General features: G+C 41.9%; 3 protein-coding genes and 3 long non-coding RNA genes across 9 annotated transcripts; 5 read left to right on the top strand and 1 right to left on the bottom strand.

Annotated features, from left to right (window-relative positions):
• The first annotated feature begins 42,516 nt into the window (after positions 1-42,516).
• On the top strand, positions 42,517-52,963 carry Ankrd34c (ankyrin repeat domain 34C). The gene is given in 2 exon segments (NM_001106845.1): positions 42,517-42,918; positions 50,886-52,963. A coding segment is annotated over 1 exon segment (1,605 nt). The 5' UTR covers positions 42,517-42,918; positions 50,886-50,927; the 3' UTR covers positions 52,533-52,963.
• Positions 52,964-74,766: 21,803 nt separating this feature from the next.
• Tmed3 (transmembrane p24 trafficking protein 3) lies at positions 74,767-82,643 on the top strand. Its single transcript, NM_001004249.1, has 3 exons — positions 74,767-75,050; positions 76,524-76,772; positions 81,870-82,643. The coding sequence occupies exons 1-3, from the start codon at positions 74,871-74,873 to the stop codon at positions 82,104-82,106; spliced, it is 666 nt and encodes a 221-aa protein (NP_001004249.1). The 5' UTR covers positions 74,767-74,870; the 3' UTR covers positions 82,107-82,643.
• A 35,469-nt stretch (positions 82,644-118,112) lies between these two features.
• Positions 118,113-188,715, top strand: Minar1 (membrane integral NOTCH2 associated receptor 1). Of its 3 annotated transcripts, XM_087563386.1 has the most exons (5): positions 118,113-118,247; positions 125,200-125,353; positions 171,989-174,341; positions 179,425-179,679; positions 184,420-188,715. In XM_087563386.1, the coding sequence occupies exons 3-5, from the start codon at positions 172,041-172,043 to the stop codon at positions 184,615-184,617; spliced, it is 2,754 nt and encodes a 917-aa protein (XP_087419512.1). In that variant the 5' UTR covers positions 118,113-118,247; positions 125,200-125,353; positions 171,989-172,040; the 3' UTR covers positions 184,618-188,715.
• A 13,770-nt stretch (positions 188,716-202,485) lies between these two features.
• On the bottom strand, positions 202,486-285,027 carry LOC148004294 (uncharacterized). Of its 2 annotated transcripts, XR_015627936.1 has the most exons (3): positions 284,726-285,027; positions 257,357-257,561; positions 202,486-202,815 (listed from the first exon to the last, which is right to left on the bottom strand). It is a non-coding gene; the product is annotated as an uncharacterized LOC148004294 (long non-coding RNA). The 2 variants fall into 2 exon arrangements; XR_015627935.1 differs by lacking the exon at positions 257,357-257,561 and having other exon boundaries at positions 284,726-285,019.
• LOC148004295 (uncharacterized) lies at positions 209,362-210,227 on the top strand. Its single transcript, XR_015628226.1, has 2 exons — positions 209,362-209,477; positions 209,823-210,227. It is a non-coding gene; the product is annotated as an uncharacterized LOC148004295 (long non-coding RNA).
• A 67-nt stretch (positions 285,028-285,094) lies between the features above and the next one.
• Positions 285,095-286,203, top strand: LOC108351761 (uncharacterized). Its single transcript, XR_015627937.1, has 3 exons — positions 285,095-285,174; positions 285,576-285,781; positions 285,898-286,203. It is a non-coding gene; the product is annotated as an uncharacterized LOC108351761 (long non-coding RNA).
• Positions 286,204-288,358: the final 2,155 nt, after the last annotated feature.

Raw genomic sequence — 288,358 nt, 5'->3', positions numbered from 1 at the left:
AATGTAATTTATAACAGCCCCATTCATCATCCTTCTGTAGGGGAGGGAGCCCCTCAGAGTTGGCACAGCAAGACATCAAATTCTCAGCACAAAGGAGATTAATTACCCTGGAGGGCAAGTGGGGAACATGGAAGGCTGTAGGGAGGACTTTGTCGCTTGATCCCACAAAGGCAGATAGCAGGCAGCAGGTGTTTTTTTTTTTTTTTCACAGAAGTGGGTTTTTAAACCAGGAAAGAGGAAGTCTGTGTTAGGGTGAATCGGTAAGTCCTAATTAGACAGGTTAGCCAGTGTAGCTAGATAATGAATTTTGGTTGCCGGACCTTGGTGATCAGTCTCAGGAATAAATTAATGGCCAAATAAGGGAATGGACCTTGAGAGTTTTAGGAATGTATTCTAACAGTTTAGCAAGGGAGAGGGAAGGGTAAAGGGAAAAACCTGTCTGCAATGTTTGGGCATGCTAGACAGACCTTCAGCCTCCTTTACTAACTGCTAAGAACACGGTTATGGGCAATATGAGGGGTTCTCTCTTGGGTCATGAGGATGGGATCACATTGTATAAATCTATTAAAAGCTAACAGGACAATCTGAATTTCAGATGCTTCAGATAGTTTTGAGCCTTTCATATCAGCCATAGGTGTGTTATATATGAGCTTCTGTTCTTTAAAAGTTTTTGCTGTTTTAGATCTTCGTCACATTAATTGGGCAATTCAGATACAGATATCAAAGTAGATGTGGAGCGTGTGGATTGAACGAATGTACAAATGAATACATAGACTTGTGAAATAGACGTGTGAAGCAAACAGATGGCATTGGAAACCCTGGGAAGGAATAGAGAGAAGGAAGAGGAAGAGGTTAACCACTGAACCTGGGTATAATATTCAGAAAGAAATGAATGATCAAGATATAGACGCTGAGTCAGGAACAACCATGGAGGATGACCAGGACAGTGTTGCCACTTTTGGAAGCCACATGGAAAAGAAAAGAAAAAAGATGCTGCAAACAAGGTTTAGCCAGTGGGTTCTGATCCCTAATATGATGAAATACCAAGATTTGACAAAGCGCAACAGTGGTCCTTCCTGATCTGTCGTAGACTTGATCCTTTAATAATAAGCCACTGTGTATTCATCACCAGGGCACCCATCAAGCTGTTGCAAGCATCATCCCCTTTTCTCACGTGGACTCATTTCCCCTTTCCCCTTTCCCCTTTCCCCAGGCTAGCTTCCACTCATCCACTTTGACTTGGCTCACCCCCAGTTCTTCCAAGAAGCCTTCTTTGACTTCTTCAACTTTAACAACTTCTTCTTCTTCTTCTTCTTCTTCTTCTTCTTCTTCTTCTTCTTCTTCTTCTTCTTCTTCTTCTTCTTCTTCTTCTTCTTCTTCTTCTTCCTCCTCCTCCTCCTCCTCCTCCTCCTCCTCCTCCTCCTCCTCCTCCTCCTCTTCTTCTTCTTCTTCTTCTTCTTCTTCTTCTTCTTCTTCTTCTTCTTCTTCTTCTTCTTCTTCTTCTTCTCTTCCTCCTCCTCCTCCTCCTCCTCCTCTTCTTCTTCTTCCTCCTCCTCCTCCTCCTCTTCTTCTTCTTCTTCTTCTTCTTCTTCTTCTTCTTCTTCTTCTTCTTCTTCTTCTCCTCCTCCTCCTCCTCCTCCTCCTCCTCCTCCTCCTCCTCCTCCTCCTCCTCCTCCTCCTCCTCCTTCTCTGCTTCATTACCTCCCAGGCCTAGCTATCTGCCTTGGGACAGCAATCTGTTTTCTATCATGGCTCTTTTGCTTTGCCACTGTGGCTGACACTAACTTTTCATGGTCTGCAGTGGTTTGTCACCCTCTATGACACAGTGTGGGACATCTTTTTATATCATAGGCTATATTTGAAAGCCAACAGGCATTCTACAGCTATCTGTGGAGTGAAATAAGACTCCACTGCAAGTTATTCAGTTTGTTGAAATCCTCCATCCACATAGGAATCCCATCACAATTTTTAAAATTCAGATCATATCCACATTTTGCGTGAAGTGTTAACTTTGTGAAACCCATGTGCTAGCTGTTGGCTATCAGACACATTGAAGGGATGCTCACAAGGTCACAAGATGAGGGCTCAGAACCATACACTGCTGGTTCACCTTCTATTTGAACTCATGCCTTGGTCATCAGGGTACCTGCTCACTCTCCCACAATTCCCGTTACAAGAACATTTAGGTTGAGCATTATGGTTCTTCCCAGCTACCTTTAAACCCTCTTCTGTGAGCAAGAGACATTACCTCCCACTCTTGAGAGGTTTCTGTGCTAATCCTAATTTGGAAATAATCACTACAAATTGGATTTCTATTCAACACCTCCCACACCTCCCTATGAACTCTAGCACATTAACAAATACCAAAATATTCATGCAAAAATATTTCTCTCTTTAGAGAACACTGTTCTCTGTCTCGGGTACCTCTGTTTAATGTCATCTGATCAGAGTTGACTCTGCATTTAATTATAATCTTACTGTAGCCTGACATCATTGTGTCAGACATGCAGGGAAGAGAACTGGGTCTGAGGGAGCAGACAATATGGAAAGATGATGGTCCCTAAGGTAGAGAAAACCCCTCTCCCAGAATGTGAAAGAAATTGAAGCAGAAGACATAGCAAGTAATAAATTGGTAGTATTCAAATAAACGAAGTGCTACAACCTCCCACACCAAATTTGAAAAGTGTCATGGGAAGATATTAGTTTCTAGAAGAAGCAGATTTCTTTACTGCTTCGAGGCAGCCCATCTGCTACACATCTCACTCTGAAACCTTTATTTGGCAGGAACCAATGGGAATGGGTGTGTGGGGAGCTCAGGAAGAAGGCATAGAATCCCAAGTCTAGAACAGTGTTCTCAATGGAAGAGATTTTATCACCCAGGCAATGTTTGACACTGTCACAAACAAAGGTCTGGGTAAGGGTTTCTCTGGCTTCTGGGTGATCAGTAATGCTAAGATTGTGTCCTTGCAGATACATTGTATCTACAGAGAGGAATAACCTTCGCTTTTCTAAGATCATAACTTTCATGTTTAATTGGTCATTTAAACAGTGTTTGTCTAAATATATATGTATATGTATATATATATATTTCCACCACAAATTGGAGTTGATGGGTTATTAAAAAATGAGGACAAGAAGTTGGGAGTGGGTAGGAAGTGAGCCTGCATCTAGGAGGAGTCTGTCAGAAGTAGTGGGTGTGGATATGATCCAAATAGATGTATGAAAATTTCAGAGGATTAATAAAAATATGTTTAAAAGCCTCTGCATTCATATCAAAAAACTAAACAAAATCAGAAAATATGATTCGAATACAAATACGAATAATACAATACTACAAAAGCTTAATTCAGGGTTCCTTAACAAGGAAGATAAAAGCAGAACTTTGTGGAAAGTGTACAGTGGCCAAGTACATAGTTCTAACCTGTCATTAAAATATCAGCACAAAGAAGAGCTGTAAAATCCACCAATGAGCTAAAAAGGGAAGGAATGGAGACAACCCAGCAAGAGAACACGCTAGCTTAGCTTTCCTACCGTGTATCAGAAACCCTCCTTTCCCAAATGACACAAACAAATGGATGAGAATGTGAACACTGTACCTAAAAGCCAGAAAATCCCACCCTTTTCAGGAACCTCTAAAACTTTCACTAAAAACCATAAAGCTGACTGTCAAGAGAAATATTAAGCGATCAAAGATCAAAATCCAAAGAGAAGTTGTTCAAGTGATAATAGAGCAGCCGGGCACTGGTATCATGTTTGTGATAGAGATTGGAGGCTCACCTGCTTAAGACTTGGTCCATATAAGCAAATCCTGAATTCTAGGCTGGTCAGGGCTACCAAGTAAGGCACCGAATCTGCCCACCACTACCCTGCTAAACAATATAGTGTTGTGTAAGCTTTACAGACGCTTAACTATGCTGTAATTTTAGGGCAGTATGAAATGAAGAGATCAATGTGAGAGACTAGAGAATCTAAAACTGAGTTTAAGGGCGTTTGGGAGTTAAATATTTAATTAAGATGGCGTGATAAAGCTTTCCCAGCAAGAATAGGTTCTTCAAACTGTGGTGCTCGGAAAATGGCTAGTTATTTAAAGAGACCGCATTCACACAGGCAGACAAAAGGCCTTCTGTTAGGTGGACACGGAAAGCTGAGTACAGGTCAGGCAGGTGGTCAGATGGCAGACTATTCCGGAAAAATCCTGCTCCCTAAAATGTCCTTTATTCTACCAGGCTTTGTCAAAGGTCATATTTCAAGTTATTTTCTGAAGCAGAAATAAGTGCACATAATGAATGTGAGGCTAGAAAGTCAGCAGCACTTAGAGTACACCTTTAAGAAGGTACAAATAATCTACAAAGACAGGAAATCAGGTGGCTAGAAAAGTGACTGCTCTGGGTGCTTGATGACTGCCAGGCAGAACTAATCGAGACACTACCATGGTGAAGACCCCATTCACTATGGCAAGAAAGGAATAGCTACTTCAGAATGACTCCAAGCCAGGATGTTTGAGAATCAATCTCAGAAAGGCATAGTATGTTTTTTCTTTAATTATGTGCATGTATGCATACAAGTGTGCGTGCATGCATGCTCTTCTGTTTCAGCATGAATGAAGTCAGAAGCTAAGTCAAGATGTCTTTTCATCATTGCCTCTCCATCTTCCTTTATGAGTCAGGGTCTCTCATCGAACCTGAAACTTACCATTTTGGCTCTACTGCATGGCCAGCCAGCTCCAAGGGTCCATCAGCTTTTGTTCCTCAATGCTACTACCCCTGGCTTTCCCGCAAGTTCTGGGTATCTGAATGCTGGTCCTCACACTTGTAGATGGACCCATCCCCCAAACCCATCCTGCCTTTGATTCTTTGAAGAGATCAAAGTAAATGGAGATTGAAATGTGTCTGGCACATGGGAACAGAAGAATAGAGAAAGCCTGGTTTCGCCTATTACTTTATAAGGTTTGAGTGGTACAGGGACAGTGCCCTTGACTTTGTGGTTACTGCATATTTGTTGTGCCCTTTGACTTGATGCTTGGGTTGACTAGGTGGTCAGCAAACCTGAAAGAACAAAAAGAGGTAGACTTGGAGTAAATCTATGCTCATTTGGTGGCAAATCTAAAGCTTGTTAAAACATAGGTCAGCATGCCCCAGGCCCTGGGTTTCTGATTCAGTCAGCTGGAAAGGGGTCTAAGAATATTGTCAGTGAGATCCCAGGACAGCTGGTACTCTTGGCCAGGGATTTCACTTTGACAGTTGCTAGATTATCCAAGTGACTCAGAGGTCAGCGGAATGGAAGACTGGAGACTCTGTGTGGGTTGCAAGGTTCTTGGGCTTCTCCTTGAATTTGTCAACCACTGACACAAGTTTTAATACCAGTGTAGGTGAGCTTGATGGGGACATCAGTCAGTTTTTATTGTCTTCCTCTGCTTTATTGGTGAGGGAGTATTAAAGGATAGGTGACAATAATCTCATTTCTCTTTCCTCCCCTCCTCCTTCTCTCAATCCTGTCCCTCCTTTCCTCCTCCTGGTACTTACACACAAGTACCACAAAAGTGCCAGATTTTCCTCTTCTGTTCACCCAGCCATTCCTAAGCTAAAGTGTTCAAACTTATCATAAAACTTCATGAACGGTATAGCAGCTGGAAGATTAATGGCCAAGGATAAGAACCAATTTTGGTGGGGTATACAGAAGGCAGAGAAAGGAGGATTTGAGGATTTACCTGTTTGTTATAAAAGTGAATAAAAATCAGCTGGAGAGCAGATGTAAGAAGAGTAGGCCAAGAATTAGATCAAAATGCATGGAAGACTTGGATGTGTATATCACTAAACAACATGGAAGGGAAGTTTAATAAATCATATTAGAGTACTGAGGGTTGAATTTGAAAGAGAAATCATGTCTTATAAATCTCAACAAATTTGAAGCTAAATATTTCAAGATATCGGAGACTAGAGAGATGGCTCAATGGGTATGAATGCTTGCTACGTTAGCATGAGGGCCTGAGTTTGGATTTCAGCACCCATGCACAAATACGGGCACAGTCATTCATACCTGTGCCATGATCAGAAGACACGGAAGACTCTGGGGCTTCCCAGCCTCCAACCAGCTCCAGGCTTAGTGAGAGACCCTGTCTAAAGGAATAAGGCAGAGAGTAATAGAGCAGGAAGCTGATGCTTTCCTCTGGACACCCCATACACATTTTCATATACATGCGCATACACAAACACACATATACACACAATTTAAATACAGCACTTGGAAAAGCCAATGCACTTCAACTGTTACCATTTGCTATATTTCTGTGGAGATGTGTGTTAGATAAAGGAAATTGCATTGTGGAATGATTACCATGTGCTGTGCATTTTATCGCATTCAGTTCTTAAAGCAACCCCACAAGACAGTTACTGATCTTAAACTTTCAGATAGAAAAACTGGGGAGGGGGAGGGAACCCAGTTACTTTCTAAATACTTGCCAGATTCCATGTTTCATGTTCCCCACCACTCCAGGTGCAACAGAGACTGCTCAGTTGAGAAAATGGAGCTGGTTATGCTGGTCCTTGACTGTAATCCAAGCATGTGAGAGGTTGCAGGAGGATCAAGAATGTTTGGGAAGGGTTGGGGATTTAGCTCAGTGGTAGAGCGCTTGCCTAGCAAGCGCAAGGCCCTGGGTTCAGTCCTCAGCTCCGGGGGTTGGGGGGAGAATGTTTGGGAAGCTGTGGCAGGAGGTTCATGAGTTTCCAGTCAGTCTGGGATATGTGGCAAGACCATATATCAATAATAAAGATAAAAGAGATGGAAACCAGTTCTCTACAGGCTTGGGATGGGATAGCAGGAAAGGAGTAATTGAGAAGAGGCTAGGAATGAGGCAACATTCCAGAACTACAGAATGAATTGGTTTGCCCATGAAGATCAGGGCAAGAAATGCATCCCAGAGTCCTAATTGGAGGAGAAGCGTGAGTCACTTGGTCCCTGGGAAGGCTGGGTCAAGTGGTACAGAGACTGAAAACCTAAGAGTTACCCTTTGTCATTTATCCTTAGGAATCATATCCTGTCTACTCATAAATAGCCCTGTCCCTCTACCCTTATGAAGGACCTAGAGAAGGAAAGTGGTATCCCCCAAAAGCATATATATTGAAGAAAGGAACTCATTTTTGAGGGTTATGACTAGGTTGATGACTTAATACCTAACCTAGCCCCTCAGAGCCTTAGTTTTCTTATTTGAACATCAAATAACCATGTTTGCTCATTAGAATTCATGTAGTACTCAGTGAGAAAAGTCATGTAAAACATTAAACATCGTAAAAGGAATTGAGCGTGATTTAATCAACATGTGCAACATAATAAGTATTTATACTTACATATACATATATATGTATATACAGACACCACATATATTTGCTTACGACATGTATTTACTCATTATCTCTGAAGAAGTCTTGAAGTCCAGGAAAAGGAGGCCTGTTAACTACCTCTGCTGGAAGATGAGAGTTACACATTTTTCGTCAGTTGTAGTTGAAACATTCCAATTTGGGAATCTGGGTCAAGCCATATCAACTGTGCATTAATTAATTAATTTTAAGTTGTGATTCCAGAAACCTGTGAGAAGATGAGAAAATAATCCAGAGGCTGCAGCTTCCCTCAGCAACAAACGTGCCTCTGATGATTTCCAAATGCACGGATCTTCACAGATCACACAGAGGAGACGTGTAACCTACCTTCAAGTCGGCCATTATGATGGTTTTCTTATTGGTGGACTCGATGGGATCCAGAGTCATATGGGTGTTGTGCCTCTGGGTGTACCTGTTGGGGATTATCTGTATTAGGTTAAGTGAGATAGAAAGATCTGTACACTGTGGGTAGCACCATTCCTAGGCCTAGGATCCTGTATTATATTGAAAAGGGGAGCGTGAGCTAAGAAGAAGCATTTGTTCATTTGTTGCTCTCACATTTTTGAGTGTGCAATGTGACCGATGCTTCAAGCTACTGCTGCTGTGACTTACTTACCAATACTGTAACCTCTACTGTTAGCCAAAATAAACTTTCTTCCTTCCCTCAGCCATGTCAGAGTGTTTTATCAGAGTAACAGGAAAAAAAAACCTGAAATTGTGGCTATGTTCTACCTATCTTTCTACTCTCCATGCCTTGCTGGAGAAGGTACCAAGGAAATGTACTCAATGATCTCAATCCAGCATCTGATTCATATACTAACAGCTTTAATAGAAATGAAGGCTGGGATGTGGAAATGGCTGTCCTCATTCATGACCCACTGGCTATCTATCTCTTGGTCAGTTTGAAATTCAAGGCACTCGGCACTGAAAAGAATGAACTTACTTGCCCTGCTAGAGAGGAAGGGAATGCAGAATAGAAGGGAGTTGCCAATCACACTGTTGGGAGAATGATACATGTATAGTCCAGGCCAAGCAGAGTTCGAGGTTACTAAACTATTCCCTATGTTTACCTGCTTTATTGCATTTTTGAAACTGTATTTTTTTTATTTGAACTGTATTGAATCTCCATTAAGGATCATATGCAGATGGAAATATGGAAAATGCAAAGCTGAGAGGAAGCATGGTGTACTTGAGGCTGCAAAGAAAGAATTTTTAGGGCCCACAAGCCAAGGATTGCGGACCAAGGATTCTATCTCATGGGAGGACAATTTTGGTTACTGCTGTGAGTGTGCAGGTAAAGTTCCTCCTGCATAGATGTGGAGAAGGCACTCATTTAGTAGGAGAAATAGACAGGACTCTATGATTGGCTGATGAGGGTAGAGGTGACTCTCTTGGGCTGTGGTTATGTAGTTGCATCAATCATCAAGCCAGGGTTCAAGGAGGAAAGCAGTTTTGTGTGGAATCTGCACTTAGTTTTGGATGTGCTGTTTGTGTCTTGGGACCGCTAAGTGGAGGCATTCTCTCACAGAAGGAAAAAAAAATGTCTGAAACTTAAGAAAGAAATATGGATAGTGTCATTCCCCTTCCAAGTCCAAGGCCAGGGACTGAGACAATGTAGTTAATAACAGCAGATGTGAGTGTCAGAGTTGGAGGCTGCGGTCCAGGGGTAACAAGAGGGCTGCTTCTGATGGTTGAACCTTCTGGACTGGTTCAGCTGGCTGCCAGTATGCGCACACAGAGTCTGCCCCTTGGGGATCATCTGGAAAGTCTATCTTTTGTTTCATGACCCAGTTCTAGACAAATGACAGTAATAGTATCCATTTACTTCTCAGGAGTGTAAAGTCAGGAACTAATGTATGCACTGGGCTCATTATGCAAATATCCTCTGGCACATGCATGGCAGGGTCCCTCAAGTTAATTCCTTTCCTTTCCCTTCCCTTTCCAGGATTCTGAAGTTGTCAGTAGCAAGGCATAGCTCCTGTATTCTGCAGTTACCCCAAAGCTTGCACGTAATACCTCTTTAAAGCAGTCATCTTAGTGGTTAGACATATCTTTAAACTATTCAGGGTATAAGGACACCCAGCTTAGGCAATTTTCTATATTAAGATAAGAAAAGGAAACACTAAATGCACACAGCACTGGGGCTTGGGCGACAGACACCATGTGACTTAGGGTGAGTGTCTGTGTCTGACTTTCTGTCCAATGTGGATATGAACTTACCCAAGCCAGCAAGACCTGGCAGGGAAGACTGAATCTATGAGTCTAATCAGCAAAGACATCATAGCATGCTAGGCATGAATCAGCAGTACTCAAATATATTTGGAAGCAAGGAGTTAAATTCCTAATTTTTACCATCTTGTTTATTCAGTCAGTGAACAAATACAGAATAGCCACTAAAGGCTAGACTCTGTGGTAGCAGTGAGTGGAGCTGTGGTATGGAAACACACACTGGCAGGCCTCCTTCAGGGTTCAGTGGGAGGTGTTGTATTTAGACCCTCGCTCCAAATGTAAGAGGTTCATGGAGGGAAAGAGAGGCTGGTCCTCCTATGCCACACACTTGCCTATGCCTGTCTACCTTTGTTTTATAGAAAACCCTGCTGCTAGGCCCTGAGCATATGAAATACTTCACACAGAGCGGCCTCTGTGTGAAATAGGCCCTGCCCCTCAGCTCTTCAGAGCTTTCCCAGTGTCACTGTGCACTGACTCCTCAACTTGTGACTAAACTATTTTTAACTGACTGTCACCATGGCAGCGTAAGAACCAGGGGGAAAGATGTGGCCTTTCTGGCAGGATTTGGGATGCTGGCTGCCCTCTCTTCCCTTAATCCCCTACGCACTGGGGCTAAAACAACCCACCTTCTACTAACAGAGATACAGAGAAGACTTCTCAGTGTGCATCCTTGTCTGCAAAGTATGGATTTTAATTAAAAAGAAAAACCTCCCTTTAGAAGTCTGTCGTGGGGTCCAATTAGATTACTTAAAGAAAGGAATATGTCTCTCAATAGTAATTTCTGTTACAGCCTTAAATGAAACCAGACCTCCCCACAACTACCCTTCCCCTTTCTTGTTTGTAGGCCTCCCATGAGTGTTTTACAGGTGCTTGTAAATTCTAGAAACATAGACAATATCATTTACTTTCCTACACATTTCTGGTGCCTGTTTTGACACTACTCATACCTTCCCACGTCTCCAGACGATGTCGATCAGTTCTTTGAGAATTCTGTGTTTTTATTCATCATATTAAATCCCCCTCAACCTTTCAGATCCCTTCCCCATCCTATGCCCCTCCATCTTGATGTCCACTTTTTCTTTTTAGCCATCAAATTGTGCTGCCTGTATATTCTTGGATGTGTGCTCAGCCACTGGACTTGTATGGTTAACTAGCCAGAAGCCACATGCTTAAAGAAAACCGATTCTCTCTACCCCAGTGGCTCTCTCACACCTTCTCATATAAAAGGTGCTGTGTATGCAGGAACACGAGCTCTCTAACTTCTTCAGTTCCACCAGTACACCCTTGCCTTGACATCCTGTGGAGCAGGGAATGTGTGGTTCCTCATGTTCATACCCTGGGACTCAGCCTACAGCTAAAGACAGATAGACATTTTGTTGATGGTTTATTTTATTTTATTATTTGTTTTAGAAATGACTGCAAGGCCAGTGTAGAGTGAACAGTATCTGGGTTATTGCTAATGGTGGGAACAAATGAGGCTCCATCCAGGACTTGGGACAGGGCATGGAGGATGTACATAGAAAGGTAGAAAGAGGCGATGTTTCTGAATCAATTACCTCACAACACCCTGGTTTACTACAGGGAAGAGGATCCTTGGGCTCAAGGGATGAGTGAGGGGTCCAGGCCACATGATCAGAAAATGACTGAGATGTGCACTCAGGCTTGGCTCTCTTTCCTCCCTGGAAACAGGAAAAGATTCAGAGGTCAGGGTAGAAGACATTTCTAGGGGTCACAGCCTTCATGTCAGGAACACTTTCCGCCTAGGTTCTCCCACGCCTAGGAAGTGACAGCGCTATTCTGAGGATGTAGATATATGAGGAAAGGCATGAATCAGGATGTGAGAGATGAGCTTTAGGAAGTACCTCTTCTGGACCACAGAAGCCACCCAGCCCTCAGATTGTAGTGAAGGGTGGGAGGGAGGGAATGTCCTAGCTCTCTGCCTCTCATGCATATCACCACAGCTCATCCTGTGACAAGAATTTTCCTGGGATGACCAGTGTTTGTTTCTCTTTCCTCCTCCCCTCCACAGTGAACTCTATTTCTCTTAGGTCAGGCTGCACAGCTGTGTATGTGTCACTGGTTCTACTCTCAGGACATGACCAGGCATTTTGTGTTTTCAGATTTGTTTTTAGTTTTGCCAAAGAAATTATATGATGTGTTAATTAAAATAAACCTGAAGAACATTAACATCTTATAGAGTTTGGTAGCTACAAGCAGCTCATCGGGAACTCTTTAGCTAAACAAATACCATGGCCACTGAGACTATAGGTGGTTGTGGCAAACAGCTGAACGTGGCCTCTTCTTGAGGACAGCGGGCTGTCAGCTGCCAGGGTGACGGCATACCTACCTTCATAAACATGATGTCTTCTCAAGGAGGACATGTCAAGATGGAGAGGGAATGATTCCAAGAAGCAGGGACTAGGGATGCACAATGGAGAGCCACCTTAGGATGTTATGGAAAATTGATGCCCAGAGGACATGTCCCAGCAGGGCTTGAGACCTCTGATTTAGTCTGAGCTCCATAGAGAGCAGGAAACCCACACCTCTAAGTCCAATCTACACGTCTCCAGGGTACGCAGCTTCATGATTTCTCCTCAGGAAGATGATCGGAAACAATAAGGTAGCCTTCTAATCTGAGAGGCTAAGGTCATTGGCATCACAGCTTTGATAAAACTTAAAAGACATCACTCGCTAGGGAAAACGTGGGTGATAAGCTGTAAGTCCAATCTTCAAGAGAGTCAAGAGGACTCGCTGTGGGTTGTGTCTGAGTGGGATAAAGGGGGAGCACTGTGGGTTCTGAGTGGGAAGACGTTGAAGCATCCATTCCTGCCTTTCCCCTTCCCCCTCCCCTCTCAAGCTTCCGCGGGCAGCAAAACTTGAGTGATGAGGCTTTGCTCTACAACCCTATCCTAGTCTCCTCCCAGGCTTGTTTTGGAAAATACTGTTTTCTCTCTTTATAACACAGTAATTTACCCTTCCTAGGGAGTCTAGAAACACGAAAAAGCAGCGAGAATATACAAAGCCAGCTGTGAGCCAGCTGTAGCCCAATTAACCAGAGGTGATTTCTCCTCTAGCATTTTCTTTGTGAATATGTGCTACATGTGTACATATGTGCCTACACATACAGAAATGTATATTTACTCAATGAGCATACGGTTTTAGAAAACAAAGCGTTACACTGTGCCTGAGAACTCAGACTGTGTAAACCCCAGTCTTGGTGCTATTTGTGGCTTTCCCATCGATGTCTGTGCCTCGGTTTCAGGATCTTTAGAAAGCAGACTGGGCTTGTGAACATGGTATCTCCCTGTTCCCAAAACTCTCTCTGCGTGGTTTTGTTTCTTGCAGTCTGCGTTTACATTTTCCCCTCCTATTATTCTCTGTTACTGATGTCTCTTTAACATCCATCTTGATTTCTTTCCATCAGCCCCGCCCCCGAAATGAATTAAAATGTTCACTAATGCTGACAAGTTGTTTAGAGAACAGCAGAGCAGCAGACCTCCACCAGTTTACCTCGAGACATCACCGCCGTGTACTCTCACTGTGGCAATGGTTTACTTGTGTTGCCCTCAGGAATTTGAACATGTCCTTGGCTGGCTCAATAACTAGCTCTTGGGTCTTATAAGCCACCTCTGCACATCAGAGGGACCCCAGGCACACCCACCATGCCAACACATCATGCAGCCTTCTGAACCTGCAGCCCGTGAGGAATAATCGAGTCCGGTTACGAATGTGCAGACCATCAATCATTTCGCTTTCCCGCACACCTCGAACTACTCTGTTTCTTTATCCCATAAAGATTCCTAAGTGGCCTCTTGGGGAGACAGATTTGAGGCTCTGGATTTCTGTCTCCTTACAAGTAAATAAGCTTTCTATCTGCCAAGTTTAAGTTTTATGAGTGGCATACAGTGTTTAAAACAAACGAAGAAACAAACAAACCCAAATGAAACAAAAGACTGTTGGGGTAACACTGTCACTGTATGACTTAAATACTACTGATGTATTTTATATACTCTTTATATTAAAATCCTTTGTCCTGTATGTACTATGAGCATATCTCCACCCACATGTGCTTTTTGATTTCATTTATCACTTGCCTTTTGGACAGCTCTGGATGACTAAGTTGTATCTTAAAAGTACTTATGCCTTTTCTGATACAGGATTCAGACACACATCTGTTCACATAAACCTCATTAGAACATCTCTACATTCTGGCAAGCTGGGAATACACATTTCCGTAAATTCGAATTTTTTTTGAAAGATTTTTACCACTGGCTTACTTAAAGTGACACTTGACTTTGCGGATTTATTTATTTATTTATTTATTTATTTATTTATTTATTTATTTATTTATTTATTTATTTTTCCACTCCAGATTTTATTCCCCTCTTAGTCCAACTTCCAACTGTTCCACATTCCATACCTTCTCCCCACAACCAACCTCCCTCCCCCCACAGGAATGTCCCCACCCCACCCACCCCACTAGACCTCTGAACACCTGGGGCCTCCAGTCTCTGAGGGTTAGGTGCATCTTCTCTGAACACAGACCCGGGAGACCTCTGCTGTATATGTGCCGGGGTCCTCATCTCAGCTGGTGTATGCTGCCTGGTTGGTGGTCCAGTGTCAGAAAGATCTCGGGGATCCAGGTTAATTGAGACTGCTGGTCCTCTTACAGGGTTGCCCTCCTACTCAGCTTCCTCCAGCTTTTCCCTAATTCAACCACAGGGGTCAGTAGCTTCTGTTCATTGGTTGGTATAAATATCTGCATCTGACTCAGATGCTTATTGCATCTTTTGGAGGGCAGTCATGATAGGTCCCTTTTTATGAGTACTCCATAGCCTTAGTGATGGTGTCAGGCCTTGGGGCCTCCCCTTGAGCTGGATCTCACTTTCCCTTCTTTTCCTCAGGCTCTTCTCCATTTTCATCCCTGAAATTCCTTCAGACAGGAACAATATGGGTCAGAGTTTTGACTGTGGGATAGCAACCCCATCCCTCACTTGATGCCCTGTCTTTCTGCTGGAAGTGGGCTCTACAAGTTCCCTCTCCCTACTATAGGGCATTTCATCTAGGGTCCCTTTGAGTTCTGAGAGTCTCTCACCTCTCTGGTCTCTGGTACATTCTGGAGGGTCCTTCCAACCTCCTACCGTATCCTGAGGTCACCTGTTTCCATTCTTTCTGCCGGCCCTCAGAATTTCAGTCCTTTTCCTGATCCAATACCAGATCATCACACACAACCCCCTACCGCCCCGTCCCCTTTCCCTTCTAGGTCCCTCCCTCCCTCCTTGTTGCTTTCTTCTCCCTCCCAAGTAGGACTGAGGTGTCTTCACTTGGGTCCTTCAGTTTGTTGACTTTTTTGAGTTTTGTGGACTGTATCATGGGTATTCTGTACTTTTTAAAATTTTTTGACTAATATCTACTTATTAGTGAGTACATACTGTGTCTGACTTGACAATCATTTATCTGCCAATTTTTTCAAGTACACAATTGTGTTGTGTGGAGGAAGTGCCCTGCTCAACTTGAAACTGAAAGAATGCCACGAGTTCTCTTCTAGGAGACAGTGAGCATTCCTTGGCATGCGATGTGATTGCTTCCTGTTCCCCGCATGAAATATTGAGAGGATATATTGCAAAAAGGTCAAGTTTGCATGGAATTTAAGATCTTTATTGCTTTGTGGAGTACATTAAAATTGGCCATTTGTCTTACTCTGAGCAGGTGGCTCTGAAGAACCCATGGCAACCAGATTATCTGCATCACATCCCTTCATTGCTTTTGGGTCGTCAGCACAAATGCTAAAGCAGTCCCAAAGGTAAAGAATACCTGAGTTGTTATAAAAATAGTTTTAACTCTGAAAACCACTGGGAAAAAATTTCAAAGATCTCCCAGGGTCTATGAAATGTGCTTTGAAAATTCACTTTTTTAAAGCAAAAACCAACTAATGAACATCTCCAATGAAAGCTTGAAATACCCTAGACATTACCAATCACATCTGACACAACTTAAAAACATGCTTTTAATGTCATTATGAGTTAGATTTTTAAATGCTTTTTTTGAATCAGGGTCCAAACAGCCACACATGACATTCACTTTGTGTGTGTGTGTGTGTGTGTGTGTGTGTGTGTGTGTCTCTTCATTTTCATCCTATTTGTTGAAGGAAATGAACCATTTGTGCTATAAAATTTCCAGTGTTCTGAATTTGGCTGATAGCATACTCTTGGTGTCATTGAACATGTTGCTCCTGTCTCCTTGTGAGCAGTCAGTTGGATCTAAAGCAGGGTTTCTCAGCTGTATACCATTAAGATCTTGGGCAAGGCAACTCTTTGTTGGTGGGGAACTATACTGTGTACTGTGTTTCCCTGCCCTTTTTATACTGAATGTCAGCATTACATCTTCTCTATTGTGACAGTCAAAACTGACTTTAGACATTGCTAAGTATTCCCTGCTTGCCAAAGACTTTACTGTTACTGGATTCTAGAAACTTGGATAGACTCAAGATTAGCTTTTTGCTTTTGGCAAGAGTAGGTCATTGGACTGGAGGTGTGGCTCACGGGTAGAGTGCTTGCCTAGTGTGCACAAAGCCCTGTGTTCTGTCTCAAGCACTGTGCAAAACAAACACAAACAAACAATACTAGTTATGGGTAAGGTAGAATATTTTTCAATGTGTCTTTGTGATGTCTTATTGCCATGTTTACAATAATGCTGAGATTGATCTCTGAGTTCCAGTGTTGTCAAACAGCTCTATCAACTTTAGAGGCACTGAATAAACATAAATATACTAACACACATTGTATTAGTCAGGCTTCTCTATAAGAACAGAATGTGTAGATTGAATATGTATTTATCATCTATCTGTCTATCTATCTATCTATCTATCTATCTATCTATCTATCTATCTATCTATCTACCTACCTACCTACCTACCTATCTACCATTTATCATCATCTTCTATCTATATGGAAGACTGTGGTCCAGCTAATCCAAAAATGGCTGGCTGTCAGTGGAAGGTCAGCTGTTCAATCGATGAGGCTGAATGTCTCAGCTAGTCTTCAGTATATTCTAGAATCTCAAAGAACTAGACTCAAATACTTGTAAAGAAATGGACTTACAAGTGAGAGTGAGAACAACCAAGCGAAGAGAGCAAGCTCCCTTTTCCATGCCCTTCATACAGGAAGGTGTGGCCAGATTAAAGGTGGCGCTTTCCATCTTAAAAGAACCAGATTAAAGGTTGGCCTTCCCACTTAAAATGATGTTAATAAGAAAACAGTCCATCATAGATGTACTGAGCACTTAGGTTTTAGTTAATTCCCAATGTGGTCAGGTTACAACCAAGAATAGCCATCACGTACACTGATGAACGTGGTCTAGATTTACTATCTCATTGAGGACTGAAGGGAGGGGGGTTACATTCTTCAATGATAGCCACCAAAATCCAAGCAAAACAAAACCCCAAAATGTTCCCTGACCACTTATTTTGTTATTCTGAAATCAGGACCATTAGGTTTTCATCTCTATGACAGTCTTTATGATTCATTAAGAAGAAAAGTTTAATGAAATAAGAATGAAGGACCCTGAGGGCTTTAGCCAGCCTGACACCTACCGCTTCAGGTCAAGATTAGGCCAAGTACCAGCTTCCCACCTCGGGTCAAGGCTAGGCCAAGCTCTATCCACAGTTCTTGGTAGGAGTAGGGACATTCTAAATAAAAACCACAGAATGTACTGACTGATAGTCACCTGACCCAGAGAGAGTTTGTATGCATGTCATATGCTTGCTAGCCAATAGGTTCAAAGTCAATATGCTTAGCCAATAAGTTTAAACTGTAACCTTGCTGATGAAACCTGTATCCCTAAAAAGTATTAAAACTGCTTGTTATAGCCATTTGGGGCTGCCATGAGGGGCTGATTGAGGGGTCAGAAAAATAAACTTGCATTTGCATCAAAAAAAAAAGAAGAAAAGTTTATTTCAGGTTATAGTTTTATACCTTTCAGACCATGATCAGTGGCCTCATTGCTTTGGACCTGTGCAAGGCATCATAGCAGGAACATGTGAAAGATCAAAACCGTTCACTTTCTGATGGGAAGCAAAAAATGAGAATGAAAAAGAGGCTAGGGACTTACTAGCCCATTTGATGGAATGACATAAGCAACCCAAGGACCCCATACAAACTTCCTTCCATCACCTTCCAGTAGCATATCCTGGAGACCAAGACTGACCCACACAGCAGCCTCTAGGGGACATTCAAGATTCAAACTACAGCAAGCTCTGAGTAGGACGGGTATCCTCTTTTCCCCTTCATTTACTAATTTGCAGCAAGATAAGTCAATACCCTTCTTGTGTTTTTTTTTTGTTGTTGTTGTTGTTGTTGTCTTTTCTTTCTACTTCATTTGAAGTGCTTTAAAACTTATAGAAAAAGCTACAAGAGTCTTTCAAAGGGCCTTTTTTCTTTTCCTGAACCATTTGACAATGACTTGCTGACACGAGGTCCCTTGATTTCTACAGCACACAAGAACCACGTAGTGCAGCCATTGACTGAAAGTCTGTGCATGACAGCCACCATTATTACCTTCCTGTGCCAACCCCAGAATACAAATGTCCTCCTCTTCCCATTTCACACCAGGCTTCACTGACTGCTGAATGTGGGCTCTTTCCGCATCTCTGTGTTAAAATATGCAAAGAGATGCTCAGCGCAAGCAATGTGTTGAAAGTCATAGCTGTGTAACAGACCTGTTAAGTAGTTTGTTTCAGGTTGTTTTCAGTCGGGGAAAGTGGAAATTTTATTTACTTTATATTTTCAGTTATAAGAGACCATGTTAGGGTTTCAGACTCAAAACTGAAGTACAAGATAAATACAGCTTCTAGGATTCAGAGGAGATTCACTTCCTCCCAAGTGTCCCCTCTTTTGGCAGTTTCCTCTCTTAAGAGCTTTATGCTGTGTTAATTTTTGCTTTTAAAGACCATGGCTTCCATTGTATATATATGCTCCTTTTCAAATAAAAAAAAATAAACCTTCCTGAAAATATTCTACTCTGTTTTTAACTTGGTGTTATAGCCTAGAGATGGCATGTGGTAAGTTACAAAGAAAAGAAAATTATTTCGGCTCATCGTTCCAGAGATTTGAAGTTGAGGGACCATATATAGTGATGAACATCTTGTCAGAACCCCAAGACAGTGCAGAACAGCAGGTAGTAAGAAGAAGATTGTGTGTGTGTGTGTGTGTGTGTGTGTGTGTGTGTGTGCATGCATGTATGTCTTCAGGTTTCCTTCCCTCTGGTAAAACCTCCAGTGGTTAAACCATAAAGTAGTATCCTAATGGCCTGTGTATTACTATCTCATTTATTTGAGATAGGCTGGCCTTGAACACATGATCCTCTTGTTTTAGCTTCCTGAGTGCTAGGATTTCAAGCCTATACCATTATACCAGCAGGCTCCACTCATAAATACCATATTTGTTTCCTCCTTCTTAATAACTCACAGCGATGATTAAACCTCATCAAACGATGCCTTAGGGAACCACTCAAGCCATAGCATTACCATAGTGTCACTCTGGGTAGAATTCTGGAGATGTCCTTAGTAATTTTTTCTTTATAGTTTTATTGAAGAATACTTTATATACTATAAAACTCAATTGTAAATGTATAATTTAGTGATTCAATATATTTCAATCATTGTTCAAACATCAACTTGATTTCAGAACATTTTCATCTTTCAAAAACCTCTGCTTATCTGTTAATGCTAGCCACATTTTTAAAACCTATTTTTTATTTGGGCATTTATTTGGGGAATTTCTTACATGAATCCTGTATTTATCAGTTCTACCCCACATTCTCCCTCAAAATACTCATGTCAATCCTATTTCCCTGTTATCCTCATTACTACTTCTTATACTATTATCGTTACACACATACATATGCCTACATGAATAAACGGACCCTACTGAGTTCTTTTGTGTTTGTCTATGTGTTGAGGGCTAACTACATGGTGTTGGATAGCCTATAAGGGCTCTCATTCCTGGAGGAGATCAGTCCTTCCTCTTTCAGCAGCCATCAGTTCTTATAGCTCTTCTTCTAATCTCAGGCAGCCACTGGACTACGTTCGCACTGCGACTTTGTTTTCTTTGAGTGTTTCATGTTGTCACATGGTATTTTGTACTTTGCTTTTTTTCACTTCCCATGATGTTCTGTAATATTCACATGTGCGGCATGAATCAGTACTTTCTGAATTTTAAACTTTCTGAGTTTATTCTACTGTATGTGACATCTATTGATTGATGGGCATTTTAGTTACTCCCAGGCAACTGTGTGTGTGTGTATGTATATGTAAATACACGCATATACACACATATATGCATATTGTGTATACATATATAAACACACATGCATACACATACATATATATATGTGTGTGTATAAATATATATACATGCATATAAATTTATACATGTGTATCCACATACATGCATATATATACACACACACATACATGTATATGTATATGTATATATGTGTGTCTGTGTGTGTGTGTGTGTGTGTGTGTGTGTGTGTGTGTGGTTTTAGGGGTTGATTTTGCTAGTTGGCCTCACTTGTTTTTACAGGAATGTGGACTGTCACATTATATATATTAAATATATAATAGGTCATTAGCATTTTATCATTACCCTCTGTTGAGAGTTGGTTCTAATGCTTTGTCTTAATTCAGTTCCCAAAGCTGCCAGACGCTGAGGGTTCCCTGCTTCCAGCTGGCTTTGATTGGTAATGAAGAGGATATAAGGTTATTTTCTTCTAGTTTCAACTGTCACAATTTTTTTAATTTTCTATGATGGACTAAAGAAATGAAAATGTAAATGTTACCAACAGTGTAAAATCGTAAGAATCACTGATTTAGAATGGCTTTTCTAGCTGGCGAGGGGGAGGTCACGGAAATGTTTAGAGCATGGGACTAGGTAAGTGTGGGTTTTTTGTTTATTTATTTGTTTTGTTTTGTTTTCAGTAGCACTTTAATGGAGTAATATTTTTGTTTTTGTTTTTGTAGCATTTTTTAAAAAGACTGGATTTTATTTTTATTTGTGGGTGGAGGGCAAGGGAAGGTAGAGAATACATGTATGTGCTTGGGAGGCCAGTAGAGGGGATGTCAAATGCTCTGGAACCAGAGTTAGAGGGCTGTAACATATTGGACTTGGTATGAGGAACCATACCCACTTCCTCTACAGAACTCATTTATTTCTTGGTAGCAAGTGTGTGAGATGTGTGTGAGATGTGTGTGAGATGTGTGTGAGATATGTGTGTGTGTGTGTGTGTGTGTGTGTGTGTGTGTGTACATGCAAGCATCTGCAGAAGTCAGAGGACATGTGGAGTTGGTTATCCCCTGCCCTCCTGCCTTTACTTGGGACTCAGGGAGCAAACTTACATAATCAGGTTTGTCAGCAAGTCTTTTTACTTGTGGAACCATTTCCTTACTCGTGAAATGGAGTTTTTATTTATTTTTATTCGTTATTTTATTTATTTGCATTTCAAATGTTACCCCCCCATCCCAGTTTCCCCTCCATAAGCCTCCTATCCCCCATCCCTCCTGCCTCTATGAAGGTGCTCCCCTACCTACCCACCTACTCCTGCCTCAGTGGATAGTGTTTCCCTATCGTGGGTGACCAAGCCTCCACAGGACCAAGAGGCTCCCCTCCCGGCAATGTCAGATAAGGCAATCCTCTGCTACATATCCAGCTGGAGTCATGAGTACTCCCTGTGTACTCTTTGGTTGATGGTTTAGTGCCTGGAAACTTTGTGAGGTCTGGTTGGTTGATATTGTCGTTTTTCCTCAGCTCCTACAGTCCTTGCCCTGACTTCCCCATTGGGGTTCCCACACTCAGTCCAATGTTTGGCCTGTACATCCACATCTGTATTGGTCTGGCTCTGGCAGAGCCTCTCAGGGGACAGCTAAACCAGGCTCCTGTCAGTAAGCACTTCTTGGCATCAGCAATAGTGTCTGGGTTTGTTGTCTGCAGATGGGATGGATCCCTAGGTGGGGCAGTTTCTGGATGGTCTTTCCTTCAGTCTCTGCTCTACTCTTTGTCCCTGAATTTCCTTTTGACAGGAGGAATTCTGGATTAATATTTTTGAGGTGGGTAAATGGTCCCATCCCTCAACTGGGGGCTGTGCCTATCCACTGGTTATGGTCTCTGCATGTTCTGTCTCTCCTTTGTTGGGTCTTTTGGCTAAAGTCCTCCCGGTTTAGTCCTGGGAACCTCTTGGGTCCCTGGCATCTAGTAAAAGATGTCATTTACTGTAGTGTGAGTGGAAAAATAAGTTGCCACTTCTCCCTTTCTGGTTACAGTGTTGTTGCTGTCCCAATAGTCTTATAATTCTTTGAAGAAATAATTTATATGATATATACTATATACATATATGATATCATATAATTTGTAAGATAAATAATATAAAATATATATGACATAGGATATGTGAAATAATAATGTATATTATAGCCTGTCATCAACAGACAATTTTAAATGAAATTGTCTTGGTTCATGATCATTTTGTAAAGAAAAATGTTAACAACATCCAAAAATATTTCCAGGAGTGGTTCATTAATTATGTTGGAACAATAGAATCAAGGAAGTAAACTGAGGGAGCCTTGGGGAGTGAATAGGTAAGCATATTCCTTTGTGGTATCTGCTTTAGTTCCTGTTTTAAATCTCTGCCCTGACTTTTCATACAATTGTAAGCTGTAAGATGAAAGAAATCCTTCCTTCCCTAAGTTGCTTTTGCTCATAGTGTTTATCACAACAATAGGAAACAAACTAGGATAGAAAGGTATTTCAGAATGACAGTCTTATCTGAGTGGACGTGCCCTTAAAAGCTACAAAAGCACAGACCTCCTCTTCCTACTGCCTTGATCCGTCACTTCGACTGCCCCATACTATTTATTCAAAAGAACATCAGTAGTGCTTTTTCAACCAATAAAGATCTGTTTCACAGTTAAGTGGAGACCTGGTCTTTGAGACTCATCTCTCTACAATGTTCTCTTTGGTCCCACAGATCTTCTGTCCACCTTGTATGGCCTTGCTTACATGGCCGCATCCAACTTCTTTACAGTGGCAAATACACTCTCTGGAGCTGCTGGTGTTTGGATCTTTCTTTATTGTATGGTTGGTGTGTGTTCCCCCTGCTCATAATGACTCCTCAGACTCACCAGGGTTGTTGCAGTTGCTGTCCATTGAAGAGCTTCCAAAGTTGTCCTGGCTCCTTAGGAGATTGACTTAGACAGTTAGACTGAGATCAGTCAGACAGAGGACTTCGACGATGCCGTCCAACAGAAGAGAGACTTCAAGGATGCTGTGGTAGTTTAATTGAGTCCTCATATTCTTAGGCATTTGAATGCTTGGTTCCCTGTTGGTGGCCCTGTTTGGGTAGGTTTAGGAAGTATGGCCTTGCTGGAGGAAGAATGCCACTGCAGGTGGTTTCATAGCCATGTGCTATTCCGATTTTCTTTCTCTGCTTCCTGTGTGTGGTTTAAGTGAGACCCTCAGCTCTCAGCTTCCAGCTACATCCTCCAAGAATGCCTGTTGCATACTTTCCTAACATGATGGCAATAGAACTCTCACCCTCTGGAATTGTGAGCTCCCAAACAATCCTTCTATAAGTTGCCTTGGTCATGGTGTTTTATCGTAGCAATAGAAAACAGCTAAGACAGATGCTTCCTTGGCTGTGTCCACGGGCATAAAGGTTGTTTATTTGTTTGAAATACAGGGTCTCATGGTGGAAGACCAGGCTAGTTTTGAACTCATGACAATCCTCCTGCCTCAGCTTTCTGAGTACTGGAATTGCAGACATGTGCCATCGTGCCTGAATGCCTTACTTCTTTAGTCACTGTGTAGAAATCAGTACTACTTGACTCATCCACACATAACAAGCTGGGCCAGGATAAGCCTGCCTTGCTGCGAGCACCATCAGTTCATGAATATGGCACAGGCTAAGTCAGAAATTGAATCAAAATGCAAGATCTACCCTTTATGCCTGTGCAAAAAAGAAAAAAGGAGTGGTTAAAATGTAAGGGCCACGATAAGGGGTCTCTGGAGAACCTTGATATGACAGGCTCTATCTTGCTAATATTACTTGCAAGGGCATGGTGCTTGAAGGAATTAACTTAGAGGGGCTCTCAGGTCGGGATCTTCTGGGTAGCTCTATCACTGGTCCCCATTCACAGTGTTCTTGGGGACTGCAAGCTAGGGCTGCATCTTGTACAGCTCAGTGCTTGGCTCCCAGTTCCTGGAAATTTGCATATGCTAAACCTCCTTTGGGGAAATCAAGGTTTTAAACAAGATTATTTTTAAAAGAAACACAAGGCTTTTACAGGACCCAAAAGCACAAGCTCACAGCTTCTAACTAGGCTAGCTAAACAAGGATGCTCCTTGAAGGGAGCTGCGAGTGTGGACTCTATTTTAGGCTTTTGAGAAGAACACGGGTGATCATGATTTCTACTGTGTAGAGCAGCTATTTAGGGACATTTATTTTTTGCTGAAATATTTGCTGAGTATTTTTATAAAGTACTTTCAATCTGAAAAGACTAAATTGCTTCTGTAGGAGCTTTGAGAATGGGGTGGGAAGGAAGAGGGCAGCCATAATATTGTTGCTTTTACGTGGTGGTGACACCTTGGATTCAGTCTCTCTAGTACAAAGGGAGAACGGGATGAAGCAGAGGCGGCGGCATAAATATCACAGAAGACAGCTCTCTGCCTCTGCAGGCTTTCCCAGAGCTGTCATGTCTTGATGGACAGGATAATAGAGAAGTTTCCAGTGGCTATGTATCTGAGAACTGTGGCTTCATTCAGATCTCGGGCTTCTGTTTTTTAGGGAGTCTCTGGGCCACCACCTGGTATGGTCCCTTACATTCTACTTCTGGGAAAGTTGACCTCAGCATTTCAGGCATCAAGGAAGGCATGTGGCACAGCTAAGATCTAGTCTGTAGGGAAACCATATTTGCTTCTTTGAAAAGGACACCCATGGTTGGCTCTAGCCCATTCAGTTATGCAATTTTTGAGGATGGGACATAGATATGGGGACTTAAATACTCCACTTAGTCAAATGGACAGTTTTCATTAGAACTACTGCTTTGCAAGTCAAGCTTTGATATGAGGAAGGTTGACTTGAAGCGTTTGCTATCTGGACCCAACACAGGATTGGTGCAAGGACTGAGAATCTACATTGTTCTCTAACTTCTATGTGTTAGCAGGAGCAGTAGCAGAAGGAGGAGGAGGAGGAGCAGCAGCAAGAGCAGGAGCAGCAGGAGCAGGTCATGCCATTGCTAAGAGTCTATCAACCTCAGCTTTTCTATGATTTGGGGAATGCTGGTCAGGAGTGTATTAGACCTTGCTTATTATAGCTCATGAGAACAGGATGTAAAATTTCTTGGAATTTTGCCAGCCTGATGTCAAAACATAGCCACGACTAAAACCTTTATAGCAACGTAACAGTTGTGTCAACCAAAAAGGGAGATGAGTCCTCAAAATGCGGCTCTTACCAATCGTTCAGTAATTTTACCATTGTATATACTTCTGGGGCTATAGGCTTGTTGTGGCTGTATGGTGACAACACATATGTCGGAATCTCCACAGTTGTCCTGGAATACAGTGAGCCAAAACTATCCATGACAGAAGAACATACAACATGGGATCAGCAGGCACACGGAGACTGGACTTACTGGCCTACCAATTTGTCTGTATTTTAGTAACTAAGCAATGAAGGAAATACTAATAATGTAGATGAAACTTAAAATAAAGACTGGAGTGGAAGCAAGTCTTACTGTAATCTCTCTCTCTCTCTCATACACACACACACACACACACACATTTCTCACAACAGTGAGAAATAGTCTCACACTAGATCACAAATCAGATATAATGACAACAAACTTGTTAGGAAATGAGTTAGTGATTGGATTGCTTCATAGATTGATGAAGAAATAAAATTGATAGTCAAAATTAATAAAAACCATTCAGTGAGAATTAATTAATTGGATGAGGTTATCAAAAAGGATTTGCCCTTGACTTTAGGAAAGTCTGAGCTGGGGGTTGGAGATTTAGCTCAGAGGTAGAGCACTTGCCTAGCAAGCGCAAGGCCCTGGGTTCGGTCCCCAGCTCTGAAAAAAAAAAAAGAAAAAAAAAGGAAAGACTGAGCTGTTATATATGTAGACATACGCATATATACAGATGCACATACATATAACAAATACATTCATTTTTGCCAACCAGAGAGCTCGTGCCATACACCATCATACCACCAGATGCAAAGATCATTGCAGTGCTTGTAGATTAATCCACTCTAATCTCCCTGCCAGTGTTTTCCCCACTGCCTGCCCAAATGCTCTGAATTCTTAAATGAAAGATACACACAAAAGATACACACATGTAGCCTTATATTTAATATGCCAAAATCAGCTCAGTGGCTGGGTGAGTCCCAAACTTCCACATTGCTAACACCCTCCGATACCCCTGAATGATCACTTACTCAGTTCTGTGTTCCATCTCTGCTACCCCAGACACAACTGGGGGAGGACTGGGGCCACTCTTCCCCTGCTCTCACATGGCTGGTACTTTGTCTTCCATAGTTCTCAAGTCTCAAGTCTACATCTCATTCCTTCCTGTCATGGCAATGACAGTGGTCTCCTTGCGCACGAACCTAAAGTCCGGCCTCTGCCTCCCTGTCCAGCCATTGTCAACCGGCAACTTCATTTATCAGACAAAGCCAACTGGGGGCAGGAACCCACAGCATCTCACACATAGACGTGTGGGTTCCTGTGTGATTTTTGGGAGCTGAGTTAACACAAGTGGCTTGGAACCAATCTGCATCAGCTCATAATTTTACAAAAGGTGTTCTCAACTTGCTTCCCTGGTAAATATGTGTTTGGAATAGGGAGCAGAAATCTGAATGTATGCAGGGTTTTCCAAATCTACATTGTGATGTCTAAAGTTGATGTTATGTTTGTAATGAGCAGGGCCATAGAGAGTGAGAGTGACCGACTCTGAGGACTTAGAGCCCTAAGTCTGGAAAGCCAAAGATCTTTCTAGAGAGAACCACTGGGGAGTTTGGGCATGCGTCACACTTGTCCCAAAGGCAAGATGACTGGGGTTTGTATTAAATTATTTTTCCCACTGAGAAGAAATTTAAGACAGCTCCCTTCCCAGTGTTATTGATCATTGGTTGCATAGTGGGCTTCAAGGTTTCTGATGCTACATTTTCCGTTTCTCTCCCTGGTGGCATCTGCGCATCCATACGTCATTCGACACACACTTTTGGTGTAGCAACTCCTAGTGCTAAGCCTTTAGGGGAGTTGTAGTCATAATGAGTGATGGCTTGCTTCCAAGAATCTCGGTAGAGAGGACTACAAACACAAAGGTATTTCAGGTTCCATCCACTCGATTCTGGTCTGTCAAAACCATGATTAAATTGGTTTCTTGTTGGCAAAATCATACTCTCAATATTTGTGGATATTCAGAATAAACATTTATAAGCCCTCTCTGGGCATCATCTTACAGAGCGTTATTTACTTAGGGTAGTGCCAAAGATTCTGAATGGTTCAAGAAACCCATGCTTTACGATGGTAATCATGTTACCACTTTCAAAATATTATGTCTCTGGTGGTTCATTTTAATTCCTGGCTGATTGAGCAGGAAAAGGTATTCCAGGAAGTCTTTGCAAATATTTCCATTCTTTTAGCACAGATATGAAGAGCTAAAAGGAATGTAGGAATAGTTGTCAGGGAACACTGCTTGTTCTCGTAGGATTCTCAATCAAATAAACAAAGAGCAACCTTGTACAAAACCGAATTCAAAATGGATCAGAGATCTTAATTCGAATCCCAACGCACTGAAAATTCCAGAAGACATAGGAAATGCACTTCAACATATTAGGGTAGGCAAGGACTTTTTAAAAAGAATATCAACCAATAGCAAAAGAGTACGAACAGATATCAAGCATCAACAGTATCAACAGATGGGGCTATATGAAAATAAAATACTTTGATGCAGAAAAGGAAACAATCAGCAGAGTTAACAGACAGTCCACAAAATGGGAGAAAACCATTGCAAGCTATATTTCATACAAGGGGCTAATCTTAAGAATTCACAAAGAATTACAAAAATTAAATAACAAAGAAATGAAACTTTGAATTAACAACTGGGGGAATGAACTGAATAAATAGGAAAAAGAAAGAAAGAAAGAAAAAAGAAAAAGAAAGGAAGGAAGGAAGAAAACAAAGAAAGAAGAAAGACAGACAGACAGACAGACAGACAAATGATCAAGAACTACTTTAAAAGTATTTAGTATCCTTAGACACCAGGGAAATGTAAGTTAAAACTTTGAGATATGATCTCACCACAGTTATCGTCAAGTAATTTGACAACTAATGTTGGAGATGATGGAGAGGGAGGGAGAGAGAGAGAGAGAGAGAGAGAGAGAGAGAGAGAGAGAGAGAGAGAGAGAGAGAGAATGTCTATGGGATGGGGATACAAATTAATATAGCCAGGAGGAATCAGTTTAGTTTCTCGAAAATTAAAAGTAGAACTATTGGTCCTGGAGAGGTGGCTCAGAGGTCAAGAGCACTGGCTGCTGGGGTTGGGGATTTAGCTCAGTGGTAGAGCGCTTGCCTAGCAAGCGCAAGGCCCTGGGTTTGGTCCCCAGCTCCAAAAAAAAGAAAAAAAAAAAAGAAAAGAAACGCACCAAGAGCACTGGCTGCTCTTCTAGAGGTCCTGAGTTCAATTCCCAGCAACCACATGGTGACTCACAACCATCTGTAATGAGATCTGATGTCTTCTTCTAGAGTATCTGAGGACAGCAACAATGTACTCACATACATTAAATAAATAAATAAATAAATCTTAAAAAATAGAACTATCATATGACTGTGATATTTACATCTTATCATAAAGATAGTTGTACCCCATGTTATTGCTGTTTTATTAACTATAGAAAGCAATAGGAATCAACCTAGTTGTCTGTCAACAGATAAATGAATAATTAAAATCATACACACATGCACATGCACATGCACGCACACACACACGCATATGCACATTCACAAATATTACTCAGTTCTAAACGTAAATGAAGTTAAAATTTTACAGAAAAATAGGGGAACTCAGATATATATTAAGGGAAGTCACACCATCTCAGAGAAAACAAGATGCATGTTTTTGCTCATATGTGAAATATAGCTAGATTATATGTATATGTAATTTAGTGTATATCTATCTATCTATCTATCTATCTATCTATCTATCTATCTATCTATCTATCTATCTATCTTTTGTGAGTACAGTATAAAGTGAGCAAAAGGGAGCAAGGAAAGCTAAATATGAGGCACTAAGGGAGAACTGAATGCACGGATATATTTTTCTAGTCCTAATTCTGTCATAGATTTTTTTGTTTTGCTTTGGTGTGGACAAATACATAAGTATAACGTAAGCTTCACAGATTCCATTATGAATGCCAATTGTAATTGTTTGTAAGTTCATTATACTGCACAGTCTTTGGGGCTGGTCAATTTTTGTGCATGATGTGTTTTATTTATTTACAAGCTTTTAAAATAACAAAGTAAAAAAAAGAACAATCCAATTAAAATTATGATAGAACTAAATGAAGTGTTCTCAAAGGATGAAATACAAATGATTGAGAAATATGTTTACCATGTCCAATACCACTAGCCATCAGAGAAATGATAATTAAAACAACTTTAAGATTTCATCTTATCCCATCCAGAATGACCAAGGTTATTAACACAAATGGTTACTAATGCTGGAATGGCTGTGGGGAAAAGCAACTTACTCTCTGTTGGTGGGAGTGCAAAGTGATGCAGCCACTAGGGAAGTCAATGTGGAGGTTCATCAAAAAATCTAAAAGTCGATCTAGCACATGATCCAGCCATAGCATTCTTGTGAAGATACTCAAAGGACTCTGCCTGCTCATCCATGTTCTTTGCTATCATATACACTGATTAATGGATAATGAAAATGTGGTATATTACCACAATGGAAAATAACTCAGATATTAAGAAAAATGAAATTATGAAATGCATAGGTAAAGGATAGAGCTAGAAATAATCATCCTGAGTGAGGTAACCCAGACTCAGATGAAGTCGTTTGTTTTCTCTTATTTGTAGATGTTAGCTTTGAATACATATTCATATATAGTCAAATATGCATTAATATATATATATATATCGTTTGAAATACACATGGAGCTCAGAAAATTAGTAAGAGTCATAGCAGGTATTCATGAGAAGGGAGATAGAATGTAGTGGTATACAATAGTAAAGAGGAATAATGGAACAGGAAGGGTTAAAAGGGATGTGTGTGGAATGGCTAGATGAAGAAGGGACTAAGAAGAGGATGAACTAACATTAAAGACCTTTTGAAAAAGTTATATGAAAACCATATGACATGTAGTTATATGTAGTAACCATAGACATATCATATATATATATATTCCTATATCCATACATGTGTGTGTGTGCGTGTGTGTGTTACACACATATTTCAAAGTAGTTAAAATGGTGTTAATGGTAACAGCAGCCGTACTGGACCCAGCCCAGTGCCTGGAATGGGATACTTCTTTTGGAGCTGTTTCTTAGTTAAGCCACAAAAACTTCCAAATATTACAGGCTTTTTAATGTTAATGCTCTTGGTTACTCTCTAGAACTCGACTCTAAGACACAACTGTAAAGGCATCATATACTTGAGTTATAGGACACGGAGAAATTACACTGATACTAATTGCAAAGTTTCATCCATACTGGAGAACTTTCATGGTACCGAGAGGTGCTGTGTGGGTTACCAGAGGAGGAAGTAAACATTAGCATCCCCGTTTTCTACTTTATAACTTATTCCAACTTTCTTCAACAATAACAATCTTCTTATGATCCTATAGAGTAGTCTCCCGATGGTTACAAAAATCCTAGCTGACTAAAATAGTTATCTTGGGAGAGGGAGTGGAGGGTTGGTCATTGGTTAAGAACATTTCTTTCTCCTCCAGAGGACCTGAGTTCAGCCTCCAGCACCCACATCAGTTAGTTCCTGAGCACCTGCAACTCCAGCTCCAGGTGGTCTAGCATCTTTTTTCTGGCCTTTGTGAATAAACCACAGAAATGGTACACACTCACACATACATGTTAGTGAAAACATAATCTTAAGGTTGTATTATGGGTCTGGAGAGATGACTTAGAAGTTAAGTCAGGCGCTGCTCTTTCAACAGTCCCAGGCTCTATACCTAGCACCCACATGATGTCCCACAACTGCTGTAACTGCTGTTCTCAGTTCCAGGGTATCCAATGTCCTCTTCTGGCCTCCAAAGGCATCAGCCACACATGTGATGCACAGACATAACATGTAGTCCATACACATAAAATAAAAATTTAAAAATCATGAAATTTTATTAGTGTTTTTGAGAAATTTATACAGTGTGCTTTGATCATGTTTATACCCCTTTCTGTTCCTCCCAGAGCCACACTTTCTCCCTTTCTACCCAACTTTGTGTCCTTTCTCTCCCATCAAGTTTAATTTGTGTTCTTCTCTGTTGGCCATCTTTTACTTTGGTATTCTTTCCATTGCTGTGTAAGAGCTTTCTGATTTCATGCAACCTTATTTCTCAGTTCTTGTCATCATTTCCTTAAGTGGAAATTTATGGTTTCTTTGGAGGCTTAGTTGTGTCATGTGATTTTTTTTTCTGGAAACTGTCTTATGAGAGGATGTTTTTGCTGAAGTAGACATGTGGGAGGATGTCTTGCTAAGAATAGACATGTGGTGGTTTTCTGGAGGCAGACTGGAAAAGGAGCATGTGGTGTTTCGCTAGAGCAGATTCTTGAAAGAATATATGATGTTTGGAAAGGGTATAAATATAGTCCACAGTCAGTGGATGATGATGGGTGGTATTAGTACACCTTGCCATTCTTTGCTGGTCATCTGTGGGCTTGGCTGGTGCTGGTCTTTGTTGATGATGCTGGGCGGTACTGGTATGTCTTACCATCTTACCATTCTTTGTTGTTTATCATTTGTTGTGACTTCATAAAGAGAAATTCACCAAAAACTTTCTGGTGGTGTTCCAGCAGCTTCTTGCCACTGCCTTGGGCTCTGGCCGATTGGCAGAGCCTTGCTGTTTCTTCTGGATTGACCCGCTGTTGCTGATTCATGAATGATGCTTGCGAGTCCTGCTGTTACTGATTTGTGAATGGTGTTTGCGAGTGGGTCCAGCTGCTGGTGCTTCACGTGAACTGAACTGCTGTTATCCTGGCAACGCAGATTGGATTTGCTCCAAAGAAATTTCTAAACAGGTCCACATCCTCCTTTAACCTTTCCTTTCCACTACCTCTGGCGGGAGGTGGGCTAGAAGGGAGGTTAAAACATTTAAGAACCCTTATTAAAAGTAGATTTTGAAAAATCTAAGCTCATAATTTCCTGAGGGATTAGGGTCTTCCTCAGAAAATTCTTGAGTACACCTGTACCTTGAAGTGTTTTACTTGTTTTCCTTTAGGGTTTCAGATTTTATATTAAAGTCTTCAATTGTTCTTCATAGAGTAAGAAATAGGAGCTAGATCACTTATCTACACGAGAACATCTTTCTTCCCTAGTATGGTCTATCGAAGAAGCCATTTTTTTTCCTCAAATATATATTATTGACATAGTTTTCAAAAAATCAGGTGGGTATGATTGTGGAGTTTGTTTCTGAGTTCTCTATACCATTCTATTGATCTACATGTCTATTTTTCTGTCAATTCCATGATGTTTTCGTTACTAATATTCTATGGTATGACTTGAAGTCAGGTATGGTGACCTCTCTAGCATTGTTCTCTTTGTTTTGGATTGCTTTCATTATATGTCTTTTGTGCTTTTACATGAGCTTGAGGGATTTTATAGTTCTGTGAAGAATACCATTGGAATTTTGATAGGAGTTACAATGAATCTGCAGGTGACTTTGGCAATATACCATTTTTATGATATTAATTCTGTCAGTTGGGCTGGAGAGATGGTTCAACAGTTAAAAGCACTGACTGCTCTTCCAGAGGTCCTAAGTTCAAATCCCAGCAGCCACCTGGTGGCTCACAACCATCTGTAATGAGATCTAATGCCTTCTTCTGGTGTGTCTGAAGACAGCTACAGTGTACTTATATATAATAAATTAATAAATCTTTAAAAAATAAAAATAAAATAAATAAACAAATCTTTTTTTCGCTTTTCCCCTATTTTTTTTTTTATTAACTTGAGTATTTCTTATATACATTTCGAGTGTTATTCCCTTTCCCGGTTTCCGGGCAAACATCCCCCTCCCCCCTCCCCTTCCTTATGGGTGTTCCCCTCCCAACCCTCCCCCCATTGCCGCCCTCCCCCCATAGACTAGTTCACTGGGGGTTCAGTCTTAGCAGGACCCAGGGCTTCCCCTTCCACTGGTGCTCTTACTAGGATATTCATTGCTACCTATGGGGTCAGAGTCCAGGGTCAGTCCATGTATAGTCTTTAGGTAGTGGCTTAGTCCCTGGAAGCTCTGGTTGCTTGGCATTGTTGTACTTTTGGGGTCTCGAGCCCCTTCAAGCTCTTCCAGTTCTTTCTCTGATTCCTTCAACGGGGGTCCTATTCTCAGTTCAGTGGTTTCCTGCTGGCATTCGCCTCTGTATTTGCTGTATTCTGGCTGTGTCTCTCAGGAGCGATCTACATCCGGCTCCTGTCAGCCTGCACTTCTTTGGTTCATCCATCTTGTCTAATTGGGTGGCTGTATATGTATGGGCCACATGTGGGGCAGGCTCTGAAGGTGTTCCTTCAGTCGATTTGGAGCTTCTCTTAATAATCATATTCTCTCTTTGTTTTGTATGTGTAACGATTCAACTGTGATATGATGTGACAGAGAAATTCCTTTCTGGTCTTGTCTGTTTAGTGCTCTAAATATCTTCTATATCTGGATGATCATCGCTTTCCTTAGATTTTGGAAAATGTCTGCCATAATTTTGTGGTGTATGTTGCCACAGTTTTGTTGAATATGTTTCTTATGGTTTTTATCTTGAAATTCTTCTTCTTATATGTGTAGGGTTCATACTTTTAAACTTTTTATGATGCCTCATAGATCTCTTAGGTTTCTTTTGTGCTTTCTTATTATTTTATCTTTGTTATAGAATGCTTTACTTAACATCTTAAATTAAGCATCTATGTTATGCTAAGAATGTTTTAATTTATCTTGTCTTCAAGTCCTACTATTTTACCTTCCATTTGATTAATTGTACTGACGAGGATTTCCATTTTATTTTATTTTATTTTTGAGATAATTTCTGATATTTTAGTTTGGCTCCTTTTATTATCTCTGTCTCTTGAAGTTTACTTTCATATCTTATTTTGGCATTCTTAGTCAGGTCCGCTGTTTGTATTCTCTTTGCATTCATTGAGAACTTCATTTGTGCTTTCTTATTCCCTTGAACATTCCCATTGTCATTCATTTCAGTTGTTTAGGATTTCACCTAATTCAATTCAGCCATTTTCAGTGCAGTCACGTCGCTTTGGGCTTTCATGTTTCTCGTGTTTGAGATTTATGTATCTGGGATCAGATTCTCAGTTGAGTATTTTTTTTTAATAACCCATGTTCTTTTGGTGAACATAACCACAAAGCTCAACTCGAACTAGGCTTTGGGAGGGTTGAAGTGTTAGTGTCTCCCCATGTAAAGATGTAACTCAGAAGGTAGATTCCCATACTGGTCCAGGGCACCAGGCTCAATCTCCAATAATACACTGAGAGTAAAATACTATCTGAAGAAAAGACACAGCAGTAGTCAACTACACACAAGTGCCATTTCAGCTCCAATACTCGTTTTGATAGTAAAGAAAAAAAAACTCAGATATACTGTATATGTTACAATATGAGTTACTGGACTTACATAAACCAATGCCTATGTTTGGGAGGGTGAGGGAAGAAAACCTTTAACTTTAGGCCAGTCTGAGTTCATTGTAAAAGCCTACGTAGAAAAATACAAAGGAAAATAATGGTCTAAGAGACAAAGCTGTTCCAGTAAATTGGCACTGGGCCTTATATATTGGAAGCATAAAAGAAAAGGAAAGAGTTGGATGGAGGTGCTGAGTCTGCATATAGTTTCTGGGGTGGTTTTGTGGATAATGATTTCCAACCACCTCTCTGGTTTGTGGATGCTTATCAATCATCTGGGCGGTCCTTTGTAGGGTCAGCACATGTGTGTCATGACCTGTGTATCACATGTGTATCAGCCTGTGTTTATGACTCATCTCATTGAATACTGTGTGGTTGCAACTTAGCATTACCATACCCCACCCTGTCTAGAGGGGTCTGCAGGCAGGTTTTACAAGAATTGTTGCATGACACTCCTTCTTGGTTCCCAGAGTATGCTGTTCAGTACGAGGCCTTTGTGTCTGCAGTCACCAAGCTACCAATTCAGCATGAGTTTTAAAAATGACTTCTTGTGCTGAGAAGAGAGTGAATAGTTTTTCTTGCTGTATTATTTAAAATGGAAACCCTGTGAAACCTTAACATTAAACAGAGAGTTGGTTAAAGGAAGTCTGGTTTGTGCATACATTAAAATATAGTGTAGCCTTTAACAATGACAGAGAAGATAGCATGTAATGATATAGAACTACTATATAAAGGGATATAAAATTAATTTAAATTAATAGCTTTGCAGCTAATGTTTTAAGGAAGATAAGAGGATGGGGTAAGATGAATATTCTGTGTCCCGTGGCTTAATTTCTTTTGAGTAAATTGTATTGTGCCATTTATATAAATGCACAATTTTTCTCTCTTGAAACATTTTCATAACAAACATGATAATCACACTATCCATTTTTATTTTTGATAAGGACATGCTGAAATCAGCAGCAAATCAGACCAAGGAGCCAAATCATTTCTTGGTCTCAGCCAATCACAGCTTTCCTGCTTTCCATATTACCAATATCACTTCTATATGACCTATTTGAAGCAGAATGTAATTAAAAGTGAAGATGGGAGATGTGATGTTGGGGAAGTTCTGGCAATAGAAGTGGCCACGCCCCTTGAATTCTTTCTGGAAAGCCAGAAAGCACTGCTGCCAGCCCTGCAAGTTGCAAGCCCCCCAAACCACCGACCCAGGGCCATGCTCAGACCTGTCGCTTGGTAAGAAAACAAACCCTTCTCTGGTGTTGTATTGAACAGCACTATGCGTATTAGCAATGCTATGTTGTACACTTAATATATTTTTGGTGAAGCAACCCTACCAGAACTTGAAATTAGAAATGAAAACAATCTTTATGGTGTTTAAACTGGGGGTTTCTGCTAATTGTGGTAACGGTGGGCATATTTAATAGAAACATTTGAAAGTCAACAATCATCTTTTAAAGGGAAAGCTGGACTAGAAGGAATAGAAGCATTCCAGGTAAGATAGTGGATCAGATGCTGATGCTTTGGAACCTGGTGAGAAAGAATGAGAATAAGAAAGAATGGTCATTTCAAGGTGAAAGAGAGAAAGAAATTCCCAAAAGACAACTAAAAGGGCTGGAGAAAAGGATGAGTGAAGCCCAGAAAGTTGTTAACTAAGTAACCAGACTTCTAGTTGCATGGATCCCCAGAGGCAGTGAGGGGAGGCAGCAGCCTCATCCAAAGGAAAGCCAGGCAGCCTGAGTACAAAGAGACTGGCATCCCTGCTCTCTAGGTAAGCCCATGCTTAAACCATAAACCATAAATCCACTTGCAAGTTTTGATGAGAAAGTGATTCCTCTGCTGGACAAGTCACCAAGAGTGGAAAGTGATCCCATTTGTCACTCTATCCAATTTAGAGTGGGGTTGCTGGGTGCCACCTTGAAAGAAAAATCTGTTGCTTAAAACTGCCACTCTGGAGGCCAGAGAACATAGAACAACCGTAAGTCAGTAAGCCTAAATTTAACCTGCCACAAACTGAAGGTGAGAGACAGTCCTGGGATGTAGGTACAAAGAGTGAGGGGCCCTGGTGTTGGCAAGCCATTAAATGCAAACAGCAGGCTTGGTGTAGACAGTGGCATGTATGGGGAAGGTGGCTTGATCCTCAGTCACCAGATGTTTCCTACCAAACAAATCTCATCAACTGGAGCTATCCTGGGGTTTAACAGGTTGAGCCTAATATCAGGGGTGGACACTGTTCTGTATATGCCCATTTTTATTATGCAGTTTTTATACTGTGGAAATTGTATGGCATTGAGAGCTTACCTTAAAAATTCAGTGACTGCAGGGATGTATAACTCAGCTGCTATGAGCAAAAGTGCTTGCTGCATAAACCTGATAACCTGAGTTTGAACCTTGAATCCTATGGTGGAAGGAGAATACTTGATCTAAAAAGTTGTCTTCTGACATCCACAATGCATGTGGCATGCTTACACACACATACACACACACACACACACACACACACAGAGTGAGAAAGAGATGCATGTGCATCTCTAAAGTATGTAAGTATGTAAGTAAATACATAAATAATTTATTTAATTTATATATATATTTATATATATATATCTCAAATAGCTTAATGATGTATCTAAATGTCTTAGAAGAATAAGACCAGTCCAAAGCCATGGAAAACAATAAATGATAAATAGTAAATAATACATATTTATACTTTATATTCATACTATATATGATAAGATAAGTTAATGAAATGGAGACACAAACAACAATATCTATTGTCAATCAAACAAAGAGTTGATTCTTTGAAGAAAAAGAAAAAAACACCTAGCCAAAGTAGTGAAAAGGAAGGATGACAAGACTCAAATTAATAAAATTAGAGATGAGAAAAGGGAGGTTAAGTACAGTGCATTGGGATCCAGATGATCATTGAGCAATGTTTTAGGAATTTGTATTCCCCTAAACTAGAAAATCTAGCATGCATGGATTCCTAGATGCATATGATCTATCAAAACTAAACAAACACAATCTAAACAACCTAAATAGATTCATGACAGGCAATTTTGTTGATAGCAACAAAAAGTCTCCCAACAAATAAAAACCTAGGACCAGCTAGATTCACTGAAAAATTCTACCAACCCTCTAAAGAAGAGCCAATGCCAACATTCCCCCAACTGTTTCATGGTCTACAAGAGAAGAGACTTTCCAAGACTCACTGTATCACACTTCAATACGGTGATGCTCAAACTGACTAAGAACATGACAAAAACTACAATTACAAATTAAAATTACAATTCAACTTCCCAGTAAACAAAATTACAAACATTTGAAACAAAACTCTTGGAAACACTAAATATAATATAAATATAAATAAGAGGATCATGTACCAAAACAAAATTTCTTCCTTCTGAGGATGGAAGAATACAGAATATATACAAATCAATATATACATATCAATCAATATAATATAACACATAAACAGAATCAAAGACAGAAATCACATGACAGCCTCAAAATACAGAAAAGGTTTCTGGCAAAGTTCTCTATTCTTTCACATTGAAAGTCCAGAGGAAACAAAGACTAAAAGAAACATAGTTTGACATAATAAAATTTTATAATAAATATAATAATAAAAATTAGGCACAAGAAACTTATAGGCAAGATTGTGGTAGCTGGGAGAAAAACTGAAATCGTTTTCTCTAAAATCTGGACAAGGCAAGGCTGGCTCTCTCCACTCTTGCTTAGTTTGCTCAACATCTTAGTAGAACAAGAAGAGAAATAATCAGGGAGGATACAAATAGGAAATGACGAAGTAAAATCACCTCTGTAGATGACGTTATTCTACATTTAAACTATTCTAACAATTCCACCAGAAAACCTATAGGTTTAATAAACAATTTGAGCAAAATATCAGGATTCGAAATCAACATACTAAAAGCATACTGGAGAGATGGCTCAGTGCTTGAAAGCACTGAATTCCCAGCAGCCTCATGGGTGCTCATAACCCTTTGTGAACTCCAGTCCCCAAATGGCCCTCAAAGGCACTTCACATGCAAAACATTAAAATCCAGAAGAAGGGGAGGGGAAGGAGAAGGGGAAGAAGGGGAAAAGGAAGGGAAAAATAGAAAGGGAAGGGGAGGAAGGGGAGAGGGAAGGGGAAGAAAGGGAAAAAGGAAGGGGAGGAAAGAGAAAGGGAAAGGGAGGAAACGGAGAGGAAAGGAGAAGAAAAGGAAGGGGAGGAGAAATAAGGGGAAGGAGAAGGAAGGGGAAGGGGAAGGGGAAGAAAGGGGAAGGGGATGGAAAGAGAAGCAGCAGCAGCAGCTAAGTCATCAGCGTTTCTGAATTCCAGTAATGAACATACTAAGAAAGACATCAAGAAAATGATACCATCCATAGCACCCTTAAATTTTTCTAGGAATTGGGCCAGTGAGATAGCTCAGGGAGTAGGACACTTACAAAGTCTGACAACCTGAGTTCATCACCGGATCCTCATGGTAGAATGAGAGAACACATTTCTCTGACACCTACACATGCTGTACAAACATACATGCAGAATAAATAAATGTTTAAAACGTTATGTAAGAATGATATCTATAATAAAAACTTTAAGACACTGAAGAAATTGAAGAAGACCTTAGAAGACAGAAAGACCTTCCTTGCTCTTGGGTTGGCAGAATTCATATCGTGAAATGGCTGTATCACTTAAAGAAGTCTGTAGATTCACTGAAACTCTAACAGCATCTGAAACAGCAGTCTGAAAGTTTATAGTGAAACACCTCAAATAGTCAAAACAATCCTGAGCAGAAAGAGTAGTGGTAGCTGCATCACAAGACATACTCATTAGTTATATTACAGAGCCACAGTAAGCATCGTGGCACAAAACTAGACGCATATAACAGTGGAATAGAATGGATGACCAGAAATCAACTTAGACAGCCACGGGCACCAAATCCTTGAGAAAGGAGTTGAAACAGCATAGGAAAAAAAAAGATGCAACAAATTGTGCTGGAGAAAGATGAACATCGTGTAGAAAAGAGTGAGATGCGATCTAGATCATTCATCCTGTAGAAAAGTCAATTCAAAGTGTCTTCTAAAACCTAAAATTATAAAACTTCTAGAGGAGAGCAGGCATGACATGTCAAGAGATAGGCACAGTCCATAGGGCTCAAATAGCACATGGGAAAAAAATAAAAATTGACAGACCTGGTGGTCTAATGCTTTTGGTTGGATGAGACCAGCAATATAGATTATTGGAATTTTATTGCTTTTATTAGTAATTAATTTTGAGGCATTGTTATTGTTGTTGTAATTAATCAAGAGGGTCCGGTACGAAGGGTTCTTGTGTAAGGAAGTGGCTGCCTTATTTTCTGACAAGCAGACTTAGAGTCATTTGCAAAGAGCCTTTGCTTCATACTGACACATATGACATTGACAGCATAGAATAGAACACACATATATACACATGGGAGGGAGGGAGGGAAGGAGAGGGAGAGGGAGAGGGAGGGAGAGGGAGAGGGAGAGGGAGAGGGAGAGAGAGAGAGAGAGAGAGAGAGAGAGAGAGAGAGAGAGAGAGAGAGACTCTTAGCAAAGTGGGAAATGTAGGAGTGACTACACAAACTTTTATGGGGGGTGAGGGGATTCCATAAACAGAACTCAAATATTTTCAGCAGGTCCCATCTGTAAAAGCAGACACTATGTTTGTCTTGTTCATAGCTGAATCTGGGCATGCCAAAGAGGGCAAATGAGGTTATTACATCCCAGATTCAATGATTTTTTTGCAAGAAAAATCTTTCAAATATCCTTGGGTACTATTTTTAAAAAAATTGTTGAAAAATATTAATAGATTAAATACTAACAGAAATACTGTCACGTACATAGACACAGTAATTTACCCTATTTTGCACAACAGGAAACTGGGGCATGAAAAAATTCAGTGTTTTTTTTTTTCACCAGAGATCTCATTGTTAGTAAGAATAGGACTGGGATTCAGATACAGGCAGTTTGTCTCCACGATATTTGTTCTTATCAATACGCTACTGACTTATGGTGCTTAACAAAAAAATAAAGGATACATTTATATACATAACATAAAGTGCCACTTTTTCATCGAAACTTAGGGAAAATACTTATTGAATATTTTTGAAATGGTCATGTAAGTAGACTGTAAAATAGAAACTATGTAAACCATACAATTCAATGACAGCAAAATAACATTAGTTACAAGTAGCAAAGACAATGTGTGAGTACATGACATTAGTGACAATGAAAGGGGACAAAAATCCAGTTCAAAGATGAGTAATTATGAAAGAACAATTTGTAACTAAAACTACAATTTGAAAACATGAAGGACATGGTCTATTTTTCCTAAGCAAATACACACTACTCAAAATTGACTCAACCAAGGTAAAAATAAGGATCATCTGTCCTTTTAAAATCCATGAAGCACAGATGGTTTTTGAGGGTCACCTAAGGAGCTCTCAATGAATAGATAACCATGTTAATAATCGAAATATCCCTGAGGGGAAAACTGGAATGTTGACAAAATCATCTTTTTAGGTTGGTATCACTCAATGAACTATCAACTATCTCTAACCAACACAATTTTATTAATAGGAGTGGAATAAACCACCCTTACATAAAGAAATAGTCTGAATGCAGCAGTGTGCTTGCACAAAAAGAACAGACTACACAAGGAGAGTCTGCAGACCCCCGTGTAACCTCTAACCCTACAGCAGCCCTGTCAGGGGCAGGATATTAAATCAGGGGAGAGAGGAATGGGTTTTTCAGAAGTGGTGTGGCACAGTTGGCTCCTAACCTCTGGCAGATCCTCCTTGCCTTACTCCTTTGCACAAATAGCCACAAACCATGGAAACACTTAGGGAAAGAAACATTGTTGAAACTCTGGGGTAGAAAGCAAGATGGGACATGTAGGGGTGACTATACAAACCTTTGCTGTGCGGAAGGGACTCCATAAACAGAACCCAAGTCATTAAAAATCATGGGGACTGGATGGAAACTTCCATGTGTAGTACTGTGGGACCGCCGACTAATAAAGGCACAGTAGGAAAAATATTGACACATTTAAAAGATCAGTAAAACTGATATCCATCTAGCAAGTTTGGTTTTAAAATAAGTTGCCAACAGAAAGTAGTAGGAAAGCAAAGAGGATTTTCTTGGAACAGTGTCAGAGACATACATACATACATACATACATACATACATACATACATACATACATACATACTAAAATGGCAAGGCAACACTTTGAAACTTTGTGCTGGAACACTGACCATATAAATGGGATAATTTTCAAGGAATATAGAAATTGCTAAAAATTGACTCAAGAAGTAGGACATTTTGGGGTAGGATAAATAAATGCTATGTGTGCGTGTATATTTAGAACAAATTTTAACTTACCTCTGGGAAGCTGACTAGTGGGAAAAGGATGCTACAGGGCTCAGAGGAAGGAGGCAACCACTTCCTGAAACGGCATTCTGCTTTGAATGATATGCAGTAGCCATGAATTAATTTAGTTAAAAGATAACACAAATCGTTAGTGATGACTCCATGGGAAGTCATAGGAGTGGGAGGTGGATTAAAGGTTGGAGTTGATGCAATCCAGAAGTAGCCAGGTGGGAGCCATCATAAAAAAATCAGATTCTCACATTGTGGACTGTCATCCTGAGATCTCGAGGAGTTAATCAAGGAAATCTGAAATAGGCAGAGCCAAAGGAAGAGCAAAGCAGACGGGAGTTTGTATTCCTAGCGGTGGCACTTTGGAAAGGTCCGTTCAAATCCCCAAGGTCTACACTCTCCACTTGCGCAAGTACACCAGGGGCTCTAAGGCTCCTGCCAAGTTGTTGAGCAAGTCTGATTCCAACTAGAACGGGGAACAAGGGGGCGAGGCAGCGGCTCCTTTCCGCACAGGGGCAGGTAGGCACCTCCCCCACCCCCACTGCCCCCCTCCTCCCAGCTTCCTCACTCACACCCACCCACACAGCCCTCTCTGTTCCCGGCTGGAGAGACTTTCTCGGGCGCCAGCGGGCAGCAGCGGAGCCAGCCAGCAGAAGCCAAGCTGCAGGACTGGGCTGCGCAGAACCTCTGCAGCTAGAAGCTGCAAGCCTGGGGATCATCTCTCGTTTCTTTAATACTTCTTTCTCTTATTAAACATTTCTCTCTCCTTGGCCGCCGCAAGTTGGAAGAGCAGGGTGATTCGAATAATTGGCACAGAGGTTTCATTTGTGGCCCTTGGAGAAATTCTGAGCAAGACATTCAACGGCATCCACGGCATCCACGAGGACAGGGTTAGTTCAGCTTCTGGCTCCGCTTGAGACAGGCAGAGCCCTCTTGGAGCCAACCTGAAGCCGCAGGAGGAGGTGCTGTGGAAGTGATGGCAGCATCCAAGTTCTGGACCAAGCCTCTGGATAAGCAGGTAAGCCTCCCCAATGGGTAAGTGCACCTCAAGGACTTTCTGCTGATCACCTAGATGAGACTAGAGTCTCTCCAGAAGTAAGTCTGCGTTTTTTTAGCCAGGGAAGGAGGCGGGGTTGGTAAGAGAGAGCCTGCTTTTATCACAGGAAATTGTGGGAGACTGGAATGGAAGGATTTAATGTAAAAATATATGTATTTGCATTAACGCGTGGGGATGACATGCGTAGGAGCCAGGGACTTTAGTAGGAAATGGTTGCGATTGGGGCTGGCTGTTAGGCGTCTGGATTTTTACAGGAACTAAAACCAGAGCAAAACCTTACGTTTTTGCATAAGCCTGTGAGGAGTGGGCAATGGCAAAGTGTGATTCTGAAAATGCGCACAAAATCGTAAAGTCTATGTGTCTGAGAATTTCTGAGAAGTGATGGGAGGAGCATTTATAGCTCTGACTTCAATTGACTCCCCCACCCCCACCCATATTCAGTCCTCAGAAAGGTGTCCAAAGACACTGATAGCAATGGACGCCCATACCTCAGGCACAGCCGCACCCCGGATTTCAGCACTTCGGACAGAGCCCTCTCCTCCCTCCCGTCCTGCAGCTTTGAGCCAGAGGCTCGGTTCAGCCCCTCCTCAGCTACCTCTCCGTGGTGGGCGGTGCCTCCGTGGGTTTGGCGAGACAGGACTCTTGAACCGCAAAGACAAATATTTGTGAAGTTCAGCTTTTTTTTTTTTTTTAAATCGGCTTCTAACTGCTTCCTGTGACTACAGAAGGAAGGGGCGGAGTGCAAAGGTATCCTTCTAAGGTTCTGCAAACGCTGCTGCAGCTAAACGAAGTGGCTTCCTCACTTTGGGAGGGTGTATCCAAACTTTCCCAAGTACTTATCTTTCTTAAGTCGCTTGCCATGTGCCAACACCCGGTGCCATACGCTCTATATAGATTGCATAATTTTATATACCACAGTAGTTCTATTTGTATGCTATTTTTATTCCCATTTTTTTCAGACAAGAAAAAACTGAAGCAAGAGTGACTAAGAGGCTTGTCCAAGTTTATACAAAAGGGACTGTTACACCAGACTGAATCTTAAACTCCACCCCAGCCTGCACACGTGGGACCATGAACCTGAGCCTAATTCTCTTTGTGAAACGGCTCTGAACTGGGGGATTCGAGGGGACAGAGCCAGATCAGAGTTAAAGTACTGTCTATGCCTTTGGACAAAGTTACTGTGTGTGTTTGAATTAAGGATCAGTGTTTGGGGCTGCAGCTTAGTTGGTAGGATGTTTGCCCAGCATGCTGAAAGCCCTGGGTAAGACCCTCAGAATCTGTAAAACCAGGCATGGAGGCTGCATTACTGCAATCTAATATTCTGGAGGGGAAGGTGGAGGACCAGAAGTTCAAGGCCATCCTCCTTTACATGTGATGTTTGAGGACACATTGAGATATATAAGATCCTGTTTCAAAAATATGTAAATAATGAACTTAAAATGTTAACATTAGGATAGTGGTTCCCTGGCAGAAACTCTCTCCCTCTCCCTCCCCCTCCCTCCCTCCCTCTCCCTCTCCCTCTCCCTCTCCCTCCCCCTCCATCCCTCCCCCTCTCCCTCTCCCTCTCTCACTCTCCCTCTCACTCTCACTCTCCCTCTCCCTCCCTCCCCCTCTCCCTCTCCCTCCCCCTCTCACTCTACCTCTCCCCTCTCACTCTACCTCTCCCCTCTCCCCTCTCCCCTCTCCCCTCTCCCCTTTCCCCTCTCCCCTCTCCCCTCTCCCCTCTCTGCCCCTCTCAACACGTTCATTGAACTTTAATTGTGGTTGGTGGAATTATCGAGAAAGGATCCGGTAGGCGTAAAAGCTACAAGGCAGTAACGCACAGTACTATTATACTTGGGTTCAGAGCAGGGCAGGGTCCCATGGAAGGGACGCTAGACAAGAGTAATTCAGTGTAACAACCATTTAGGATTTTTAAAGCAGAACTTCTTGCAGGACATTCACATATTACCTATCATTTGATCCTTAAAACAACACTGTGAAGTAGGCAGGGCTTGGGGTTGCTCTACTCATTTGGCAGAAGGACACTTGGTCTGAATTCCAATTCATTATGTCCCTACCTAGCAACAGAGCTGACATTTTAAACAGCTCTTTGCCATCTTTGTTTTGCAGCCCTCCTGTCTTGGAGTTTGGCAATTTCAGCACTGAACATATTTAGACAGATAGTGTTAACATGTGACTTCTAAAGTACCTTTGAATCAACTTAATAAATGCATATTAATTATATTCCCCTTTGGTTCAAATGATCTCAAAACAATCTTTAAAAAGTCACCAGATGCCAGGCTTATTATATTCAGTAGTAGTTGAAAAAGTAGAGGGGAAACAAAATGGAACTATCACCAGAAACAAATGACTATAAAATGTTTATTAGAAAGTCCTGGAAGCATGCTTTGGGTCAGTAAGAGCAAAATCTACTTAAGCCTTTTCAGTAAGGCATTCATAATTGTGAAGATATTCACAAATAGTCTATAGACCTTTCTCTTTTGCATGATGATGTCTCTCAGATTATTGAAGTCTCTGCTTATGTGACAAATGGGGGACGATAACTGAAAATGTGTTGAACCTGAGACTGAAGAGAGTAGCCACGAAGTGAATGATACTATAACATTAAATCTTTACCAAAGTAATTGCTAGTTACATAATTTATGATAGCTCATGTGACTATAGGCATGTTAAACTTTCTGGGGGGAGAAGCCTCTGCATTTATTGTTTTATTTGAGACTTCTAGCAACTTTGTAGAGGTCAGTGGTAGGAAGAGAAATGGCAAAGCAACAGCATGAAGGCCTTTTGCTTTTGTGCAGACCTCTGACCCTATATGACCCAGATAAGTAAAACAATGTATGAATGATAAGAGTTGTAAGAATATAGAGAACTATAGGGTTTTCTTATGCTGAGCAACAAGTAGTCCTCCTTAACATATTCAAATACAATAATTAAAATATACTGAAGAGATGGCTCAGCAGCTTAGAACACATGTTCTTGCAGAGGACCCAGGTTCTAATCTCAGACCCTACATGCCTCACATCCATTCCAGACCCTCTTCTGACCTTCTTAGGTACCTGGCATATGCATGGTATACAGACCCACATTCAAGCAAAACTTAAAAGGTCCTGCCAGTCAAACAGGGCATGGCTGTGGGCCACACCACTCTCAGGCCTTTAATTTGTGGACATGGTCTGAAATACTCAAACCAAAGACTTAGAAAGATGTGGTAATAAACGATTCTAGTTCAAAGAGAAAATGCCTCAAAACCTGTCATTTTTAGTTCCTACTTTTAAATCATGAAGATTGAACAAGATGATGCTTCTAAGCTTACAAGGGACATAAGACTTCTATAGTTTTAAGGACAACAAAATAGCAAAGAGACTTCAAGACAAAGATGGTGCACACTTTTCCGTTGTCATGCCAACCAAACAGTCCATGAGTTAACTTTTGGATGATGTGATATTTAGTTTTCAGCATTTCCTTTGCTGCCCCTGATGCCTTGAAAATCATGTTAGCCATCATAGTTACATTAAATAAGTTAAAGTCTAAAGGATCTTTGAGAGGTGTGTGTAGTGGGCAGGTCAGGAGACAAAATCTTTCTTTGGCCTGGGACTGCTAAAATGGTCTAGTCTGGATGTTCTGGGAACACCAGAGATCTTTCTGTCTCTGCCTGTCCAGCACTGGGTTGCTAAGTGAGTTCTACCACACCCTTCTTTTTCACAGGAGTTCTGGGTCTCAAATCCAGGTCCTCATGTTTGCAAGGCAAGTGCTCTACTGACCCAGCAAGGGGTGTTGTGTTAAAGATAAAATAACGGCTCATGGGGCAGCCAAGGCGATAGGATTTCACAATTCAAAGGATGTATCAGCTGTTTACAGTGAGACATGAAAGTTTAAAGACCACGGTAAGGTGTCCCATCTTCCCACCATTAGGTCTATGTGAGGCACAATAGAAGACAAATTTCAAATTAAAAAAAAATCCTAGGTTTTGGTTGGGTCTCCCATCAAATGCATCACTGGCCAGTTCTGCTTTCCTGGCTTATCCCCAGTTTCACTCAGCCTCAGCCTCTGTAACATGGTAACCCTGATTCTCTTTGCTCCACAGGCTCTTACAGGGCCTCCCAGGCTTCCAATCCATCCCTACCCTCTCACCAGTGATTATGACACCTTTCCCTTTCTCCACTCTGACACTTCCCCAAAACCAGCATTTACTTGGAGGACAACAGTCTAAAGGGTGTTGCTGGTCCCAGTAGTTAGCTCACCACCAATGCCTGTGCCCCTTTACTCCTGACCACTACCACAAGGCTCTCTAAGTTCCTGCTACCCTAGGTGTAATGTCTTCCACATTTTGTTTCAAGAAACTTCCATCCCCCCTTTCAAGGGCTGTCCCAATGGTGTATTCAATAACAGTCCTTTCCTAATGTCTGCCTTTATCTCCTCATGGTATTCTTCTCCCCTGCTGCAATTGGTCCTCTATTCTTGGAATCACTATTCCAAACTGCAATTATTTTACCTAGAGGCCAAGGACATGGACTTTGAGGTGAGACTGCTGGATTCGAATTCTAACGCTGCAACCTGCTACTTAAGTGATTTTAGATAAGTGGCTTTATCTCCGTGATGATGGCCAGTTTAAAATTCAACTTAAGAGAGGGATAATATTACTGTCCACCTCGTGTTTTTGCTGATTAAGTGGCGATGCCCAAAAATATTGTCACTATTCAGAACATTTCTTGGTATATGTCAAGCAGAGCATTAAAATTATTATTATCTTTCTTCTAAATTGTAAGTTCCTGTATCCCATGATCTCTTTATCTTCGTGTCTGATGTGAGTATACAGACTACGTTTGATGATGAGTAAAGGCACAAATAAGCAGATATCACTGGTACTTTAGTCAAGACTTAATTATAAATATCAGAAATTTTAACTACATAGTCAGAGACAAAAATCATACCAACTGAAAGTCTTCTACAGTGCCTTTTCTTGTACTCTAAAGGCAAAAATGAAACAAAACAAAACAAAACCCCAAAACAAAAAAAAAAAAACAACCAAACAACCGAACAAAAAACCTCAGAAGAGAGAATTCTCTCTTTACAAGAGAATTTTGTAGCCATGGATTATTGTTTACCACAAGTATCACCCTAGGCATGGGATGACTGAGTCAGACTGGAGGTTTTAATTTAGTATAGTGGTAGCTATTTATAACCCAGCAGGTTCATGATGGGCTCTGACTTCCTGAGTCCTTTCGGTTACTATCCTGTGCAACATTGAGTGGTACCTTGTGATTTGATTTGATTTTCTTTGAGTAGTAAATGAGGTTGAGTACCTTTGGTGATCATGTAAAGCTCATGGGTCATTTGTGTATCCTCTTTCGGAGGAAGTGATTTGGAGGAGTTCTTTATATAGTCTAGATATGAGTCATTGTAATTTTACTCAACTTTCCCTCTTGAATCTTGATTGATTTTTCTCTTGATTACAAAGGAAGTAGCATTCAGGCTGATGTTTGGAGGATGATGAGCAATTAAAGAAGAGCAGGGAGTCCTTATAGTTAGAGACAAGAGCAGTGCCAGGAGGGGGGAAAGTGGGCATATTTAAGAAACAGTGACATTTTAAGAGAGGCAGAAAGCAAGAAGAGCAGGCATTGCGGGGGATGATTCTGGAAGGTGAGCTGGGGTCAGAGGATGAAGGGCTTCTGTGATGAAATGAGATGTGTTTTCATTAGTTAATGCTTGGAAATTATGCTTTTGGTCTCCAGAGCATGGAGTCTAAGAAGTTTATTGAATGTTGAATAATTCAAGGCTTTAACATAGCCATCATAGGTTATCACCACTAAGGAGATCTTTATAATAGCAGGAGAGTGAGAGAGAAACACACACACACACACACACACACACACACACACACACACACACAGTGGGGGGGCTGAGGAAGGAGATAAAGATCAATAGGGTCTTAAAGGGAAGGGAGATGAGATTAGGAAGGAGATGAAGATATAGCCATGTTGATATATCAGTCTTTCATAGAAACATATAAGCACAATGGCAGGAGGTTAGACTGGCGTCTTCTGGATGATGCATCTGAAGCAGTGGGAATGCACTGGCACAGGGAGATACAGACACAGCTGTTGCTGCTGTTACTTTTAAAGGTGAGAGCTTTCAGGAGTTAGGATAGATGAATGAAATCTCTTCCTTTGAATGTAGTACCGTATGGTGGTGAGGGTGATGGTGTGTGTCCACATTGTGTGCATGACTGCAGAGAGGACATAGGTCAATCTCGGGTGTTATTCCTAAGGAGACATCCACTTTTCTTTGAGACAAGCTGTCTCACTAGGGCCTGAGGCTCACCAATTAGGCTGGGATGGCCGGCCACCAAGCCTTGGAGATCCTTCTGTTGTTAGCTCCCCATTTCTAGGATTACAAGTGTGCTTTACCATGTCCATCTTTTTAAATGGGTTATGGTGATTGAATTCAGGGCATCCTGCTTGTATGATTGACACTTATATGACTGATGAACTAAAGCTTTTTTTTTAAATGTGCATCTATATTTCAACTTCAGCCTAGAAAGTTCTACTTTCTAATTCCATAAACAAATGAACAAACAAACCAGAAGCTGAGAAGCCATTGCTTTGAGTGGTACCAGAAGAGAAAGAATGCTGTGGGTCAAAAAGGAGGAAACCACAGATCACCAGTTCAGTAGGAGCTGGATACCCAGAATGTCCATGTGGAGAGGCCATTCTCGCAGACATTAGTTAATGTAATTGGTACTCGTAGGCTGGCTAGGGCATAGATGCTGGCATGCCCATCCCTCCCTAGCTGTAAAATGCATCTCAAGCACCCAGTGTGGAAGTCCTGAGTCCATGGACTAGTTAATTCATGTGAAGGGAAAAGGACAGAAAACTTGGTTGTGACAAACTTTAGTGGAGGAAGCCTTTTCTGTGTGAACAAAATTCAGCACTGGTATCCATTCTCTGCCTATAGCATTTCAACAAGAAGGATGGCATGGTGGGAGCCACTGTAAATTAGGCAAATGAGAATTCTGATGTCTGCTGGGAAAGTGACAGTTATAGAGACTTTATATATTTGTTGCAGCTTCCTTTCGATGATCATATTCGTTTTAGGAACACAACAAAAAGAAAGAGAATGAATCCCTTCCTAGGCTTATTATTACCTAAAACAATGATCAACATGTTGGTGTATTTTCTGTGAACTTTCCCGATGCACATCAGTAACAATGCCTTTAATAATTATTTGTGAAGCAGACTACTCATTATATGTGAATCACTGCTAAATGCCAAGGATCCAACAGTGAAAAATAAAACAGATATGAATGTTTATTTCCTAAGGGAACTTAGATTTTTAGATTTGTGTTAACAGAGAGCGTAGTCAACACAACCATCTCTTGCATTTTAAAAATAGTACTGTGTGCTCGACACTTTGCTAATTGATTTCCATATGGCCAGGTGGTTGTGTGTTTGTGTGTGTTTTACTAATACGTTTTAGACTTATTCATTTTATTTTATGTGTGTGAGTGTTTTGCCTTCGTGTGTGTATCTGTATCAGGCATGTGCCTGGTTCCCATGGAAGCCAGAGGGTATCAGGCTCCCTGGAACTGGATTTATGGATTACTATGAGCCACCAAATAGGTTCTGGGATTCAAACCAGGGTCCTCTAAAAGGTAACACATGCTCTTAACCACCGAGCCAATGCTCCAGCCCCTGGCTGGGTGTTTTGTATACACTATCTGAAGAACTCTTCAGAATAGGACGTAAGTCACTCTATCTACCACCCCCATTATTGATGAGGAAACTCACTCATAGGCATTAGATAACCTAGTTCAGACAACACAGGTAGGCATAGGGCTGGGACATGATGGTACCTAGACTTTGAAATAATCATGCTGCATAGAAATAGCAGTACATTAATGCTTTCCCTTCTTCTTCTCTTGCTAGGTCTGACTACCCCTGTGGCTCAGAGATCCTGTGATAGCCACCATGATGGATGATGACACTGAGTTGAGGACTGATGGAAACTCTCTCTTAAAAGCTGTGTGGCTAGGGAGGCTTCGGTTGACCAGACTCCTCTTAGAAGGAGGAGCTTACATCAATGAAAGCAATGACAAAGGAGAAACAGCTCTTATGGTGGCATGCATTACCAAACACGTGGACCAGCAAAGCATTAGCAAGTCTAAGATGGTGAAATATCTGTTGGACAACAGGGCAGACCCCAATATCCAGGATAAGTCTGGTAAGACTGCGCTCATCCATGCTTGCATCAGAAGGGCTGGGGGAGAAGTGGTGTCCTTACTGCTGGAGAATGGAGCAGACCCCAGTCTTGAGGATCGAACTGGGGCCTCAGCTCTGGTTTATGCAATAAACGCAGATGACAAGGATGCACTGAAGCATCTTCTTGATGCCTGCAAAGCCAAAGGTAAGGAAGTAATTATTATAACAACAGACAAATCATCTTCAGGTACCAAAACCACCAAGCAGTATCTCAATGTCCCTCCATCACCAAAAGTGGAAGATAGACAGTCGCCACCACTGTGTGCAACTCCTTCTGACGTTGAACTAAAGGCTTCTGGCCTGAGTTCTCCACCCAGTGAGAAGGATGATGACTTCTTCATCCTACAAACAGGACACCAAAGTTGCTGTAGTACTTCTAAGGTCCTTAATGAGCCTGGATCACCCACCAGGAAAGTGTCTAGCCTCAAAAGGGCCCGTTTGCCTCAACTGAAGCGACTCCAGTCTGAACCCTGGGGCTTGATTGCTCCCTCTGTGCTGGCTGCCGCTGCACGCCAGGATGAAACCCATGGCACAAGCACAGACAATGAGGTCATCAGGAGTATCAATGACCTGTCCTTCCCCAAAAGGGGACCCCTCTCCAGAGCCAACAGCATTGACAGTAAAGACCCTACTATGTTCCCCACAGTCCAGGAACAAGTTCTGAAGGTTTCATCTTCAACACCAGCTTCCTGGAAAGCAGCTTATGAGAAAGGTCAGGCTCCCCACCCACGCCTGGCCAGGAGAGGAACGCTTCCTGTTGACCAAGAGAAGTGTGGGATGTGTCCACCAGGACCCTCAACTCTGAAAGATACAGCATCTCTCAAGATGTTGGAAAATGACCTCTATGACTTAGACATACAGCCAGGGGGTGACCCACCCAACTCTATGTCCCTTGAGTCAGGCAAAGGACCTTTAGATAGAAAGAAGCTCAACAGCTCTCACTTGTCCCTTTTCCATGGCTCCCGAGAGTCCCTGGATGCTGTACCAAGCACATCTCCCAGTTCAGTTCGACGCAGGCCACCTCATCTTCTAGAAAGAAGAGGTTCTGGAACTCTCTTACTAGACCGCATTGCTCACACGAGGCCTGGCTTTCTGCCCCCTTTAAATGTGAATTTGAACCCACCTATCCCAGATATTAGAGCCAGCAACAAACCAGCTTCCCCACTTGCTAGTGGCTTAAAATCTATGGTTCCTGTTGCTCCAAATTCACCAAAGAGAGTTGACTTGAGAAGTAAAAAGAAACTCCTTCGAAGGCATTCTATGCAGATTGAGCAGATGAAGCAGCTGTCTGACTTTGAAGAAATCATGGCCTAGAACCCTTTAAAAACAGCTCCCTGGAGCTTAATGTATAGAATAAGGAAGAAACCTAATCTAGAGCAACACATTCCCATACTCCCCCTTCACCCCAATCATGATGTGTGGCAACATCAGAAAACATGGTGACCGGGTGTAAGCTCACTTCTGAGTCAAACCCAACGGTCATTTCAGAGTGTCATTTCTGAGATGACCCCTGGGTGTTGCTGCTGTTGCTCTTGTTGTGCATATTAAAAAGAGCTCAGGTTAACTGGATTTTGGAGATGAAGTTACAGGAACAAAATATATTCCCCAAAGGAAATACACCTGTGTAGTTGGAAAGTAACCATGCAATTTTAATGGTTAGTATTTTCTGTCAGAAAAGCAGAGAGCATAGATTTAAAACATGAGGTTGTACTTGGAATATTCCATTTGTAGTCTATAAAGTGCCTAAAAAGAAAAGGAAGTTTTTATATTTTCTGGAATGTGGAAAAATTCAAAACACCCCAAACTACTATATCTAAACACCTGGGTTCTTTATGATGAAGGAGAAACAAAATGTTCCCTTGTAGAAGAGGTTTTAGCATGCAAGTCCCACCTCTTTCTGCATTGTGAGCATTGCCAAGAAATAGGGACCATTCAGATTCCTTACTAATGTGTTTTATTCATATACTAATCTGGATGTGCCATATCCAGATACCCCAAATACCACATTTATGGTATTATGGCTTTCCTCTGATGTGCCACAGCAGTTGGTAACTCAGAGATGAGCCTTCTTTGAGAAATAAAGCCAGAGACATCACAAAGACTCCATGATAAAACTGTGTAGAGCACGCCCTTAGGAAAAACCACCTATAATTAAGTTGAACTCAGACATGATATAATTGACCCAACCAACCTTTACAAATGTCTCCTGATTATATGGAAAACAGTTTGGGGAGATTTATGGAAAGCATAATGATAAACGACCATGAAATGTGTGCAGATTAAGCACTGCAGGGCGTGGTTCTCCAGCTGGATGCAGCACGAACCAGTTCTATTTTTTAAGCCTAAACATTTAGCAGAGGGGGTGCAAACCATCATTCGTCTTCAATGATCTGAGTCATTTTAGAGCAAGCTGGTTTCTTTACCTGCATCGTCTAGGTGACGGAGGACTTATATAAAGAAAGGACCTCTATAGTTCTTTCAAGGCATGAGCAAAACCCACAGAAGGGGAGGTCTTAGCACATTTGGCGCAATGTAGACATACTCTTAAGTGAGAAGATTCCTGGCCTTCCCCCATTTATTTTTCCTCTCATGCTGTGACGGTGCATTTTTTTCGGTGGTTGAGAAGCTGAGGTGTCTCCACAGATAGCATCATGCAGAGAAAGAATCAGGCTTCGGGTATCATGTTCTAGTATTTGATTGTAGGGAAGTAGCAATACTACCTCAAGTTTCCATTTCATCAGCTGTGGAAGGAGATTCACAACGTCCATGAAGTTGTGCTTAGGATTAAATAATGAAGCATGCAGAAGTGACAGATTATGTGTCTGGCATGGGTACAAATCATTAGATAATAAGTAGCTACTCTTTAAGGTATTTCTTGAGATCCTGGTAATATCAAAAATCTGAAGCAGTAACTGACACCCAATACAAAACACTCAAGCTTAGATAAAAGATTCCAGTGTCTCCATGAGACTTTCAGTGATTCTGTAAATATCAATTCCTAAAAACCCATTTATTACATAAAACAATTGCCACAAAAGCTCTGGTTTTATCTCTTGCATATCTCTATAAGATAATATGATGGAAATTTATCTACACATTTCAAAATATTGTTAGTAATGTTTATAAACAAAATGAAATGCTTATTTTTTAAAATGGATTTCTTTAAAATGACTGCCTACTGGATATTAGAACTTTTGGCTCACTGGGCTGGTAACTGTTTGGGGTGTATGCGCTAGGCATTGTGGAGTGAATAACAGTATCCTGACACTACTCAATGCATGACAGTCTGACACACACACACCCAATGATGACAACCAGAAAAACTCTAGATGTGTCCAGATGTCTTCTGGTTGATGCCCACCAATGTTCTTAATAAATATAGTATATAATATAAATATGCCATGCCATTTGAGAATAACAAAGCAAATTGGTTCAGAATTCTTAGCAATGCACACCAACAGGAGTATTAGAGGTTTTGTACTTTGCAGGAAAGGAATCGTATTAGAAGCAAGGTATACTAAGTGGAGAAGGTCAGGGGCTGCATGAACTTGGTTTAGTGTGAAAACCCTTTAAGTTTTCCAGAACCGTATAGTAGTTCTCACCAAGTAGACATGATAACAGGCAAATAACAGCTCTGAATTCATTAAAGAGAAAAATCCTAGAAATAACCACTGATTTCATCAGTAACACACACACACACACACACACACACACACACACACACACACAGCACACCACAGCACATTTCAAGTACACTTTAAGCTATTATTCATGCTAATTGGAATTAACCTCTGCTGGTTTTATCTAGCTTGGAGAATATGAAGACACTACATGAGAAATTTTCCGTAGTTTTAGCTAAGATTGGGAAGCCTCATTTGTCCTAAGTAGTAACTATGCTACATTCGTGTTAGTTAGCGTAGGTGAAATGCCAAATGAGAAATCGCTCATTCAGAGTAGTCAGCCCATTGCACAAAGACATAAGGTCAGATATGTTCATGCTGGTGTCGGCCAGCTGTGACCTTTCCATCAGCCTTTCTCTAGATAGTCACCAGGACAGCAGCTTATCTCATCACTTCCTGGCGATGTGTGAGTCAAGCGAGACTATCCTAAGCTAGCATGATATCCAAGTTACTGCATCACTGGTCACGCCTGAATAAGTAATCTTGTTCATGTCAATGAACTTCACACAAACGCTTTCAAAAAAATGTTTCAAATCCATACATGCTTTCTAGTCAGGTTAGCATTTCCCTTTGGAATCTAGTCACTCTAGACATCAGCTTCAAACTTTGGTTTTGACAATCTATCCACTTAAGTGTCTGGATTGTTCCTAAATATAACTTAGAAAGTGAGCCTGAAGTTTAAAGTCTAGAACTTTGGTTTAATTTCTAGACATTCCAAAGCCTTGGTTTCTGTTCTGCTTTGTTTTGTTTTTAAGACAAATTACTATCGATTCTATTAGAACTTTGTCAGTAGATGGTACCTTGCCTTTGCAGGTCGTGTGTGACCTTCGTGTTTTGTGTATGTTGGTGCTTCTGAGGTAGCCTACACTGCCTGACTAGTTCTCTGCAGTGCTATGTCCTAGTCTCAAGCAGATGATTGTGCAAACATATATCCAAGTCCGTGCCATGAAACCATTTAGATGTTTCTAAGATGTCAATAAAAGATATATTACCATCCTTCAATGCAATGACTTTTCACTTTCTTTTTCCTCAGAGACATTTCAAGAGTAAGTATTATCTCTGTACATTTTATTTCTTATCTTTTAAAGACAGAATCTCATTATGCTTTGACTGGTACATGGTCTTGAAGATGATATTGCCAGGATCTTCCAGCAATGTTAACTTCAGCAGATCCTCAATATTTTACAATCTCACAATCTGAAAAACAAACTTTAAGTTTTGTGAACATTATGGCTGGTTTCTCTCCTGTGAGAGAAGAATTCAATTGATGAGAATGTGCGTTGCTACTTTCGAAGATAAAGACTTGTCCTTGTTGCTTAGGACTCTCAGGATTGCTTGCATCCCCGCAGGGATGGTAGCACAGACTTATAGTCACTGTATACTCCTCCCTGGGTTCTGTAAGCCTTTTTTTCTGTTAGCATTCAAGATTAGGCAGAAGTATAAAATGAACTACTTGTGATATTTCCCTTGTCCTGTAAATATTAATGTTCGGCAACTCTCTAGACATTGCCAGACTTTGCCACGATTACCATCCATGACACAAAAATAAAGTTAGTCAACAAATGGAGGGTGGGAAGAGGAAGCTCTGTATGTTACACCATTTCTATATGACATATGGTGGGAATTTATCTAAATCCTTAAAAGGGTTGTTAGTAATACTTATAAAGAAAACAAAATGCTTACTAAAATTTTATTCCTTTAAGGCAAGCAAATACTGGATCTCAGACTAGTTTTAACCTGTCTTTTCTCCAGTTCTGCACTGGGTAAAGGGAACCAGAAAGAGAAATTATGGGTGACAGGCCCGGAGGAGGAGAAAATCCTGGGGGATGTAGAAGCAGCACTGAGGATCAAGGCTACACTTGCTCACCATGGAGGCAGGGTGCGTTCCTGAGACTGATTAAAAGCTTGGGACCCAGATAGAAGCTTGGGTCCAATGAATGCAAATTGTTTCTTTCCAGAGTGAAACTGTAGAGAGAAATGGCTACATGGTTCAGCTTGATGGGAAGACATCTCTGATGGGTAATCTTGACTGTCAATTTGATGAGAATATGAAGAGATTAGTAAGGCTCATCTTTAGGTATGTCTGTGAGGACTTTTCCAGGAAGGGTCAAACAGAGACAAGCTGCCCTGAATGTGGGTGGTACCATTCCCATAGGCTTTGGCCAAGGAGACAAGATGAGGTAAAAGGCAATGCCCTGATGTGACTGCTGGGCTCCACCCTGCCCTGCCCAGTGATGGAGTGCAATCTCAAAAACTATGGGTCAAAACAATTTCTTCTTCCCTTAACTGGTTTTCTCAGATATTTGGTCATCGTGACCTAGGAAATCCCTCCAAAGAGACCTTCATCTCAGATGACTCTAAGCTGGGTCAAGTTGACAATTAAAGCTGATTAGGAGAGCATAGAAATATGGGATCTTTATTTATTGCTTAAATTGCCAGATAAAGATGTTTGCACAGTAAAGAATGGACCTGGGGAAATAAAAGTAAGTAAATGCTGCCGCAGAGTCCGTCTGAGAGCTTTCATGGAGCTTCTTAGCAGGATGTGAGAATGTGACAATGTCAGCGTGTGTGTGTGTGTGTGTGTGTGTGTGTGTGTGTGTGTGTGTGTGTGTGTGTTAGGGGCATGGCATGAGAAATATCTGAGAGAAGCGATTTAGAGGGGGGAAAATTAATTTCGGCTAGTGTTTTCACTGTATGGCTGGCTGGCTCCATTATTTTGAATGTGATGGGACACCGCAGCATGGTGGGGAGCAAGTGGTGGAGCACAGCTGCCTACTTTGTGGCAGCCAGGACACAGAGAGGAACGGGAGTGGACTATGCATAACATATTCCCTTCAAAGGCATGTCACCTAACAACCGACTTCCTCTAGATAGTCCTCACCCCCTAAACTTTCCACCACCTCTAAATAGCTTCAGCAGCTGAGGATCAAGCTTCCAACACATGAAGCTTCTCAGGGGAGCACTTTACATCCAATCTATGACAAGAATCCTATGGACCAAACCCAGAAGATTGGCTGTGGAAGCCATTTGTAAATCATAGAGATACATTTTAGTGGCAGCTACTTGGGAAAAAAAAGGGTAGTAAGTCTGGGTGAGGCTTGAAGGAAAGTGGGAAGAAAGAGAAAGGTGTGGGAATGTCAGAGAGCCAGGTAATGTCCAGATATACCAATTCCTAATGAAAGAAGCCCTGACATCCTCTCAGAGTCCTCTGACTTCTCTTGACTGAAGTGCTTGGAATCAGAGACACTTCTAGGGAAGAGGGTAATGCTCTCCTCATGTGGATAGAAGGACCTAAATTAACTCTTTAAAGTATTCCATTTCAACTGCACAGTCTCTAACCCTGTCTCACCGCATTGCCAGCTAGTTAGCTGCCCACTGAATTTGATTCCTCCTTTCTCCTCCTTCCTGTAAGATCCTAGTAAGTTTGTTCATGCAGCCAGCCTATTTCCTAAGAGCTACTTTGACTGAGAGAAGCTGAACCCATCTCCTAAGAGGAAAGTTCTGGTTGGGATGAATTCCTCGTGGTTGCTACAGGATCCAGCATAAACCACAGGTCACGTGACTTTCCCTTTGTCAGTGCTTTGGATCAGAGATGACGAGTCCATAGCTTAAGCCAGACAGACCAGCTTCCCTGAAGAAGAGGACTTTTGTTCTGTGCATGAGGGATTGGTCTTTTAAATTCCTTTTAGCAGTCATAATTAATAAATTATATTGTCTTACACAGATTTTTTGGTTGGTTTGATAAATTTCATTTGACAATACATGAACAGAGTCCAAGGGTAAATCCAACAATACAGAGGAGGGTAATGCTAAGAGAAAAGGAAGGGAGAAGAGAGGAGCAGAAAGAGGAGGTGAGAGGAGAGAAAGGAGGAGGGTTGATAGGAGAGAAAAGAAATGGGTCCAAAGCCCAGATAATTCTATGCCTGGAGTCCATATCATTTCCAAGATTTATGCTATGTGAGAGAATGTATTCTTGAATTATATAATATAGAGTCACTATTCATGAAATATACAGTTCAAATATAGATGAGTTCATACATAGTCTCTTTTATTCAATTACATTTCATGGGTGTATTTATCTCCCAACACCTGTATCACAGCATACTATTCTAGAGTTTTGATTCACTTTTAAAAATCATGGGAAAAAGGGTTGGGGATTTAGCTCAGTGGTAGAGCGCTTGCCTAGCAACCACAAGGCCCTGGGTTCGGTCCCCAGCTCCGAAAAAAAAAAAAAAAAAGAAAAAAAAATAAAGACCTTCTTCCCTCTGTTTAAAAAAAAATCATGGGAAAAGTCCACTCTTCCTGTTGGACAAATTGTTCCTTACACAGTTCATTCAAAGCTAAAGTTGTAACTGAGATTATGAATAAGAGTCTATTAGTTATGCTTTTTCTAATTAACATCTTTAAAGATTAAGTTTTGCAATCCAGAGACATGAATTGCTACTCTAAAACTTCAAACTTTCGCTGTCTTTATCCTATAGTGAAATATTTGACTTTCTTCATAGAGATCTTAACACATCTCTTTTTATCCCATTACTAGTTATTTAATACTTCTTTTGTGACTATGATCATGATACTGTTTCTTATACCAGCAGATATTATAAGCCTGTAGAAAAGTCTAGACTTCCCTTTTTAAAAAAAATTTAGGACATTAAAAAATGTGGGTTTTGTGAGTGGGTGTATGTGAGTGTGTATGTATGTGTGTGTATACATATGTGTGCATATGTGTATGTGCATATGTGTGTGATATACATGTGTGTGCATGTATGTATACATGTTGAGGACAGAGCTTAACTTTGCAGGAATTGGTTCTCTTTCTCTCACCATATGCATCCAAAGGGTAGAACTCAGGTCATCTGGCTGAACAGCAGATACTTTTTGCCACTAAGCCACTTCACCAGATCTTGGTTTTCTTCATTTACTGTGAGAAGGACAGCAGGATTTTTTTCTCCTTAAAAATAACAAACGATCCCAGAATTCATATGGAGTAGCAATGAGCTAGAAATAGCTAAACTGGATCTGAAGATCAATAATAAGGAAGCCCATGGTACCAGATGAGGAGATTTAAAAAGCAGCAGTCATTAAAGCAGTGTAACAGGATTCAGTAATACATAAGTGACCCAGGAAACCAGAAACTTTGTAGGTTAAAAAAAAATCAGGTATGATAGAGACAACTTTTCTGGCCAATAAATAAAGCTGGAATAATTTGTTTTCCATGTAAAATAAAATATAAAGATGAAATTGGATCTTTATTTAACAGTATAGCATTAAAATGAGAATAAAAATAGACAATTTTTCATTTTTGTATTTACAAATGAAATTGACGCATACTTTTCCTTTTTAACACTCTTTATCCGTGGATTTGAAGTCTCACAGAAGTTATATGCTGAAAACATGGTCCCTAGTCTGTGGTACTACTGGGGGGTGGGGCTTAGTAGAAGTTAGCTATCCACAGTATAAGGAATCAAGGAGTCTCTCTCTGTCTCCATGTCTCTGTCTCTTCCTTTCTGCTACCACAAGGTAAGCAGCTTAGCTTTAATGAGAGTGTGACAAAGAGTTTGCTCTTTCCTCGGTGTTTTGTCACAGCAGAAGCACTAGCACAGTTGGATTCTGATAATGGGAATAGTCTCTCACTTTTATATTCTCTGGGCAGGTTTATCTAACAGGACTGAAGTGATTCTTGATCATGTGCTCACTCAAAAGACCTTTAGGATGTGGACCTTGCTGGTAACTGCCTCAGCCAGGGGAGACAGCCTGTGCAAGCGTGGATGCACACGGGTGCAGAGAGATCCTACTCCTATTTTATAAAGAGAAAGAACCAAGGTATAGTAAGGTCAGGTGACTTCCCCAAGGCCTCCCCACTGGGAAAAGATAACCTAGGATTAGAACTCAGGCACTTCGGGCCTAAATCCTTCCTTCCTTCCTTCCTTCCTCCCTTCCTTCCTTCCTTCCTTCCCCCCTTCCTTCCTTCCTTCCTTCCTTCCTTCCTTCCTTCCTTCCATCCATCCTTCCTTCCTTTCTTCATTTATCAGGTAATTGGATACTAAACTTTTAAGTACCAGCCGTTTTACTTTTAATGATATGACATAAGAAAACACTGAGTCCAAACGATTTATAACAAAGTGAGACTGATTTGGACTACATTTCTGGGGCTGGGATAGTTTTACAGCATGGTGATGGGAAGAGCCCCGTGCTGCTTTACCTCACTGCAGAAATCAGGGGATAAAAAGGCACCTGTCAAAGGGACAAATGCACACAAGGGACCGGATGCCTTCTAGCAGCCAATCTCCTGGGCATGCACAAATCTTTTCAAGAGGGCAGAACCCTGCTATCCAAAGATCTTAAAGGTCCCATACCCTCTCTGTGAGTTACATTGACAGCTAGATTTTTACATGAGTTTACAAGGACAACACACTTCAAAACTGTAGCATACTTAGTGGACATAGGGTTTCTTAGATTGGGCTCAAGAAATTCAGGGCAGCGATTTGGGCTATTCTGATTTACCAAGGAATGCCCTAAAGAAGATGGGGAAACAGGAATGAGAAAGGGAAAGGTCCCAGGAATTAAAGGTACCCTGCGTACTCAAGGATGCTTCCCTCTGGACCCCAGATTAGGCATAGGTCACTCCAATTTCCTAATACAAACCAAATACAAAGATCCTTTATTAAGCAAGGTGGCTGAATATGAATTGGACAGAAACAATAGCAAACAGTTTTGCAAGTTTTAATTTTAAGAGGTGCGGGGAGGAGGTTTGTGTCAGAATGAGCTAAGATGAGTTGGTGATGGGTTGGTTGGGTATTTTCATTAGGGTAGCAAATGGGAATTTTGATTGCTGAACTTTGATTTTTTGATAGCTGGACCTTGGTGACCAGCCTCAGGAATGAGTCATGTATAATACAGTGGCCAAATAAAGGAATAGGCTTTGATGACTAGCTTTAAGAATGTAATCTAATGGTTTAGCATGAGAAAGGGAAGGGGGAAGGGAGAAGGGAGAAGGGAGAAGGGGAAAAGGGAAAAGGGGGAAGGGGAAAAAAGGAGAAGGGGGAAGGAGGAAAAGGGAAAGGGAGAAAAGGGAGAAGGGGGAAGGGAGAAAAGGGAAGGGGGAAGGACAAAACCTGCCAATTCCATGGTTGGCATGCTTGACTCTCTTAGAGCCCTTTAGATATGACCTCACGGGAAATGTTGCTTGGCCAGGTCGTCAGAGAGAGGCTGTAGAAATAATAAAACTCACAATGATATTATTTCTCCGCAATGCAAGGGGCTCAGAGCTGTCATTCTAGCTTCTGACAATGATAGATGTAGACAAAGAGAACAGGCAATTTTTCTCCTATTAATCTGGGAGTAATTCTAGGACAAAATATAGACATGCACAAGCTGAGTGGTGAACGCAGCTGGATTAGACCTTAAAGAGCATCAGGTGCTCAGGGCTAATCTCCTCAGCCTCTTCCCAAGTCAGGGCTTAAAAGTTACATCCGTCTAAGAAATTACTCATTTCCCTTCTAAATTTATCATTTTGGGGCATATAATTATTCATAATCATGTTTTGAATAAGATTTCCAAAGCCAGTGTTTGGTTTTAGACTTTCTTTAATTCTCTTGAAAGAGTCTTGTTGTAGCATGAACAATTTCAGTCTGGTAAAGTCCAGTTCACTGATTTGATCTCTTGTTACAAGTTGTGATTTGGGTCTTCTAAGAATTCTCTAACAACTCCAAGTCATAAAAAAAATTGTCTTATGTTTTCTCCTGGAAACTTTGTGGTTTTGAACTTTACATTTAGAAGTGCAACCATCTTGAGTTGTCATGCATATGATATAAGATATGGATTTATGGTCATGGTTTTGGCATGTGGATATCCAGTTTTTCTGGCCTTGCTTGCTAAATAAATACTCATTTTGTATGTTGTCAAAACGCAGTTGTCCATATACTTGATCAAGTTCAGTTATACATACATTTTTCTAGAAATTAATCAGATAATTTAAAATTTTTTTGGGAATGACACAAATGGCCTTCAAAAGCCAATGTTGAAAAAGAAGAACAGAGTTGAAAGGCTAACGTTATGGGCTTTCATATCTTACTAAAATTCTCTAGTAATCGTGAAAATGCAGGGTTGGCGAAGAGATAGACTAGGGGAGGATGAATGCATACACAAGACATGGAAATGGCAATGAATTATTTGCATATACTAGAACGTGGATTATTTGCATATACTAGAACATGGATGAATTTTAAAATAATCATGTTGTTTAAGAGGGCATGCTAACAGTGTGTTATTACATGATTCCATTTGTTCAGTATTCTAGAAAATTCTCACACATTGGGTAGTGAAAAATCCGTTATTCTGAGAGTGACGTGGAGGTGGAGAGGGCTTATGAAGCATGAGGTGGCTTTAGAGTTGAGGTACATGCTTATTTTATGATTGTGACAGTAGCCTTGCAGGTGCACATATCTGAAAGCTAACTTAACTAAACATTCTAAGCATATTTATGTTGCACATAGATTACGTATATGCATTATATGCATATGAATTTTTACCAAAGTCTCTTAATAAGTCGCCCTTTGTGGATGGTCCATTAAGGTTGATTTTCAACTTGACAGGATCTAGAATCACTCAAGAGGCAAACCTTCAGACACACCTTTTGGGATTATTTAGATTAGATTAGCCTCTGGAGATTATCTTGATTAGGTGTAACGAGGTTGGAAGACACACCATCAACAAGGGCGGCACCATTCCCTAGGCTTGAGTCCTGGACTGCAGATAAAGGAAGAAGTTAGCTCTGAAGAGTGCTTCATTGCGGTTTCTCCTGGCTGTGGATGTGATGTGGCCAGCTACTTTGACGTTCCTGCTGTCTTGACTTTACTACAATGTGTGTGTCAACAAACAGGAAGTCAAAAATAAATCTTTCTCAAGTTGCTGTTTCAGTGTGCTTTGTAACCATAAGTAGAAAATTAACCAAGACACTCTAGACACAGAAGGAAGAATCCAATAATGATTATATAAAAGGAATGATGAAGTTCATGTCAAGTGTAGATGAGAGGGGAGGAGTTAAGAGAGGCTGTGTGTAATGATGGGTCTCAAAATTGAGTTGACAGACCCTCTGGGCAAAGAAGCAACAGCCTCAGACAGAGTCATAGAGTTTGACAAAAACCAAGACAACACAAAGCAAACAAACAAAACAAAACCCCCTAAACCGAAACCCAAAACCAAACAAAATTAAACTAAAAGAGGAGGACACCTTGACTGCTCCTAGGTGTGCAGAGGAGAAGTTTACTGTAGGTAAAAGGGAGATGTTAGCTAAAGGCAGACATCTGGGAGAGGCAGAATGACTATGACCCTGCACAGGACTATGTGAGGAGATGGGGAGGGGAGAGGGGAGAGGGGAGAAGCAGGAGATCAGGAAATCAAGAGGCCAGGGAGGTAAAGGGTGAAAAAGAACCAGTGTAAGCAAAATGCCTGGATTATATAGGAAAGAACCATTGGAGAAAGAACAATTCAGTCCCTGGGTTGGAAAGTTAAGGGTGGGGGTGGGGGTGTGGGGTGGAATATGCCAGCCATACCCTGTAACAAGTAGGGACTGAGGGATGCTGAGAGAACCTGGCAACCAGTGTCTGGTTTAATATGTTAATAAGCATCTTAGTTTTCCTTTTGTCTCCAGGGGTTGAGACCTAACAGTCACTCTCACAGCCTGTGAAGCCCAAAGGAGCCTTGTTAGGACAGAGGTGGTGGCAGGAGTGGGTTGGGACCAGGAGGAAGGTGATGTTCACTGGAGTTAGGAGTTGATGACCACGATGCAGGTCTGTCATCACGAAGCAGGAGAGTGGCATGCTGAAGCTCTTCACTGTTTCTCCAACCCTGATTCCTGTTCATTGTCCCTGTGAAGCTGTCAGAGTAAATATCCCAGAATATCTGGGATTGGTAAACAGACTGATGGGGAAAGTTACCTCAGGGCAGCTCCATTTCTGGAACGTCATTGTCCATTCAGTTTTGTCTTCATGACTCTTTGCTGCTTGCTAGGCTAGGTGATGATCCAGAAAGTAGCTTTAAAATAGTGTTTTTACTTCTTTTCAGGGAGAATTTAAGCTTAAATAATCTAACCTGCCTTTCCTTGAAAATTCTAGCATCTGTTCTGTATATCAGCAACAACATTCTTATTATGCCTAATTTTACCGAAACCGGCTAGAGATGGATCACGTGCTGGTTAGTTTTGTGTCAACTTGACACAAACTAGAGTCATTTTCAAAGACGGACACCAGTTGAGAAAACTGCCACACTAGACTGGCCTCTGGGAGAGCCTGTGGCACATTTTCTTGATTGAATATTGATGTGGGAGGTTCCAGTTCATATGGTTGGTGTCACAGCTGGTCTGATGGTCCTGGGTAGTATAGGAAAGCAAGGCGAGCAAGCCAGTAGGCAGCATCACTCCCTGGCTTCTGCTCCAGTTCCTGCTTCTAGTTCCTGCCTCTAGGTTCCTTTCCTGGCTTCCTCCAGTGATTACTTATAAACTATAAATGAGATAAACCCTTTCCTTTCCAAGTTGCTTTTGGTCATTTTATTTTATCACAGCAATAGAAACCCTAATCCATTTGGACTTAACTAAATAACTTGGGATTTCTGTCAGCCTGGGTATCTGAATGATGATATGGGGAAGTCTTTGCTCCCCAACCTGTGAGAAGTATATATAGCAACTGAAGATAAACCTTATTTTGCTGAGTCATAAGATTTTGGGGGTCAAATTTTATGGCCTTTCCTATACTGACCAATATGCAAAATGGAGGCTCCCCCCTTATTTACATCCTAAATGTTGCCTCCTTCTGCTCCCTCCTTCCAGAGTCTTCACCCTATCCTCCCTCCCCTTAACCTCTGAGAGGGTGTTCCCTCCCCCGTGCATCCCTCTTCTCTTGGTCATCAAGTCTACAAGATTAGGTGTATCCTCTCTCAGTGAGGGCAGACACTGCAGTACTCTGCTACATACATGCCAGGGGGGCCTTGGACCAGCCCCTGTATGCTTTTTGGTTAGTGGCTTAATCTCTGGGGGCTCTGAGAGGTCCAGGGGTCCCTGACCTCAGTCCAATGGTTGGCTGTAAGTATCTGCATCTGTCTCGGTCAGATTCTGGTAGAGCCTCTCAGAGGACAGTTATGCCAGGCTGCTGTCTGTAAGCACAACATGGCATCAGTAATAGTGACAGGGATTGGTACTTGCCCATGCGATAGATCCCAAGTTTGTCTGGTCACTGGATGGCCTTTCCTTCCACCTGCTCCATTTTTGTTCCTGCATTTCTATTAGACAGGAACAATTCTGGATCAAAAATTTTGAAGGTAGGTTGGTGACCCCCATCCCTCTACTGGGAGACCTGTCTATCTATTGGAGGTAGTTTCTTTAGGTTCCCCACTGTTGGGCATTTCAGCTAAGGTCACTTGAAGTGGAAACTTCTGGTTTCTTTGCAAAGTCAGTTATGTCAAAGGATGTTTTCCTGAAGGAGACACAGGTGAAAGGATGTTTTGCTAAAGCAAGCATGTGAAGGACTGTTTTGCTGAAAGAGCACATGATGAAAAACTTTTGGCTAACAGCATACATGTATTGGTTTGCCTTACATTACAGTGTTGAGCTCCACTTGTTTTAAGTTCACAGAAGGAAAGGCACCAAAAAAACCTTCTCGCCGTGTTCTGGTGGTGGTTTCTTGCTACTTCTGTGGACTAGAACTGATTGGCAGAGTGATGTCAGCTGATACAGACTCACTTGGAATTTTGATAAGATAGACTCACACAGTGAGGTAAGACCCATGCTAGAACATGTGATGTTTGGAGGGAGTATAAAAGGACGCAACAGACAGTGACGGCACACTTGTGTAGCTTGTTTTGCAACACTTTGTTCATCTCAAGGCTTAATCTAAACTTTGTTGAGAAAAGCACATCAAAGAATGTCTCCTGGCATCCTTACTGGTCCTGGTCATTCCTACTGACTCAATTTACTCAGTGGAAGCCTGGTTGTTTCTGCTAGGTCATGCCACTGCTGCTATCCTGATGCTACTGACCTGGACTGCTGGTATATTTGTGAAGTATTTGTGAGTGGATCGAGCTGCTGCTGATTTCTGTGAACTGAACTGCCGATTTCTTGACAACACAGTTTGGATTTGCTCCAAAGAACAATTTCTAAACAGGTCAGTTTCCCCTGTATCCTAATAACCTTTCTTTTCTACTACCTCTGGTGGGTAGTGGGCTAGAAGGAAGGTTAAAACATTAAGAACTCATTTAAAAGTAGCATTTGAAAAATCTAAGCCTAAAGTCACCTTCATTGAGTTCTGGGAGCCTCTCACACCAGAGGTCTCTGAGACTTCCTAGAGGATCCCCTCACCCGACCTGCTACTGCAGCATATTTCCATTAATTCTCCTGACCCTCTGGGGTTCTCTCCTGTCTCTCCTTCTCATACCTGATCCTGCCCCCTTTCTCCCCACCTCCTTTCATCTCCCATCTAGGTCCCTCCCTCCCTCTGCCTCCTATGATTACTTTGTTTCCCCTTCTAAGTGGGATTGAAGCAACCGCTCTTGGTCCTACCTTCTTGTTAAACTTCTGAGGGTCTATGGGGCATATCATGGGTATTCTGCACTTTTTGGTTAATACCAACTTATTAGTGAGAACATACCATGTATGTCCTTTTGAGTCTGGGTTACCTCTCTCAGGATGATATTTTCTAGTTCCATTCATTTGCCTGCAAAATTCATGATGTCCTCATTTTTAATAGCGGAATAGTATTTTATTGTGTAAACGAACCACATTTTCTTTATCCGTTCCTCAGTTGAGGGACATCTAGGTTGCTTCCAGTTTCTGGCTATTACGAATAAGGCTGCTATGAACATAGTGGAGCATGAAGACACATATGTTTAAGATAGAATCTCTCAGCTAGATATTGAGCTGTACTGGGTGTTCATGTTGTAACAATAAACCAATGCCAAAGGTCCACTGTGTGTTTCCTAGAACCTGTAAGAATGTCAAGAAGTGAGCAAAGATTCACTGGGAGCATGGCCGCTACAGGGCAGAGGTGACCCTACTGTAAGGGTCCGTGGAGATTTTAGAATGCAATGTAATAGACTAGTTGAACTATTGGTGACTTTTTTGATGTTGATTAATCTTTTAGGTCCTTATGTATGTTACTGATAAAGTTTTGTATTCAAATATGTGTTATCAACACAAAATGTTTGAGGAAAGCCATGCAATGCAGCCTCTTGCTTGTATTCTTCGAGAAACAGTTGGATTTGGTCAAAGGCTTTTTCAACATCTAGTGAGATGTTCATGTGATTTTTTTACAGTTTGTCTATATAGTAGACTAAATTGATGGATTTTTGGATTTTGAACCATCCCTGCATCCCTGAGATGAAGACTACTTGATCTTGGTGAATGATATTTTTGGATTTGGTTTGTTGGAATTTTATTGAATATTTTTGTGTTAATGTTCATAAGCAAAATTGGTCTGAAATTCTCTTTGTTGATTCTTTGTGTGATTTAGGTTACTATGGCCTCATAGAATGAACTAGGTAGTTTTCCTTCTGTGTCTATTTTGTGGAATACTTTGAGGACTTTTGGTATTAGTTCTCCTTTGAAAGTCTGGTAGCATTCTACACTGAAACCATCTGAGCCTAGGCTTGTTTTGGTAGACCCCAGTGGAGGGATAAGGACACCAACCCACCCACAAAACTTTTGACCCAAAATTTGTCCTGTCTAAAAGCAATTCAGAGAAGGAATGGCCAACCAATATCTGGCCCAACTTGAGACCCATTCCATGGGAAAGCACCAATCCCTGAGACTATTAATGCTACTCTGTTGTGCTTAGAGACAGGAGCCTAGCATAACTGTCCTCTGAAGGTGCCACCCAGCAACTGACTGAAACAGATGCAGATATGCACAGCCAAACATTAGACGAAGGTTGGGTACTCTTATGGAAGAGTTGGGGTAAGTATTGAAGGGCCTGAAGGGGATAGAAACTTCACAGGAAGACCAACAATCAATTAAGCTGGACCCCTGGGAGCTCTCCACCAACCAAAGACTGAGCCACCAACCAAAGAGCATACATGGGGGAGGGGGGTTGCACCTACCACCCCCCCCAGCACATATGTGCAGCTTGGTCTTCGTATGGGTTGAGAACAACTACAGTGGGGGTTGGGGGGCTATCCCAAAAGTTGTAGCCTGACTGTGAAATCCGTTCTTCAATGGGGCTGCCTTGTCTGGCCTCAGTGGGAAAGGATGCAGAGACTTAATAAGATGAGAGGCGAGGATATCCAGAGAGCCCACTCTCTCAGAAGAAAAGGGGAGAGGGGATGAGGGAAGAACTCTGTGAAGGGAGGACTGGGAGGGGGCAATGTTTGGGATGTAAATAAACAAACAGACACACACATAAGAGAAAACCTTTATTGACTAGTCTATATAATGTGAGGTAGAACCATAAAAGAACCCACTTTGCTGTGAGGATCACCTTCGTAAGTGCTTTGTAGAATCTCTCTGCCCCATCTCTTCCTGATATTTTGAGCAAATTCACAGCTTTTGGATGATGAAAAAAAAGTACAGCTAAACTCCATTTCAAATGGATGTTTTGCTCTCAGTGTTAGGGATTAAACCAAAAGCCTTGCACATGCTAGGCGACCACTTAGTGCAGCGATGAGTTCCCAAGGCTTCAAGCTGCATTTCAGTGAACAAGGTAAAATTCCATTGAACAAATGGGAAAAAAACAGAAATGGTCTCGTAGGGATTAAGAATGGTAAGTAACAAAGTTCATTGCTAAAATCATGCCATAGTGGTCACCTCCCCAGGAAGCACTGCTGACACTGGTTCTCATAACCTCAGGACTCTCAATGCCATCAGTCATCTCTGTCATGCTCAAGAGTCTGAACTCCTTTATGAATCATAGGCAAAAGCAACCATTTGGCAGAGCCTTTGACACACAAGCATATATATGTGTTGGGTCCAGGGACCAGGGTTAGGGAATATTCCCCTTCCTTGGTTCAGCAGGAAAAGGCAGGATAGTTTTTTCTAGGCGGTAAGTGGGGTGGATGGGGAAGGGGTGAACACCCGTATGGGTGAGTGGGAGGGGATGGGGGGGTTATGGACAGGAAACTGGGAATGGGAATAGCATTTGAAATGTAAATAAAGAAATGTATCTAATAAAAAATAAAATTTTTTAAAAAAGGATGTTTAAGGTGCTAGAGTGGTGGCTCAGAAGTTAAGGACACTTGTTGCTCTTACAGAGGACCCAGGTTCTGTTCATGTCATGGCTACTGGGAAGTAGCCATGTGGTGGCTAATAAGTATCTGTACCACCAATTCTAGGGAATATGAAGGCCTCTTCTGATTCTGTAGTCACTAGGCGCACATGTGGTGCACATACATGCAGGCAAAACATTCATACACATAAAATACAAAAAGCATTTGAGAGGACATTTAAAAATGCTTTGCAACTCCCAAAAGACTTGTTCTGTAGAAGCTGATAAGTCCTAGGAGAACAGCATTGGCGTCGACATACCAAACACTTTGTTCAGTTTGCAAACACGTTCTACTTTCTCTATTTAGTCTGTATGGTATTACTTATAATTTCCCTGCTAACACTAAGTCATTGGTGAATTTTCTATTTGCTTTAGTCAGTCTCCATGTAGTGACTGCATGGATTTATTTCTTTTTGTTGCTTTACCAGTTGACATTTAAAGAAAATGAATGCACAATGGGTCAGGTGTTCTTGCTATATTTTCATAATATTTAATCTTGGTTGATGCTTCCTCCCCAGGCTTTCTTTTCTCTCTTCTTCTACCTGCCCACTATTCGTGCTTAAACCCTTCCACCTCCAGGACTCCTCTTTCCACTTTTGAATCACATAAGTTTTATTACAGAATGCAGATCCACACTCACCTTCAAAACCTTTCCCCTCTATTTCATGGTCCCCTTTCTAGTTTTGTGGTGGGGGATTTTGAATAGGTATGGCCCCCATACCTATTGTGTGTGAATAGACTCGTGTGTGAATGCTTGACCCATGGGGAGTGGCACTATTAGGAGGTGTGGTCTTCTTGGAGTAGGTGTGGTCTTGTTAAGGAAGTGTGTCACTGTGGGGGTGGGCCTTGAGGTTTCTTACATGCTCAGGCTACTCCCAATGCAGCACACAGTCTCCTAATACCTTTGGATCAAGATGTTGAACTTTCAGCTCTTTCTCCAGCACCACATCTGCCTGCACACCACCATGTCTCAACTATGACAATAATGGACTTAACCTCTGAAACTGTAAGCCAGTCCAATTAAATGTTTTCTTTCATAAGTTTTGGCATAGTCATGTTGTCTTATCACAGCAATAAAACCTTAACTAAGACACATGGCCTCTACCTATACTCAATTCCACACAAATTCACTTATGTAAAAATTAGAAGCTAGGATCTGCCTTTGAAGGCTAACATACAGTGCTTACTTTCTGAGCATGGTTCTCTTCACTTAATATGATCTTCAGATCCACTCATATTTCTTTCTCATCAGTTGCATGTATGGATACATACTGATTTCATTTCAGAATCCTAGCAGCATGCTGGAGAGTGATCCTGCTATGTGGGGTAAGGACAAAATGTTGCACACAGGCCATCTTGTACTGCCTGTTTCACACTAGCACATTTACTCACTCTTGGTTGAAATTGAATGAAAATCTCAATTGCAATAGTAGAGTCTTATGTTGTAACCCCAACTTCAAAGGAAAGATTTTGTGAGTGTGCATGTGTGTGTGTGTGTGTGTATGTGTGTGTGTGTTGTACAAATGTATGTGGTCTATGCTCACATCATGTGCATGTGTGTGAGTTTCTCTGTATGGGTGAATGCCAGAAGAGAGCGTTGGTGTCCAGATCTGTCACTGTCTATTTTATTCCTTTGAGAAGGAGTCTTTCAGTGACCCTGAAATCCTCCTGTTTCTGTCCCTGACAGTGATGGTGTTACAGGCATGTACATAACCATCCTCAACTATCTTTCTGTGGCTGCTGGGATCTGAAATCAGAACCGCATGCTTGCAAACAAGCATTCATACCGGCTGAGCCATTTCTCAAGCTCCAAAAAGGAATATTTAAGTGTTTATCATGAACTTTGGTCCAGTTTTAATGGACCAAGTCAATAGGAAATAATCTATTATTCCTGGGCCACTAAGAGTCTGTATCATGAACAGCTATTGAATTTTCTCATATGCCTTTTCTGCATCTATTAAGATACTAACTTTTAAGAAGGGTTTCACGAGTCACCTCAGGAATAGGACAGACAGATGTTGTTTTAGTTTTCTTTCAGATTTTTCTTAATTTCTGAACTTTTCACATATGATGAAACATAAAAATTCAAAGGTACTTTAGAGGTTTCCTAACATTACAGAATGTGCTCTTAGAGAACATTGCTATCTGTACCTGGGTCTTTTGGGATGCTTCTTTGAGTATGTCCCACAAGAAAAATAGCCTAGCCTGTACTGATTTGGCTGGTAGGAGGTCCAGCAGTCCTCTGAGGGGGACGTGAGGATTATAGGAAAGACAGAAAAGAAGACTCAGAGAAAAAGGTTAGAAATTGGGAGGGCTGTCCAGTCAACACTGCAGCAGCCTTGAGTTTAATTCTCTTAGGCTTCATATACTTCACAGTATCATGGGAAATAAAGCCACAAACCAGCAGAGACAATGGTTGGTGTACATTCAATATCTGTACCCATCTGGAGGCCTCCCTATTCCTGCTTGCTCCTTCCTCCAAGATTAACAGAACATTCAGCCTCTTGCCGTGAGCTTCAAGTATATCCCCTCTTATTGTAGACCCTGGCCTGACTTGCCTCTGCCTGATAGGCAGGCTTTCACAGAAGCAGCAAAAATGGCTCCAAACACTAGCCTACTAGTGTGAGAGAATGCTTGGAAGAGAAAAAGGCAATAGAGCCAATAATCTGTATCTGTCTCAGACATGCCAGTGCGGTTATCATGCACAGCCCAGCCCAGATGCAGTCAAGATGAGCGTAGCACGGGCGAATCCAGGGAAGACTGCCTGAAGCTCAACTGCCCAGCTGACCCATAAAATCATGGGGACTACAAATCGTCACTGGAGCAAGCTGCTGACACACAGAAAAAGTGAACAAAGACAAGCGGTACTGAGTTGACATCCTGGGCTCCTCATCACATAGGAACAAACTCATTTGTTAAAAGACATGGCTGCTAGGGAGGATGGGTAAATATAAACTATGTCGAGCTGGGTAGCTGGGGGACACTGTGTCAGGTACACTGTTAGTGCCAAGTGAGTTGTTGCTGTTGTGTACACTAAAGCTAGCATTCCCTATTGGTTTTTAGTTTCCATGCTGAGTCCTACTAGTACTTTTTCCCTTGGGCATTCCCTGTTTGAGCCAGCTTCCTGGCAGTGTCTATGCTGGCTTCCACCTAATCACATTACCTTGACTAGTGCCCCCTAGTGGTAACACCTCTCCTAAAATAGTACAGTAGGCACTGCCTGATCACTGTCTGCTAAGGCAACAACTTACTTTTTAAAAACAGGCACTTTCTCTTGCCGTATGTGTAGTTTGCTGCTTCTGTCTGCTTCAGTTTAAAGAGCTGTGAAATCAGGCCACCCCCTTTGAACTTACAGAGGTTCTTCCTCTGACCCTCCCCACCCCCTGTCCCCATCCAGAACTTAAATGTAACAGACACTTCATATGTAACCTGCTGTTTTTTGTTTTTGCTTATTTTTCTTCACTTGATTCTTCCAGTTAGATGATTATAACTTTCACATCTTCAAATATTCTTCATTAAAAATGTTAAGAGCCCGAGGGGAGATGGCTCACTGGTTGAGAACACTTCTAGAGGATCCTAGTTTGGGTCCCAGAAGCCTCATCAGATGAATGACAACTGCCAGCAATTTTAGCTCCAGAGGATCCACCCTGCACTCATATATACATACTCATATTCATATATGTGTATACACAAAATCGAAAATAAGAAATGTTAAATAATGTTAAATAGAACAGGCAGGGAAGGGGCCTCAAGGCACACCGCTCAACACCTCTTTCACATCTAGCACAGAGGCAGTACATGTTATTAATAATTATAGGTGCTATTTCACAACTTAGAGTGTTTTCACACACATTAGCCCCTTGATACAGGATCCAATATGGCCGGTGGCAGTGTATGCCAATCTTATCTTTGTGGTAGTACATATGAGTAGTGAAATTCTTTGCTAAAATCAAGATTCACTATATCTAATAATGTTCTACTGAAATAAAATATTTATTTAGTAGCAAATATCATAACACATATTTTCTTTGTTTATGGGACTATGGTGGATATATATGTATGTATGTATGTATGTATATATATTATATATATATATATATATATATATATATATCTTAGGGCAGTAGTCATGAATAAGACAGTAAATCAGCTTGTCTTTCAATACTTTTGAGAAGTTAAAGGGGATGACAGATTCTCCCTGAAAGAATTTTCAATGGGACCCGAATGCGAAAACATAACTGAAATCCTTTAGATGCTTTTATTTTCACAAGGGAGGCTGTGTGAACACTTCTTCACCTTAGGTAGGAGAGGGGAATGAAGAGACCATCACCTTCCTTCCCTGCGTTTCCTTTTTAGTTCATCTATCTGGCCCTTCTGACTACCAGGTGTGTTCTCTCCGTCCCGGATTTCTCGGGAGCCGTGGCGGACACACTAAGTGACAGCAAGTCAGAAACAGACTTAGAAGCCCAAAGGTTTCTGACTACAAGAGCTGGAAGAACACACCGCGTCCAACCTGGCAGCGGGCACACATACGTCTTAAGCTCAGTGATGCGCAGGCGCAGCAGGAGGAAAGGATGCCGCCCACCACTCCGGTGTGCGGCTGCGCACAGAATCGCTGCCACCCGGAACCGCTGTGCTGAGCTCGCGCCACGTCTCTTCGGAGGGGCCCCTCCCCTCTGCCTGCTATCGCTCCACCGGAGCCTAGAGAAGACAAGGCCCAGAGCATCATGGGCAACGAGGTTCCGCGCGCTTCATCCTTCCAGATGCTGATGCTGCTGCTGCTCTTGCTCCTGCTCCGGGCCGAGCGACTGCGGGGCGCTGAGCTCACCTTCGAGCTGCCGGACAACGCCAAGCAGTGCTTCCACGAAGAGGTGGAGCAGGGCGTGAAGTTCTCTCTGGATTACCAGGTGCGGCCCTAGCCGCGTCTTACCGGGCTACTGGTGCGCCGCCAACCGGAGAGGCCAAGATTAGCCACCAAAGGCTGAGGGGGTCGGGGATAACCCTAGACCGGTTGACTTCTCCGTGAAAAGAAACGTTTGTATCTGTCAGAGCCTCCGTAAGTGAGCCAGGAGGTTTGGGGAGTTAGGCAGGCTACAGGTGAGCGCCCAGGATGGGGAAGCTTGTTGCCGCCCCCTGTCGCCCCCTGCAGAATTGACCAGAATGACCTTCCCAGGTCCCTTCGACTCTGTGAACACCTGTATTAATTAGCTGGACACAGGCTGATAGTCTTTCTCAACTGTTTCTTGGGCTGCATGACTTTCAGTGCTGAAGTTAGCTATATCATTTACAGTTGGAGTTGGGGTGAGATAGTTGGAATGATTAAGGGGTTTTTGGAAAGGAGGGTTCAACACAGACTTCGAACCCTGGCAGTGTATACATGAGGAGAGTCACACACACACACACACACACACACACACACCCTCCCCAGTGGTGTGGCTTGCCTCTTTGCTTCCCATATGGCTCTGCAAAGTCAGGTCCTGCACTTTTGTCTCCGTAGACAGATCTCATAGCTAACAGTTGCTTTGGTAAAGGCTCTATCCCCTAGGGTTAATGAGCCGGTCTAGGGTCGGAGGAATGAGTGAGCACGGTAAAGCAAGACTTCTAGAAATGAGGTGACACAGGCAGCCCAATTGTGTGCAGTGAACAGCCTTTCTATGGCAGAAGCTCTGGAGGTTGCTTCTGCTCGAAGACAATTCCATGTATGATGGAGTCATGAGACCCCTCTCATATTGTATCTGTGGACACCATGCAAAGTGTGCGTTTGTTCCTGCCTCAGCCCGGGCTGCCCAAGAGCAACAACAGCGTTCTGGATGTGCCCAGTGAGGCTCCAGAAGCCGTTGAGCATTCCCCATCAGTGGGGGAAGTCTATAATCACCAAGGAGATACGCCCCTGGGCATGTCTGTGGAGGGGTTTCTAGATTAGATTGAAGTGGGAAGGGCCACACCCTACTTCGGAGTAAAATTGTTCTTTGGGCTGGGGTCCCAGGCTGAATAAAAAGGAGGAAACCAGTTGAATACTAGCGTTCATCTCTCTCTGCTTCCTGACTCCGGATGCCGTATGATCAGTCCCTCGTAGCCTTCATGCTCTAGACACCATGCCATCTCCATGATGAACTATGCCCTCAAATTTATTTGTGAGCCAAAATAAACTCTTCTTTCCTTGAATGGCTTTTGTCAAATGTTTTTGTCCCAGTATCTAGAAAAACACTGAGTACAGTGGTCACTGCCCCTAATTTAACTGTTCAAACTCACAGTGCCGTGGCATCTGTGTTGGGAAATGGTGAGGGTTAAATTATAGGAGGCTTAGTGTGGTCCCTGTTACGGTCAGCATTCAAAGTAATGGTTGCCTCCCTTAATTGCACACTTCTTGTGGTTGTCAGGTTATCACCGGAGGCCACTACGATGTGGACTGCTATGTGGAAGACCCCATGGGCAATATCATCTACAGGGAGACAAAGAAGCAGTATGACAGCTTCACATACAAGACGGAGGTCAAGGGCGTTTACCGGTTCTGCTTCAGTAACGAGTTCTCCACTTTCTCTCACAAGACTGTCTACTTTGACTTCCAAGTGGGTGACGAGCCCCCCATTCTCCCAGACATGGGGAATAGGGTCACAGCTCTCACTCAGGTGAGTGGACATGACAGGAATAGGAGAGCCCTGCTCTCAGCATGTTCCTGCTTTTTTGTTCTTGTCCTAGCGGGTGAACCAGATCACCATCTAGCTGTAAAAGATATTTCTGGTCTCCTGTTTCTAGTCAGAGCCCTCTTGTATCTGCCCTCTCCACCCTTCCAACTGTCTTTTTCTGGCACAGCACCTCTTTCAAACTTCTGTCATGTACCTGTCTGTTGTGTGATATGCTCAGGTCATGAAGACCAAAATCCTGCCTCAGGAGTGTGTCGGTGAGGCTAAGACAAGTTGCTATAACAAACCCATATGTCAGTGCCTAGCACACTGGGAGTTTCTTCCCGGGATAGTTTGGAAAATGTTGGATAATTACTTGGGAATCCAGGCTCTGTTTGTTTGTTTTGTTTCTTAAATTCTCACTTCCTCTTCATATTTTCTTTTTCTCCCTTTCCCCTTTCATGTTATCTCTCTATCTCTTCTTTCCTTTCCCTTCTTTTCTTTTCTGAACTTAGGGCCTTGTGCTTGCTAAGCACATGCTCTACCACAGAACTATGTTCTAAGCCTCAAGGCTCTTTCTCACCATCCTTCTCCCTTCTCTTAGGCTTCAAACTTCTCTGTCTCTGGATACCAATAAGAGGCAGAAATGAGAAAGGCCCAGCTGTCCCCCTCAAAGCCTTGGCGGTAGTAACACACACAGTACTTCCACTCATGTTCCTTTGGTGACCACTTGTGTATTAAGTCAGGAGAGGGCAGCTATGAAGTACAGTTTCTGAACAACAAATCCGCATTGTGGAAGAGAAGTCCAGGCAGCTTTGGAGGATGGGTAGTTCCCAGTGACCCCCATGACTCTCAAGATTATTGACTAATCCCAGCCTCCAACTGCAGTCTCCCTCTTTCCTCTCACACCTCGGCTGGGCTTCCCAAGAGCCAGGACTCTGATACCTCTCTACCTGCATGTGCTTAATACCTCAGTGTAGGAGGCACTCCTTCCACCCAAAGGAGTCCACCAAACACTCATCTGATGACTGATCACCATGGCCTGGGGAACCTGTAAGACGGGAATAACCATCTTATTTCACTACCAAAGCCAGGATGTCTCAAGTCTCTAAGAAGGCCAGTCTTCCCTACTGTGTGCTCTCTGTTCTGTATCTCTGTGGCGCATGCCCAGTCTTTTACCGTCTCGGGACAGTTAGAGAATAGAGATGTGTTGCCCAGTACAATACCCACTATGCACCTCTGGCTATTTAAATAGAAGATCCAGCTGAAGGGATAGGTTGTTCTGTTGGTCACTGATGAAACCATGGAAGTTTAAGGAATCCCGTTTGTACCAGTGAGAGAGAAAAGGTTAAGTTAGAGCAACAGCCTTTCTCAGAGCTTCAGTTTCAGTGTGATTCTGTTGCAGTGAGGAGGGCAGGTGGAGTTTTTAAAGTTCCTCTTTCACCAGCCCATTTTTACTTAGTATCATATGGTTCCCCTTTTAGCCAATGCCTGCTTTCCCACATCCCCCGAAACAACTAACTGAAATGTTGTGGTCACAAGCCTTGTGGTAGACTAGCGTCAGTAGAGACCCCAATGGATGGGAGGTAGCATGCATTTAAGGTGGGGGGGTACTCTCGAGTGTGTGTCACTGTTGGTGACGTACTGCTTTGGGGACGGCGTAGGCCATGTGTCCTAATCATGTGCTATGGTTGATATATGTCCCCCCACTCCAAGGGTCCATGTGCTGGAGGCTTGTCTCCAGTTAGCAGTATCAAGAGGTGGTGGACCCATGCTGAAAGTGTCAGGCTAGGGCCAAGGTCAGAGGAGTTCCCACTCAGTGGATCTGGTGACCACCAGGTTTCCGAGTTGCTGTGACAGAACTGAGCTTAGAGAGTGGATTTCTAACTCTGAGAACCAAAGGAGCCATACCCTGGCTCTTCAAAACAGAGTACCTGTGGATTTATACAAATGAAAGCATGTGTGTGTTTGCACCTACTTATATGTATACACACATATATGCGCATACACAGCCTATGGCTGAAGAAAACACACCACCCATGTATGTGTCTATCCACTTTTCCTTCTCATGCTCTTCTTTTTCCCTAAGTTCTCTGACTTTAGACTCCCCCCAAGCCCCTCCCAGCCAGCGTAGGGGCCTTAATGAAGATCATCTTCTTCTGACAGTGCTGTGTCAACTGTAGGGCTGTCTGGAAGTAGAGAGTGAGGAGCAGCAAGTCCCTGAATACTGCTTTGGTCTCTGGGGAGGAAGAGGCCTCTTCTGCTAGACATTGGAGGTGTCTTTTGTAACCACTTTCTTTTTTGGCTGTGTTTACTTTGTTATTGATGTATACTTTTTCTGTAAGGACATTTTTTGAGTTTATTCTTCTATACTTCTTTTGCTTGCTTAAATTAGCATTCTATACTACTTTTCAATCTCTTTATTATTTTGATTTTTATAACCGTCATAGAAATACTCTTCAACTCTTGCTACTGAACTTCTGAGACTACATCATAGTTTATCCTATTATACTGCATGCAGCAGAGCTCCAGGCACTTGGACCCGACTGGGATGGCGAGGGATTGAAGAAAAGACAAACACATTAGATACACAGGAAGAAAAGCTGGATCGGGTGGTCTGGGCTCACTCACTGATGGAGAAGTTCCAGCTCCCTGGAAGGTCAGGGTGTTCTGTACAGTTGAACAGGGAGGTGCATATAGCTGTACAAGGAGGCTCAGTTATTAATCAGATAAACAAGGAGCAGAGTTGTCATACAACGATCAGTTACACAGCCGAACAAGGAGGCAGACTTAGTCAATCTTGACAGACGCAGCCTCTGTAAGGCACAAACTCTAGGCTGTAAAGATCTGAGGGGGAAACCTGCAATGGAAATTTTCTGCACAGACTATCAACATTTTCTCCACATTTGCACCAGGACCATGAAGGAAGGCTTTGCCATTTCTCTGAGCTTAGCCTGTTTTCTTATGGGTCTAAGGCAGTAGTTTTCAACCTTCCTACTTCTTTAATGTAGTTCTCATGATGTGATAACCCCAACCATAAATTTTTTTCATTGCTACTTTATAACTGTAATTTTGTTACAGTTACGAATCATAATGTAAATATCTGAAATTTCTGATGGTTTTAGGCAACCCCTGTGCAAAAGTCCTTTGACCACCAAAGGGGTTGAGACCCACAGGTTGAGAACCACTGGCCTAAGGCATTGGCATCCTTGATGGCCATGAGCATGCCAGGAGAGCACACTCACGTAGGACTTCCTTCCTTTCCTCAGGGCTTCCTCCACTACACCATTAACATTAATCAATCCCAGTTTGCATCTCTGTTTTAACAGATTTATTATTTTACGTGTATGATTACTTGCCTATGTGTATAGCTGTACACCAAAGAGCAGCCAGTGCCTTAGGTTCTCCATGAGCCATTTGTCGAGGCCCATTATTATTGTATTTTGTGAGCCAATGGGTTTAGTTAGTTAAGATTACTCCTAGCCATTGTTAGGAGCATGGGTAAAGGTTATTTATTGGAGCATGAATAACTTACCATTTGCTGTGCCTCTCGCAGCAACAATTAACTGCTGTAGATCCTCAGTAAGAGGCTGGGTCCTATCACTGCTGAGCTGAGATGCTGAGGGATTTCAGCTCTGTCCCATCTGCCCCCTTGTTCTCTAATTTTTTTTTCTACAAGACTTCAAAAACTCAGTCTCCCAAAATGGAATTTATTACCCTCACAAACTTCCTCTTGTTCTCTTTGTTCAACGAACAAAGTAGAAACTTTACTGCTAACACATATCTAATATGTGGGCCTCCCAGTCATATCAGGAGCCCTAAGTCCTTTTCAGCTCCACAATCCTAAATCCTAGTGCAGGACCTAGTAAAGAAGTGTTCACTGTTTCTTCAATAAATAATGAGTAGAACAATTAAAAAAAAAAAGAGGCTGGGTCCTGTGACTCTTTCCTCCATGACAAGGTTGACAAGCCCAGTCTTGTGCAGGTAATCACAGTGCTAGAGTAAGGACTCATGCTGTTTAGCAGGCCTGATGTATTAGCTGTCTGTTACCACAGACGCGGTGGCTGAATGCCACACCCATCTCTCACCTCACAACTCTGGGAGCTGAGAGTCTGAGCAGGCTCACTGGTCCTCTCATAGTCTTAGAGAGCTAAGATTCGATTGTTGTTGACCAGCTTGTATGAGAAGAGGAATTGTCTGCGTTCTTATTAGTGGTGATTGGCCAGATTCCCTTAGCCATATGGCCAAGGACCCTGTTTCATTGACAACCATTATGCTGTCTGCCCCATGAGACATTTTACGATTTTTGTAGGGTTTTCTTCTTTGTTCCAGCTAGAGAGAGAATCTCTACTGTAAGGGGTCGTGTGAGTAGATCCAGCTGCAGTATCACCCCCCTCTCTGTCTTAAGGTCAGCTGTTCCAGGTAACATTGTAACCACAAGAATGGCGGCTCCCCATGTCTTAAATTCCTGGGTAGCAAGCAAGGACCAGTGGCGGCAGTGGTGTTGCAGATGTTTACAGAGATCTGCCTACAACATAGACTGTTTTAGCAGGCATAAGAAACTGTGAAGTTAGGTGTGAGCGTGTGTGTGTATGTGCATGGTCTTGTGTTCACACATGTTTGTGTTTAGACATGAAACTGTAGGCATCCAGTATGCGGTAGAATAAGCAGTGGATTCAAAGTTCAGCATAAAGGAGTCTAGTTCCCCCGACTTGTTAGTCGTGTGCCTCAAGCAGTTTGTCTAGCCTCTTTGAGCTTGGTTTCTTTATTAGTGAGGATAAGTAAGCCATGATCTGGTTGTCCTTGACCAAGGTGGTGATTGTGTCTGCCAGGGCATTGTGAGGATGAAATGAAGAGACACAGGATAGGGCTTACACTGATAGACTGATTCTGTCACTTACTAAACTTGAGTGTTGAATAAGTTTCTTTCTTTGAGCTCCCCCTAGGTTTTCTGTAGGATTGTAAAACCACATAAAGTGCTTAACATAGACTCTCAGAGGCACCAGTGGTTGATACCTAGGATTTTGCAGTAAGCACTGGCTGCTGGATTCTACTCTGCCTGACTTATGGTTAGCAACTGACTACGTTTTTCTTCCTGCCTAGATGGAGTCTGCCTGCGTAACGATTCACGAGGCTCTGAAGACTGTGATCGACTCCCAGACACATTATCGACTGCGGGAGGCTCAGGACCGAGCCCGAGCTGAAGACCTTAATAGTCGAGTGTCTTACTGGTCTGTAGGAGAGACTATTGCCCTGTTTGTGGTCAGCTTCAGCCAGGTGCTACTGCTGAAAAGCTTCTTTACAGAAAAACGACCCATTAACAGAGCTGTCCACTCCTAACCCTGCAGTTCCTCCCCACAGCCCCTCACACCTCTAGGGTCTCAGGCTCCTGCAGGGATGGCAGTGTGACACAGGGTGAAGGGAGAGCTACAAGGAGACCAAAGGCCACACTTTGTTGTTTGTGCACATATCTGATCCTTGTACTCCAGCAGCTGAAGCTCAGAGCCCAGTAATCTGATTGTATTGTGTGTGTAACATTGGCCAAAAATGTTTACGGGTCAAACTAGGGATTGGCCACTATGGGAGGGCAGTGATCCAGTCTGAGGGAGAACGCCAAATACCCGGGCCTCCAGGGCAGCTTAGGGTCCTGCCACTACTCCATGATACATCAGTCATTAGATTCTTGTATCTTCTTCCACCTCGAGGAGAAAGGAACCCTGAGTTCATGCCTTCCCTTCACGGGCCTCTCTATACCTGAGGAAAGCAGGTCTAACCTGGAAGCAGATATACAACCAGGACCCAAATAGTGAGTGGGTGCCCTTGGTTATCTGTGTCTCCTGGAGGCAGAACTGTGCTAATAAAAGCCAAGTTTGAGCACTCTGGAGTGGTGTGCCTCTATTTCTTTTTCTTAAAGGAACTTCTAGCTTGATATGGAGCACGGGTGTGCATGTAAACAGTGTGGTGGAGAAAGTGGATGGGCTGGAGCTGTTTATAGTATGGATAAAGATGTTGAGAGGACCCAGTGAACCATGCCCCTCCCAAGGGAATGGCAACAGGAAGACCCCCTTCCCATTCCTGTCACTCAGCAGGCTGCACATAACATGGTTTCCTCTGTGGCAACAACCAAGCCCTATGTGCATCATCTGCTGCCTCATTTCTTGTTAATCAGATGTCATCTTTCAATTTAGGGCAGCACCGTCATATTTGCTGCAATGTCCTTCCATTAGGAAGGAATTAATGTACACTTATGGAGTACGGTGGGTCTGGGAGGAAGATAGGACGTCCATCTGAAGGAAAGCTAGCTAGGAAGTGGCAATCCAAGCTGACCGTACTCTTATTTTGAATTTAAATACTCTATATCTAAAAGATTATTTATTAGACTATGGGGCAGAGTGGGAAACACTAAACTTTCACGTTTCTGCTACTTAGATCGACAGTACACGTGAGCTCCTCTGCCCAGACTGACAGAGCATACTCGAGCTGCTGCTTCTTGGTTCTGTTTTGGAGCCATTCTTGCTACGTAGCTCAGGTTAGCCCCCAACTCTCAGTGCCCCTGAGATCTGTTTTAACTGATATACACCACCACATCTGGCTTTAATGTGTACTTCTACAATCCCTAGCTGCATGCCCCTTGCCGGCCTCAGCTTCTGTGGGAACCACCAGCTTGAACATAGAGTCCTTCAGTCACTGAGGAGTCTAGGGAGTCAAGGCCATTACTGTAATACAGCTTTTCATATCTCATTGAGAAAGAGAATGTTCTCTAACTTTTAGAAATAACAAACAAGAGGATTGCTAGCTTTCCCTGCTTTATTAATATAACTAATTATCAAGAACACAGACTAAGGGAGACATTGTCCCATTCATTCAGTTTTGGATAATGTTTGCCATGAAATGTACAGGGTTTTTTTTATTGTTTGCCAAATACTTTTGAGCACTTATATACTAATAAATTTAATAATTACCTAGTCCCAAAGACATACTTTTTAACCCGCTGAGTTACACATTGTTGATGAAGCAACATTTAAAATGAAAGACCTTTAAATAGAGAAATCTGATAGGAGGCTGCAAATAAGAATTTCAAACACAGAGGCGGTGTGGTGTGTAGGAGAGATGAACGGGAAAGCGAGTTTAGGGAGGAAAAGGGAAGATGGGAAATCTGAGCACACACTGGGTAATGGATCGTCTTTTGGGTAATTTGATGCCTTTTGGGTTATTTGATGCCTTTTGATGTATCCAGTAGTCAGAACCACTAATGTATTAGTGCTTAAACAGTGTCTCTCAGAGCCCTGTATTCCTTACAAAAGGTTTTAGATTCAAATTTTAAAATATGAGAGCCCTTATAGTTTCTCCAGCCTTCTTTGGGTATTCACAAAAAAAGACTGGAAGGTCCTCCCTCACTTCAAGCCCCTGGGGAAGACTCCTATTTCACATGCAGAAGGAGATGCTCAATGTTGCATTTTGAGTAGGAAATACTCAGTTGGTTTGGTCCTTTGGGGTTTGAAGCCAGGTCTGACGTGCATCATTGTGTCAGCAAGGACAAGATGATGACAATCTGCTTATTGAACTGTCCTTGTTGGTGATGTGGACATGAGAGAGTGTTCTGTTGGGACAAGGACTTCAGCCATATGCATCATTATCAAGCAGAGTTCACTCTCTTCCAGCAAAATCTATTTAAGTTTAAGCTTGGATGCTGCTGGCAGGTGGATCTTAAAGGCACAGCTGTTATCAGCTTACCCAGGAGACTGAGAATCCCTATGGGAAGAGAAAGATTTCTGACTTCCTTTGAGGGTTAGTATTCCCAAGGGGAGAAGAGGCTTTTCAGAACTGAGGGCTGGGTACACAGAAGGAATAAGGTTGGCACTTTCAGGAACTTGTGTCAAAGTCCTGAGGGACACAGAGGAGGGAGAAGAAGTGGGAGTGAGGGAAACAGGTGAGACATCCAGTGCAATATGATGTGCTTCATACCATAGATTTCAGAAACAAGTGGAGCTTCTGCAGGGTCATCTTTAAGAGTCCTTATGAATTTGGACAATTTGGGACTGCCCTCTGTGGTGCTCATTCTGGCTGCCTTGGGACATAGCCCTGTGCCAGCCAGACTACTGCAGCGTGCTTTGAAAGAGCTGTAACATTTGGGGCTCAAGTATCATTGCTGTCAGACCCTCCACAGGGCCACCCCGAGTAGACATTTGTTAAAATAAATTTTTTCTTTCTAAACAGGGTCAAATCATAAGCCTTCTGCCAGTTATCAAATTAGTATATATGTCTTAGAGTTTCCATTGCTGTGAAGAGACACCATGACCAAGGCAACTCTTACAACGGAAAACATTTAATTGGGACTGGTTTACAGTGTCAGAGGTTCAGTCTATTATCATCATGGTGAGAAGCATAGCAGAGTACAGGCAAACATGGTGCTGGAGGAGCTGAGAGTTTTACATCTCGATTTGAAGGCAACCAGAAGAAAACTATCTTCTGTAGGCAGCCGGGAAGAGTGTGGAGCTTAGACATAGGAACCCTCCAAGGCCCACCTACACAATGACACACTTCCTCCAACAAGGCCATACTTCCTAATCATGCCACTTCCCATGGGTCAAGAATATTCAAACCACCACAATATGTTAAAGGTTTTATTGTATTCCCGAATCAGTAGGGAGTCTAGTTTCATAATGGTTCAAAAGAGATCTCGAAGAACAGACATTGATTCAGAGCTGTGAGCTAGCACTAAGACATTGAGACAAACTAGTCTGTAACCCAGGAGGATGTGCTGGATAGAGAAGACAGCAGTTGCAAAAATAGCTCAAGGTTAGAAGGTCAAAGCTTGAATCAGATGATCCGAAGGAGTATACAGAAATCTAGAGGTTTTATTTTTGTTGTTCGTTTGCTTTAAACATATTCTTCCCATCTCAAAATCTAAAGGGGCCACTGAATTATCACCACCCATTCTCCAACCAACTGATAGCCTTTTTTCCCCTAATATCTCATGTGTTTGAAGGTTAAGTAAGACTTCAAAGCTGTAGAAATATAGGAATGAAGTTGTAAATGGTTTACAGAATTGTTGGCTACTTTTCTGACATTCAAAGGCAGGGAAGCAGCTCCTGTCAACTGTCTCTAGTGTATGCTGCTTCCTTTGGAATTTGCTTCAATAGCAGCTTTTAAAAGTCATGTTTTTTCGATTGTCAAGATGGTTCACTAGGTAAAAATGCTTGCTTTTTGAAACTGAGTTCAATCCTGGGACCCACAGGGTAGAGAGAGAAAACAGAGGACTTTAGGGGTGTTCTCTGAACTCCACATGTGTGTCATAACATGTTTATGACCCCACTGTGGGTTCTTTCTCTCTCCCTCCCTCTCACTCCCCCTCTTCCTCTACCTTTCCCCCCTCTCCTTCTTATCTCATCATGTACATGTGTACAGTCACTCTTAAAAAACAAACTGAATATGTAAATGATTTAAAAGTCATCTTGGCAATTGTTACTATAGCAATGCAGAATAGGTTGAAGTGGGGTGGGTGTTTTGTGTCATAAAAGAGGAAGAAAAAGTCACGACCCTCTCTAAGATCATTATGCAACTTTCTGAATATAACCTGACTTATTATACAGTGTGCCTTCAAGAAGAGAACTAACTGCATTTCTGTTTTTGAAAAAAAAAAGTCACCTCAGTGTATGAAGTTATGTTTCTGATAATTAAGATACTGGCTTAAAATGAATCCCTTGTCCCGACTCCAGACAAGATCTTCCCCTCCGTGGTCTTGTGACTTACTGAAATCCCAAAGTAGGGGAACTAAATGACAGGGATTGACATCCTGAACTCTATTTCCTCTTGTAGATTGGTTCTCTAAGACTTTTGTGAGTGATGAAAAATCACCTAACAAAGATGCACCCCTAGTAATGAGGATACAGAACTTGAGCCGACCATCTTCTGTAACCAGGCAACTACAGTAGAGGGATGACAGCATCACAGCCACAAGACCTTGGACCAATAATTTGTCCTGCCTACAAGATATGCTGGGGTAACAGTGGCTCAGAACTTGTGTGAATGGCCAGCCAATGAATGGCCCAACTTGAGACCCAGCCAGGAGAGGGAGCTCATGCCTGATACTACCATTAGGGCCTGGAACCAGAGGCTTGATAGCCCAGAGACCTAGGATAGAACCAAACACGACTGGCAAAAACACGAAGCAAACAAATACTTCTAGACCAAAGCCTAGCATAACTGTCTTCAAGAGGTTTCATCCAGCAATTGGTAGGAACAGATATAGAGACCCGCAGTCAACATTAGGTGAAGCTCAATGAACTCTGAGGAAGATGGGGATGAAGGGTTGTAGGAGCAAGAGGGGTCAAGGACACTAGAAGAGCGTGTCTCACAGAATCAACTAAGCAGGGCTCATAAGGGCTCATAGAGACTGAAGTAACAGTCAGGGAGCCTGCGTGGGTCTTATCTAAGTGCTCTGCATATACGTTATGATTGGGTAACTTGGTGTTTTTGTGGGACTCCTAACAGGGAATGGGTCTGTCTCACTCTTTTGCCGGCTTTTGTGTCCCTCCTACTGGATTGCCTTGTCCAGCCTTGACATAAGGATATGTGCCCAGTCTTGTTGCGATTTGTTATGCCATGATTGGCTGATACGCTAGGGAAGACTGCTTTTTACCGAAGAGAAATAGAGGAGGAATAGATCAGGGGAAGAAGGAGGTAGGCCAGGGGAGGGACTGGAAGAGAGGAGGGACAGGAAACTGCAGTCAGGATATGAGAGAAGAATAAATAAATATACAAAAGCCCCACAGGAATGCTGAAAATAAGATGAAAAGACTTCAGGAAGTATCAACTAAACGAAAAGAGAAAAAAATGATTGTGATATCTGGTGAGCAGAACTCAAAGCAAATTATCAGTATTAGGCTGTAACATTACACATTTGCATCACGGGAGCTTATGAAAGACATGATAGGTCAATAGATGTAACTGAGAAACAGTACAATGTATGAAGAGCCACAGAAGGAGGGGGCTGCAGTGACTCATGCCTATTTCCTGCCAGAGCCTCAAACATTCAGGGGCATCATGCCAGGGGCCCAAGTAGCAGCTTCTCTCTCAGTTCAAATGATGCAGATAAGTTGGAAATGGGATGGAGGGACACAGGCACATTTGGGGTTTAGACCAGCAAGATGGCTCAGTAGGCAAAGGGCTTGGTGCCACGGGGTTTTATGGATCTGAGTTTGGTCCATAACACACACACACACACACACACACACACACACACACACACACACACACACACATTAAATGAATAAATAAGCGAATGTTTAAAAATTAAAAAACTGTGTTTTAAACAACAACCCTAAATTACTCTTCGCAGCAATAGTCAAATAGTTTATTGGAATCAACAGCTCTAAACAATGTGGTGAGTGTTGGGGATGAGTTGGGTAATGTCTGAAAAGTCAAACTAGCAGCCCCATTCTTACCACACTTTCCACTCACTGTGGAAAGATTACCTGCTCTAGTGCAGAGAGCTGTTGCCATTTTCCACAGACTATGGTCTCTCTCCTAGAACACAGCTGGGTAAGCCTCTTAAAGGCAGTCTGATCTCTGTTCCATTGATGTATTGGAGTCTCTACGGCTGTATGACTTGTAGTTTGTAGTCTAGTAATTTATTTCTCTAATTAAGAGCACTTGTTGCTCTTGAAGAGACCCAGGTTCAATTCCCAGCATCCACATGGTGGCTCATGACCAGCCATAGCTCCAGTTCCTAGGAGATCCAATGCCCTCTTCCGACCTCTGTGGACACAAACTATGTACCTGGTACACAGACATCATGCAGTCAAAGCACTCGTTTTGTTGTTGTTGTTGTTGTTGTTGTTGTTGTTTTGTTTTTTAAGGAGTCTTTGAATCCTAGGAGTGGTGTGAATGAGGTGTACTTCTTCGCAGAAATGACAGTCAATTTGAAGACACCAAAGGAGAAGCAGAGCCATTGGTCACAGGAGGGACACCAAGAAAGCCCAAGGAGCCTGCCTAGAAGAGACCAAGAGAGGAGCAGAAAGATTTGCACATTAAGACCATCTACCTATTATACAAATAACTTGTGTTTCTAAAGTAAACAGCACAAGTTTTAATAAAACCAGAGATGTCAATCCTTGGTTTCAAGGATTGCACTTTTGCACTTCAGGAAACAGTGACTGGGACAGAGTAAAGCTACTGGTTTTTAGGGAATGACAAAGAAATGATCATCATCATAATAACAACACCAAGAAAAGAATTGTGTCCTCTACTGAGGAAAAATTGTGGAAACTCAATGCTCTCTTGGACATTTATTGGGAGAAAACAAGAAAACCTTAGAGTACTAAGAGCCTATTAACAGACCTATTTTTTTTCCTTTGTTGTTATTAGACAGTATCACTCTGTTCCTTGTTGTCCAGGAACTCACTAGTTAGATCAGACTGACTTTGAACTTGCCATGATCCTCCTGCCTCTTCCTCCCAAGTACTGGGATTACAGGCATGCACTACCAGGCCATCCCATAGACAAAATATCATGTAGTTTAAGTGCCAAATCTATGGACAGTCAGCCTAAATTTTGAAGAAATGTGTGCATAGAATACACAAAATACATTCTTGAATGAACTTCCCCATAAAAACTCTATTGAGTTAGAGTAAGTCATTACATAAAAGGTGGTGTGTTGTTGTAAAATAGAAAAAATAAAAAAAGTAATGGTGTCTTTTATCCCGCTAGGTCCTGCACTGCAGTGCCCCAAGATATCTGCTAGATATCTTGGCGGTAACATCCCACCTCCTCAGTGGCTCAGTGTCTCCTGCTGCTGCACGCTTTGCTACACTCAAACCGTCACATAAAAGAACACACGACAAAATAATCTTTCACCCAATTGGTAAGATATAATTGCGTACCTAATCATACAAAGCCCAGTACCATCCATCCCGTAGGAACATTAATAACAACCTGTAAATACACAGAGCGAGATCTTTACGTCAGCCTCCATAGTCCTGCCACGGCTTCTCCCTCTCCCTCTCTCCTGTCTCTACCTTTCTGTCCTAGTCTCCTCCTCTTCCCTCAAACTTCTCTCCTGCCCATCTTTCCTTCTCATCCAATGACAGGCCTCCTTCTATCCTGTACCTGCCTCACCTGTGAAATCATCCTACAGTGGTGGATAGATCCTGAGTATGTATGTATGTATGTATGTATGTATGTATGTATGTATGTATGCATGCATCTACTTGGTGTGCATATATATAATATATATGTATGTGACTATATATAGTCTATAGACTATATATAGTATATTCAGCTATGTATTATGACATGATAAGTGATACCATCTGGGAAAAACAGGAGTTATGCATGGCAGGGGAGAATGGATAGAGATGAATATGATCTAAGTATATGACATAATTAAATGAAAATGTCTGTATGAAGTCAATCACCTGTCAATGACTGTCAGCCAATAAGAAAAGGGCAGTTGGTGAGCAAGCGTTTCACCTACTGATTTCCATAGACAATGATGGAAGAATCCACTAAGAAGGAGGGAGAAAGTATAAATGATAGTCCTATTTTTACTAAGAATTTGGGGGGCAATGCTAACTTTAATAACTAGGGAAAATCAGAATCAGTTCCTGCTCTACACCAGCTCTAGTTCTACAGCTTCATGTGTAGCATCTAGCTCAGAACAGCTCTCTGATGCAGAATCTAAACATTCCCTTCTTATGGAAGAGGAACTCCAGAGACCAGAGAACAGAGCACAGAGAACTTCATCAACTTTTTCCAGAGCCATCTGGCTAGTAAACATAAGCTTAGGAAAACTATTTACTTATCTTTCTAGTAGGTCAGTAAGATTAGCTGCAGCCACTTCCGATGTCACCTAATGAAGGAAGTGTTGGTTAAGGACAAGGGTGGACACTGGAACTGGGGATGCCTGCTTTGTCCCTTCTAAGTCTTGTGTCACTGCAATGGCCACTTTTAAGCCTTGGATAGAAAAGTCCTGTCTTTTATGACCAGATCGGGCAGATGTTTAAACACTTACAAGAGAGATCTGGGACTGGGGTGATAGTTCAGTTGGTAAAGTGCTTACGAACACATCACACACGAGTGCATCAAGACACAAGTTTGGAACCTTAGAACCACCATAAATCCCAGGTGTTGTAGTGCACGCTTCCATGACCAGAGCTGGGCAGCTAGCCTAGTTGATTTGCGTGCTTCAGGCCAATGAGAATCATTGTCTCAAAAAGTAGGTGGATGGTGACTGAGGAATGATAGCCAAGGTGGTCCTCTGGCTTCCACATATACACATGTGTACATACACAAGCACACACAACAGAACATCACTAACCCACTTTCTCACAGTTCTAGAGACAGGGAGCCTGAGGTCTCTGTCTATGGGTTGCAAGATGACTCTCTTCTGTGTCCCTACATGGTCTCTTGAAATATATGCATAGCTTTGACACAAACACAGCTCAGCTCATGGCCAGTGGTTCTGAGTAGATACCATCCAATTCTCAGTCTATATTGGTTTAAAAATTAATTATATTCTACTCAGGATCACCATTTTATCAAGTCTGGGTATTTCACAGCTTGGGTTAGTTATTATTGTTCCCTCTTGTATCCTTTATGAAATATTGGCCTGTACAAATATGCCTAGAGGATATTATAGTTTGATAATAATGCAGTTTTGACTGTCATTTGAGAGCTGTGTAAAGATGGGAAAATCATATAGTCCCTCCTTTCTTAGCCTCAGTTTCCTCCTTTGCAATTAAATATGATATTAATAGACATATATAATGATGTTTATTGCAGCACAGTGTATGGAATGAAACATTGGGCACAATCCAATTGCCTATGAGGAAGGGACTGGATAAACAAACTGTGGATGACTTACATGTGGGGATACTTTATTATGGTTGGAAATGAATGGAATGCTCCCAACACAGCTATATGAAATGATATTGAAAGCATATTGAAGAGTGAAAAAACATTGCAAAGTGTTCCAGTGTGATACCCTACATTTCTCACTAAAAGCACACAGAACACTGCATTCTTAGGAGAAAAATATGTTTGTGTGTATACATAAAATACACTATAAATACATATTAAAAAGATAAAAACACAGATTGTACCTAATTGTACCAAATGGAAAGTTATCACTGGGATGGAGGATGAGAAACAGTGGCAGGGAGAGGTACAAAGGACATGTCCACTCAAAGTGACATGTTACTCTCTTCTTCTAAAGAACTGAGATCTGTATGACAAAATATCATTACTTATCAGTTCTTGGTGGCAGGTATGTGGGTGTTTGTTATGTTCCATTTTGGAACAAAGCAAACCCAAAGGTGGAACTATTCCTTTGTCTCATCTCTTAGGGTTATTGTGGGGCTTTGATAATAACAAGGTATTTGTTGATTTTCTTAGCAAAGAAAAAATATCCTGTATAATCGTTATTCTGTAGCTACTCTGTTCTGTTTGCTGATGATCCTGTAACTTCTATTCCTAAAGTCCCCATTGTCTGGTAGCTCCAAATTTGGGGTGGTGTTTGCAGTGATCATGAGAGTAGTGACGAAGGTGGAGTTGGTGGTGATAATGGGGATGGAAGTATTCACAATAAACTGGGCAGTGGTGGTACACACCTTTAATCCTGGCATGTGAAGGTAGAGGCAGGTGGGTCTCTGTGGGTTCAAGGTCAGCCTGGACTACAGAGAGAGTTTCAGGACAGCCAGGGCTGTCCCTGGAGATTACATCTCAAAGGTCAATCAATCAATAAATCAACCAATCAATCAAAAGTGGAAATAGTGGTGACGGTGGTGGTAGTGATGATGGTGTCTTGTGTGATGGCCGTGGTGATGATGGTAGTCATGGTGATCATACTGATAGTGGTTATAGTGTTCCTGGAGAGATGGTGGCAATAATGCTGCTGGTGGTGGTATGGATAAACGAGGGTGGTGATGGTGTGATGGAGCACTGATGATGTCTGTGGTCATGGAGGAAGAGATGGTGGTGATGATGATTGGAGGAGGTGGTGATGGTGAAGGAGGTGGTGGTGGTGGTGAAGGTGATTTATGTAGTGAGTAGAGGTAGATTTCTGATCTACCACTGTGCCATATTATGCACCATAGAATTTAATAGTTTGGGGGAGGGCTACGTGGTTTACTCTAGTAAAACCTAACTTTTAAAAGCCTGAATGACTGTGTGTCTACTACAGCTCCTAGTAAATACCCTTCAAAGCTCTGCCTTTAGGGCCATAGTTAGATTTTTCTGTAAATACTTGTTGAATTTTATCATTTTCTTAGAACTGCAACAATATGAGAGATGACCACAAGAGGACAGTAGAGAAACACTAATAAAGCACATCTGTGCTGAGACTGATGGGTGCACAGCGTTTTCTGCACTCTGGCAGCTGCACAGAGAGCATGTCCCTCCAGGGACTCATAATGCAGCAATCTCAGGACCATTTGAGGTGTCACAGAGTGTCATAGAATTTAAGAGCTGTTTAGAGCCATCTGTTCACTGTCCTCAGCCTTAGCCAGTAGCACCTTGTCTGACTTAATGGTAAACCTTGAGTCAGAACCCTCCAGATGGGTCCCTTATGGATTTCCAAGCCAAAAACAAATCATAAGAAATGTTTTTTTTTAAATTATGTGCTGCTGACCTTAGGGGAAAATGTTGCAGCAAAAATAACCATCACCTCTGGCATACAACAGTCATTGTGTGTTAACTTTATTCTGATGACTGTTAATTACAAAGTCTCCCACCATCCCAGTTTTCTCTCGTTAAATGCAATCATTTGTTCTCATTCATCTTAATTATAATGTGATTTGCAAGTGATAACATTCATTCATTTATTTTCAATATGCTAAAATGCTGCATAGAATGACACCAGCAAGAGAAAACAAGCCATCCATTTATAGACTCACTGAATACTTCATGTAGACATCTATTCATTATGTATGTAGGATGTTAAAGGTCCAGGTTCAAGGCAGAGCATAGTCAGAAAAGGTTTCTTAGAAGAGGTAGCTTCCAAGATGAGACTTGAAGTAGGGAGTCATGTGATGAAAATCAGTGGGAACAAGGCAGTGTTCCAGAGGTGTTTGGGGCTGGAAAAGGGACGTGCATGGGCTGGACCAGCAGAGGAGTACAGTGGGAACAGTTATATGATGGGCAGTAAAAATATAGAAGAGGCAAGACAAGTGGGAGAGTTTGGGCACAATGCTAACAGGAAGCTGGGCTCCATCCCTTGGAAGGTTTTCAGTAGGCGGGCATGGCCAGAGATAGGTTTCAGAGTACTGATGCTACCCATAGGAAGGCAGAAGGAGGGGAGAGAATTATGGGAAAATTTCATGATCTGCCAAGCTGAGGAAGCTGAGAGCAATAAAAGATACTAGAGTTCATTTCTTCCTTGTGCTGTCTCCTTAGGAGCATGGGTTCATCCCTCAACTAAAGTTAATCTTCTCTCACTGAGATGAGTAACCAAAAGAAACAGGGTGGCTCTCATCCAGGAATGGTGTTGCCTTTCAGGGGACATCCAGCAATGCCTGGAGATATTTTGGGCTGTCACAACTGGGGAGGAGGAAGAGGCATTAGTGAGTAGAGTCAGGGGTGGAGGGTGGCAGTGTTGAACATCCCATAATAGGCAGAACAGCCAACAGCAAAGGTGCTTATGATCAAAATATCTTCAGTACCGAACTGAGAATAGGACCCCCGTTGAAGGAATCAGAGAAAGAACTGGAAGAGCTTGAAGGGGCTCGAGACCCCATATGTACAACAATGCCAAGCAACCAGAGCTTCCAGGGACTAAGCCACTACCTAAAGACTATACATGGACTGACCCTGGACTCTGACCTCATAGGTAGCAATGAATATCCTAGTAAGAGCACCAGTGGAAGGAGAAGCCCTGGGTCCTGCTAAGACTGAACCCCCAGTGAACTAGACTGTTGGGGGGAGGGCGGCAATGGGGGGAGGGTTGGGAGGGGAACACCCATAAGGAAGGGGAGGGGGAGGGGGATGTTTGCCCGGAAACCGGGAAAGGGAATAACACTCGAAATGTATATAAGAAATACTCAAGTTAATAAAAAAAAAAAAAAGGAAAAAAATATCTTCAGTACCTAGCTCAAAAAGTGTGTAGAAAAATAAAACAAAATACAAAGGAAAGAAGACCAGGAAGAAAACACTTAACACATATGGAGACTGTAAGAATCACAACCAAACACTACTTTAAAGAAGTGTGTGTGTGTGTATAGGTGTGTAGGTATTCATATGAAAGTATAGGTAAATATATATTCTATTTAACAATGGTTACAAATTTGAAGCACTAATACACTGTTTAAAAGTAATGCCAAGCAAGTCTGACAGTAGACGGTGGGAAGTGAGCTATTAGAAGATAACTAAATCACAAACCATTGAGTCTCAAAGCAAAATCTAGTTTTATGTTGTATGCAAGAGATGTATACAGGGAGTCAGAGATAGGAGTAGCCAAGGGGCCATAAAAACAAAAAGGAGGATACCTTGGGAAGTGTTTGCTTTGCAAACACAGGGCCTGATTTTGATTCCTGGCTTGGTTGAAAAAAAGAAAGAGAGAGAGAGAGAGAGAGAGAGAGAGAGAGAGAGAGAGAGAGAGAGAGAAACAAAAAAAACCAACCTGTGTGTGGAGGGAAGTGCTTGCACACGATTCCAGTGGTGAAGAACTGGAGATGGACAGATCCCTGGAGCTCACTGGCCAGCCAGTTCTAGCCTACTTAGTGAGCTCCAGGTTCCATGGAGAGATCCTGTCTCAGAAAACAAGGTCTTCAACTTCATCTCTAATGAACAATACCTTAAGTTGCCTCTGGCTTCTGGCTTCCATACCTACCCTACACACACTCTTTACAGTTACATGAGATGAACATGAACAAATACCTGAACATACACGGAGACACATTAAAAAGAGAAAAGGGAAATAATGTCTAATCAATTTGCTAGTGCCTGACTGAAGCATTCTGGCTTTTGCTGCTGGTGGGGTTATACTGGCAGACACATTATGGATGGGCAATAGGCCAGGTGCTGGCCAGTTTACCTTCTAAAAATGGCCACAGAGTCTTAAAAGATGAACAGAGAGGCCTGAATTTTTACCAGGTCTCAGCATCATTAAAACACTGGCCTGTAGGTGTTGTCGTATAATTATAAAAATAAAATTCTGTCTTATCTGCTCTAGGTCCGGCACTGCAGTGCCCCAAGATATCTGGTCTGAATCAGTAAAGCGTCTCACCCGCTCTGCTCCATCCCATATCACACTGCTGAAGGCCTCTCTCTGAGCCTAGCAGCAATCTCTCTACCTATCTAATTCCCAAGGCAGGTTTCCATGCCAGGAACACACATCCCAACTCCATGGTGGTCCAGACCAGCTGCCTCACACTCTCTTGAATCTGCACATGAAAGAACACACAACACAATAACCTTTGACCCAATTGATAAGATATAATTGCCCACCTAGACATACAAAGCCCAGTACACATCCATCCCTTAAGAACATTCATAACAACCTGTAAGGGTACAGCGTGGAATCATAATGTCAGCTTCCATTTTGTCCCGTGGCTGGCTACTCTGTCTCCCTCCTGTCTCTTCTGTTCCCGCCTCCTCCTCTTCCTAACTTTTCCCCACCATCCTTGCTTCTCGTCCAGTCACAGGCCTCCTTCTATCCTGTACTTGACCTTACCTGTATTTTACAAGTTAAATGGGGAGAAGGTTCTGGTGAAGTCACCTGAGTCCTGAGTATGTGACTAGACAGCCAGACTAGGCAGCCGCCCTTGGGGCAGTATAATTAGCATCAAAATACAGATAACTCCAGGGCAAACTATAACAGTAGGTGTGCTTTTCTGAGAGCTCAGAAAAGCGGGTGAGAGGTCAAGGGAGATTCAGAGCCAATGACCTGTGTCACGGAAGTGTGTCACGGGGAACTTGCTTCTCAAGCAGAAAAGATGTGGATGCTTAAGACATTTACTGGTGCACCAAAGCCCTAACATACTGGTTTTTGTTTGTTTTTTTGTTTGACATGGCCCCAAAGGAAAAAAAAAGTTATAATTGTAAACACAGAAAATTATCTTTATTTCTAGCTAAGGTGATGCTTCGTCAAGAGTATCAAGAGTAGTTAATTAAAACCCTATCAGAACTAACAAAATACAGTAAAGCAGCTTGTACACACACACACACACACACACACACACACACACACACACAAACAAACACACACACACACAGAGAAAGAGAGAGAGAGAGAGAGAGAGAGAGAGAGAGAGAGAGAGAGAGAGAGGGAGAATTTGTACTAAAATTTAACCACCAAACTATCATTATGGTTTTTTTATTCTAGATGACATATCAGGTATGACTTACTTTTCTCTGTGAAACAAATACATATTATTGCCCAATAAAACAAAATCTAAGAGAAAAATTAACATGCACACTATTTAATATACTCATTAATGAACTCTCTTCACTTTTTGTCTGCCCCTAAATTCACTTCCCCTGGAACTATCGACAGGGAAATAATGAGCTATACTGGTAAGCTTGAGTCCGGGGCGACAAAGCCAGAACACTTATGAATCTTATTAATCTACCACATTGATTATACATTAGCTTGTGGGTGGACTCTATTGATTTCTTCTATACAGACTGAAAAATAAAATAGTATCATCATAGGAGGAGGATTTATCATGAGTAACTGGGTTATGTTCTCAGGAATTTCGAGATGGATAATTATTACTGGACTTTTTGCTACTTTGTGGGTTCCTCTTTCTTTCACCCTTCTTCTTCCACCCCCTCAACCCCATAACACTAGGTAGGGGAGAGAGGAGGGGCAGTAGTATGATTAGACTACTTCCTGCTGATTGAGTTCCTTGACAAGTTTGATCATCAATGTCAGGATAACTAATTTATTCTTCCTGTCTCCTTGTACATGGCTACTTGACAAACCATGTCAAACTGCAACAAACCACAACCAGCAGCACCCAACCAACTGGCCAAACAGCCCCTTCTGTGGAGCTGCAGCATTTGTATACTCTCTGAAGAGTCCCCAGAATTCCAAATGTACACAACTGCGATGACTGCAGCTGTCAAAACCACACCTCTGCTAGAGCATGAGGCAAATCACTGTCAGCTGCTATGGACAATCAGAAGCAGCCCTGTATCCCACACCTGGAATCAAAATGAAAACATTCTTAGATATCTGTGTTTTTAGAGACCAATATTCCCACTAAAGAGACTCATGGCTTTGAAGATGATTGTACAACAGAAATGTGTAAAACTCTTCATTTGCCTGAGGCAAAGCTCTTGGTCTTAGTGCCACAAATTTCTAGAAACTGAAAGTTATGTTGGTTAGTCTCTGAAGTCAGCAGGGACAAGTGGTCAGGCAGGACCTTGGATGCTTCATTCCTTTTCTGACAGCGACTCTGGCTTGGGGGATGTTTTGGTAAAAAGGACAAAAGTCTCATTTTCTTACCTTGTAGGCTTTTCTCTAAGCCCTGAGCAGGCTCCCTAGGCATGGAGTTTATAAGGAGCAGAAGTGTGAAGGGCAAGCTTTTGTACCCTTCATCTCTTACATCTGGGTTTAGACTCCCTACAAGAGCACTTAGAGGGGAGAAAAAAAAACCAACAGTAAGAAAAGTTCAAAGAAAGGTGTTTGAGGGAAAAGGACTTTCTGTAGGAAGCTTCAAGGACACTTGCTTTTTCCATCCTGTGCAAAATGGAACCACAGTAAAGATGTCAAAAGTCTTAGCTCAAAATAAAAAGGGCTATTCCCTGCAAAAGGCTGAGTTACACATTGAATCTATTTTCTGTTTCCACACTACCTCCATTTTGGCTTCACTCTAATTTATTTGGGAGGGAATAGTGATGCAGGAGAGAGGCAACATCATATTATCCTTGGAGGTCCATAACTGCCTTTGATGAGTTATTTCTCTTTATTGTGGTGAGTTGGGAGGGGATCTGTGGGCTACCAGGTACCTTGTTTACCTCTACCGATCCATATTTTGGCATTTACATACTCACGTGGTACCAGGAACACAGGAAGCTAATCCTTTGAGGTTTTGCAGATGTCCCATTATTGAGGACCTCAGAGAATGAGCTAAGAAACCAGATCATTTAGGTGGCACTCACCTCATGAGCTCTTGGACACCATTAGACTTGATGTCTAAGATGCTGTCTTCGTTAGTGTTCAGCAGTTACTTTTTAACAACACACATCACTAAACTGATGGAGAGCTCCTATAGAACCACTTCAGAACCTGGAGGTGTAGGAGTGGCAGGCAAAGGCTGTCCAATCAGAGGGTTACTTGTAGTGGAAGAACTCTGTGACTGGTTAGGGAGTTAGCCTGATTGAGGAGACAGGGTTCTGTGAAAAACAAAAATGCTATGCAACTTACCTAAGTGAGTGACAGAGCCAAGAAGATGCTCAGAATCCAGAAAAGCAGTGATGCACCAAAAGCAGAGATTTAGTTCCAAGAGGGCTGGGGTTTTAAACCAGATAACTGCCACAACCAGCTATCTAATGTCAGTTGGCCACATTAAGTATCTTCTCTTGGCTTGACAAACGTGCTATGACGCCAGCCTTCCAGGTAGGAGAAGGAAGGTCTTGGGTTTTCATTCCTTTCTTTGTGCAGGACTCAGGGCTTGGGGTGGGAATGTGAGCAGGTGTGAGGCATTGACAAACCCTGCTCACCAGAGTTAGCCTCAACCCTTCCCTATGTGGCAGGCCCTCCCTCTCTCAGCCCTTTCTAAACCTTTCCCGTCTGTGGCTTCCTGAGTAGCATATGTTGCCCACAGTGCAGCTAGTTTTAAACTGGATTAAGTGACAACGTTAAAAAAACTTTTAAATGAGAGGTTTAAATTTAGACATCTGGGGCTCAGTAAACATCATTATTACAAGTTAAAGGTCAGAGATGTCAGGGAAATAACAGTTGTCTCATTCAGCTCCTTGTCATTAGCAGGAGGAAGTGGCCTTCGAGCAATGTTCTGATGAGCTGTATTCTTGTTCCCTGCATGGCTTGGGCAGTCATGTATACAAGAATAGACTGCCTTTCCACCCAGGATCGATCCAGAAACGTGATGTTTTTCTGCAGTGATGAAACAATTGACCAAGATGTTGTTAGATGTAAGAGCAAATGGAGTAGGCTTTGAAGTGACAAAACCACAAGAATACCCCATCCCGGTTAGTAATCGGAATTCTATAAAGAAATGGGAAGAACGAAACTGGTAACACAGGGTGTTATTAGACCTACTCCCAGGGTTAGTGCAGGTAATCCAGCAATGGCTAACAACAGAAAGGACAAGAATCCAGTCTCCAGGGCTGGATGTCTCAGAACTTATAATCTAGTGCTGGAATCCAGGAGGATTCCTAGAGAGCTGCTGGTCTTCAGTCTATGCTGGGATACCAGCTGCAAAAACAGGGTACACATTTGCCAGCGAGATTAGAGCAAGCCGGTTTAACAAAAAGCAAAGCTTCCTTCTTCCATGTTCTTTTATGTGGGCTGTCACTAGAAGGCGTGGCCCAGACTTAGGCTGCATCTTCCCACCTCAAATAATCTGATTATTAAAACTCCTACCAGCTCGAGTTTTAGTTGATTCCAGATGTAGCTAAGTTGACAAGCAGGACTAGCTGTCACACCACTGAGAAAAAATTCCTTTTATTTATTTACAACAAGGTTTTGTCTGGTATTTTTTAGTACTGCTTCCCCAGAATTTAGATCTGTTGGCCTGAAATAGGTGCTCAGTGTACACTTCATAAATAGGTGAAGGAACAAGTAAGTAACAAATGTTTACTTAGTAAACAGACACAAGTTGTGGTGCAGCAAAATGGTTTAGCGGTAATGGGGCTTGCTGCCAAGCCTAAGAACTTGAGTTCTATGCCTGAGATCCACATGGCAGAGGAGAGAACTGACACCACAAACTGTCCTCTGACTACCACACACCATACCATATGTGCACATACATGAACACACACACACACACACACACACACACACACACACACACACACGCAATTGCACTCGCTATACAAATGGAACCACTGATAAACAGGCTGTGACTGTGAACTATCAAAGTTACCGTGTTCATGGAGAAATAAACAATTATCAAATAAAGATCTGTTCTCCCTGATGGTGCAGATCATTCCAAGAATAAAGACCTATGAAAGGGCCGGAGAATGGAGGGGTGCAAAGACCTTAAATGAGGAGAGGAGCCGCCATTCTAAAAATGAGTTTAATGTGCTCATTGGTTTTCATTTGTTCCTTTGGTAATTCATTTTTCTATTAATCCACTGGGAGTTTTTTTTTACAATATATTCTGATGATATTCTCTCCCATTTCTCCTGCTAACTCCTCTCAGACCCATGTTCACCTCCTTACCCTCCTCATTTGTGAATTTAGCCTACTAGAGCTCAGCGATGCATGACGACCTGTCTGGAGATGTTTACGGCAGCATTATTGTGAGTTTCCAAACTGAGAACGACTTATCACCCAAAAGCAAGTTCAACGTCACATCAACTGAGAAATTCTAGACAAGCATTAAAGAGGAAGAACATTTATGTGTATCTGTAGAAGTACAGGTGTGTATTTATTCACATAAATACAAATTCATATGAATCAGACCAACGTGATCAACCTGGCTCATGAACAAAGAAAACAAAATTGCAGAGTAGAATATGTAGTGAGGTCCATGTGTGCCTTTGTGTGTGTGTGTGTGTGTGTGTGTGTGTGTGTGTGATGTGCACATGTGGGTAGGTATTCCTACCTGTGCATGTGCATGTGCATGTGCATGTGCATGTGCATGTAGAGGCTGGAGGTTGACTTTGGGTATCTTCCTCCTGGGCCCTGAATGTAATTTTTAGAGACAGAGTCTATTGTTGAGCCTGGAGCTCACCCATTAGCTTCACTGGGTGGCCAGCAAGCTCTAGAGACCAGTTGTCTTCGCCTCGATAGTACTGGGATCACAAGTGCACATCACCAGTCTGGCTTTTTACGTAGGTGTAGGGGGTCTGAACTCGGGTCCTCATCCTTATACAGCAGGAACTTCCAGCCATCTCCTCAGCCCGTGAGCTGATTTTGAATGAGAAGATGTGTATATAATATGTACAAGAATGAGCCTTGTGTGCAGTGGTGTGACACATCTTCAGAGATGTGTGCTCCATTTTTAATGCAGGTCAGTAATTTAGTAGTTGGGGGAAGGTACCTTCAAGGGAGAGGAGATAAAAAGAAAAAACAGCTGAGTGAATAGTTATCAGCTAGGACTAATGGAACAGCAAGTTTTAAACTAGGGTGGAGGACAAAAGACTAGGGTAGAGGAGTTCTCTGGATAAATGGCAGCGAGTGACCAGTAGGTGGCTCCAGAATCCAATCTACTGACTAGTCTCTGACTTAGAGCTGTCAAATTCCAGGGTTATTCTCAGTTGGTGAGATCTGGTCAGCTGCTGGGGGGGCCTACCTCTCCTGCCCTTCCTGACTTGAGTCCACCCTCCTCTGTCTGCAGCGTATCAGTGATGAGCTCTATCTTCCTCTAACTCTCTGGGCCTTCCCTCACCTTGGGGTTGTGGCTAAACTATCTGAGGCTTCTCAACCTGTGGATCTTCTCTGCAACCCAGGCCTCTGATGTAACTAAGCTTTAATTTTTTTTAAAAACACAATAGTATGCTTCAGATAGCATAAGCTGACTCATAGAACACGACAAAAACAAATAAATATATAAAAATTTAGAAAAAAGAGTATTCTCTCTACTATTAGCTTGTCTGCTAGAAGATCTTTAATCCACTAAAACCTACATCTAGCTTTTAGGACTGCAATTCTAAAAGCTTATCCTGAAAGCAGGACTGTCTGGCCTATACTCTGGACATGGCTTCTGTTTCCTTTACCCTCCACTAGAGAACAGCCTTGATGGCTGGGTTGGTTGGTAGATTTCTCTGGTAGCCACCTTTCCCTCTGTGTGTTTCCAGGACCCTTTTCCTTTCTTTCTGGGCTTCTGAAGCTCTTTCTCATCTCTCTCCCTCCCTCTCCCTGGCCCTCTCCCTCCCCTCTCCCTACCCCTCCTCTCTCTTGCAATGCAGTCTATATATCTATCTCTAAATATCTGTATCTACATCATCTATATCTATAGCATCTTATATCTATATCATCTATCCCTATCTATAAACTTTTTAATTGAAAAATATTTTCAGACGATATATTCTGATCGCAGGTTCCTACCCCCAAACTCCTCTCGGATCCTCCCCACATCCCTACCCACCCAACCCATTCCCTTTCTTTCTTCCCTTCTCTTCTGGAAACAAACAAGCAAGCAAAAGTTCAGACCCTTCACTGGCTCATTCAGAGCTTGGCCTCTCGTATGCCATCTCACACAGAAACCTGTATTAGTTCTGCAGTGCTGTGACTGAATACTTGACAGAAGCAATCTCAAGTAGGGGATATGGTCTCAGGAGGCCTCAGTTGGACCGGGTGGAGTGGATCTGACCATGGAATCTAGAGTGTGAGTCTAGAGAGTAGAGAAGCTCTTTCATGGATGTGGGTTAAGAAACACAGTTTCAATTGGGGGCCAGACTACAGCCTCTAAAAGCCCATCCCAAGTGGCCCACTTCTACCTGCCAAGCCCCCCTTGTTGAAGTTGCACAGGATCTCTGAACTCACTATCACTGGGGGAAGAGGAGCTCAAAACATGAGCCTGTGGGGAAACATCTTAAATCCAAGCCATAACATTGTTCAATTGCTTAGGTCAGACAAGATGCATATTTTTACGGTCACTTCTTTACAATGATGAACAGTAGATTGGAAGTTGAATGTGTAATATTTGTGGCCAAAGACCACCAGTAACACCTGAGGCTGAAAATCTGGGGTTTAGTAGCTGCCTGGAGGAAGTTTGGACATGCTTGGGGTGGGGGTGTCCCTCAGTAGAGAAATGTTATGTTAGAAAGAGCCTGCTACAGGGTCTAGGGCAGTTGTGTTAGGTGATTTGGGGAATACTCTTTGGAAGAGCTGTTAGATGCTGCTAATAGGAGGTAATGCTACAGTTGAGTATATCAAAACATTTAATGCAGAAGGAGGGGAGGAATGTATGAGCCCCTTGCTCCACTGTAACTAGTAAAAAGCAACAGCTAGCTACAGGAATCAGTCTGATGGGTTTTTTGTTTGTTTGTTTTGTTGTTGTTGTTGTTGTTGTTGTTGTTGTTGGTGGTGGTGGTGGTGGTGGTGGTGTGTGTGTGTGTGTGTGTGTGTGTGTGTGTGTGTGTGTGTGTGTGATGCCAGCACTCACATGTTGTATTCTTACACTTGACTGCAGAAGCATCTTCTATCTTGCTTCATCACTGGTTCTGGGAAACCTTATCAGATGTTGATCTTCAGGAACTATGAAGACCCACCTGGGCCATGTCCTGGCCAAAAAAGGCAGCCTTGCTTTTTCTCAAAAAGAAGAAAAACAGCTTTCATACCTTACCTGAAGTCATTTTCAGCAAATGGCAGTTGTAGCTGTGGCTATGTTGTGCAGGCTCCAGGGATCCGATGAAGCAGTTGGAATAACGGATGAATTTAGTCCCAGTAGGAATAAAACCTGGTGGCCTCAGGCACAGAGACTCTGTAGTCTCTGAAGATATAAGAGTCTTGGCATTCTGGGAATAAACAGAAACAGGGCCTCACTCATCTAGGTGGCCAAGTCTCTGAACACCACCTCTTTCCCTTTGCTTTGCCAATCACATGGGGTAGCTTTAGTCTTTCTTTTGGCTCTACATCCCTTTTGATATTTTGAAAGCATCCAGTATTCCTTCAGTTTCCTTAACTGGAAACTGATTGATAATTTCCTTTGTTACTATTCTAGTCCTATCATTTAGTGTTAAGTTCTAATGTTGGATTTTATGACCCCTAAGTGACAGAACTGAATTGTCACTGTGGTATTGTTTCAAAGTGATACCACATATCCCCAGGATCTCAGGAATCTCTGAGTTAATAAAAGCAGATGATGTGGTGCTCAGCCTTTTTGGCTTCTGGTACTTCTGTGAGTGACAGTCATATTTAAAATATCTGTGCGTGGCATATACAAAGCTCATATTTCTCTTTTATGGTTGTCCTATTTTCTGAACACCCAAGCAGTTCTTCCATAGAGCAGAGTTCAGTCCCAGGTCCTATGAAAGACATCTGCAAAGTTTTCCCAGGTAGCTTCTCCAGGGAAGCATGTGAGCTGGCAATGTTTTGAGAGTAATGAACTGAAAGTATACAAATCTATATCTTTTGAAATTGTATTAAATATTACACTGTAGAAATGTCAAATTGTTCATTTACCCAAGTAGGACCTATTTCAAGAACACCACATACGTGTAACATGTGTGTCCTTAAAAGACTGTGTATTTGAAAACATCCCTAAGGGGTTTTAGAGGATGATATATAAATACAAATAAATTTAATGTCTAATTTTTTAGAGACATGTTGATGTTAAGAGACCCCATATAAAGCACTCTCAGTAGATGGGAGTTTGGGGCTCATGCTCTTTTGGGTGACAATGAGAAGTAGATCCAAAATGGGTGGGAAGTCATGATGTAAGTGGGAAGCTTAGAGGAAAGTGTAGAGGTGAGGTACTGGGTAAAGTTGGTCAAAATAGAAAATCCACGATTTTAGGGATCCAAGGGAGGGAAGGAAGGAGGGAGGGAAGGAAGAAAAGAGGGAGGAAAGGAGGGAGGGAAGGAAGAAAAGAGGGAGGGAAGGAGGGAGGGAAGGAAGAAAAGAGGGAGGGAAGGAGAAAGAGAGAGAGAGAGAGAGAGAGAGAGAGAGAGAGAGAGAGAGAGAGAGAGAGATTGATTGATTAAGCAAAATAAAGTCTTATTGGTCTCCAGGCTTTCCCTTCTCCACAGACCTTTCCTCCACACCCATGGATTACCTGGGTAGCCTCAGTTAAACCTTGTAGAGCATTCCCAGTGCCCCTGTACTTCTGGAGACTGAATCTAGGGACCTGGACATGGTAGATGAGTGCTCTACCACTGGGATACATGCTATTCACTAGAATTCTCCTTTCTTGACCATTGCTTTAATTTGCCCGCATTATACCCATAATGCATTCCAGTTTCTTTTTCCTCTTGTCAAATTCCAGGCTATGGATTCTCTTCTCATTTGTCCCATCATGGTTAAAGAATTTCCCAACATTTTTTGATTTACTTCTATAGGATTCTTGAGGGCCCAGACACCTTGCTATCTTCAAGGGAGACCAAGAGTGGAGTTAGATGCATTGCATTTGGACTTATGTCGTGCCTTTGATCCATTTGGAGGTTTTTGTGCATATTGATAAATATGGATCTATTTGGGGTCATCTACATGCAGCAGTCCACTTGGATCAGCACAATTTGTTAAAGATGCTGCCTTTTCCCCAATGTTTCCAGGTCCTTTATTTAAAACAAACCACACTGATGGAGGTGTGTGGACTTACGTCTAAGGCTTCAATTTGACTAAATTTATCCACGTGTCTGTTTGTATGCCAATACCATTCTGTTGTTTATTTCTATAGCTGTCTTAGTTAGGTTTTACCACTGTGAACAGACACCATGACCAAGGCAACTCTTTTAAAGACAACATTTTATAGGGGCTAGGTTACAGATTCAGAGGTTCAGTCCATTATCATCAAGGCAGGAACATGGCAGCACTCAGGCAGGAATGGTGCAGGAGGAGCTGAGTTCTACATCTTCATCTGAAGGCATACTACTGGCTTCCAAGAAGCAAAGATGAGGGTCTTAATACTACACCCACAGTGACACACCTACTCCAGCAAGGCCACACCTTCTAATAGTGCCACTCCCTAGGCTGAGCATATACAAACCAGCATAATAGCTCTGTAGCATAATTTGAGATTGGGATGGTGATACCTTCAGTAGTTCTTTTATTATCCAGAATTATTTTATCCATCCTTTTTGGTGTTGTTTTGTTCATTTGTTTTCCCTTTGGGGTGTGTGTGTGTGTGTGTGTGTGTGTGTGTGTGTGTGTGTGTTCATGTTTCCACATTAAAACTGACCTTCAAAGCTTTGTGAAGCATTGTGTTGGAATTTTAGGTTCCAGGATGGATCTAGGTTGCTTTTGGCAGGATAGCCATTTTTAGTATATTAATCCTACAAATTCATGGGCATGGAAAAATCTATCTTCTGATATCTTCAATTTCCTTCTCCAATGCCTTTTTATTTTTTATTATAAGTTATTACTTTATATGTCTTTCATTTGCTTGGTTAGAATTACCCCAAGATACACTCCCCCCCAACCAAAGAGGCTATAGTGCATGATATTGTTTCTCTGATTGCTTCTTCAGACCATTCATTATTTGTCATTTGAGGGCTACTGATTTTTGTGAGTCACTTTGTACTCAGCTACTTTGTGGAAAGTGTTTATCAGCTGTGGGAGTTCCCTGGTGGAATTTTTAGGGCCACTTATGTATGCTATCATATCACCTGCCAAGAAAGATTCTTTTACTACAGGCCTTGTTCCAATAGGTCTGCCTTTACATGCTACTCCATCTTTTTTCCTTGCAGCTTTTTATACTCTTCCTTTGTTCTGTCTGTTTAGTGTTTTGATTACTATGTATTGTGGGGAGTTTCGTTTTTGGTCCATTCTATTTGGTGTTCTGTATGACTCTTTTACCTTCTTCTTTAGGCTAGGGAAATTATCTTCTATAATTTTGTTTTAAAAACATTTTCTGTGTCTTTAGCCTGGGTCTCTTCTTCTTCCTCTGTTCCTATTATTTGTAGATTTTTGTCTTTTCATAGTGACCCAGATTTCTTGGCTGTTTTATACGTGGATTTTTAAAGATTTAATATTTTCTTTTACTGAGGTACCCATTTCTTTTATTTTGACTTCAATGCCTGAGATTTGCTCTTTCATTTCTTGTACTCCCTTGATGAGGCTTACCTCTGAATTTCTTGAGTTCCTGAGTTTTTCATCTACAGTTTTCCTTCAGTTTGGGTTTTATATTTCTACTTTCTTGGTTTAAATATAACTTTTTCATTCTGTTCTACTGTTTGTTTCTGTTTTTATAGATTTTTCTTAATGAATTTGTTCATTTCCTCTTCAAAGTCCTCCAACATATTCATAACTATTTTGAAGTCCTTGTCTTGTGTTTCAGCCACATCGCATTTCTTAGAGCCTACTCCAGTAGGGTTGTTGAGTTTTAGTGATGGGTGTATGGTCTTGGTTGGTTATTGTGCTTTTGTGATGATGTGTGGGAATTTGGTGTTGTAATGGTAGTGATTGTAAGTGTTGGTATATGCTCTTGTGTTTGCTGGGTGGGTGTTTCTTTTTTTCTTGATGTCTGTGGTCCTTTCCGGACATTAGGAAAGTATAGTGGCTGTAGGTTTGCTAGTAGGGAGTGCTTCTGAGTACCTACCAGGTGTGGTCACTGTTGGTCTCAGGTACAACACATTTCTAGGTACTGGAGACTGACACAAATGAATGGTCATAACAAAGGAGGAGCTAAAAGGGAGTCTGGGAAGGAGGAAAGCTGGGTCTGCCATGAGGTTTGGCAGTCTTCATGGAGTGGAGTCAGAGAGGAAGGATGGGACCTTGAAAGTGGTCTGCTACAGAGGTGGGGGTGAAACTGGGGAATTGGAACTGGAGGATAGGAAGGAGAGTGAATATTGCTTACCTGTTCCCAGACCAGAGGAAGGGAGGCTAGTCCAACAAGAATCAGGCTATTTTGATAAGCTTTTAGGCTTTTGGATAACTCAAACTGCAAAGAGAGAAGAGGTTATTTGGAGATAGGCATTATTCACTACTCTGCACATCCTATTATTGGTTATCCTGAACATTGGCTGCACAATTTTGTCAATTTGACAATTAGAATCAGAGCCCTTCCCACTACAGTACAATTCTGTAGCTACCTATGCCTTCATGCTGAAATGGTGCTGGGCAATGGCGTAGGGTTCAGGAAGCATCAGTTTATTAGAGCTGTTCACACAGTGTAGCAAGCAGGACAGAACACACTGCCAAAGTCACTATCTGACCAGTTCAGAGATTAAAACCCTTCACAGGAGCCTGGAGAGATGGCCCAGAGGTTAAGAGCACTGACTGCTCTTCCTGCGGTCCTGAGTTCAATTCCTAGCAACCACATGGTGGCTCACAACCATCTGTAATGATGTGATGTCCTCTTCTGGTGTTTCTGAAGACAGCTACAGTGTACTCATATAAATTAAATAAACAAATCTTTAAAAGTTCTTCACAGTTTTGTCCTAGTGCTTAATGCTTTCACTGACATGTCAAGATATGCTCACTGCTGATGGGTTCTCTGACCTGCTGACACACCAAGTTAACTTCAATCATAACTCACAAGTATCCTTTTGGTTAGCACTTTTTATTATTGTTTCATTGGTTTTCATTCAGCGAGCCATTTTATAGTTCTCATAGAGAACTCCAAGATCCAAATGGCTTCTGGCTCCTTGGTCCGTCTGGGTATATGCTGTGCTCAGTGACTCTAGACAGTATGAGTAGGCTCTTTTAAGGCTGAGGATATCTGGGATTTTCTATGGGCACGCCCATGTTGGAAAGAACTGGAAAATTTCTGTGAGAATAGATTAGAGTTATCTTACAGAATGTTGAAATAACTAGTTATCTTTTTTCTTCAATATCTAAGTTGAACATTTTCTTTCTTACATAGATCCGATTTTTTTCTTAGTGGGATAAGTGTTTTAGTCTAGGTTTACAAAATAGCAAGTGTGTGTGTGTGTGTGTGTGTGTGTGTGTGTGTGTGTGTGTGTGTGGAGAGAGAGAGAGAGAGAGCGAGAGAGAGACAGAGACAGAGACAGAGACAGAGACAGAGACAGAGACAGAGACAGAACAAAGGAGATGTAATCATTCAATATGACCACATTGGGAAGAGAAACAAAGAAATCATGATAAGCTCATCCCAAGTCTAGCTTCATGAGATTTATGTTTAAATAGATATCAAGTGGTACTCATAGCCAAATAGTCCTGGTCAAGATGTGGTACTGCCCACCAAAATCACATCATCTAGACTCTAGTCGCTCTACAAGGTACTTTAACAAGTTGTCAGAAGGTGTGAAATCTCTGAGAATCAAGGCAGTTCTCTGACTGACTGGCACTAGGTTTTAGCCTTTTCCTTCTCCTAGTAGGGGGCTCTTGGAGGAAAATTAGCTTGTTTTCATAGCTCCATAGTCAAGGGTCAAAGGGCACAGGTGTCTCTCCATAGCTTGCCTTCCTCTACATGTTACTGGAATGCCAGAGTTCATGCCAGTGAACAGAGATAGTAATCAAGTTTTTCAGCTTTATTCAGTCTGAGAAAACAAAAACACAGCACCCCAAATGATCTGTCTCTCCCAGAACCATTGCCACTTAGCATATTTATAGGGGATTAAAAGAAAGGCAAGTCAATCATTCTAAAGTTGAGTCTTGTTGCCCTAGTCTGGCAGTCAACATTCCCCCAGAGTCATTTCATGTCCTTGCTTCTTTCCTTCCCCCTACACTCCTTCTTCATTAATACCCCCAATAGGGATTCCCAATTGCCAAGGTGACTGAGTCTCACATTCCCCACAAGGAACCATACAATAAAGTCAAAGGTTGTCTCAGAACAAGCAAACTTTTAGAACCATGTACATGCAAAGCTATGTGCAATGTTTATATCTAGATTTGTTTAGCAATATGAAGCATAAATGTGTCCTTATGATATAAAAATAAGTACCTATATTTGTCTCTCTGTCCCTTGCCATTCCCTACTCTCAGTAGCAGCTTTTATATCTGTAAAACCTGTATCATTTGGAAGATGGCAACCTGTCACCATGGGCGCCATCCAGTCAGGTGTTAGCATGGCTTCTCACCAGTAGTGGAACTTAGCATAAGGCTGTGCACATCAGAGCACACCATATGCAGCAGCAAACAGCTATGCTGATGATAAATAATAAAATTGAGGAGAATGTTTTCTTCTTACCAGAAGGTAAGAAAAGACGTATCAAAACTAAAAAAAATTCCTCTCCCTGAGATAATTTTGTGAATGGTCTTAACAGTTCGTTAAACGGAAACAAATTTTAGTACATTCTGTGGAAGTAATACACTTTTTGGCAGATGAGAAATTTGTCACATCTCTTTCCCTGTCACAGTGTTTGCAAGTAATCAAAACATTATAACACAGGCAGGCCAACACAGGTAGACTTCAGCATCATGGAAATTCCTCTGATACTTGAAGAAAAAGCAGAGCCTTAGAGGAACCTATCTGATGCCTTTATTAAGGAACTTATTTTTTATGATGTTATTTCAAAATATTCTTTTGTTCGGCGCCTTGGGTGGGGTTGGACGCTGAATGCTCAGCGAAGTGCACGTTCAGGTTTTTGTGTGTATCAATAAAGTGAGGGTTTTTTGTTTTTGTTTGTTTGTTTTTTTTTAAAGACACTGAAGGAGATCCATATAATCATTTTTAGCAGTTGTCAGGCAGAATGGAAGGCGGCAGGTGAGACCTTTCCTTAGCTTTGCAGTTCTAATTCCTGTGAAAGGAAATTCCCAACACCAGGTGGCAGCAGATCTAAAACTCTGGCTAGTCGGTGTGACCAGTCTCGCCTCGCTACCCGAGCAAAAGCAACCGTTCACGCAGACCAGGAGTAGACAATCCCACGACGGACAGAATGAGACTGTGTCAGCCTTCTTTTCCGCTAACCTCAGCATGGACAGTCTGGGACATGCACGCGCACACTCAGCAGAACAATAATCAAGAGGTAGCAGGTGATCCTTTCGAACAGTCCTAATGCCCCACCCCTCGCGCCCCCTCTTGTGAGGACCGGTTTGTACAGGTAGCACTAGAGCATCCCCTAGGGTGTCTTAGGGCTAGAGCAAGTGCTGGATGTCATGGAGGTCATTCCCTGGCCCCAAGGTGTCCAGGCTGAGAGGCCAGGCTTCATCAGGATGCCTCCTGGAGGACAAGAGTTTCTGCAGCTGCTCTGATCTGGCCCTGGTATTTTGTAGGGATGGTCCTATCACTTGCCTGATTCATTTGCAGTGCTTCAGAAGGGCCTGGCATGATGTGTGATTGTACAGCAGTTCAGCACACACTCACAGGCTCAGATTTACCGCTGGGCAACTCTCTGACTTGCTCTTGCTGTTTCCAAAATACCACTCTCCTTCCTCAGAGAGCTGACCAAAATCTTGATGCTATCAGAGGCCGCATCCTTAGGGACACCACACTGTTCACCTGCTGTTAAAGTTCATGCCTCTAGTCCTAGCATTTAGGAGACGGAGGCAGGAGGATTGCCATGAGTTTAAGGTCATCCTGAGTCACATAGTGAATACCAAGTCATCAGGACTATATAGAAAGATGTCTCAAAAGCCAAACAATAAAGAACACTGTACCGTGGCCAAGAGGTGACCACTTCTGCTACTAAGCAGGAAGTGGTTTGTTCTGACCTCCAGTTTCCCTAGCTGTAAAATTCTTTGCATTGTGTCCAAAGTAACTCCTTGAATGGAGTTTCTATCTTCCACACTTCCTATGAGATCAGCATTTAGATTGTTCTAAAGGGTCTCCCCTATGTCATCCAAACCTTTTGGCAAAGCAAACAGAAGAGCAGGTCTTCTCAGGAAGATGGACTCTGAGGCCACCATACAGGCATCCCTGCAGACTGTGGGTTCTCTGTGCTGATGGCTTATGTCTCAGGAGTTGGGAACTGGAGTGAAACGAGCAGCTTACTAGGTGCTGTTCCTAGAGGCAGCTTCTTTCTATGGATGCCAGCAGCTGGGAGGACCACAGGCTTTTCCACGATTATTCTAACAGCTGCAACAATTACAACAGTAAAGTATGCCACAGCGAGCCCTTTGTTCTTATGGCTGACAGCAGAGCTTAGAGCTGCCACATGCTGGTGTCCACATCAGCACAGTGGCAAACTCATAATAAATGTACTATTTCAGGGTTGGGGGAAAATCTTGCTGTGGGCACCCAATCTGCCCTGGTAGCACCAATTCTATGAGAGACCCTGTCTTTTCCCAAGCTGTCAGAGGCCAGCCTTCTCTGCTTTGTGCAGTTCCCCTATATATTGGATGACAATCTCCCTTTCCCACCCCAACCCCTGCTTTCTCTCTCACTCTAAACTCTTAGTAGTATTGCCAGCCCTCCGTTCTGTCTGCCAGCCTGAGTCCCAGAGTTCTGACCACATCACATGTTTATGGAGGAAGGCATTTAGGTATGGGGACAGGGGGCCTCCTTTCTATTTTATATTATCTTTCTTGGGTAGTATAGTATATACTTGTTCCTACCAAAAGAGTGTATTCTTCCTTCCCATGGACCAAAGGCAAATGCAAGGACATCAGTGTGGTTGAGTTTGTTTCCAAAGATCCTAATTCTTCATAATACCAAGCCCTTTGCAAAGGGCTTCAGGAAGCTCACCAAGTGATACTCACATGTTCTGACTGCTTGTGGGCCTCCTGTCTGAGCTCCACGAATTGGAGAGTTACGTTTTATTCTTTAGTAACACAACATCTTAAGTAAAGTTATGAGTTACAGAGGAAGCCTGAGGGCAAACACAAGTCCTGTGCACGTTCAAACCAGACAGAACCATAGCAGAGAGAAGGCAAAGTAGGCACAAAGTCCCACCTTGTGTCAAGAAGCTGTTTGCAATCGGACTGGGAAAGAGCGAAATCGTTGTTCTTCAATGGTGTGACGAAGGTTTATCAATCACACTTCAGGGTAGTTGGGATAATTTTACTGATTTGTTTGTTTTTGTGAGTACGGATTTTTTTTTCTTGTATTTTTGTCTCTTTTTGTTTGCATTGATTCTCTTGTTTCTTTTAGAGAGAGAAGATTAAGAACATGAAGTTGTATGGGTAGAGAGGTGGGGAGACTGGGGGGGCTGGGGGAAGGGAAAGAATATGATCAAAATGTATCATATGAAAAAACGTAAACTAAAATACTTTTATTAGTTCTTTGAGAACATTCACTGCATTTTGAACATTTCTCCTTTCCCCATCTCCTTCCAGATATATGTCCACTTCCTCATCCACCAAATTTTGTGCTCTTATTTTTTAAAAACACACGGAGACCCACTAGTACTGCTCATATACTCTTTGGTATGAGGTCAACCACATCCTTAAAGGCCCATCGGGGATGAAGGAGCAGAAAGAGTGTAAGAACCAGAGGTGGTAGATGATTGTGAGGAAACTGCTTTCCAGACACAACGGGGCAGCTGCACATATGAACTCAGCAGCTGTGACAGCATGCACAATGGCTGTACAAGGTCAAGTCTGACAAGATTGTAGCATGGGGGTGGGAGGTGTGCACAAGCTCCCATTCCTCCTAGCTGAGGCGCTAGTTAGTGGTCAGTGATAGTTGCTGGGAGAAAGAGAGTGAGTTTTCCTTAATAGAAACGTTCACAGCTGTGAATACCTCTCACCCTAGACCATTAACAACCTCGGTGAGTGCCAGAGTTAACGCTTTGGCTTTTCATTGTCTCTTAAGGTTTCCATCTAATAAGTTTTGATGGATCGGTTCTTTGGTCCCCTAGAAGAGAAGCTACTTAGATTTTGTTTTGTTTTGTTTTGTTGTTGTATTTAGTGTGAGGGATTGAACTTAGGCCCTTTTCATGCTAAGTGCAAACTTTATCACTGAATTATATCTCCCTAATGTTCAATTTTTGAGGAATTTAGGGGAAGTTTTGTGTAGAATTTTAGAATGATTTGGTCTATTAACAGAATTGGAAGTTATTGCTAAGCCCGAGTTCCAGGGAATGAAACAGGGCATAACTGGTTTTATGCTTTGGGGGTTAGAGCTGAATGCTATCAATAAAATAATGTAACTGCTTATGGCTTTGTGCGCAGGATTTTCTGCTAAATGCCGTGAGCAATACAGAAATGAGTCTGTTGGTGCGCCCATCCTCCAACCGCTCTGGAGCAGCTTGGCAGGCATTCCACACATTGCTGATACACAGCAAACCATCCTGAAAGGCAGGTGTAGACAATGATCTCTGCAAGCTCACGGGTGCCTCACAGTGTCTGGGAAGGTATTCAAGAGGGGAGATTGTTGCCCAGGTGTGAAAGGACGGTTACGATAGTCTGATTCTGGACTGGAAACTCAGAGAGATCGATTATCAGCAGATGATGACTTCTTCCAGGGAACACAGAGAAGCCCAATGAGGTTCACTCGGGCCTTTCAAACTTGCATCCCTCTGCTGCATCTGATTTGTGACAGGTCTGGGATGGAAGTCTGGCTTGTGACTGACCCTTCTCCCCAATGTATACTTAACGGGACTATTAGGATGCTGAGTGCTACAGAACCATCTGGCCAGTAGCAGAATGAGGAATGTTGGTTTCTGAAAGTATTTCTATGTAGATGGCCACATGAATAATGTATATTCAGAGTCCTAAGTGATGTTTCTATGGTATATTAGCAAATGTGTTTTAAGTTTCAAAGAATTATTCCATGGCTGGAAAGATATAAGCAGTTACATTATTTTATTGATAGCATTCAGCTCTCAGTGGTTGTTGTTCTTCCTAAGGACCCGAGTTTGATTCTCAGCACCCACATCAAGTGGCTTACAACTGCCTGTAACCCCAGCTCCAGTGGAGCCCAATACTTCTGACCTCTGTGGGGACATTCATGTGCATGTACCACCCACATACGCATAATTAAAATTATAAAAATAAATCTTTTTAAAAGATGTATTTATTTTATGTATACCAGTACACTGTAGCTGTCTTTAGATACACCAGAAAAGGGCATTCTATCCCATTTCAGATGGTTGTGAGATGCCATGTGGTTGCTGGGAATTGAACTCCGGAAGAGCAGCCAGTTCTCTTAACTGCTGAGCAATCACTTGATCTCTAACAGTAAATTTTAAAAAAGAATTATTCCAAAAATAAAATGGCACTCTTGAGGAAGTTATTTGGCCTACACATTGTCAGAAAGCCTGTGTGGTGGGCTTAGTGGTATGCCAACTCCCGCAGCCAGCCTAGGATTCCCACATGTTTTCTGTGACACGTTTATCTTGGCTCTGCTGTTTCTCTGGCTCAGAAGCCTTTGAAACTGACTCATCATTCTGTAGCCAATATGAGGGTTTAAAAAAAAAATACAGGGAGGAGTAAAGTTTGCAAACCAATTTTGTATTTTCAAGCCCAATCATTACTGCAGGAGCAGTTCTCAGCCATAGGCTGGTGTTCCAGTCTGACAAGTATCCATTATTCCATTGAAATGTCAATGAAGGGATCGCCCTCACCATTTAAAACCTTACCCAGACTCTGTCTCCTCTATTGGGGGTAGTACAAGAGGATGAAGAAGAGGGCTTGTTCTGCTTTCTCTTGCCATGCCGATCTGACTGGTAATATGTCAGGAATATAGATTAAAAAATAGGGGACAATGCAATATCTCTGGAACTATCACTCCCAACTCATTAAATGGTAACATTGTATTCTATTTGAGTTTTGCTTAACGAAACCAACTATTCAAGAGAAATTGAGACCCTCTGTGTATCAGTTGCTGTCACCAGTACACTCTTATTGGCACAGTGGTTAAGTGCCATCATCAATTCAAGTATCATTTCCAGGTATGTTGTTGTATGCTTTTAGTTCATATTTGTCTCCATAACTGTTATAAAGTGTGATACTATTATGTTTTCAACCTATGTGCGTGGAATAATTTTAATGACATAACTGGGCTTATTTCTCCTCACCATCTTTATTGCTTCTTCCTTTCTTTTTGTTATATGTTTTTATTGTCTTGATAATGCTTTCTGTTTTTCAGTTTGGCTTTGGGAACAATTTATAAGTTCCACTTATAAATATTTATACTTAATTTAAACAGATTTACATCTACAGCATATATAGATTTAACTTCTATTGTGCACATGACATGAGAGGGTCTTAATGCACCATGAGGTTCCCTGACTACCCACCACTTTTGCTGTTAATATGGAGAAGTGTATTTTACCTCCTAAGATGAAATGAGAGATTTTCCAGTAGACATTCAATCAAGTTCATCAGCATAGTTTTCAAACTGTGTTTTGTTACTTCTGCCAATCTTCCACTTTTGTTTAAACACATTCTTTATGATACCTTGTAGTGAAATGAGTACTAGACTCAACCTGTGAATGTTTAAAAGGCCGTACTTTTTGTCCTTTCTCTTAAAGGATGCAGTGTCTACCAAGGACAACACTTTCAGGTGAATACTCGAATATGCCACTCAATTCTCTTCCGTCTAAATTGTTGCTGAGAAGCCCTGATCAGTCTACCCATCAGAGTGCTTGGAAAGTATTTTTTCTAAGGTTCACTGATATTGCTTCTGTTTAGGGGAGGAAAAGTGCACTGTCCCTCTGTCCTCACCTTTCCTATCCTTATTGCTTCATCTGAGGGTTTTTTTTCTGTCTTCTGAATTTCAAATCAGATTCTAAAGATCATTGCCCATTGTCACTTTATTTCTGGTCCATTCATTGCTACTCTTTAATTTTTACTTGTGTGGTAAGGATAAAAAAATCACCCCAAAATTATTGTAGCATAAAACAATGATTATTTTATAGAATCCTTGCTGGTTTTGAGTCATGTGTTTCTTCAGGGGAATGGCTTGTCAAGGCTCCACTAAGTCTGAGGCCTGGGCTAGAAAGTGTTGAATCCTTGGATGTACCTTGGCTGTTGGGTACCAGAACCTTCACTCAGATGTCTGGAATGTGGGAAAACTCAATGGCACCCTAGATAGAAAGTTTACCCCAAATATCTCTTTTTGACATCTTTCTGTGGTTTAATCAGTCATATAGAGATGAATCCCAGGCTCCTAGCTACACTGTGGCTGTACTCTACATAGAAAACTTACATCCTAATGGAATTGAGAAATGCTCTAGGAAAAGTTAAGTGTGGGCAGCCCACCCTCATCATGAAGTCCACAGAGATGCGATCACCAGCTGCTTCTTGGGTTATGCATTTTGATGCTTATAAAGGGCAAGCTAGTCCAGGATCTGTCATTTGGGGCGAGCTATACAGTCATTAAAATTTGGACAGAGCCATTGACAATAAAGCACTGTAGGGAACACATTCTGCCTTTGATAACATCCTTTCTTGTAAGATGCTTCGTGACTGAAAATGTCTCTGAGGGCTACCAATTTGTACATACCGGAAGCAGCTGAAAGAGACATTGAAAAGCTGAATGAGGGTCTTCTAAATGGTCACACAGTATTTTCTGCACGCTTTAAGTCTCATAAAGGATGAGGAGCAGAACTCCAAGCGTGGGCAGATGTGTTCACCCATGTGTACATCAAGAATTTGGGAAGAGAGAAGGATGGCAAATACTTTAAGGGTGTCTTTTGTAAGTTTGGGCCTGTCGGCGGTGTGAAAATATGACTGATAAGAATCCTAAAGCTGTTTGGGTAAGCACAATGACACACAGGAAGCTGTGGGTGAGATGGGAGGTGCTCAAGGGAAAACAAATTTACGTTAGCCAAACTCAGAGGAGTGCGATCGATGCAGAAGATGAAACCTAAGAGCAAACAAGAACAGATGACTCAAAACAAGAGCATCAGATGCCTGTGCAATTCCTTCCACCAACAATCTGGATCCCGACAGCATTGACAGTGAGTGCCTGGGGACGTTTCTCCACTTGGCAAAAGCCTGAGTGCACGGGCTATGGTGGAGTGTACTTGCAGCAAAGGGCTTGGCTTTTTCTTTCTCTTTCCCCAAAGAAACCACTAACAGTTGTAGAAATGAGTGGCAGAGCGGTGGCCACAAAGCTAATGTAAGAGGCTGTAGTTAAGAGCAACCAGGAGTGGGTTGGGGATTTAGCTCAGTGGCAGAGCGCTTGCCTAGCAAGCGCAAGGCCCTGGGTTCGGTTCCCAGCTCCGAAAAAAAGAAAAGAAAAGAAAAAAGAGCAACCAGGAGTTATCAGGACTATCACTGAGCAGTAGATATACAAGATCGTAAGTGTGGGAGCTCTTCCCAACCTTGCCATCCACCCTTGCCAGCCTGCCATCCACCCTTGCCAGCCTGCCATCCACCCTTGCCAGCCTGCATTTCTTTTACTCCATTACAGCTATTCCATGGGCACACAGCACTGAACTCTCTTGCTGTCACCCTAGTCAAACTGCTTGACTAAGTCCTCACTTGGCTAGTTAAGGTGCCAAAACCTCACCATACCAAGCTTTGCCCAGTGCTATCTGTCCAGCTGCTTCTAGATCTCTTTTGTATAGTGAGACCAGCTCCCTCATGAACTCCATGAGTCATACTAATGCAACACGTGACCAACAGCTCTGTACCTATTCCTCCCATCCACAGTCTTTCCCAGTATAAATATGCTTTGGGAGTCTGCAGCCCCAGTAAATTCTTTATATTCAGTTGCAAGTCACTGTGAGGCAGGATCCCATTCTTGTCCAAGGTTGGAAACCTCAGACTGATTTCATGTTAGCATCTGTCCCCCACCAAGAACAAAAGCTGGGTGAACCACTGTTTCCTCTTACTCAAGTTGTTCACTCTATCCTTGCTGGCAGCTCTCTAGCACACTGTTGGATATTGATGGCTTGGGACTCTCTGATATACTTGAGTTTCCAGAGTACTTCCACTGTGACATTGATGAAGCTGCACTACAAGGCCACCAAGCAATGACTCAGTCCAGAAAGCAGTCAGCAGTGTCACTTGGAATCCAGCTGTTTCAAATTGCTCCCAGACTAGCATAGAAAGTAGGTCTTCACTGAGAAAAAATATCTGAACACTGACAAACAATAATATTATGAAAATAACTGAAATTATAAAATACATTTGAACTAGAAAGAAAATGCTGCACCTTATAATCTGAGCAAATATCAGGTCCAGAAACAATGTTAATTTTAGAATACTTTATTTCAGTGCAAAGAGGTTTGGGGGCTGCAGAGATGGCTCAGTGGTTAAGAGCATGTATTGTTCTTGAAGAGGACTGGAGTTTGGTTCCCAGCACCCATGTTGTTGACTCACAACCACCTGTAACTCCAGATTATAGCCCAACTAAGTTGCTCAAGGTTAATCACCACAAGTCCATGGCTTCTCAACTTGACACTTGAGCCTGTCACCATAGACTATAGACCCTGATGTCTCTGACCTCTGCAAGCACCAGCATTTAAATGTACATTCTCCCCACCCACAACACACACCACGTGTACACATAAAGGGAAGGAGGATGTAATGCAATTACATTTAAATAAAAGTCCTGGCACATATGTAGCAGAGGACGGCCTTGTCTGGCTTCAGTGGGAGAGGGTGTGCCTAATCCTGTAGAGACTTGATGCCCAGGGGAAGGCGGATGGTGAAACGTGAGGATGAGGTGGGAGTGGGAGGGTGGGAGAGGGAAGTGGATGGATGGATGGATAAGGGGAGGGGCAAAGGGGAGGAGGATAGGTTGTAGAACACTGGCAGGAATGTAACTTTAATTTTTCAAAGTCTACTTTTAATGATGGTTCTTAAATGCTTTAACCTAGCCCACTACCCACCAGAGTGGAAAAGGAAGGATGTGGGGGAAGTGGACCTATAGAAGTGGTTCTTTGGAGCAACTCCCATCTGTGTTGGAAATCAGCAGTTGGGTTTTTGGGTCAGCAGCGGCAGTTCAATTCACTCGAAAATTCTTCAAGGACACACCAGCAGTATCGCCAGTTTGGTAGTCAGGAGAGCAGCAGAGGTGGTACAACCTAACAGTAACAGGCAGGCCTTAGCGGAATCCACATGAGTCAGCAGGAAGGACCAGGGCCAACAGGAATGTCAGGAGCAGTTCTCCGCTGTGCCTTTCAGTGAAGATCAGTGAAGACACGAGGCCAAGAAGTGGTGAGCTATGCAAACAAACCAAGCTTCCTCAACTGTCCGTTGAGTCCTATTTATTCTCCCTCCAAAGATTATGTGTCTTGCCTCAGCATGTGTCTGTCTCAGCCGACATCACTCTGCCAATCAGTCCAAGTCCAAGGAAGCAGAAGAAACCACAGCATATCACCAGAAGTTTTTCTGGTGCCGTTCTCTCTACGGAATCCTGACAAAAGGAGCTCAACTATTCAATGTAAGGTGGAACAATACATATTGTTAGCAAAGAATCCTCCATCACACGTCCTCTCACCTGCTTGCTTTAGAAGAGCATCCTTTCACCTGTGTCTGCTTCAGCTAAATTTTCCTTCACAAGTCTGCCTTAGCCTTTCACCTGTGTCCACTTCGAGAAAACACTCCTCCATGTGTTTGACCCAGCAAAACCCCATTTTTGACTTTCCAAAGAACCTTTAAGATTCCACTTTAGAGGGAGAATGTTGAAGGGGGCCAATATTTCCAATGTAAATAAATAAAATAACTTAATAAAAATATTTTAAAATAATCTTTGAAATAAATCAATCAGACAGAGGTCTGTGGAATTGGCTTACTGGGTAAAGTTCTTGCCATACAAATGTAATGTAACTGCATAAATATCAGGTGTGTGTGCCTGCCCACCTGTAACCTCAACACAAAAAAAAAAAACAGGGGCTGCCTGGCATGAACTCTGTGTTTAAATGAGATATTTTATCTCAGATGTAGCATGGCATCTAACTACAACCTTTGGCCTCCACACACATGTGTACACACATAATCACATGCAAAACAAAACAAAACCCCAGAGGAACACAAATAAGCAAATACCCCACAGTAGTATAATAAAATGAATATTTTAGAGTGTCTGAAGAAAAGCATTTTTTTTTCAGCAATACACACATATTTAAAGTGTCCTCTCCTATATTATGTTGGCATACACAGTTGGAGGCAGGATGGACTACTACCAGTGGCTGTCGTAGATATCTGTGGTTCCTCAAAATAAGAAGCTAGAAGCACCCAATAAGGGGAGTGTAATTGTGCACTTACTCTGGAAGAATAGAGCTTGCATACTCTGGCTTACTTCCTTCTTTCTCCATGTTTAGTTTACCTGGACCCCCAGCCTATTGACTCAAGCTACCTAGCCTCAGAGCTGGTCTTTCTCCCTCAGTTATTACCCACATGTAAATGGTCTCTGGAACTGCCCTGGCAGGCAAAGACAAGAGCATGGTACTACTCTCTGCTATACCTCTTAACCCAACCAATGATCAAGGCTAATCATTACAAGTCTACCTCTTGTCAACTTGACACTTGAGCTTGTCACCATAGACCATAATTAATCTCCAATTAAAGACCATGATGAGGACATTGTTCCATTTAACACACTATTACTATCCTGTGTGTAACAAAACTAATTCTTTCTTTGAACTGGTAGGAAAGTTTCTGATGGATGCTTACTGTTCTAGAATCCTCCGTCTCAAATATGATGATGCAGACTTAATAATATAGATAGATTATTTCAATTGATGTTATGTGATAAAAGAGTAAGAGGAAAGAAAATGAGGTTTTCTGTTTAATATAGTTATATACATGTACAAAAATATTCTTAACAAATAGGGAATAAATGCTCATAATAATTACAACCCTCATGCCCGCAATTGGACAGAAGGCCATGTGCACTAGTGCAGATGCCTGTAGAGGTTAGAGAGGTTGGATCCCCGTGGAGCTGGAGTTATGGACATTCGTGTGTGTGAGCTGCCTAACATGGATGCTAAGAAGTTAGCTGGTCCACTCTAAGAGTAGAACACACTTTTACCACTGAGATATCTTTCTAGCCTGTTCAACTATAGCCTAGACTGACCTAGAACTCACTGGGTAGACCAGGAGGCCCAAGAATTCATGACAATCTTCCTGCCTCAGCCTTTTGATTTGGGGGATGTGGGCCACTATGTGTGGGACTGGCTTTAATTGAGTGTTTTATGTGATTCTATTTTCTTTCATCTATAAGTGAGCTAATTATCCTTCTTTTAAAACCCCTTTTAGTGCTTGCCTTAGAGTTTACAATAAACATTTACAGGGAATCCACCTTTACCTTCAAATGACAGTACATTGCTCCAGTTGTGGCTAAACCATTTTATAACAAAAGGTCCTTAACTCTCTGCTGACCTCATTTCAGTGGTGTCATTTCATGTAACCCTGCACACACATAGCATATGCACATTCATAAACCTTAATCATGAAAATGTTACTTTGAACATTCTTTAATCAATTAAAAATAAAATAATGTCTCATATCCTCTTCATATAGTCACTATCATTTTCCCTTTTCTTTGTAAAAATTATTTTTTTCTTTTTAATCATGTATACATGTGTGTGCTTGTGTGCATAAATGCAGTTACAGCACAGTCCGGAAGAGCACATCAGAATCTCTGGAGCTGGAATTGTTGACAGTTGTGAGACCCTAATGTGGGTCCTGGAAATCAAACTCCAGTTCTCATCAAAAACAGTCCTGCTCTTAATCACGAGCCATCTCTCCAACCCTGCTCTTCCTTTCTTCTGATTCATGTTTTTGTACTATTTTCTTTCTCTCTAAGGAATTTCTTCTATCACCTTTTAAGGAATGTCTACCAGCAACAAAATTTCTCAGTGTCGTTTGCTTGAGAAAAGTCATTGCCCCACCTCATTACCTTCCTTTCCAATCACTCTACTAGCTTTCTGAATCTGTATTTCCTCATCTGACAATTTGGTGAAAACTCTGTTGTCTTGCTTCGATCGTTCCTCTAGCTCACGTCTCCCCTTTAGCAGCCCCATTTTGCTTATGCTGGTTGCACTATTTGGCTCATTGTTTGGATGCTGTTGTTGTTGTTAATACTCTTCAGTATTTGTGTTGTGTAACAACTTTCCCTAAGTTGAAACATCCCCTCCTAGAGGGAGAGAGACTTCTGAGACAGTTCTGAGAAAGGTGAATCTTATACAAGCTTCACATGATCCCTCTCCAAAGTTATACAGGCAGCAAGGAGAGCTGGGAAAGACTTCTACCAGCCAAGCTGCCTATGAGGCTCCATCTAACCTCTTAAGTTATCTGCAAGTCTTGTAGAGAGGTCCAGAATTGCCATTTCCATGAGGGTCACCCGGGTTGTGGTAGGCTCTTTGATGCTGCCACTGCCTTTGCTGTCCATGTTCCTATAATTAAGACTTTCCAATCCTATTATTTAAGTATTCATAAAAAACATTATTTTGTCAAATTCTTTGGTGGGATCCTTACTTAGGCATGTCATTAGCTCTCTATTTCCATTGTGCAAATGTTGCTTGTGGCTCCCCAGGAAAAGTCTTATGGTGTTAACTATATATGCAACAGCTATGTATATATCCAAATACATGTTTTTGCATGTATATACAGATTTCTATATAAGTTCTTATGTTGTACACATATAATGAGACATAGCATAAGAAGTTGCTTCAGATGATTAAGTCCCAAGGCCTGCAAGTTGAGAAGCAAGCTGGAGGCCCAGGAGAGATGAAGATTTAGTTATAGTTCTTAAGAAAGGACAAGAAAATGCAAACTAATGGCATGGCTCTTGTCTGAAGTTCCAAGAAAAGATGATACTTCAGCTCTGTGTCTGCAGGCAAAAGATTGCAGATGCCCAATTATAAACAGTCTGTCAGGAAGGATTTTCTATCATCTGGAGAGGGTCAGCCTTTTTGTCTGATTCCAGAGTTCATTTGTATTAGATTTGTCAAAGAAAGAGGCAAGCTCCTCCATTCTCCGCAAAGCTAAGTTCAATAGCCTGCTTCCTGTAGACACAAGGACTATAGACCCAAGAAAGTTGGTGGAATAATTAGAAGACCTGAGAACTAGAGAGCCCATGATAGAGAGTCTACTTTTCAGGCTTTCAACCTGAGGTCATGAGAAGATTGGGGCCCTACTCTAGCAGTCATGGGGAGAGGCAATTGAGCCTCCCTCTTCCTTTTGTCCCATTTAAGTCCTCACTATTGGTGTCTACCCCACTTGGAGGGCCATCTGTTTTATTCACCAAGTAAATGTTACTCTTTTCTAGAAACAGGCTCATGAAAAAAATAGTGTTAAACTAGGTATCTGATCATTCCTTGGCCCAAGGAATTTGCTACATGAAGTTAGTCATCATGAGTCTCACTATGTTACTCAGTTGTATAACACTTGCCTAGCATGTATTAGACCTTAGGTTTGATCCCTAGCGCCATAAAGCCAAACAAACAGAAACCAAAACCATCATCAACTGACGAAATGAGGTCTGAACTTAGGGAAGGCCACCCATATTACACATTCTACCACAGTAAATGTTATATCATCCATGAACGCCCTCACAGAGGCCTCTCAATTTATGTTTGACCTAGTATCCATGCTCCCTATGGACAAGTCAGGGTGGCAGAATTAGCCATCACTGACCGGCCTGGTGTGCCCATCATTTAATTTTGGAAGCAACGACAAATAAGAGCTGGAATGTTACTGAGGGAACTTGTGCTGAAGTGACTTGAATTCTGCGCCAGGCAATGTGTCCTTTTCCCAGTGTATAATTAAGGGCTCTAAGCAAGGAGGGGTGCACTCCAATTTGCATTTTAGAAAGGTCTCCAACCTGCCTTCCTATATTGGGCAGAACACTCCTGGTATTCATTACTCAAATGCCAACCTAAATGGGCGCTGGAAAGGCTAAATCAAAATTGTATCTGTAAGAATTGTCAAATATAACCCTGCTCTTATCTGCAGTGACAGCTGAAATTTGGGATATGCAGAGTCACAACGACTGGCCTGGTGTCTTCTTCAGTCCCATGGAGACAGGCTCTTCTCTACTCTGTGAGCTCCATTCACAGACTGTGGTACTTCTCACCTCTGCATCAAGGATGGTTTTGAAGTAAACCAGGTCAGGAGCTGCTTTCTTCAGTTTTTTCTGTAACTTCTGTGTCTTTCCATTGCACTAGGGATGCAGTTTAATCACCCCACCCATCCTCCAGGCTATGCATGGCTCCCCCTTTCTTTCTAGACATTGTCTTATGTTCTAGTCAGAGGAGCCACTTTCTCTCTGTCCAACTCCATATTCTTTCTAGCCTCAGTTCTTCTATGCCTGTCCTTCCTTTGCCTGAAGCATGCTGTTTCCATACATCACAGCAAGGGTTTCTTCAAATCTTTCCCATCTCAGTTTCAGTAAGACCTTATACAATGAGTCACTTTTTTTTTCATCATAGTGTTTACTTATTTTTTTCTTAGCTCCTTTGGTAATCTGTAATCATTTCACCTATGACTACATTCAATTAACTTTCTTCCACCTCCCCTGCTGAAATGTAGCACCTCAAAGACAGGGACTTCAGTCTCTACGAGATAGAATACTGTTTAGTAAGAAATAGGCAACTGATAAACACTTGATTAAATGAGCAATAGCAAAATGATATTCAGTCTAAGGTTGATGAGAGCCACCTAATTATCACTACAGTTAAATGCTCACAATTAGACATGTCCAAGAAGCAGAAAATGGGGAAGGGAGAGATAATTGCAACATTGTCCAATTATATCACTTTTACAAATATTAGTTTCTCTACTGAGAAATGAGTAGATCAATTGGAGGACCACGTTCTTTTGTAAATGAGCTGTATTTTCTTTTGCATGTCAAGAGAAGGTCAGATAGTTAATGCCAATGGTTTTTCTACTTTCATTCTGCAACAACGGAATAAATATTTATAGTTAAGAACAACCATGTCCAAGTATGAACAACATCTGTGTCTGAGCACATGGTATAGTAGGTATATATCATGTAAGATATATATCTATATATCTATATCTATCTATCTATCTCTATCTCTATCTCTCTATCTCTGTCTATATCTCTATCTCTATCTATCTATCTATCTATCTATCTATCTATCTATCTATCTATCTATCTATCTATGTATATATATCTTGCATTGTAGGGATTGTGATTGACCTGGCTGGCAGACCAAAAACTTCCTAAGTGCTGAAGGTAACAAAAGTGAGATTTGAACTCAGGTCTGTCCACTCTAGAAGACCACATGCCTTTTACCATACCACGTAGAGGTAACTAGTGCTGACAGCTTTGGAATTAATATGGTCCTCCTTCATGAATATAGTGCTGGTATATGGAAAAATTCCAGTCATAGAGTAGGTACTCAATAGTGTGTGTGTGTGTGTGTGTGTGTGTGTGTGTGTGTGTGTGTGTATCTCAGTAATTTTCTCCCAGGAAGAGCTTTTGCCCCTAGCGGATATTTGGCAGTGTCTATAGACAATATTGAGTGTCGTAACTGAGGACTTGGCATCCAATGGGTAGAGGTAAAGGGTGCTTTAAACAGCCTGATGTATTCAGAACAATCCTTCAACAGAAAAGAGGCCCATCCAAATGTCAGCAGGGTTGGGTGGGACTAATGAGGGACGATGCAGTGGTGAAGAACATGGCAGGGTAGAGGAAACACTTCACAGTTCTGCCTGTGCATGTCAATGTATGAGAAAGGAAGATGGGGAGAGGAAAAGAAATGGGGGCAAAATGGGCAATGATATTATTGTCAAACAGTTTTTACAGTGGAGTACATCAGGTATGGATGCTTCACACGATTTCCATGCAAAGGTGGTCACAGATTGAAAATCCACTGTTCTTACACCCCTCATTAGGCAACAGGAGCAGTGGAAGTGGGGGAAGGGGAAGGAGTGTCTTGCCTGGAGTCCCTCAGAAGGGACATTCAGTAAGGTGACTTATTTCAAGACATGATCTCAGGAGAGCCAAGGGAAGAAGAAAGAGTTGAACAGAACTAGACTTTTGAGTTGATCATTGCTCCACTGAGACCGAAGAAACAAGACTGAATTGACCTATGAAAATGTCCAAAATGTGGGATTCTTGTGCCACTGGACTAGTAGGAAAAGGGTTTCTTCATTGGCAGGGATCATTGTCCCTAATTATCCAGACACTTTGGACACATTCTGACATTGTTCTCTGGGCATTGTTCAGAATGTGTCTCCTAGATACAAAAGTACATAGTTCTTGTCAATTGGCTTCCATTCCTTATTGGTCATGGTTACCTTCACTGAATGCTAACATTCTTGTAATTCAAGGTTACAGATGGGGTTGGGTTTTGAGTGAATTCCCATGCTGAAGCTGCAGAGGGACCCAGAGTCAGTTGAGGAAGCTCTGTCACAGCCTAAGCTGGATTGTGTCAGATATATATTTGAATTACTGGGTTATCTTGGTCAAGAGAAGGTAGGTGACAATGATACAAAGGTGTTGGAAACGGACTGCAGACCACTTGTGTAGCAGAACCAGGTCTTGCTACATTTGCCCCTTACCATTATCTCTTGATGCAAAAGCACCAAGAGCATCCAAGAATGCCTCTCTGTTCTACATACACTCCTCTGAGACCTTAGTGCTACAACTCTAGTTTCTAGGGACCATCAGGGACAATATACCCTGTCAATATGGTAGCTGTTTTTCTTACTTTCTAACCAACTGGCACACAAATCCAAAAATGAGTAGATTATTTTCTTAACATCCCAGTTCTGTGGAATATTAACATGTGCCTGGTTGTCTCCCCCTAGATGTAATCTTGACAGCTTAGTTTATAAAAGCTCATGTTTTGCAGGGAAGGCTTTGTGAATTAAGGTGAGAGAGAACGCTGCTACTTCTGCCTCTAGAATTTTGAAACATACTAGATACTGAGGGGCACTATACCAGGTAGCCCTTGGTTCACTGCACAGATAGTGCATTGTTGGGGGAAGACTCCAAATTATACAGATGTTGTCCGTATTCTGCCTCTTACTCAGACTTTTAAAAAGACTTTCATCGTTTTCCTAGGATGTAGCAAATGTCCAACACACAGACAAATGCCTCCTTTGTCATAAAACAAACAAACAAGCAAACATATCCTTTGAAGTGAAAGGATATTGTTTAAGGTGGTTTTACACCAGCCTACTATCCTGTGAATCCTTGCATGGGGTTGTCATAAAAGGCACACTAGGTAAGTAAAGTAATCTGCTGTTTAGATTAGGTGACAATTTCAGTAAGGCTGAATTATGGTACCCTGTGAGATGGAAAGGCATCATCATCCTGGTACATGTGCTGCATGGCTAGTGGTCTTAAGGGACTATGTCACATAAAAAGCCCCGTCTGATGGCGGGACAGCTACTCAGCTGTTAGAGAAAAACCCAAACCAGGAGCTCACTTATCATATCCACCCCTTCATCTGTGCCTTCTCCATTGTGAGCCATTGCTTAAGCACAGAGGAAGAAAGCTGTCTGCCACCCATGAGACAAAATCTGGCACTTGAATATCCTTTTGGTGTGCATTCTCTGATGGGCATTCGTGTGAAACAAAGTTCTTTAGACTATGGGCTTTAGACTTCACCCTGAAGCTCTCTGTGAACCTCCTTAGACCTTATTCTGAGCGTACCATCTCCAGTGTAATTTAGTACACAGAAAAGCACAGATGTACTTCAGCTCTAATGTCATAATTGTTTGCAATTCTGGCAGGAACCTAGGCATGCTGGTAGTTTGCCAGAACATGTCTTGGGAAGTGATTCTCTGTTGCAGATGACAATGACTTAGACCTAGAAAGCTAGAGTTCTAACTGCAATTCTCCTGTTGGGCTTGGCAGAAATTTCAAAGAGCATCCTTGATCATCACAGATTCTTCCACCCCTATTGGATTTTCCTATTGGGCTTGAGTATCTGAAAGTTTGGTAAAAATTCACGTGATTTGGAATCTCCTAGAGAATCTTCTTTCATTCTTGCCTAGCTTGAAGTAGGAAGACTTCCAGAACGTCTAGTAATTGGGCTGAAATACCATTCACAAGGGCTCTACATACTTCCTTCGAAATAAAGAAAAACAAAGTCCTCAAAATCTCCAAACAAACACTATCATCACCCAAAAGAACATTAAGATGCATTATCAGTGTTAATGTGACAAGGTACGGCAGCCTACATTAGAGAAAATAGTAGGTTCTTTTTTGGAAGGTGGGGTGGGGTTGAGGCAGTGTTCCTCTGTGTAACCCTGGCTGTCCTGGAACTCAGGGATCCATATATCTCTGCCTCCCAAGGGCTGGGATTAAAGCTGTGAACCATCACATCCACCTTGGATAACAGCTCTTTGTTGTTGTTGTTGTTTTTGTTGTTGTTCTTTAATTTTTATTGGTTCTTAGTCAAACTCACACTGTGCACCCAAATTCCACTCATCTCCCTCTACCTTCCTCCCTACCCTTCACCCTTACAACCTTCTCTTAACAGAGGGAAAAGAACCTCATTATGGAAGCTGTAGTATGTCATAGTCTGTCCCACAGTATACCTTTTTGTCCACATTTCTTTGCTTGCAAATGTTCAATACAATGTCCTATTGGTCTGGTACCAGGCCTGGGTTTTGCTACTCTATCAGTACTGGAACCTCTCTGGGACTCCTCTTGGATATTCTATTGTTGTAGTTTGAATCTCTAGGACTTTCACACACTCCAGCAGTTCATTCATGGGATAAATGTTGACATGGGCTAATTCAAAGCCCTAAATCTGGGCCTGAGAGATATTAATCTGAATTGCTCAGACTGATGACTCTCTCTCTCTCTCTCTCTCTCTCTCTCTCTCTCTCCCACTCTCATGCTTTCTGGGCCAGCTCGCCAGCCCCTGTAGTCAGAGCCAGATCTACTGTGCTGGCCAGGTGAGGTGCATGGCACTCTCTCCCAAGTGGATAACAGTGTAACAGTGGGATAACAGTCTCCTCCTCCTTCTCCTCCTCCTCCTCCACTTCCCCCTCCTGCTCCTCCTTCTCCTCCTCCTCCTCTTCTCCCTCCTCCTCTTCTTCCTCCTCCTCTTCCCCCTCCTCCTCCTCCTCTTCCCCCTCCTCCTCCTCTTCTCCCTCCTCCTCCTCTTCCCCCTCCTCCTCCTCTTCCCCCTCCTCCTCCTCTTCCTCCTCCTCCTCTTCCTCCTCCTCCTCTTCCTCCTCCTCTTTCTCCTTCCTATTTCATACTTATAAGAACATCATATCATACATGTTTCCAGATGTATCATCCTCAATATTTTTTCTTTATTAATTTATATATTCCCTTTTAACCTGATCACAAACCCTTCTTCCTTTCCTCCCAGCCCCACCCTACCACTCACACCTCTATTTCCCAGACTCCTTTTCCTCAGAGAAGGGGAGCCCCACCTCTGTGGGTACCAATCCACTCTGGTACAAGTTGTAGCAGGACTAAGTGCATCCTTTCCCACTGAGGCCAGACAGAAGAGCCCAGTTATAGAATTCAAAGGCAGACAACAAGGTCAGAGAAAGTCCCCACTCTATTTGTTAGGGTACTCACATGAAGAACAAGTTACATCTGCTACGTCTGTGTAGGGGGCCTAGGTCCAGCCCATGCATGATCTTTGGTTGTTGGTTTGGTCTCTGTGAGGCCCTACAGGCTTAGGGTAGTTTACTGTAGGTTTTATTGTGGTGTTCTTGATCCCTCTGGCTCCTTCAGCCCTTCTCCCCATGCTTCCACAAGACTCCCTGAGCTCTACCTGATGTTTGGCTGTAGGTCTTTGCATCTCTTTTCATCAGCTGCTGGATGAAGCCTCTCAGAAGACAGTTATGCTCGGCTCCCTTCTTCCAGAATAGCTGAGTATCATTAATACTTTCAAGGTTGATTCTCTTCCATGGTGTGGGTCTCAGTTGAACCAGTCCTTGGTTGACCATTCCCTCCATCTCTGCTCCAGCCTTATCTCTGCACATCTTATAGGCAGGGCAAATCTTGGGTCAAAGGTTTTATGAGGGGTTGGGGATTTAGCTCAGTGGTAGAGTGCTTGCCTAGAAAGCGCAAGGCCCTGGGTTCGGTCCTTAGCTCCAAAAAAAGAAAGAAAAAAAAGGTTTTATGAGTAGGTTGGTGTCCCCCTCCCTCCATTGGAAGTTCTGCCTGGCTATAGAGGTGGCCTCTTTAGGCTCCATATGCCCCACTGATAGAGGTTTCAGCTAGGGTCATCCCCATATACTCCTGGATGGAATTTCAAGAGTTGTTTTAATTTGCATTTCTCTGATGACTAAGGATAGACATTGGACAATTCTTTTTTTTTTTCAGTCTGTAAAGTTAGTTTCCACATTTATTGTTAACTTTGTTATATGAAAATAAAATAAGCATTTTGCTACAGGGCCATTTCTATAAGAAAATTACATTATCATGTGATTCCTCAGTATATTTTACATTTGTTGTCTCTGCTTTGGGAATCTTATTAGAAACTGGCATTTACAAGACCAACATTATGGAACTGCTCCCTAATTTTCTTTTTTCTTTCTAATTATTAATTATTTAATTTTTTTATTTATTAACTTGAGTATTTCTTATATACATTTCGAGTGTTATTCCCTTTCCCGGTATCCGGGCAAACATCCCCCTCCCCCCTCCCTTTCCTTATGGGTGTTCCCCTCCCAACCCTCCCCCCATTGCCGCCCTCCCCCCATAGACTAGTTCACTGTGGGTTCAGTCTTAGCAGGACCCAGGGCTTCCCCTTCCACTGGTGCTCTTACTAGGATATTCATTGCTACCTATGGGGTCAGAGTCCAGGGTCAGTCCATGTATAGTCTTTAGGTAGTGGCTTAGTCCCTGGAAGCTCTGGTTGCTTGGCATTGTTGTACATATGGGGTCTCGAGCCCCTTCAAGCTCTTCCAGTTCTTTCTCTGATTCCTTCAACGGGGGTCCCGTTCTCAGTTCAGTGGTTTGCTGCTGGCATTCGCCTCTGTATTTGCTGTATTCTGCCTGTGTCTCTCAGGAGCGATCTACATCCGGCTCCTGTCGGTCTGCACTTCTTTGCTTCATCCATCTTGTCTAATTGGGTGGCTGTATATGTATGGGCCACATGTGGGGCAGGCTCTGAATGGGTGTTCCTTCAGTCTCTGTTTTAATCTTTGCCTCTCTCTTCCCTGCCAAGGGTATTCTTGTTCCCCTTTTAAAGAAGGAGTGAAGCATTCACATTTTGATCATCCGTCTTGAGTTTCATTTGTTCTAGGCATCTAGGGTAATTCAAGCATTTGGGCTAATAGCCACTTATCAATGAGTGCATACCATGTATGTCTTTCTGTGATTGGGTTAGCTCACTTAGGATGATGTTTTCCAGTTCCAACCATTTGCCTACGAATTTCATAAAGTCGTTGTTTTTGATAGCTGAGTAATATTCCATTGTGTAGATGTACCACATTTTCTGTATCCATTCCTCTGTTGAAGGGCATCTGGGTTCTTTCCAGCTTCTGGCTATTATAAATAAGGCTGCAATGAACATAGTGGAGCACGTGTCTTTTTTATATGTTGGGGCATCTTTTGGGTATATGCCCAAGAGAGGTATAGCTGGATCCTCAGGCAGTTCAATGTCCAATATTCTGAGGATCCTCCAGACTGATTTCCAGAATGGTTGTACCAGTTTGCAATCCCACCAACAATGGAGGAGTGTTCCTCTTTCTCCACATCCTCGCCAGCATCTGTTGTCCCCTGAGTTTTTGATCATAGCCATTCTCACTGGTGTGAGGTGAAATCTCAGGGTTGTTTTGATTTGCATTTCCCTTATGACTAAATATGTTGAACATTTCTTTAGGTGTTTCTCAGCCATTTGGCATTCCTCAGCTGTGAATTCTTTGTTTAGCTCTGAACCCCATTTTTTAATAGGGTTATTTGTTTCCCTGCGGTCTAACTTCTTGAGTTCTTTGTATATTTTGGATATAAGGCCTCTATCTGTTGTAGGATTGGTAAAGATCTTTTCCCAATCTGTTGGTTGCCGTTTTGTCCTAACCACAGTGTCCTTTGCCTTACAGAAGCTTTGCAGTTTTATGAGATCCCATTTGTCGATTCTTGATCTTAGAGCGTAAGCCATTGGTGTTTTGTTTAGGAAATTTTTTCCAGTGCTCATGTGTTCCAGATGCTTCCCTAGTTTTTCTTCTATTAGTTTGAGTGTGTCTGGTTTGATGTGGAGGTCCTTGATCCACTTGGACTTAAGCTTTGTACAGGGTGATAAGCATGGATCGATCTGCATTCTTCTACATGTTGACCTCCAGTTGAACCAGCACCATTTGCTGAAAATGCTATCTTTTTTCCATTTGATGGTTTTGGCTCCTTTGTCAAAAATCAAGTGACCATAGGTGTGTGGGTTCATTTCTGGGTCTTCAATTCTATTCCATTGGTCTATCTGTCTGTCTCTGTCCCAATACCATGCAGTTTTTATCACTATTGCTCTGTAATACTGCTTGAGTTGAGGGATAGTGATTCCCCTTGAAGTCCTTTTATTGTTGAGGATAGCTTTAGCTATCCTGGGTTTTTTGTTATTCCAGATGAATTTGCAAATTGTTCTGTCTAACTCTTTGAAGAATTGGATTGGTATTTTGGTGGGGATTGCATTGAATCTGTAGATTGCTTTTGGTAAAATGGCCATTTTTACTATATCAATCCTGCCAATCCATGAGCATGGGAGATTTTTCCATCTTCTGAGGTCTTCTTCAATTTCCTTCTTCAGTGTCTTGAAGTTCTTATTGTACAGATCTTTTACTTGCTTTGTTAAAGTCACACCGAGGTACTTTATATTATTTGGGTCTATTATGAAGGGTGTCGTTTCCCTAATTTCTTTCTCGGCTTGTTTCTCTTTTGTATAGAGGAAGGCAACTGATTTATTTGAGTTAATTTTATACCCAGCCACATTGCTGAAGTTGTCTATCAGCTTTAGTAGTTCTCTGGTGGAACTTTTGGGATCACTTAAATATACTATCATATCATCTGCAAATAGTGATATTTTGACTTCTTCTTTTCCGATCTGTATCCCCTTGACCTCCTTTTGTTTTCTGATTGCTCTGGCTAGAACTTCAAGAACCATATTGAATAAGTAGGGAGAGAGTGGGCAGCCTTGTCTAGTCCCTGATTTTAGTGGGATTGCTTCAAGTTTCTCTCCATTTAGTTTAATGTTAGCAACTGGTTTGCTGTATATGGCTTTTACTATGTTCAGGTATGGGCCTTGAATTCCTATTCTTTCCAGGACTTTTATCATGAAGGGGTGTTGAATTTTGTCAAATGCTTTCTCAGCATCTAATGAAATGATCATGTGGTTCTGTTCTTTCAGTTTGTTTTTATAATGGATCACGTTGATGGTTTTCCTTATATTAAACCATCCCTGCATGCCTGGGATGAAGCCTACTTGGTCATGTTGGATGATTGTTTTGATGTGCTCTTGGATTCGGTTTGCCAGAATTTTGTTGAGTATTTTTGCGTCGATATTCATAAGGGAAATTGGTCTGAAGTTCTCTTTCTTTGTTGTGTCTTTGTGTGGTTTAGGTATAAGAGTAATTGTGGCTTCATAGAAGGTATTCGGTAGTGATCCATCTGTTTCAATTTTGTGGAATAGTTTGGATAATATTGGTATGAGGTCTTCTATGAAGGTTTGATAGAATTCTGCACTAAACCCGTCTGGACCTGGGCTCTTTTTGGTTGGGAGACCTTTAATGACTGCTTCTATTTCCTTAGGAGTTATGGGGTTGTTTAACTGGTTTATCTGTTCCTGATTTAACTTTGGTACCTGGTATCTGTCTAGGAAATTGTCCATTTCCTGAAGATTTTCAAGTTTTGTTGAATATAGGTTTTTATAGTAAGATCTGATGATTTTTTGAATTTCCTCTGAATCTGTTGTTATGTCTCCCTTTTCATTTCTGATTTTGTTAATTTGGACGCACTCTCTGTGTCCTCTCGTTAGTCTGGCTAAGGGTTTATCTATCTTGTTGATTTTCTCAAAGAACCAACTTTTGGTTCTGTTGATTCTTTCTCTGGTCCTTTTTGTTTCTACTTGGTTGATTCCCGCTCTGAGTTTGATTATTCCCTGCCTTCTACTCCTCCTGGATGTATTTGCTTCTTTTTGTTCTAGAGCTTTTAGGTGTGCTGTCAAGCTGCTGACATACGCTCTTTCCTGTTTCTTTCTGCAGGCACTCAGCACTATGAGTTTTCCTCTTAGCATAGCTTTCATTGTGTCCCATAAGTTTGGGTATGTTATACCTTTATTTTCATTAAATTCTAAAAAATTTTTAATTTCTTTCTTTATTTCTTCCTTGACCAGGTTATCATTGAGTAGAGCATTGTTCAATTTCCAAGTATATGTGGGCATTCTTCCTTGATTGTTATTGAAGACCAGTTTTAGGCAGTGGTGGTCCGATAGCACGCATGGGATTATTTCTATCTTTCTGTACCTGTTGAGGCCCGTTTTTTGACCAATTATATGGTCAATTTTGGAGAAAGTACCATGAGGAGCTGAGAAGAAGGTATATCCTTTTGCTTTAGGATAGAATGTTCTATAAATATCCATTAAGTCCATTTGGCTCATGACTTCTCTTAGTCTGTCTACATCTCTGTTTAATTTCTGTTTCCATGATCTGTCCATTGATGAGAGTGGGGTGTTGAAATCTCCCACTATTATTGTGTGAGGTGCAATGTGTGTTTTGAGCTTTAGTAAGGTTTCTTTTACATATGTAGGTGCCCTTGTATTTGGGGCATGGATATTTAGGATTGAGAGTTCATCTTGGTGGATTTTTCCTTTGATGAATATGAAGTGTCCTTCCTTATCTTTTTTGATGACTTTTAGGTGAAAATTGATTTTATTTGATATTAGAATGGCTACTCCAGCTTGCTTCTTCTGACCATTTGCTTGGAAAATTGTTTTCCAGCCTTTCACTCTGAGGTAATGTCTGTCTTTGTCTCTGAGGTGTGTTTCCTGTAGGCAGCAGAATGCAGGGTCCTCGTTGCGTATCCAGTTTGTTAATCTATGTCTTTTTATTGGGGAGTTGAGGCCATTGATGTTGAGAGATATTAAGGAATAGTGATTATTGCTTCCCGTTATATTCATATTTGGATGTGAGGTTATGTTTGTGTGCTTTCATTCTCTTTGTTTTGTTGCCAAGACGATTAGTTTCTTGCTTCTTCTAGGGTATAGCTTGCCTCCTTATGTTGGGCTTTACCATTTATTATCCTTTGTAGTGCTGGATTTGTAGAAAGATATTGTGTAAATTTGGTTTTGTCATGGAATATCTTGGTTTCTCCATCTATGTTAATTGAGAGTTTTGCAGGATACAGTAACCTGGGCTGGCATTTGTGTTCTCTTAGGGTCTGTATGACATCAGTCCAGGATCTTCTGGCCTTCATAGTTTCTGGCGAGAAGTCTGGTGTGATTCTGATAGGTCTGCCTTTATTTGTTACTTGACCTTTTTCCCTTACTGCTTTTAATATTCTTTCTTTATTTTGTGCGTTTGGTGTTTTGACTATTATGTGACGGGATGTGTTTCTTTTCTGGTCCAATCTATTTGGAGTTCTGTAGGCTTCTTGTATGCCTATGGGTATCTCTTTTTTTAGGTTAGGGAAGTTTTCTTCTATGATTTTGTTGAAGATATTTACTGGTCCTTTGAGCTGGGAGTCTTCACTCTCTTCTATACCTATTATCCTTAGGTTTGATCTTCTCATTGAGTCCCGGATTTTCTGTATGTTTTGGACCAGTAGCTTTTTCCGCTTTACATTATCTTTGACAGTTGAGTCAATGATTTCTATGGAATCTTCTGCTCCTGAGATTCTCTCTTCCATCTCTTGTATTCTGTTGGTGAAGCTTGTATCTACAGCTCCTTGTCTCTTCTTTTGGTTTTCTATATCCAGGGTTGTTTCCATGTGTTCTTTCTTGATTGCTTATATTTCCATTTTTAATTCTTTCAACTGTTTGATTGTGTTTTCCTGGAATTCTTTCAGGAATTTTTGCGATTCCTCTCTGTAGGCTTCTACTTGTTCTCTAAGGGAGTTCTTCACGTCTTTCTTGAAGTCCTCCAGCATCATGATCAAATATGATTTTGAAACTAGATCTTGCTTTTCTCGTGTGTTTGGATATTCCATGTTTGTTTTGGTGGGAGAATTGGGCTCTGATGATGCCATGTAGTCTTGGTTTCTGTTGCTTGGGTTCCTGCGCTTGCCTCTCGCCATCAGCTTATCTCTAGTGTTACTTTGTTCTGCTATTTCTGACAGTGGCTAGACTGTCCTATAAGCCTGTGTGTCAGGAGTGCTGTAGACCTGTTTTCCTCTCTTTCAGTCAGTTATGGGGACAGAGTGTTCTGCTTTCGGGCGTGTAGTTTTTCCTCTCTACAGGTCTTCAGCTGTTCCTGTGGGCCTGTGTCTTGAGTTCACCAGGCAGCTTTCTTGCAGCAGAAAAGTTGGTCTTACCTGTGGTCCCGAGGCTCAAGTTCACTCGTGGGGTGCTGCCCAGGGGCTCTCTGCAGCGGCAGCAACCAGGAAGACCTGTGCCGCCCCTCCGGGAGCTTCAGTGCACCAGGGTTCCAGATGGCCTTTGGTGTTTTCCTCTGGCGTCGGAGATGTGTGCACAGAGAGCAGTCTCTTCTGGTTTCCCAGGCTTGTCTGCCTCTCTGAAGGTTTAGCTCTCCCTCCCACGGGATTTGGGTGTAGAGAACTGTTTATCAGGTCTGTTTCCTTCAGGTTCCGGCGGTGTCTCAGGCAGGGGTCCTGCCGCTCCTGGGCCCTCCCCCACGGGAGCCCAGAGGCCTTATACAGTTTCCTCTTGGGCCAGGGATGTGGGCAGGGGTGGGCAGTGTTGGTGGTCTCTTCTGCTCTGCAGCCTCAGGAGTGCCCACCTGACCAGGCGGTGAGGCCTCTTTCCCAAGGGGTCTGGGAGCAGAGAGCTGCTGCGGGCCGGGATCCGTGGGCGTGGGACCTCTGGCAAACACAGGACGTGCCCGGTCCTAGATGAACTCTGCCTCTGTGTGTCCCGATCTCACCAGGCAGCTCTCTTGCAGCAGACAAATTGGTCTTACCTGTGGTCCCGAGGCTCCAGTTTGCTCCCGGGGTGCTCTGGACAATTCTTTCAGTGCTTCTTGACCCTAACAAATTCCTCCGTTGAGAATTCTGTTTAACTTTGTACCCCCTATTCCAGAGATGGACCTTCCCTGGACTGATTTTCATTCTCTCTTTCAGTGTTCCCACTCCGCACTTCTGATCTCTACCCCTGTTCCCTTCTCTACCGATCTTCTCCAACTCTACATCCAACTGAGAGCTAATATCCAAAATATGTGAAGAACTCAAGAAACTAAACACCAGCCAACCAAATAACCCAGTTAAAAATGGGGTACAGAGTTAAACAGAGAATTCCAAACAGAGGAATTCCTAATGGCTGAGAAGCACTTAAAGAAATGTTCAAAGTCCTTAGTCATTAGGGAGATGTAAATCAAAACAACTCTGAGATTCCATTGTACACTTGTCAGAATGGCTAAGATCAAAAACCCAAGCAACAGCACATGCTGGCAAGGGAGTGAAGCAAGGAGAACATTCCTCCATTGCTGCTGGGAGTGCAAACATGTACAACAGCTATGGAAATCAATCTGGTGTTTTCTTAGAAAACTGTGAATAGTTCTACCTGAAGAGCTAGGTATACCTCTCCTGGGCATATACCCAAAAGATGCTTCACCATACCACAAAGACACCTACTCAACTATGTTCCCAGCACCTTTACTCATGAAGTAAAGAAATTAGGAACAACCCAGATGTCCCTCAACTGAAAAACGGATAATGAAAATATGTGGTTCATTTACACAATAGTAGACTACTCAACTCTTAAAAACAAGGCTATCATGACATTTGCAGGAGCTAGAGAATAAATAAATAAATGGAACTAGAGAAAAATAATCCTGAGTGAGGTAAACCAGATCCAGAAGGGCATACATGGTATGTATTCACTTTTGATTGACATTAGCCATAAGGTACAGGATAACCATGCTACAATCCACAAACCCAAAGAAGCTAAGGAACAAGTAGGACTCAAGGAAGGATAAGTGAATCTCACTCAGAGGGGGTAACAACTTCTCAGTGTGATATTTTTGTTGATTCTTCACTGTATACCTGGATGTCAGTGGATGGAGGGGGGGAGTTAGAAAAGGTGTGGGAGGGAGGTGGCAAGAGAACTCATGGAAAACGGTACCCAGAAGCCGGAAACCTGGGTCTAGTTCTCAAACTGGATATCTTTGCTGTGTGGCTGGGTGTAAATCAAGAGTTCTTCCTGGCTCTTGATTTTTCTCACCTCTAAAATGGAATTTGTGAGAATTCTTGCCTTTCGGGATCGTGAGACTCTGAAGGGAAAAAGTGCAGAGTTGTCACTGGTAGGAGCAGGGACAGCAAGTGCCCAGGTCTCTGTATTTACATCTTTCCCTACTGGCCTTCTCCCCTTTGGTCTCTGTTAATTACAATGTCCCAGTACAATGTAACTAGAGAGGTAAAAGGAAGCTCAATGTGACATAGATTTGCTTGTTAAGTCAAGTACATGGCTCCTGTCTGAAGCATGGGTCTGTAATTGGTTTTGGTTGTAGCATTACTAAGAAGGCAACAAGAAACCCTTGGTGCCTAGCAACCCATCCCCAACTGCATGAATCCTGTAAGGAGGACATGGCAAGGGACTGTTACATCTGGCAAGGCATTTCTCAGGAGCAACAGCTCGTTTATACACAGTCAAACCCCTCTGTTTTACTCTCCACTTCGGGGTTCAGATAGCCAATGCCAAGGCTGTTAATGAAGGGATGTCTCTACAAGTCTCTAAAAACAAAAACATTATAGAAGATCAATGGGCACCCTTTATTTTCCATTCCAACCCAGGCACACTGCCCCAGATACGGCCAGCGAAGCAGGTGATAATGATTAGTACAGTGACGAGTGCATTCCCGACTGTTTGCAAAGTCAGAAATGCTGCTCGCTGTTCATGCAGATGGGCCCACTCGACATTAATTTGCTGGATGATTATTCCCCAAACAAGTCTCCGTTTTCTTCACGGACAGACTGAGATTGTTAGAACAGATTTTAATACACGGCTTTCAAAGCTAATGTTCCACACACTTTAATTGAGCATTTGGCCAAATAAAACTACTTCTAGGGTTTTCTCCAGCCTCCTGTCTTCATTTAAAAAAAATCTTAATTTTTTTACTATAGGAAAAGATGACTTTTTTCCCCTTGTGGTTTATTGACAGCCGCATACTCTGGGTGAAAATGCATTCCAGTGAAGAGGCCGAACAACTTTCTAATTTGGCTGGAGTGGAACTCTGAGTTCTAGTTGGCTTCATGCAACTGCAGATGAATCATTTTGCTGTTCTGAGCTCAACTTTTCCTAACTGTAAAATAAGCCATAGCATCTACAAGAAGTCATTGACCTTAGTTACTCTCAGAGAGATAAAGTAATTACCTAGGAACAAGTTTTAGGACATTATGTGCTATATCTGATTAAAGCTATGCTTGATTGGACTGGTACTTTTCCAGGTAACTTGTATCCCCTTTTTACCCTATGAATTTTACACAGTGGACATTCACCATCTATTCACCACACAAGCAAATATTTAAAATGCCAATAAACCCATTGACTATAAGCCTGTATATTTTTCCCCAAAGCAAAACCTATGATGTTATTTCTAGTCCACAAGTTCATATTCATGGGATGATTCATGACATCTCCTTCATTTATCATCCTTACAGGCTAATAAATAAGATTTTAAAGTTTCTATCTCTCTTGCAAGCCGAGGAAAATGACAGACGAAACATTCCATTCTCATTCAGGTCATTAATGAGTGTGAAAAGGGCCAATTCTGTTGGTCAGAATGAAGCATCCATCCTTATTACTGGAGACACAGGAGATGGTGACACTGTCATCTAATTGCATCTTCTTAATCCGTGACAGCGCTTGCAGGGGCATTCAAAATGTGCCCAGCCAAGGACTGCCTTTAGTTCCAGGACAGCAGACAGGATTTTTATTGCCATCAAGTGGAAATTGGTTTAGTTAATATAATAAATTACATCAGTAACTTAATTTAACAGGAAATGCCTGCCATTTGGGACCTATGAAACACTGACAATTTCTCACATGTATTTAAACTTTGGCTTATGGAAGTGGGAATAGAAGATATGTATGTGAAAGGCACACAACTTCTCACAGATGTCCAATCGAGACTGTGCCTCGTACATGTCGTCCTAGTGAGATGATGAAAATTGGCGGCAACATCTCAGAAGCTATGATTTGCAAGAGATTCAATCTCAATTATAATTTCCCAAGTCTGTCACAATAAATTTCCAGAAGCATGTCCTGCATTTTAAATAAGAATAGATGGAAAGGAACGGGCATGCTTATGTTAGCATGTGTGTGTGTGTGTGTGTGTGTGTGTGTGTGTGTGTCTGTCTGTCTGTCTGTCTGTCTGTCCTTCTGACTCCTTATCTCAAAGCATCCTCTTTGTATTTGTTTTTCTGATTTCAAGTCCACCCAAGAGACATTCTGGTGGTTCACCATTAGCATTAACAAAGAGATTTGTAGACTCTCAGGGTCAATTATTTTGCTAAATCAAATAAAGCATGTGGAAAGAAATAGTTCAGAGGTTGATAACTCACCTGGTATTGGGCAGACATGGAGGGGAAAAGCCTAGAACTTGTTCTGGGTGCTTTATGGTTCTTAAGAACTCCTGACTTCTGTCAGGTGAATGAAGAAACTTGCTAGCTATGGGAGGATAATTTGAGGCACCATAAAGGTAAAGGAAAGGTCAAGTTCTTCCCAGAAGAGGCTGAGTAAACAGTAGAAACAGAGCCTACAAATAGAAGGCTTCATCCTGGGTAGTTCATGTGTCCAAATTTCATTATTTAAATATCTTCATCCCTTGGAATGATGATACAACTTACAGGAGGGATATAGCTGTGGACGGATGCTGCTCCCAAGGCACTAGCAAGTTGATCACTGTACTCTGACTCACCCTGCTAATGGACCACCAAAGAGCAGAGCATGTGGCGGATGCTCTGCAGAGCCCAATGAAGGGGTGCTGCTCTGCAGAAATCATCAGGAATCCAAGAGTCTATGTTGACCCTTTCAATGGACATGTTGCTTAGAGTAATTAATAGACCTGGGATGATCTGAGGAGGGGAAACTGCCACTCAAAAACAGGAGCCTTCCCTTTGCCTCAGTTCATTATTCATTGAGGTTTTTGGGGGGGGTGTGTTGAAAATATGTTTATTGCACATGGATCATGTGCCAGACACTAGGAGGACATGGTAGAGTGGACTTCATATATTTCCTGTGGAGCAGCAACTTTAAAATCATGTTGAGACGAAGAGATACATGTAAGACTTGGGCAGCCCTGTCCCAGTTCCCTATAGGGTGAGGAGACTAATGTCACTTTGTTACGACTGTAATGTCAGGCATGACTCACAGAATTGGTCACATTGAGCGATTTTAATTTTACAATCTTAAAGTTTTGGTCAGATCTCTTATTTTTACTAAAAAAACAACCAATGAAACATCTTAATATATTCTAGAGCTTGAAGGAGCCTACACATTGCTCAACTTAGATCTCTATGTTTCCTTACAGGCAATTTCTTGATTATATTTGTATTTCTGATTTTGAGGTGGATTTAGTTAGTTATTGTCTTGCTATTAGAAAAGAGGAGGCTATAATCTTTGGAAACTACAAGTCAAAATCAACAAATGTGGTGTCTAAAACTTTTGTATAGTGGATTTAACTAGGAGAACTCTATGATGAATTTGGGTCAAGCAAGTCAGTACAGGGGTGCTGAGGCCAGGATCTTGAGGCTGCTGATCTCTTCTTTTGCTTTGATCTGGGACATGTGTCTGTGTGAGCCATCATCAGAATAAAAATAGTATTATCTAATATATAAAACCTCAACTTTTATTACAGGTGTGAATGTTGAGAACATAGTTGGCAACCTGGAGATGGCTCACATACAATAATTCCATGGTGTGCTGGGGAAGCATCTTCTCCCTCCCTGAACCTTATTTCTATTCTTAATCCCTCACAACAAGATAATACTTTTAGAAGAACTGTTGTAGAAAAATCCTGTGATGGTTATGGTAATATTTCTTCTCCATGCTTTCCCATTCTTGTTAATATACTGAGGGGTTTTCTTTGCATTTGGCTTCTTGAGTAGTTTTCCTCCTCCTCCTCCTCCTCCTCCTCCTCCTCCTCCTCCTCCTCCTCCTCTTCCTCCTCTTCCTCCTCCTCCTCCTCCTCTTCCTTTTCTTCTTCTTCTTCTTCTTTCCTCCTTCTCCTCCCCCTCTTCCTCCTCTTCCTCCTCCTAATGGCATCCAAGAACAAATCACCTAAGAATGGGTCCCATACTTTTCAAAACCTTTCCTTTAGCACTATAAAATTTTTTTCCGCCACAGCTAAAGCTGTTCCACACACCTCTGCTCCCTATTCTATCTTTTTTTAAAAAAAAAATAAGTCTTTGCAAATCTTAGTTCAACTCAGAACTAGCAGCTGGCATTTGTATTTCAAGTGTCTCTCAAGTTTCTCACCTGACACATCTGGAAAGGAGGAACTGATTTGTGATGGCACAGATTTCTTGGACCCAGGCCAGTTAGTGTCAGCTGCCTGTAATGAGAGTCTCACCTTCCAGTCCTGCCATCTCTTCCCAAGTGACACAAGGAACAGGCAACACCTTACTAATAAATGACTTCATGCTGTGTTGGGACTATTCCTTTCCTTCTCCTGTTTGAGATTCCCCCCACCTCCTGAGGACTTTGATCTTCAAGGTGAACATTTGTAAGGGGAAAACCCATTGTGGAAATAGCTTGAGACACTGAAGAAAGTAGGAACAGAAAGTGGGAAAAGTGAGAATAAGTCTAACGATATACCTCTAACTGTCACAAACTTACAATAGTTTGTAAGACAGGCTGAGAGCATGGTAGCTGGCTAATGAAGACCACACAGGAACAGACACCTCAGTCTCCAAGCAGTGTACTCTACTGACAGAGAAACTATCAATCTGAACTGTGATCTTCTAATTCTCAGCATTCCTCTCTACCCACCTAAATATAGTGATGGCCTGTGGCACTGTATCCAGAAAACCAGAATTTATACTACTTGTTACCACAGATGCCAATGAATAAAGACAAGAATTAAACTTTGGGGAAGCTGTGGTTTACCAAAGGAGCCAGTGATCTGAGAAGGCAGTGAGTCTTAGAGCTAGCTCATCTTTAGCCAGCAGATCATACAAGGAAAGGAAAGGCAGTCATTCAAAACCTCAGTCTTATCCCACTACAAAGTACTGATGACTACTAACAAAGTAGTCATCTTTGTCCCTGAGATTCATGGCCTTAGTGACCCTCTTCTCATTGCCTTTTGTATGTATCATCCAGTATCAACTGTCTGGGTAGCTGGGTTCTGACACCCAATGATTCTGAGTTGGATTGAGTTGACACCCAATGATTGAGTCTCAGTTACTGTCTGCTTGGGTGGGAGCCACTCATAAGTGCATATTCTTTCGAACAATACAGAGTATAAGTGTATTCTTATAATACAGAATAGAAAAAAATACCTCTATCTGTCCTTGTGAGCTTCTATTAATGATAACTACCAAGGAATATTTTTACCATGGAATCTGGTAAATCTGCACCTTTTCGGGAAATATTGGGTCTCTGTTGCAGAGTATTGCCCTCTGGGTATGACATGTTGTGACAGTTTGGCCCAGGGAGTGTCACTATTAAGAGGTGTAGCCTTGGCTGTTGGGGATTTAGCACAGTGGTAGAGTGCTTGCCTAGCAAGCACAAGGCCCTAGGTTCGGTCCCCAGCTCTGAAAAAAAAAAAAAAAGAGGTGTAGCCTTGTTGGAATAGATGTATCACTGTGGGCGTGAGCTTTAATAACCTAGTCCTACCTTCTGCTAGCTGACTTCGGAACAAGAGGTGGAACTCTCAGCTCCTCCAACCCCACATCTGCCTGGACATGGCCATGCTCCTGCCTTGATAATAATGGACTGCACCTTTGAACCTGTAAGCCAGCCCCAATTAGGTGTCATCCTTGTAAGAGTTGTTTTGGTCATGGTGTCTGTTCACAGCAATGAAACCCTAAGTAAGACACATGTCCATCTTGAAAACAAAGCAGCTGTGACCCACACAATTCTAGTTATAAGGTTAGCTGACAAGGGGATTGTGCTTATGCAGCTTTCAGAAGGTCATCCCTCATGCTGGGGTAGCCACTGTGGGGCCATCCATATTCCAATAAGCTTATTGGTTTAGCTGGGCTTGGGTGGAGTTGTTTCTTTGGTCTATAATCAATGTTATACTTGGGGTGAGTAGATGCTTGTTCACATCTCCCTTGAAAGTAGCAGGATATTGTCTGTCTTTAGGCAGGCAGTTGGCTGGCATTGCATGGAGCATAGTAACATTGAGTGAGCTGAGATGCACTTGCTCATCCCAAGAGAGAGCTAGCCTGCTAGCCTGCTCCAATAGAGAAGTTGCCCTGTCAAGTTCATCTCTTGACGGGAACGCCTTTTTTTTTCCATTTGTACTCCAGATGTGAGGATTTGAGTTCAAATATTGCTCAGTCCAAGCAGATCAGTCCTTAACACTCCTTAACCTAGAATACAGGTTAGAAAACTGTTAACTTAAGGACCTGGCCATTAAACCCAAGGAGGTTCAGGAATCCCTGCAGGCGAGTCCTATTAAGTGCAGTTAATGACTCTAAGCAGCACAGTAGTTCTCCACTAAGGCTGGGCTAAGAAACCATCCATGGTAGTTGTAACATATGGGTCCTGTAGACAAGTTTTCTCCTCTCTAAAACTGCAAGGCTTTAGTGTTGAGTTCAGATAGTGCCCTCTGGAAGGTCTCTTTCTTCATCACTAGTAATCTCTCCTTGGCTCATTTCCAGTGTCTTCCCTTAGCTTCCCATGACTTTTCCATTAAGCAGGGGCAAGGGAGGTTAAAAATCTCTATTTGTTGCTGCAAGCTCAGTGGTCCCTGTTTGACTGTTTAGTTTCTTACTAGTTGTTCTAGGTGGCACAGAATTCTTTTCTATTTCTGAGAATGTAGAGCAAGCACACAGCAGGTCCAAAGGGTAAGGAGCCATGTTTTTGTCAGGTAGAATCCTGATCAGCAGCAGTTTGGGGTGGTGATTTGGGTTAAAAGCCTATCCCTGGTAGACACAAATTCACAAGCTGGAAATGGTTTGCAGGGCCCTGCAGCATAACTGTTTCTGATTGGTTCTCATAGAAGCAGGGGGTAAAGGGGATGAGTTAGGGGTTTGTGGGAGTGGGAGGGAGAAGATTCAGGTATTTTAACACAAACTTCAGTCAGAGATAGAGAACAAAGATCAGTATGGAGACTAAAGTAGTATAGTGTATAGAACAGAAAAACAAAACAAAACAAACAAACAAACAAATCCACTCAACCAAACATACAAAGAACACATGAAGAAATTTAGTGGAAAAACACCATCACAATTTTGGTCTGAGTATTTGCCATGGTTTCCAAAATAATTGTAATAATTTTACCTCTTATATGTAAGCAAAGCTCAAAGAACAGAAGAGAAAGGCGAGGAAAAGTGTTTCCAAACAGCCAAGAAGGTAAGCACGACCTAGGAGAACACAGAGCAGTGGAGGAGAGATGGAAACACTTGCTGGACTGAAGTCCCAACTGAAGGACAGTGTGTGTTGACAGAACCTCAAAGCCGGGTAAAATTTCAATATTGATACATTAAAATTTCATATGCCCTTTGCCTCAGCAGTTACACTTGCAAGGGTTTTTTTTTCCTACAGGTATTTAATCACTGCTGTGTGAAATGGTGCACTCAAGGTCATTAGTCGCATCAAAATTTCCAGCCGTAAAAATCTGGGAATGATTTGGATATCCACCGAGAAGAAGCCATTACAGAAAGGCTGTGATTTATGAAATGGAATGTCAAACAACTATAAAAGTTATGAGACAAGTGCAGGTGAGGCTCTGTAATCTCAAAATAAAGTTTAGGAAAAGAATGAGGCAAGTCGTGTGTGTGTGTGTGTGTGTGTGTGTGTGTGTGTGTGTGTGTGTGTACCAATATATAGTGCTCCTCAAAATATTTTAGTGGTGGTAGAAATTAATTTGTAATTAATATGTAAATAGTGTGTATAGGATAATTACCATTGGCTAAAATAACACTATACTAGTTGTCTTTTGTTTTCATAGTCTACCTATGGAAGGGCATCTAAAAAGCTGGCAAAGTGGCTTTTCAGGGGAGGATAGCTCCTTTGGTAACTAATGCTGCAAATTTTTATAGCATTGCATCTTTTGCCTATTCAAAGCATTAAATCAATCATCCACAAAATGACCCTCCTTTCATTTCTATGACCTCCCAGTCTCCACACAACTCTGTATTCAACTGATAAGCCCTTGTTCTAAGGACTTTTCTGGTGTATCTCTCTGGAGAGTAAGGCATTCTGAAGAAGTCACCTGTCACTTATCTACTCTCAAATGAAGATAGAATGCTATGACCCCACCAAGAAAGCAAAACAACAACAAAAAAAGTAACAGCCTAGACAGGAAGCCATCAAAGAAAATTTCTAGGAACTGTAGTAAGGATGCTCTTCACAATTCATGGCTTTTGGTGGAGGTGCAGGTGGGGGCTGGACTTTAAGAGTTTGACCATTGCCTTAGTGAGTATATGGGCGACACAAATTGAACTTCTGTGGGGTGTTTTGTTGTTCTTCTTGTTTTGTTTTGTTTTCTTCCTTTCTTTTTTTTTTTGTGGGGGAGGTAGACCTGAGAGGACTGGGAAGTGAGTGTGATCAGGGTGTATTATGCAAAATTTCCAGATAATCAATAAAAATATTACATTGGAAAAATAAGTAATGCAGCAAAATGAAAAGCAAAGAGAAAATGCTATAAAATTTGAGGCATGCCTTGACATGTTAAACATTGTATTTTGTGATGGTAAAGGGAGATTTAATTATTCAGTTGTTAGCCAGGGAAATGAGAAATGGTTAATATTATGTTTATCTTAGGCAGGAGTTGTTTATTGTTGACTTTTAAGTTGCATTCCTACTTTGCAAGTCAAGAACTAAGTGAGGATAAGGTAATATCTGTCAATGCCTTGTGTTGCTTCAATAGAGCATGGGTATAACACCAGGATACATTACATATACCAAAGGAAATATGTACCATATAGAAAAGAAAGCTTGTCTGCTAAGACTAAAAAACAAAAGACACACGATACAAGATACAGAACAAGTTCTAGAGCAGCAGATCTTAACTTGTGAGTAAAGACCCCTTTGGGGGTCGCATATCAGATATTTACATTAAGATTCATAACAGTAGCAAAATTATGAAGTAACAACAAATTAATTTTGTGGTTGTGGGTCACCACACATGAGGAACTGTATTCTGTAAGGCTCGCAGCATTAGGAAGGTCGAAGATCACTGTTTTAGAGTCAAAAATCCTGTGTTCAAGTCCATGGTCCAGTGCTTACGAGCAAAGTGACCCTAGGTAAGAACTAAATCTCCCATTGCTTCAATATCCCATCTGTGAAATGGGAACAAGGACATGGCCTGATTTATAGCATTTTAAGTACGATAGGTCCTAGGACAGATGTTCCAGAAATAATGTTCTAAATAGCTGTTATCTATTGGTGACTTTGCTGCTTTTAGGTGTAGTCAGTGTCTGAGGTATGAGTCCATGCATGTTACCCTGTTGTCTCTGCTAATGAAGCTGCCTTTCTTTTGCTTAGCTCAGAGATGGTGCTGGGCGAAACAACATTCTGGATGAGAAAGTAAATGGCTGTTTCAGCAGAAACCTGGAGACATGTACATTTGTGCCAACCTTAAAAATAGTTTTGTTTATCTCAAAGACCTAGAGAACTCTGGGGAAATCGAGGGCTTGGTTTTTCAGACTGTTTGATGGAGAGGCCAGGTTTTATCTGATCATAAAATACCACCCACAGCACCAGCAACCCATGCAGAGCCTTAAGGGAAAGTTTTTGTAGCCATTCTTCTGAATTGAGTTGTTTTTTCACTGACTTCTGTGAAGACAATAATAACATTTAGAGTCTTGAATTAAGTTCTAATTTCTTTTTGAAGTTCAGTCTCGTGGAGAAAATGTCAGATCAGCATTTGACAATCCCTGTTTTCCATATGACCTTGGTGAAGTCTTTTTATTCAGTGTGTGGTTTTGTTCACCCATCTGTCACGTCACGATAAGGAAACAAACAAACGGGACCTCTTCTCAGGGAAGTATTGTGAGTTTAATGTGAGGCTCACAGAGAACTACCCAGATGGGACACCCCGGAAATACAGAGAGATAAGTCTGCACACACATGTAAAGCACCTCCTACGCCTCGGGTCTCACACTTTATTCTGAGGATTTATTAGTGGATGAGATTTGTTTGAAGTAATTTTAACAAGGTCATCTAAGTCATGAGGTAAATATTTACAGAGTGCCTATGCTTCAAGTACAGTTTCCCTGCTCAATATATATTAACTCAGATCCATGCAAAGTCATTGTTTTGGCTTTCCAAGTCCCTTGGATGTTGAATATTGAGGTGTCGTTGAAAAGAAAAAGAAGAAAGTCCTAGTCATTTCTATCAGAGATTCAAGTTTCAACTTCACAAAAACTTTATCTATGAATGATCCACCAATGGAACTGTGGTTTCCTCTTAATAGAGTGCAAGGCTATGGCCCCTTTTGGACACTCAAATTAACAGGTAATGACAATGTTTGGTTCTTCAAAGTACATTGCCTGACTCTTCCTTACATATTCATGTGCTGGGACAGCAAATCTCCCTGTCTTGTCCTTCCCATATGATGGAATCAAATGGGCATCATGAGAAGATCTCCTTCTCCCTTCTCTGCTTCCTTCCTTCACATCTTCCTCAGGATGGCTCATTAAGCAACCTTAGTCATTTGATTATAAAAATCTAGAAGCTGGGATGTTTGGGAACTCTCTTTTATGGATGTTTAAATGTCAGAGCAGCACAGGTCTCTAGGAACATCTAGTGCAGCCCCCTCATGAAATAAGTGAGAAAACAGAAGGCTAAAGACTGAAGCACCTGGCGCAGGAGTCAGAGATGATAGAGCTGGGAGTGGAGAACAAGTTCCCTGCCTCTTTGTTCAGTGGACCACACTGTGATGTGTCTGCCATTTAACATATTCGTGCATCTGTGGAGAAGGAAGCACTGGGTGGTCATGTGGCCCTATGAATGCAGTTCCAAGACTCTGCATTCTAGTACAGGGTAGAGCCCCCATCTAGGTTTTCCAGAGTATGAGAGTTTCCAAGGGTGCAAAGCCAATCTTTCCTGTACTAAGCAGCCAGGACTCTGAGTTACCACCAGCAGACACTGACTGCCTTTCCTTGACAGCAAAGGAATTTCTTTGGAAGAAGTCAGAAGCTGACAAATCAGCAGTCATGCAGAAGAAGCATCTTGGAAAATGTACAGGGACTGAGGAACCTGGAGGAGAAGGGAAGGGTGGCCGAAATCCCATGCAATGCCATGCCACACAAAGGCCTGCTAAGACTCCATTGCTTTCATAACTCCCAGGCCGCTATACCATAGACACCACATGGGTGTGGAACAAGGTCTAAACTAAGCCATGTGGCTGGCTTCAAATTCACAACCTCAAGCGAGAGAATGGGATTGGCCAACTGAGGCCACCTGCTCCTGCTCTAGCTGCCAAGGTTCAGAAGTACAAACCTCAACATTTCACAATGTCAGCTTCTTCCAAAATAAGAGAATAAAAAACCTGGACAGCCTTAAATAGCAACAGAAATAACGTGAATAATAACAAATGTCCTATGACCTTCCAAACATACCACCGATCTCCAGCTGGACTCAGGGAAGCTTCTGGACAGCATGAGGTAGGTGCCCTGCTGTGCGCCGGAATGCAGTTGAGGAGATTTAGGGAAGAGTTTGCTGTGAAGCCCGTGCTGCACTGGAAAGAGCTCTGTTCTATTTTCAGATCTGCAGAGTCTGGTTCAGAAGTTCATAGCCGCTTCTGGGGATCACTTGTTTGATCAGCAATCTACTAATATCAGTCTCTACCCACCCACTGGACTCACAGCCACTAAATCCAAAACTCATGTCCCATAAGCCTATTGCTGTACATTCCTGACAGTGACGAAGCTCCACTGGGAACAGGTATTATAGTAAAACACTTTCATTGGGAGGTTAAGTTAGAGGGTAGAAGCTATTTTCCCATTATTTCAAACCAGTGTCTTAATCTCTGAGATTTTTCTGCTTAATACATAATCCTTTAAGTCCTTACACATGATACAGGACTAGTGAGGTTTAGTGAGATGGGACCTAGAACGCTCCAGGTAAGCACTGTACTGACAGGTGACAATCCTGGATCCCCCAGGAGCTGTGAGAATCAGGATTCTCCTCTGCCCAGAGTAGCAATAGAGGATGCTGTTGAGTGAATTTTGACCTCTGGGCCCATGCCCTTTGGGTTGTGCTACACGACATTTTAAACCAGCAAGGCAGTATCTCTCAGTGCTCAAAAGGGAGGCTACACTTTATCCTTTCAGCCCAGAGGAGGGAAAAGCTTCCCTTGTTCACTGGTACAGTCAAGCTTTTGCCTAGATCCCCAAGATATAAAAGCTTTATTTTCTTCCTTCTCCTTTCTCCTTTCTCTTCCTCTTCTCCTCTTCTCCCTCCCTCCCTCCCCCCTCCCCCTTCCTTCCTTCTCCTCTCTGTTCCTCTCTCCCTTCCTCCCTTTCTATTTCCCCTTCTTTTTCTTTATCTCTTCCTCTCTCCCATCCTTTTTTCTCACTCCCTTCTTCTTTCATTTTTCTTCTTCCTTCTCCCTTTCTTCCTCTCTTTGTCTCTCTTGCCACACAAATTGGCTGGATGTCTACGATGAGGCTTACACAAGTATTTGTTTAATGTTCTTCAGAACCCTATGAGGCTTCCTGTTTTTGCTTTTATAGTTTCAGAAACCAAAGTTCAGGAGAGACTGAGTGAGAAACTGTCTCACGTGCCTATATAGCCACCAAGTAAGAAGCAACAACACTGATGCGACAGCCTGTGTCATTCCTAATGCTGAGGTATATCTATGGCACACTCAAAGGAGATCTAATTGTGATGGACAAAAAAAGTATTCCTGTGTAAATGAGGGTAGCCTTTGCCAGTTCTTAAGGAGAAATCTGACTTTGCCCATTTCTTTCCTCTGTTCCCATCTTTCCTCTGAAGTAAAGAGAGAGAGAGTATGTGTAGATATAAAGAAAGACAGTAGGAAGGAAACAGGAGAGGAAATATGTAGAAAGATAAAGTTATGCATTTAGAGAGGATATGGGGCATATTAGAGAGAAAGATTTTGAAAGAATTAAGGCAAGAAGAAGAGCAGAGGAGGTGTTAGTCTATGAGAAATCCAAATGAAGAATGTGACTATTGATGCATATCCTTTGTGGGGTTTCAGTGGTTGGAACACCCATGGAGACATATCATGGGCTCAGTAGATTTATCAATTTCACACCTGAGGGTCTGTGTGGCTGGAACTACCCATGTTTCTCAATTCATGTATTAAGTTCAAGTAGAAAATTTATAAATGAATTTTTTTTCTGATCTGGGTACAGTGAGGTGAGTGGTGCAGAGAAACAACCTTTACTACACAAAGGTGTGTGCAGGAGACTGTCTAGTTTGCACACAGAGGTAGGGGAAGGCAAAATCCCAGGCTCTCTCCAGGGAGAGATTCCATATGAGCCCCTCTGGCTTCAGTGTTCTAGTACTTCTGTGCATGAATCATTTTCCTGCCACTAGACAGAGCAATGAGACATTAACTTATAACAGAAAAGGGTTATTTTAGTCCACAGTTCTGAGTGCTCAAGTCCATGCTCAGAAAACTCTATTGCTCCGGTCTCTGGATAGCAACGGTGGTGGGAAGCATCTTACGGACGGCTCACTTCTGCACCAAAAAGCACAAAAGAGAGGAGGTCAGAATTCCAGGAGTTCCTACAGGAGCTGGGCCCCAGTGACCTAAGAACCTCTTACTAGGCCACTCCTCTTTCCACTGGGCAGCCCCAACCTTGGTACCAATTTTGTTTTTTAACACATGGACCTCTGGGTAGACAGTTATCCTAAGCATATGTACTCTGCCCCGGGGAGAGTATGGTACAGAATAGAACACTAGTAGAATTTTGCAAGGCCTGAAGTCACCTGAGGGGTAGATTTACAGAATCTGTCTAGAGGAGGCAGTGTAGGGACCTGTACTCTTCATGTGTCCTTTACACTGTTTACATTTTGAAAGTTCATACTGTTTCAAATTTCCAAAAAATGTTAGTGTACAAGGAAACAAGATCAAATAAAACAACCCTCTCTTCCCATTTATGTGTGTTTCCTTCTGGAGGTTGGACTCAGAGGTGTTCTTTTAGGATGAAATGGGAGGGAAAACAACATTTAAAAATTAAAAGAGTCAAGGAGCAGGCAGATGGTGTCCATCCAACTTCCCATTGCACTTACTCAATTCTCTGGATTTTACTAGTCTTGGCTTTGGAGGAAATATCTGTTTGCTTAGGTCTCAATTTACTCTCTAAGCAACGAGTCTGCTGCAGCATCCAAGCTCTCTCCAGTGGAATCCAAGTGGACTTCTTGCTCAGCATGGTTACATATTATTCCTCGGGGTTGGGTCTCCTTCTGCCCTTCTTTCCCTTCTGGATAAATTAGAATTAATCTGTATAAATTATTACCAAGACACCATTGATGACAAATCTAGACTCCTAGGCAAGCAAGGTACAGTGGGTCAAATAAGCTTGATCTTTATGTTTCCCTCTCAGTTGCTTTTGTCCTCCCTCTATGAGCTTGGTCTTGCCTGATACTAAAGTTAAATAAGGGTGAAATTGTGGGAAAATCTAGCTGGCAACTTATTACCCCACGAGGCTTTATTTGAAGTATTCATGTATTAACAGGTTCACTTTTAGAATGCTTCCAGTCATAGCAGGAAACTCACACAGGGGAGCTGTCATGGAGACCTGCATCCCTCCAGCCCCCACCACCTCCCAAGGCCAGAAGACAGACCACAGGTCACAAAGCTAGCCAGGATCATGCATTTGGTTGCACTCTTGGAAAAGCCACCTAATATGACCCAGAGAGGGTGCTACCCTTAGCTATTTGTTCCCCAATAGTAGGCTTTCCCCCTTCCCTTCCCCCTCCCTTCCCTTCCCCCTCCCTTCCCTCCCCTTCCCCCTTCCCTCCCCTCCCCTTCCCCCTTCCCTCCTCTCCCCTTCCCTTCTCTTCTCTCCCCTTCCCTTTCCTATTTCCTTCTCTTCCCTTCCCTTCCCTTCCCCCTCCCCTTCCCCTTCTCCTTCCCCCTCCCCTTCCCCTTCCCCCTTCCCTTCCCTTCTTTTTTTTCCTCTTGATTTCACGAGTTTGAAACTATAATTCCATTTCTTTAAAGCACTGTTGGTGTGACTTTCCCAGCTAAGGAGACAATTTGTATAGATGGTGGCACCACCGGGAGACTGCTGAGTTTCAGTCCCACTGCAGTACCCTGAGTGGCTTGGGAAAATCCTCCAGTCCTCATCGATGTATCCAATTGGACTTTTGGAAATCTATTCGGTTAAGTGTGTGCGTGCGTGTTTGGGGAGGGCTGGTCACGTGAACGCTAGTCTCTCCAATCTGGGTACCAATGAAGCAAACACCGGCCAAGAGGGAAAACATCAATGAGCCAAGTGACCAGTTTGCCCTGGCCTCCTGAAGCACTGCAGAGTCTGAGGCCCCGGAAGGGCGAGCATAGTGCGCCGGGAGAAAAGGAGAGCGACTGACAATGTTAGCTTCTGCTTCTCCACTGGGGGCCGCAGTCACCTTCACCATCGGGAAATAGGGAGAAGCAAACCCCGGGGGTGGATCTGGCCCTAGGCTCGCTCCAGCTCCAACCTCTGCTTGTTTTTGCCCCAGCGCAGCAGGCGCTACTCAAAACGAGACAGAGGCCTTCTTAGGACTCTGGGGGTGCGGGCACCCACTCTCTAGGTGGCTGCAGCCTCTGGCAGGGCACGCCCTCGGCGCTATTGCCGCGCCCCTCTCCAGTCCGCCCCTCCCGCCCCAGGGAGCGCGTACCCAGTGCTGGAGAGTCCTCCCTTCCTCAGCTCCCCAGGCGGGAGATGATGGAGAGGCTAGACTGGATCTCTGACCATAGGGTTCCTGGCCCGAACTGCCCACGGTATCAAAGTCCGTGACGTGGCGACACTGGCTGAGCCTCAGAAACCGATCAGGGCTGCATCCTGAGGCCGCAGAAAGCCCCAACATTATGCAAGTGGGCACTGGCTGCCGACTGCCCAGGAAAACCCGGGTGAGACCCTAGCTTGCAGATCCGGATCTTGCGCTGCGGGGGCTGAAGTTGCCCTATGCCAGGGACGTTGCCCCAAGTGCAAAGCCTGGGCTGCCCTGCAGCCTAGGACTCTTTTGCCTAGGGAACCTTCAGGAAGCTCTGCGTTGGAGGCGGAGTGGACCACCACCTCAGAGCCTCTCAAAACCTGCGGAGGACCGGGGACCAAGAGCTGGAGCAGCCCCCAGAGGTAACTTCAGAAAGCGGGAGAGCGATGGGGACTCGGGCGCACATGTGCAAGTGTGTGCATGCAAGGTGTGATCTCTATGTGCCGGTTGCTATTACACGGGGACTCTGTAAAGTCCCGGGCTGCTGACCCTTCTCCTTGGCTCCGATAGCCTCCCGACTGCAAGCCGCTGGGTGCGGGAATCCTTTTCGCTGAGCTCGGTATTGTAGTGGAAAAGGGGGTGTGCATGTGCACACGCATGTGGTATGTGTGTTTGTGTGTGGTGTGCGTGTGTGTGTGCGCGCGCGCATGATAGGTGGTAGGCTTGGCCATATCTGGTGGAGGGAAAAGAGATGACGGTAGAGAGACAATGGCCAAAGACCACATAGTTCTGGGTAAGTTTTCCTGATTGAGAATTCGTTTCAGACAAGGGTGTTTTGGAGATCAAGTAGGTGAGCTGTCTGTATGAAAACCCCTCGACATATCAGAGTAAGGTGGAGAACCAAACAAACCCTAGAAGAACGGACCAGTGCATCCCATTCTTAAATTGAAATTTTCAGTTTTGTTGATGTGGAAAGGGGGGTGTCTTTCCTCCGGGAGATGTTCAAGTTCCCCTGCCAGAAAACCAAAGCAGGGCCTGGCTGGCAGCGGGGCTTGAGTTCATTCACACACTAGCTCACCGCTCTGCAGCCTTTCCCACCTGCTCTGCCGCCAGCCCTGCCAAGTCCAGTACTCTCCGAAGCCACAAACCCAGCAAGTAATCATTGGTCCTCTCTGCAAGAGTGTAGGGAGCTTCTCGGAAGCATTTGAGTAGCTTGCTCTTAACAGCATGCATGCCAGCATTGTTTGTGAAATAGTGGCCGCTATTTAAAGGTTGTGAACACAGGCGTGGGGGTGGAGGGTGGCGGAGGGTGGCGGAGGGTGGTAAGGTGAGTTGTGGTCAGATAGTCTTTTCAGTGGGGATTAAGTAAGGTGTGCCAAGACCAGGAAGAGAGACATGGAGTCTGGGTTGTAACCCAGGTCGGTTTTGTAAAACTTACATTTTGTCTGAAGGAGGGGGTGATTTTCTTAGGAGCTTAAGGACCATGGCAGCTGCGTCTGTGATTGGGGGTTTGACAGTTTGGATCGGCTATGAGGTTATGCAGCGTGACATGAAGGATTTCCAGGAGTAACTGAGGGGCAGTGCATTTGGCCAGTTATTTACCCCCCATTTTCCTGCAAACAATCTTCTGTTCCCACCTCTCCTGATGGAGTCTTTCTTGCAGGGAGAAGCTAGCCACTTGCTCCGGGTATAGGTGCCTTCTGAGATGAGCTCTAGGCCAGTTCACTGATGGCCTGGGGAGGGGACTTTGCTCAAATGAGAGTAGTGGGAGAGAGTTGGGTGGCTGTCCTGAACAAGCCCTTTGAATTGGGTTTCTTTTTATGTATTAGAGGATAGGAGTAAACCGAGAAAGGCTGGAGTGTCTGCAAAATCAGCCAGTTTAGAGGAGTGGTTTTTTAAGGTCCTAGAGCCTGCAGGGAAACCTTCAATGTCTGCTTAGAAAAGTCTGGTTCTTATTGTGTGTGAGAGTGATTTGTATAGATCTGCAAGTATGTGAAAATAAACGTCAGTTGCTAGGGGAAGAGCAGATCAAATGCTTCATTTGCATTTCTGATGAATTTAGTGTGTGAAAGTGTTGCATAGCACTTAATAGTTGGAAGAGAGACAGAGGTTTCATTGCCAGTGCTGGAGTCCTTAGGAATTTTGGATATATAATGTCAGTATTTTCCTGGCCAACACCAGGGGCAAAATTTCTGTGTCTTACCAGCATCTAAAAACTCTAATGTTCCCTTTGAAAGATTTGTGCTTCTGGCAAGTTGTCCATAGCACATAGAATGGGCATGAGATTCTGTTCTTCGCTTTCCCCTCACAAGCTCTTTGGAAACCTTGGACAAAAGCAGAAAGCAGGGCTGTGGCCATGGCCTGTGCACGGGGAGCTGGAATGTGAAGACCAGGAGGAGGAAGGGGAAGGCCCTGTTTGCTGCTCCAGCCAAGTGGCAATGCGTTCCTCAGACTGGCTGGGGAAAGGTTCCAGATTCCTCTGTGAATTTGGTGCTAATGCTCTCTGATTAGCTTTTCCCGCTGACATTCAAATGTTTGTTTTTGGAGCTTACCCTGCAGGCTCAGTGTAAATTAAAGGAAAAAGAAGAGAAGAAGGATATTGAACGTAAGGCAGGCAGAAGCAGTTGTATGCTTCAAATTCATTGTGTGATCTGGGCAATGCTTAGCTTTCTGTATGTATTTTTGCATATTATTGTATATGCAACATACGATATATATAAGATATATATGTATATGTAACATATATATACGATATATATATAATCACACATATATATATCGTATGTTGCACATACAATAGGCTTACATAAAATTTAAGCGGACAAAACTGATTAAAAATCAGGGAGGGGCATGGAAGCCTCTTTTATTCGCAGTGTGGTGTCTGGCCCCCTTTGGAGTGCTTAAGGGTTCAGGAGAATAGTTTGCAAGCCACTGGAAGGCTTCTCTTAAGAATGTGGCACCCTACCTCCTTTCGGGATTCCAAATGAAATGTGCTCTCTAGCTCAATGTAGTCAGTGTGCCATGCACACTTAACCTGCACCGAGTCCTTCCTACCCCAGTAACAAGCACATACCTGGATGTGGTATTTATGCATCAGCCCTGACTGCCATAAAATCCTATCTTATTGAGTCATGTGGCAGTGGGATGAGCTGAATGGGCCATGTCATATAGCTATGGCATACTGATTGATTTTTTTTTTAATTCTTTACTGAGAGAGTGACCTTCAGAATGTGCTGTCGGTTGTATGTGTGTTTGCTGGTGTGTGCTGGTGTGTGTGTGTGTGTGTGTGTGTGTGTGTGTGTGTGTGTGTGTGTGTGTGTGTGTGTGATACAGGCGCGTAGGACTTGATGCCATCATTCCAGCATGATTTATTGAATGAATATGACCACTATGTGGCTTTCCTGATGTCCTGAGTATTTTTCCAAATGCCTTCTACGAATGAGAGCTTCCATGGAGCTTGCCATGAGTGATCTGCTGTGCTCTGACTTGAGAAGGCTCCTCAGTGATGCCCATTCTCTGTGGCCTTACTCAGTTTACTTTGTGTTTGCTAATTTTAACCTTCAGTGACTCCTGTGGTATGGTTGGCGGCCACAAGGCAACATCTGGAATAACTCTGGAACTTACAAAAAAGGTTGTTTCAAGCAATATGATAACCATGTAGCTTTATGAGTATGTTAAAAGCCTAAAATTAAGTAGCTGAGGAAATAAAAACCAATATAAGTGGTCAACAAACTTATAGGGACTGGAGAACTTTAGAGCGTTAGGGCAGCTTAAATGACCAGCAGCATGAGAGGTCACTGTCGGAAATCAGGGAGAGCTTGTTGGAAGATTCATCAGAGCTGTAGAAACTGGAGTCCTTTGACTATGTGTGTGTGTGGAATTGGTAGGTGAAAGGGATGGAGGGTTAGAAGCGTGTAGGGAGTGTTACGGAGCATGCAGGTAGTGTGTAGGGAATGGATAGGGAAAGTGTAGGGTTCAGAGTATGCGTAGGTGATATGTAGAGTATGAGTAGGTGATATGTAGAGTATGAGTAGGTGATATGTAGAGTATGAGTAGGCCATGTCTATGAAGGGTATGGGTAAAGTGTTGCTGTTGGTAAGTAGTGGGTGTGGAGTGACAGTTGAGGGTAGAGATGTAGGGCGTAGAATATGGGGAGACCATATGTGTAGGATGTGGGTAGGTGGTATGTGTTGGTGTGGCTAAGTGGTGTGTGTTGGCTATGGGTAGGTGGTGTGTATAAGGCATGGGGAGGTAGTGGTGTTTAGTTTTGGGTAAGGGACTTTGTGTTAGATATGGGAAGTTGGTATAGATGGGGCTCATGTAGTAGTGTGTGTAAAGCATGGGCGATAGCTGTGGGGAGGTAGCGTATGAAATGTTAGGGAGTATGTATAGTAGTGTGTGTAAAGCATGGGCGATGGCCGTGGGGAGGTAGCATATGAAATGTTAGGGAGTATGTGGTTTCTACCTCGCTGTTCTACCACCTTCCAACAGCAGTGTAGGCTCCTGACCAAGCCTTCAACACAAGATTTTAGGGGTAACCTGAACTATATCAGGAGGTAAGGACTGTACAGACTTAGTGCTTTTCCACTTGGTAAAGAAAGTATTTTTATGCTCCTTATGTTTATGAATAATAAAATAATCAAACAAATTGTTTTCCTGTTCTGCTCTGTTTGCTATGATATTATAGCTTCTTCTTTGCCTTCCTTCTTTTCTTTGTAAATTGGCCATTTTTGCTTGGGTTATTTATTCATTATTAATTTTAAGAGCTCTCCATAAGATACAAGAGGCATCTGATTCCTGCCTTTTCCAGGTTTTATAATTCTAGAGATGGGTGACCAAGCACTTCTCATGTATGTAAATGGGTCTTCTCTTTTCTTTCTGATTTGAGCATTTGGGAACTTGCAGAAGATGCTTTCAGGGTCTCAGATTATCTGACCTTCGACTCAAACTTTTGCTTTTTCGGTTTCAGCTTTTATGTACACACTATGAGTAAAGATGAAGCCAAATTTTTAAAGCCAATTGTTTTTCTGACTATTCTAGCAGTACTTAACCAATAAACCATAGACACACTTACTTTGATTGAACACACCACCATCTTGTCATTGCCTTGCAATGCTGTCTGTATCATATCCTGACCTACACCTGGATCTGGTCGGTCTGTGCCATTGACTTATTTATGATTTAATATTTAACTACCTGAACTATTTTCTACTTTGACCAGAATTCTTCTATCTTTTACCACTTACTTTTATTTACATGTATGTGTGTTGGAATACTACAGGCCCCAGGAGGACAGAAGAAAACGTCAGAGTCCTTAGAGCTGAGATTAAAGGAAGTCATGAGTCCTCAATGTAGGTGCTGGGAATGAAAATCAGAATCTCTGGAAGAGCAATGCCAGCTCTTAACCAGTTGAGTTTTTCTCCCCAGCTCTACCAACAAGGATTCTTAATTAGTTACCTTGAGGAAATAATTATTATGCTTCCTCTAACATGAAGGGCTTTCCTCATAAAAATGAAACAAGGAAAGGAAATGGGGCAAAACACAAATGGTAACAAACGAGAAATTAGGCATGCGTGGTTAGTTTTCTTAGTGGCTTTTGCCTTTGTAGAGCCTTATATCTGAAAGTTTATGTTAGCTCCACATTTAACATGTCCCAGCTAGAAGTAGGCAAGTAGAAACTTAATCTTCTAGTTTTAAAATTTTTATTTAGTATTTTTTGACCCCGGGTCTTATGTAAAGCAGGCTGGTTTGCAGATCACTCTGTAGCCTGGGTTAAACTTGAACTTCTGACCATCCTGCTTTTTGTCTCAAGTGCACCATCATGCCTGACTTTACTCTTTTTTTTTTATTAGTGAGTTCTTAAGACAAATTTTTAAGACAAGTACGTAAAGTAATCTAACAGATGCCCACTTGCAAATGAGGTTTCAAAGGTGGCAATGGGTGTCATCTTTGTTCCAGCGCCTGGTTTTTGTTTGTTTAAAGAAAAGGCTCTTCCAGTTTGTTGAGTTTCTGTTGTAGTTACTCGCTGTTCTTCCCCCTGATGAGGAAGGTGCCCATTCCCCCAAATAATTGAACATGTGGCTTGTGGCATTGGGATTGACATGGATTTATTAAGGAACCTGGTGAACACTGCACACTGCCTAGGGCCAGATGGGATTGAACTTGGAAGCAGTGCAAACAAATGGACTCTGTAATATTTAAAGTTCTCACAGGAGGACAGGATTCGCTTTTTTTGAATACTTAGAAGAGCTGAAGGGAGCCAAACCCTGCTTTTGGGGGGATAGGTAGGAACAGTGTAGTGTTCCTTAATAAGGAAGATTGTCTAAAGGGCCTTACGCATGGGGACAGAGAGGGAACTTACATATAGTCTATCTGAGGCTCTCTTGATTTCGCTGGGTGCCAAGCATGGACAAGCTCTGGATGAGCAGAAGCCTTGGTCTTAGGACACTGGCTACATCTTTCTGTCCCCACCATCCCAAGCTTGCTGCTTTCATTTCCGCATGTGCCTTTATATCTTCTTTTCACAACACACTCCTATGATATGTTTGGGTTTTGTTTCTGAGTGGCAGTGGTGTAGAAGATCCACATGGCAGTGTATGTTCCCATGAATTTTTTTATGTTTTGAGTCTTATTCTCAAATTGATTAAATATATATGGATTTTATATTTTGAGTAATTCTGAGTCAATCCCTTTATGCCATTCTCCTCCTATTAAGAGCACCTGGGAACAGTTTTATTTCTTTGTGAACCCATGTTAGTGATTAAGTAAAACATCTTATATTAAAGAAATAATAATAGAATTTAACTATAAAATAATTTATTTTAAATTAAGAACTTTATTTTTAGGTCCAGAGTTCTGTTTATAATACCTGTCTAGAATTTTACTAAGAGGCTAATTTTCTTTTTTTTAGAATCTCTCTCTCCTCCCTCTTCCTCCCTCTTCCTCCCTCTCCCTCCCCCTCCTCTCTCTCTTTCTCTCTCTCTCTCTCTCTCTCTCTCTCTCTCTCTCTCTCTCTCTCTGTGTGTGTGTGTGTGTGTGTGTGTGTAAAAGAGAGGAGAGAGATCATGAATTTGGCATGCATCCTACACTTTTGTGAATTTAAGGTTGTATTTTTCTGGTGAATTTTTTTCATCATTGTGTCGTATTGCTTTTCTGAATTGCACTTTTGTTCAATTTAAAGTCATCTCTTCTGTGTTAATATAATAAAAATACTTATAATGGATTCTTAGCATTCAGCAAGTACTGTTTCAAAAGTAACTCAGCCACATGACATGGGTGCTGTATCATCTACATATGACATGGGTGCTGCATCATCCACATGTTAAAGCTAAGCAGACACACACAGAGAAACCTGTAGATTCTGTGATCGCAGAGCTGGAGGACAGAATCGCTTAGATGAGAACTTGGGCAGCTTTTCCCAGAGTCTGTGATCTTTAAGAAGTGTGTCATTTTACCTGCAGTGAATATAAACCACACTCTGATTTTTTTTGGACCAATATATCTGATTTTCATTATGTTTTCATTATGTGATTTTATTTTTGGATATAGCTTTTATAGGTAGCTGTTTTACTTTTCAAGAATACAATTTGAGAGTCATTGACTTTTACCTGGCAAATTCATACTCTTTACATTTATTGTGTTGTGTACTTAGAAATAATTCTGTCATCTGGTTCAGAAGCCCTACATAAATGTTACATTTTATTTCTGTTCTTTAAATGACCACCTGTAATGTTTTTTAACATTATTTTAACTTACCATCCAGCCTTATTTTACTTCTCTTTCCTACTCTACAGAATATAAGGAAACTCAAAAAAAGTTTAAAAATCTCATCTTACCCTTTTTCATTTTGCTTGTAAGTCATCAAATCATTTTATATTTGTACAATATTACAACATGTTTGTTTCTTTCACCTAAATTCAGTTTCTTCCTGAGGAACGTGAATGAAAAACTCCTGAGTTTCTCTTTAACTCTTCAGTTCCTCAATAATAGTTTATCTTGTAACTATGAACATTTTACTTTCTTTACCATGTTAAGCATTTGATTTCTGCTTATTGCTTTGCATTTTATTCTTGAAATCCAAGGCTTTTAAAATTGAACTTTTTAAGTTAAGGGTTTCCTTCTGTTTCTGGCGTACCTGAGTTTCCATGTGCCTGGTTTAGGCATCTAAGGATAAACACCCTTTGATGGCCTTCTGCACTTAGGCACGTTTTCTTGCTGTGTGTTTTGTTCTGCTTTGGTCGTTTTGCTCTTTGAAGGTTTGTACTGTAAATTCTGGAACATTCCTAGACATTATCATTTTTCTGCTGTTCTCTTTCTTTTTTCTGGAACAGCTATTAGAGACATTTTCTAAAACCTGTCCTTCTATGCGTTTGTCTTTCAGCCCAATATCATATCTTTTATTTTCATTTCCTTAGTCCTGTTTTGGCTATGTTTCCTTAGGTCTTTCAGGTCACTAATTTTCACTTCGCTTAAGTATTATATTATTTAATCTGTTCATGGTTTTTTACGGAATGATTATTTTTCCACAAGTACTCTTTATTTTCCAAATTCTATGTTATGCTATCAGTGTTGTATCTAGACTACCTACTCTATGTGTGTGTGTGTGTATTCATACATTGCGATGTATTTAATTTTAAATTTATCTATATTTTTTAAAATTGTGGTTTCCTTTTGGAAAAATCTTGAGCTTCAAATCCTGCTAGTTACTTTGTGTCTCAAGATTTGTTTTCTTTCGTGTTTAATTTTTAAAATTGTTACTACTATTTTTCCTCTAAGACCATGCCACCTGCAATTGTCCAAGGCAGTTTTACATATTGGCATCAGGGATATGATCAACACACAACAGGCTTTGATTTCTTAGATTAAAATTTTTTGTACCCTGGGGCAACAACTTTAGACCCAAGAGCATTTAAGATGGTGACCTTGTTTTATATTTCTAAGGTACACACACACACACACACACACACACACACACACACACACACACACAAGCATTGCATTGTTAAATACAGAACCTAGGCAGAGGGTGACAAATGCCTTTGTTCCCTATTTTGGCTAACACACCTCAAACTCCACTCCAGATAAAGAACAGTCAGTGCATAGTCCTAGTTCCTGCTGTCTGCCAGATTTCTCTCGCTGCCTTCCCTCTAATAGGACTTTCCCTGCCCTCCAGCTTAAGCACTTCCTTGCCTCCCTCTGTGATCTCCAGCTTTATCTCTGCTTTGGACTTTTAAGCATTTATCTTGCCTTCTTGCAGGTTTAGCATTACATATTAACAACAAAAACTTCCCAGCAACACAAATGCTTTCCAGCATTTCTAGGAACTCAGAATGGGAGCTCTCTCTCTACCACTGTGTTAGGAGTGTTCCTTTCTCTTAGGCCTTAGCTTTATAACATTTTGAATTCTAAACTAAGGGCTTCATGACAAGGCTACGTTTCTCAGGGGCACACACTAGGTAAATAGCACAGCAATTTCCTTCCCAATTCGCTAATACCCTCTTCAGCATATCTGTAAGAAAGAACCTGGGCTTTCCTTCCTTTGATTTGTAATTTAAATTAGGGGTAACACAAAGAAGGCTGCTGCTCCAGATTTTAGATCTCTAGGCTGAAACCCTTCTTTTATAGTCCTGAGTCCATACTTGCATCAAATCACAAGAACAACATAATCTAGAAAGAAAGAAAAAAGCCAGGATTTTCAGGGAACCTGCAGATGGATTTTCTCATGCTGTGCTTCTTTTGAGTGTGTAGTGAGAACATTATGGCTACTTCGTCTTGCCTTTTGAAAGGGAAAGGCTATGGGAATGCCTTACTTTACAGCTGACGTTTGCTAATCCACTTCAAGGCTATGTCTTTCATTCTCATCAGATCTCTGAGCAGTTAGCGACAGAGGGATGATTAAACCGCTAAAGGACTGAGCAGGAATGATGTAGAGAAGCTTATCTTCTGTCCAGAGATCTCACCCAGCACTCCTAGAGACTGCTAGCCACAACTAGAGAGAAGCCTCTCTTCTGCTCTAGTTTGATTAAGATCAGATGTCAGCACGGTGAGCACTTAACATCTCAGGAGGAGAAAGTGCAGACATTCACTTCAGCCTTTGCACACCAGCCCTTATCGCTACTAGCATGTGGCTGGAAAAGTAACAAGACTCCACAGTGAATGGGGGGTGGGGAGCAGAGTCAGGCGTCTGCTTCCTGCCCTTTCCTGAGAGCAGCCATGGGCCAGGAAACAGAAGAACCTGGACTTGCACATCAAGGTTTCTGAAAGGTAGAAAAGAATGTGGGTTCAAGAATGTGGGTGCCAGTCTGAACACCCTATATGTGGTGTGGTTAGCTTCATCCCAGGATTACCTTTACACCAGCTACCTTTGACGGTTTCCTGTAGCCTCCATCCCTGGAGCCAGCATCCTGCCCGTGAAAAGCAACTGTGCTACTGTCCCAGAGTTCTTGAGACTTTGTAACTGGGAGAGAATGCTATTTTATTGCTTATGGTCCTAAAAGCAAGGTGGTTCATAGGAAGGTAACAGCTTCTAATGTCTGGTGAGGACTTTCTTGCTATATCCTCAGCCTGGCCGAAGGAAGAAGACCGTGTATCAGGATGTATGAAGTGTCTTTCAAAGGGAATGTCATCCTAGCCATTAAACACCCCATGACCTATAATCTTTTCTTAAAAGCCTGTCTCTTGGTTGTATCTGAATTTTGAAGGCATCTATTCAAAGCACAGCATACCCTACTTTTCCTGCTCGTCCTTCCCCTTTTCTCATCCTAACCAAACTCTGTTGCCCTGCACCTTCTAGCCACCTTCCCTTGGACTAGAACACTTCTTGACCCTTTCTTTTCAACTCAAAACCCCCATATCTTCAGTCTTCTAGGCCACTGGGGGTGGTACTGTCTCCACAGAACTGTCTTCTCTTTCCCCCTTTGGCTGGATTTCATCTCATCACCGACTGAGATACCTTGCTTAAAATCCCCTGGCCTCTGCTGTTCGCCATTGGCATGTTGTATGAAAGCCAGTAAACGTAGGATACGTGTCAGGAGCTCCAGCTGCCAGATCTGCCCCTACTTCCACATGTGCGTTTGAACAGTCAGGTCATCATCTTGTCCTCAATTTCTATATTCATAAAATGATAATCACTGTAGCCACAACCAGCACTGATCCTAAAGACTGTTTTCATCCTTGAGACCACAGGCTCCAAGAAAAGAGTGGTGTTAGCTTTTCCAGCTGATCCTAGCGCAGTCCTCAATGCTTCTACTACAAATACTTTATAGTCGAGCCATCCTCCAGCCCCAGAAAGAGGGGTGCTGAATGATTGCAGACAAGAGACGTGCATGGAGTCAGCACCAAGTAGAAATGGTGGGGAGCGGGTTGGCCTGGGAGTCCCATGTGTTGAGAACTGAGAGGACATCCCCACTTTCTCCAGGTAGAAACTTCATCCTTGGCTTTCAGAACTTCCCTATGGAATGAGTTTATGATCTTTCTTCCAATTTAATAAGAGTTGAATAATGAGTCTTACAACCAGCTTGTTATTTCCCCTCTGAGGAGATGTGTAAACCAGGCAGAGGCAGTAACTCATGGGACTAATGAAGGTCTCTGGAAATGTGTGATTGAGAATGGAGTTTTCCACAGTGGGGAATCAGAAGGCTTTAAAGAACTCGGGAATGAAAAAAATAGGGAGGCCCAAGTCATGCTCCAGGCAGACTTGTATTGCTCATTTTACAGAATGAGTCAATTTTCAAAGCTGATGCTCCATAGTAGACCAGCCCTATAGAGACCCTTTCCCCTACTTCATCACCTATGGACATCTGCTCCCTTTATACAAGGTTGAATCTGGTGCAGTGTCAGAAGGCTTTGGGTCTCTTATTCATTATTGGACTTCAGACAACTTAGGTATTTTCTCTCGTTAGTATAGTATTTGTCTGCCAGTTCTTCAGTTTCCTTCTCTGTGAACTGAGGCTGTTTCTCTTACCCTGTAGAATCATTAGTGTGGTCAGGGAGGTAGTCTGCCAGTCGCTCCTTATTGAACATCGGCTCGTGATGTCATCCAGAGAGCCTAGAAGTTTACTGTGCAGCATCCCCACCCCTGCTCCCACTCCTCTCTGGGTATGTTGAAGTTTCATAGCGAATCTTACAGCTTCTCTAATGGTTGATCATCCTTTGTGTGTGTGTGCCACCCCTGCGTCCACTTCCCTTTTCTCATCCACAGGCATCTAATGCCAGTTGTGTGTATGATGTGTTCGCACAAGTATGTGCACATGTTGCTTTTGCTTTCTGTTGCCGTGATAAAATAATCACGACCAAAAGCAACTTGGGGAGGACAGAGTTTATTCTGTCTTACAGATTTTTAGTCCAGCATGAAAGGAAGTCAGGGCAGTCATTCAAAGAAGGAACCTGGAGGCAGGCACTGAACCAGAGGTCATGGAGGAGTGCTGTTTACTGTCCTGCTCTCCATGGTTCACTCAGTTTGCTTCTTATAAAACTGGAACCATCTGCCTAGGGGTGACACCACCCACTCACAGTGGGCTGGGCTTTCCCACGTTAATCATTAATTAAGAAAATGCCCCAGAGAATTGGCTAAAGCTAAGCCGAATGGAGGCATTTTCTCAATTAAGGTTCTCTCTTCCCAAATGGCCAGTTGACAAAATCTAACCAGCACAATATGAAGGCATCCGCTGTTGACATTGGGTGAGTTCCCTATTGCTTTCCACTTTATTTTTTGAGACAGGGTCTTGAACTGACCCTTGAACTCATTGACTGCACTAGGCTGGGAAGCCAATGAGCTCCAGGAATCCGTTCATCTCATTCCTCCTAACCCCCAGCACTGGGGACACATATGCATGCTGCTGTGCCTGGCTTTTTTATGTGGGTGCTGGGTGTCCAAACTTGGAGCCTTATGTTGGCCCAGCAAGCACTTTACTACTGAGCCATCTCCTCAACTCTCTAATGTCAGTTTTCATAATAATAAAGAAGGACCCAGGCTTACCCACAGCTTTCATACTTTTATCAGGAGACAATGAGTCTCCGTTTTGTAAATAGGGTTGTTGTTTTTTTTTTTCTTTTTCTTTTTTGCAAATAGATATTTTGGGGATGCATTTAAGCCAAATAAAGCAACAGTGAGAACGAGGAAGGCCTCTCCGGGGAGCCATTTCTTGGGGCTTTCCTGGGAGGTACATAGTGTACACTACTTGGAGCGAGCTCAGCTCCGCAGCCCTGGATTTAGGTCTTACTGTTCTCAGTTGCTGCAGTACTCCGAGTTTCCCAGTGCCTTTCCCTCATCTGTCAGAGAGTAATTGTGAAAGTAAAAGAGGTCTCTTAAGGTGGTTACAGGGATTAAAGTAAAAAAATTGCTGTGAATGCAATTTGTGCCACCAGATCCATAAAATATGGTACGCATTTGCTGCACACTATTCTCTAAATTACATTCATTTGTCCTCTGCTCCGATAGCTACACCCATTTATTTACTTCAAGACCAAGTGTGACAGATTGTCCTCGCCTCCAGCAAGCCAGAACATCCTGACACAGAATGTTTTCATCCGAAGGAAGCAAGGACTGGGGCAGGGCAGAGGCACTGTGTGGGCGAAGTCCATCTCCTGGTGGCTTGTCCCTGGCAGGAACAGAGCCCGTTAAACTTTATTTTCTTTTCTCATGCAAGTAAAGTCTAGCCATGGGTTTCCAGATATTCATGACAGATACCATGCTAAGATTTATACAAACCTATTAAGAGCAGCTGCCCTCAGGACAGAGAAAGTGCCCACGGCCTCCTGTTATTTAAGTATAGTCTGAGGAAATGAATTGCTTTTGTTGAAAATGAGCTGGACCTTCCAGAACATTGTCAATTTAAAAATCAATGGCAATTAGTATGCGTCTAGTGTTTGGGAGACAGAGTTTGGCTGGACTGGAACTCACTTTGTAGACCAGGCTGTCCTGGAACTAGCAGTAATCCTCCTGCTTCTGCCTTGTATGTGTATCACAGGAGGGTAACAAAACTGGCTTCAGTTGGCCCTTTCTACACAGCATGTGCTTACGGAAGTGAACACACAGTGGGCATCATCGCTGTATCTTAAACCTCAGAGGCTGGTGCCTATGTTTATCGATAGTGAGTTTTCTTATAGGGATTTGACTCAATTAGATGTTTTAAAATTTCCTGTTTCAGATTAGTTCATGCTGTGATTCTCTTCCACTTCACCCTCTTCTTCCCCAGTTGGATTGAATGCTATGATGGCGGGCATACACACAGGGAGGCCCCACGTGGTGTGGAGGGCCTACGCCTGCCAGTGAACCCTTGGGAGCGAAGGTTGAAGCTTTCATTCCATGTCTTAGAAAGGCACTGGTGTGGCCTAGGCCTGGTATGGGAAACATGCCTTGTCTAAAATCCACCTATGATCCCTACAGGTTAGCAATCAGGGTGGCCAGTGTAGGGAGAAAAGGAGGGGACAATCTGTACTGATGTATCCACTACAAAAAATGGCAGAACCAACAGAAAACAAACAATATGCTCAACAAAATGACTATGATGAAGGATACCTTGCCCTGCAAGCTGGCTAGGCTGGCCTCCCTGGTCAGCAACTGACATCAGATGCTGAGACACGGGGGTGGGGTGGGGGGGTGGGGGGGTGGGGTGGTGGTGGTGGTGGTGGTGGTGGTGGTGGTGGTGGTGGTGGTGGTGGTGGTAGCTTTTTCCATAGGAGAAGTTTGCAGGCCATTTTTGTTTGGAATTCAAGGGCTAGAGATAAGCTGTGCAGTGGGACTGACTAGGCCTGCAGACAGACTGACAAAGTCCTGCAGACAGACTGACAAGGCCTGCAGATGGACTGCAGCTCTGCAGCTGCACCAGCACAGCTCTCCTCTGCGGGCTTGGCTGGCCAGTGACAATTAGAAATGATAGTGTCCACTATATGGTCTTCATAAGTGCAAGAGAATTATTGTAAATATCCAAATAATATGAAATGCATAAGTAAAATAAGTTCAACACACAACGAGCTTCACTGACCATGAAAACTCCATACATGTAAGAATGCATGTACATTCCTACAGTGCAACGGATATCAGTTTTTTAAAAAAAATCCTGCCAGGACAGGCAACACTAATAAAGCATAAAAAAAGCCAGAGTCAAAAGACTGCACACTATACTATATAATTCCATTTTATTCTCCTTCTGAAATATAGATCAGTAGTTGCCATGGGTAATATGCAAGGGGCATGAAGAAATCATCTAGAGTGATAGTCTACATTGTGGTAGTTGTTTTGCTATATACATCCATCAAGAGCAAGCAATATGAATTTTACTGCATACAAACGATGCCTTAACTTAAAAATTGTACAAAACTTTTACAACAAAAGTATGACACACTACTGAGTAGAGACTATGAAAATAAATCTGCATAAAGTACAGTCTTCATGATTCGAAATTATGTATTCCTAGAAACTAAAATGAAAGAAGATGATGTATACCAAAATGTAAATAGTTGTTAAATTTGGGTTTTAAATACGGATTTCTTTCTGAAACAGTACTCTCTTTAGCTCGATATCTTATCATGCAAATTTTCAGTTTTGCAGCAAAGTTGAAAGAGTGTTATCTTGAATAATTGCGCATCCACATCTGGATCCAACCACTAAACGGTTTACTATATTTGGTTGATCACATATCTATCCATCACCAAGCTGTCTGATTTTTTTGCTTCAAAGTGACTTGCAGGCATCTATACTTTTTGCCCCTAAATACTTTATAATGCAGATCACTGCTGCAAGTTCAATAGTGAGTTTGATTTCTTTCCCTATAAATTTTACATTCAATGAAGAGCACAAATATCAACAGTACGTTGGCTGGTTTTGACAAATATATATGTCTGTGTAGTAACCAATGCCTATTGAAAGATCTGGAACAGTGGGTCTCAACCTTCCTAATGCTACAGCCCTTTAATACAGATCCTCGTGTTGTGGTGACCCCCAACCACAACATTATTTTTATTGCTACTTCATAACTGTAATTTTGTAACCTTTATAAATTATAACATAATATCTGTGTTTTCTTAACCATCTTTTTTTTTTTTTTTTTTGAGCTTGGGACCGAACCCAGGGCTAGCGCTCTACCACTGAGCTAAATCCCCAACCCCATATCTGTGTTTTCTAATGGTCTTAGGCAACCCCTGTGAAAGAATCATTCAATCCCAAAGGGGTTGCTACCCACAAGTTGAGAATCTCTGATCTAGAATGTTCCCCCTTGCTTCCCTCACAAAGTCCCTAACACTGTTCTTATTTTATAAACTACTTTTGCCTTTCTTCATAATTTTTCTTTTCTAAAATCCCTCCAGTAAGCAAATATTATGCAATTACCAAATCATCATCATCATCATCAATAGTTACTGATCTATATTTCAAAATGGTATTAAAATGGAATCATATAGTACAGTATCTTAACTCTGGCTTCTGTCTTAAATTTATTTATGCTGTATGTCCTAGCAGTTTGTTTTTTAAGCTGATACCTTACAGTATAAGAATGTACATTTATGAAATTTTCATGTCGGAAAGGAATTTTTAAGCCACATATCATGAACATTTTAAAGCCCTGAACCATTTTTAGTTATTAAATTGCTTTCCTTGTGTTTCTTTAAATGGTTCAGACCAATCTGGACCCAGAGCTCTGCTGCTGTTTCTAACTGCTTTTCCTCCCTTTCTTTTCTGTTATCATCAGGATAGAACTGACTGATGTTCCAGTGTAGTCAGTGAGCTTGCGAATCTAAACCATGGAGGCCAATCAGGAAGCTTCTCTCTTTTTGGTGAAGATCTTAGAAGAATTGGACAGTAAACAAAATACTGTTTCTTATCAAGACCTGTGCAAGTCACTATGTGCTCAGTTTGATCTGTCTCAGCTTGCAAAACTGAGAAGTGTGCTTTTCTACACAGCATGCCTCGATCCCAACTTTCCAGCCACTTTATTCAAAGACAAGATGAAATGCTCTGTAAATAATCAGCAGTCAAAGAAAATCATGGTGGCGGCAGATATTGTGACAATCTTCAACCTGATCCAGATGAATGGGGGCACTGCCAAGGAGAAGCTGCCCACAAGTTGCCACAAGGTGCGCAAGGAGGAGGCTTCCTTTGAGTCTTGCCGGTCGGACGCCGAGGTGTGCAGCCCCACAGTTTGTGAGCCTCTCAACTGCGAGCTGAGTGAGAGGCCCTTCAGCCGAGGCTATCCCACCAGGCAGTCATCGAAATGCCGGAAGATGGACTGTAAGGAATGCCCACAGTTCGTCCCTGCCTCTGAGCCCAACTTCCTTTTGGGTGTTAGCAAAGAGGTGAAAAATCGGGCAGCCTCTCTGGACAGGCTGCAAGCCCTCTCTCCGTATTCTGTAGCCAGCCCTCAGCCTTGTGAAATGCAGAGGACATATTTCCCTATGAATATTGAGAATGAGTCCATTTCAGATCAGGACTCTCTGCCTATCGGCCAAGGCATCAAAGAGACCTTCATCTCAAGTGAGGAACCATTCATGGTTCAGTCCTGTGTTCAGAAAAGGAACATCTTCAAAGAAGACTTCCACAATCTGATGACTGTGTCTCCCAGTTTGGTTGGTACAACTAACAAAGCAGAGGAGGATCATGGGGAGCCCCGGAGTCAGAAGGAGCTCCACAAGCCACCCTTCTTCAACCATAGCTTTGAGATGCCTTACCACAGCCAGTACCTGAACCCAGTGTATTCCCCCATCCCTGACAAAAGGCGAGCAAAGCATGAAAGCTTAGATGACCTTCAAGCCTCTACCTATTTTGGACCCACTCCAGTGATGGGAACACAAGATACCAGGCGCTGTCCAGGGAGGCCCAGTAAACAGACGCCATGGCCCGCCAAAAGCTGGAGCCTAAACACAGAGGAAGTGCCTGATTTTGAACGCTCCTTTTTCAATAGAAATCCCTCTGAAGAGAAGCTACGCTATCCAAATTCTGGCAACCAGACACCCAACTTCTCAGGCCCAGACAGGCATCCAGTTTATCTGGTGCCAAAGGATCAACAGAAGGTTCTCCCTGCTGGCTACGCAGTGAAACCGAATGGACTCAAATCTAAAGAGATCCCATCCCCTGTTGACCTGGAGAAGCACGAAGCAGTCAAGAAGTTTAAAGACAAAAGCATCAGCTGCACCAGTGGGCAGCACAGCTCAGATACCAGCAGTGTGGGTACCCAGACAGAGCAGCATGTCCTGGACCCCCCAAAATGCAAAGACTTGTGTTCTGCGGGGCAGGCCAAGTACAGCGACAGGCATGCCATGAAGCACTCGGATGATGACTCAGAAATTGTCAGCGACGACATCAGTGACATTTTCCGGTTTCTTGATGACATGAGCATCAGCGGCTCCACGGGAGTGATACAGTCATCCTGCTACAACAGTACCGGCTCCTTGTCTCAGCTTCATAAGTCAGACTGTGATAGTTCACCAGAGCATAACCTTGCCAAAATCACCAATGGGGTCTCCGGGAGCAAGGGAGACAAATGTAACCGGCCTGAAAACGTCCACCATTCCGAGGAAGAGCTGAAGAGCAGCGTGTGCAAACTGGTTCTCAGGATTGGTGAGATCGAGCGAAAGCTGGAATCACTAGCAGGGGTCCGAGAGGAAATTTCCCAGGTCCTTGGAAAACTCAATAAACTGGATCAGAAAATACAGCAGCCAGAGAAAGTGAATGTGCAGATTGACCTGAACTCCTTGACCAGCGAGGCACCTTCTGATGACAGCGCCTCTCCGAGGGTCTTCCATGCACACAGTGGCTCCCATGGACCAAAGCTGGAGAATAGTCCTGACTGGTGCTGCTCCGATGTCAGTGGAAGTAACAGTGAAAGCCTGCGAGTCAAGGCCTTAAAGAAAAGCCTCTTTACCAGGCCATCTTCCAGGTCCCTGACTGAGGAGAACAGTGCCACAGAGTCCAAAATTGCCAGCATCTCGAACTCTCCCAGAGACTGGCGAACCATCACATATACCAACCGGATGAGCCTCAATGAGGAGGAGATAAAAGATGCCGGCCCAGCCAATAACAAAGACTGGCATCGGAAATCAAAGGAGGTAATGAAAATCTAAGTTCTTGTGATTGGTTTCAGCCTCAGACATTCCATGAAAAGCCTTGCCTCTTGCTGGTTTCCCTTCCAGAATTGGCAGCCTCTTCACATTAGAACAGAGAGGGCAACGTGAACGGGCTGTTTGTTCTGCCAAGGTGCCAGTCAGTTGGGTGGAGCTCATGCTGGGATGCTGCCGCCAGTAGACAGTACAGTTGGGATATTGGACAGGTGGTGTGAGAAGGACTTTGCAGGAGGGGGAGTGCATCAAGGCAGGCAAACATCAAGGTTATCTTCGTGTCCTTGCTGAAGTAGTGGGATCTGTACCAGGCAAACATGGGAAGAGGCTTGCTAGTGTCCTTGCTGTTAGGTCTCTGGCATGAATTTTGTTGCATGCATTATGATATTCTTGAAAATATGAGCCCTTTCACTCTAAGATGAGTAGAGTTTAGGGAAACAATTTCATTATTCAGCCATGGAAAAACGAGCAAATGTAAACAATGTCTCCTCTTCTTTAGTTGTCTCTTTCCTATATAACAGTCTCTGCACTTCTCCTGTGTTACTTCTGACCATTTATCAAAGACGTTACTCTACCAGTGCTGGAATCCATGTGTATATGTTCAGACACTTCCTTGTTTTGTCCTGTGGTGGAAGGGACTGTTCCCTTCACTCCAGCTAGGCTCTAGTGACTCCTCTCTGCCAGCGAGATGCAGTTTCAAACAGTAGCTTGTCTTCCTGACACTCTCAGCTTCTATGGTCATTGGACAGGCCATATGCTGCCCTCCCAGGGTCTCTGAGGTCTGGACTCTCAGTGGGAGGGAGGAATAGGATGGGCTTCAAGGATTCTGAGCCAAAGAAGAGGTGTGAGTTTCCCAAGTGCTGTTCAGAAGGACAAACTTGCAAAAATCAGTTTAAATTCAGGGTCCACATGAGAGGAAAGGGAAAGTTGAAAGAGCATTATGTTTTTCTGACCCCAAGGAAGCCCATGGAATCATGGTACTTTTCTTTCCCTATACTGCTTGCCATGAATACCAGGCTCAGGCCAGACTTCTGGAACTCAGGATCTTATATAACATTGAAAAAAATGGCCATTAGAGAACTCACGTGGTTAGGTGATTGTATTACCAAACCCAAGTGAGCCAGCCTGACCTCCAATGCCTCACCAAACCTGCAGGACCTTAAGTAAGACCCACTTAAAATGCCTCACATCAAGGAGCTATTGTGTGAAGTAACCCCGCTAAAATAAAAACTATTTTTATTGTGACTTTTCCTCTTGATATTTGCCACCTCTTGTTGATGATCTTTCTTGGGGTAACCAGCTTTGGTCACTGTCTCAGCTTTGATTCAGTGTCAGAAATTGCTGGAGACCAGGCCCTCAAAATGTCCTGTCACCATGCTCAGCTCTCAAAGTCCTCGGTTCTCAGATGACACATTCTTTTCCTTTGCAGCTAGTGTCTCTTCTTCACTTCACTTGTAGGGGATGGCCAGAACCCAGCAATGTTCCTGGCTAAGGAGCTCCACATGAGCTGTGGCTCACACATTCCCAGTCTAGCTGTCAGCGTCTACGTATTTACCTTGTGTGATTTTTCACGCACCTCTACCTTGTTCGCTATTGGGCATCCTCTAGTCCAGCTTTCACATTCTACCTGGTGCTTGGGGACGTTCCCTCCATGTCCCACCTCATCTCATGGGCTGCTTCTGTGTTTACTTCCCTAAAAGAATTCTCTCTAGGTGTGCAATGACTCTTGCTATGAGTGTTCAATGACTTTTGTTCTCACATCCTCTGCAGATCTCCTTTGCCTCTGCAAGAAGTCTTAAAATTCTCACCCAGACTTTGGAAGCTTTCGGTTAGCTCTGTCTCTGTCTCTGTCTCTGTCTCTCTCTCTCTCTCTGTGTGTGTGTGTGTGTGTGTGTGTGTGTGTGTGTGTGTGTGTGTGTGTGTTTTCATGCATGAAGAGGTCAGTAGCTGAAACTGATTATCTTTGTCTTCTATGTGAGTCCTGGAGATCGAACTCTGATAATCAGGCTCGGTGGCAATTGCCTCTACCCACTGAGCCTGAATTTCACATACTTCTTTCTAACCAAAGTGCTGTATTTTACCTCAAAGCCCACCCTGCCTTGATGAGTCTACTTGTATTTACCCCGAAATGCCATGGCCATTCACTCTGTCACCTACATAGTAAATATTTAAGGAACTGCTACAACCAGGCCTTGTTAGAAGATCAAACACTTCTTTACATCATTTCTACATCAAGATAGTGTGATTTACTTCTTCTGTGCTTAGACTAAAGTGAGAATGGCTGGTGCTGATCTCTGCATTCTCTGGCCTCTGGGTTCTGTGTGTTCCTCAAGGCCTCTGCATTCACACATATCTGGACTCTTCTACAGAGATTGTAGATCTTTGGTCTCTAATATTCGGTTCTCTTTGTTAGATGTACTGAGCAAAACCCTTTACTCGAACATATAGATTCTGTATATACATACTGACTACTATCTTAGAGAGATTTTGTATATACATACTGACTACTATCCTTGACAGATTCTGTATATACATACTGACTACTATCTTAGAGAGATTTTGTATATACATACTGACTACTATCCTTGACAGATTCTGTATATACATACTGACTACTATCTTAGATTCTGTATAAACATACTGACTACTATCTTAGACAGATTATGTATACACATACTGACTACTATCTCAGAGAGATTCTGTATATACATACTGACTAATATATATATATATATATATATATATATATATATCTTAATATATCTTAGAGGATAGACTCATGGGTAGCAGGCATAACCCTGCCCTCAGTGAGATGTTCTTAGGAGTGTGAGAGTCCAAATCCTGGCTCTGTCATTTTCATAGCTGTGCAGGCAGCATCCTAAACTCTCTGACCCAGTCTTCCACATCCACAGTGGGAATAATTTCCATTCTGATGCTTGAAATGTTAATGAGTCAGTGGTATGAGATGTTGCACATCTGGCACCAGGCAGAGTGGCTGTACACACAGTCAGAGTGGCTGTACACACAGTCAGCCCAGTGACCACCACCAAGGTCATCCTCATGAGAATTTCTGCCACCCCTGGCTTTGTGCGTGATCTGCTTACTTTAGGAGCTCTGCAAGGACTGGGAAATGGTACGTGAGCAGAATAAAGAAAACCAGTGGAGCCTTAGAAGTTCCTGGGCCTTGATGGGTTAGAAAATAAGAAGGAAATTCATTTTGTTTGGCTTACCTAAATCTCTGTCTCTTTCCATAGCCTTGATAGCCGAGGTTTCCCCATTGCTTCTGAGCTGGTGCATGAGGTACACTGATATGTGTGCTTCTAGCCAGCATCCAGGGGTGTGATAGGCACACTCACAGCTGCTCACATTTGCTCAAGTGCCCACATGTCAAATGGCTTTCATCACATTTGATTTTCCCTCTTTCTGTTACTTCCGTACAGGATACTTTGCTCCCTTCCTCACATGCTAGAGCCACAACATTGGACAATGGGTTGACCTATTTATTAGTATCATTGTTTTTGAGCCAGAATTAAAACATAAACAAGCTATTCCCCTGCCTCGGAGGAAGTCACAGTCCAGTGGAGGAGACTGGCTGGCAGACAAACAGTTTCAAGTCAGCATGGCAAATTCAGGCTAAAGGGTCTGTCCACGGTCCTCTTAGATCACAGAGATAAATGCCATCCCATTTATGAGGGAGCACTTGCTGGAGGGCCATTTATGTGGAAACCCCATGGCCTACAGAAAAGATCAGAGACCCTGTTCTGGAGGTTTGCTGAGAATAGAGAGGACTGTGATGTGTCTCAAGGCCTGAGGACATGATTGATATCAAGCTGTTTCAGACACTCCTACCTCCACACTGCTGCCCAAGCTTCTCCTTTATCTTAAGTGTTGTACAGACATGTTGAGAGGGCCACCTGCACCAGGGAGTCACTAGATACTCTGCACGTGGGATTTCCAGCTTTGTTTCTTCCTTCCACAGCCGGCTTTCAGCAGTGCTCTTGGGTAATTCCATACAGAATGACCCTTGTCTTTTACTCACTGAGTATAGGTAAAAAAAAAAAAAAAGGGACAGAAAAGAAAGGAGTCAATATGCAGGAGTCAAGTAAAGGGTCCAAAAATAGCTTATTGGGTTTAAAACCTAATTTTAATCAGCTCTGTGTCCTGGGACAAATAATGGAGGCTTTTTTCCTGAGTTCCAATGGCCAACTGCACAATCAGAGTTAATTCTGGTAAGGGTGGTGTAAGGAACAGGTTATAAGGTACTTATTTTTGTTGTGGGAATGTGATTTTATTGATATTATTAAGATCAGAAGTCCTCTTTAGAGAATCCTCAAACAGGCATGTTGCTGTAAAATTAAAAAAGGAGGTTTCTTTTAACCCAACTAGTGTCAGCACCATAGTGCCGCATGGCATCTGTTGGATATTTTCATCTCAGTCAGCAAACCGTCTCACCCGCTAAGCACCATTCCGTATCACACTGCCAACAGCTACTCTCTGAACCACGCAACAATCTCTCTACCCATCTAGTTCCCAAGGCAGGTTGCCACCGTGCCAGACACACAAATCCCAATTCTGGGATGGCACAGTGTGTCCAGCCAGCACACACTCTCTTGAACTCAAATCACCACATGAAAGAACACACAACACAATAACCTCTGATCCAATTGATAAGATATAATTTGCTCATCTAGACATGCAAAACCCTGTACATCCATCCCTTAAGAATAATCATAACAATTTGTAGATGTGCAGAGAGGAATCTTAACATCCGCTGCCATGTACTCTCTCGGCTGCTCCCCCTCCTCACTTCAGTCTCCTCCTCTCTAAAACTTATCTCCTGTCTATCCTTCCTTCTCATCCAATGACAGGCCTCATTCTATCCTGTACCTGCCTTTACTGCATAATGACATTAACCTACACAGACAGTCTTTGATGTGTTCATAAGTAAATTCTTGTTGCTTCATGGGTGTCTACTGGGGCCTCATTGATAAATAGCTGGCTAGCTACTCAAATGCACTAAGAGACCTGATAGCATCTCTGTGGCTTTTCTGGATATCTTTGTGCTCTTCTGCAGGCAGACAGGCAGTATGACATCCCCCCACAGCACCGACTGCCCAAGCAACCCAAAGATGGCTTCCTGGTGGAACAGGTGTTCAGCCCTCATCCCTACCCCTCCTCCCTCAAGGCCCACATGAAGAGCAACCCCCTGTATACAGACATGCGTCTGACCGAGCTAGCTGAGGTGAAGCGGGGCCAGCCTTCTTGGAGCATTGAGGAATATGCTCGGAACACTGGTGACAAAGGCAAGCTGACAGCCCTGGACCTGCAGGTGAGCCTCGCTGTTCCTGGGTGGGAGGAGCCCAGTCATGGGCTATGGATGATGTGTCAATTTGGCCTCTCTCTCAATCTTTAAACTCCCTGGGTTCCTACCATGGATTTCTAAACTTTAATAAACAAGAGAGCAGAGAGGTCTTTTCTGTTGTTGTAGTTGTTATTTTAAACAAGGGGGTTTATACCTTGCCAATTTGTAAGCATTTAACAATGAGGGTACTCGCTTTATGTGTTTGTTGGCCATCTGATTTGCTAATGATCCTTTTAAAACCAAGTGCAAATTCTAGTCTTTGCTCACAAGACCTGAGCCAAACTGTTTAATGAAACACAAGCTGATCTCTCCTTCCACATGTAGCACGTGGGATAAGCATGTTTATGGGAGCCAAGCTATGGACTATGTTTCCATATGGAGCAACCCCAGGTAAGAGCCACCCCTGGAAGTCTGTGAATGCCACTATGGCTAGAGGGCATGCTTTTTTGTTCACCTACCACAGGACTGGGTTTTGGCTGCACTTTTGTTTTGATGGGCAACTCTAAGCGGTCCCACTCACAGCACGTCTGTCTCTCCATCACTACAAAGGAATCACCATGGTGGATTTGACTGTGTGGACAGCAAGGCCATAGCACCAAGGGGATGAGTTATCTCTAGACAGCCCCAGCATCTGAAGTATGGTTGCTGAGAGCTGTCTGGAGGCTCACTAGAGCCAGGTTCCTGTGTCACGGCCTTGCTCCATACAAAGAGGGTATGGGAGGTACAGCATGTGGCAGAGAAAGACACCAGATTTGAACAGCATCAAGGCCTAATCCAAGGCTTCTTAAGAACACTGTGACCTGGAACACTTATGTCACCTGCTTTAGCTTTGGTCCTCTCTCGTGTGAAATGGACATTAGTGATTGACATTAATAGTATCATTGTGAGAACTGAATATAGTATATGTAAAGAAGCTGGCACCAAGTAGGTGTTGAGAGACATGGCTCTCAGGAGTTGGTAGTGGATACTGAAGTCAGTCAATGTCCTTAGTACTTTCCACGTTTATCTCTTGGGTTCAGACACATTTGCCTGTGAGGCAGGCATTACTCTGACCACGTCCAATTTACCAAGCAGGAAATAACGGAAGCAGGAAGCTCAGTGAGTTGGTCCAGGTCAGACATGTCTAAGTCTATGCTAGACCATTGGACAATGTCTCCTGTTCTTTCTTTTCTCTTCCCTCTGTAGTTTTCCCCTTTGCTATTGTTGTGAGTTTGACAGAACTTTAACTTAGACAAAAGGCTTGCAATCATACTTGCATATCTGGGCCCCTAAATGGTAGCAATTCAAGGGACCTCTGGCCCAATCCTGGGAAAGAGGTCTATGGTGGCAGCTGCAGCATTTTAAGCTTCCCCTCACCCAGCCTACTCCATGTATATAATATCTCCATGCATACTACATGCCATTTGTCTCTTTGGGATGCTGTTTCTCCCGTCATCCTCCTGATGACAAGCAGTCTCCCACAAGCAGACCTCTGTGCGACTTTGCTATATGTGGTATCCCTTGAATCGCAACCTGTCAGTTAGAAAACAGTCAGAATTAGAAACGGCTCAACAGATTTTAATAAGCAATATTTCACACTGCTCTGAAGGTGGCTTTGAAAACAGATTTTGAAAGTTTAGACAGAGAGAGAGAGAGACAGAGACAGAGACAGAAAGGATTTTGCATTTACAAGAACATGTAATTTGGGTGTGTGGATGTTTTTAAGTATAAAGATAAAATTAGAAAGAATAAAATAAAAATGGACATTTGGGTTACAGAGCGTTAGGTGACTCTGCTTAGAAATGGAAGGACAGAAACTCCAGCCACATGTTCTGAGGGGATAGAGCACCCGTTGCCTGGTGACACGTCGGTAGTAAGGCAGAGCTGACATGGAACGAGGTGGGACAGCAAGCCATTAGCTTGTTTGTTTGCATTGCTTTGCAGAGATTCAAGTGCTGATCCAGGTTAGCAATGGAACAGCTTTCTTGGGTCCTTTTTGTCCATATGTAAATCCATTGGTGATATCCATGGAGGGGGCAGGCGCTGGTGTAAGCCTAGCTTTCATCATTTGGCAGGCCTAATTAACAACTGAGAATGTGTGTGCTGTCCCTGGGAACCTGGGGATTACCTCTCTTTGCTGTGGTGCCATTACAGCTTGAGCTTAAAATTAGTTTACTTCATGGGCAGACTCTTAACCTCTAAGGAAGCGTAGATAGCTATGAAAAGAGGCTGATTTCCTTCTACCCACGATGGAGAGAATGGAGCACAACGTCTGTTGTTCCCTGTATGTACTGCATCCTTCCTGGGCCAACTTGTGGAAAATTGGGGCAAAGAGCAGTTTGTTTGGCCATAAATGGCCAGATTTTGCCTTTGAGGTTATAAGGCAGGGAAGGCTGCCTGACTAGCCTTCCACCGAAACCTAACCTTCCTGGGCACACCATTCATGTACCAGGTCAGAATTCCAACAAGACAGGACCATCTTCGGATCTGTTCTTCCTTCTTGGTGTTTTATCACTTGGCCGGCCTAATTAACAACTGAGTGTTCGTGTGCTGTCCCTGGGAACCTGTGGATTACCTCTCTATGGTGTGGTGCCATTGCAGCTTGAGGTTTTCTGGCAGGGAAACTGACAGGGAAAACTGAAAGGTTTTCGTGTCATGGAGAGCAAATGGAGCCCAATTGTGTCCATGAAGGACAGAGATCTCAATCTTAATGTCTGTCTTGTCTGTCTGTCTGTCTGCCTGTCTGTCTGTCTGTCTGTTTCTCTCTCCTCCTCCTCCCCTCCCCATCCCTCTCCCTCTCCCCCTCTCTCTTGTATGTGTACATACGTACATATACATGCGCATATGAATTGTGTGTGTGTTTGTGTATATATGCATGTACATATATATGTTTGCTTGTGCTTGCACATGTGTATATTTGGGTACATGGGTATGAAGCTAGCACTAGCTTCTGCCCATTTATCTAGCTTGCAGGACTTATGAACAGTGTCGAAGTCAGCCACTATAAGTTCTAGCCTCTACAGTGTTGTCCAGTCTGGCCAGCCTACCCACAGTAGCACCAGAGTGGCTCCAGATGATCTGTAAATGAATGGGCCTAACTCTTCTGATAGCCTTGTTTTTTGTACATCAAACTTAGCATTTCATACAGTTTCTTACATGTCCTTAAATGTCCTCTTCATTTGAATTACTTAAATGATCTAAAAGTAGAAAAGCCACTTTGAGTTGGAGGCCAGATGGAACTGGCCTGCAGTCCATAGTCTATGGACCCCCTCCATCCTCAAATATATGGTGGTTATCAACAGGAGGGTGATGAAATCTTGAGACTGAATGACAGTGGGTTGTCAGCCCCCTACAGTAAGCAGATGGCATGCCCAAAGAGATGACGGGAAGCTGGTAAAGAGGATCATTCACTGTAAATGTGAGAAGGTTGAGGGCCAACAATAGCCAGTGCGATACCCAGACACTAGCACTGAAGAGAGAGAAGAGCTGTTGCCTTTATTGGGTCCGAAGGGCCAAGGGCAGGGAGCTATTTCTGAAGCACACTGTGGCACACAGCTCTATAAGTTAGGGTTTGGTAGGAACCTACCTGTTGGCAGGTGCCACTTCTGCGAGAACCATCACTCCAATTTTCTCTTCCCTTGTTTCCCTCAACTGAGCCCACACTGTAGCTCCAGAGACACAGAGGAAGATGCAGAAGGAAGCAGCTAGCAGGGCAGGAGAGAAAAGATGAGCACATATTAGCCATCCCCACTCCATTCACAGTTGACATGGCTGAGCTTTCTAAGTGTGGCGGGCCTGGGGTGGTTTGTTATTTTGATTCTCTGTGTGTAACTTTAATGTGCTTGTGTTTATGAAACTCAAACAATTCACGAACCTTTCTCACCATGGGTATTTGATTTGTAATTTATAAGTTTAGGTGGCCTCACTTGGGACTGTAATGTGTTGTTGCCTTTTTTTGTGCATGACACATTATTAAATGCTTGCTATAAAACAAGAACACAGCTTTGCTTTGTGGAAATAGATTATAGTCATCAATGTGCAATAGGGTTCATGGGAAATATAGGTTAAATATGATATTTCTTCTGCAGACAGTACATTAATTCTGGGAAGGCGTTTGATGTAGGAGTTGGTTTGGGGGAAAGTGCTACTTATTGTAGAATCCTCACCAACCAGGGTGACTACTGTCTGCTATGAGTCTGCAGTCCTTGACTTTGAACCGTGTTCTAACCTGTACTTGCAAATGCTTGGAATGGAAATATTTTACATTTTGATTAAGCTGGAGGTGCCTCTGATTTTCAGTAAAAGCTCTGAGGAACTAGCTGACTGAAAATTGCAAGACAGTCTTGATGCGAACAGACCTGTTCTTAGAGGCTTCTGGTAAAAAATATTTTCAACGACTTTTCTTGCTTCCCCTACAGTGGAGCCAAACTACTCTTGGTCACATCCCCTTGAGACGGAGTCTTGTTTGCCTTGGCTACTTTGCTTACTTATGTAGAGATGGTCCCTGGGGTCCCCTGTGTTGAAGCTGTTCTATCAGTTTTAGTGAGGGAGGAGCCAGTGCAGTCTGCGATGTATGGAATGGGTGGGTCCTTGGCAACCTATTGCTGGCACAGGCCTGGTGGGGAAGCATCGAACAATGCTGCAGACAGCTATTAAGTGCTCCAGGAGTGACAATCATCAGGACCTGGTTTCAAGTATTAACTTCTAATGCCTTCTCTTTGCTTTCAGACCCAAGAATCTTTAAACCCAAACAACTTAGAGTACTGGATGGAAGATATTTATACTCCAGGCTATGATTCATTACTAAAACGGAAAGAAGCTGAATTCAGACGAGCCAAGGTTTGCAAGATTGCTGCTCTTATCACTGCCGCTGCTTGCACAGTCATTCTTGTCATTGTTGTACCTATCTGCACAATGAAGTCCTGAACCTGTGGACTCAGCGTTACATGCAGCTCATGACTCCCAACGACTTTCTCTCTAATTTCAAAAGCTGATTCCACTGTGGCTACAGTCTGCTGGAATAGAGACAAAATCCTGGATGCTTTTCTACAGTGCCGAAGGTCATCGTCGGAGAGTACGTACTCCGGAACGACATCTGCCTTGCTGTTAAGCGCAGGCATAGCTACCCTCCGATATATTTTCAAAAGTACAATATCCTTTTCCACATAAGGAATGCCATGAATTATCAGTAAATAAAAATTGGACTCTTCCATTCAGATGATGATTCTTGGTGGGCATTAAGTTATACAGAACAGATCCAAATAGCTGCTCTTTGAAGGAGCTGACTGACTTGGACACAACAATTGAATAATAATAAAAAAAAGCAAAGGTTTCTTTAACACTCTAAGTTTGTTGCTGGCGATGTGACTGGATGTGTGTCCACAAGAACGTGGCTTCTCTCTGGACTTTTATCAAGGGCTATTGACTTCCTTCTTGCCCTTCTGCCATTGTCTGTAAGAACATCTGAATTGCTGCAGCTCTTGATAGCAGCTTTCTGAATTTTCTTCTTTGGCCTAGGTATGAAGGAGCTGTACTTCCAAGCCAAGCATGATATACAGCATCCTACTTTTGTAGAATGGGCCAAGATACTCAGGATAGGCAACCTTCCTGTTGTTCCCAAAATGATGTGGGGAAGCTTGCTGGTTAGGGGACGTTCAACATCCGAAGGTCACAGCCACCCTAAAGGATCTTTGGTTCTAGCTCTGGCATGTGGCTCTGTTCCCTGATTTTTCTAAATCTTGGTGGTACCTGATGCTCTATTCTGAAGAGTTTGGAACTTGTCCTTGTGCCTTGAAGAGCAGAGACAATGGTGACACTTTGACATTCTAATTATAAACCATGATTTCCATCCACCAATGGCACCGACCACTTATGTGGCTTTAAACAAGATTTTGAATGCTTATTCAATAATGTGGTAAAGGTACCAAGTTCTCCTCAGCTACAATAACATTTACTCCAGAGTTTTAAATATTTGTCTGCAGTGCAAGAAAAAAAAGTATCTATTTAATCATTTATCTACCTATGTCTAAATACCTGAGTTTCATTTTTGTCTTCACTAAGTAAACATCGAGAGCAAGATTTTTTCCAAGTGTACAAGAAGCTGTTGTAATTTTATTAGCGTTTGATCTCTGTTCCCACCTGATTGGTGCTTTGACAATAATTGGGCAGAAAGACTCCTTATCAACATCTGTGTCTAATGTCTTACTATAGGTTAAATAAAAAAAAAATGGTCATCAGAAACCTTAAATCTATTTAATAACAAACTGGATTGTACACACATTTGGTAGGAATCACTTTGGGAAGTATGTACTCTTCCTGCAAGTGGAATCTGAGGAGCCTTTTAATTTCTAAAGCAATAGGGGTCCAGCATCCATCCTAAATATTTCCAAATAATGCTGAGCTCGCTGCACCAGATTCTGTTGTCACTAGTGAAGAGTGGTCAGTGCATTTTATAATGCTAACAGGTGAGGGATAGAGTCTCTCACCTGTAGGGGGCCTTCGTCCTTAGAGGTCTTCATGGCATCTATTTCTATTGATATGCTATGTTTACTAATGGTCTTCAGTTAGACGACTGAAACTTAAGCCTTAGAATGGAGGACTTATTGAAAATGATTGAATATGAATGCATACTTACACACACATACATGCATGCATGCAAACATACATACATACATACACACATACATACATACATATATGTCTGTTGTCAGAAGTTTAGTCTCTTGGTGCTCTGTTTTAGATTGGGCACTTCAAATAAGGTTGTTTCACTTCAAAATGGATATTAGGTTACATCCGTTGGAGTCCCTGTTCCATTCCAGCCCACCTGCAAGCAATGACTTCTGTGCCACACTGTGATGTAACCATTCTGCCCCACACCACAGATTAAGCTATCAAAGTATCAGAAAGAGCACTTTTCAACTTCTTGCTCTGTGGCTAGCTGAATAGCTGAGATGTACTTTCTAGAATAATAAGTATCTTGTCATATCCCAACCTGACTCCTCCCTTTGACCAGTGGAATTATAGAGGCCAGATGGCACTCCTGTGAGGAAACTGCTGAAATAATGAAGCCAATCACATTCCAATTGTTGTCACTGCCCCAGGGCAAATCTATTTCTAATGGGTCATGTGACTATAAGCCCAATTCAAGAACAGAAGTGAACAAATCAATCCTGTAGAATTTTCTAATACCCTTTTCATTTCTGTGGAGGTAGTCAAAGAAATCCAGACTTGCTCTAAGTCCAACTCAATGTTGTCCCATATTGAGAGCATTTAGACCCAGCATCCAGATCATAAAGGTCAAAGTAAGGATGGAGGCTGTCTCTGGAAAGGGGTTGTCCTCAAGTAGGTCATATCAAGTCTGGTGTTGATGAACCACACCTTTGCCATGTTTATGAGCTCATGGATGCCTCAAGTCTCAGAATCCATAAAAGATTATGTTTATAGTTAGATCTCTTTCCTTTTGACACCAACTTGATTTTATTATATCCTAGACTCTCCCTAACTTCCCCTAACCCCTCAATATTCATAATGAAGTAAGACAAAGTTTAGTAGAAAAAAAAGTATACATCCCTCACTATGTTTCCTTCATCTCCTGTTGGAATGCAACACTCCCAAGGCACAGGTGACTGACTGGCCTTCTGTACTGAATGTAATCTTCTACCACTCTGTTTTTTGATTTTGTTTCTTTGTTTCTTTTTATTTTTGGAGCTGGGGACCGAACCCAGGGCCTTGCGCTTGCTAGGCAAGCGCTCCACCACTGAGCTAAATCCCCAACCCCTTCTACCACTCTGTAATCTTTACAGAATGTACATGTTTCATACCCAAATCTAAAGTCACTGTATTACAAATTCACTCCACTTTTGTTGGTTTGTCTTCCTTTCTTCCTTCCTTCCTTCCTTCCTTCCTTCCTTCCTTCCTTCCTTCCTTCCTTCCTTCTCTCCCTCCTTCCTTTCCTCCCTTCCTGTCCTCCCTCTATTCCTGTCCCCTTTCTTCCTCCCTCCCTCCCTTCCACTCTTCCTCCCTCCCTCCCTCCTCTTTCTTTTGTATTTAAATTTGTGTTTAAACTAACCAGATGACTTTATTATTGAAGGGATTATTTTGCAGATATCTCTAGCCAATGATGAAATTCAGAATCATTTCATCCTTTTCACTAATCTGAAACTGTTTCGAAAACAGCCTTGCAGAAAAGCAATTGCCAATCAAAAGAACTTTTCCACTCTCTGCTACCAGGCATTTTATTCCAGCACTACTTTGTTTAAGCTACTGACACAAAGAAGCCAATCACACATAGTCCGCTGCCAGCTAATCATAAATTGTTTATTATTTTAGGGCATGCATCCATGTGAATAATAACTGCAAGGCTAGCTTAATAGATATGATAAAACAATCAGTGTTCTGAATAAGTGTACTATTGTTGCCATTGTCTTAATTCCTTGTCAGACACAGGCAGTGTGCATTTTGTGAACAGTGACATCTTATCTGTTTATATTTTTGCACTAAGCCCCTCTGCTAATGGTCAAATGGTATGAGAATTTATAAATGTTGGAATTCAACATGTTTCCTATTATTACTATAGCCAAACCTACAAGAATATTGTGGTCAATTGTGTGAATACCAAATCATTATATACTCTATATTGTACTACAGAAATATGTATTTTAAGGCAAAGATTTGAGTAACTGTTGGTATAACAAGAGTATGAGATATTTATTAAGCAACAGTGAGAAATGCAGCAACCTTCCTTATTTATGCCTTATGAATAGAGGGTGAAATGTAAGGCAAAGTTTTATGTGAAGACCCTAAAGGGATGGGTTTCTTTGAAGGCAGGGATTGTCTTTCTATGTTTGTTCTGTACAGCTCTCAGCACACTCTTGGTGCTTGATAAATGTTATATAATACCAATAACTAAGCACATTTTTAGATCTTTTTTCAAATGGCTCGTGTAAAATTTGGTTAATGTTGGTTTGAAGCTATCATGTAAAATCTGCCTCTCCAAATATAATCACAATAAATGGAAATATGCAGTAACTTCCATTGAGACTTTATTTTCTCCATAAACTATATGGTTCCAGTTTATGAACATGTTTTAAACTGCCTGTCTTGATTCTTTTTCTCAAATTGGATGACTCTGAAGTAAAAATCAAAATATGTGAGAAACCTAGTCCCCCTCCCACCTCACCCCTACTAAAACCTTACTGAAAAACATCATCCGTCACTCAGTATGACATAATTGAGGAATATCTCCACTAGCAGTTTCCTGTTGTTTTAGAAACTCGTGAATATATCATTATTTCTCTCTCCTTTCTACTAAAGAATGGATATTCAGGTCCACGCTGCAAGAGTACTATGGTTAATTGGAATCGACCCCTGATTCTAGTATGTGCTGGGAGATGAGTATTGGTGCTTCTGGAGAAAAGGGTTTAGGGTTATAAATATTCTTGATGTGCCTTTTTTGTAATATATACGACTGTTGGGTCATGAAAGATGCTTAAATGCTAGGTTAGGACACAGTGCTGAAGACTTCTTACATACAGTTCTGCAAATATGCCCTGTTATTCGGTTTATATGTGGAGGGTCAATTGCTGCATTCTTTCTAACAGAGTGTAGAGTTGCTTTCATTATAATGGGTATTCGCTGGCACATCATTTTTTTTAATATATCCAAGCTGTAGAAATGGCTCAGTGAGTAAAACACTTATTGCACAAGCTTGAATTTGAACTGTGCATGGTAGCAAGCATTTATAACTAGCCCCACTCCTCCTTTAGTAAAATGGGAGATGAAGACAGGTAAATTCCTAGGAACTGACTGGCCAGCTAGCCTGGTGTATAGCACAGTGCTAGATAACAAAGAGCCTGCCTCATACAAGTAGAAGTTTAGGACTGATATTCGAGGTTCTCTGCTGACCTCTACATGTGCACTGTGACATACATGTACTTGGACACACACATACCTGTGAATATGATAAAATAAAATATCATTATTCTGACGAATAATGGAATTTGTTGTTTTGTTTATTACCCAATGGCTATCCTATTTTGTGAAGTGGTCCTTTAGATAGTTTTAATGATATGAAAGTCAAAAGTAATTTTTGTGATAGCATACAAAGCAGTAGGCTTTACTATGACATGTTGATACTGGTGTGTCATCCTAGAATGTCCCTATTATTACTTTCTCATTGTCTTCTGTGTACCTTGCCCCACTCTGACTTATTTCCATATGGCCAACTAGTCCCCTTTCTTACCTTCATTTCATATGTATGCTATTAGGTCCTATTTTCCCCTTTCATAAGGATCCTCTCATGATCACCTTTCTAATTTTATGACACACAAATACACATGCATGCATAATTTTAAATTAAGAATCTACATATGAGATAAAATCTACAATATTTATCTGACTGTAACTTCATTCACTTAACATGATCTCTGGTGTATCCATTTTCCTGCAAAAGAAATTTAAAAAGAACTATATTGAATAAAAGTAGAGAGAATGTATACCCTTGCCTTTTTCTGGATTTTAGATAAAATATTCTCAGTATTTCTCCATTTTATATAATAATGGCTGTAGGCTTGTGACATATACCCTTTATTAATATGTTGAGGTATGTTCCTTCTATTCTTAATTTATTCAGGGCTTATATTATGAAAGGATGCTAAACTTTGTCAAATGCCTTTTGTAACTCTATTGAGATGATCTTATGATTTCTATTCTTAAGTCTACTGAATTATTTCACTTATTGATTTTTTTGCATATTGAATCAAATTGCATCTGTGGAATGAAGCCACCTTGGTCATACTGTATGATCTTCTTGGTGCATTCTGGTTTTCCTTTTTCTGTCTTTAGTTCTTAGAGAAATTCATATATTGTATTTTCATAAAATCTACCTACTCCCCCAATTCCTTCCAGACCCACTATTACCTCCCTACCCACCCAACTCCCAACTTTGGGTTGTTTTTTAAAAGCACATCAATTAAATTTTGTGCAACCCATGTATTCTTGAATGTATGGCTTTCCACTGAAATAATGTTAATCTATCAAGAGCTACTCACCCCCTTAAGGAAAAGTGGCTGTTCTCCCAGCAGCTACCAGTTGTTAACAGCACTTTATCTGGGGGTGGAACTTCATGACCAACTTCCCTCCCTGTGCTGGGACTTTGTCTGACTTAAACTTATGCAGGTCTGTGAATGCTTTTACAATCTGTGAGTTCATATGCATGTCTGAAAAAGAGTTGTCATTTAGTCATCCACCATATCTATGTCCAGCTTTAAAAACCTTTCTGTCACTCTTCTGCAATGATCCCTGAGCTTTTGGATGAGGAGGAGGAGGAGGAGGAGGAGGAGGAGAAGGAGGAGGAGGAGGAGGAGGAGGAGGAAGCATGAAGAATGTAGATGTTGTGTTAAGGGTTGCTAACCATCAGGCAATCTCTTATTCTACCTTGACCAGTTGTGGGTGAATCTCTGTAGTAGTCTTCATCTACAAAAAGGGTAGAAGCAAAGGAAGCTTCTACTATAAAGCTGAAGTTGAGAAGTTCAATAGTCTGCAGGTAGAATAAGAAGTTATTAGGAAGCTGTTCAATGACACTTCGAGGTTTCTATATTGAGCTTTAGTTTGGATGACATATATACAGGTGAGAGTAGGATAGGGAAATCACCACTGTTATTGCATAAGATTTTTATGTCCATTAATGCTTATTTTATAAAACTATAAGTCTCCATATATAATTTCTTTATTTATATATAATTTATGTATGTGAATAATTGTTATATCTTATTAATAAATTGATTTCTTTATTGATATGTAATGACCTCTTTACAGTTTCCAATGAACTTTTCTTTGAAATCTACCTGATCAGAGATCAAAAAGCTGTATCAGCTTGTGTTTGATTTCCATTTATTAGTCTTTTCAGTCTCTAAGTGGGAATCTTCATTAGATAAATAATTAGATTTATTTTTTAAATTCAGTTAGCTAGTCTGGATCTTTCTATTGGTGAATTGAGTCCATTTATATTTAAAGTTATTATTGAGAGATGTTTACTAATTACTCTGATTTTGTTGGTTGTCTCCCTGCAAGTATTGTGGATTTGATAATACTATGTCCAACAAGATGGATTCCTTTCCACTTCATTGCTTATCTGTTTCTGGCATGAAATTTATCATTTCCCATGTTCTTTTGATTGAATATTGTCTTATTTTCCTCCACTGTGAATAAGACTATGTACCTTCTGTAGTGCTTATGTGGTGGTCATAAGCTTCCTTAATTTGTACTCTTTTCAAAATGTCCTTATTCCTTCATCAATTTCAGAGGGCAGATCTTCTGAACATAGTAATCTTGGTTGGCAATTATTTTTTTCAGGACTTGAAATATACTGTTCATGTTTTTCTAACTGTTGGGGTTACCAATGATAGATTAGCTGTTGCACTGATGTTTCTGTCTTTGTGAGTTACTGTTTTTCCTTATGCCATTTAATATTTTTGTTTGTATTTTTTACATCTTAACAAATACATGTCACAGAGTAGTTTGGCTCTGCTCATGTCTATTTGTGGCTAAATGCCTCTTGTTTGTAGATAGCTATTTCTGTGTCTGGATGTGGGAGAACTTAAAACAATTCTTTTTTTCTCTTCTTCTTTCTTCTGCTCCTTTCCTGATCTTTTTATGTATCCTGTCACATCCTTGGTAGATTTCTAAAGCTCTTCCTCTCTTTGCAATAGAGTTATTATCATTAATTATTATTAGTTATTATTTTTCAGGAGCCATAATAGGGCAAGCTAATAACTAGCAGATAATCTTCCTGGGATGATCTGCTTTGGATTATTTTATAATCTGCAACAGATTCGCTCTTATATTGCAAGGTCATAAAAGAATTCATTTTAGAAAAGATTCCTGCTATTACTATGCTTTTTCTGTTATTATTAAAAATATATAATAACCACTAGGTATTAGTTCACCCCTTTTGAGCAGCTCTTTATAGATCTACAAAGATGTACTGTCTTGTGATGCTCTATAGACAAGTAGATGACTTCTTAATTTTTAATGATGATCCTATAAGAATTCCTAAAATTATATCAGTGATTATTAAGATTTTTTATAGTGGGACTGCTATTAGGTCATTTTCTCATAGTCAAAACTGCAATGAGAACTCTGCCAGTCTCCCATGTGTCACAGTTAATTGCTTTTAGATAGTAACCAGACTTTCTCCTACTCAGAGCGCATTCCAAGAGGTTGTAAAACAATTAACCACAGGTTATAAAAAGGTAACTAACAATTCATTATAGATACTAGGACAGAAGATAAATATTGATTGGGCTTATCTATACAAAACTTTACTAGTAACTTAGTTATGGTTTTCAACTTACAATGAACTTGTGGAGCTGTGACAGGTGATGGATGTTTAGCCAGATAATTATGTAAACATTCACTGTTGTAAACTTTTATTTCAATTTATGATTTGATTTTGTGTGGGAACTTTTGATGAACTTTTTAGCATATGATCATGTATTCTGAAAGATGTTTCAGTGTTGAGGACAAAGAGAAGAATTGAGCTATGAGAGGGAACTGAGCTGAGGAGAAGTTTTTAGACAGAACACGTTTTAGTCAGAACTGAATTCAAGAAGAATTTAGAAGTATAGGCATAGCATTAGGAGAAAAGGCATTGAGAGTAAGAGCATTATTGGGACATCAGAGCAGGAGTAGAGAGCAAGATTAGGAGAATGCAGAGTGGAATAACTTAGAGACTATAGGTAACATAAAATACTAAGAGTGCAATGTGCAGAATGAAGAGGGAAAGAGGTAAAAAGGAAGCTGTGGAGAGCAGAAGGAGCAGGCAGGCTTCTCCTTAGCATGGGATAGAACAGGTCCTTTCTTACTAACAAGGCAGGCTTAGTCTTATTGAAAGGAAGAAAGCTTTTTTCTTACAAACTTGGGTTTAATTAATTTAGCATTAAAAGGGTGAAAGCCTTTTCTTTCTCTATGCAATAAAGATTGGAGCCCATTTTTCATCCAGAATGAGTGAATTCTTTCTGCACTGGTGCTTGGTCTCCACATGCATATGTAAGTGTGGATATGTGTGTGTGTGTGTGTGTAAGTATGGAACTGTGAGAACGTATGTAAGCTGAACCCAATTGGTTGCATGGAAGTGTATAAATTCACATGCATGAATCTGTATGTGAATTTATGTGAGTTTATGCATATTTGTTTATGTAAAAGTTTTTCCTTCTGTGAGTGTTACCTTCTTCTCCTGGTTCAATAGAAGTTTATGCTCCAAACTTCCCCCTAGTCAGACAAGCAAGAGGCATCTGGACAAAAGAGAAAAGACTGTAACAATTAATCCTTTACTTAATTTCCTGCTGTTTTAGGATGAGGTACTAAACCAGAAATTGCAGTTCCTGGCCTCAGAGAAACATGGAAGGCAGGTCAGCTACAGAGCATAGTAACTTAGACTTAGATAAATAAACTTTTTATTATTATACAGCAATCCTAAGTATCTCTCTTTTTTTTTTCGGAGCTGGGGACCGAACCCAGGGCCTTGCACTTCCTAGGCAAGCTCTACCACTGAGCTAAATCCCCAACCCCCCACTAAGTATCTCATAAGGCGAAGTTTTACTCTCTGCTGATGTTTTTCCCCATCCATTGCCTCAAGAAGAACCAACAAGAAAGAAGACCCTTGCTAGGGCTGGCCCCTGGCAATAATGATGATGGTAGTGGTGGTGGTGGTGGTGGTGATGATGATGATGATGATGATGATGATGATCCACTTCTCCACTAACTCACATGAAGACAACTGTCTGTCTTTTTACCCAGAAGTTTTCATTCATCTTTATACCTACTCAGTTCCTTGTTGAGTTGTATGCCATTTTTCTTGATTTATAGGGATTAATTAATTAATTCTGTATCATGTCCACTAACTCCTTTATGGATATAAATATATTCATAGTAATATATATATATTATTTTCCACTACGTGAACTATATTTTTCAACTATCTTGATGATACATTTTTAGAAATAGAAGTTCTTTTTTTTTTTTAATCTTTTTTTTTCTTTTTTCTTTTTTTTTGGAGCTGGGAACCGAACCCAGGGCTTTGTGCTTGCTAGGCAAGCGCTCTACCACTGAGCTAAATCCCCAACCCCAGAAGTTCTTATATTAATATAAAAATGTATAATTTTTTCCTTGTTGTTGACAATTGAGTTCTGGTCAAAAATTTTTATAGACTCCAGAGTCTTGAAGATGCTGTAGGGTATTTTTTCCTAGTTATGTCTGCAATCTTTTTGAAATTCTTTTTTGTATTTGATGTAAGATAGGAGATTAAGAATTTTTTTTAACATTTTTGCCATCCATTAACCAGGGCCACTTATTAGAAATATCATCTTTTCACATTAATGTAAAGTTATTGCTTATATGATTTTTTTTTTGGAATTTTGTCCTGCTCTAATGGTTTACTCTTTCCTTGTGTGAACACAACTTCAACATAATTTTGTTGAACTCCTAGAAGCTTTAGATATTCCTCAACTATAAACTAAGTGAATGACTCCTGACTTGGTAAGCAACCTCAGTCCACATCTCACCTGTGAGATGATGTCTTGAGGGACAGTGAATATGGGATGTATCTGGTTCCTTTTCTCCCTTCTACTCTTCTCAAATGTCACTGACTTCCCTGCTTGAATCATTAAAGAGTGATTACCTGAAGTATGAGTCACAACAACTGGAAGAAGTAATGAATACTTTGACATCTAAACAGAAATCTCTGAGACAAGCCTGGAAAAATGTTAGGGTACACAAACAATGGTGGGTAAAGAATACATTTTTGTTTTGCAACAAAACATTAATAAAATAAAATAATAAAAACTAATAAAATATTAATTCAGATGTACTGATCCAAGGTTCTTATTTAGTTGGACTGCATCTGAGTTGACATTTTTCTAAGTGCTTTGAAAAAGTGAATTAAAAAATATGTAAGCTATCTTGTAGGAAAATAAATGTCTGTTCTCCCTAAGAGACAAATCAATATGCAATATGCTCCTGAAAGGCATTTTAATCTATCACTAATTTAGCTTCCTCCATCCAAGTAGAAGCAAAAGTCAATACTTGGTTAATTTACTTTACATTATTGAATGCACTTTTTGGAAAAGCACATATCACTTCCTAGTTCTCTAGAATTCAGGCTTTGTAATTCCCCACTGGCTTCCTCTAACATGAACATGAATCATTGAGATCTTGCTGAACTTGGATTTTATTTGTATCTTCATTAGTCCCTGTGATGTCAGTGAACAGAACAAGCTGTATGTTGCACATAGGACACTACATTGGGCTGGATCAGTGGCACATGCTTATAACTCCACCATTTGGAACACTGAGCAAGATGACGTCCAGTAGTTTGAGAATACTGCCCTATATAGTGAGTACCAAGCCAACCAAGACTGAGACCCATTCTCAAAACTAGCCAAACCCAGAAGCAAAACCACATCATAACAGCACCAACCTTCCCAAAAACAATAAGAAAGTACCACTACAGTATTGGTAAATAAATTAGAACCCAAAAACTGGAAGACAGCCTGTAGATTTCTGGGCAGAAGCGGGCTCTGCATCCAGCCAGTGGAAGAATGTCCCTGATAAACAGTTTCTATGAATCTCAACATGAACTCCAGCTCATTGTGGTTTAATTAAAATTCCTAAAAGATTCATCAAGTCCTGCACATAAAAGTATTGTTAGAAGCAGCAGTGCAAGTGTGGTTATTACAAATACAGTTTTCTTTCATTTATCATGGAAAGCACTTAATAAATTATGCCTGTATGCCCGAATGGTCACCACACTAATAAAGAAGTAGACGTGGCATTTTCATGCTGGTGACTCAGAGTTATGTTCTACATTTTAAAGAGTCTTGTATAATTTCAAGAGTCCCAAGAAGGAACCCATTTTCTGTCAACCATATTTGATCTACATGTACCCACAGACTTAATTAGCATTTGGTTGCTTTCTTATTACAATCCTGTTTCACCACTAACAATGTACAATGGACCTATGTACCAGTTTCTGATTTAACAACTGCTTTCCTCCACCTCCTGCTGTTTGACTTGTTCATTTATGTACTTCGCCAAGTGGTATTTATTGACTAAACAGTATATTCAAAGCAACAGCTTGTTGCTGACTTGTTAGCTGTGATGCCTCTGGATCCATCAGTCTTGTATATACCAGATGCCAAGTAAGTGTTTACTGACTATGCAGTGATGTAAGGAAAGGAGCCTTTCCTCTGTTCTCTCATAACTGTAGTGTGAATGTGTGTTCAGACAATTAATAGCGAAGCTAAATAATTTCAATCACCAATATGTACAATGAAAGAAAGGAAAGGAAGTGCTGTGCAAGAAATCAATTTGGAGAGGCCAGGGAAAACCTCCTGGAGGTGATGCTGTTTGAACAACTAAAGAAGACCATTTATAGTGCAAAGGACCTTAAATAAGCATGAAGACTAAGGGAACCTCAGAGGAGCTTGAACTTAGAAGATTAAACTAAGGGGTCTGGGGGCTAGATTTGTAGAGTCTTTTAGGCCATAGTAAAGAGGTAAAATGTCATTTTAAATGTGGTTGGAAGATTGGAAGTTTGCTAGCATGGAGCCATATCATCCAGCATCATCCATATATTAACAGATCACGTGTCTTCAGTGTCAACTGCAGTGACAGAAGCAAGAGCGAAAACAGAGAGACTAGTCAGGAGTTGCTTGCAATAACCCGGGATCTGAGTGAGGCAGAAGATCTGAACATATATTTGTAGATAGAGCCAACTGCACTTGCACATGAAGGAAGGGAAGAAATTAAAAACATCGAGGATGTCTCTGGTGTTTGAGGTTTGAGGAATAGGGTAAAAACTGATTTATTTATTAAAGAAGACATTAGAAGGAGCATTGTCTAGGATTTTAAGACATATGACATCTGATTTTTCTTCCTCTGGGCTCTTACACGATGGCTTTATGCATTTTGAATATATAATACTTTAGCATATTTGGAGATATGACATATTTTAATTCATGTATATATTGTATAAGAGTCAAACCAGAGTGATTAGCATACCTACCACTTTAGGCCTTACTATATTTCTCTGTATGGTGAGCACATTCAAAATCCTCCCTTCTATTTTGAGATACACAGTACTTTACTGTCAACTCTGTTCACTCTATAAGACTCTCCTAAACTCCACACTTTGGTGAATTCAGTGTACTGTTCATACTGCATGCTGTCATGTTATGTACCCCCTATTTGCCAGTGAAATTCTGATCAGCATCATTTTCCTTGAAAATGTTTGGCTGTCAGTCAAAGTCATTCTATCTTTCTCTCACACACAGTCACCAAATCTTAGTTGCTTATATCAGCAAAGATGTATTTATGTCCCACCTGGCATGTTCTTTGTGATCAGATGCAGTTTGGTTTCATCTTGTCATCACAGAAACCAAGCTGAAAGAGCAGCCTGTGTCTAGGGCATGCTGGCCTCATCACAGAGGAGAAAAAGATGGCATAAGTACATGCTGGTTCTTGGCACACAGTTTATGTATTCACATCTCATGGCAAAGTCAAACCATAGAGCCAAGTCTGGTGTCTACAGTGTGGAAACAAATTCTCCATTCATGGAACGAGAGGAATGATCTTGGTAGGGAAAGGAAGCAGTTTGCTTTGGGGAAAAGGGGGGGAGGGTATGGATGTGGTTGGCTCATATCTCTCACCGTAGATCTACAAAAGAAGAAAATCTCTAGAGGTAAAATTGGACACCCAGTAGTAATATAGGGTTAGGCAACTTTATTCAGAATGTTTTTATTTTTTAATTTTGAATAAACCATGTATTAAACTTTGAAGTCTGTGTTCTTCTAATCTGGTGCTGGAAATGTCCTCATAGATTTATAGGAGTATTGTGCTATACTAAATCTCCCAAGTGTCTCTCAAATCTAAGTTAATCTGATGGTAAGATTAAACTTTTGCACCTGCATTTGGTATGGCACTGTAAGCTATTTAGTACAACTATGTTTCATTTCCAAGACTGGCAAATATCTAATCTTGCCTCATGTAAACAAATTTATAACTCTTCAGCATCCCAGGGCACTAATTTATGTTTGGATCAATGTGAAAATGCACAGAGAAGGGAGTCTTAACCAATTGTCAATGTTCAACTCAACATTGCTTTCTATCCACCATGACTTGTGCATTGTATCTTGGTAGGAACTTAATGAGTACAGAGTCTCAGCAGTGCTGATTACACGAACGGTTAGCTTTTCAACATTGAGCATACATCAGGAAACCTATGTCTTAATTCCTACAATTAGTCTAAGTAGGATAACAGTAGCCTCAATGCTCAGTAGAGTAAACAGAGGCTCAAATACACGTCTAGGATTATATAATTAGTATCTTGAATCTTAGGTCCATATCCCATCAAGCTAGAAAATTTGAGCCATAAGACCAACAGACAAGGAGGTGATTGCCACTGGGGAGAAAAAGTGTTCAAGAGAAGGGGATTACAGTACATGAGGGGAGGGAGATCATGTGACGAAGCCTTAGGAATTGGCCGTGAGGCAAAGGAAGAGAAATGGAACCTTGGTCAAGCAGCTTTATCATGATTTCTAAGGGAAGAAATAGGCAAGGGAAGTTAAGAAGGCTTAGGATTGGCTAGTTCAAATGGATTTATAATTTGATCTTTAAGTGTAGGTAAGTGTAGAATAGCCAAGAATTTGAGAAATGGATACATGGGATGGTTGGTGTTTGGGCTCTGGAGGAATTGGTCAACTTTTGACAAATATTCTTATAGGCAAATTGTTTACTATATCTAGGAATTGACTAAGTCTTAGATAATTAACAAGACTCAGGTATCAAAACATCAGACAGAAGAAAATGAGAAAGGTGCAAGCCAGACAGTCCAGGGCAGTCTCGGTGGTGTATGAGGCTCTCCAGGATAGCTGAGATGAATGGATAGCATTTATAGTTACCAGGGAACAACCCAGCATTCACAAGAAGATGTGGAAGGGTTATAGTGCTTAGTATCAGACAAATTCAAGGTTGATTACAGCCATCTGTCATCTTCTGTTTAAATATGAGCAAGTCTTATCCTCTCTGAGTTCTATAAATGGAAATAACCCAGATCTCATAAGATTTCAAGAGGATTAAACACAAAGCCATACAGAAAGCACCTGACTCTTAATTAATCAATCGATGTTGATACCTTTCTCTAATTTGAAGGGTTGGAATGGATCTAGGGGAACACTGGGAGCCTAGTAGTAGGATCTGAGGGTCAAGTTACAAGCCAATGACAAAAACCCCCAGATAACATGATCTTTAAAGCTCACAGACCAGGGACTGACCCATCATATTTGAAAATACGAGTCCAGAGGGGCATAAAAAGTCAGTCTACAGTGAAGGCAGAGAGCAAAATACTGACAAATAAGTAGACAGCTACTGGTAGAACTTGAACTAGCCTTCAAGGAATCCAGTACCAGGGTCAGGGATTCCACAGTGAAAGGTTCTGTCATTGAGAGTACAATATCAGGAACCCAAGAAGAATGTAGGGAGCTAGAACATAGGGGTAAAGCATCTTGTCTGGGCTACACTTGCCAAGGGCAGGATGGGATACTGAGTTTGCTGAACCATTTAATTAGCCTTGCACCTGGTCATCCATTCATCTGCCTGTTCACTTATCCTGGCAAGTGTTAAATATTGTGATCAGAGAAAAATAATGGAATCAAAAGATTCTCCAGGAAGCTTAAAGTCCACCATGGGAGAAAGATGTACAAATAAATAATTATAGCACAATGAGACATGAATCCAAGTCATTAGGAGAGAAGTGCTTGTGACCCCGAGGGACCCAAAAACCAACTAAGAAGAAATAATGTTGGTATTTAGGTCTTGAAGTATGAACAAGAGTTTACCAAAAGCTCTAAATGAAAACACTGTCCCAAACTCAGTGCTATTACTTTGGCAAGTCTTGCACACTAGCCTGTTACACTACCGGTAGATGATAGAGCCTTTAAGAAATAGGACCTAGTGGGAGGAAGCTAGGTTAGTTGGGCATTGTCTGTGGAAACATTGGGTTGTCAATCTCTTCATCTGTTTTTCACATCCTGGTCATGCGGTGAAGAGTTTTGGCAAGTATCCTGCCTGCACTCCTGCCATGTGTTCACCACAGCCCCAAATGATGGCCAATTGATCATAGACAGAAATTATGACCTAAATTAACCTTCCCTCTTTTTAAACTGATTCACTATTTCAAGTAGTTTTCTATAGCTAAAGGAAACTGCCTGAAACACGAAGAAAATATGTCAATACATGAACAGCTATAAACGAAATCTGAGTGCAAAGAAGTTCAGATATCCTAGAGTCAGAGCAAGGCTATATCAGAACTAGAGAAGTATCACTATCTCCATTTTGCTCCTGAAGACACTGAGGCTGGTAACTGGAATAACTTTTGCTGCACTGATGTTCTTTAACTCCAAACCACATACTATTCCTATTTGAGTACACTTGCTTTAATGATTAGTTTGAAAGTCAGTATTTTGGCACTCAGAGTAATTTTCCTATAGTGAATAATTTATTTGAATAAAACAGATTCTAGATATAGATGTAATTACATGTAAATTTAGGTATATAAAGGAGGCTTTTATACCTCAGGAAAGAATGGATTATCTAGTAAATTGTTTGCACAATTGGCTAGCCACTTGTGAAAACTGGAATAATGCCTTACAGTAACACCCAAATGAATTCTAGATGGTCTAAAGAATTCAATGTTGAAATACAAGAAACCATTAAGGTACTAGCAAAAAAAAAATCTCATCAAATAAAAGGGCCTTTCCTAAGCACGGCACCAAGGAGAGTTTAAATAAAGATTTGATACATCTTACTACATAATATAAAAGAGTCAATATATGCTTACAGCCAGGAAGAGAAAGCAGCAGCAACTCATATTTCACAGTGAAATATCTAAACTCTTCCACCAGAATTGCTGCAACGACCTCTTGGTGTCTCTGCTTTTCCATCACCTCTACAGTTCATCATCCACCCAGAAATCTGAGTTCACCTTCAGATGACACCTGATGACCTCACCCTACACTGGGCCCCATTACATTAAAGTCTGCATGTCTGGCTAGATGCTATCATCTCTTCTTTAGTCCCTTACTTTTCTATTTCTAAGGTACTGAATTTGTGTTGCCCCTTGGAATCTCCCATGATTGTATCTGACATACATGGTCTTCTCCTTAAATTCTATCATCATCATGTCAACTACTCAAGAATATTTCTTGATATCAAAATCAGTTCACCAGACATCACCTAAGATTCCATCAGTTAATAACATAACATCCATAATAGTTTGAAGGACACTGATATGAACTTTCTTTTTCTGTTTTTTTAAATGTGAAAATAGAATTAAGTATGGTTTATATCATCATAATACAGCATAGAATTAAGTCCAGAGACCTTCAAGAAATGTCTGCTGAAAGAGAAATATTCCATTACTCATTTTTTTTTGTCTTAAAGGTGAAAACTAATGCATGTTGCTGTTGAAAAGAACTTCTCACTGGGAAGAGTATCAGTGTGGGATGAGAATGATCAATGAACCGGTGCACAAGCTCTTGCATACTATCTTGAACTGTTTGCATGTGCTATAAAAATGACACAACCATGATTTAAAATAGTCCTTTACATGAACACAACATAATAAATCTCAAAGCCTCCTTTACATAGCTGTTTGCAAGACTCTCTATGCATTTCAGGGATAAATGTTTAAGTTTGAGAATTTATCTCAGGCTAGGTTCCCAAGAAACAAACAAAAAAATGTATCAACATTTACTGACAGTTTTTATTTAAACCAGGAGATCTCAGCATATACAATCTAGAGAAGCAAAGACGTGAGACTGAGCAGGAAGTGGAGTTGAACCATGATAATTTGTGGCCACATTTCATCCCATCCCAAGAGGCCTTGTTCTGCCTTGAAGTGGGTATGTGGGTCTTCATGCCTATGTAGAAATGTCTTCATAAGCATTTTGTTCTCTTGGAGGAGAATGCTGCCTTTGGCTGTGGGCAATTCCTAAAGAGTATTTCACCTTCTCAGTCTGCAGTGCTCCTAGAACCTGTGTACTAACAGGCTTAATGCCCAATGAGCTTCACCTGGAATGAAGTCAAAATACAAATTATTAAGCTTCATCCTCCTCTGCCCTGGGAGTATGATCTTTTACATAATCGGCATTTTCCAAAACCCTCTCTGCCAATATGCTGATGCACACGCAGGATTGAAAGAGGGCTCGAGGCTGGAAAGAGGGCTATCTGCCAGAGCAGGTACCTCAGAAGTCTCTGATTCTGTGTATGATAATGCTTGCAAATTGATGTGTCTTCTTTTAATAAATCCAAACACGGAACTAGCTTTACATTCTTGGGTAGGGTCAATTTGTCACAAAAATTAAAATTTAAGGGGAGAAGAGATAAGTCTTTAGGTTTGGCCCCGTAAAGCTCAATTGCTGTCAACTATAGAAAGAAAATAAACAAGGAAATCACAAGAAGAGTCAGGATGTGCATATAAGAATGTGTGTGTAGTTCCAGAGATAAGGAAGGGAAAGAGAGAAAGGAATGAAAAGAGGAGATTCTCATCTGCCTCTAGGGGGCTCTAATTAAAGATAGCTTTGTTCAGCTTGAGGTTGGAACGGAAAAGTATCCTTCGGTTATAAATTGTACTCACTAATCAGTTACTCATAATTTAAGCATTGTTAAACTTTGAGGATTATTCGGATTATGTGGCATTTTTTCATTAAAGCAACCAATGTGCACTATATCGACGTCTTTTCTCCTTTTTTCTAAATTCTAAAAAAATAGATTTAATCTTCATAATTATCATTTTTCATTATTAAAACATTTTAGCCCGGACCGCAGCAGCTCTCTGCTCCCAAACCCCATGGGAGAGAGACCTCACCGCCTGATCAGGTGGGCACTCCTGAGGCTGCAGAGCGGAGGAGACCACCAACACTGCCCACCCCTGCCCACATCCCTGGCCCAAGAGGCAACTGTATAAGGCCTCTGGGTTCCCGTAGGGGAGGGCCCGGGAGCAGCAGGACCCCTGCGCCTGAGACACTGCCGGAACCTGAAGGAAACAGACCGGATAAACAGTTCTCTGCACCCAAAACCCGTGGGAGGGAGAGCTGAACCTTCAGAGAGGCGGACACGCCTGGGAAACCAGAAGAGACTGCACTCTGTGCACATCCAGGCGCCAGAGGAAAACACCAAACGCCATCTGGAACCCTGGTGCACGGAGGCTCCTGGAAAGAGCAGCGCAGATCTTCCCGGTTGCTGCCACAGCGGAGAGGACTTAGGCAGTACCCCACGAGCAAACTTGAGCCTTGGAACTGCAGGTAGGACCAACTTTTCCCCTGCAAGAAACCTGCCTGGTGAACTCAGGACACACAGAGGCAAAATTCCTCTAAGGCCGGGCACTTCCTGTGTTTACCGGAAGTCCCACACCGGCGGATCCCGGACCGCAGCAGCTCTCTGCTCCCAAACCCCGTGGGAGAGAGACCTCACCGCCTGATCAGGTGGGCACTCCTGAGGCTGCAGAGCGGAGGAGACCACCAACACTGCCCACCCCTGCCCACATCCCTGGCCCAAGAGGCAACTGTATAAGGCCTCTGGGTTCCCGTAGGGGAGGGCCCGGGAGCGGCAGGACCCCTGCGCCTGAGACACTGCCGGAACCTGAAGGAAACAGACCGGATAAACAGTTCTCTGCACCCAAATCCCGTGGGAGGGAGAGCTGAACCTTCAGAGAGGCGGACACGCCTGGGAAACCAGAAGAGACTGCACTCTGTGCACATCCAGGCGCCAGAGGAAAACACCAAACGTCATCTGAAACCCTGGTGCACGGAGGCTCCCAGAAGGAGCGGCACAGATTTTCCCGGTTGCTGCCACAGCGGAGAGGACTTAGGCAGTACCCCACGAGCAAACTTGAGCCTTGGAAATGAAAGACCCCAGCTTAACAGCAGTAACGCCATTTTACAAGGCTGTACTTAAGATGACTGGTTCAGGAAAAGGTTAGAACACTGAGTACACAGCGGCTGCCAAACAAGATGTGTTTGGTTGAAGGCCTGGCAACAGGAGGACTGCCGTTGAACACCTGACAATGAGAAAAGCCCCGGGAGAGGTCCCACACCCTGGTGGGGGGCCGAGTCAGCCGTTATGTTCCAAGAAGGTAGCTAAGAAACTTGCCCCCGGGCTGAACCCTTGGGGGGCCGAGTCAGCCGTTATGTTTCAGGAAGGTAGCTAGGAAACTTGCCCCCAAGCTAAACCCTTGCCATATTAGAATCCACCAATTATATCCCTGTAACCATGCATCTGCTTCTGTATGCTTGCTTCTGCTCCCCAAAATCCTATAAAAGCCCATCCTTGGTTCCGTGGGGTGCGCCAGTCCCCCGAGTGACTGAAGCGCCCGCAGGTGTCTGTGCCTGTGTATCCCAACAATAAACCAAATCCTCTTGCTGATTGCATCCTGTGGTGTCTCGGTCTGGTCTTTGGAGTTGGAGGGTCTCCATCCCGAGGGAAAGTTCTCCCTGAGAGCTTTTCATTTGGTGCATTGGCCGGGAAAGGAGATCCTCCACCCAGGGACCACCGACCACCCACTGGGAGGTAAGCCGGCCGACGTCTGTCTGTCTGTCTAATTTTGTCTCGTTCTACCTTATTCTGTCTGTTCTGTGAGCGCTCAGCCAGGTCTGTTCTGTGAGCGCTCAGCCAGGTCTGTTCTGTGGGCGCTCAGCCAAGTCTGTTCTGTGAGCGCTCAGCCAGGTTCTGTGAGCACTCAGCCAGGTCTGTTCTGTGAGTGCTCAGCCAGGTTGTTTGGAATTTGGGCGGGACGAAGAAGGAGCTGACGAGCTCGGACTTCTCGCCCCGCAGCCCTGGAAGACGTTCCAAGGGTGCTAGGGGCCCGACTTTTCGGGCCCCAATCTGGGAGAGGAGAAAGATCCGGACTAACGGCACCTCTGTCTGTATTTTTGGCTTTCAGAGGGCCCCGGACCTTTGCCACCTCTATCTGAGAAAGATCCGGACTAACGGCACTCTGTCTGTATTTTTGGCTTTCAGAGGGCCCCGGACTTTTGCCACCTCTATCTGACTTTTTGCTTTCAGTTTGGTACCAAAGCCGTGCAACACGCCTGTCTGTTGTTTGTTTGACTGTTGGTGTTGTTTGTTTTCTCCGTGTTCTAATCTTCCTTAGAACTAACATGGGACAGTCCCTAACAACGCCCCTAAGTCTCACTCTTGATCATTGGAAAGACGTCCACGACCGGGCACACAACCAGTCCGTCGAGGTTAAAAAAGGAAAATGGCAGACTCTCTACACATCCGAGTGGCCCACCTTCGGAGCCGGATGGCCAATGAATGGCACATTTAATAAGATCATTATTTTACAGGTTAAAGATCGGGTCGTCCACGGACATCCTGACCAGGTTTCTTATATTATCACTTGAGAGAGTCTCGCCTTAAAACCCTCCCCCTGGGCGGAACCCTTCGTGGACCCGAATTGGCCTCCCCTCAACCCCCAGCCTGTCCCCTCGGCCCCGCCCGGTCCGCCGGCCACGTCTTCCTCTCTCTACCTTTGTGAAATCAGAGCCTTCTAAGAAACCTGTCCTCCCGACAGACCCAAACTCCCCTCTCATAGATCTTCTCTCTGACAGGCCCGGCTAAAACAGAGGAGGCAGAGCCGCCGGCCAGATCAGTTGCCGGGCCACAGTCTGATAAGGGTTTCTCCCCTGTCGCAGGGAGATCGCACAATAAGCACGAGGTGGTGCCAGATACAACCTCCCAGGCTTTCCCACTTAGACAGGGAACCGGTGGCCAGACCCAATACTGGCCGTTTTCAGCAGCTGACATTTACAATTGGAAACAACACAACCCTTCTTTCTCCAAAGATCCGATGGCACTCACCGACCTAATAGAATCTGTTTTACTTACCCACCAGCCTACTTAGGATGACTGCCAACAGCTCTTACAGGCCCTCTTAACCTCAAAAAAAAAAAAACAAGGAGTGTTCCTAGAGGCCAGAAAGCATGTTCTGGGAGATGATGGGCGTCCCACCCAGCTGCCTGAGGACCAAACTGGGATTTTAATACAGCTGAAGGTAAGGGACACCTACGCCTTTATCGCCAGTTGCTTCTAGCGGGTCTCCGAGGGGCTATACGACGCCCTACTAATTTGGCTCAGGTAAAACAGGTATTACAGGAAGCAGGGGAAACTCCCTCCGCCTTTCTAGAGAGACTTAAGGAGGCCTACCGTATGTACACTCCCTATGACCCAGATGACCCAGGACAAATGACGAGTGTCTCTATGTCCTTCATCTGGCAGGCTGCTCCAGATATCAGGACTAAGTTACAGAGGTTAGAAAATTTACAGGGCTATACATTACAGGATTTACTTAAAGAAGCTAAAAAGATTTTTAATAAGAAAAAGAATTGAGTCAAATCTTGGCCGCCGTAGTACAGGGCCAAGAAAGGAAGGGAGATAGTGGGGAGCTCGAAAGGGGCTGAAGCTGGATAAAGATCAATGTGCCTATTACAAAGAGAAAGGGCACTGGGCCAGAGAGTGCCCCCAAGAAGCCTGGCGGACCCCGAAAGCCTCGACCACAAACCTCCCTCTTGGCTCTAGATAAAGATTAGGGAGGTCATGGCCAGGAGGCCCCCCCCCCTGAGCCCAGGGTAACGCTTAAAGTTGGGGGGCAGCCGGTTACTTTCCTGGTAGACACAGGAGCCCAACATTCAGTCCTCACCCAAGCTTCAAGACAACTCAGCGACCGGACGGCCTGGGTACAAAGAGCTACTGGTGAGAAACAATACCGATGGACTACGGACCGCCGGGTTCAGCTGGCTACTGGTAAGGTGACCCATTCCTTCTTACATGTTCCGGACTGCCCGTACCCTCTGCTGGGCCGTGACCTGCTCACCAAACTAAAAACACAAATTCATTTTGAGGAAGGAGGGGCCCAAATAACTGGCCCCCACGGAACTCCCCTTCAAGTTCTAACCCTATAAACCTGGACAGGACACTGGCTTGGACAGAGACTGGTGAGATGGGGTTGGCGCTCCAACAGCCCCCCTTAATTACAACTCCAGTCTCCATAAAACAATACCCCCTGTCACATGAAGCTTATCAAGGTATAAGGCCTCACATTACGAGGCTTCTAGATCAAGGCATCCTAGTCCCCTGCCGGTCGCCTTGGAATACGCCTCTTCTGCCTGTTAAGAAACCCAACACTGGAGATTATAGGCCAGTACAAGACTTGAGAGAGGTCAACAAGAGGGTAGAAGATATTCATCCGACTGTTCCAAACCCTTACAATTTGCTCCTGACTTTAGGGTTCAACATCCCACCCTCATACTCCTACAAACCTTTTGAACTGTTCATCGATGAGAAACAGGGGTATGCTAAAGGGGTCCTAACACAAAGGTTGGGACCCTGGAAACGCCCTGTGGCCTACCTGTCTAAGAAATTAGACCCTGTGGCCTCCGGCTGGCCACCGTGCCTAAGGATGGTGGCTGCTATTGCTGTCCTGATCAAGGACACTGGAAAATTGACTTTGGGACAGCCACTCACCATCCTAACACCCCACGCAGTGGAGGCCTTGGTAAAGCAGCCCCCAGACCGCTGGCTCTCTAATTCTCACACCAAGCCTTGTTACTAGATGCAGAACGGGTTCAGTTTGGGCCCGTAGTCGCCCTCAATCCTGCCACCTTGCTTCCTCTACCAGAGGAGGCAGAACAGCATGACTGCCTACAAATCCTCGCAGAAGTACATGGAACCAGGCCGGACCTATCGGACCAGCCTCTTCAGAATGCTGACCACACATGGTACACAGATGACAGCAGCTTCTTGGCAGAGGGAGAGCAAAAGGCTGGAGCTGCGGTCACTACGGAGGACAAAGTAATTTGGGCAAAAGCCCTGCCTGCTGGTACCTCCGCACAACGGGCTGAACTCATCGCCTTGACTCAGGCGCTCAAGATGACAAAAGGTAAGAGGCTAAATATATATACAGACAGCCGCTATGCCTTTGCCACGGCACACATCCACGGGGAGATCTACCGGAGGCGGGGGCTGCTCACATCTGAGGGTAAAGATATTAAAAATAAGGCTGAAATTCTGGCCCTCTTAGAAGCCCTATTCTTGCCCAAAAGACTGAGTATTATGTATTGTCCAGGACACCAGAAGGGGCACAACCCAGAGGCACGAAGAAACCGGCTGGCCGATGCCACGGCGCGAGAAGTGGCCATGAACAAACAAATCTTACCCTTAAATAGCCCAGACCAACCCACGCCCCCACCAGTGGGACAAACCAGTTGGGTTTATGCCCATGAGGACATAGAGCTCCTAGAAAAAATGGGGGCCATCTACCACCCTCAACTAAAACAGTGGGTCTACAAAGGAAAGACAGTTATGCCAATAAAAATGACTTTTGAATTGATCTCCTTTTTACATAAGAAGATAAAAACCTTACTAGATCGAGAAGAGATAAATCTGTGTTTTTTTTTAAATTGAGACAAAGCGATACAAAAGGTGACTGAGAGTTACAAAGCTTGCGCTCAGGTTAACCCGGGAAGGACCATGATTGGACAAGGAGTTCGTCCTAGGGGACACCGTCCCGACATCCATTGGGAAATTGATTTCACTGAAATTAAACCAGATATATATAGATACAAGTATCTCCTAGTGTTTGTAGACACCTTCTCAGGATGGGTCAAAGCCTTCCCCACGAAGCACGAGACTACAAAAATGGTCACCAAGAAGCTCCTCGAGGAAATCTTTCCCAGGTATGACATGCCTCAAGCGTTGAGGTCGGACAACGGGCCCACTTTTGTCTCCCAAGTAAGTCAGTTGGTGGCCAAATTGCTGGGGATTGATTGGAAATTACATTGTGCCTATAGACCCCAGAGTTCAGGTCAGGTAGAACGCATGAATAGAACAATTAAAGAGACTTTATCCAAACTTACGCTTGCAACTGGCTCAAAGGATTGGGTGGCCCTCCTTCCCCTAGTTCTATATCGGGCCCAGAATACCCCGGGCCCCCATGGTCTAACTCCTTTTGAAATAATATATAGAACACCACCCCCATTTGTCCATTTCTTTGATTCAAACATTGCTGATTTTGCTGACAGCCCTTCTCTGAGGGCCCATTTACAGGCCCTACAGATTGTGCAGAGAGACGTCTGGAGACCTTTGGCCGCTGCCTACCAGGACAAGCTTGAACATCCGGTGGTGCCACACCCGTTCCAGATTAGAGACACCGTGTGGGTGCACAGACACCAGACCAAGAATCTCGAGCCACGGTGAAAAGGACCCTACACCGTCCTCCTGACTACCCCGACCGCCCTAAAGGTAGACGGAGTCTCGGCTTAGATCCACGCACCACACGTCAAGGCAGTCTGGTCTGAAGAATTGACTAATCACAACACTACACCCCAGACATGGAGAGTTCAGCACATTCCAAACCCCTTAAAGTTAAAACTCCTACGTGGCTCCTCCTAGCCCTTTTGTGGCCTAGAGTCAGTGGGGGAATAAGCCCCCACCAGACAGAAATTTCTTGACCAAGTCGAGTGAAAGATTTCACTCAAAGTTAGCAAAAAAAATGGGGGAATGAAAGACCCCAGCTTAACAGCAGTAACGCCATTTTACAAGGCTGTACTTAAGATGACTGGTTCAGGAAAAGGTTAGAACACTGAGTACACAGCGGCTGCCAAACAAGATGTGTTTGGTTGAAGGCCTGGCAACAGGAGGACTGCCGTTGAACACCTGACAATGAGAAAAGCCCCGGGAGAGGTCCCACACCCTGGTGGGGGGCCGAGTCAGCCGTTATGTTCCAAGAAGGTAGCTAAGAAACTTGCCCCCGGGCTGAACCCTTGGGGGGCCGAGTCAGCCGTTATGTTTCAGGAAGGTAGCTAGGAAACTTGCCCCCAAGCTAAACCCTTGCCATATTAGAATCCACCAATTATATCCCTGTAACCATGCATCTGCTTCTGTATGCTTGCTTCTGCTCCCCAAAATCCTATAAAAGCCCATCCTTGGTTCCGTGGGGTGCGCCAGTCCCCCGAGTGACTGAAGCGCCCGCAGGTGTCTGTGCCTGTGTATCCCAACAATAAACCAAATCCTCTTGCTGATTGCATCCTGTGGTGTCTCGGTCTGGTCTTTGGAGTTGGAGGGTCTCCATCCCGAGGGAAAGTTCTCCCTGAGAGCTTTTCAGAACCACAGGTAGGACCAACTTTTCCCCTGCAAGAAACCTGCCTGGTGAACTCAAGACACAGGCCCACAGGAACAGCTGAAGACCTGTAGAGAGGAAAAACTACACGCCCGAAAGCAGAACACTCTGTCCCCATAACTGGCTGAAAGAAAACAGGAAAACAGGTCTACAGCACTCCTGACACACAGGTTATAGGACAGTCTAGCCACTGTCAGAAATAGCAGAACAAAGTAACACTGGAGATAATCTGATGGCGAGAGGCGAGCGCAGGAACCCAAGCAACAGAAACCAAGACTACATGGCATCATCGGAGCCCAATTCTCCCACCAAAGCAAACACGGAATATCCAAACACACCAGAAAAGCAAGACCTGGTTTCAGAATCATATTTGATCATGATGCTGGAGGACTTCAAGAAAGACATAAAGAACTCCCTTAGAGAACAAGTAGAAGCCTACAGAGAGGAATCGCAAAAATCCCTGAAAGAATTCCAGGAAAACACAATCAAACAGTTGAAGGAATTAAAAATGGAAATAGAAGCAATCAAGAAAGAACACATGGAAACAACCCTGGACATAGAAAATCAAAAGAAAAGACAAGGAGCTGTAGATACAAGCTTCACCAACAGAATTCAAGAGATGGAAGAGAGAATCTCGGGAGCAGAAGATTCCATAGGAATCATTGACTCAACTGTCAAAGATAATGTAAAGCGGAAAAAGCTACTGGTCCAAAACATACAGGAAATCCAGGACTCAATGAGAAGATCAAACCTAAGGATAATAGGTATAGAAGAGAGTGAAGACTCCCACCTCAAAGGACCAGTAAATATCTTCAACAAAATCATACAAGAAAACTTCCCTAACCTAAAAAAAGAGATACCCATAGACATACAAGAAGCCTACAGAACTCCAAATAGATTGGACCAGAAAAGAAACACCTCCCGTCACATAATTGTCAAAACACCAAACGCACAAAATAAAGAAAGAATATTAAAAGCAGTAAGGGAAAAAGGTCAAGTAACATATAAAGGCAGACCTATCAGAATCACACCAGACTTTTCGCCAGAAACTATGAAGGCCAGAAGATCCTGGACAGATGTCATACAGACCCTAAGAGAACACAAATGCCAGCCCAGGTTACTGTATCCTGCAAAACTCTCAATTAACATAGATGGAGAAACCAAGATATTCCATGACAAAACCAAATTTACACAATATCTTTCTACAAGTCCAGCACTACAAAGGATAATAAATGGTAAAGCCCAACATAAGGAGGCAAGCTATACCCTAGAAGCAAGAAACTAATCATCTTGGCAACAAAACAAAGAGAATGAAAGCACACAAACATAACCTCACTTCCAAATATGAATATAACGGGAAGCAATAATCACTATTCCTTAATATCTCTCAATATCAATGGCCTCAACTCCCCAATAAAAAGACATAGATTAACAAACTGGATACGCAACGAGGACCCTGCATTCTGCTGCCTACAGGAAACACACCTCAGAGACAAAGACAGACATTACCTCAGAGTGAAAGGCTGGAAAACAATTTTCCAAGCAAATGGTCAGAAGAAGCAAGCTGGAGTAGCCATTCTAATATCAAATAAAATCAATTTTCAACTAAAAGTCATCAAAAAAGGTAAGGAAGGACACTTCATATTCATCAAAGGAAAAATCCACCAAGATGAAGTCTCATTCCTAAATATCTATGCCCCAAATACAAGGGCACCTACATATGTAAAAGAAACCTTACTAAAGGTCAAAACACACATTGCACCTCACACAATAATAGTGGGAGATTTCAACACCCCACTCTCATCAATGGACAGATCATGGAAACAGAAATTAAACAGAGATGTAGACAGACTAAGAGAAGTCATGAGCCAAATGGACTTAACGGATATTTATAGAACATTCTATCCTAAAGCAAAAGGATATACCTTCTTCTCAGCTCCTCATGGTACTTTCTCCAAAATTGACCATATAATTGGTCAAAAAACGGGCCCATAATCCCATGCGTGCTATCGGACCACCACGGCCTAAAACTGGTCTTCAATAACAATAAGGGAAGAATGCCCACATATACGTGGAAATTGAACAATGCTCTACTCAATGATAACCTGGTCAAGGAAGAAATAAAGAAAGAAATTAAAAACTTTTTAGAATTTAATGAAAATGAAGGTACAATATACCCAAACTTATGGGACACAATGAAAGCTGTGCTAAGAGGAAAACTCATAGCGCTGAGTGCCTGCAGAAAGAAACAGGAAAGAGCATATGTCAGCAGCTTGACAGCACACCTAAAAGCTCTAGAACAAAAAGAAGCAAATACACCCAGGAGGAGTAGAAGGCAGGAAATAATCAAACTCAGAGCTGAAATCAACCAAGTAGAAACAAAAAGGACCATAGAAAGAATCAACAGAACCAAAAGTTGGTCCTTTGAGAAAATCAACAAGATAGATAAACCCTTAGCCAGACTAACGAGAGGACACAGAGAGTGCGTCCAAATTAACAAAATCAGAAATGAAAAGGGAGACATAACTACAGATTCAGAGGAAATTCAAAAAATCATCAGATCTTACTATAAAAACCTATATTCAACAAAACTTGAAAATCTTCAGGAAATGGACAATTTCCTAGACAGATACCAGGTATCGAAGTTAAATCAGGAACAGATAAACCAGTTAAACAACCCCATAACTCCTAAGGAAATAGAAGCAGTCATTAAAGGTCTCCCAACCAAAAAGAGCCCAGGTCCAGACGGGTTTAGTGCAGAATTCTATCAAACCTTCATAGAAGACCTTATACCAATATTATCCAGACTATTCCACAAAATTGAAACAGATGGAGCCCTACCGAATTCCTTCTATGAAGCCACAATTACTCTTATACCTAAACCACACAAAGACCCAACAAAGAAAGAGAACTTCAGACCAATTTCCCTTATGAATATCGACGCAAAAATACTCAATAAAATTCTGGCAAACCGAATTCAAGAGCACATCAAAACAATCATCCACCATGATCAAGTAGGCTTCATCCCAGGCATGCAGGGATGGTTTAATATAAGGAAAACCATCAACGTGATCCATCATATAAACAAACTGAAAGAACAGAACCACATGATCATTTCATTAGATGCTGAGAAAGCATTTGACAAAATTCAACACCCCTTCATGATAAAAGTCCTGGAAAGAATAGGTATTCAAGGCCCATACCTAAACATAGTAAAAGCCATATACAGCAAACCAGTTGCTAACATTAAACTAAATGGAGAGAAACTTGAAGCAATCCCACTAAAATCAGGGACTAGACAAGGCTGCCCACTCTCTCCCTACTTATTCAACATAGTTCTTGAAGTTCTAGCCAGAGCAATCAGACAACAAAAGGAGATCAAGGGGATACAGATCGGAAAAGAAGAGGTCAAAATATCACTATTTGCAGACGACATGATAGTATATTTAAGTGATCCCAAAAGTTCCACCAGAGAACTACTAAAGCTGATAAACAACTTCAGCAAAGTGGCTGGGTATAAAATTAACTCAAATAAATCAGTTGCCTTCCTCTATACAAAAGAGAAACAAGCCGAGAAAGAAATTAGGGAAACGACACCCTTCATAATAGACCCAAATAATATAAAGTACCTCGGTGTGACTTTAACCAAGCAAGTAAAAGATCTGTAGAATAAGAACTTCAAGACACTGAGGAAAGAAATTGAAGAAGACCTCAGAAGATGGAAAGATCTCCCATGCTCATGGATTGGCAGGATTAATATAGTAAAAATGGCCATTTTACCAAAAGCAATCTACAGATTCAATGCAATCCCCATCAAAGTACCAATCCAATTCTTCAAAGAGTTAGACAGAACAATTTGCAAATTCATCTGGAATAACAAAAAACCCAGGATAGCTAAAGCTATCCTCAACAATAAGAGGACTTCAGGGGGAATCACTATCCCTGAACTCAAGCAGTATTACAGAGCAATAGTGATAAAAACTGCATGGTATTGGTACAGAGACAGACAGATAGACCAATGGAATAGAATTGAAGACCCAGAAATGAACCCACACACCTATGGTCACTTGATTTTTGACAAAGGAGCCAAAACCATCCAATGGAAAAAAGATAGCATTTTCAGCAAATGGTGCTGGTTCAACTGGAGGGCAACATGTAGAAGAATGCAGATCGATCCATGCTTATCACCCTGTACAAAGCTTAAGTCCAAGTGGATCAAGGACCTCCACATCAAACCAGACACACTCAAACTAATAGAAGAAAAACTAGGGAAGCATCTGGAACACATGGGCACTGGGAAAAATTTCCTGAACAAAACACCAATGGCTTATGCTCTAAGATCAAGAATCGACAAATGGGATCTCATAAAACTGCAAAGCTTCTGTAAGGCAAAGGACACTGTGGTTAGGACAAAACGGCAACCAAAAGATTGGGAAAAGATCTTTACCAATCCTATAACAGATAGAGGCCTTATATCCAAAATATACAAAGAACTCAAGAAGTTAGACCGCAGGGAAACAAATAACCCTATTAAAAAATGGGGTTCAGAGCTAAACAAAGAATTCACAGCTGAGGAATGCCGAATGGCTGAGAAACACCTAAAGAAATGTTCAACATCTTTAGTCATAAGGGAAATGCAAATCAAAACAACCCTGAGATTTCACCTCACACCAGTGAGAATGGCTAAGATCAAAAACTCAGGTGACAGCAGATGCTGGCGAGGATGTGGAGAAAGAGGAACACTCCTCCATTGTTGGTGGGATTGCAGACTGGTAAAACCATTCTGGAAATCAGTCTGGAGGTTCCTCAGAAAATTGGACATTGAACTGCCTGAGGATCCAGCCATACCTCTCTTGGGCATATACCCAAAAGATGCCTCAACATATAAAAGAGACACGTGCTCCACTATGTTCATCGCAGCCTTATTTATAATAGCCAGAAACTGGAAAGAACCCAGATGCCCTTCAACAGAGGAATGGATACAGAAAATGTGGTACATCTACACAATGGAATATTACTCAGCTATCAAAAACAACGAGTTTATGAAATTCGTAGGCAAATGGTTGGAACTGGAAAATATCATCCTGAGTGAGCTAACCCACTCACAGAAAGACATACATGGTATGCACTCATTGATAAGTGGCTATTAGCCCAAATGCTTGAATTACCCTAGATCCCTAGAACAAAGGAAACTCAAGACGGATGATCAAAATGTGAATGCTTCACTCCTTCTTTAAATGAGGAAAAAGAATACCCTTGGCAGGGAAGGGAGAGGCAAAGATTAAAACAGAGACTGAAGGAACACCCATTCAGAGCCTGCCCCACAGGTGGCCCATACATATACAGCCACCCAATTAGACAAGATGGATGAAGCAAAGAAGTGCAGACCGACAGGAGCCGGATGTAGATCGCTCCTGAGAGACACAGCCAGAATACAGCAAATACAGAGGCGAATGCTAGCAGCAAACCACTGAACTGAGAATAGGTCCCCCGTTGAAGGAATCAGAGAAAGAACTGGAAGAGCTTGAAGGTGCTCGAGACCCCAAAAGTACAACAATGTCAAGCAACCAGAGCTTCCAGGGACTAAGCCACTACCTAAAGACTATACATGGACTGACCCTGGACTCTGTCCCCATAGGTAGCAATGAATATCCTAGTAAGAGCACCAGTGGAAGGGGAAGCCCTGGGTCCTGCTAAGACTGAACCCCCAGTGAACTAGACTATGCGGGGAGGGTGGCAATGGGGGGAGGTTTGGGAGGGGAACACCCATAAGGAAGGGGAGGGGGGAGGGTGATGTTTGTCCGGAAACCGGGAAAGGGAATAACACTTGAAATGTATATAAGAAATACTCAAGTTAATAAAAAAAAATAAAAAATAAAAAAAAAAAACATTTTAACAGTAGAATAGTTTCTTCCACTTGTGTGCCACTTGAAGGCTTTAGCACTGTTATTGCTTAAAAAAAAAGCTCACTGCGGAAATCATGTCTAGCATGCTACAATTTATATAACAACAAAGGGGCAGAATACATTGACATCATTGCATCATTATCAAAGACATAAGAGATCTCTCAAAGAACAAACCAGAGAGATCAATCTTATTTGGAATGATGGGAAAATAAAGGGGTCAGAAATGTCGTGACATATCATTTCATGTTTTTTTAAAGTTTGAATTATGTGAATGCACGTAGTCCTCCCTAAAGTCTTAGCAGCAGGAGAAAAAAATCCAAGTGTTTTAATGCATTCTCATGAGCCATGTAAAATTAATGTCACTCTCATTTTACAAAGGGCTGTTCTCCTGGTGTGTTCAAAAGAGCTTTAATTGGAGGTTCTTTTTTCTGGGGTAGTACTTCCCCCCCCCAACCATTTACCCAAATCTGACACTTCTCTAGGTGTAATGTCACATACCAAAAGTCACTCACACTTATCAAAACTGATCCTGAGTCCCTTGGGCTAACCATCACATTCTTTCCGCTCTTTCTATGGAAGCTGGAGCCTGTTTGCCCAGAGGAAGCCAGAGCAGTATGTGATTCATAAATGAAGGACATTTAGAAGATGTGGAGGATTTCACTAAACCATGGCACTTTGCTAGCTTATGAAACCCGGAGCTGCCTTTCAGGTGGAAGCGTTCTTAGATTAGGCCTAAAATTAATGTAGCCTGGAAACCGAGTTTTCTCATGGAGCTTTGGTGTTAAAGGCATCTCAGGGTGGACTTAGTTTTTTCATCAGATTCTCAGCAGGGCTACTGATGGGAGATTGTCCCTGGATCACTTTCTATTCCAAGAAAGCAGCCTCTTCTGAACTTAGTTATCTCTGTGTTTACAGGAAATGCGTCAGGTACGGAGAGACGGGGGAAGGAGCAAATGGAGCTCAACTATTCTTCAAGGTAGTTCATGTCATCAGCGGAACAGAACCAGAGTCAGCCATGCCTTGAGAAATTCACTGAAGATCAGTTTACTTACCTGTACAATGGGAATGACTTCAGGCTAAGGTCGCTAGAAAGATTAGCATGGTGAGGACATTGGGGCAGTGCAGGTAGGAAAGCTTATTGAATGGAGACTCCATCTCAGAGTAGTGAGATGGGTTGATTGAGGATGAAAAGGCAGGTTACATTCATTCCCTTCTGTTGGATACAAGGTTTACGCCTCACAGATGAGCTGTAGTTCTAACAAGGCATGGTGCTCAGAGATGTTCTCTTTTCCTTTGCTCTACTGGCAGGCATCTCCTGGTCAGCTGGTTGCTCACACCCCTTGTCTTCTCCTCTTGCTGGAGAGTGTTCTGGTTATTCAACATTTCTGCTGAAATACCAGCAGGCAGTGGGGATTCCTGTCACCAGAGAAATGCTCAGAAATTCTGCCACAGTATAACTGTAGGGCTCGGGAAAGCACTGGGGTGAGGACATGGAGGGGCCATTGTCTTGAACAAGAGGCTATTGTGCTAGAGAACTGGTAAGATTTTTTAGTATATCTAAGAAGCCTGAGGACAGAGCCTTGGAGAAACGCCATGGTGAGAGCTCCAGGAAGTAGAGTAAAGGATATTGGACACTCAGGATTAGGGAGGGAAGAATATGTGCAATGAAGTAAGAAGTCATAGTTATTAAGCTCTCCATCCGTGGAAACACTTAATATGCATTATCTTGTTTGGTCTTCTATGCCCCTGTAAAGGGAGTATTCCTCCTAGCCTCGTTTTATAGAGAGGCCTGGAGAATGGGTAAGATGCCCAAGGTTGCCTGGCTGGGAATAGCTGAGACCTTACAGCAAACTGTCTGCCTCTAGCCCCTACCCCTGTATTCTACCCCATGTCTGAGGGATCAAGCAGGTCTGAAGAACCAGATTGGTTTAATCTACAGAAAGCATGAAACCAGAATGATTGTAAAGATTCTACTTAAGTCAGGAATGAATTCTATTCTTAGTGCTGGAGGTCAGTTAAGTGGAAGTCTGATCACAGAGGATAGCAGAGGAGAAACCAGAGAGAGGGCATGAAGGACACCACTGCAAACACCGTGTGAATGTTATAAATGAAAGAAAGAGGGTGAACAGAGGGGAAGCATTGTCAGATGAGGGCTTCCTCAAGATGGAGACCAGGGGCTGCAAACCCACTGAGAGAAATCTTGCAGTTTGAAGGGGATGTTGATGGACAAATGAAAGTGACTCAGGCCCAGTCGTGGGCTGCCTGGAGGGAAGGCTTAACTCTGAAGAAGGAAAGGAAAGGATGCTCATAGAGCTGATGGAGTCCTAGGTCCTGGCCTTGGCTCTCCTCCATCCCTTAGCTCATTGTTTACTTACCTCAGATAGGAATGAGCTCATTTTACAGGTGGAAAAATTTGGAATCAGAAAGGATGGAAAGGCCAGTCCAAATCTCAAAGCCAGGAAATTAGGAGGGAATCAGACTGGTGTCTGTCTGGTGTGACTGTTGATCCCAAAGCCTGTCCACTTTGTTCCTATGGGACTTGCTGCCCATTTATCCCAGGCACAGGAGGGAAGGTAGAGAAGAGAGTGATGATGGTCGCAGGACTTGGAAGGTGGAAGGGACAGGACATCTTATCATTGGTTGTGAGGAAGAAAATGAAGAGGTGTACTAAAGTAGCTGGGAAAGGGGGATCCAGAAACTGGGAGGGGCAAATCTTATCTACATATCAATTTGTGTGTATGTGTATGATTGTCAAAACACGTAAGGTATGTGTGAATGAGAGGATATGTAAGTACATGTTCATGTGTATATGTATATGAATGTGTGTCTGTATATCTGTGTGTCTGAGTGTAATGGAAGGATATACATGTGCTTTCTAGGCCATGGAGTTACAAAGCAAATGCACCCTTTTGACATGAATTGCTGTCATGAATTGGTCTGGGCACCAGCATTTGAAGTCTGGCTGTCCATGTTGTGGCTCCAGGTCTCTGAACACAAGGACATTTCTGTGAAGCTCTGAGAAGTATTTTCTGTGGCAGCCAGAGAAGGGGAAAATGCACACTGGAAATGTTATGGTAATAAACTCTGACTCAGTCCTGGTGGAGAGGGCAGGGATGTAGAGAACAAGGAAGAACTTGGGGGAGATCAGAAACATCATTGTGCTGTACTCACTGAGGGTTAAACATTAAGCCACACCTACCAGAAATAGAGAATTGGCATTTAATTGGAAGAAGATCGAATGAATGTACAGTGAATGTGTACAGAGTGATTCCTTTGTATACACAGTATTCTCTTCCAAGAGTCCTAGAAAGATTCATGCCCAGCTTTCAAAAAATGAAGAAAACTTTGTCCTGGACTCTTAGAAATTAAGCTGGAATGTGATTCCCAAAAACTTAGTGGGAATCCCGCATGCCTACCATCTCACATTACATGAGCTCTGCCTTTGCTTTCTCACCTGTAAAATGGGCTGACAAAAATGCTAATACTCCAGGGGTCAATGATGGCTAGAGACCTAGACTGTAACTTGGCTGTGGGCACTGCAGAGTTTGGTGATATGATTTGGTGATAGAAGGAGTGGGTTGGTGAGAGGAGGAGGCATAATAAAGCAGGAATCAAATGCCAGGAGCATTCAAGGACAGCACCAGATCATAACCTACACCACCATTAAATGGGGAAATATTGTTTCAACTAACCCCTCTCTCTTTTCTTCCTGACACACCTACTTTAAGAGAAGGGTTAACAGTGTGAAGAGGAACACCCCCCCTCCACCTCCTGACCATTATCCTCCCTCATTATGATAAGACTGTCCTCACACTCAGACCCAAACTGTCTCTGTTCTCTCAAGGAGAACCAAATCATAAGAGATGCCCTGTCACAAAGGAGCATCTTCGTTTATTTACTCTTGTGCTGACAGATACTTTAACGATAGAAAGCAGGCCAAACAATTCATCACAGCCATCTTTTCTCTCCTGGACTTCATAATGAATCACAATGGTTTGAGCAAGTCAATCACTCCCACAGAAAGTCTTGTGATTCCCTTGTTTTTAAGATTCCCCAAACAACACCCTCAGACATCCCTAATCTGCACAAGAGCATGTGTTCGGAGGTTCCCTAGGGGAAGAAAATCCCATTTCCTGAGTGTGCAGCAGGTGCTCTGTGGATTGCTTCCAGTGCCCTCGAGTGGCAGATGTGATGTCTTCCTTTTTATAGCTTTTAGACTGGGATGCAGGAAGGTGAAGTCTGTAGCCTGAGGTGACATATCTCATAAGGAGAAGGGACACGGTGTCATCTTAAGTTTGTGTCTCTTTAACTTTAACATGCATCTCCCATATCCTAATCAATATGATAAGCATGGTTTCTATAGATTTAATCCTTGTTCATAGCAGATGTTGACAGGCTTTGTTTTAAGGGTAGAAATTGTGTTGGTGTTCTATGAATATTCAAAGCCTGATTGCTGTCATTCGGCTTTGTCCTTATCAAGAGAAATAGCATGACCATCCTTGTCATGCAGTTATTTCAAACACAAACTCCATAAGTTCACAGAGATTCCCCAGCTCTCCTGAGTCCTAGGGCTGCAGCGTCTCACTTATCCACGAATAAGAGCAAAAGAATGTCATTTGTCATTTGAAAATTCAACCACATCACATACGGCAATCTTTCATGCCGCCTCTGTTGTTGGAGACAAGATATTGAGCAGTGGTACAGAAACTAGTGGGTGCCTTAAAAATTGATGATATTCATTATAACTAGAATGTTCTGAAGTTTTTCTCAACAGTATAGTGGCTGAAGTGGTCTGAAGAGCTCTCAGAGGTTGAGCATATTCATAGTTCATGAATTAAATGTCTTCCTTTTATCTGATACCAGCTTGCCTGGCCACCCAGTCCAAAGGAACCTGGAAGAGTTGTCACAGGTACCCAGTTAAAGTAATCTTAATGCTGAGAGGTAAGACCACACTGACTTTCAATAAACTACCCAGGTTGAGTGAAAAAGAGAAAGTGAGCGGAGCACCAGAAAACCTCTTTGCTTCACGACCGTGGTCTCAATGTGACCACCTGCCTTTTCCATGTCCCTGCCGCCATGCCCTGCCCTCTCCATCATGACTGGTTGTATTCTTCAACTGTGACTACAAAATATGCCCTTCCTTCCTCCCTGAAGTGACTTTTGTCACAGCAGCAGGAAAAAGTGCAAACATTTTGTGGTCGTGATTTTGTGGTTTGTAAAGTTGTCATTCAGAGTGAATAGGACAGTGGCAATTCATGAGCAAGTGAGGGCTGAGTCTCATTTCCTCATTCCTGAGCAAGGTAGGGGAAGGAACACAGTACATGTTCCCAAGATGCATGTATCACATATACTTATCTCAAGGTAGACCCAGATTTTTCTAGTCATCAGGCATGGATCAAGATATATTGCTATTTCCCAGTGTATTACTTTTGTGTTTACGTATGCAAAGTCTACCAGCAATATGCTATCGATGCCTTTCACTGATCTCTTTGCAGTGTTAGACAGAACAAGCTTTGCTCATATGCTTGAACAGGGAAAAGCTAAATACCAGAGCTCCATAAATTTATAGATTCATTTATTCTGTGATCACCTGAATTTAATTTCTAGATTATGGTATTACAGATTGAATCAAATGCCCAGAGGAACCAGAGATGAGCACAAATAGAAGGCAGGAGAACAGAGGAGCCCTATCACCTCACAAGTGGCCCTGTCTAATTATGCTGACAGCAGCTGATTCTGGGGATGGCCAGAGAGAAAATTATTTATAGATTGCCTTAGAGTGATAAGATGTGATGCCTACATTTTTCAAATTGATGCTTAACAATATATAGAATCTTTAATTACACATGTAATCATTAATTGTACAAGCACTCTAGGAATGCATTTACTTTTCAGAAAATAAGACACTGAATTTCTGACTGAAGCTATTTGACAAGTTCATCTTCAGTGCTGGTCTGTAAGAGCCCCCTTTCACCCTTGCACAATTTGGAAATAGCATCACAGAGATTCATAAAATTAGGTCACTCTTTAGTAGATTAAGAAAAATTGAGACAGAATCTCACTATGTTCACCAAACTGGCCTTGAAGTCCATCCTGAATTTATAGCAATAGAGTAATTCTCCTGCCTCAGCCTCTCAAATGCAAGAAATGTAGGCTTGTGCTACCAGCATGGCTTAGAGCATTTACTGCCAATGACATTTTAGTTCCACATATAATTGTCTGTATAATATGCACACAGTCTTTTCACTCAATGATGCCTTTTCAGTTTCCTTCCATATTTCTACATACATTCATGTTTGCTGTAGTTTGCTTTCTGTTGTTCTGATAAAATCCTGACCAAAAGCAAGTTGGAGAGGAGAAGGCTTATTTAGTCCCATACTTTACAATTCACCATCAAAGGAATTTGGGCAGGAACTCAAGGCAGGAACAGAGGCAGGAAATGAAGCAGAGACCATGGAAGAATACTTCTTACTTGCTGGCTCCTCCAAGCCTGAGCAGCTACCTTCCTTATGTGGCCCAGGCCAACCTGCCTAAGATTGGTACCACTCACAGTCGGGTAGGCCCTCTTACATCAATCAAGAAAATACCTCAGGGGTTGGGGATTTAGCTCAGTGGTAGAGCGCTTGCCTAGGAAGCACAAGGCCCTGGGTTTGGTCCCCAGCTCCGAAAAAAAAAAAAAAAAAAAAGAAGAAAGAAAATACCTCAAGGACATGCTCAGAAGGCAATCTGGTCACACATAAAGGGTCTCTTTAAAAAAGTGGCCACACTACAGTACCGATTTACTATTTTCCATTTAAATGCTCATATTTTAGATTTCCAGACTCAATTTTGCCACGGTGCAAGTTAGATTGGTATACCCTTTCCTTAAATTTATATTCTGTTAATATAAAGCAGTTGATTATTTATTTGTATATATTTTCCTATTACTTATTGCATATATGATATGATTTATTTTTTCAGCTGGGTTACCTTTTCCTCTGTAATATTTTTGGAAACACAAAACCTTCCTATAATATTTGTTTTAAATGCTTTCCTGCAGGTTTCAGGTACCTACCCATTAGCCCTTTAGTACTTCAATATATATTTCATAAGAACAACATTACTATTCTACAAAACTATAGTGATTCCAAGAAACCAATAATACTTCTTTGCATATACACTGCCACAGTATACATAAGTTCATTTTGAAGTCTCTAAACCAAATCACGAGGGAAATACACACACACACACACACACACACACACACACACACACACACACACACATGCAGGTGTGTGTATACATGTGTTCCAAAGTATTCAGGCTTTGTGTATGGTTCTGTAGTTTGTCTAGACTTAGGCTATCCAAGCACAGGATTAACTTAAAAGCTACCTGCACTCGCAGTTATGTAGGGTTGAAAGACACTTTGAGTCATGTCCTTGCTCAGTCCATTAAGTTTGCTTCCTACTCATTGCAGTTTTGATAAAATCTTTCAGTTATCTGATCAAGTGTGACTTCTCCCCGAAGGACACCTTTATGTGATGGTCCCTAAATTCTTGCACATTCAAGCCTGTCGTCTTGTCACACTCACAGGCTCGCTGGATCTAAAATGGCCTCCCATTCATCTGGCTTTCTTTGACTTCCTGGAGACCGTTTCTCCACGGCTGCTCTGCTTTGCTTTTGCGTCTCTTGTTTGTTTAATTCCCCCACCTGCATAATATGTTGCTTGTTCAGTCCTGGTTCCTCAAGAATATTTTTCTTTTCAGTTAAAGTCTACCGTTTCACTGGTTTATAGGAGTTGGCTATTGCGGGCGAATCTTCCAAAGTGTGCGCTAATCCCACTTACTGAGCAGGTTTGCTTTCTCTAATGGCCGTGAAGTTTCTTGGGTTGCGGTTTTGAGCAGTAACTCATTTTCATGGCTTTGTTTTCCTCCTAAGGCACTTCAGCTGTGTGTCTGTTATATTACCTTCCATTCCAAGCACTGTCTGACCCCTTTTGACTTCTTTCTTTAACTCAATTTCATTTTCTTGGCTGTTTTCCTGCCCATCTTCAATATCCCTTATTAAAATTCCATTGGATTTCCTTCTGCCTTAGGCATCCTGGAACTTTTTTGATGTGAGATTATTTTCTTACTTCTTACTTGGTTCTCCTCTCTTTCTATCCCTCTGTCTGTCTCTGTCTCTTTCTGTTTCTGTCTCTGTATGTGTGTCTGTCTGTCTTTCTCTCCATCCCCTCTTCCCTCTCCCCTCCCCCCTCTCTCCTCTCTCCTTCCTCCTCTCTTAGTCCTTTCCACCCTCTCTCCTTCCCTTCCCTCTGGCTCTTCTCTGCTCTCAGTATTTGCATCTCTGTCTCTAAGTGTCCATTGAGCACTTTCAAAAGCTACTTTGAAGATACTCAATTCAGTCTAAACTGAACTACCCTAGAATTTTATGTGGTTTTCTGGTTCTTAGAGAATGTTCATCAGTTGGAAACACAGACGTTTTTGTTTGTTTGTTTGTTTGTTTGTTTGTTTGTTTGTTTTATTACCATAGAAGTTCCATTTAGAATTAGTTTGAGTTTTTGAAATAATCAGACATTTGAAGGAAGAGATGCCCAGCTCCTGAGCCTTCTCTGACAGAGGAGGAATAGAATTCTTTAAATGACAAAGTATGACACTGGTGAGGGTGAAGAGGGATGGGGAAGGGTGATGCCAATGTCTTTGTCTGGTAGAGGCTTTAATTTCTCTTTCTTTCTTTCTTTCTTTCTTTCTTTCTTTCTTTCTTTCTTTCTTTCTTTCTTTCTTTCTTTCCTTACACAGCCACACCTCTGAGGAGCTTCACCCTTCTCAGTGCAGCTCAGCCTTCCAGGAGCATGGCTTCCCCAAGCCTTCCTTCTTTCTTCCTGCTTGCCTTGAGCTCTTTCTCTTCAGATGGTGCCACATTACAACAGTTCCTAGGACTGTGCTTAACTTAACTTAGGACTGGCACTGACACGTTAGGCTTTATCTCCGAGTGTGTGTGTGTGTGTGTGTGTGTGTGTGTGTGTGTGTGTGTGTGTGTTTGTGTGTGTGTTGCTGAGAACCAAAATCAGGGCCTTGCATGTGCTAAGCCAATGCTCTACCATTGTGCCATAATCCCATTCTCTCTTGGGGTAGGTGGTTTTCTTTGTGCCCTGTTTGTCTGTACTCTCCACTAACTCTTTGGTCCTACCTGTTCTGCACACTCCCAGTTTGCTATTTCCCTAGAAACACTAAAAGGACCTCATGTTTATCACTTTGCCTGCAGGACTGGGTACACATGGTACCTTTTGTTTCTCAGAAATGCAGGCAGCATGGGCCCAGGCGATGCTCTTTGTTGTTAGACTTCCATCCTTATGTGTGTCTCTTTTGTTTTATTGATCTGTTTATGCAGACACAAACACTGCAATGCCTTCATGTTCGTGGCCTTATGATACAGAATGAGATCTAGGGAGCTAATTATTCTCCCTCTGTTCTTTTTCAAGCTTGACACGCCTGATGATTTAGATTAAATGTTCTATGTAACTTTTGAAATTAGTTTCATATATTAATTAAAAATCCTTATGAGAGTGTCTTCTGCTATGTAAGTGATTGATTAGTATAAACAATAATTATTAATTGGGAATGAGTTTAAAATACAGATGAAGAGGAAGAAAACTCATATCCTGGGGTTTCGAAATCCATGGCATGCTACCTCTTGATTCACATAGTTGTTCGTGCCTCTCAGTAATATTTTATAATTTTCTTGCTGAGTTTCAGGACAGTACTCTTGTGTTTACAACTATAATTTTTTAATTATGTTTTGTAGTTCATGATTAGTTTTTGCACATGGCTTTTCATGTTAACTCAGTGCCTGGTTGCTTTCATAAACACAGAACCTGGAACTTTTTTTTTTATTAACTTGAGTATTTCTTATTTACATTTCCAATGTTATTCCCTTTCCCAGTTTCCGGGCAAACATCCCCCTAATCCCTCCCCCTTCCCTTCTTTATGGGTGTTCCCCTCCCCATTCTCCCCCCATTGCCGCCCTCGCCCCAACAATCATTTTCAGTCTTAGCAGGACCCAGGGCTTCCCCTTACACTGGTGATCTTACTAGGCTATTCATTGCTACCTATGAGGTTGGAGCCCAGGGTCAGTCCATGTATAGTCTTTTTTTTTTTATTAACTTGAGTATTTCTTATATACATTTCGAGTGTTATTCCCTTTCCCAGTATCCGGGCAAACATCCCCCTCCCCCCTCCCCTTCCTTATGGGTGTTCCCCTCCCGACCCTCCCCCCATTGCCGCCCTCCCCCCACCAGTCTAGTTCACTGGGGGTTCAGTCTTAGCAGGACCCAGGGCTTTCCCTTCCACTGGTGCTCTTACTAGGATATTCATTGCTACCTATGAGGTCAGAGTCCAGGGTCAGTCCATGTATAGTCTTTAGGTAGTGGCTTAGTCCCTGGAAGCTCTGGTTGGTTGGCATTGTTGTTCATAAGGGGTCTCTAGCCCCTTCAAGCTCTTCCAGTTCTTTCTCTGATTCCTTCAACGGGGGGGTCCTATTCTCAGTTCAGTGGTTTGCTGCTGGGATTCGCCTCTGTATTTGCTGTATTCTGGCTGTGTCTCTTAGGAGAGATCTACATCCGGCTCCTGTCGGCCTGCATTTCTTTGCTTCATCCATCTTGTCTAATTGGGTGGTTGTATATGTATGGGTCACATGTGGGCAGGCTCTGAATGGGTGTTCCTTCTGTCTCTGTTTTAATCTTTGCCTCTCTATTCCCTGCCAAGGGTATTCTTGTTCCCCTTTTAAAGAAGGAGTGAAGCATTCACATTTTGATCATCCGTCTTTAGTTTCATGTGTTCTATGCATCTAGGGTAATTCAAGCATTTGGGCTAATAACCACTTACCAATGAGTGCATACCATGTGTGTTTTTCTGTGATTGGGTTACCTCACTCAGGATGATATATTCCAGTTCCAACCATTTGCCTACGAATTTCATAAAGGCATTGTTTTTGATAGCTGAGTAATATTCCATTGTGTAGATGTACCACATTTTCTGTATCCATTCCTCTGTTGAAGGGCATCTGGGTTCTTTCCAGCTTCTGGCTATTATAAATAAGGCTGCTATGAACATAGTGGAGCACGTGTCTTTTTTATATGTTGGGGCATCTTTTGGGTATACGCCCAAGAGAGGTATAGCTGGATCCACAGGTAGTTCAATGTCCAATTTTCTGAGGAACCTCCAGACTGATTTCCAGAATGGTTGTACCAGTCTGCAATCCCACCAACAATGGAGGAGTGTTCCTCTTTCTCCATATCCTCGCCAGCATTTGTTGTCACCCGAGTTTTTGATCTTAGCCATTCTCACTGGTGTGAGGTGAAATCTCAGGGTTGTTTTGATTTGCATTTCCCTTATGACTAAAGATGTTGAACATTTCTTTAGGTGTTTCTCAGCCATTCGGCATTCCTCAGCTGTGAATTCTTTGTTTAGTTCTGAACCCCATTTTTAATAGGGTTATTTGTTTCCCTGCGGTCTAACTTCTTGAGTTCTTTGTATATTTTGGATATAAGGCCTCTATCTGTTGTAGGATTGGTAAAGATCTTTTCCCAATCTGTTGGTTGCCGTTTTGTCCTAACCACAGTGTCCTTTGCCTTACAGAAGCTTTGCAGTTTTATGAGATCCCATTTGTCGATTCTTGATCTTAGAGCATAAGCCATTGGTGTTTTGTTCAGGAAATTTTTTCCAGTGCCCATGTGTTCCAGATGCTTCCCTAGTTTTTCTTCTATTAGTTTGAGTGTGTCTGGTTTGATGTGGAGGTCCTTGATCCACTTGGACTTAAGCTTTGTACAGGGTGATAAGCATGGATCGATCTGCATTCTTCTACATGTTGCCCTCCAGTTGAACCAGCACCATTTGCTGAAAATGCTATCTTTTTTCCATTGGATGGTTTTGGCTCCTTTGTCAAAAATCAAGTGACCATAGGTGTGTGGGTTCATTTCTGGGTCTTCAATTCTATTCCATTGGTCTATCTGTCTGTCTCTGTACCAATACCATGCAGTTTTTATCACTATTGCTCTGTAATACTGCTTGAGTTCAGGGATAGTGAATCCCCCTGAAGTCCTCTTATTGTTGAGGATAGCTTTAGCTATCCTGGGTTTTTTGTTATTCCAGATGAATTTGCAAATTGTTCTGTCTAACTCTTTGAAGAACTGGATTGGTACTTTGATGGGGATTGCATTGAATCTGTAGATTGCTTTTGGTAAAATGGCCATTTTTACTATATTAATCCTGCCAATCCATGAGCATGGGAGATCTTTCCATCTTCTGAGGTCTTCTTCAATTTCTTTCCTCAGTGTCTTGAAGTTCTTATTCTACAGATCTTTTACTTGCTTGGTTAAAGTCACACCGAGGTACTTTATATTATTTGGGTCTATTATGAAGGGTGTCGTTTCCCTAATTTCTTTCTCGGCTTGTTTCTCTTTTGTATAGAGGAAGGCAACTGATTTATTTGAGTTAATTTTATACCCAGCCACTTTGCTGAAGTTGTTTATCAGCTTTAGTAGTTCTCTGGTGGAACTTTTGGGATCACTTAAATATACTATCATGTCGTCTGCAAATAGTGATATTTTGACCTCTTCTTTTCCGATCTGTATCCCCTTGATCTCCTTTTGTTGTCTGATTGCTCTGGCTAGAACTTCAAGAACTATATTGAATAAGTAGGGAGAGAGTGGGCAGCCTTGTCTAGTCCCTGATTTTAGTGGGATTGCTTCAAGTTTCTCTCCATTTAGTTTAATGTTAGCAACTGGTTTGCTGTATATGGCTTTTACTATGTTTAGGTATGGGCCTTGAATTCCTATTCTTTCCAGGACTTTTATCATGAAGGGGTGTTGAATTTTGTCAAATGCTTTCTCAGCATCTAATGAAATGATCATGCCTTTCCGGTGAAGGAACCTTTCTCCAGACCTGGTCAATAGAAACTTGTGAGAGACTGACTTGACCTATCTTACCTTGGGTCACCGAAAGGATTTGGTTTGTTTGTTCTTTTTCTACCCCCCCTCCCAAAAAGTCGCTAGCTACTAAAAGGTTTTGTTGCCAAAGGAGGAACAGTATACCAAATGAAAGTGCTGTGCTTACCTGATAGCTGGAGCAATGGAATAATATTCTTCTAGAAAACTACTTAAAGTATCCCCTTGATTCTGATAAATATTGAACGAGAAGTTTGCACTTTAACCACGAGGTCTTTTCCCCCTTCTGAAATGATCAACAAGTGGTATCTTCTCCATTCCTAATGAAGATCAATGTCTATCCAGGATTCCAGTGCCACACTGGGGCTACTGAGATACTGAGCCTTGTAGATTGAACAACTGCCAGAATCTTGGCCTTTCCATCATGAACTAATCATTAATGGACTATCCAGCTGCTAGACTGCATCTGGTGAGTTCTGGGAATCAAACACATTGTCAGGCTTGGCAGCAAGTGCCTTTACCAACTGAGCTATATCTCATCAGCCCTAAAATCTGATTTTGAAAGATACGCAGTGATGAGATTATAAATGTGTACCACCATGTCCAGATATTGAATACTTACTATATGCCAGGCAGAATGATAATGAAAATTAAAGGAGTTTTTATGATGGCTATTTTTAGTTCTCAACTTGACTACATCTAGAATTAACTAAAACCCAAGTGGCTGGGTACACTTGTGAAGGATTTTCCTAAATTAAATCATCTGAAGTGGGAAGACTCACCTTTAATCCAGATCTTTTAAGGAGACACCGCCGGAACCTGAAGGAAACAGACCGGATAAACAGTTCTCTGCACCCAAATCCCGTGGGAGGGAGAGCTAAACCTTCAGAGAGGCAGACAAGCCTGGGAAACCAGAAGAGACTGCTCTCTGTACATACATCTCGGACGCCAGAGGAAAACACCAAAGGCCATCTGGAACCCTGGTGCACTGAAGCTCCCGGAAGGGGCGGCACAGGTCTTCCTGGTTGCTGCCGCCGCAGAGAGCCCGGGGGCAGCACCCCGCGAGCAAACTTGAGCCTCGGGACCACAGGTAAGAATAACTTGTCTGTTGGAAGAAGGCTGCCTGGTGAAATCGGGACACACAGAGGCAGAATTCCTCTAGGACCGGGCACGTCCTGTGTTTACCGGAAGTCCCACACCCACGGATCCCGGCCCGCAGCAGCTCTCTGCTCCCAGACCCCGTGGGAAAGAGACCTCACCGCCTGGTCAGGTGGGCACTCCTGAGGCTGCATAAGCTCCCGGAAGGGGCGGCACAGGTCTTCCTGGTTGCTGCCGCTGCAGAGAGCCCGTGGGCAGCACCCCACGAGCGAACTTGAGCCTCAGGACCACAGGTAAGACCAAATTTTCTGCTGCAAGAAAGCTGCCTGGTGAACTCAAGACACAGGCCCACAGGAACAGCTGAAGACTTGTAGAGAGGAAAAACTACACGCCCGAAAGCAGAACACTCTGTCCCCATAACTGACTGAAAGAGAGGAAAACAGGTCTACAGCACTCCTGACACACAGGCTTATAGGACAGTCTAGCCACTGTCAGAAATAGCAGAACAAAGTAACACTAGAGATAATCTGATGGCGAGAGGCAAGCACAGGAACCCAAGCAACCGAAACCAAGACTACATGGCACCATCGGAGCCCAATTCTCCCATCAAAACAAACATGGAATATCCAAACACACCAGAAAAGCAAGATCTATTTTCAAAATCATATTTGATCATGATGCTGGAGGACTTCAAGAAAGACATGAAGAACTCCCTTAGAGAACAAGTAGAAGCCTACAGAGAGGAATCGCAAAAATGCCTGAAAGAATCGCAAAAATCCCTGAAAGAATTCCAGGAAAACATAATTAAACAAGTAGAAGACCATAGAGAGGAGTCACAAAAATCCCTGAAATTATTCCAGGAAATCATAAATAAACAAGTAGAAGCCCATAGAGAGGAGTCACAAAAATCCCTGAAAGAATTCCAGGAAAACACAATCAAACAGTTGAAGGAATTAAAAATGGAAATAGAAGCAATCAAGAAAGAACACATGGAAACAACCCTGGATATAGAAAACCAAAAGAAGAGACAAGGAGCTGTAGATACGAGCTTCACCAACAGAATACAAGAGATGGAAGAGAGAATCTCAGGAGCAGAAGATTCCATAGAAATCATTGACTCAACTGTCAAATATAATGTAATGCAGAAAAAGCTACTGGTCCAAAACATACAGGAAATCCAGGACTCAATGAGAAGATCAAACCTAAGGATAATAGGTATAGAAGAGTGAAGACTCCCAGCTCAAAGGACCAGTAAATATCTTCAACAAAATCATAGAAGAAAACTTCCCTAACCTAAAAAAAGAGATACCCATAGGCATACAAGAAGCCTACAGAACTCCAAATAGATTGGACCAGAAAAGAAACACCTCCCGTCACATAATAGTCAAAACACCAAACGCACAAAATAAAGAATATTAAAAGCAGTACGGGAAAAAGGTCAAGTAACATATAAAGGCAGACCTATCAGAATCACACCAGACTTCTCGCCAGAAACTATGAAGGCCAGAAGATCCTGGACTGATGTCATACAGACCCTAAGAGAACACAAATGCCAGCCCAGGTTACTGTATCCTGCAAAACTCTCAATTAACATAGATGGAGAAACCAAGATATTCCATGACAAAACCAAATTTACACAATATCTTTCTACAAATCCAGCACTACAAAGGATAATAAATGGTAAAGCCCAACATAAGGAGGCAAGCTATACCCTAGAAGAAGCAAGAAACTAATCGTCTTGGCAACAAAACAAAGAGAGTGAAAGCACACAAACATAACCTCACATCCAAATATGAATATAACGGGAAGCAATAATCACTATTCCTTAATATCTCTCAACATCAATTGCCTCAACTCCCCAATAAAGAGAAATAGGTTAACAAACTGGATATGCAACGAGGATGCTGCATTCTGCTGCCTACAGGAAACACACCTCAGAGACAAAGACAGACACTACCTCAGAGTGAAAGGCTGGAAAACAACTTTCCAAGCAAATGGTCAGAAGAAGCAAGCTGGAGTAGCCATTCTAATATCAAATAAAATCAATTTTCAACTAAAAGTCATCAAAAAAGATAAGGAAGGACACTTCATATTCATCAAAGGAAAAATCCACCAAGATGAACTCTCAATCCTAAATATCTATGCCACAAATACAAGGGCACCTACATACGTAAAAGAAACCTTACTAAAGCTCAAAACACACATTGCACCTCACACAATAATAGTGGGAGATTTCAACACCCCACTCTCATCAATGGACAGATCATGGAAACAGAAATTAAACAGTGATGTCGACAGACTAAGAGAAGTCATGAGCCAAATGGACTTAACGGATATTTATAGAACATTCTATCCTAATGCAAAAGGATATACCTTCTTCTCAGCTCCTCATGGTACTTTCTCCAAAATTGACCATATAATTGGTCAAAAAACGGGCCTCAATAGGTACAGAAAGATAGAAATAATCCCATGCGTGCTATCGGACCACCATGGCCTAAAACTGGTCTTCAATAACAATAAGGGAAGAATGCCCACATATACGTGGAAATTGAACAATGCTCTACTCAATGATAACCTGGTCAAGGAAGAAATAAAGAAAGAAATTAAAAACTTTTTAGAATTTAATGAAAATGAAGGTACAACATACCCAAAAATGGGACACAATGAAAGCTGTGCTAAGAGGAAAACTCATAGCGCTGAGTGCCTGCAGAAAGAAACAGGAAAGAGCATATGTCAGCAGCTTGACAGCACACCTAAAAGCTCTAGAACAAAAAGAAGCAAATACACCCAGGAGGAGTAGAAGGCAGGAAATAATCAAACTCAGAGCTGAAATCAACCAAGTAGAAACAAAAAGGACCATAGAAAGAATCAACAGAACCAAAAGTTGGTTCTTTGAGAAAATCAACAAGATAGATAAACCCTTAGCCAGACTAACGAGAGGACACAGAGAGTGCATCCAAATTAACAAAATCAGAAACGAAAAGGGAGACATAACAACAGATTCAGAGGAAATTCAAAAAATCATCAGATCTTACTATAAATACCTATATTCAACAAAACTTGAAAATCTTCAGGAAATGGACAATTTCCTAGACAGATACCAGGCATCGAAGTTAAATCAGGAACAGATAAACCAGTTAAACAACCCCATAACTCCTAAGGAAATAGAAGCAGTCATTAAAGGTCTCCCAACCAAAAAGAGCCCAGGTCCAGACGGCTTTAGTGCAGAATTCTATCAAACCTTTATAGAAGACCTCATACCAATATTATCCAAACTATTCCACAAAATGGAAACAGATGGATCACTACCGAATACCTTCTACGAAGCCACAATTACTCTTATACCTAAACCACACAAAGACCCAACAAAGAAAGAGAACTTCAGACCAATTTCCCTTATGAATATCGACGCAAAAATACTCAACAAAATTCTGGCAAACCGAATTCAAGAGCACATCAAAACAATCATCCACCATGATCAAGTAGGCTTCATCCCAGGCATGCAGGGATGGTTTAATATAAGGAAAACCATCAACGTGATCCATTATATAAACAAACTGAAAGAACAGAACCACATGATCATTTCATTAGATGCTGAGAAAGCATTTGACAAAATTCAACACCCCTTCATGATAAAAGTCCTGGAAAGAATAGGAATTCAAGGCCCATACCTAAACATAGTAAAAGCCATATACAGCAAACCAGTTGCTAACATTAAACTAAATGGAGAGAAACTTGAAGCAATCCCACTAAAATCAGGGACTAGACAAGGCTGCCCACTCTCTCCCTACTTATTCAATATAGTTCTTGAAGTTCTAGCCAGAGCAATCAGACAACAAAAGGAGATCAAGGGGATACAGATCGGAAAAGAAGAGGTCAAAATATCACTATTTGCAGATGATATGATAGTATATTTAAGTGATCCCAAAAGTTCCACCAGAGAACTACTAAAGCTGATAAACAACTTCAGCAAAGTGGCTGGGTATAAAATTAACTCAAATAAATCAGTTGCCTTCCTCTATACAAAAGAGAAACAAGCCGAGAAAGAAATTAGGGAAATGACACCCTTCATAATAGACCCAAATAATATAAAGTACCTCGGTGTGACTTTAACCAAGCAAGTAAAAGATCTGTACAATAAGAACTTCAAGACACTGAGGAAAGAAATTGAAGAAGACCTCAGAAGATGGAAAGATCTCCCATGCTCATGGATTGGCAGGATTAATATAGTAAAAATGGTCATTCTACCAAAACCGATCTACAGATTCAATGCAATCCCCATCAAAATACCAATCCAATTCTTCAAAGAGTTTGACAGAACAATTTGCAAATTCATCTGGAATAACAAAAAAACCAGGATAGCTAAAACTATTCTCAACAATAAAAGGACTTCAGGGGGAATCACTATCCCTGAACTCAAGCAGTATTACAGAGCAATAGTGATAAAAACTGCATGGTATTGGTACAGAGACAGACAGATAGACCAATGGAACAGAATTGAAGACCGAGAAATGAACCCACACTCCTATGGGCACTTGATTTTTGACAAAGGAGCCAAAACCATCAAATGGAAAAAAGATAGCATTTTCAGCAAATGGTGCTGATTCAACTGGAGGTCAACATGTAGAAGAATGCAAATCGATCCATGCTTATCACCCTGTACAAAGCTTAAGTCCAAGTGGATCAAGGACCTCCACATCAAACCAGACACACTCAAACTAATAGAAGAAAAACTAGGGCAGCATCTTGAACACATGGGCACTGGAAAAAATTTCCTGAACAAAACACCAATGGCTTATGCTCTAAGATCAAGAATCGACAAATGGGATCTCATAAAACTGCAAAGCTTCTGTAAGGCAAAGGACACTGTGGTTAGGACAAAACGGCAACCAACAGATTGGGAAAAGATCTTTACCAATCCTACAACAGATAGAGGCCTTATATCCAAAATATACAAAGAACTCAAGAAGTTAGACCGCAGGGAAACAAATAACCCTATTAAAAATGGGGTTCAGAACTAAACAAAGAATTCACAGCTGAGGAATGCCGAATGGCTGAGAAACACCTAAAGAAATGTTCAACATCTTTAGTCATAAGGGAAATGCAAATCAAAACAACCCTGAGATTTCACCTCACACCAGTGAGAATGGCTAAGATCAAAAACTCATGTGACAGCAGATGCTGGCGAGGATGTGGAGAAAGAGGGACACTCCTCCATTGTTGGTGGGATTGCAGACTGGTACAACCATTCTGGAAATCAGTCTGGAGTTTCCTCAGAAAATTGGACATTGAAGTGCCTGAGGATCCAGCTATACCTCTCTTGGGCATATACCCAAAAGATGCCTCAACATTAAAAGAGACACGTTCATTGCAGCCTTATTTATAATAGCCAGAAACTGGAAAGAACCCAGATGCCCTTCAACAGAGGAATGGATACAGAAAATGTGGTACATCTACACAATGGAATATTACTCAGCTATCAAAAACAATGAGTTTATGAAATTCGTAGGCAAATGGTTGGAACTGGAAAATATCATCCTGAGTGAGCTAACCCAATCACAGAAAGACATACATGGTATGCACTCATTGATAAGTGGCTATTAGCCCAAATGCTTGAATTACCCTAGGTCCCTAGAACAAGCGAAACTCAAGACGGATGATCAAAATGTGAATGCTTCACTCCTTCTTTAAATGAGGAAAAAGAATACCCTTGGCAGGGAAGGGAGAGGCAAAGATTAAAACAGAGACTGAAGGAACACCCATTCAGAGCCTGCCCCACATGTGGCCCATACATATACAGCCACCCAATTAGACAAGATGGATGAAGCAAAGAAGTGCAGACCGACAGGAGCCGGATGTAGATCGCTCCTGAGAGACACAGCCAGAATACAGCAAATACAGAGGCGAATGCCAGCAGCAAACCACTGAACTGAGAATAGGTCCCCCGTTGAAGGAATCAGAGAAAGAACTGGAAGAGCTTGAAGGGGCTAGAGACCCCATATGTACAACAATGTCAAGCAACCAGAGCTTCCAGGGACTAAGCCACTACCTAAAGTCTATACATGGACTGACCCTGGACTCTGACCCCATAGGTAGTAATGAATATCCTAGTAAGAGCACCAGTGGAAGGGGAAGCCCTGGGTCCTGCTAAGACTGAACCCCCAGTGAACTAGACTATGGGGGGGAGGTCGGCAATGGGGGGAGCGTTGGGAGGGGAACATCCATAAGGAAGGGGAGGGGGGAGGGGGATGTTTGCCCGGAAACCGGGAAAGGGAATAACACTCGAAATGTATATAAGAAATACTCAAGTTAATTAAAAAAAAAAAAAAAGAAATGATCATGTGGTTTTTGTTCTTTCAGTTTGTTTATATAATGGATCACGTTGATGGTTTTCCATATATTAAACCATCCCTGCATCCCTGGAATGAAGCCTACTTGATCATGGTGGATGATTGTTTTGATGTCCTCTTGGATTTGATTTGCCAGAATTTTATTGAGTATTTTTGCGTCAATATTCATAAGGGAAATTGGTCTGAAGTTTTCTTTCTTTGTTGGGTCTTTGTGTGGTTTAGGTATAAGAGTAATTGTGGCTTCATAGAAGGAATTCGGTAGTGATCCATCTGTTTCCATTTTGTGGAATAGTTTGGATAATATTGGTATGAGGTCTTCTATGAAGGTCTGATAGAATTCTGCACTAAACCCGTCTGGATCGGGGCTCTTTTTGGTTGGGAGACCTTTAATGACTGCTTCTATTTTGTTAGGAGTTATGGGGTTGTTTAACTGGTTTATCTGTTCCTGATTTAACTTCGATGCCTGGTATCTGTCTAGGAAATTGTCCATTTCCTGAAGATTGGAACTTTATATATATATATAGATTGGAACTTTATATATACATATATATATACATATATATATATGTATATATATATACATACACATATATGTATATATATATATATATATATTTCTTAACTTACATTTCAAATGTTATCCCCTCTGGGATCCCCCTATCCCTTCCCTCTTCTCCCTGCCTCTATGAGAGTGTTCCCCCATCCAACCACTCCCTCCCATTTCCCTACCCTAGCATTCCTAGAAAACTGGGGCATTGAGTCTTCATAGGGCCAAGGACCTCTCCTCTCACTGACGCTCAATTAGGCCATCCTCTGCTGCTACATATGTGGCTGGAGCCATGGCTCCCTCCATGTGTATTCTTTGGTTGGTGGTTTAGTCCTTGGGAGCTCTGGGGCCATCTGTTCTTCCTATGGAGTTGAAAACCCCCTCAGCTCCTTCAGTCCTTTTTCTAACTCCTCCATTGTAGGACACATTTGCAATTCAATGGTTGATTGAGAGCATCTGACTCTGAATTTCTCAGGCTCTAGCAGAGCCTGTCAAAGACAGCTATATCAGGCTCCTATCAGCATGTACTTCTTGGCATTTACAATATTGTCTGGGTTTGGTGACAGTGTATGGGATGGATCTCTGGGTGTGTCAGTCTCTGGATGACATTTTCCTCAATTTCTGCTCCACACTTTCTCTCTCTCTCCTCCTGTGAATATTTTGTTCTCCCTTCTATGAAGGACTGAAGCATTCACTTTTTGGTCTTCCAACTTCTTGAGCTTCATGTGGTCTGTGGATTGTATCTTGGGTATCAATGAATGCATATGATATGTGGGGTTTTGTTTTGTTTTGTTTTTGAGATTTGGTTAACTCAGGATGATATTTTCTAGTTCCATCCATTTGCCTATGCATTTTATGAAGTTATTTTTTTAATAGTACTCCACTGTATAATTGTACCACATATTCCATTCCTCTGTTTAAGGACATCTGGGTTCTTTCCAGCCTCTGGCTATTATAAATAAGATTGTTATGAACATAATGGAGCATGTGTCCTTGTTATATTTTGGAGCATCTTTTGGATATATGCCCAGAAATGGTATAGCTGGGTCCTCAGGCAGTACTCTGTCCAATTTTCTGAGGAACCCCCAGACTGATTTCCAGAGTGGGTGTACCAGTTTGCAATCCCACCAACAATGGAGGAGTGTTCCTCTTTCTCCACATCCTCGCCAACATCTGTTGTCACCTGAGTATTTGATTTTAGCCATTCTGACTAGTGTGAGGTGGAATCTCAGGGTTGTTTTGATTTGCATTTCCTTCATGACTAAGGATGTTGAACATTTCTTTAGTTGCTTCTCAGCCATTTGATACTCTTCTGTTAAGAATTCTTTGTTTAGCTTTGTACCCCATTTTTAATAGTGTTATTTGAGTCTAACTTCTTGAGTTCTTTGTATATATTGAATATTAGTCCTTTATGGATGTAACATTGGTAAGATCTTTTGCCAATCTGTTGGCTGCCTTTCTGTCCTAATGACAATATCCTTTGCCTTACAGAAGCTTTGCAGTTTTATGAGGTCCCATTGGTTGATTCTTGATCTTACAGCATAAGCCATTGGTGTTCTGTTCAGGAAAATTTCCCCAGTGCCCATGTGTTTGAAACTCTTCCCCACTTTCTCTTTTATTAGTTTCAGTGTATCTGGTTTTATGTGGAGGTTCTTGATCCACTTGAACTTGAGCTTTGTACAAGATGATAAGAATTGATCGATTTGTATCCTTCTACATGCTGAACCAGAACCATTTGTTGAAATGCTATCTTTTTTCTATTGGATGGTTTTAGCTCCTTTTCAAAGATCAAGTGACCATAGGTGTGTGTATTTATTTCTGAATCTTCAATTCTAATCCTTTCATCTACCTACCTGTCTCTGTACCAATAACATGCAGTTTTTTTTTTTATCACAATTGCTCTGTAATACAGCCTGAGGTTGGGGATGGTGATTACCCCAGAAGTTCTTTTATTGTTGAGAATAGTTTTCGCTATGCTGGTTTTTTTTGTTTGTTTGTTTTTTGTTTTTTTTTTTTTTTGGTTATTCCAAAGAAATTTGCAAATTGCTCTTTCTATGTCACTGAAGAATTGTGTTGGGATTTTGATGGGGATTGCATTGGATCTATAGATTGCTTTTAGCAAAACGACCATTTTTACTATATAAATTCTGCCAATCCATGAGCATGGGAGATCTTTCCATCTTCTGAGATCTTTGATTTCTTTCTTCAGAGACTTGAAGTTCTTATCATACAAATCTTTCACTTCCTTGGTTAGAGTCACACCAAGATATTTTATAATTTTTGTCACTATTGTGAAGGGTGTCATTTCCCTAATTTCCTTCTCAGTCTGTCTATCCTTTGAGTGGAGGAAGGTTACTGATTTTGGGGGGGTTAATTTTATATCCAGGCACTTTGCTGAAGTTGTTTATCAGTTTTCTGTTGGAATTTTGGGGATCACTTAAGTATACTATCATATCATCTGCAAATAGTGATATTTTCACTTCTTTTCCAATTTGTATCCCTTTGACCTCTTTTTGTTGTCTAATTGCTCTAGCTAGGACTTCAAGAACTATATTGAATAGGTAAGGGGAGAATGGGCAGCCTTGTCTAGTCCCTGATTTTAGTGGAATTGCTTCAAGTTTCTCCCCATTAAGTTTGATTTTTGGCTACTGGATAGCTGTATATTGCTTTTACTATGTTTAGGTATGGGCCTTAAATTCCTGATCTTTCCATGATTTTTAACATGAAGGGGTGTTGAATTTTGTCAAATGCTTTCTCAGCATCTAATGAGATGATCATGTGTTTTTTCCCTTTGAGTTTGTTTATATAGTGGATTATGTTGATGGATTTCTGTATATTGAACCATTCTTGCATACCTGGGATGAAGCCTACTTGATCATGATAGATGAATGCTTTGATGTGTTCTTGGCTTCAGTTTGCAAATATTTTATTGAGTATTTTGGCACGAATGTTCATAAGGGAGACTGGTCTGAAGTTCTCTTTCTTTGTTGGGTCTTTGTGTGCTTTAGGTATAAGTGTAATTGTGGCTTCATAGAAGGAATTGGGTAATGTTCCTTCTGTTTCTATTTTGTGGAATAGTTTGAAGAATATTTGTATTAGGTCTTCTATGAAGGTCTGAAAGAATTCTGCACTAAATCTATCTGGTCCTGGGCCTTTTCTCATTGGGGAACTTTTAATGACTGCTTCTATTTCTTTGAGGGTTACAGGATTGTTTACTTGGTTGTCTAATCCTGATTTAACTTTGGTACCTGGTATCTGTCTAGAAAATTGTCCATTTCATCCAGAATTTCCAGTTTTGTTCAGTATAGGCTTTTGTAGTAGGATTTAATGATTGTTTGAATTTGCTTGATTCCTGTTGTTATCTTCCCCCTTTCCTTTCTGATTTTACTAATTTGGATACCATCCTTGTGCCCTCTGGTTAGTCTAGCTAAGAGTTTATCTATTTTATTGATTTCTTCAAGGAACCAGCTCCTGGTTTTGTTCATTCTTTTTGTTTCTACTTGGTTGATTTCGGCTCTGAGTTTGATTATTTCCTGACTTCTACTCCTCTTGGGTATATTTGCTTCTTTTTGTTCTAGAACTTCTGTTTCAGGTGTGCTGTCAAGCTGCTGATGTATGCTCTCTCCAGTTTCTTTCTGCAGGCACTCAGAGCTATAAGTTTTCCTCTTAGCACTGCTTTCATTGTGTCCCATAAGTTTGGGTATTTGTGCTTTCATTTTCATTAAGTTCTAAAAAGTCTTTAATTTCTTTTTTCTTTGTTTCTTTTTTTCTTGGATACTCTGTTATTCACATTTCTAATGTTAACCCCCTTTCTCAGTTTCACTGTCCATAAACTCCCTATCGCACCCCTCTTCTGGTATGAAGGTGTTTCCCCACCCAACCACCCACCCCTTCCTGCCTCTCTGCCCTGACATTCCCCTACACTGGGGGGTCCAGCCTTGGCAGGACCAAGGGCTTCTCCTCCCATTTGTGCCCAACATGACCATCCTCTGCTACATATGCAGCTGAAGCCATGGGTCTGTCCATGTGTACTCTTTGGAGAGTGGTTTCATCCCTGGGTGCTCTGGTTGGTTGGTATTGTTCTTATAGGGTTGCAACTCCCCTCAGCTCCTTCAATCCTTTCTCTAACTCCTCCAATGCAGACCACCTTCTCAGTTCAATGGTTGGCGTTGAGCATTAGCCTCTATATTTGTCATACTCTGGCAGACACTCTCAGGAGACAGCTACATCAGGCTCCTGTCTGCATGTACTTCTTGACATCAGCAATATTGTTTGGGTTTGGTGGCTGTATGTATACGGGTTGGACCTCCAGGTGGGGCAGGCTCTGAATGGCCATTCCTTCAGTCTCTGCTCCAAACTTTTTCTCCATATCCCCTCCTATAAATATTTTTGTCCCCCCTTTTAAGAAGGACTGAATTTCTTTCTCTATTTCTTCCTTGACCAAGTTATCATTGAGTAGAGCATTGTTTAGCTTCCATGTGTATGTGGCCTTTCTGTTGTTATTGAAGACCAGTTTTAGTCCATGGTGATCTGATGAGATGCATGGGATTATTTCAATCTTCTTGTATCTGTGGAGGCCTGTTTTGTGACCAATTATATGGTCAGTTTTGGAGAAGGTACCATGAGGTGCTGAGAAGAAGGTATATTCTTTTGTTTTAAGATGAAATGTCCTATAGATATCTGTCAAATCCATTTGGTTCATAACCTGTTAGTTTCAAGATGTCTCTGTTCAGCTTCTGTTTTCATGATCTGTCCATTGCTGAGAGTGGGGTGTTGATGTCTCCCACTATTACTGTGTGAGGTGCAATTGTGCTTTGAGCTTTAGTATGGTTTCTTTTATAAATGTAGGTGCCCTTGTGTTTGGAGCATAGATATTCAGAATTGAGAGTTCATCTTGGTAGATTTTTTTGATGTGTATGAAGTGCCCTTCCTTATCTTTTTTTGAAAACTTGGTTGAAAGTCGATTTCATTTGATATTAGAATGGCTATTCCAACTTGTTTCTTGGAACCATTTTCTTGGGAAAAAATTTCCAACCTTTTACTCTGGGGTAGTATCTGCCTTTGTCACTGAGGTACATTTCCTGTAAGCAGCAAAATGCTGAGTTCTGTTTACATACCCAGTCTGTTAGTCTATGTATTTTTATTGGGGAATTGAGTCCATTGGTGTTAAGGAATATTAAGGAATTATTATTGTTGTTTCCTGTCAATTTTATTGTTAAAGGTAGAGTTGTGCTTCTGTGGCTATCTTCTTTTGGGTTTGTTGCAAGAAGACTACTTTCTTGCTTTTCCTAAGGTGTAGTTAAGAAACAAACAAAGATCTATCTATCTATTTATCTATCTATCTACCTACTTATTTATCTATCTGTCTCTGCAAAACACCCATACTGATAAAATAAAATAATATAGAATAAAATAAATAATTTTTAAAAGAAAACACAATTCCATTTGGTAGAAAAAGCAGCAAACTTTTGGGGTGCCAAGTGCTGCTTTATTCCTTGTTTCCACCTCCAGGCTCTTCTCTGCTCCAGCTATCCTGACCATGAAAAGAATTAGAGCAACACCATTTCCAACACTACAAGGTCCATCAAGAGGGGTGTTATGATTGATTAGCAATGTCTGCCTTGGGAACAGATGCATGTCTAGGATGGTAAGCAGAACATGTATGTTCTCACTTGTGTTGACTTATCATGTCTCTTTGTCATTCTTATACCTACTTTCTCATAGGAACTGCCCCTCAATTGTAAATTAGAAGTCCCAACTCCCTACCACTTTTTCTACTAGTTGACAGTATCTGCTCCTTTTAATGTATTATCTTTTTAATGAATTTAATGTAATTGCTTTAAAGCTGCTTTGTAACGCACTGCTATTACAGGCTGCTGGGTTATTTTGACCTTCTAAATTCTGTTTTCTGTATTTTATGGCCTTTATTATTTTAGGATCTGTTAAGTAAGGATCTCTAGGATTGTTTGATAAGATATTGTGGCTCTCCTTAACCTTAAGTCTATAGATTCTTTCCTTATAGCTGATCATCATCAAGAACTCAATGGGAGAAGCAGGGTCACTAGATGTATGTACATGAGGTATGAGTGGAGAAACAAGAGAGAAGGTAGCAGCTTGGAAAGGAGGGAGACATTCCATAGATGAGAGATGGATAAATATATTTTATATAGATTATAGATAGGTTGAGTCATTCACTACAGGGAATCAGTTTATGCAACTGGGGAGATTAAATTATCTTAGATGAATAAGTAAATAAATAAATTGGAGTAGTTTACACAATAGACATTTACTCCTCAGAACCCTAGTGGGTAGAGGTGCTGACCTCTTCCTGACTTGTTTTTTGTGTTGACTTTTCTCTCTGCATGTTTATGTACAGAGAGAGGAAGGAGGAGTTATAGAGGAAAGAGGAGGAGGAGGGTGAGGAAGGGAGGAGAGGATAAAAGAAAAGTTGTGCTTAGGAACTCTGGGATATGTCTCTTAAACTACATATATGTACTAGACTATGGCCCACCTTTATGAATTTATTAACCCTTAATAACTGCTTTAAAGATACTGTCCCCGAATGCATGCAATTTGGTTCAGGGCTTCAATATATAACGTTTTGCAAAGCAAACATTCAGCCCATTACTGATACAACCAGGATGAGTCTCTCAACACCTAACACTCCTGTTGGAAGCCCACAGGGTAGGCAATCACAAAGTAAAGACCATGAACAGGATGGAACCCAAAGGTGTAGAATGTGGCCCATGAACACAGACACAAATTCTTCTGACTTTATGATCAGTAAAAAATAAAAATACTAATTAATTAAAAACAAAACTGAACTAAACAATAATAGCAGCAACAGCAGCAGAATACCAGAATAAACCTTGGCCAAGAAGGAGGATCTGAGACTCTTCCAAGGCTGTGATCTGCCTGATTCACTCTTCCTAAGACCATGTTCTCTCTTCTGAACTACTTCACTTCTCTTTATTCATCTGTTTTTCTTCCCAGGCTGTTGCTCTCATACTCTTCAACCAATACATATCTTTGTCCTTTTGTCTTTTCACACTTACATCTGTTTTTTTCCCCAGCTCTGTGGGTCCATAGTCTGAAAGAATTAAATTAGTCACTTGTAAGGGGAGCAGAAGGCTTTGGTCCAGAGGAAGTTGTTTTAATTTAACTAGCTTTACATTGGCATTTACCTTGGTGCTTCTAAATAGCATAGTTATTTACTCTTAGCTTTTTAATTCCACACTAGTCTGTGAACATTCCACCACAGACAACAAGAATGAACTCTCTCCCATTCTTATGCTTACTGTAGCCATCCCTGTGAGTCTTCCTAGATCTTTACAACACTGTGGCAGTTTAGTTTAGTTCAATACTCAGTGTTTATATACAACAATGTAAGTGCTGCTCAGACTCAGTCTTTCCTGAAAAATATTTTATCTTGCTTGAAGTTCATATTTAACTTTTCTCCCTAACCCTTTTCCTGGACGTTCCTTACCATAGCAATTCAAAAATGGAGGATCTAGTACATTTAGATCCTCCACACCCCTCACCTTCTCTTCTTGAAATAACTACTAGTTGTCTCCTGGACTCTGGGTTTGTTCTTAAAACCACTCTTCACCATCTTTAAGGGATTTCTTTATTTTTTTCCAGTGCATTTCCTGAATGCCACCTCTCCTGACTCCTTGCCATCCCAACATCCCCCTTTTCAATTAGTGGCTACAGTGTCTTCTTTGTAAATGCTAAAGAACAGCAGGCTTCCTTCTACTGCTGTAGATCTGTTTCCCTTAGCTTTCTAATGTTCTTTTTCTTGTTAGTTTTATGAAGGCCTATTTCATGCTAGAATGTTTATCATGGTATCTGGTATTCTCTGGTTCCCTACTCCATTTTGAAGTAGGACAATGAGAACCTGACAAAAGTGGTGAGTGCTTTCCTGGAGTGAGCTTTACCTTAAAATAATCGGGTTATGGATTCTACAGGATGACCTCACTGCCTAGCCTCTTGGTGCCTTTATGCTTAGTCTGTCAGATCATGTGGGAAGGGTCTTTCCGCATTTGACTGAATGGTGAAGGCCACACTGCCAGGTCTTAGGAACTGACAATTTCTGTTTTGTTGACTCCTCTATTGCCTAGCATGTTCTTTATGTCAACTCACTTACACTATGGTCCAAACACCTTCTTTTACTCTCTCTAGAAAATGGACCTCCAGTATTCTGCTGATTCACCCATTTAAATATAATTTTCGGCCCCTAAGATTTTGCTGCCAAAGTAATTTCTCTTATAGTTGTATATCGATGCTTTTGAAAAAGTCTCTGTGATTCGTTTTTCATAAGGGAGTGACAGTGATACTATGTACATGCTGTGAGACACAGGAAGACTCTATTCATCCTCTAGGAAGTATCAACCCCTTTAAAGATTGGAAATAAAGGAAAAAGCAGTCTAAAGAGCGTGCAGCCAATGCTTGTCCACTAGCAGGAGGCCAGGCCTGCTTTCCCTTTCCCTCTCTCCACACAGGGATGTCTGAATGAGTGAAGCAAAGAACTTGACTCATGTGGCACCACAAGTTCCCAGTCTGTAGATCTGCCAGAGATGAAGCTAAGCATGCTACATGTTATATCGCCTTCAATTAATCACTCTTCAATTCATCTTCATGCTGCTTCATAAAAACCAACATGCGGAGGGAGCTTGACTAGCAGGGTATCTGATAGTAACATATGCCCATTCCAGCTGCTACTGAATCCTGAGCTTTGCTTGTTCAAGCACCCATTGTGCCTCTTACCCTTGAGGCCCCCAAAACAAAATCTTATGTTGCTATCTTCGGTAGTACCTCACTACTGTCTGCATTAGTTTCAAACTCAAGCTCACTAATTGATTTCATTTCTCTTCGCTAACTTTCCTACCTTCCCTTCCTCCAACAAAACAGATTCACATCTGATCAAAACTATTTACAAAAAACAAAACAAAACAAAACATTCATTAATCACTTACTGAACCAAGGACCTTTGGCTCTATTAGCAGCCTGTCACTTGTCTACCTTGTCTTTGGCTCTTGGGAAAGTCAGGTCAATTTTCTGTTTCCCACTATTATATATAATAAAGTTAGTTAAAACAAGAGAGGTTGTAGAATTATGGAAATAAATAAACCACAGGGGTAATAGAAAAAACTCTAGTTACAGTATCACAGTATCCCCAAGAGTAGCACTCACTTCCTACTGCAGTATGATACAAAAGCCACTACTGCTATACAAAATCAAGATTAGATGCACTGATACCTAGTGTATATTCTTATGTTATATATATGCTTAGGTAAACTTGTGCTATATGGTTTCAAGAATGAGCTACATAAAACAGTTATTCTTTGTTTTTATGAATAAATGAGTTAGTTGAGTACATAGGAAACAAACAGAAAGAATAAGTAACAAGTAGCAGATAGAGACAATCAATAAGTACCAGATAGCAGATAGACAGCAAAACTTCACCAAGTCAAGAGTTTACAACATCCATGAAATTATTGGAGTAGCCGATTGAGATAACAAACAGAAGTAACATCATCGTTGGGTGGTGGCATGCACATCTTTAATCCTGGCACACAGGAGGCAGAGGCAGCTGAATTTCTGAGTTTGAGACAAGCCTGGTCTGTAGAGTGAGTTTTAAAACAGCAAGGGCTATACTTGGAAACCCTGTCTCGAACAAAACAAGACAAAACAAAACAAAACAACAATACCAACAAAAAATAACATTATCATATTTGGGGCATACAAACATCCAGTTGAAATCAACTGGGGAAGAGTCATCCAAGTTGCCAATTGAGCTTTTCCTCCATGTTGAGTTTCCTATGGATGGATTTCCAGCTTCCTGTTTCTACTGTGTGTAGTTTTACACCATGGGATAAACAATAGTAACATCTGTTGGTGTCTTAGTTAGGGTTTTACTGCTGTGAACAGACACTATGACCAAGGCAACTCTTATGAGAACAACATTTAGTTGGGGCTGGCTTATAGGTTCAGTGGTTCAGTCCATTATCATCAAGGCAAGAACATGGTGGCATCCAGGCAGGTGTGGTGAAGGAGAAACTGAGAGTTCTACATCTTCATCTGAAGGCAGCTAACAGAATACTGGCTTCTAGGCAGCTAGGATGAGGATCTTAAAGCCCCCACCCATGGTGCCACAATCACTCCAACGGGGCCACACCTACTCTAACAGAGGCCATATCTTCTAACAGTGTCACTCCCTGGGCTGAGCATATATAAATCATCACAGTGTACCTTCTTGCTAATCTCAAGGACACCGTATCTTAAATCTTGGGTTGTTTGCTGTTCTCTTCCCTCCATGTAAAGGTGTTTTGAAGAACATTTAAAATAAACAAGCTGGAGTATGGAGCAGCATGCTGTTCCTTGCTCTTAGAATATGGTCTTAAATTATTTTTATTAATTCCTTGAAAGTTTAATACATCATATTTTGATCATACTCGCATAAATCCTATCAGACAGGGCTACTCTACCTTGCTTACCCAACTTTGTGTTCTTTTTTTTGAACCCATCAAGTTCAACTTGTACTACCCATAAACTCCTAGTGTAAGCCACCCATGTGGTTGTGACAGCATGAACAAGACCTGTGCAGGCTTGATCCTAGAGTCCACTTTCAACAAATTTAAATATCTCAGGTAATTTACCATTATATGTATATATAATTGTATATGTATATACAAATTTATATATGTAAATATATAATAGAATATATATGTGTATATATGTACATATATACAACATCTCAAATACAGTACTTGAAGAGCTTAGGTGAATATTTTAATATTCTTTCCTAAACTTTAAATTAATTTTTATTCAATTTTCTGTGCCTTTACTTGTTTTTAGCCAAAAGCAACTGTAATGAATGCATCTATACACATTCTGGCTCTTTGTCCCATCCCTAAGCCTTTCTAAAGAGCTTGGCTTCTCACAGACAGAAGAAACCTACCTGCCCTAGAAAAGAGATCAATTATGGGCTTTCTATGCATACTTGTGTCTCTTTTTTCATTTGTTCCATCAATCCAGTAAAGGTGTCTGATACTTGCCTCCCTTCCTACAGGAAGAGGACCAGAGGCCTTCTGGAGTGGACTATGGTGTATTCCTTCAAGTACACTGCAGAGAGGCATGAAAGAGTGGGCCAAGGCCCCACCCAGCACTGCTTTGGAGGAAGCGAGAAGCTGTTCCAATCCAGCAGCTGATATTTACACCTCTGAATAATGTGTGAAGGCAAGTGTGGAAACAGTAGCAGATGACTCCAGAGAAATCAGGAAATGAGGCCTTTGACAAAGATGCCGGCTATTTATGTGAAACCGGGTAACTGCTAAAAATACATCCACGGTACCAAATGCTCATTTCTGATACAAGAACTGTACAAAGAATAGAGTCATTTCCATCCATTTCCACCTAGGCTGCCGGCCTAGGTATTTATCATCTTCAGTAAACATCGCAATTTCCCAGCCCAGAAATGGCAGGCAAATCTAGTCCCAGCTCCTGAGTGCTGGCTTCACTTTAAATGGATGGGAAGGAGAGAAAGCAAAGAATAATGTTCCCTTCCAGCTTGATGCTTTATGACTCTGGGAGTTCACTCAAGTGACTAATAGCATGGATGGGCAGGTGCAGCTCCAGTTTGCAGGAGTCATGCCTACAATTGATTGTAGATGGGACATGATACACCTTAGGTGAGAAATTTCATGCAACCAAACAATTCAACTGGAGTTTTCATATTTAAATTCATCTACACAGAAAGAGTAACCAATGCTACAAGTTGCAGAAAAATCGTGCCTGATTGAGACAAATGGTCTGCTCTAATTGGGATGGGAGTTTTCAAGACAATTCAGGGAATACCTGAATTAGAAATATTTGTCAAACTTTATATAAACTGTTTCCCTATACACATACGCATGCACGTTTTATAATAAGATGTAACATAAATCAACCACAGAGATTCACAACAAAAACTGACAATAAGTTAGAACAATTACAATAATCAAGATTGAGCCCTCAGTTATAACAATAAAATAAAATATTTACATTAGTCAAACATCACTTCTCTTACCTCTTGGGGGTTATGGTAAGTAAAATAAGGGCTAATCAAATACAATCACTGAAACACAATGATCTATCTGAAGCTGACAGGACTTCTGAGCAGCAAACAGATAGGTCTGGTACACAGCATGAAGCAATAGCCAAAGGAATGGCTTATGTGCGGATAGAACAGCAGTAGGTTTCATCATGAACCAACACTGCTCATTCAAGGCATCCAGGACACAGAAAGGGGTCATGTCCTTCAGTAGTTTAGGTTATATGCAAGAAAAATAGACATCAGGAGTACTGTCAATAAAGCCAGCCATTAACATTTAGAGTGATTTTAGCCATACTTGGCAGCTTTTAACAGGACTTACCTGATGCCCTTGATTCTGTTTCAGCAGTAGCAAAGAAAACAAGCACAGAATTTGTGTGTGTGTCTGTGTGTGTGAGAAAGAGAGGGGGGTGGGAGAGAGAGAGAGAGAGAGAGAGAGAGAGAGAGAGAGAGAGAGAGAGAGAGAGAGGTGGACAGTAAAAGTATGGGGAATTGAAGCTGTACTCAAAGCTGTACTCAGCCCTCAGATAGCCTCACATAGCAACAAAATGCCTTCAGGAACCCCTCTCCACTCCTGCCTTCTATTTCTAGCTCTGTTGCTGGATGCTGAGTTGGGAGCAGGGAAAAGGACCGAGGCCTGGAAGCTCACAGTTCTATACTCGTATCCCCAAAGATCCAAGGCCATAGAGTAGGGACTTCTCATGACCCACCTAACATCAGAAAAATCTTAGGGTAGGACTACAGCTGACCCAGCTAAGGCACATCTTTACCCAGTGGACCATCTGCTCAAGGACATATAACTGTGTCTATTCAATGGAGTCACACACTTGCCACAGGAGGTGGAGTAGTACACATGTGTCTGCTGGAGAGACTTGAGGCTCAGTAGGAAGAAACTGGACAGAGTATTGTTCACATCTGGCCTCAGTGTACAAACGGAATTGGGACTGACAATAAAGTGAAAGCTGTGATAATTGCATGCTTGAAGAAAATGATAAAAGCCAATTGTCATTAGAAGGAATCTGCCTATTTCACGGTAGAGATAAAAAAGAGTTGATGTCTTATATAGACAAACTTATTTTGCTGGGGGCAGTATGGCAGCGGGTGGGGATTCTTACTTAAGGGAATGATTTTGTTTTTATATGATGCGAAATGTTTACTAGGGCACACTGAATATTCTGTGAAAGAAAATAAAGATAAGTTTTAATAGTGTTATTATAGCAAGACAAAAAATATACAAACAACCCCCCAAAAAAAAAACCACCAAAAACAACCTGCACAGAGATACAGTAAAGTGTTATGAGTAAGATACCACTTACTGAAACTTGGTGTGTGGCTTTAAAAAATGACATGCAAATCAAAGCAACTCTGTGTTTAGAGGCTTTTTTTATGATAATATCCACTTTTGGTGAGATCTTGGTGAAACAGGTACATTTTTGCATTGCTAGAAGGACTTGAAATTGAAAAACATTTTGACAACACATGATTAAAGCCATTAAAGTACTTGATTTCTTTTGACCCAGCCATCTTTCTTGAGAAACTTCTCCTTAGGAGTCAAATGAAAAAATAATTGAGATAAAAATGCTAAAAAGATTTAGGGAGCTCTAATTTCTGTGGAAGAAGTGTGAGGGTCACAGCTCAGCTTTGTGTCCTCAACGAGGTTCCTATGGGACACGACAGAGGTTACACCTTAATGTCTTTTAAAATGATAAAATACTTGTCCACACAATGATGAATTCTACTTGTGTGAGATCACCTCTAGGAAAGATGATGTCCTTAGAAAATTCTATGAAAATAATATTGCAGAGTATGAGTCCTTGGCTGAGGGTCCAGTCATAAGTGGCTTTGATAAGTATGTAAGCTTTGTTTTTGCTTCTGAACATGGAGTGGAAAGGAACAAAATAAAGAAAGGAATTATTGATAAGGCTAAATCTACTATTGTGTGTTCCCTTACCATTCGTGCAACACTATGCTTTAAATTACACTGTGAGATCAGACTAAAGAGCCCATCAGAATATTTCCTGCTTACTTCCTCCCTCAGAATCTTGAGAGACCTCAGCAGTGGAATCCTGAACTGCTCCACATCTTTACCTAAGAACATATACACATGAAGGTGTTGTACATCTAGACACATAGACAATGTCACCAAACTATTAATCAGATATAAACATTTTATATATGACTGTGTACATAATTTGCAGGGCTGAGAACAAGATCAACATTTTGTGACTTTTGTCTAAATTTTATTATGACTTTTAGGATGGCGGCAGCTGTACATTAAAATTAATATAAGGCTGTTTGGGGTGCAGGAGGGTGGCCTGTGTTGCTACTCTTCAGATCAGTCCAGGCTGTGAATATTGGAGAATTAAGCTTTTCTTTTTAATTATTTATTATTTATTTCATGTATGTGAGTACACTATTGCTGTCTTCAGATGCACCAGAAGAGGGCATCAGATACCATTATAGATGGTTGTGAGTGAGCCACCATGTGGTTGCTGGGAATTGAACTCAGGACCTCTAGAAGAGCAGTCAGTGCTCTTAACCACTGAGCCATCTCTCCAGCCCCCCAAGAATTAAGCTTTGATATCCGTTCTTTCTTAGCATGGGGCAATCTTGAGCCATAGATGATTCTCCCTCCATGTCCCAATCTGGTCTGTATAGCCTCACCCCTACCCCATCATGTCATTCTTCCCTGCCTTTGACTTGATCTCCAATCTTATAAGTCTGTGTCATTCACTCTATTCCAGTGAGATATGAGAAGTCCAGCTCTTCCAACACAGCTTCCACCTCCAGGGAATGGTGTTAAAATTACTCATCTTCAGATTCAGCCTCACACACCCTTCCCCAGCTTCCCATTAAAATACCCATAAAAAAAGATGAAAAGGAGCAAACGCACAACAGCAGGGACATTGTGGATAATAATCAAGCACATACCAGAGGGACAGATTGTGGCTGCAGCAACCATGGGTTATGGTAAGGAAAGCAGTCATGGCTACACTGGTCTCTTCTATTAAGGCCTGGGGTTTTGTCCAGCTAGCTGTGTCCACCTGCAGTGTGTCCAACTGGGGCTACACTGATCCCATGCATTTGGAAGCCCTCAGATATATGCTCAGTTTCAACCATACCTCCTACAAATGCCATTCTTACTACCTGCTCCATGACCATTCTACTTCTGAGTCTTAAGGAGATGTAAGATAACTTGCCTACCCTATACGTTTTTCATTCTTAGTCATCTACTTCTCCACCGTGGTCTTACCCAAACCCTGCTCTTCCTGCTCTGATTTCCCAGTTTACCTTTGCATCCATTAAAATTATATGCTAAAAATACAAACAACAGAAAACAAAACACAGAGAAAATCTCCTTTGGGCTGAGAAATTCTCAGTTAAGTTATAATGGTCCATACTCCTCTCTAATCTCTAGAACAGAAAGAGTTCAGGCTGAGTTAAATAAAGCCCTCTTCTTCTTGGGACCAGGCCCTTGAATCCTGAAATAAAGTGACTGGCCAGGGTCTAGGCCTAAGCACACATATAGAGAGATTCTGTCTTTACAAGGGGACTGAAAATGATCAGATGTTCACCAAGTGCTTCTCTGCTGCAGTCTTCAGCATGCAGTAAAAAGAAAGAAGAGACATTTGAATACTCCTCGGTGCTTCTCTGTCTTTAGGATTAAAGAATCAAACCAGAGCCTCACTGAGAAGCTGTGTCTTCTTTGCCTTAGAAACATTGACACAGGTTCTTGCCACTGATAAGGTCAGAAGAAAGATGCTGTTTGTCCTGTGAACAGATGCTGGACTGGTGAGCAAGGTCAAGGTCACCATGGTTTCAAAGGTCAGAGATATCAGCTCATCTGATCAGAATGTGGCACCAAGGTTTTTGCTTCCAGCTTTAACTATACAAGGACTGGTGTGCTGGGACCTACCCTGAAGATGACAGAGGAGACCTACCCACCGGCCTCCTTGCTTCCTTCCTTCTTCTGATGAATGCATGCATTCTTACACATGGCCAATGGATACAGAAAAGTTGTTGGTCAGGACTTGTTTTTACATACTACTTTAGAAATGTGTTATTCTCCAATAACAACAAAATTGACTGCAAAGATAATGGATTTTTTTCCCCTGTAGAAGGGAAATTTGGCTGATTCAGGCTTTTCTTTTACAACATTAAATTGCAAAAGGCAATGGATTTCTATAGAGCTGCTGTTTAAGGAAAAAAGACATTTTAAACACACCATTTTAAATAAAAGAAGGCAGTGAGTGATGTCATAGATAAACATATGGGCACACAACTTAGATGTCTTTCTGGTAAAAAGTATCATTTGACAAACAGATCAATCAAATAAGTGAATGGGGAGGTTTTAAAGAAATTAGAGAAGTAAATTTGAAATTATAAATAGAATTACATTTATATTCTTTATGAACACATTAGAAAAATAAAGGGCAAAGACAAGCAATTTCTATTAAAGGTACATCAGAAAATCAACACTAACAGGAGACATTGGGGACTCTTATAACTCTAGGTTCTCCATATTTCCTGGGCATCCCTGTATGCATCATCACAATTGCTTCTCTCTGGGAACTGTACCTCATGCACACGGGAAGACCCTTCTACCCATGACTACATTCTGTGATTCTGCTTCTAGGTATGTCACTCAAGATAACCATTAGATTATTTCTTCTAGGAATCTGGAGACACAATGTCACAATATCTTAGCTTTCTTAGAGGCCTCTAAAACCAAGGGTCCTGAACATTGTCAAGATTTCTAGGTCCACCAAATTCATCTCAAAGCGTGACAACTGTTCAACTTTTCCTTGGACTCCTCAACATTCCCTGTTTGCCTTCATCTGTCAACTAATGTCCTGACATTGTCTGTGGGCCATTTCAGCTGTCCTTGGCTAACTTGAACCTAACTAATGAAGAAGCCGGTTCTAGAAATTGATATTTTCAATTATCAGACTGTCAGAGAAAATGAATGTGGTAAAGAGAAAAAAAAAAGTAAAGACTTACACAGTGTCTCCTCTTGTCTTTGAAGATAGTAATCTTTGTCCTTCCATAGTGACATAGTTAGGAAAATTGTTACCTGTGCTCTATTAGGATTCTACTCAATGTTCACACGGCAGGATTATAGCACCCTTCAATTACCCCTTGTGTCTTTATGGTACAAGATGATAGAGATCTATCCCCAGTTACAGACACCCATTCTAGAACTAATAGAGATCTTAGCGAATACATATCTCTTTTAAGCAAGGCTCACAGAAACTTGAATTGGCTGAAGGCCATTTACTATAGGTCTTGACAAATTCAGCAAATTTGCCATATTTCTTGTTTTTTACCTTTTTCTTCTCCTCCTTTCCCCACAATAGCATTTCTACTCCCCTATTCTTCACACTATCTTCTCCCCTCCATTTCCCTCTTGCCCTCTCCACACTCCCTTTTTACCACAGTATCCTATACTTCCCCCCTCCCACACCAAGTCTCTCTTTTCCCCAAACAACCCGCAGGACCGCAAGTCCACAGCACTTCCCTCATGAGCGACAAGAACTTTCCATCTTCTTTACAAAGCTGACATGGATTGAATATAAAGCTAAATGTAATGTTCTGCTCAGAAAACGGAGGCTAGGGCTACCCTGGGAAAGTGAGCGAGTCCAGGAATCCTGGTGATGTCCCTCTAATCCCTTCATTCTTCTCAGACACCTTTAGAAGAGGTGGAAGGTTGGTTAATCAGCAGGCACAGCGAACTTGGAGAAGAGGTCACATAGCACCACACTGCAATGCAGCATCAGATGTGATGTTAGGCATTTTCTTCCAGGAATTAGGTGACTGTTACTGGGCAGAGCCCTCTTTGAGCAAATTCAAGGATATTCCATCTATTCACAAATACATATGAACATGCATACATGTCAACAGATCATGGGATGGAATATAGTGAGCATGTAGTTATGGCTTCATCCATGTTCTATTATCTTTCTTGGGAAAAAGTTCTCTGGGGGGGGGGGGATGCAGGGTTTCTCTCTCCTCCATCTTTTGTAGTTGCCTAAACTGAACTATGCTGACAGAATTGAACTTGAGCTGCATCTGATTCAGGCTGAGGAAAAGTCCTTTCTGACATATTTCAAATTGGCATTAGGGGATTGGAATATCAAGCCTGGTTGTTCTATGTCTAAGTGATACATTCTTGAAATGTTACTGGTGATGATGTTTTCTTCATGTAAACTGGCAAGCAGAAAGCTGGATAGCACAGTCAGCAAAGGATGGAATTGAGAAGAATTCCCGAGAAAGACCTACTGAGTTTTTAATACCATTTTTTTTTTTGGTCTTTCCATGAAGCACAGCTGTGTGGGTCCAAACTTGCACGATTTCCCAATATTCTTTGGGTAGCACTCTCACCTTTAGGCTTAATCTGGCTCAAGGTATCTATTTCTAGAAACCAAGAGAATCTAAGTACTATTCATGATGATATGTAAGATTTACATTTTAAACTCTATCACTCAGTGACTCATCCATTTTACAAGTTTCCTGCGCATTTTGAAGAAATCTTTTACATAGCACCTATTGCAATGGGCAGTAATAATTTTACAGAAACACCACCCACTAAACAATGAATTCATTAGGAAGGTCTTATTCATCTCTTGCCCCGTAAACCAGAGTAGGATGTGCATTCTAACTGTGCACATGTGATTTGATGTGGGTGGATGGTAGGCTGTAGAGTTTCTGCTTTGAAATTCCTCAGCTGCACCCACACCCAAGAATGATTGTGTGTGTTTATCAGTCCCTTCCAGAGAGGCCAGGAGATTGAATTGATGGTGAGAGAAACTGAGTACAGTTTAGCTAAAATGCTAACACTATTAGCCCACTGCCCTATTAAATCATCCCAGTAACTTGGCACCTGAGAAGAAATTAAGCTGTGGAGTAGACAGGCCAGCATCATCTCTAATAGCATGTCCTGCTTATAGCAGATATGACACTGGGTTTCTACCCTATATGTATAGATGGTGCAGGTCATGGTAGGAGCAAATTTATTCACTAGAGTCAGATGCAGCCCAGCCTTAATTGGATGGCTCTCAGAACAAGAGAACAAACATACCACATACCATAGTATTTAAAGGTTATAAACCCAGATAACAAAGAGTTAAGCCAAGTACACTCCATCCTCTATCTGGACAAGTAGTCCTTCTAATATGTTGGGAAGACTAAGATCAGATACAAAATTTCTGAACTTCTTGGGATTCTGCAGTCAGGGAGAAATGGCCTCACTTGCTACCTTTTCTTCTAGCCCTTAACTCTTCTCCACACTATGTGTGTGGGCACAGGGGTGGTGGTTGTGGAAAGCCGCAATAACATTCGCCATCACAAGATGGCACTGGCTTCCACTGCGCCAGCCCGACTTCCTTTCAGGAAACTAGCTGTGTGCGCACGTGCAAGAGTGTGTTCGCACCAAGTCTTCGCCCACCCCGGGGCGTGCCAGTGAGATCATGGGTAAGCGACCAATCAGGCGTGGATGCGCCGTGCTAGGGTTTTATAAGCAGCACCTTTCTGGGCCCCGGTCTCTCCTCTTCAAGATGTAATAAACGCTTTGCTGCAGAAGGATCCTGGTGTCCGCTCGTGTTCTTGCTGGCGAGACGATAGCGCGGGACATTTGGTGCCGAAACCCGGAACAAATGCCTCACCATCGCCGGCGCCGAGGAGAGCCTGCCGGCGCCAAGGAGAGCCTCCATTCGCGGAGAGGGTCCAGAACTGCAGGTCGAAAGGTAAGCTCTGAGAGACATATTTGGTCTTGATCTCTCTCATCTCTCTCCCCCATTAAAAGATGCGGTGGAAGCTTTTGTTATTGTTTTGGCAGCGCTCATTCTTTCTCTTTTGGTTTTTGATTTTGCGGCTGCCGCTAGGCACAGTCAGAAATCATGCCTAGAAGATGAGAAATGCTGCCCAACAGTAATAGCAGGACAGGGAGCGCTAGGGGAGTTACAGGACAGCATGTCAGAAACAGAGCGGAATGAAAGATTAAAGAACTCAAAGAGAAAAGGTGCACCTAAGAAAAAAGGCCCTTCCAAGGACCTTGGATCCGAGGAAGCGAGAGATAAGGGAAAGGATGCCCTGGGAGAGAAAAAGGGAGGAGATAAAAGGAACACAGTATTTTGGGAGAAAAATTTTGTCTTTGTGCTTGTAAAAGGTGTGATTAGGCTCTGGAACCTTCACAGAGTCATACTGATCAGATTTGATAGAGGTAGACCACCTGAAACATTTATTCAGGAGAATCAAACAAAAAGATATCTCAATTCTTCATTTTTCCTACCCCCTACCCCCAAGGACATCTCAACACCCATACACAGCTTGATGGAGTTAATGTAATTGGGTTGTGAGTGGAAATATTCAGGACTGTGTTTCACTTCCATACCATTTGTGAATGTCAGTCGTGCTGCTCAGATATCCCGTAATATATCTCAGTATCTTACAGGAATTTGGTTTCAACACGTTGATGGACTAGTCCAGGAATTGAGACAATCCATCGTCCATATCAACTCCACTCAAGTGGATGGAAGTGGTGGGAAAGGGGAAATCCTACCTCTCTGCTGACTCCTATTGGAATCTGGGTCCCTTTGGTGGGACACCATCTAGTTTTTCCCTCTATGTGTATTGTCTGTCCTTGGTGCACCACGCTGTCCATGTCTGTCAGTTTATGTCTGTGGTTCTTGCTTCTCGTTGTTTAAATGTTTTATGTTTCATGTTCAAAAGAGGGAATGGTAAAAACTTTATCTGCCAATCGTTCACATCTTGATTTGGTTTTAACTCGTTTCAAAAAAGGAACAAATGAATAAAAAGCAGTTTCAGTCAGTCCTTGGAGCCCTGTATCTGTAGCCAGGAGTCTAGGTCAGCTGGAGAAGCTGCCTGGGGATGAGTGTCTACATGAGCTGATTATTAGACTTAGCAGGTGACAAGGGGCTTCTCTTAAAATCACAGCTAGAAAAGTCATAATGGTGTTTGGTCTAAATATTAAAGATATGTGTAGCCACTTCAATTTTGTTTCTCATTGGTTTTAAATGTATAAATATGCTCTACATGCCTTGGTTATGGACTATTGGCTTTTAAGTTATTGGATATGGTTAAAAAGGTATAATATTGGTAACAGAAAGTTGACATAAAGCTGGTAACTTTGATGAAGTCATTCTAGACATGTGACATGAGCCAACCTAGGGAAACAGGTCTAAATTGAGATAATATTTTTATGGAACTCTTATCCTAGAAACCAGGCTTCTAAAAGAATTTAGGACAATGTCTCTTTGTTGAGGTATTGGAGACCGCACCATCGTGCGTTGATATGTAGGAATTGGCAGTCAAACTTTGTAGCATGAAGGATAGACTCGGTGTCTTGGAGACTAGATTTTGGAGACTAGATTGTTTGTTGGAGGTTGAGTTTTGCTTTCCAAAGTTGTGATTTGCCCTGAAGATATCTGTATTTTAATGCTAATTCCACTGCCCCAAGGACAGCTGCCTAGTCACTACTCAGAACTCAGGTGACCTTGTGGTTGTGCTCTGGTGTTACAAGGAGAACTTAAGGATTTGATTAAGGATTGCCAGTGTTACATTGACTAACTCAAACTTATTTATAATTGAGGAAAAATCAAACAGGTAGAGATTGTTACAGGATTTACAAAGGATTGATGAGGTTTTAGAACTTGTGAGAGCATTATAGCCAATTTGTTTACTCCAACTGCCATTTCAAGACAGATTTAGAGGATTGATTTTATGCAATTTGTTTACATCATAGCAATTGTGAGTTTTCATTTCATGAGCTTGCTTATAATTTTAGAGAGCCCATGAAGTGATATCATTAAAAATTTTACAAAAGAATGGCTAATAGCCTTATATTATGTAATTTTGTTGCTTCTTCAATGTAAGAAGTTAAAACTTTGAATCTTTCAGTGTATATGGAAATTTTTACTACAAATCTTTGCTCTCAAATGAGCTTTAATATTTGGGGAGTAGCTGTTACACTACTCCAGAAAAGAATATTTGAAACTAATTTTAAGCTTCTAAGGATATGTTAATTGCCAAAATACCTCATCTTACCAGAGGACTTAAGCCTTTGTTATCCTCATTGGAGATAAAGCTTCGGTTGTGTTAATACAGAATTGTAGGCTAGAGTCATGGAAGTATTTTAAAAAGAAACCTGGTGAAACATACCTTATTCCAAACAGCAATCAAATTGGTTATTACAAAATACTGATATTTGGCCTATTACATATACAAATTTTTCAGGCAAAATTGATAATTTTACTCTTTGCATGCTTTTGTACTTCCTGTATATTTGTGCATGCAACCCATAGGAAATGCACTTACTGTATCTATAGGTGGTTCATCTAATGAAAAGGCTACATGTATGATTGGATCACTTGTTTATTCTCTCGAGTTTCCCCTGCTTCAACACAGACTATTAAATTGCGTGCTGTAGCCACTGTTTTTAAAATGTTAAAAAATCAAGCTTTCAATTCATATACTGATAGCCAATGTGTGGCTTGTGGTTTCACAATTGATTAAAAAGTTTTCCTTTTTTTTTTTTAGATACTACTGACCCTTAAATTTTACAATTAGTTAATGCCTTATTGGAGACAAGTTTTCTACATAAAATCAGTGAGTGATGATTTCAGTGTGAATGTCTGACAACTCACTGTCCTTTCAGTGCTCTGGCTCAGACAACTAAACAAAACCATAGACCCAGCTCTTTGAAAATGGTAATGGAGTTGATAACACACCCTCACAAAAAGAGGAATACTCCATTTGCTTACTTTCAACGCCCAGCCTCACCCTGCCAACTCAGGGATTTCTAAATAAGGCTAAATCTGGACCTTGTTTACAGGATTCGGCATTTCTAATTAATGCTTAAAACTTGTGAGGTGCTGGAGAGATGGCTTAGTGGTTAAGAGCACTAAGTACTGTTCCTTTGTAGGCCATTTGAGAACTCAAACTAGATTGCCTGGACCCCTTAACGAGGGAGGACAATGATACTAGACAGTTTATATCTTAATAAATAAAAAGGGGGAGTTATATCCCTGTATGCTATGTATGCTATACAATTATTTAATAATACTCCTTTTATTTCCAATTTTAAAATTTGGATGCCAAGGAACTCTGAGTATTTATGGCACCCTACAACTAGGCATACTTCTGCATTTGGCATGATCCTGTCCAGGTATTTTATATGGGGAAGAGGGAATGTTTGTGTTTTTTCTACAGGATGCTACAAGAGTATGCCAGCTGCCAGAGGTGGTTGCTGAGACTTGCTGATCCTGGGAGCATGAAGATTCAGCTCTCGTGGTTCGGGTCCCTGGAGTCATTCCTGTGTCCTTGGAGGAAGACGGAGGATTCCCCCTCATCTTTTGTCATCACAGAGATTTTGACGTTACTGCAATCATTGTGTCCTGTCCCACTGCAGCCTGCACTCCAACCCTCTGTGCACTGCTGCTTTCTGGAGAAGATTGGAGTCCAGCTGTTACCCCTGCCCCCCTCATTCCCCTGGTGACTCTTGCTGCCTTAGTCATTTTGCAGTCTGTGGCTTCACAGGAATGCCATCTGCATGAAGCTGCTGTGGACTGGGGAACTCTGCCCTGGTTGTGCTGATCTCATACATGGTTCCATTGCCTGCTGGTTGTTCCAGAGAAGAATGGCCGATCCTAAACTGTCCTGGGAAAGACCTTGTTACTTTCGCTGCTATTGTAGCAGCCATTACTGCTGCAGCCATTGTGTCTGCAGTGTCTAGAGTTACCCTCCCCCAATCTATTGTTAGGCAAGCACAGTGGGTGAACTTTCTGGAGTAGTTGCTAACAATTGGGAATTCTAAATTTTATTATAGGAGCGGCTTGACTACGGCCCTTGGTGGTAGCAGCTGAGGAGAACCAGATGAGGTGCCCACTACTTATTGGGGGTGGCTCTGTTTGGTGCAGCCCTATGCTGTGGATTAGTGTTTATGCTATGGTTGGTTTGCAAACTCAAATCTCAACAGAAACGTGACAAGGTCATTATCACTCAAGCACTTGTGGCCATTGAACAAGGGGCCTCCCCTGAAATTTGGTTATCTATCCTCAAAAATTAGTTGACATCTGAGTTCTCTGCTCTTGCACCCCATGGATTTGTGGATCCATTGCACTGGGATGAGAGAGACTCAATGATTCTTTGATCAGCCCTTCTACATCGCTGAGGTTTCCTCATTGCATGCGATAGGGTGATCATGATTTCCCCACTAACTCATTTTCTGGCTGGCCTCTTTTGTAGAGTTCGCCCTAGGTCGTTTAGCAGTTACTGTCACACAGCACTGCGGTATCCAGAGACGGGCAACTTTCCTCATGCACAGACCAATCTAAGACATGGGGCCCGGTGGCGATAGGGTTACCCTACGATGGATAAGGCTGTGATATTAGAGGAACGACCTAATACAGGAGCCACAGCAGATGGACGTAACTGCAGAGGCCTAGACCAGCCTCATTCTAGTAAAACAAAAAGGGGGAGATGTGGAAAGCCGCAATAACATTCGCCATCACAAGATGGCGCTGGCTTCTACTGCACCCCACATGGAAAGCCGGGATAGCATTCGCCATTACAAGATGGCGCTGGCTTAGGGTTGGGGATGGGGATTTAGCTCAGTGGTAGAGCGCTTGCCTAGCAAGCACAAGGCCCTGGGTTTGGTACCCAGCTCCGGAAAAAAAAAAAAAAGATGGCTCTGGCTTCCGCTGCGCCAGCCCGACTTCCTTTCAGGAAACTAGCTGTGTGCGCATGTGCAAGAGTGTGTTCGCGCCAAGTCTTTGCCCACCCTGGGGCGTGCCAGTGAGATCATGGGTAAGCGACCAATCAGGCGTGGACGCGCCGTGCTAGGGTTTTATAAGCAGCACCTTTCTGGGCCCCGGTCTCTCCTCTTCAAGATGTAATAAACGCTTTGCTGCAGAAGGATCCTGGTGTCCGCGCGTGTTCTTGCTGGTGAGACAATAGCGCGGGACAGGTGGTGAGAGGCGTAACTGTAGAAATATATCCTAAGTATCTGACCTTTGATCAGACACTGTTCTAATATCTGCCCCCAAGACACAATTGGGTCTAAGAAGACAAACACCTTTAGAGAATGAACACAAAGAAGAGGCTGTGACAGACTTGTGTAAGAAATCTAAGTTGTTTGAACAGGAACCTCCAGGATTCTAAATTTCAGAACATCTTGAGGTTGGAGTAATGGAAAGCATGAGCATGGCTTCAGTCCCATCTCACTCAGATTTCTTATAGCCAGGGAGGAACAGAGTGAGAACCTAACATGATGAACAGAACTCTTCCTTAAATATGTGGGTGGTCTTGGTCAAGAAGATCAGTGATGGGACCATAAGGGACTCTCCTGTGAGTCAAAAGACCAGCCGCTGAAGTGAGACACATAGCCTAGTCGGGTTGTAGTTAAAGATAGGCAAAGCTCTACCCAGAGAGAGGATGAGAGCACCTGAGAAAAACTTCTGTAGTCACATGGGAACCCTGATCACATCTGTCTGCAGGGAAAAATGCAACACCCAGGCTCAGGTGTTCCCAGAGAATTGGTCTTGAAATGAGTCTACCCAGTTCTGAACTCAGAGAACCATAAAGGACACTTGGAAAATAATAGATTGACATGACAGCCAGCAGAGGAGCCCAGGGGTCAAAGCCTACTTACTTGTCACGGGAATCAACAGAGTGTGGCTTAGTTTATAAGTGTCCTTTCCTGTAACCATGTCCCCTCTGCAGGCCATGAGACTATGAATGTTCTTCTGCCCCAGACTGGCTCTGATGCTTCAGAGCCTATGGTGAGCAGCTTTAGGCTACAAGCAGAAGAAATTGAGTAAGAAAATGTCGGGGAACAAGGTAGTTGTGACAAAGAGAAGGCATTTTTCAAGGAGATCCCAAATAGTAAAGCCTAGAATTCTATTAGCCAGCATGATGGCTGTTAGCCTTATGATACTAACCAAGCACTTTTGATAGAAGATGTACAGTAAGCAAGCACAAAGACTGAATATATATTATAAATAAACATATTATATATATGAACATATTATATATATATATATATATAGTTAATTTCATTTTCATTCTCTTACTTTTCAGGGTTGAGTTAAAACATGTAAAATTCTATACTATCTCACACTGTATTTCTGTTATTGCTACAGGCTTTCTCTGACTGAAGAATAAGAACATATTAGAAAAATGAGGAGATGAAGAAGGAAGATGGAGGTCAAAGGATCGATTCGTGTATAACTGTGTTGGGATGTTAGTGTTCTTTTAGCATTTGCTACGCTTCAAGTACTGATCAAAGAGCTTACATGTATAGTGCTTCATTTAACTTTCACAGGTCACCACAACATTTCTATTATTGTCTCCCTCATATTAATAAAGAGACTTAGAAACTGGAGTCATCCTATTCCCCAAGGGAATATTTTCCAAGATTCCCTACAGATGCCCTTTAAAGTTGTGGATTCTCCCAAAATCTAGTCATGTATAGATTTCCCCCCTACATTCGTTCACAACAACATTCAATTTATAAACTAGACATGGCCAAGAAATAAATTTGAGGAAATACAGCCTCTTTAACAAGTGGTGCTGAGTGAAGAGGACTTCTTAGTGTTGAAGAATAAAACTATATCCATATTGCTCACCTTGCACAAAAAAATTTCATTTCAAAATGGGTCAAAGTTCTTAATATGAGATCCAAAGCTGAAACTACTGAAGAAAAACATAGGGAAGTGCTTCTGCATGTAAGCAAAGGATTTTCTGAACAGAACTCTAGTTGCATAGGAAATAAACCTCATGAGCTGACAAGTGGAATTATATTAAGTTTAGAACTGCTGAAGCATGAAGGAAACAATCACCAGAGTGGACAGACAGCCCACAGAAGGGGGAAGATACATTTTCCAATTGCATATCACACACAGGGTTAATATCCAGAATATTAATTTGCACAAAGAACTTCACAAAGTAAATAGCCCCAAACTCTAATCAATAATGGGTTAATGAACTGAATAGACAGTTTTGCAATGAAGTGTTCAGTAAATACTCAAAAAGTGATCGATATCCTTAGTTATAGGGATAGCAAATTAAAATTGCTTTGAGATTCCATCTCACCCCAGGCAGAATGCTTGTCATCGAGAAAACAAATGACAGTGAATGTTGGCAAGGAAGCATGGGGAAAGGAACTCCCCTTCACTGCTGAAGGGAATGCAAACTTGGTAGCCACTATGGAAATCAATATACAAGTTCCCTAGACAACTGGAAATAGTATCATATGATTAGTTATACCACTCTTGGGTATGCACCCAAACAACTCTAGTCCACACACCACTTGTACATCCTGTTGATAACTTTGTAACTCACAAGAGCTAGGAAATGGAATCAGCCTATGCGCCTATTAACAGACTAACAGATGAGGAAAATTGTGGCACACATGAATAATTCTTCAACTCTACAGAAAAACGAAATCACATCACTTACAGGAAAACGGGTGCAACTGGAAATCATTATGTTTAGTGAATAAGCTAGACTTAGAAAGACAGTCACCTCATGTTTTACTCTTATATGTGTAACCTAGATCAAATGACCCATTGCATGCATATAATAAATGTGTGTGTACATGGCTGTACATGTCTTTGTGCCTGTGTGTTTATAGTTGTTTGCTTGTAAATCAAGAAACTAAAAATGGGATTCTTAAAGGAGGAATGAATATACTTAGGGAAGTGGGAAATAGAAAGGGTAATGGGATAATGTATTGGGAAATCAGAGAGGAAACTACCTGGAGAAAAGGGGACTAGTTAGAGGTGGTAGCACAGAGGAAGAGTGAGTAGGAACAGAGTATAATGGTATATGTATATGAAGACGACACATGAAATCCATTGCTAATGTTAATGTGTGTTAATCTAAAATAGTTTTAAAACAACAAAGTAGGTTGCATTTCCACAAATAAATAAAAATAGATAAAATATGTATAACAAGAGTCAACAAAAATGACTAATAATAAATGAGAACAATTATAGGAATATTCTGCAAAAAAGTTATATGCACATGGTTCCTCTCTTGAAATATCTAACACACTATTCAACCTTCTTGTGATGAGGTGATATTTTAAGATGCCTTTGTGATGAGGTGAAGTGAGGTGGCATTTCACTGAGCTGCATCTAACCGTGTCACAAGGAGTAACATTGAGCTGAGTCAGTGCTGGTTGATTTTAAAAACCTAAAATAATAGAACATGAAACCTCAGATGCAGGAGGGGGAAATCAGTCTGGCAATTCCTCAGAAAATTGGAAACAGTTCTATCTGAAGACCCAGCTACACCACTCCTGGGCATTTTTTCCACCATACCACAAGGACCAGTGCTCTACTCTGTTCATAGCAGCCTTATTTGTGATAGCCAGAAGCTGGAAAAAACCCAAATGTCCCTTAACTGAAGAATAGATACAGAAAATGTGGTTCATTTACCCAATAGAATACTATTCAGCTTTTAAAACAAGGACATCATGAATTTTGTAGGCAAATGGCAGGAACTAGAAAATATCATCCTGATTGAGATAATCCAGACCCAAAAGGACATGCATGGTGTATAGTCTCTGATGAGTAGATCTTAGCCAAAAAAGTACAGAATACCCATGATACACCCAATAGAGTCTAAAGTTAAACAAGAAGGAAGGCCCAAGTGAGGATGCTTTAATCTCTCTTAGAAGGGGAAAAAATAATCGTGGGAGGCAGAGGGAAGGAGGGACCTAGGAAAGAGAGGGGAGGGGAAGAGGAAACGGGGACAGGATCAGATATAGGAGTGAAGGGGAGAAAAGAGAGAACCCCCGAAGAATGGAAATAAGCAGCTGCTGGTGCTGAAGGGTATGAGGGGAACCTCGAGAAGGGCCCAGAGGCCTGGGGTGGGGGAGGCTCCTAGGACTCAATGTGGGTGACCTTAATCAAAATGCCCAACAGTGGGGAGAAGGAACCTGAGGAGACCACCTCCACTAGTTAGATGGTCTCTAGTGGATGGCTGAGGACACCAACCCACTTCAAAAATTTTTGACCCCAAATTGCTCCTGTCTAAAAGAAATCCAGAGACAAAAATGGAGCAAAGACTGAAAGAATGGCCTGCCAGTGACCAGCCCAACTTGGGATCTATCACATAGGCAGGCACCAAACTGATACTATTACTGATGCCATGTTGTGCTTGCAGACAGGAGCTTAGCAAGGCTGCCCTCTGAGAGGCTCTACCAGCAGCTGACTAAGATGGAGCTACTTAGAGCCAACCATTGGACTGAGGTCAAGGACCCCAGTGGAAGAGTTAGGGGAAGGATTGAAGGGGCTGAAGGGAAAGGCAACTCCATAAGAAGACCAAAAGTGTCAACTATCCTGGACTCCAGGATTTCTCAGAGACCAAGCCACTAACCAAGGAAAATACACAGGCTGGTCTGAGGCTCCAGCACATGTGTAGCAGAGGACTGCCTTGTCTGGCCTCAGTGGGTGAGGATGCACCTAGTCCTGTAGTGACCTGACTTGGCATCCTAGGGAAGGGTGATGCCTGGGGGGTCGGGGCACACTCTCAAACCAAAGCAGGGAATGGGGGAAGAGCTCTAGGAAGGGGTCTGAGGGGGGTCAACATTTGGAATTTGAACAAAATAATTAATTAACTAATTCTTTTAAAAAAGAAACTGAATCAAGACCATATAGCTAGTGAACAGGAAGAGTGGAGCAGGTGTATGGATCAGTAAGACCATTTATTCATATGTTTATCTTTTAGCTATTAACCTCAAACTTTCACTTTTAACCTGTGGTTAAGATAAATGAGAGACAGATGTATGCTCTCATTCATTGGTTGACGAGTTTCTCATTCTCTCTCTCTCTCTCTCTCTCTCTCTCTCTCTCTCTCTGTCTCTCTCTCTCTCTCTCTCTCTCTCTGTGTGTGTGTGTGTGTGTGTGTGTGTGTGTGTGTGTGTGTGTGTGTTAAAATAAATAGATCACCAATAAATAGATCCGAGGATTCAATGTTTCCCGATGACAGACCCCAAACATATAATTTCTTACTGGAACCATCCCTGCCGTCTTGCATTTCCAGGGTACAAATGCAAGATATTAGATTCTCTGAAATTCTGTCTTAAGAAAGTTGGATGGGACTTAATCAGCTGAACAAACAAGGCTGCAAATTGAACTTGACATGAATGTCATTGAGAATTTGCAACAAAACTTCCAAGTTGTCAAAGCAGTTCAAAGGGCATTCCCTTAGAGTATTGGATGTGGGTGAGAAGAGGGTAACAATTCCAGTTCTCTATCAAACACCAGGGATGAAGTAGAGAAAACGAATGTGCCATCATGAAGCTAATTTCCTGATGCTAATTGTCACTGGAGCACTAGAGAACACAAACATCATCCAGCCATGTGGCAGGCTGGGGTGTACAATCAAACTTCAATCTGGTTCTTCGAAGGAAGGGCTCCCTTCAAAGAAGGTCCTTACTGTTCAGAATATGAGCTATTGTATATACTTATTTAGACATGTAGGAACGCAGTTGTGGGGTATGCCCACATGCTTCCTGACCTCCTTTGACACAGCACATCACTGTTGGGTATCTTTCATCAGGGGTAGTATCTGGGTTTCTACAGCCTAGGTCCAGCTAAAGGACTGGGATGGGCATTTCACCCCAGAGCTTTGCTGTATTAATTTTGAGAGACTTTGATAACAAAGTTCCTCAGCTCAGGTGACTTTCATAGCAGACAAATCTACCTCATCAATCTAGAGTCTAGAGAACCAAAATCAAGATATCTTCAAGGTGATTCTTTCTGTGACTATGACAAAGAATCTGCCCTTGATTCCCTTCTAATTTCTGGTTAGTCTACAGTATTGGGTGCTCCTTGACTTGTGGCCATAACAATTTGATATTATCCTTCATCTTCATATGGTACTCTTGATTAACACATACCTACCATATTTGTCTGTCTCTGTGTCCAAATATCCTCCCTTATAAAGGTGGCCATTTTATACTGGGCCCACTCTAATGGCCTCATCTTAATGAGAATCTACAAAAAGTCTTGTTCTGTGTAGCTACAATAGAATTCCTCAATTGAGTAATTTATAAAGAATAAAGATTTATTTCTTATTGGTCCAGAGGTCAGGAATGTCAAAAGCAAGTTCTTAGCACCCAATAAGGGCTGTCTTGAGAAGCTGCATCATAGCAATATGAATGGTGTTATATGACAAGGAAATTTAGTGTGTGTGAGAGAGAAACCCAGGTTGAACTCATTCTTTCATCAGGATCCCATTCCTGAGAAAACTAACCTGTGCCTGTTGTAACTACCTTCATCCATTCCATCTGGAGTAACCTCTTAATTCCTTAATGGTTCCACTCTTAGTACTGCTATGAGAAACTTCAACTAGAGTTTTGGAGGGGATATTAGACCATAGTAGATTCTAATTCTAAATAAGTTTGTACACATAGGTACTGCACCTTAGGACTTCAATATATTTAGGGGATGCAAAATGCAACCTATAGTATCTGGGATGGCTGGTATTCCTTTGGAGAACATTTATATTATATTCAAGGGCCCAAGTCTATCCATTAATCACACTAGTCCCTATCATTAGGACTGTCATAATATCATAAATGTGCTCTTCCTCTGTGATAACTAGGAACTTTCTGTAGAGTAATGACAGAGGCTTTGGAAGGCAGTTGCCTTTTTCCTCTCAAGGTCTCCTCCTGGGTCTGTTGTGAGGAGATTCGTGCTATGGTTACTGCCCTCTGAATGGCTCCAGCATCAGAACTTATGCTGAACATTGTTCTTATTCTTCTTTTTCTGTATCATCTGAATTCAAGTACAGTCTGCCATTTGTCAGCAATATGACCTTGAACATCAATTCATTCACCTTTTCACATGCTAGGTATTAGAGGGGATTCAGTGAAGGCCATTGTCTTACACAGAGCTGCAGATGTGTGGCCTTTGCTCCTGAGGCTCAGCTTAGTTCTCATTCTGCAAAAGTCTGTGCAGAAGGCATTCTGAATACCAGTATTCCCAGGTCTCATTTCTCCTGGACAGGCACACCTACATCTGGCTTCGGATGAGCACTACTTGTATGTCATTTTTGGTATTTGAGTCTCAGAGGCTGGTCCTGGCATTCCTGGGTTTGGGGAAGATAAGCAGAGAGTAGAGGAAATGCAGATTGATGCAGCAGATTTGAAGACATATAGAGAGAATTTATAGGAATCTACCAAAACCAAAAGGTTATCTGCCCAATTTTTTTAGAGCCTAAATAGAACAATGATTTAGTAAAAGTGTCCTTGAAATGTGAGTATTCCTTTCATTGTACCTTACTTAGAAATAGAAAGAAAATGAGGGAAAGGGAGAAGGTTATAGGAGAGAACAGTGACTGAATATTTCTACTTCTTTCGTTACAGCACACCCTCACTGTCTTGATGAGCTCTTGAGAAGTATGATCATGACCTACCCTCTGTCTCTTCCCTCTCCATGTTACTTCCCTGTGTCTCTCCTTAGAAATCTATGACACCCCTTAATCATCTACTTCCCTAGTCTACTTTCTGTTGTTAGTTACAAAATACTATAGACTGGATAACATAATAATATGGTCAGGTTGCACAGAATCACATGACAAAGGATGTGTGTGTGTGTGTGTGTGTAGGGGTGTATTTCTGGTTTCTCTACCTCTTCTTACAAAACCACCAGGATTCAATCACAGAGCTCCACCTTAATGATTTTATCTTAAACAAATGGCCTCCCAGAGGTCCCTCCTTTTAAAACTACCAAGCTAGTACTCTCTTAAGACCCTGCAATAAGGATTAACTTTCAATACTCCATGTAGGAGAGACATTCAAACCACTTGCCTCCCCTCTGCACAGTGGCCACCGGGTACAGAATAGAACCTGCCTTTCCTAGCACATATCTCAGATACACAGTGACCTCTCAGAAAGGCTTGTAGAGCCAGTTCAGAAATGGCTGCAGGTAGATGCTATATAAACTCTATCTCTCTCTTTCAAAGATCTACCCTCCCCAAATCTCCAGCACCTTGCAGTCTACCAGCAATCATGACCAGTTCCAGGTCTGGGCCATTGGCTTGGGCATCATGGTGCTTCTGCTCATGAGCCATCATCCAGAGCAGCCACACAGAGGCTTCCCATCTTGAGGGAAGATTGCACTCTAGCTCTTACCCTACAAAGATTCAGTTCTACTCATCCATGTGACTTGGTGCTCTTGGTACAGGATCCTGCTCTGGAATCCATTAGCTTCCTGTGATCACTAGCAACAGGATTAAGGAAAACAAAACAAAGCAGAACAAACAAACAACCCAAAAACCCAATACCCTACAAAGCCAAGTGCAGAATTTAGGAAGACTTTATTGTAGATTACGGCACATTTGAGGGAACCAAGTGCATAGTGGCCAAAGGGACCGCTGTACCAATCCACTTTATGTAGGTTTTATGTTGCATCTAAAGGCTCTAAAACAGACAAGTTTTTCTAAGGGACAACATTCTGTCTAGATAATTGCCAGGCCCATTTAGATTTACTCTTATAGAAAGGGCAACAGTTTGTCCTTGTTCTTCCACGTAGATAATCATCTTATGAGGTTTAAGACCCCTGGAACCAGGTTCAGATAATTATCTCTTAATGACTTTCGGGGCAATTCAGTATACCACATCTCCTCCTAGAGTCAGAGATATGACCTCAGGCTTTACTCTTCTGGCCAGTAATTAGTGTTATAATTTTAGTCTTCAGCTTTACAGACTGTTGATTCTGAAGGAGGGGGTCCCTTCCCAATGTCCTCCAAGCCTGTTACTATCTAACCAACATTCCCCATCTCAAAGGCAAGATGGTCATTCTACTTTATCGACCAGAGCTACTTTGTCCAACTAGCCGGGTTTACGGCACAGAAGGTTCACTTCAAGGAAGCAGGAAGTGGGGGTAGGGAGGGCAGCCTGTACTTCCTCCACTCATTGTAGGGTGTGACTGCAGTCCTGAGACTGTGTTGTTTGATATGGAAATGGTCATCTGAAGGACCCAATGCCTCCAAACCTGGGAGGGGCAAAGCCTTCACAGAGTGAGGCTCAGAGGCATGGCAAAGCCTTCTTTGCATCTGCACACAAATACTAACAGTGTTAACTCTACTGTAGGTAGTATTTTTCTACTTTAATGAGTAGGTAAATCTTTCCTTTCCAGAGGTAGTGGAAAAGAAAGCTTATTAGGATGTAGGGGAAGTGGACCTGTTTAGAAATAGTTCTTTGGGTGATTCCAATCTTTGCTGTTCTCAGTCCAGTCCACTGGCAAACACCAAACATGAATTAGCAACTGCAGCTGAGTCCACTTGGCAGACACCATACAATAATCAGCAATGGCAGCTCAATTCAGAAGAAACCATAAGGCTTGCCAATCAACCTGAGCTGTAAGAAGGGGCAGGAACCTCATGAGAAGTTCTTTAGTGAGTTTTTCTCTATAAAGTCACTATGAGCAAAGCTCAGCAGCACAATGTAAGGGAAACCAATACATGTGTGTTATCAGTGAAGACTAGCAAGGCAGAACAATGTAAACAAATGCATGAGTACCCATTGTCTGTGGGGTCGTATTTATATTTCTTCTAAACATCATGTGTCCTTTCACATGTTTGCTATAGCAAAACATCCTTTCACCTGTATCTGCTTCAGCAAAACATTCTTTCATGTGTCTGCTTTACCAAAACATTCTTTCCCCTGTATGTCCCAGCAAAACATCATGATAACCTAACTGAGTCTGCGAAGAAACCAGACATTTCCACCTGGTTGTTTACAGCCTGAAAAATACTCCTACCCAGAAACTGTTCCTACTGAAAAAAACTAAACTTCATTCAGCTATACATAATAATCCTTCCTCCTTGTTTATCTGCATATAATAATCCTTTCTCCTTGTTCAAGTGTATATATAAGCATGCTGAGCATTTGGGGTGCTGTGGCTTCTCCATCAGAGAGCCCAGTCCAGCTGATCCCAGCTTTTTTGTATCTGTCCTTTCTTGATTCCCTCACTGCCCCTGTTAGGCCAATCCCAGAGGCCTGGCAGAGCTTAGCAACTCACCAAAGTTTGCACACTACTGAGGTCATTGAGCCAAATATTCTCTCTGTGGCTGTCTAGTTCAGGGTTCAGTTACCTAAATCTTTCCCACTGCACTCTAGAAAGGCTGCTTTTATGGTTATCCTCCAAAAGATATCTCTCACCTGAGTCTTTATGGAATAGTCAGAGGAGGTCAAAGAATTCTCCATTGATGTCTATCACTAGTATTCCAATGTGGGCCAGTGGTCTGGACCCATTGTAATATACACCAGCTGAGCCTTCATTCCTATGTGGCAGTTAATTTTATGTGTCAACATGACTGGGTCACACAACACAGATATTTGGTAAAACACTAGTCTGGATGTTGTTGTGAGGTATTTTATAGATGAGATTAACATTTTAACCAATGGAATTTGAGGGAAACAATTGACCCTCCAAAATGTGGGTGGATATTACTCAATAGTTGAAAGCCTTAAAAAAAATTACTGACTCCCTCAAAGAAAATATATTTGTGACTATAGATTACCTTGAACTTAAGCTACGCTATGCTTGCTCCCCAACTCTCCCACCCAACCTTGCAGCAGCTGTTGATCCATACCAGCTACCTAAGCCCACAATGCAGAGTTATAGCTCCAGAGGAGTTTCCCTAGAGCCTACTCAATATACCCATTGGAAAATACATGGACCAAATACACCCAGATTTGACTCACTCTGAGGTCCCATTTTATGCATAAAATCCTACATCCCAGTCTGTTCTACTAAGGAATGTTCTACTCGCTAATATCAAAGGGGAAAGAAACAAGCAGGAGGTTATGGGGCTGGCTGACACTAGGCCCGGAAGGTCCTTGGAGATAAATCCTATGCTTGATCTGTCTCAAGAACTGAAGCAAGGGTTCTGACCCAAGCCAGCAACTTTTATCTTGCCCCAGGCTAGAACAGAGCCTCAAATCATTACCTAAAGAACAGGGAAGCTTGGTCACAGGACTTGGATGCCTATGCTTTTCTGTTTCCTTCTGTCAGCCATTTACTTGACCATAAGGTCAAGTGGAGATGTGTTTCAATCCTCATTTGATGACTGAAAAGTTTAGAAAAGTTCATAGATCTCCCCATCCAGCTAACACCAGCTTGGGCTCACAATATCTCCTTCTTTATCCCTCTGTGGAGGGAAAGAGATATCTTGCATGCTTCGCAGTGATTTGCCTGGGAAAGAACTGCATGAGAGTTATCTGCAGCTAGGGCAGTTAGCCCCTCATGAAGGGAAACTCCCTTCGACAGTAGCAGTGTCTGGCTACTTCTGGGGAATAACTTAACTGACTCAGATCCAATCTTATTTTATCTGGCACCTCAAAGTGCCTCGACTATTAATTCATATCAAGAATGAAAGTTTGCAAGTGACAGATAGATTTGCAAAGAAACAACAATTGAGACAAGGAAACAATCTGACTTAATAATCTCCCATAGTCTCAGGGCATCTCGCTTCTTCTAGACAAATATTTCATATGCCTTTTCATCTTGCTCATGGCTAAGGTAGCATATGGAGTATGGAAGAGGTGGTTTGTATGACCTCAGGGGATGGTAGATACCTCAGCATTAGACAAGCCACTACCCAGTTCCTCTCAGATCTTCCAGGCTCCATAATGGTTCCACACTGACAGGAGCCTCTGGTATGAGAAGCCACAGCCTGTTCCGTTGATGCTGTATGAGTGAAAAAGTCATGCTGTATTCATCCAAACTCAGCCCTTTCTGGAGTTGTATTCTTCCAAGGTGGCATTACATTGCCCAGAGGTTCTTGGCCAGGCTTATTGGCTATATAATATTCAACTGCAGCACTCCATCCCCATAACACAGATACCGTTATACACTCTTAACCTCCTAGCTAATTTCTGTGACCTTCTGGGGTCTTCCAGGTTATACTGGATACTGTATGGGCAGAGGAACTCTTTAGAAAAGTAACTGAACTGAAAAAGAATCTTCACCCATGCTGAGATAGTTAGGACATCTGTCTCCCTTCCAAACTCCCCATCTCTCACTGCCTTCTGTGCACAATATTTTGGAGGTGATAGATCGCCATTCTACTTTCTTTTTGCTGTGGTTATTTGAGGTGTGTGCCTATGTGTTAGAAATCTAGAACGGAACTGATGGCAGAACCATGTCCTTAAGCCTCCACGGCATAAGATAAATAACGTACTTCCTAGTAGAGCTAGCCTGTCTTGGGCATTTTGTTATAATGATGAAAAACTAATACATTCTTTCTGTCTCACAGAGACAGCTCCTACAGCATATTTCGTGTAGGGATAGTTTTCCTCTTTCCTTGGAACAGTGATGGTGGGATGACTTCCAGGATACTTAATTGATATGAAGGATAAAAACACCAGTAAGGTACTTTCCAAACATAACAAGTTTTTCTAGCCAAGCTACAAAGCTGAGAGGGATGGGCAGGGGGATTTCCCTCCTCCTCTGTTTCCTTTCTTCCCTTTCTCTTATCTGTTTTTCTAGAACAAGGTCTTATGTCACTCAAACTGGCATCAGTTTATTCCTGACCCCTGTCTCCAGTTTCCAAGTGCTGGAAGTGCAAATGTACTCTGCCACACAGGATCTGGAGTTCATGGTTTGGTTTGGTTTGGTTTGGTTTTTTATTTGTTTATTTGCCTTCTGCCCATGTAATGGTATCTTAGTTTCTATTTTTCCTTTATTTATGTATTCACTTTACATTCCATTTACAGCACGTCCTCCCTCCTTTCCTCCCAGTCCTACCCTCACACCTCCCCTTCCCCATTGCCTTCACTCCTTCTCCTCTGAAAAGGGAAACCCCAGTGGATACCAACCTGCCCTGGCATATCAAGTTGCAGCAAGACTAATCATATCCTCTTTCACTGAGACCAGACTAAGGGAAAGAGATCCAAAGAAGGCAACAGAGTCAGAATCAGCCCCTGCTCTAGTTGTTAGGGGACTCACATAAAAAGCAAACCGCACATCTGCTATGTATGTTAGGGGGCCTAGGTCCAGCCCCTATATGCTCTCTGTGTGGTGTTTAATTTCTATGAACCCTCATTGACCCAGGTTAGCTGGCTCTGTAAGTCTTCTTGTGGTATCCTTGACCCCTCTGGCTCCCTCAATCCCTTCTCCCTGCTCTTTCAAAAGACTCCCTGAGCTCTGCCTAATGTTTGACTGTAGATCTCTGCATCTATTTCCATTAGCTTCTAAATAAAGATTCTCAGAGGACAGTTATGCTAGGCTCTTGTCTGCAAGCATAGCAGAGTATCATTAATAGTGTAAAGGTTGGCTCTGTCCCATGGGCTGGGCCTCAAGTTGGACCAGTCATTGGTTAGACATCCCCTCAAAATTTGTTCCCTACACATCTTGTAGGAAGGACACATTTGATGTTGAAGGTTTTGGGTTGAAGGGGTTTTCTATATTCCCTGCTGCTAGGAGTCTCAGCTAGAACCATCCCTAAAGACTCCTGGGAGCTTCCCCAATTCCAGACCTCAAGAAATTAGACACCAACAAACCAAATGACCCAATTATAAATGGGATACAGAACTAAACAGAGAATTCTCAACAGGGGAATCTCTAATGGCTGAGAAACAAAGAAATGTTCAACATCCTTAGTTATGAAAATGCTAATCAAAAACAACTCTGAGACTCCATCTTACAAAGAATAGCTAAGATCAAAATCTCAAGTATCAGCACATGCTGGTAACAACCTGGAGCAAGGGGAACATGCCTTTAGTGCTGGTGAGAGTGCAAACTTGTACAACTACTCTGGAAATCAATTTGGCAGTTCTCAGAAAATTGGGAATAGTTCTACCTGAAGACCCAACCATACCGCTCCTGAGCATATATCCAAAAGATGCTCTATCATACCACAAGTGTACCTGCTTAGCTATGTTCGTAGCAGCTTTATTTGTAATAGCCAGAAATTGGAAACAATCCTGATGCCCCTCATCTGAAGAATGGATAAAGAAAATGTGGTACATCTACACAATGGAATACTATTCAGTTAGTAAGAGCAAAGACATCCTGCAACTTGCAGGCAAATGGATGGAACTAGAAAATAATCCTGACTAAAGTAACATGTACTCATTTATAAGTAGACATTAGTCATAAATTATAAGAAAACCACAATACAATCCACAGACCCAAAGAAACTAAGTAACAGGGATGGCCCAAGGGAGGATACTTGAGTCTTACTCAGAAAGAGAAATAAAATATACATCAGTGGTGGATAGGAGGGAGCTGGGTGAAGGAATAGATGAGGAGGAGAACAGAGGTAGGGATTGGGTGTGAGAAGAGGTGGTGGGTGTGAGGGCTGAGAAAGAGAGGGAAGTTGGTGAGGGGACATCTCTGGGATGATTGGGAGGTCTGGGGCAGGGGAATTCATTCTTTGTGCCATAGTTGTTCTTAGCAACTCTGATCTGGGAAAGTGGGAAGAATCAGAGGAGCTTTAACCCCAAGGAGCAGTGAAGTTTCATAGCAAGGTCATCCTTTTCCTATACAGGGAGTGAAAAGCTATTTTCTCTAGATGGTCAAGTGTATCTCATGGCTTTAGTCTTAGGATGCACCCCTAAAAATCATGATATATTTTTCAGGGGTATTTTGCTGGCAGAATTCAGCTCAAAATGTTACATGGCACTATCTGATTGTTCTAGGCTAACTGATAGGAGAGGTTCTTCTGACAAGGTCACTCCTTTGATTTGCAACCATAGTGAAAAGAACCTAGTTTCAGACTATAGCTGGCTCAGTGGACCAGTTAGAGCAGATATCTGAGTTTTTGATGTCAATAGAGGACAATGTAAGAATACAAGTAGGTCATCAATTTAGAAAAATAAATATTAAAACTCACGGTTATAGAATACTCTATAATCTTAGCTCCATCACTAGAGGACTGCAAAGAATGTGACAATGTCTTGAGTCTGTATACAAAATATGTATTCATCTGAGTGGTGTGGGGGATGGAGCTAGGTGATTGAATATTAAACTTATATCTGAGTGTGATACAATGGGTTTAATGCAGATAATTGATTACAGTTGCTGAAGAGCTAAGAGGACAGTGAAGCAAAACCAGTGCAAGGCAGTGCCATGCAAGATGGATGGACAAACTGTTAAGGGAGCCCAGGAAGGCTAGTCTGGTGGAATAGGGACCAGCTGGCAAAAGTGGCACATGATCAGATGAGGTAGGTGATATATGCCTGTTTCCCTCCTCATCTTTACCTCTATCCTCTCATCATTTATTGCCATTGGTGTAGGCCATCTGGAGCCTGAGAAATACAACAGGAAAGTCACCCCCAAGCACAGAGCAAAGAGGAAAGAATCGAAAGGAGATAATCCAAGGATACTCTGTCTTATCCTCTGAAGCCACAGTTCTAGAAGCACTGTTGTTTAATGGTGCTATAATTTGTCACTGGGTACTTCCCAACATTCCACTTGTTAAAGGTTTTTTTCTATTTTTTATTGGATTATTTTATTTACATTTCAAATGTTTTCCCCTATCTCCACCCAACCACCTTCCCCACCTCCCTGCCCTGAAGGACCAAGGGCTTCTCCTCCCTTTGGTGCCCAACGAGGCCATCCTCTGCTACATGAGCAGCTACAGCCATGGGTCTGTCCATGTGTACTCTTTGGAGAGTGGTTTCGTCCCTGGGAGCTCTGGTTGATTGTTATTTTTGTTCTTATGGGGTTGCAAATCCCTTCAGCTCCTTCAATCCTTTCTCTAACTCCTCCAACAATGATTGACTTTGAGTATTCGCCTCTATATTTGTCATGCTCTGGCAGAGCCTCTCAGGAGACAGCTATATCAGGTTCCAGTCAGCATGCACTTCTTGGATTCAGCAATATTGTCTGGGTTTGATGGGTGTATGTATATGGACTGGATCCCCAGGTGGGGCAGTCTCTGGATGGTCTTTCCTTCAGTCTCTGCTCCAAACTTTGTCTCCATATATCCTTCTATAAATATTTTTGTTCCCCCTTCTAAGAAGGACTGAAACATCTGGACTTTGGTCATCCATCTTCTTGAGGTTCATGTGGTCTGTGGATTGTATCTGAGGTAATCTGAGCTTTTGGGCTAATATACACTTACCAGTGAGTGCATACCATGTGTGTTTTTTGTGTTTTGGTTATCTCACTGAGGATGATATTTTCTAGTTCCATCCATTTGCCTATGAGTTTCATGAAGTCATTGTTTTTAATAGCTGAGTAGTACTCCATTGTGTAAATATACCACATTTTCTGTATCCATTCCTTTGTTGAAGAACATCTAGGCTCTTTCCAGCTCCTGGCTACTACAAATAAGACTGCTATGAACATAGTGGAGCATGTGTCTTTGTTATATGTGGGATCATCTTTTGGGTACATGCCCAGGAGTAGTATAGCTGGGTCCTCATGTAGTACCATGTCCAATTTTCTGAGAACTTCCAGACTGATTTCCAGAGTAGTTGTACCAGTTTGCAATCCCACCAACAATGGAGGAGTATTCCTCTTTCTCCACATCCTCACCAGCATCTTTTGCCATCTGAGTTTTTATCTTAGCCACTCTGACTGGTGTGAAGTAGACTCTCAGAGTTGTTTTGATTTGCATTTTCCTGAAGATTAAGGATGTTGAACACTTCTTTAGGTGTCTCAGCCATTCCGTATTCCTCAGCTGAGAATTCGTTATTTAGCTCTGTACCCCATTTTTAATTGGAGTCCCTGGAGTCTAACTTCTTGAGTTCTTTGTATATAGTGGATATTAGCCTCCTATTAGATGTAGGATTGATAAAGATCTTTCCCCAATCTGTTGGTTGCCATTTTGTCCTAATGGCAGTGTCCTTTGCCTTACAGAAGCTTTGAAATTTTATGAGGTACCATTTGTAGATTCTTGATCTTAGAACATAAGCCATTGGTGCTCTGTTCAGGAAATTTTCCCCAGTGCATATATGTTCAAAGCTCTTCCTCACTTTTTCTTCTGTTAGTTTGAATGTATCTAGTTTGATGTGGAGGTCCTTGGTCCACTTGGACTTAGAGCTTTGTACAGGGTAATAAGAATGGGTTGATTTGCATTCTTCTACATGCTGACCTCCAGTTGAACCAGCACCATTTGTTGATATGGCTGTCTTTTTTCCACTGGATGGTTTTAGCTCCTTTGTGAAAGATCAAGTGACCATAGGTATGTGGATTCATTTCTGGGTCTTCAATTCTATTCCATTGTTCTACCTGCCTCTCACAGTACTAATGCCATACAGTTTTTTTTTTCACTATTGCTCTGTAATACTGCTTGAGGTCAGGGATGGTAATTCCTCCAGATGTTCTTTCACTGTTGAGGATAGTTTTCACTATCCTAGGTTCTTTGTTATTCTAAATGAATTTGCGAATTGCTCTTTCTAAGTCTATGAAGAATTGAGTTGGAATTATGATGAGGATTGCATTGAATCTGTAGATTGCTTTTGGCAAAATGGTTATTTTTACAATATTAATCCTGCCAATCCATGAACATGGGAGATCTTTCCATCTTCTGAGATCTTCAATTTCTTTTTCAGAGACTTGGAGTTCTTGTCATGCAGATCTTTCACTTGCTTGGTTAAAGTCACACTGAGGTATTTTATAGTATTTTGGAATATTATGAAGAGTGTTATTTCCCTAATTTCTTTCTCAGTCTGTTTATCCTTTGAGTAGAGGAAGGCTACTGATTTGTTTGAGTTAATTTTATATTCAGCCACTTTGCTGAAGTTGTTTATCAGGCTTAGTAGTTCTCTGGTGGAACTTTTGGGGTCACTTAAGTATACTATCATATCATCTGCAAATAATGATATTTTGACTTCTTCATTTCCAATTTGTATCCCTTTGACCTCCTTTTGTTGTCTGATTGCTCTGGCTAGGACTTTGAATACTATATTGAATAGGTAGGGAGAGAGTGGAAAGCCTTGTCTAGTCCCTGATTTTAATGGGATTGCTTCAAGTTTCTCTCCATTTAGTTTAATGTTAGCTACTGGTTTGTGGTATATTGCTTTTATTATGTTTATATATGGGCCTTGAATGCCTGATCTCTCCAAGACTTTTAACATGAAGGGGTATTGAATTTTGTCAAACGCTTTCTCAGCATCTAATGAGATGATCATGTGGTTTTTTTCTTCAGTGTTTACATAGTGGATATTACGTTGATGGATTTCCATATATTGAACTATCTCTGCATCCCTAGGATGAAACCTATTTGATCATGATAGATGATCATTTAGATGTGTTCTTGGATTTGGTTTGTGAGAATTTTAGTGAGTATTTTTGCATTGCTATTCATAAGGGAATTTGGTCTGAAGTTTTCTTTCTTATTTGGGTCATTGTGTGGTTTAGGTATAAGTGTAATTGTGGCTTCATAGAAGGAATTGGGTAATGTTCCTTCTGTTTCTATTTTGTGGAATAGTTTGAACACTATTGGTATTAAGTCTTCTAGATAGAATTCTGTACTAAACCCACCTAGTCCTGGGCTTTTTTTTAGTTTGGAGACTTTTAATAACTGCTTCTATTTCTTTAGGGATTATGGGGCTGTTTAGATGGTTTATCTGATCCTAATTTAACTTTGGTACCTGGTATCTGTCTAGCAAATTTCCCATTTCATCCAGATTTTCCAGTTTTGCTCTACCATAAGCCTCATATCATTATATGCTGCCTCCCACTAGGAGCATAAGACTGGTCCCTTCAAAACTGAGTGAAGAATACAAGAGTGTAACTCAGAGATAGAATACTTTCCTTGCTTGAGGAAAGTCCTGGGTACTATACCCAGTAATTCATAAGCCAATAATCATCTGCAAACCTATCTGTATAAGCCAACTTTTATAAGTATTTGTTGAAGTGACACAAAGTTTGACTAATGAATGGAAATCACCATACCTTGAATTTATCTTTGGGGAAGACACAGGCCTGGGCTTTTGACTGTATTTTCCTGGACTTATATGGTGAGTTGATCACATCTGATCTCAAATGATTCTTAAAATGTGTTTCTTCTTGGTTTGGAGAGGAAAGTGAGGGGAGCTTGAATTCACATTTTCTTAGCAACTTAGTACTGAAAATTTTCTGATTCCACAAGAAAGGACACCTCAGAAATATCTAACAGGTCATGGACCCATTGCTGAAATCTCCAGTCTCTTTGCTTTGGGGTACCTCAGTGCACGGGAAATTGTCTGACTGAACAGTAAAAGGACCAAAAGTAAAAATGGGACTCTAAAAGCTTTTATAATTTTTTTTATTATTTCCTCGAGAGTTTTGATTATGATTAACCCCTGACTCTGGGAAAATACCACTTAGTACAAAAGAAAGAAGGCAAAATGAAGGAACAGGGAAACAAAAAAGAACAGCAGTCATATAAAATCTACTAAAAGGGTAAGTATAAATTCTATCTTTGTTCTAGTTATGATAAATATATATGAGTTAAATGTTGTAGCTTAGAAGAAGGCATTGATGGGATTGATTGATATAACAACCCAGTTATATCCTCCTCCAGGGAAAATATACTTTAAAACCAGTAACACAAATATAAAAGTAAAAGATGTGTAGGTATCAATATATTACACAAACAGGGACCAAAAGAGAGATGAATAAACTCTAGGCTCAGGCACAACAGACATTAAGTACGATATTACAAGAGATAAACATTTCAATGCTGAAGGGGTCAATGTATTAGGAATTCACAGTGGTTATAAACATGTCTGCATTCAACAGTTGATGAATATATCTTGTGGCTTTCATTTTTCTACTTAGAAGATAGCCATTATATACAATGGTCAGCTTCCCACAGGCCAGCTTCTGTTAACCATGGGGAGATGGCTATTTGAAGCAGTTGACAGCCAAAGCAGATTTTCAAGATATCGAACAGAAGATAACCCTCTAGCCATTCTCTAGCTCAGTGTTTCTCAACCTGTGGGCCACAAACCCTTGAAGGGGGATCAATGACCCTTTTCCAAGAGTCAACTAAGACCATTAGAAAACACAAGTATTTATATTACAATTAACAGTAGAAAATTACAGTTAAAAAGTAGTAATGAAAATTATTTTATGGTTGGGGGTCACCACAACATGAGGAACTGTATTAAAGGGTGGCAGCATTAAGAAGGTTCAGAACCACTGCTCTAGATAGTTTAAGACTCAGAAGTTGAGAGGACAAACTACCCTCAAGCCCTTGCACAGATTATCAACTTAGAGAACAATGATGTTATGGTTTGTGGCTCTTCTTAAATGCATGCTGAAACCTAGTTCTGGAGATGTAGTGGAAAGAGGGGCCTTTTGAGAACAGATTCAGTCATGGGGATTCTGCTCTTGTGAATGGGATGAACACTCAGTATAAAAGGAGTGGAAACTAAGGAACAAATAAGGCCCCTTTGTTCCCATCGGCCCTCCAATGTATGTGATATGGCAGCGAATGTGATCAAGTACCTTTATGTATATGTACAATAATTCCATAGTTAAATCCATTGCTTTCCATAACTTCTATATGCTAATAAAAGATGCCATATTGAGGAGGAGCTGGAGAGACAGCTCAGGTTTTAAGAATGCTTGTTGTGCTTTCATGAGAACCATAATTCAGTTCTCCACACCCACATAAGAAACCAGGCATCCCACACATGCCTGTCTCTCCAGCGCCAAGTGGAAAGAAACAGGAGGATTGCTGGAGCTTGCCAATCTTGTAAAGAAAAAGAAAAGGTTCAGCAAGAGACCCTACCTTAAAGGAATTGACAGAGAGTGCTGAGAAAGATCCACTCAATGTCGCTTTCTGTCCTCTGTGAATAGGCAAACACTTGTGTACCACGTCCCACCCACCCCGACCATATTTTAAACATGGATTTATCCTGTTTATGCTTCTGCTTAGAGGTCCCAGCTTCCTGAACTGTGAAAAAACTAATTCATATTGTTTGTAAGTTTTCCTGTCTCAGATAATTTATTTTAGCAATAGATACTGAGCAAGTAAACTATAAGTTTTGATATAGTTTGTTAGCTAAGTAGGTAACTGATATAAAAATCAATAATAACATTACTATAGTTTTGTTTATAGTAGTATGGTTATGTAAAGCCATGTAGATTTTAACATGAGAAAATGGTAAAAGAGAGAGCAGGACATTTATACTAATATATATGTATATATACAATTTTTGTTTATATGAAGTTCAGTTTAAATTAGGCATCTTTTATTTTTATTGGTATGTTTGGCATGTGCATATAATAGTTAAATCACATAATCGAGTTTTATTTTATCTATAGCTATTAATCACTGGATCCCAGCAGTTAGAGAGTAAGCATTCTCTTGCAACATACACAGCTTGACCTAATGCTGGGCTTTAAAACAAGACTTAACAAATCAAAAAGATCTAAGTTATAGTAAATATATTATCTGATCGCAGGAAATTTTCTATTTGAAAAGCACAAAACAAAACAACCTAAGCAACTACGTTATGAAATGTAGCATATATTTGAATCCTTCTGATTTTTAAAACATCATCAGAATTTATGACACAGATAAAACTATCCTTGGAGGGAAATCAGTACTTGTGTGTATTACCAGCTCAAGCAAAATAGAAAAAAAAAAATAGTTAACAGGAGCAAGAATCACAATAGAATCAAGGGAGCCAAAACTAGTTCTTTGGAAAGAATAGTAAACTTGATATCAATTGGTATTAAAACAGATCCGCTGGGTTGGAAAGATGGCTCAGCAGTTAGGAGCACTGACTGCTCTTCCAGAGGTCCTGAGTTCAATTCCCAGCAACCACATGGTGGCTCCCAACCATCTGTAATGGGATCTGATGCCCTCTTCTGGTGTGTCTGAAGACAGCGAAAGTGTACTCGTACTCATATACATTAAATAAACAATATTAAAAAGAAAATCAGGTCCACATATTCTTTACTCACCCTTTGGAAAGTGAAGCCTTTCTTGCATTCTTTCATAGCCCTCTTTGAGTGTGTAGGCTGGGTCAGTTAAGTGGAGTTAAGACTAGATCACAAAAGGCATAGAGGCCTTCGCTTTGTTCTCTCCTGGATCCCACACTCAGGGAAAGAGAGCTGCTGGCCCTGGGCATACTGATACATCCCTGTTGGAAGACCGTTAAGAATGATGAACTGAGACCCCTGGTCAACTCCAACAGACTGCCTGGCTAGCCGGGCATGAGGGAGCTGCTTGGGAAACCGGTCCTTTGTCTCTAGCCTAGCCTTCAGACAAATATGGCTGTAACGTCAGAATAGTCTGAGCCAGAAGAACCAATCAAATTCTTCAGACCCCATCGTCCCATAGAGCAACCATGTGGAGGCATTAAACTCTAATTGTCTTCAATCGTTTTCTTAAAAATAGGATCCTGCTATGTGTAAGTCCATGGTTACCTTCCATTTTAACCCAGCATTTTCTACTCTTAGCTACTGCTTAGAGTCTCTGGGGCAGTTTTGGAGAGCAATGATGGCAGACACCAATTCCTGTGTGTTTCCAACCTCCAGGGAGACATCTAGTCGCTACTTTAAGTTTTTATCGATATTTATTAAACAATCAGAATAATGACTTTTTTTTTTCCGGAGCTGAGGACTGAACCCAGGGCCTTGCGCTTTCTAAGCAAGCGCTCTACCATTGAGCTAAATCCCCAACCCCAAAATAATGACTTTTTATTTCTTGTTTTCTAAGTGTGTTTTTGAGCAAAGGTAGCAAACTTTACCAAATGCCTTTTCTGAATATATTGAAGTGATCGTCTCATCTTTTCTCCTTAAATCTTTTAAGGTGATCGGCTGTGATTGTGATATCTTTGACTGTCAACTCCACCGTCTGTTACTGGTCCTGAGAAGAACCCTCTGCTGTTGGGTTTGGAGATGGGCGCTTACATCAGGGTCTCTGCGTCTGTCTTCTTGAGGAGGGGCTGGCCTGTGTTTGACCTTTCTGCACTGTCCTCAGGTTCTTCTGTCACAATCTTGTCTCCCTAGAGAAAGGTGGGGTTATTTTGGAACCAAGCACAGAATTTGCTTTCTGCAGGTCTTTTATTTCTTTGGGGCCAGTTTTTGCTAATTCTATTTTGTGAGATTTCCATTTTTAAATTTATTGCCAGAAATTCTTCAGACAACCCTGAGCCATCTCTCACTCTTGCTCAACAAGCCTTTCTTTGTCACAGAAGGGCTGTATCAATTATCAAATGGAGCATGAGAAACTACCTTCCAGTTACAGAAACCTAACCCAGTTCAAAGGCTGCATAATGAAGATTTTTTCCTTTGTTAATAAAGGAAAACAGAGTTGATGGATTTTTTTTCATAGCTTTAAAATGTGATAAATTCTCTAAGAGATAAATACGGTGTCTGGTGATTCTAATGTCACATCTAAGCAATTCTTTAACAATAAAAATCAAAGTAATGCTTCACTCCAGAATCAACTTTGCTCTGTGTGGGAGACAAGAGATTATATTAAAACCATTATGCCGGCCTTTCAACACAGCGGCAAACTGTGTGTATATCAGCATGAACTGGAAGTAATATTTTAAATGTGTTTCACAGTAGAAAGCCGATCCTAGTGAAAATGGACACATCTATACAAGTCCTTTGAAATCTTAAGTTGGTATATGTTTACACCCTCCCCCAATGGAAAATCAGATTAACCAATTTTAAAATGAACCTCAAGGAAAGTAAATTTTGCATGTGGCCAGTAGAAGTCATTCAGTGAATTCTATAGTTCAGTGTAGGTTGTATGCTAAAGATGCCTTTGACATTGCATGCCTATGGATGGATGCCCTTCTGTCTAGGAACATGACCCACACCATGGACTCCCACTGCCTTTGGTCAATAGCTAGGTGCTTCTAGAGACAGGTGTTAACTCTCCAAGGCTTTAGCCCACCATAGACGAGAGGTAGTGACACAGATAGAGTCATAGACACTGACAGATGGGGACTACCAGGTGCCCTCACCAGGAGCTGAGGAAACCAGGCAGAGCTCTGACAGTCTCTGCTTCACCTCCTCTTGAGTCTTCTCAATGGGACATAGCTTTAGTCCTTTGCATCCTGTGTTTTGCTGACTATAGCACAGGTTGCAATAAGAGGCAAGAACCCAAACCACTCTCCAAGCTTGCCCTTTGTCCTTTGTTCTGTATTATTCCATTAAACTGACATCTAATGTTTACCCACCAATATGGTTTTGGGAGGGGGGAAAAAAAAAGACTGCAACAGAAACTCCAGGACTTAGGGCCCAAAGCAATCAAGGAGGTTTTGCTCCTAATCCATAATTAGCCAGACGCTGACTTGATTTAGCCCCTCAGTGGCACATAACTCTGAGACAGCCAGCTGCTTTATTCTGCCTGTGTGGTCTCCATCCCTCTTCTGAGACACTCCCTACCTGCAGGAAAAGAGCCCTGTTTGCTCTCTGCAAAACATCACCAGGGATCTCTGAAGACGAGAATACAGCTTGAGCAGAACAAGCCCTGATCAGAGTAGCAAGCATATGAGCTGAGAGCCTCTGTGCTGCCTTCCCAGCCCCTAATACTGTCATTTGGCCTACACTGCCTCTCCACAATGACCTCCAGGCAACAGAGAAGATAGGATGCTGAAAACATTAACTTTCAGGAAGGATCTTTTCTAAGACGCTGCCCACATACCACCCTGCTCCTCAGAGCGGTGCCAAGACTGAAAAGTTATCAGAGTTCACCGTCAATGTTAATGGTGATCCTCAATTTAAGGGTAAGCTTTGGCACTGAGGAGATGACTTGGGCAATATCTGGAGAAATATACAGAATGGTGCTACAGGTGCACAGTGAGGAAAGATTAGTGATGCTCGTTAATCAGGCCATGGCCTATGCCATTCACACAATGCACAAAATGACCATACACCAGAAGAATTGATGGTTCAAAACACCTCAAGTGTTAATTAAGCCATCCAGGTCTTAGGAGATTTTCTGCCAGTCCACTTCAGGATGGTCCCTTACCTTGCACACCTTGTTTCTGTCTTCAGAACTTGTATATCCCTGCTCCTTCCTTGGATCTTGGCTACCTTTCAGAATTTTTGCTTTAGCCTCTTCCTTTCTTTATCCCTCATCCAGGTTTTCTCTATCCTTTAGGCCTTGCTAGTCTCTGCATTGAGCTCAGCATGCCCAGAATGTTCCTTGTCCTTAGATTCTGGAAGAGAGCTATGTTTTGGAAGACACCCAAGCTCTGAGCCAACCACTTAAGAGGCCATCATCATCACAGAGAAGACGCCAGAAACTCTCATTGAGCTGCACACCCCCAAGGGCATTACTAAAAGCAGCATCTCTCTAGGCTTCAGACTGTCTACTATTGTTATTACTGCAGCTTTTATATTTGTAACCCATGCTACCTTGTGGCATGTGAGTTGTCTGGATTGCCAGAGACGCTGTCCACAAGGACAGGTAAACATGGTTGGATTTGGGCTTGGACTGGAGTTGTGAACACTAGAAGCATTTTGAGTCACAAACCTCTTTACAACTTGTTCAGGTTGGCACTGAAAGCTTTGACCCAGAAAGAATGGGAACAAATGTCTTGGGATTGTTCAGGTTTTGAAACTGGAAGTCCA

The sequence above is a fragment of the Rattus norvegicus genome, chromosome 8 (assembly GCF_021556685.1).
Source record: "Rattus norvegicus strain SHRSP/BbbUtx chromosome 8, alternate assembly SHRSP_T2T, whole genome shotgun sequence".
In the NCBI taxonomy this organism is placed as follows: domain Eukaryota; kingdom Metazoa; phylum Chordata; class Mammalia; order Rodentia; family Muridae; genus Rattus; species Rattus norvegicus.
The sequence above is the reverse complement of the archived record's forward strand: the minus strand, read 5'-3'. Positions and strand labels throughout refer to the sequence as shown.

Bases quoted from the DNA above. Each gene is read 5' to 3' on its own strand.
- Tmed3 (NM_001004249.1), top strand. From the start codon at position 74,871: ATGGGCAACGAGGTTCCGCGCGCTTCATCCTTCCAGATGCTGATGCTG. The intron at 75,051-76,523 runs GTGCGGCCCTAG...TGTGGTTGTCAG, and splicing joins AGTTCTCTCTGGATTACCAG to GTTATCACCGGAGGCCACTA. The intron at 76,773-81,869 runs GTGAGTGGACAT...CTTCCTGCCTAG, and splicing joins GGGTCACAGCTCTCACTCAG to ATGGAGTCTGCCTGCGTAAC.
- Minar1 (XM_087563386.1), top strand. From the start codon at position 172,041: ATGGAGGCCAATCAGGAAGCTTCTCTCTTTTTGGTGAAGATCTTAGAA. The intron at 174,342-179,424 runs GTAATGAAAATC...GCTCTTCTGCAG, and splicing joins GGCATCGGAAATCAAAGGAG to GCAGACAGGCAGTATGACAT. The intron at 179,680-184,419 runs GTGAGCCTCGCT...CTTTGCTTTCAG, and splicing joins TGACAGCCCTGGACCTGCAG to ACCCAAGAATCTTTAAACCC.